The 288358-nt window shown below is 39.7% G+C and overlaps 1 protein-coding gene across 2 annotated transcripts; it reads right to left on the bottom strand.

Annotated features, from left to right (window-relative positions):
* Positions 1–137812: 137812 nt before the first annotated feature.
* CDH2 (cadherin 2) lies at positions 137813–255792 on the bottom strand. Of its 2 annotated transcripts, none has more exons than XM_005153530.2 (16): positions 255171–255792; positions 244088–244199; positions 176628–176854; positions 174682–174828; positions 173445–173600; positions 171757–171901; positions 170539–170711; positions 166070–166207; positions 165522–165707; positions 163376–163632; positions 161880–162022; positions 160457–160690; positions 159760–159993; positions 157965–158104; positions 145803–145967; positions 137813–138612 (listed from the first exon to the last, which is right to left on the bottom strand). In XM_005153530.2, the coding sequence occupies exons 1-16, from the start codon at positions 255243–255245 to the stop codon at positions 138406–138408; spliced, it is 2739 nt and encodes a 912-aa protein (XP_005153587.1). In that variant the 5' UTR covers positions 255246–255792; the 3' UTR covers positions 137813–138405. The 2 variants fall into 2 exon arrangements, with proteins under 2 accessions (XP_005153587.1, XP_033918593.1); XM_034062702.1 differs by lacking the exon at positions 255171–255792 and adding an exon at positions 253984–254041 and having other exon boundaries at positions 138052–138612.
* Positions 255793–288358: the final 32566 nt, after the last annotated feature.

Here is a 288358-nt window from a genome sequence, read left to right as displayed (position 1 = left end):
ATTTAGCAGCTGTTTAGATCCCTAACTTTGTTTCTCAATCAGGAATGTTGTAAATCTCAGCAGCCTGGTTTTGGTTATAATTTGTCCATGTACCATATTCTGTCAGAAGAAATAAGGGTCAGGTCCCACAAAGGTCAACCTGGCCTATGCCAGGCATCATGTTTCTTTGTTCATGATTTTTTGCAGACCGCCAAACATAGAAATAGCACAAAGGACACAAGCTTTGCTGAAAACAGAAATTAATGAGACATTGTGGACAGGTTTAGTTCTCATAACTGGTAGTGGCAGATGCCTAATAATGCCTGTGCCTTTTGTGTATATGTTGCATCGTGTGGTGGATGGCAACTGATGACAAATTCTGGAGTTTGGTTTTTTGTTATTGTTAAGGCATCAAAGTAGACAAAAGTAATTTCAAGAGCAGTATTGTGTTAATAATTTATTCAGAAAACAGCTAGCTTTCATTTGAAAACAAAAGTCAATAAGCTGATATTGATGCAATCTGTCAAACATTTAAGGACAGACTTGAACTGTGTGCATACAATAAAGAATTTGCAACCAATGTACCTGCATTGCACTGACTTAAGTGGGCTTCCAATTTTACCTAAAGCTCTATGAACTTTTTTGCAATAAGTCATTTATTTCTTTCACAGAAAGGTTTTTAAAAGCCCTATATGTACTTGCTGTGTCCTGCACCAGCAGAAAGCTTTAAATACAGGATACAATTTTGCATTTTGGAGGCAGTGTCTTCTTGAAAAGCTGTCATCCCCACAACACTGACAGGCCTTATGATACAGGAAGGAAAAGCAGTGTAATTGGTTTTGTTGGTGTCATTGCTTGACACCAGATAGAGCAGGGAAGATGCAGAGACCAACTGAGTCCTTTTTCATGCAGGGTTTGTTAATCTTTTTTTTTTTTTCTGGAGGAAAGGTGATTTGCACTGGTTGTGTTGTCAGCCATCAGTGTTGCTAAGGTGTGCAGTCAAGCTTCTAAGCAGTGTTTTGGTTTGTTTTCTCTTCTTGCCTGGATTCCACCTTTAACCTTATCAAAGCAGATAAATTTCTTCAGCCTATCAAGCTGAGCCATACCAGCATCTTAAGTTATTGGCTGTTGACATGGCTGAGCAAAGCTGAATCGATCTCTCAACTCTTAGGACATCCTGCACTGCATGCCTGCTCTATATTACTACCACCATCATATGCCTGATTTGAAGTCTGCCTTTCTAACTCGTTGCTGGCAAAGAAAATGCTTTGTAACACTAATGTTTTTTAAGATCTTTCTTTTGTCACACATGCTATCCCAGTAACCTTACACTGTATGCTGGAGATGGCTAAGCAGGACAGTGATGACATGTTTGTACTAAAAGCAAAATAACAAAAAATCCCCAATCTGAAACAACAACAAAAAAAGCATGATCCAAGCTGAGCCGTACCTGCCTACCTGAGAAAGCAGCAATAAAACAAGACTGGTTACATTAGAGAGCAAGGTGTGGCTGATACAAGGCTTTCAGCTGCTCTCCATAAAGAATGTGACCAGTGTCTGTTTTCCAAGCTATTAGGCACCCAAGTTACTGCACATTTGCTTGTATCCTATATGTTTTTCATTAGCAGACACACACAGTGACAGTAACCCATGAATCACAAGAATCACATGCTTAACACTGTGAGCACAGAAAAAGGATGGATTTTGAAAAATAAGGAACTTCAGAGCCAGGATCATCAAAAGAGCTCATCTTCAGGACAACAGAAAATTTTAACTACTTGTTTTGTTTAGTTCATTCCTCAATAATGTTTGTATCTCCTAACTTTTAAGTAGAGAAACAGAAAAAAAATCTTCTTAGAAGAAAGAATCCCTTTGTTTTCCAAAAGAAAACAATGTTTGTTTATATTTTTACATACCTACCCACTTGTGTGTATATTAGTTAATGGCTATTTGTAGAGTGGCCCCCAGAAAGGTGACACTCATTTATTGGAGAACTAATTTCAGTATAACTAGTAGATCAGTGAAAAATGAGCAAGCATGAATAGTTAGGGCCTACAAAGACAGGGCCATTGAAAATAAGGGAAAAAAGTTACACTGGAAAAATAAAGGGCGAAATCCTCGTCACAGTGATTAATCTTTCTGAGGGACAATGGGCTAGCAGAATCCTGGCACTGCCCCTGGGTAGGACTGCTCCTTGAACAAAATGGAGTTACACTATGCTTCAGCCTTAGGGTTGCTCCATTACTGATGGCACTAGTTTAGAGACTCTAAATACCTGTGGGATTAACAGAGCAGAGTTTCCTGGGACTCCTTGTGTAACGGACCATCTATGCTGGGGTGCAGGAAACGAAGAAATGCCACCCTGCTATGCAAGCAAGCAAGCCTATTCTGCCACCGATTTGTACATACACCTTGGAGAGCCTAAGTAGTCATTAAAGAAAAGAAAAGCAACAACTTTATAGCAAATTCCATATACATTAGAATTCTATTTGTGTAACCACAGGCAAAGACCTCTCCTACAGTTGTCACTCGCAAGGTCTTTGGGGTTTTTTTATGCAGTGTTAGAATGGAACACTGCAGAAACTGTTTGTCAGCTGAGATGTGTAAAATCCCCACACAGCAGTTAATTACCCAGAGAAATAGTCCATTAAAGTTATTAAGTTATACTGGAAGCAGGTATGGGAGCCTGGGTTGTGGGTTTTTTTGTACTAGAACAAACTAACTCTTATGACTTGGGAAACAAAGACTTGGGATCCTTGCAAGCAAAAAATCTGAATGTTCCCTGACTTAGTAGAAATAAGTGATATGAAATGTCAGGGAAAAAAAAAATAAAAATTGTGTTAGTAACAGGGAAACTCATCTGTTAAAATAAACCAGAAAACAAATAATGATTCACAGAATAAGAATTAAGATACATTGGAGGACTGCTTCTGAAATGGGAATTGTAGTAAGAATATTGTAGGCAATAGCTACTATAATGTCATCATCTATTATCAATAAAATAGGCTAGTGATATGGAGTAATTTGTTCATCTCTCAAATTATGACTTTATGGAGAATTCTGATTTCAGAGCTTGATTTCAAAAGCTTTCCAGACCTCTTTTTTTTAAAGCAAAGAGGATTTTAATTTATAAATTATTTTCTTTTACCTAAAAATCAGTGTTTAATCATCTTTCATTGTGCTTTTATTCAGTCAAAGAACATATTGTCTTTCATGGAGCATTCACAAAAAAAACATTCAACTAATACTCTATTAACTTGTATGTATGCAAACAGTTTGAAAAGTAAATTTATTTGTATCTACATTGTGATTATTACAATTGTGATTATTCCAGAATTCACTTGTTGAAAGCTTTATATTAAATAAAAAAATAGATATTACAAGCTGTTTTGTCCCTCCCTCACTTAATCTTACCAGGAAGCCAGTCAAAAGTGGTGTTGGTATGCAATTTTATTTCTGAGTGTAAAGATAGTGATTTCCTTAATAGTCACTTGTTTGGCATTTAGATTAGAGGCGATAATAACACATGCACTATCCCTTCTTTATTTGCTCAGTCGTAATGCTGAGCTACAAAATGCCTCAAAATCTAAATCACAGCCAATGCAGTCTCTGCTAGATTTTTTTCTATGATGCAGAAAAGAATCAAAACAAATGGAATGGACACACAAAAGAATTTTTGAAAGAGAAATCATAGAGTCATAAAATTTTCAATAAAAGTTTCAGTCCATAATTCACCTAGAATTTATAGAAAATGAATAATATGAGAAATTACTGCATGTGAATACCTCAGAAAACAAAATTGCTTTTATGAGTAAGCTGTTGTGTAGCTGTGTATTTTTCCCCTCAAAAAGGTAAAGGGCCCCTCAGGGCAGCTGAAAGATGTGTGTCATGCACAGAAACAGCATTAATAGTGAAAGGAATCTGGGGGAGAAGCAAAAAAACAAAAAACAAAACCAACCCACACTCCTTCGTCTTTCCACACTGAGAATCCTGGATCAATGTCCTCACGTAGCACATTCCATCCTTCTTGCTCCCACACAGCCACTGTACTACTCAGCTACTGAGAGATGGTGAAAAGCAACACCTCAGCATTAGTCCATTCATTGCAAAATTAATCTTTCATTGAGAAAAAGTGAGTCGATGTCTGAACAAAGTATTCTGTTCTACTGCAGTTCCTGCTGAGGTGTCTTCATAGCATCTTCTCAATAAGAGTTAAAAGGAAGAATTTCTAAAACACAAGCACAGCTTGTCACACATGAAGTTTTGAGTGCTGTCCCATGTATACATAATTGAAAAAAAAATTATGTAAGTTGAGGACTAGAAATAAAAAGTATGCCTGGCACCTTTCTCTTTAAAAGTGTTAATAAAAGCTGTTTCTTGTAGAATATTTTGGATATTTTACAAGGTTTTACTGTTTTTCTTCCTGCATGTATTTAGAAAGTTTTATTTTGTTTTCTAGTTTGCTGCAGTGGGTGAACAGATCAAAGGAGGACAGTATATAGCAGCCTTGTGTCCTGAAGTGAAATTATGGTTCAGTTATTAGCTCTGCTACTCAGAAGCATACATGAACCAATGCAGCATCTATCCACTTTGCCTTATCTATTGTGACAAGCCTCCAGGGGTCTGATCCACATGAAATTCTTTTCACATCTCATTCACTGAATGCCTGGGATTTGAAATACCTTTCTGCTCTTCTAAGTTTTAATAAACTACACTGCACAGACTCATTGCCAAAAAAAGTAAGTAAACTTCTCCGTAGAGATAGTGCTTTCTGAAATTTCCTGTGGTGCCACTGGAGATGTGCTGACATTCATTTCAGGAGTTCTGCACATGTGTACCAATGACAAGGATCATTTAGAGAATAATCAAACATTTCACACCAACTTTAATATATTTTCTTATATTACGGACAGTAATGAAGTTTATATCATATTAAGTAAGAAGCATAAAATATTGTATTTGATCTGATATGTATAACAATGAAATCTGATCTTTTCCTCTGCCATTGACTAAAAATGCCCATGTCCCCCTTTAAGAAATTTGATCATTTGTCATTTGAAAGTTTAATTTTGGTACAAGTTTAGTGACAAAAGCAGTGCAAGATCCCACTTTGTGCCCAAAACATTTATTTTCATATTGCTAAGAAAAAAACTAGAGGAGGAACAATATTTTTAGAAAGTAAGTATTTTCTTCAAAAAGAAAAAGCACTGATAACAAATCTATTCCTCTTCTCTTTTCCTTCCTCATCAAACAATTGACTAAGACTGTCACTGCTGAAACACACGAATCAATGTTTGCAACAGCCCAAAGAATGAAAGAAAATGGGGAATTACTGGTGTTTCCCTATATATCTGAAAAAATGAATGACTAGCATAGGCCAACATGATCCACTGTACATTTTACACAGGGTTACTAAAACAGTGGGTCAGCTGAAACAAGAGTTAGTACTAGGGACATCACTTACACCAGAATATGCATCCAAAACAAGACAGAAAGGGAAGCTAGTGGTGATCTATCAATAGTATGATGTCTTTTAAAGATTGCTTGTGTCATTTCTACATCAGAAATTGCCCACTGGAGTGAGGACAAGACACAAATCACATTTTGTTGAGCCTTATATTAGACATTTAAAAATTTAGATTTATTCTTCCTACACAACCAGGGACACTGATGATGCAAGAAGCAGTAAACAGGAAGACGACCATGCACCAACATTGCTTCTTCAGCAACTTTGCCATCTAAGATAACTGTAGTGCTGGTGACCTCAGCAGCAGATCAATTAAGGTTAAGGTTAGGGTTAGGGTTAGGCTTACGGTTCAGAGACCAACAAAGCTCTCAATTCAGGAGACACTGACAACTGTGATGAAAAAAACATTCCAAGAAGAGCAGAGCACTACACCAATATTGCCCCTTCCATACCTTTCCCACATGGACCACTCGAAGCATGTACACCTGAAGATCCATTCGCATTGCGGTTAGGGTTAAAATTAGTTTAGGATGCAGATATCCACAAAACCCTCAGTTCCAGGGACAGTGGTTCTACAAAAGTCATATCAGGGACAGCAAGGCACTGGACCAACATTGCTTATTCCATGTCTTTCAGATCTGGACCACTCAGAACAATGTGCACAAAAAGCCACAGATCCATTCAGATTAGGATTAGGGTTGGAGTTAGGGTTCAGAGATGCACAAAGCCCTCATTTCCAGGGACACTGGGACTGCAAAAGCAGAAAAAGCAAAAAGGAGAGCTTGGCATTGCACCAAAATTGCACCTTCCACACCCTTCCAATACATACCACTCTTGGCAATTTGCATATATATCTGCAGATTTGTTCAGATAAGCATTAGGGTCAGAGTTAGGGTTAAGACATCCACATAGTCCTCTATTTTAGGGACAGTGGGGCAGCAAAGGGCAGGCTAAGGAGAGCACTACACTGCAGCAACACTGCTTCTTCCACGCCTTTCCAATCTTGACAATTCTTAGTAAAGTGCATGTAAAGCAGCAGATCTATTCAGATTAGGTTTAAGCCCTAAATTTAGATAGGTTTAGATTTAGGATTAAGGTTCAGAGATGCACAAAGTCCTGTTAAATGGATAGAAGGGCTGAAAAGGGGATGCCAGGGAGAACATGGAACTGCACCAACAGTGACCTTTTCACACCTTTCTCATTTGGATCACTCACAGCAATGTGCACATAAATCCATGGATGCATTCGGGTTTCGGTTAGGGTTAGGATTAGGGTTAAGGTTCAGGGATGCACAAAGCCCTCAGCTCCAGGGACACTGGGCTGCAAAGGGCATGCCAGGAGAGCACGGCACTGCACCAATATTACTCCTTCAACACCTTTCCAATCTGGGCCTCTCATAGCAATGGGCATGCAAACCCCAGATCCATTCAGGTTAGGGTTAGGGCTAGGATTAAGCTTAACGTTAGGTTAAGGGTTTAGAAATCCACAAAGCTCTCAGTTCCAGGGACACTGATGATGCAAAATGCATGCTAAGGGCATCACGGTACTGTACCAACATTTTCCTTCCATACCTTTCTGATAGGTGAGCATGGCACTACACTAACATTATTTCTTCCACACTGTTCCAATCTGCACCACTCATGGCAATGTCATGTAAAGCCACAGATCCATTTGGATTAGGGTTAGGGTTAGAGTTAGGTATAGGTTTCAGAGATCCACAAAGCCTTCAGTTCCAGGAACACTGGGACTGCAAAGAGCATGCCAATGAGAGTACAGCACCACACTATTATTGTTGCTTCCTCACCTTTCCCTTGTGGACCACTCATAGAAATTTGCATGTTAATCAGCGCATCGATTCAGATTAGGCTAGAGTTAGAGTTAGTGTTAGGGTTCAGAGATCTGCAATGACTCAGCTTTAGGGACAATGGTGCTTTAAAAGTTATGATAAAGAGAGCACGGCATTTCACCAACATTGTGCTTTTCATACATTTGTCATCTGGACTTCTTATAGCAATGTGAAAGTAAATCCGCAGATGCATTCGGATTTGGTTTAAGGTTAAAGTTAAGCTTGAGGTTCAGAGATTCATAAAGCAGTGAGTTGTAGTGACACTTGTGCTGCAAGAGGTATGATGAGGAGAGCATGGCACTGCACCTACATTGCCCCTTTCATGCCTTTCCCATCTGGTCCACTCTTGCTAATGTGCACGTAAATCCACAGATCCATTCAGTTTAGGGTTAATGCTAGGTTTAGAGGCAGATTAGGGTTAGGGTTCAGAGATCCAGAAAGTCCTCAGTTTCATGGACAGAGGGGCTGCAAATGGCATGCCATGGAAAAAATGGCTTTGCACCAATGATGCCCCTTTCACACCTTTTCCATCTAGACCACTTATGGCAATGTGCACTTAGAGATGCATACAATTTGCATTTACATTAAGGTTAGAGGTAGGGATATGGTTCAGAGATCTACAAAGCCCTCAAGTCCAGGAACAATGCGGCTGCAAAGGGCATGCGAACAAGAGCATGGTACTGAAACAATGTTGTTGCTTCAACACCTTTCCTATCTTGACCACTCATGGGAATGTGCACTTAAAGCTGCAGATATTAGGGGTTTGGGTTTAGCTATCCATAAAGCCCTCAGCTCCAGCTGCACCAACATTGCTCCTTCCACACTTTTCCCATGTGTGCCACTCATGCTTTTGGTACCCTCACCCTCAGATCCAATCAGATTATGTTTGGTGTTAGAATTCAGAGATCCACAAAGCCCACAGCTTCAGGGACACTGGTGCTGCAAAGGCATATCTAGGAGAGCACAGCACTGCACCAGTGCTGCCCTTTCACACCTTTTTCTTCTGAACTACCAACAGTTCTGTGCGACCTAAGCCTCATCATCAGTATGCCATGCAGATAAGCTTTAGGGTTAGTGTTCAGAGAATCACAGTTCCCACAGCTCCAGGGTCACTGGTGCTGCATGCTAAGGGCATCACGGCACTGTACCAACATTTTCCTTCTATACCTTTCTGATAGGGGCCACCCACAGTTCTATGTTTTTTTGACTAGGTCTAAGGCACCCAAGTTAAAATCAGGAACTGAGTATTGGGCTTTAGAAACTGAGTAACAGAGGGATGGCTTGCAGTTTTTCTAAGGCAGCATGGGGCTTTTCTTGAGGCTTTTGTGAGGTTTTTTTAGATATTCTGCCCCTGGACTTCTCTTAATTCATAGAATCCTACAAGAGTTAGGGTTGGAAAAGACCTTAAGATCATCTAGTTCTAACCCCCCTGCCATGGGCAGGGACACCTCACACTAAACCATGCCACACAAGGCTTTGTCCAACCTGGCTTTAAACACCACCAGGGATGGAGCATTCACAACCTCCCTGGGCAACCCATTCCAGTGCCTCATCACCCTAACAGGAAAGAATTTCTTCCTTATATCCAATCTTAAACTTCCCCTGTTTAAGTTTTAACCCGTTACCCCTTGTCCTATCACTACAGTCACTAATGAATAGTCCATCCCCAACATCCCTATTCCATGCTTGCAGTTCAAGTCTTACCTTTTAAGTTTATGGATTTGGCCAGGATACATACTTGAGAAGGAATCCATCTACTGGGGAACACTGTTAGGCATAGGGACCACCTTTTATGTTGAGTGCCTGTTTGGTGACAAGGCTGTCATTCCCAGAATCTTACTTTCTAATCTATGAGCTACCATGTAAAGAGAAAGCTGTACTCGCTATCATCTGACAATGCTGAATGTTGCCATTGTCCTCCCTTACTGTGGTAGCACACCATTCTCCGTATGTGCTGTGTGCACTGATCCGATTCTTATAAGGAAACTTGAAAGCAGGTGAAACAGCACTTAAGATTTATTTAACAGGAGGAGACAGCATGATCCAAATTATTTTAATACTTTAACATGTACTGTCATTCCTCTTTCAAACAGCAAACACAAAAAGGCAGAAGGTCCTGAACCAAAACGTATGCTCCCTGCTGTATGAGAGCAAAGATGTGAATGTGTTTGTCTCCAACTTAACAATACCCCAGAGGGCAGTTTTGTGTTCAGCACCAAGAAATATCAGCATAACAGATGTTTTTCCCCTTAGCATTACAGAGTTCCTTCAAAGTATGCTCTGGCCCTGGTTTTCCAGTGTGGTCAACTGCTCTGAGTCAGTGTATGAAAAACCAGGTCCTAGAATTAATGTTGTTTTGCCCTGTTATTCCTTTTTCTTTTTTTTTTTTTTTTTCCAAATTTGAATATAGGCAAAGCATTGCCTGGACAGGGAAGTTTAATTAACTAAGCCCACAAATTAATCATTCAGATTAAATTGCTTGTATCTATCTAGCACTGTGATATTTATTTATAGAGTAATTATTATCAAATGTCTTGAGATAAAAGTCTTTAGACTAAGAACACTGTTATCATAAAAATACATATTTATATACTTTAAACTCCAAATCTTCAGCTATGCTGAGAAAATGTTTAAAGTCACAGTAAGACTCAAAACAAAGGAAATAAATAAAACATTAAGGTTGAATTTGCAGTCATGAGATTGTGAGCTCCTTGGAGCAAAGACTTTTCTACTTATGAAGTATCTAGTGAAGTGTCTAGCACACAGTGGGTATTACTCAACATAATTATTATCCTCTTAATGTAAAACTTTCACATCATGTTTTCTGTGTGCTTTTTTTCTTTTTCTTTTTTATTTCTTAGAGATTTCTTGAGGGCTGTACCAGAGCCTAGGAGCAATTCTGAGGCTCATATTTTTAAGTATTTTGGGAGGGTTTGGTACAAAGCCACTGGAAAATATGGATGGAAAATGCTAAACAAGTTTTTCTTTTGGTCTATATAAGCTAAGGAACAGACATCGTAGGCCTTTAATCATTTAATAATACTTTTTGGACTTTTCTTACTGCACTTCACATTTTCTGAACTACTTCCCCAGTATTCCTCAAGGATTCCCTCTATATTTTTTTCCTGACTCCTACAAAAATGCAAAGTATTCATCTGCATGAAGTAGTTCTCTGCAGGATTTCTCTAGCCTTCTCAAAAAAAAAGAGACAGTATGAGGTTGAGGCTTTTTAAACTTATTTGGGAATCTATCTCCTAAAGAATCAAGGACAAATTAGGCATTTAGCAATTTTGAGAATCTTGGTGCTTTCAGAGGTGTTGCTGCATGCTGGCTTCCAGGAAAGGCTAAAGAAAAACACATTTCAGTTTGAAGGGAAAGTCTCAAAGGTAAAACACAACTTGGAAAATTCCCAAGAGACTGTAGTCTATGGGAATTTCTGGAGGAATGGTTTTTCCTTGGTGTATAACTCTCAACATTCAGAGTTTCAGAACCTCATGAGTCGAGATGGCCTTTTGGTATTTCTTGGTCATCTTATTTAATGTAATCTTTTCTCTGTGCTCAGAAATCCAACTGGACTACACAAGTGTATGTATTAAACAGTTACATATTTAAGTACACCTAAATGGTCACTGATGTTAGATTAGAGAGAAGCAACACAAGTAGTCAAGACTGTAGTCTTTGCATTAGATTTCATGCAGGGTCTCAGGCTCCTCTGTGGAAACTGGTGACCATTCCCCCTCTGAACATGTGACTCAAATTTCATCATCAGCCAGCACAAGTGTGAGCTAAAAAACTGGTTGTGCATTCTTGATGAATATTAAAGAATCAAAGTTTTCAGACTTTTGCAGTCACAGTGGTGACACAGTCTGAGCAACCTTTAAAGACCATAGAAAAAGAAGAAGACAGGTTGCACATAATCCCTAACAGTAGTTCATGCCTTATTTGTTGAAAGAAGGAGACAAGTGATACTGTGGTCCTTGCAAAACCAAGACCTCTTTGACATAAGAGTCAATTGTAAAACAACTATCAAGACCCAGTTTTGCATAGACCATAGTTAAATTTCAGACTTCTGGAAACATGGATTTTGGTGAAACATCTTGGCTATGACAGTTAGAATTGCAGTTTTCATTTTTCTTAAATGAACATTTAGTGGTAAACACATTGAGAAAATGTAAGAGTGCACTGAAATGGTACTCCCAATGCCTTCATCAAAGCTAATCTCACGAGAGTCCAGAATGTCCCAGTTTCCAACCATTAGCAAAATTAGGTCAGTGATATTTCTGACCAGAACCATAACAAGGGCAAAACAGGGAAGGTGGCTGCTAGAGTGCCCAGTTGTCAGGGAGGATTGAGGGGAAGAGGAGCCACAAGAAGATATTGTGCAAACCTACCATATACTACTGTACTCAACAAGGCTCACTACAGCACCTTCTTAGCTTATCCTGTGGCAGCCATGATTATAGTATCTGACCCTTCAGGTTATGCAGAAAAAATCAGGGGACAGATTATACCACAATATAGGTAATCCTGCTGAAAAGGAAAACCAGAAAAAAAACCAACTACCTTTCTCCTCAGGGAGCTTGCATTCATACTCTGTTAAAGAATGTAGCTTTTCTTTTGAAAATGGGGATCCTGCAGAGAAAACCCTATGTCATATGCAAACATGCATTGGAACCAAAATATCAGTGACTTCTCAAGAGTGCAAAAAGATAGGATATGCTGCACTATTTGTTCAAGCAGTTTCTAGAGCAACCAAACATTATGAATGATTAGTAGGGCAAGCATGCAAATTGCCAAAGAGGATGTCTGTTTGACCTTTGGTCACTTCTACAATTCAGAAAAGCTGAGCATGACAATAAACAGTCAAACAGAACTGCTGCACACAGTGCCTGCCTTAGTCTGTTGAGAACCTTGGATAATTTTTCAGATCTTCCCTGGTTTAACAGCTTCTGTCAAACTGTAAATAGTGGAGATCATGTGGAGATTTCTTTTCCCAGTCATGGATGTCACTTGTTCACTGACTAGCTGGCAGGTTTTTGTGGCAAATCTGTTCACTCATTGGAAACTGTGCCTGTTGCCTAAGTGACCAGTAATCCACTTGAAGAATGAAAAAGAAGTTACCGAGGTACCAAGGGACTCTGTCTAAAAATGAGAAATATTTGACAGTGGAAAATATGTTTTTGTAGTGTTGTTTGGTTCATTTTCTGAGGGAGAGCTGAAATCACAGAAGGCAGACAGAGATCACAAAAACTCTTTTGCACATAGATTAACTTGTAATTCACTTATGCATGTGGGAATACAGCTCCTCAGACCAGCTTCCTTCAGCAATAATGTGGTTTATGCTTCCGCTCTTATGTTTTAATAAAAGTCATGAGATTAAAAATCCTCCCTAGTGACTGCTATCCCAGAGCTGAAATGTAAGAAAATGGATCATATATACTATGTAGAAACCACAGGGACTGCATTTTTAGAAAAAAATAAGAGATTAGTTGTAATGTGACATGGTTTCTCATGGGATATACTAATCCTGCTCAGAAGAATTAGCTTACTTGACTCAATTGCTCCTTTGGGACTTGCAAATAATGTACGTTTAAGTGATACATATTTACATGGTATCAAGAACAGTGTCATTTATGCTTTGAGGTGTTCCATAATGTAAATTCCAATTACAGAGAAAATTTTAATCATATTAACATAGCATTATACTAAAGCAGCAACTGTTTCATAGGAGAAGCAGTGAAGTTCATTTTGCTTGGTGTTTACATACACTCTGGTCCTGGACCATAAGCATAAGTCCTGGACATTACAGTTAGATAAACAAATCATGAGATTTGGAGGTTACAGCAAATACCTGTTCATCATGAGGCTTAAGCTTTGATTCTCTCTGTCCTGACTAATCAAGTTAGTCATATAAATTATGCAGGACTCTGTCTTCTCACTTTAATAGTGTCAGTGGTATCTTACTCTTGTCTCAGTGTCTCTGCTGTTCTTACTTGTTTGAGTAGTGCCTGGCAGGTGAGCAGTCCCATAATTTCCAATAACAAGAGAAACTACTCTGTGTGAGCAAGAGTGACAGAGTTGGCACTGAGAAATGAAAGAACATCATTACTACTCATTGTCTCGCTGCTGCTCTGACAGCTACAGATCTGAGCATAACTATGGGAGGCCATGTGAAAACATTGCAGGACACACACACGAGTGTATTTCATGAGACTAGGAAGAACAAAACAGAGGAGATAATCTCATTCTTTAGGGAAGATAAAACAGGCTGTTTAAAAAAAAGGTAGCATTATCTGCTTTAAGTAACAAGTAGTAACACCCAATTTAACGAGCCTTGCTTACTGTAGGAAGCTTAATTACTCTTCAGAATACATTCAATATAAAATTTCTCAAGCTGATTGCTTCAGCTGAATGCCAATGCATTATGTCCTAGCCACTTTAGTAGAAACAGCTATGTAGCAGCCAAATTTTCTTCTGCTCCGTAAGTGACATGTGATAAAGAATTATTTAATGAACTACTGCATTTTGCATCTGAGTAAATAACTTTCACGTAAACATGCATTACGGATGATCGATGTGACTTCCCCAGTGCGGAAAACAGTCAGCAGTTTTGACTGCATGAGGTGCTTGAGGGTGTTGTAATAAGATTGAGTTTTTGAATAGATTCTGCAGCAGTTTATATTGGTTTTGGTTTAAGCTTGGCTCTCCCCATCCCTCCAGCTGTCCTTTCACATCTCTTCCTCCCTTCATCCACCAGTGAGGCTCTGACCCTTCTCCCACCTCTCATGGCAGCATTGACCCCAGCACCACTGGCACAGGGACCTGCAGCCGCAAAGTAACTCACAGCACAAGAGAAATTGCCATGTGCAAGGATGGACAGGGAAGCAAAGGAAATACAGAGAAGTCTTTAGAAGAAAGAAGATTCTGGGAGAGATGGGTAGGGCTGATGGTCCTGCCAGCAAAATGGGTTAGATGCCACTCTGAAACACTGGAGGATGCTTCTGGAGATCTCCTGGGCAACTCAAAAGGGAGGATTGTGTGTGGTATCTTAAGCAGTTGACATGGTGGTGGGATGGAGGTATCACAGAGGAACAGTGTGCATCTGTTACTATGGATGACAAATGCACTAGGGATGACAAATGAAAGCACTGTGGAAAAGAGTACAATTCTGAACCCCTTCTGCCCGATTTTAGCACAATCCAACATAAGTTTTGCAAGGTTTGCAGTTGTTTCTAGGGTGAAGTTTTATCTGTCATTTCTTGTCAGCTGTATAGCAGACATACATATTAGATATATGTCACATATAACATTACATTATACATTATATATATTCCAATTCTTTTAGGAATGGAAATCCATCCTCAGATCTTATTTTGGAGTGATATGCAGGATTGATTTTCCCATGCAAAGCTGCATCCAACTTTCACAGTATTTACTTGTTGTTTAGCTGATAGTAAAACATAAGTAAATTCAATTTATTCATATCCGGTTTGGTCTTCTAAACATACTGACTTCTCACTACTCAACAAACCAAAGAACAGAGTTCATCTTAATTTTTATTCATTAAGACCAATCAGATGATGCAGGAAATGAGGTGTTTGTACTTGTGATCACTGGTCCTGTGCAAATAGCCAAATCAGTATGTTTACTAGTGGTATTCTTATGCATATTGCACCTACTTATGTCTAGCTTCAAGGTATTTAGGATTATCAGCCTTGCCATGAACTGAGATGCTTCATATTCTATTCCAATGATTTTCTGGGGGAAAAGGAAAGACAAAAAGAAAGAGTTTTTGGAAGGCAGTGGGTGACTTTCAAGACACTAGCTGTTGAACAAATACGTTTTCACTGCAGACAGACACATTACCAACCTTTGTAAAAAAGCCTTAATTGAGTTTTGAACTGTGGTCTGACCACATTAAAAGAGCCCTGAATTTTAAAGAGTAATTTACAGCATGAGCAGGAGTTTGCTACAATGAAAACAATTAGGTTTTTACAGAGGTCTTCATTGTAACTGCTTTCAGCAGAGACTGGTGGTTTTGGGGCATTAATTAGTAGTGAAAGCAAGAAAGATGTGCTACCCTTTTGAGCCAGCTCAGCTAAATCACTGAAATAGAGAAGTCTGAGAACTAGAGGAGTGTGAGACACTTGAAAAACCTTTGCCCACTCCTGGATAGAAAAGCCAAAAATAGTATCTTCAGTCATGCTACTGCACCACTAATGTTAGGAAACAAAGTTTGTGACTCAAGTTTTTGGTGAGGGTGTCTTGCTAATGGCTAAGGCCAGTGGCAAAATGCATTCTGAGGATTGGACTTTCAAAACTTTACATTCCCCACTTGTCTCCCTACAAGGAGTATCCTTCACTCTTTATATTATATCTGGTAATTATCAAAGCAATAGGCAACATGTATGTCAGACAAAATAAGAGGATGTTGATTTTGGAGACCTTACCCTAATCTCCCCCAGAAGAAGGAAAACATCCCAACAAATGGACTTTGCCCAGGGCTTCACTCCCAAGTCCCAGGTGATGCCCACACAGAAGGGCCCTGTCAAGTAAAGAAAACCCACTGTCAGAAGACAAGAATTGGCAGGCAGCTTTCTCCTCAGGTCTATCATCTGCCCAGCAAAGCTTGTAGTAATTGCAAAACACGTTTCTGAAAGGGTTTCTTCTATTTTGCTTGCCACAACTCTGATATGTTAAGTAAGGACGAAGAGCAGGACAAACATGATGTATACCCTAAAGATAAATCACTGTCTAATTTTTCTCCATCTACAAAGCACTGGCAACAATCCCAAATTCTCAGCAGATGATACATTCACAACACTTCCTCCCATATCCTAAACCCCAACAAGTCTGTCATTCTTACAGCAATTACAATGTTAGCTTAAGTTAAAAGAAGAAATCTAGGACTGTGAGGAATGAACAAATGACAAACTGAAGAAATCTGGAGCTGGATAACATGCCAAGCACCCGGAAATCAAAACAAAATTAATTTCTATGTCTTCATTACTTCTGACAACAGCCTCACTCCTGCTCAACGCGCTGGCTGAAAACCCACTGCTGCCACCCGGTGTTACTATGCCAGCATTGGCCTGCTTTTGCCCAGAGCACGCTCTGGACTTTGCATACAGCACTAGGAGTTTCAAGGTAGATGTTTATGACTTCCAGAAGGAGAGAAGAGAGGAAAAGATGATACATGTACATATTTAGTGTATATTATTCCGGTTAACTAAAGCATCATGTTACGGTAGTCTGAAAAGACTCACAGGACATGGGAAATAACTGAAGCTGTTCAGTTGTTGTCAATGAGTGGGTATCAGTAGATAGACTATGTTATTTAATTAGGAATCACACACAAGTATATTAAATACCCATGAAATGAATGGGGATCAAATGACTAGCAACAGCATACCTTTTCTAATTTAGATGATCCACTTTTTCTCAAGTTTTGTTCATGGATTTTCTTCAGCAGTGTTGCTTTGCTAAGCAAAACCTAATGTGTTTGTTACAGACCAGGGAATGAGCTGCAGGTTATAAGGCATATTGAGAAGAAAAACATACATTCATTGTGATTTTCTAGGTGATCAGTAATATTCAGGAGCCTGACTTGCCTTGCACTCCAAATTGATTGTTTTACCCAAGATAATTAAAACCTACATTCTCTGAGTGCAGCAGCTGCTTGTGAATGTTAGTGTTTTGGCCAGAAGCCTTTTCTCAAGACAATACACAATGCAATTTCTGTTAATATGCTGTCCTGTGGGGAGCATGTTGTGATTGAGAGACTTCTGCTCATCAGACCATCTTCATTATTATCAGTTTTGCACTGAGTTATTCTTCTGTGACAGGTTTGGTTTCATTTTGTTCAGAGGAAATTGAGCTAAACATTGTTTTCTATCACATCCCCTTGAGAAGGAGCAATGTAGGAATGCAAAAACACAGAGGAGAAATTCAACTCTTTAGGGCTTACCAGGCTTTTCTTGCATGAAATAATAGAACTGTTTGATTGCTAGAACATGAGGCAGGTTGCAACAGAAACCTCCGTCATCCTTAGGAATGGCAGGGGCTGCAGACTGTGAAAGAAACAACTGAAAAACTAGGAGCAAAATAACTTAGACTGTGTAAGATACCTTCAGTTCCAGGTCTGCCATCACATTTGACAGAACCACAGCCAGAACAGGAGACAGCTTGGGTGAGATTTCCCCAGATGGCTAAACCAAACTGCTGCCTTCCAGCTCTTCCACCAGTCAGTGAGTCTGCTTTCTTTGCACTGCCCCAGTGGCTGGTCCATCCTCTGGTGAGCCAGTTTCCATCCACTAGGATGGTAAACAGCCACTCACTGCTTTACTGTGTTACCTTTAGCAAGTTGCACTGCCTCACAAAAGAGCTAGATGAGCCTTGCAGCTGGCTGAAGGAAAGCAAGGGGAGTGGGAAGATCAAAGGCAAGGGGAAAGTACCATTGCTGCAATAAATCTAGACGTGCCATGTGCCACTATCAGGGCTTACCAGATGTATTGTTAGCTAGAATTTTGGAGGCTGTCCAAAGATGTCTTTATTAAGCACTGACGAAACTTTCCTTCTGCAAAGAAATTTACAGTAGGGTATGCTGTCAATACAAACTTACATTTGGCTCTGGAACCTGAGCAGAGATTGACAGCCACATAGAAGAAATGAGAACATCCTCACTGACACTAGTGTGATAGGAGGTGATTATCAGCTCTCACAGTAGGGAGTGTGTTTAATTTTTCAGGAGTTGTTTTGACCTTGCCAGTTAAGAAATTACTTAAGAAAGTTATCTACTTATGAAGGCATACATAAACATACCACCTTTCAGTTCCTGTATCACAAGAGGGCATTTCCAACTGCACATCCTTCTTCTCTCCTGTCAAAGAGAGAGGAAGGAAAACCTGCACTGATATATGAGTCCTCTTGTGGTACCATGATGTTGGAGAGACAATGATATGAGAACACAAAAACACAAGCCACCTCGAGGAGCTGAGCGAGGAACGAAAGCCTATGAAATGTCTGGAGATTACAGTAAGTGAATTTGACCTTGTTTAAGCTGTCCTTGAGGCACAGAATCATAGAATGGTTCATGCGAGACAGATACCTGGACTTGTTTGCTCCAGCAGGGCTAATACGAAGCCTGACTTCTTGGGGCAGTGTTAGGTATGATGAGGCAGAACAAGGGAGAAGCCCTAGGAAAAGACATATTGACAAGGAAAGGACACAGATAATTTATAAAGATAGTATCCAGGTCACCAGATCTCTGTCTAGTCAGTATCTGAACATGGATACCAAAGCAGACCCCAGGTTCAAGAGCTCTCCTACATGCAAGAGCTCTCCTACATGTCCTAGAAGTCTAATAGAATCGACAGTTTCAATAATGTTTGAAAAGGAAAGTGACTTTTCTTCCTTCTTCATCTTATATGGTAGCCAACCCTGACAGCAAAACCATTAATGCAAATAATTGGAATTTAAACAATGGTCTGCAACTGGTTAATTAAAGCTCCCATATACCAAGGCAGCTCTTATGAAGAAGTGGCTAAGGCTCAGTGTTTCACTTAAGCTTTAAATGAAAAGCAAGTCAAGTCTTCCCTTATTCTCTCCCTCCTCCCACAACTCTGAAAAGTTAATGTTCTTTAGTATTTCTATAGAAAAAGGAACTTCAAAGCAACATGAATACAGCATGCAGGCAAGTGAATGGACATATGCACAATAGAAAATGAGAGCACTGAGAACACAGAGATGGGTTTATAGGCAAAGAATGGTAAGAAAAGACATCTTTAAGTGTAACTGTAGATTGTAGAATATGGGTCACTTGTCATGTAAGAATAAACTGTTATGTTGGAATGCTATTCATAAATATCAAAATGTTCTACAAAGAAGTATTTATTGCTAGTTCCACATTTTGTTTTGAATAGGAGGTAAAAAAGACCAGACCTATATGCCATTCCTGAGGCCCCAGTGGCTAGTGTTAGCAGGATGTGAGTTTTGAAATCTGAACACTTGGATGACTGAAGGAAATTTCTTGGAAAACTCCCTTACTTCAACCAATTCTGCAACAGTAGATACTGGAGTTAACAAGCTATGGTTGTTTCCATGTTTCATGTTCCAGCCTTCATTTATTTAGCAAGCCCTTTAGTTATACTGTTTCCATAGAAGCCTTTGCTCTTCTAAAATAAAATGAGAAGATACTACTTCATGGCAAGTTTTGCCTATCAGAGAAGGAAAAATCAACAGCTTATTTAAGCTCCCGTTATTTAATTCAAATGTTATGACTGAACTTCTATTGCATTACAGTAGATCTCTGTGAAGATATAGGAAATTAATTATCAATGAAGGAGCAAATAAAGTGTTAGCAGGGCCTGAGCACAAGCAGTAACCTCCTTTTAAATACCCATTAGCTATTGCTTCATTGATAATAAATTATGACAGACTACGTAAGAACTACCTGAATATCAAATGATATTATGAGGGATGCACAGGTAAGAATTAGAAAATTAATTCATACTAGCAAGACACAAAGCCTTTGTAACAAAAGAACAATTCAGAAAACATTTGAAATCAGTTTTCACTGCATTATCTTAATGATCCATCAAAATGAAACAGGACAAAGTGTGCCATTCTGTGCTAAGCATGGGCATGTCAGAGGTGATCAGCAATAATTCAAGGATCCTTCTGTGCACCACTCAAAAAGACAGAATGTCAGATCCATGCAAAACCAGTATCAAGCTGAGGAGAGAAAACCCTTTGGACTAAACCCCATAACCTAATAGACCACCACATTTGCATTACAGGAGAAAAAACAACCATGACAGGATCCCTGACTGGCTGCTCTGTGAATATTAAACATCTCTAAGCTTTACTTTCTGAATATCCAGTTTTTAAGGAATTGTGTCACCAAAGTCCACGTAACATTTTGATTCACCGGTAGAGGCCACCACACGCTTCATAAAACTATCAGACCAGCCCTGTCAATCACTACTCATTTCAATGCTGGGTGATTGTTCCTGGCTGGGTACCGCTAGGGCCGGGCTGCTGCTCTGATACTCCAGCAGAAATGTCTGCTTCCTCAGAGGCTACTTTTTTCCTTGGGTATTTTTAATTTATGTTATCTTTTTCCCTTACAACCCAGGATTCAAACCCAGACCAGATCATACTCATTCTCAAGATCCTATCTTTGCTATCCCTTGCATCTATCAGACAGTTCCTAGGGTGTTTTCAGTATTTTCCTTGGCTTACAAAACCACTGTGGGTGCAATATGGCAAGGCTTGTCTACATGGTGAACTGGTGTTCAGTGGGAATGATGACATTGCTTTCACTTCAGACAGTGCTGCACGGCAAAAACCCAACATCAAAACTACAGTTCACCTGCTTCACTCATCTAGTACACAGGAAGCAGTTTTAAGGCCCAGTGTCAGAAAACTCAGTTTCCCATTTATGTTCATCATACAGCCTCCTAAGAGATACTCACAGTGTTTCTTGATACACAAGTAAAACAATTTTTTCCAAATGTACACACAGGCTGTAAGTCGTATTTGTACTATGGTCATCCATGCATACTAAAGATTATTTCCACACTTATTTCCAGTGATTTGCCTGCACCTGCAGAAAGACCTTTGCTTCAAGGTTTACACTGGTACTAAATAAATAAATATTAAAGAAAAGGAAATAGCATTTCCTGGACAAATATGATATTTTAAATTTTCACTCCAGTTGAATTCCATGTCTTGAACTGCAGTCAAGAAGCCAGGTAACAAACACATGGAAAAGAAGAATTTCTTCTGCTGTCTCTTAAATCCATCCGTACCGGGCTTTTGTCTAAATTCAGGGCATATTTGGGATTTCTTCCTGACAAATATAGCACTGCTGCCATACTCAGCTGTCTCTGCTGAGTGTAAAATGTAAAAATGCAGACATGTCCAAACGTCCAATAGACAGTGAGACAGGGCTCTTCATTAATCAAAAGGTGCTGTCAGGATTCCAATAGCTTTGAGAGACTTTTTGCAATCTGTTAAAATGCTCTTTCAAGAGGAAGGTATAAGTATCCTGTTATTTGAAGTACACAATATATATAAAAGTATGCAGCAGTGTTGCAAAGAGCAAAGTATGTCAATGATCCTGAAATGCCAGACAGGTCAAGAACTGAATGGGAAAAGGATTAACAATGAGTGATAAAGTTATCTGACAATTCATTAATGCTACTTCTGAATAGAATTATTCTGAAGGTGAAGCTAAAACCATTCTATAATGTACATCCCCATAGTGAAATGAGGATAATGCATCAGGTATTAGACTTTCTGAGCAGATGTACAAAACATGAGGATTGTCATTTCAATAGGCAAAGAGCAGCATTATGCAGTTTGGTTCAGAATGTCATTTCATTTATGCTTTGAGAAAAATACAAAACAGGAAGAATAAATAAGGATTTTAAAAGCCTACTTTGATTTCACTTTAACATTAATAACTCACTTGGTTTCCATGTACAATGAATCACACATACCTACAATAAAAGTGAATGGGCCTGGAGTCTGAAAGCAAATATGTATGTGAGGGTTTTTCACTGGCTCTGTTCAATAAATATTATCTGCTCTCAGAAAATAGAAAGGACTGAGAGACTTCTGCCTCTAAAAACAAATCCTTAAACAATCTGTGACAATTTCTGAGAGTTAGCTCTGCAAAACAGTGATTGTTGTGCTTAAAACACCTGTACCTTAATTTCAAGTACATTTACACTTCACTATTAGTGGAAATGCATGTGTGTATAGGTACAACTGACTGTATTCAAGAACCAAAACAACATAGCTAAGTCTAAGTCTATGAACACTGAATAAGAGATTGACCAAGTACATAAAATATAATCATATGCTTTTCTTAAAGCTAGGAAAAACTATTTTTGGAGCAGTTCTGCTATTTTTTTTTTAATCCCTATTCATAAGGGAAGATCATACCAAACCTCCTTTCTCTCACCAGAAGCCAGTTGATTCTAATTTCTACTCTGAATCCCATCTCTGGGAAACTGTGTCAAAATTCTCCGCTAGCTTAAATAACTTTTTGTTCTTCTCAGAGCATACTTCAGTGATGAAAGAATCACTGTGATATCCCTTCTCAGCCTTGTGTATATCTGACATGGTCCTCTTGCAGAACAGGATCTTGTAAAATACATTCTAAACCTTAGATCATGCTGGTAGCTTTTTTCTTAACATGTTCCAGTTTCCCTATTTCACATAGGAAACCACTGCTGTATACAGCTTTTTAGGTGAACTGTGCCATTGTCTTGCACATCACTTGTAATTCTCTGTTCCAGAAATACTGTGCCCAAAACATATGCTTTATGCAAGTTTTCTTCACAGGCCTATCTCCCCATATCCTTCTGATCTGCCATCTCTAACTGATACGAATTTGAGCTTAGGTGTTGCAAGCATGCATTCCTTACTGTCATTTATGATCTCATTTCTCTTTAGTTCTCCAGGTCTTTTGCTTTTGTGCATATGATTCTGGTCCCTCCACTCAGCGCTGCTTATGCCTGTGCCTCACTGCATTATGTTATCCACTCATGTACTCACTACCAGCACATTTATCTTTTCCTGTTTTGAGCTCCTAAAACATAACTTTGAGGTAGACCACAAATAACTTTGTGATAATTTCCCTTCCAGAGTGTCTACCAGTGTAAATGTAGAAGTTAAAAAGCTATCACACATTTGCTTGCCATGATGGCTGTTCCTGTACAGACAGTGTGTCACCATGTCAATATCAGAACGAGCGGATCTCGACAACTACTTAAATTAAAAAACAATTAAGAAACTTCTAAATAGCTGACAATGACGTCAGTTGAAAAGAGCATGTGTTCACTTCAACCCTTCCTCCTTCTCATTTAGGCTTAAACTTTCATTGTGCTTCACAAAAATCAAAAACAAGGTATCTGATACTTGATATCTATAATAAAACAATATAGCAGAAAAAAACCACACTTGCACTCTTCTAAAATCAAATTCCAGCATATGAGGATGCAGAAGTTCCAGGGATTTGAGAAGGAGAGAAACACAAATAAACACACTGGGTATTTCAGCAAAGCCAACTGTACACTTTAATAAATCAATAGCAAGGTCTACAACACCCCTGGTCCTTTATGATTTGAGTTTAAAGGCTATTTTAATTCAGCTCCATAAAACCAAGGGAGATAAGAGATTATGAAAGAGGTAAAAATGCAGTACTAAAAATGTTCATATGTGCTGCTTAACCGTAAAAAAATGCATCTGAGTGCTAGTGCTGATCTGTCCTGCTGTTGGATGCAGCTATGCATCGCATTACCTATGAAAACAGAGGAGCAGAGAGGGAAGTCAGGGAGGTCTAGCAAGCCAGCTGCAATGACAAATAGTTTTACATCCTGCCTGCTAGAGTTCTCTATTTCTCCATTCTGAGAAACTCAGTTGCTGGGTGTCTTGACTATTGGACGAATACTTGGATTACCTAAGCAGGACAGTCTTGTGCCTCAGAGACTGCAGAGAAGACCTCCAATTGCTACCAAGTGTGGTGTCCTGGGTTCAGCAGTAGCAGTCATTTTTCTCTTTCTTTGTAGCTGGTGCAGTGCTGTGGTTTTGACTTTCAGCCTGGGAACAATGCTGGTAACACCAATGGTTTTAGTTGTTGCTACGTAATGTTTACTCTGACCAAGGACTTTGTGAGTCTCATGCTCTGCCAGGGAGGAAGGCAAGCCAGGAGGAAGCAGAGACAGGACACCTGACCCAAACTAACTAATCCTAAAAGTGGTATTCCATACCACAGCATGTCATGCCCAGTAGATAAACTGGGAGCAGTTACCCAGAAGGGGTAGATCACTGCTACCCAGAAGGGCTAGATCACTGCTCCAACTGGGCTGGGTGTTGGTAGGCGGGTGGTAAGTGATTATATTCTCTTTCCTTGTTATTTCCCTTATCATTATTATTATTACTGGTGGCAGCAGTAGTAAGTTTGTGTTATACTTTAGTTACTGGACTGTTCTTATCTCAACCCATGGGCATTATATACTTTTGATTCTCCTCCCCATCCCTCCGGGATTGGAGGGAAGAAGAAAAGGGGAGAAGTGAGTGGCTGCATGGCTCTGAGTTACTGGCTGAGCTTAAACCAAAACAGGTGGAAAAACAGTTCACCACTGCACCACTCCCTGAATTGAGGCTGGTATTTTTTTCGTATCCAAGAGACTTGAAATGGTAAATTTTTACAAATAGAAATAAGGAACAATTCTGGAAATATGAATATGCTATGGTGATATACATTGTATAAATAGTCCCAGGGAAATAATTCAAGAATGCACAGAGAATAGCTAGTCACTGTTGGATAGGAGATGTAAAACGGCCCCTTGTAACAGCTTGGGATTGATTTGGGCTCATACATCAAAGGGCAAATAGAATGGAAGTTGCAATTTCATTACTGCGTCTGTCAAAAGAATGTATTAATTGATCCAAATTCTTTACTGTCTTTAATGGATTGAGCTGCCAGAGAGGATTAATGCCTCACAAATTTGGGTGAATTATAGGTTAGGATTCTCACAAGCTTGTCAGAAGAAAAATGGTCCCTTTACAATGAAACTGATGGCTAAGGTTAGCTCCTCCAAGTGCTAAAAAGAAATCATGCTAAGTGAACACAATTAAAATATGCATTAAACCAACCCAAAACAAGACAAAATGAAAAAAAAAACAAGCTTGTCTGCTATCAAATATTACATTAAATACTGTGCTTTCAAATTTAGTATTTCCTTTCTTTAGATCTGAATAACAACAACACTGCAGAATGATAATTGAAGAAGAGACTTCTGGACAGACTAGAAAAATACACACAGAAAAAAAAGCCATGTCATTACTCACATGTAGAGAATTCCTTTTATTTTCTTACAAAATAAGAAAATTCAGTGCATAGAAATAATATCCCCTCTATGGGCTAATCCAGTAGAAACTGAAAACATTCACATTCATAATTAAAAATGGCATTGATGGATCCTGCATACAGGCATAGGACTTGCTTTCTCTGTGTGTGGTTCAAGGTTTGAGCTTCTGACAACTTTGCAGCACTCATTAATGCTTGAGGACTCTGGCTGATACAGTGAGGAACGCATGGATGCAATGACTGAATCTTTCATAACAAATGGTATTTTCTCTACCACCCCTATATCCCAACTCTGCAACACTCTCCTTACAAACGTGTCGTTTGATAGCCTTTCTTCCTCTCCTGTCTTGTTTTTGGGGCAGTGCATGTTGGGTTTTTTTTGTATTTTGGACAGAGAGATAGCCATCAAGAATGGAGATTAAAATGAAAATAGTCTTTTGACGTGTAGTGTTATTTGTCATTATTCACACAAAGCAACACAGGTCTGGAAAACATTAACTGTCTGGAAACTGATTTCCCCTCTCTTAACAAAAAGTGCTTATGATGCATGATCTGGAAACACATAATTTTTTGGTGTAAAAAGGTCATACAGAACTCAAACATATTGATTCAGGAGTCCTGCAAAGAAGCTTCATAGCTAAGCTATGTCAGCCAGCTGCTTTTCTTTATGCAACCAGCTTCTTACTGGAACTACAGAAGTAATCATATGTCATATTTTCCTCTGTGAAACCCCTGTCCATGGGGAGTTGTAACAGGATGCTCAGTCAGGATTTCTGAACCACAGAGGAAAATATCAAGCACACTGTAATGAAAGAAAAAAAAAAGTGGAGAAGATATCTGAATCCAAGTCTTCATATTTGGCCAAAAGCAAACATTTCAGCTGCAAATTTTGCATGCTACAGTCACTATTTGCACACATTCATTTCAACTAATTGTTATTGCCATTGTAGATATTATTAAAGGTGGTGTTGATGGAAAATATCTGTCAATCTCTCAGGGTTCTCCTCATGGACTCTGGATTTGTAAAAGTGCAGTGGGATGACAGGGCTCTTGCCATCTCCCTGCAATCTCTCTTAGGGCACAAAGACTTGCATACCAGTAGGGTGGGAAGCACCAGCAGTGATTCCCAGGCAAGAAAACTGTGGTGGCTGCCTGCAGATCTGCAGTGATCTGAGACTGAATCTAATACTCTAACCTAAACAAGGGATGACAACAGTCCACCTGTGAGGCTACACATGCAGATTTTTCCTCTCATCAAAGTGGTGGTCCCTTTTTAAGAAGTTACAACTCTAATTTCTTTGTTTCGAACCAAGACCTTTTCATCTCAAATCCCATTTTTCACTGAATTAGAGTTTGACAATTTAGACACTATAAACAGACATTACCTTCTGTAATACAGTATGCTCTCCGAAATAAAGACCCATGACATCTAACAGAAGCTTTCCAGGTGAGAACTGTTGGGGTAAGAGCTAGACGAAGCCCCTAATAAATAGCACCAGACTTGTCAGAGAGAAATGAAAGATGGCATTTTGGAAGAGACAAGATCTCCCCATTCTCCCAAATCTCTCAGGGAAGTCAGCTGCATCAAATGCCATGTAAGCTAAAACAGTAACAGTACCAAGGGTAGCTGGTTGCCATAAGCAGATCATCTATTAGTGGCAAAAGACTCTCTTGCTTTACGCCTAAACCAGCATGAAACTTCTCTGGCACTCAGTGAAGCCTAACATTGTAAACCTGGCCTGCCACCAGTTCATTGGTGCTGACACAAAACAAGAAACAGTTGTTGGGACTGTGGAGGGCACTGGTTTCAAAGTGATGACTTCTTAGTCAGCAGCAGGGGCTATCAGTTAAGAACTGGGAAGATCAACAAGGAAAAAGGAAACCAAGAAAACCCACGGACAGTTTTAAGGCCCCTACAAGATCTGCAGAAGCCTAGCTGCTGTTCTAACATCATTTTTTCTGTGAAACTGAGAAGGCCTGAGGCTGATTTCAAAAGCAGAAAAACCTAATAGGGTAGCTAAAAGAAATGTGCCAGTGAAAAAAGGTCCTGAAGGAGGAGTAGCTGTCCAAGTTTTCAAAGTGACAGTGAGAGTTCATGAGCTCAGCAAGAGAACACATTCCCCGGCCACCGAATTATGGTATCTTTATTTGACAGCATTTCTAATTATCATCTCTTACTGGAGTTTGAAACTAAACCTCAAAGCTTAAGGCACTGAGTACATCTCAGTGCATATCAGCTTCTGTTCATTAAAAATCCTTCTTGAATTAGATCTGCAAGCATGAGATTTTTTATCGAAAGCTAAAGCCTAGATATCTTACCAGTGACTTTGTAGATTTGACTCCTGGAAAAGTGGTGGACCCATGTCAGACAGTCATTTTCAACTTTTGTGCTTCAAAAAGTACCAAAACCAAATTAGAGATAATGCTTTTCCAAGGTTTGTTAACCTTGCTTGCTCAACAGCTGCTCTCTGTTTAACAGCTGCTCTCTTTTCATTTTAAGGCTGAAAAGGACCTATAATAGCCTTGGCATTGGCAGAATTTGGGGAGCAATTCTCTAAAAGCTGCAGACCAGTTTTCCTCTTAGTGAAGGATGATTGGCAAATGTCTGCGGTCTGAGGACATTTACATCATGCAATGATGAATGCCACAGACATACAGTAAATAAGGCTGCTGTGAAATTTAATGGCTGCTTTAGATGCTTCATTTCTTATTAGAAAAGGTCAGCTATTGTCCTAGCTCACATGATTAATGTGAGCTCCTGTATCTTTATGGAGTGTTCCTACAATATGTGCTTTGCAAGTGACTGTTTCTTCGTCATTTCAGACTATACCCAAGGTTTACTACTCAACATGAATTTAGATTTGTTGTTGAATACAAGCATTTTTCCAGCAAGCTAGTGTAAGCTGTCCTACTGGGAAGAGACTTATGTTTGGGGCCTAAACAACATTTGTAGCCCATTTTAGTACAATTTATGCCAGCAGGATGGCTGAAATTCATTCTCGCAGTGCCACTTTTAATAAACAAATTACTAAATCTACGCAGCACTTTCTACCTGCATTCTGTGAATTTGAAACAGGATTTATTATTTTTTTTATCATTGTTATTTTCCTGCGGCCTGGACAGCTTGCTGACATCCATACAAACAGAAAACAGTAACAAGCTTTAGTTTCCTCATTCCAAAGTTTTTCATTTTATACCTACAAGCTTAGCTCTTTAGAGTAAATCTCATTGCTAGGACTTTAAGCAATGAAAGACAAACATTTCTTCTGACAGGAAGGGACAAGTGACTTTGACTAAGTCCTGGGACAGATTGGTAGGCAAGGTCACACTTGATAAAAGCACCCCAGTTTGATTTAGGAACCCTCAATCAGCTACCATACACATATAGTTCATATTCAATCTTAAATATTTAGGCTCAATGTCCTTTATTCAGAAGTCCATCACTGGACAACCAAATAGAGCTGTACATCAGCCAAAAATGGAAGAGAATAATGAAATGAAAAGCCATGAGATCTTTACACTGACCACATTTCCCAAACAAACCACATTCCTTGAATTATTCCACAGCTGGTTTACATTTCAGGTAAGATCTATCCTACCCACAGTCCTTCAGTCTCCAGTTTCTATCAGTACTTTACCCTTTGCTTCAAAGGCTTTTACAGAGGGAAGGCACTAAAATAAGAAGCCTTAACAGCTGAGCTAAATACTATGTATATGAGGTTTATGCAATACAGCCATACCCATAAGATATAATGTACCAATTTTATGATAAGCTACTCTCACTGACATGCTATCCTTTCAAAATCTTGAATTATTAATAGGTATGCCAAACTCATGAGGTCTTTTAAAAGGTAGGCATTTATATAACAATTTTCAGACTATTAGGAAATAAAAATAGAAATAAGGATGAGACATGTTTCATATATATTATGTTTGAGTCTCAACCTGAAAACCTGCAGTTTGATTCTGGTTCTGAGTTTTGAGTTTGTTTAGCCTCCATTTATTCCTGTAGCTGCCCATACACCCAGTCCAGCACAAGAATTAAACCAAAAGAAATGGCTTTCAGCAACTGAAGGCTTTTACCCAATATTCTGCAAGGTTTTACAACTGTCTTCCATTAAAATAAGATCAGCTTATGTAGGTATACTAAAATGCTGAATATAGATAGCAATTATTTACCACAATTTAAAGACATTAAGAACTTGTCAGAATCAAATCAATTCTTGGTTAAGTAAGGCACATTAATAATTGCCAGTTGATGAAACTAATATGGATTTTATTTTAAACTGAGAGAGAAAGAAAATACTCATCATCCTTGCTATTTTTATGGAGTTATACAGAGAATGAATTATTGATTATAGGCACAGGACGACTGAATAGACTGTAGATGTTTAGGTACTTGTCAAATTAAGAAGCATGATTACAATCAAATGCAGACTTGAGATAAAAATGGGTACAGTGGCTAACAATTCATTGTCAGTGAAGAACTGGCACAAATGATTTGAAGTCATTGTACTGAATCAGGTAAAATAAGAAAGATTTTGTTCAGGATCCTGCATAGATCAGTGCTCTGATGAGTAGATCAGATGCAATTGCATAGCAGTACGCCAGTGTACACTGATCAGGGACCAATCATGAATTTTTGTGCAAGTGCTTTGATTGTTTTTTAATTACATATGAGGGAATTACAGTATTAGAAATAATTTGCCATCAAATGTTTCCTTTGTCAAAGGCCATGTTCTCTGTATTTTAGGATTTATGTTGGTAGTCCTGATCTGCCTTTGTGAGATAACCTCTCCAGCTATTTTTTTTTCAACTCTGCTTGTAATGGTCATGCAGTGATGTGATTTAGGCAGTAGAATAATGATAAAATAAATAGTTACTTTTAGTTAATGTTACAATTTAGTGGTGCAGCTATGCTTGTGTGGCTCTGGTTGCCATATGCATAGCACTATCTAGCAAACATAACTCTTGATCAGTGGATATACGAAAAAAGATTCCACTGTTGACAGTTTATCTGGAACGTTTTCATGGGGCTACTAAAAATGACACACAAACTGTTCTTTGAAAGGTCATATGTATGCGTGTATTGATTTAATATTTAGAGATGCTTTCATCAGTCAAGAGGTACAGGATTCTGCAAGCATCTTTTGAAAGCTCCCCATGAGTTTCTTTTAGAACTGCAAGTACAGTGCTCACAAAGCTAAATTAAGATTGCGATTTAATTCTAATTACTTATTTGGCCTTTAAGAAATACTGAGCACTGGGAAGAAATACAAGCTCATTTTTGTTTGGAAAAATGAATCTCAGTAGTTAAACTGCAATTATAGTTCTGCTTTCGGTCACTGACCCCCTGGTAGAGTTAAGTGAGTAATATTTTACTGTAAAGCATTTACACCACAAATAATGTGTTATACTCCAATATATTTCAGACCACTGAACTGAGATTTTTTTTAAAGCCGACTATACAGATATACAGCTACATTTATCTGAAAATATAAGAAGATATTTTCATAAGAGTTTACCATATAATAGGGTAGATTTTAAGTTTTCATTTGCACAAATACCATCAAAATGACATAGTAGAAACTTGTCAGTTACAAATAAATAAATCCTAATCCTTGAGAGGGAAATGGGCATTGGATTATCCAGAACAATAGCTCACTTGTCAGCCCTTTGGATAAACTGATGATTAAGGAAAGCACTTTGTAATGCGTGATTTAACCCTGCTGATTTCATTATAATGATCTAAATGAGACACGTATGATGAAGTGAGTTGAGACTCATGAATCTCTGGACTGTAGAAGCAATCTGTAAAAGGAGCCTGGTGAGACACACACAACTTGAGACCTTGCTGTGGAGGAAAAAGCTAAGGTCTGGAGTCTAAAGAGGAGCTCATTGCCATAGTGTTAGTGTTACATTATTTAGCTCATGGTCTTCCATGGTTTGGTCTTCCAAGCCTGGAAGAGTGATGCTTGTCAGGAAGATACTGTTCTTCCAATCCTGACTACAGTGACAACATAATGTGTAAGGAAAGCAGGTGCTTAAGAACGAGATTCACGAAAGAACTCCTGCTCAATTCAAACTCCCTACACAAAATCCTCTCCCTAGAAGTCCAGGGAAGAAAAAAAAATGTGTTATTTCTCTCTTGTATGTTAATGTTGATCAGGTAGCTGTGGCAAGAGTGCACCAGGCTCTGATGACGAAGAAAATATGGAAGTTCTTTATTGTGAGGGTGGTGAGGCACTGGAAGAGGTTGCCCAGAGAAGTAGTGAATGCTCCATCCCTGGCAGTGTTCAAGGCCAGGCTGGACAGGGCCCTGGGTGACATAGTCTGATGGGAGGTGTTCATGCCCATGGCAGGGGGGTTGGAACTAGATGATCTTAAGGTCTTTTTCAACCCAAACTATTCTATGATTCTATTATTCTAATCAGGTTTGGGCATGGACTGATCTCTAGACTGCTTAACTGTATGTCACAGAATCATAGAACAGTTAGGGTTGGAAAGGATCTTAAGATCATCTAGTTCCAACCCCCCTGCCATGGGCAGGGACACCTCACAGTAAAACATGCCATTCTAGGCTTTGTCCAACCTGGCCTCGAACACTGCCAGGGATGGAGCATTCACAACCTCCCTGGGCAACCCATTCCAGTACCTCACCACCCTAACAGGAAAGAATTTCTTCCTTATATCCAATCTAAACCCCTGCTGTTTAAGTTTCAACCTGTTACCCCTTGTCCTATCACTATAATCCCTGATGAATAGTCCCTCACCAGCATCCCTATAGGCCTCCTTCAGATACTGGAAGGCTGCTATGAGGTCTCCACGCAGCCTTCTCTTCTCCAGCCTGAACAGCCACAACTTTCTCAGCCTGTCTTCATACAGGAGGTGCTCCAGTTCCCTGATCATCCTCGTGGCCCTCCTCTGGACTTGTTCTAACAGCACCATGTCCTTTTTATGTTGAGGACACCAGAACTGCACACAATACTCCAAGTGAGATCTCACAAGAGCAGAGTAGAGGGGCAGGATCACCTCCTTCGACCTGCGGGTCACGCTCCTCTTGATGCAGCCCAAGATACTGTTGGCTTTCTGGACTGCGAGCGCACACTGCAGCCAGCTCATGTTAAGTTTCTCACTGACCAATACCTCCAGGTCCTTCTCCACAGGGCTGCTCTGAATCTCTTCTCTGTCCAACCTGTAGCTGTGCCTGGGATTGCTCCAACCCAGGTGTAGGACCTTGCACTTGGCATGGTTAAACTTCATGAGGTTGGCATCAGCACACCTCACAACCGTGTTAAGGTCCATCTGGATGATATTCCTTCCCTCCAACGTATCAACAGAACCACACAGCTTGGTGTCATTGACAAGCTTGCTGAGGGTGCACTCAGTCCCACTGTCCATGTCAGCGACAAAGATGTTGAACAAGACCGGTCCCAACACCAATCCCTGAGGGACACCACTCATTACTGGTCTCCAGCTGGACATTGAGCCGTTGACTACAACTCTTCACATGCACCCATCCAGTCAGTTCTTTATCCGCAGAGCGGTCCATCTATCAAATTGATGTCTCTCCAATTTATAAACAAGGATGTCATGTGGGACAGTGTCGAACACTTTGCACAAGTCCAGGTAGATGACATCAACTGCTCCACCCCTGTCCATCAGTTCCGTAGCCCCGTCATAGAAGGCCACCAAATTGATCAGGCAGGATTTCCCCTTAGTGAAGCCATGCTGGCTGTCACCAAGCACCTTGTTGTTTTTCACGTGCCCTAGCATGCCTTCCAGGAGAATCTGCTCCAAGATTTTGCCAGGCACAGAGGTGAGACTGACTGGTCTGTAATTCCCCGGGTCATCCATTTTCCCTTCTTGAAAATGGGGGTTATATTTCCCTTTTTCCATTCGTCAGGAACTTCACCTGACTGCAATGATTTTTCAAATATGATGGACAGTGGCTTAGCAACTTCATTCACTACCTCCTTCAGGACCCGCGAATGGATTCCATCAGATGCCATGGACTTTTGTATGTTCATATTATTAAGATGGTCTCAGACCAGATCCACTCCTACACTGGGCTTCTTGTTTGTTCCCCATGATACTGGCGTTTGTATGAGGAAGTTAACTAGGTGGAGGGATGATGGTAGAGCGGTAGATGTGTTTTTTCTTGATTTCAGTAAGGCATTTGATACTGTCTCCCACAGCATCCTCATAGATAAGCTAAGGAAGTGTGGGCTTGACGATCAGGTAGTGAAGTGGATCAAGAACTGGTTGAAAGGAAGAAGGCAGAGAGTTGTGGTCAATGGGGCAGAATCTAGCTGGAGGTCTGTGACTAGTGAAGTCCCTCAGGAGCCGGTGCTGGGACCAGTGCTGTTTAATATTTTCATCAACGGCCTGGATGAGGGATCCCAGTGTACCCTCAGCAAGTTTGCTGATGACACTAAACTGGGAGGAGTGGCTGACACACCAGAAGGCTGTGTTGTCATTCAGCAAGACCTGGACAGGCTGGAGAGTTGGGTGGGGAGAAATTTGATGGAATTCAACAAGGGCAAGTGTAGAGTCTTGCATCTGGGGAAGAACAACCCCATGTAGCAGTACAGGTTGGGGGTTGACCTGCTGGAAAGGAGTGAAGGGGAAAGGGACCTGGGGTCCTGGTGAATAGGAGGGTGACCATGAGCCAGCAATGTGCCAAGAAGGCAAATGGCATCGTAGGGTGCATTAGAAAGGGTGTGGTTAGTAGGGCAAGAGAGGTTCTCCTCCCCCTCTACTCTGCCTTGGTGAGGCCGCATCTGGAATATTGCATCCAGTTCTGGGCCCCTCAGTTCAAGAAGGACAGGGAATTGCTTGAAAGAGTCCAGCGCAGAGCCACAAAGATGACGAAGGGAGTGGAACACCTCCCTTATGAGGAGAGGCTGAGGGAGCTGGGTCTCTTTAACTTGGAGGAGACTGAGGGGTGACCTCATCAGTATTTACAAATATGTAAAGGGTGGGTGTCAGGATGATGGAGCTAGGCTTTTTTCAGTGATATCCGGTGACAGGACAAGGGGCAATGGGTATAAACTGGAGCATAGGAGGTTCCACATTAACATCAGGAAGAACTTCTTTACTGTAAGAGTGACAGAGCACTGGAACAGGTTGCCCAGGGGGGTTGTGGAGTCTCCTACGCTGGAGATGTTCAAGGACCGTCTGGACAAGTTCCTATGTGATGTACTCTAGGTTACCCTGCTCTTGCAGGGGGGTTGGACTAGGTGATCTTTCAAGGTCCCTTCCAATCCTTGAGATTCTGTGATTCTGTGAAAGGTCTTTTCAGGTACATAGACAGTAAGGTAAAATCCAGGCCAAAAAACCCCCATAGCTTATTCCCTTTCTTTCTATGCCCTTCTAGTAATTTTAAAACCTGTCCACCTACCTTACTTTTTATGGCTGTTTTTCATACAACTTTTAATTAACAATAACTTTTCACATTAAAATTTAATTAATTTTTCCTCCATAGTGAATCATTGGTCAACAATTCATAGCAAGTCTTATTAAAATCCAATGTAATTACTCTACATGTCCTGAGAATATTACAAACGCTTGGTTCTTACAGTCACAATGATTAAAGAATTGAATTTTCTGAATATTATTGTTAGAGCTTACACTTTCCACCAAATCAAATGTATTGGTCCTTTGTGCTAGATTTGCAAAAACTACACTACACCCAGCCAAGCTACTCAGCTGAATCCTTTCTAGCAGATTGGAAGTGGAAAGGACTGTGGAGTTTGCATGGAAAATTTGTAAGTGCCATTCTTCTTTTTGTTCTTACTTCTTGGATTGCTGATTGCATTCTCCTCTGTCTGCCTCACTGGATTTTCTGCTAGGGATTTACAACAGTTCGCTATATAAAGAAGGAAAGAACAAAATAAGTAATGACCCATAGATGCCTGCCAATTCTGAAGAGGTTATTTACCTGGGGCTTTCAAGTATTTCATAATTATTTGACACTACTGATTGCTTTTGCCAAGTTCACATATTTCCATATGCCTGCTGCAGACTGCACAAATACATTCCAGGGTTCCAATTACACATCGGCTCAGCCCAACATGTAGCTCTTCCACTCAATTTATGATGCTAACAGGTGTTCCTTAGGATTCAGTGTGCACTGCACCACTCATCACATACCTGCCATCACTTCTTAAGTGTCAAAGACTAACTTGGCCTCCTTTGTCCATCCTCGCTCTCTATACTGACGCATAAATCACTCCTGTGTTAGCAGTGCCCAAGCTGCAAGATTCTTGCTGCAATGCTTCACTGAGGCAAATTTGCAATGAGTTTAGAAAATAAACAGGTAGAAAATTAATTATTTAAGATGCAGAAGACCTCTGATTTATGTTTCTAAGAGCTGGTCTACATTTACGGCAACAGCCCTGTTTAGCAGAACTGGATCAAATGCACAGAAGATCATCTCAGCATTTGGTTTCTCAGTAGCTTTTGAGATAGAAAGATCCCCACACTGCCAAGTGAAGATAAGTGCCTTCTCAAATCTGAAGGCAGATTGCATTTCTCTTGCTTTCTGTATAAATCACAGGTCTTGCAGACCCTTCACATCCTTTACATCACCACCCTGCAGGTACTAACATTAAGCCCTGCTCTCCATCCCACATGGGCCTGATTTTGATTGATTGTGACCTCCTCTGGACTAGAAAAGGTGACCCTTTGGATGTTAGTGTAGGTGATCAAGACAACTGAAACCTGGTTTCACAGAAATGGGGATATATAACCTATCTCCTTTCTCAAGATAGTAGCAAATCTCGCATCTATTCACAGTCTCTCTATATTGGAAACAACAACATTATATTGCAAAAAGTAATCTGATAGGGAAAACGCAAACACCTCAAGTGTGTCTTAAGCAAAAGGTGATTAAAAGATGTCTCCTTTACATGACTAGTCAAAATTCAACTTCAAGTATTTAGGTGAAAAGATCTGATTGTTCAAATGATTCAGAAAACTGTCCAACAATAACTATAGCCTTGAGATTCATAGCACTTTAATAGAGGAATCATGCTAAAATGACTGACAATTCCTTGTATAAGCACAGTTCCACATGAGATAGCTGTTTCTTTTAAAGAAAGAGATGATCATTTTCCAGGTTTTGCCTAGCTGCCATTATCAACAGGCACGTTTCCTAAGACAAAATTATAGAGCATGTATCAAAAGATGACAAAGAGACAAGGCAGGAAAAAAAACAAAACCTGAAAAGAAACTTCTAAGTCACAATGCCACAAAGCTTTCTTTCAGTCAAGATCGCACAGAGAAAAATGTACAAAACCAGCTACCAAAGGGAAATCATTACACAGGAATGGGTGCTTTTTGATGTTGTTTTCCTTCCCACCAGTTCTTTGGCTGCCGCTTATTAGACCATTCCTGACATAGCAACATAACCAGGAGATGTGTTTGGATAGAGTACAAAGAGGTAGAAATACAGCAGGCAAGGACAAGAACAGTTCATTACACCAGGACAATTTTGCACATTGGTGCTCTTCAGATTAAGGAAGTAAAGCCTGTGGGGAGTACAAAGGGCTGAAAAGGGGATTACATTAAATATCACATTAAAAATAAGCTACTACCAGAACTTTAAACTAACTAGGTTGTCTCTTCATTTTTATTACCTTCCAGTATTGCTTATTTCCTCTAAATCTGAAAATTGGCTCATGTGTTAGCAGGAATTTTTACTCACATAAAGGAAAACAAGACCTTTTCTAAATCACAGGTAAGATCTAGCATTCACATTCACTGATAAACAGAAGCAAAACTTGCACTTCCTTTGAGGGCAGACAGCAAAATGTGATGACAAAAGCTGGATGAAACTGATAATAACAACAGCAACAGTCTGTGTGGATAAGGCAAGAGTTTTAAACTGCTGTCTGTGCGAGCTCACAGCAATGTTCACTCTTAGTTTTGAAAGTTACAAACGAAAAATTACACCCTTCAGCTGGGAATGAATGTGAAAAAAGACTGTGAGACCACAGTAAACTTTCTGATGTAGGAAGTCTCCTCTTCCAAACCTGCAGTGTTAGGTGACATTTGCACTCTGTAAGCAAAGGACATTCCATCTAATTAAGGTCCTCCATTATGTGCTTTTTAGTACATGAATTCTTGCTTCCTTACAAATACTTCCATAGTTGATTTTAATGCCAATTAATAAACTACTAATAACAGGACTCCAAAATGGTGCCAGCACAGCCAGTTGTAAGCCACTCAATTTTATTGCTAAAACCTAAGTGTAAACGTGAAAACAAGATTGCAACAGGCCTGGCTTAGCGTTGTTTAATATCAAGTTTAGACTCTCTCCTTCAGAGCACACATAACTGGTTCCTCTTCCCACATTACACTTTCCTTATATATGCTTGATAGGTGTGTAAATGCATCCTGTAACCCTGATGAAACAGGTGCTCATACAATATCCTCAGAAGGGCCACTTCTCAGAGAGAAACAAATGATGGCAGTGGCAACTGCAGAGCAAACACGAGTTGGCTACGGCAGTATTGTCAAGGCAAGCATTAGTCCTTATGAAAACTCTATTAGGGTTTGTCATATTTGTGACTAGGCGGCTATGAAAACATGTAAGAAGCCTATGCAGATTTTCCATTTCCTGCCAGCTCAAAAAGGCAAAGCAGTGTGGCTCAGAGAAGAGGGTGCTACAACACAAACGATGTGATAAAGCTTAGCAAGCCTGTTCAACTTTATGGCATGCTGCATGAGGGAGAAGCTCTAGAGGTCTGTAGTCATCCCGTTCTCCAAGGCAGCTAGGTTGGAATGTCACTCATTGCTCCACTGAGGGAGTTCCTGTTTTAAGCGTCTGAAAGCTGGAGAGCTGGAGTCTTTTCAGCATACAAACTCCCAAAGCATGCGTTTCTCCATCTAAAAGCTCAGCAGCAGCCAGTGCTTATTCTAGATTCACACCATGGCCCAGACTCACCTCAGTCCTTGCTTCATCGGCTGTAAGCGCTGGTTGAATAAGGCTGGTCAAGCACCTGGTTATTCTAATTTCCCTTCTGCACCTTCCCCACTACTCTTACTGCTGCTCTGATTGCCTACCATGGCTGCAGAGGAAGATCAGCAAATAGAGACAAGCTAAATGAGTCTTCTTTAAGGCACATATGAGAATTTCACTGCAGTGTCATCATCCCTTTTTTCAGCCCTGAGGCAGCAGCAACCCAAGAAGAAGAGCACAAGGAGAATCAGGAGAGAAGGAAAACGTGGTCACTGCTAGAATGCAAACTCCCTTAATACCACAATCTTCCCACAAAGCTCTGCAATTGTCTGCCTTCACTCCCAGGTAATGTATATACAGATACCCACCTACCCACAAAAGCATAAGCCTTTTTACCAATACAGCTCAATAGAATACTCAACGGTAATTTTTGATGTTTTTTATTTTGTTGGTTTGGGTTTTTTTTCCTCTTAAGGGACAGAACTTTCTTAGGAGCTCATCTGAATAGGTTTTCCAACAAATTACAGACAACCATGAATCCTACCGTCTTCATTCTCCCCTAAGAAGTGCATAGTAACTTGTATGTAAAAGATGAAACAAAAAATCCCTTAGTAACTGAACAAAGAGACACCACTGTCCATGCTTCTCTGCAGAACAAAACAAATAGATGACAGATGGTAGACACATCTCTTAGGCAATATGGGAAGTTGCTCAGAGGCCATAGATATAAATTAAATTTAAGGCTCTGTGGAACAGAAAATAGAATTAGAGCTTGATGATTGTTATAGGGTGGTTGTTTGTTTGTTCGGGGCTTTTTTTCCAGGAAATGAGAATCATGTTCCTAGTATTGAATGCATTAAGTGGCTTCATTTGTCAGTCTACTTGCATTGACTGCACTCCTGAAACTCTGTTGGCATGGCATTACTTTGAATTTTCTGATTTCAGAATTTTCCTGATTTCACAACAGGTGTCAGATAATCTAAACAAAATAACAAGAGATTATTCTAAGATGTCCTGAAATACCACTGAGCTACTATGATTTGCCACTTTCTTTTAGTCACTGCAACATGATATTCTATCATCCAGAGCATCAAAGCCTCATTACATGCTGCAGTAATGTAAGCTCAGCTATTTAGATTTAATATATTTCCTCTTTTTTTATGTTGCTCTGCTTCCTCTTTTTGGTTATGGTGTCTACTTTAGGAATTTAGTTCAGCTGTTTCACTCTACAGATCTCTTCCTACTAGGCTGCATTCCCTGATATATCAGCAGTACCCAATACCAACTGTTAGATTTGTCACAGCTGTTTTATTTAGCTTACGCTGATACTCTGTGGTAAATTATTATTCTACAATGCATTGACTATTTATTTTTCAAATGTATCATAGACCTTGACCACCTTGCTTTTGTAAGAAACCCTATTATTAGTGGCATTGCTTTACATATTATTCCCACATATGTTACAGACTATGAAGCAGTCACAACAAATATGCCAGTGAAAGCTGTTCTCCTATCAGCCTTTCTTTTTCTGCTAAATAACATACTTTCTGGACAAGAAAAAGTCATTAAGGATGTTTTTACTCAAGCAAGAAAACAAGTGAGCAAAAGGTTGGATCAGAAAAAATAAACATCAGATAAAGTGAGGCAGAGGACTCCAGATAAAACACAGAATAATTATTGTCAATAACTTGTTATTTTATTTTATTGTTGCCAACCTAGTGTTTTTTCATTGTATAATATTGGAGATAAGAGGTTACTGTTGGGATTTGCAAGAAGGAAGACAGGAAGGATAACATCCAGCCAGCCATTCTGTAAATAATCTCAAAGGTGGGCTGCATTTGTAAAATCCTGACAGATGAACTGCGTTAGATTATACTGAGATTGTGAGAGCAGTATAAGAATGCCCTAAATCAATCCTATGTACCTGTCTATCCAACTGGAGGCTAAACAATGACAGATGTAGGGCAAGGACACATCAGTCTCCCTCAGCATTTCCCAGGCTGCAAGCAGCCCTACACCAACCACAGGGAGCGAATAAGGTATTTTCAGTCTGGAAAGCTGCTAGGAGAAGCTCTGCATGCAAATCCTCCATGTGCCTTTGGTAGAACAGTGAGATAGTCATGGCTGAAGAAAGACAGCAAGGTAGGTCTGTGTTAGCTCCCTGTCAGCAAAGGGAGGAGTGGGTTTTGGATGGGTCTGTCTCACAGATGGCTATAACTACCGACTAACAGGCCAGCAGACTTGTAGTTTTTGCTCAGCCTGTGATCCATTGTGTTATGTTAAGCCTAATCACATGGCATGTGCACGCAAGACAACACCCAGAGCACTTCAATTAAAGCAAGTCTTTTTGACCTTCAGGGAGCATGTGAATTTTAATACAGCTCTGCCATGAAAAAAAAAATAAACAGAACACTTTCTACTATCTCTTTTTTTTAAACAAACCAGGAAGTAAATATACCTCCCTTCCTTCACATCTGCAAAGCTGTGATGAAGTGATTCTGTGTATCTAGCAGGTTGCAAACACATTCTCCACCTGCAAGAAGGTAAATATCTCAGCAGTGCTTTTCCTTGTACAGACCCTGGGGCTTTTATGGCAGCTGAAGCTCTTGTCCGGCCATGCCTGCCTCCCCAGAAATGGTCACAAACCACCTCTTCCCTTGGGGGGGAGATTTCATATCACCTTCATGCAAAGATGTAGATATACACATGGAAAAATGAAACTGCAATATCTTGGAATAGTGACAGAGTAGATAAAAACTCCTAGATCAAACCTCAGACTTCCATGGAAACTACTAGTGTTCAACCTCATCTTGTGATGAATCTGTAAATACTAATTCAGAGTGGGTGAGGGCTATCTGACTCCCCTGGTCCCTTTCTGCAGAAATTGCTACAGTAGTGTCAGTCTGTGTATGAGAATCATAGAATCATGTAATATAATCATAAAATGGTTTGTTTTGGAAGGGAACTTGAAGGTAATCTAGTTCCAACACCCTGCCATGGGCAGGGACACCTATCACTAGATCAAGTCACTCAAAGCCCCATCCAGCCTGACCTTGAACACTTCCAGGAATGGGATCATCCACAGCTTCTTAGGGCAACCTGTACCAGTGTCTCACCACCCTCACAGTAAAGAATTTCTTCCTAATGTCTAATCTAAATCACTCTTTCACTTTAAAGCCATTCTGCCTTGTCCTATCCCTACATGCCATTGTAAAAAGTCCCTCTCCAGGTCTCTTCTAGGCCCCCTTTAGGTATGGATTTCCAACCCCAACTTCACATTGGGATCCATATTATGCACCCACAGAAGATAACCAGCAGGGTGAGATGTAGGCTTAAAAATATGAAGTGCTTTGCATATGATATAACATGCAGATAAGGCTGTCAATAAGACTGTGAGTAAAAAACTGGGTAAAAAAAGAATATATTCAGGGAAGTTACTAAGAGCATCAATACGGTGATCTGTAAGGATCTGTCTTGTGTTGGATGACCAAAAAGATAACATTTCCTAAATCTACAATTAGACCAACATGGGAAGAAAGAAAAGGGGAAAAAGGAATGAAAATTCTGACAAATTGGAAACAAACTGAAAAAAATTAGATCCATTTTATAAAGGAGTAGTTTCTAAGCTAGGCAGAAACAATCACCTGCATAAACACAGCTGGTAAACATCTAGACAGATAAGAGCTCTGCAGAGAACTTATGTGTCATATGAGTACCTAATATAAGGCTGTTGTCAAAAAAAAAAAACAAAATAAGGTAAGTGCCATATTGCACTGTATAAACAAGAACAAAAACTGCAAGAAAATGTAATTTTTCTTTTTTGTTGTAAAGATTCAGGTAAAATGCTGTGTGCATTTTTTGGTACAGTATTAGGAAAGGGGTGGGGGCAGGGGAAGTACAAGTGAATATTAATAGACTGAACTTGCAACACAAGACATTTGGCACAGGCATCAGGGAAAAACTTTCTAGTGGCAAGTACAGCAAGGCACAGGAATAGATTGCCTGGGAAGCCTCCTAACCCAAAATAGGTTAGCATCTATCAGCTAATGATGTAAGTATAGTTGATCCTGCTGTGGGTAGAAGGATGGATGGGATGATCTCCTGATTCCCTAATTTTTGACAAAACACAGTATTAAATATGCATTTAAGCAGAAACAAAAAATGCGACTGGCTTCTAATGATAGTGTTACATTGCATTGGTTAAACTGCAGTTGAACAAAAAAAGGAAAAGTTTTATATGTTTTCCCTCCGACAACTTTCTTAATTGTTATTATTTAAAGGAAAAATAGTGCATAATGAGATGTTAGCATTTAAATTACTCCAGCTGTGAACTAAAGATTATATCTTCCAGGAAATAAGCTATGCTCCCTCTTTGACTACTAACATTTGTATGGAGACAAATTATCTGTGTACATGGCTGTAGCCTCACAATGAAAGAAAGTTAATGTAATATGAAGAACAATGGAGGACAAAGTACTGAAGGAACGTAAATCATGACTGCCTTTGTTTTTTTTGTCAGAGAGAGAAGGGGTGTGTTTTTGTGTGTGTGCACATGTGCAAATGTGTGTAGTCTTTCAATGTATGTACCCATTCATGGATACATTCACATTATATCAGTTTTGTTTTGATTTTTGGGTTTTGTTTTTTAAATGATATTAGAGAACTCTGGCTTTACATCTTCACAGCATTCTTAAGTAGCTAAAGCCAGTTTGAGTGGGGTGGTCTCATTATCAGCCTCACATCCGCACAGGCAGAGGAAATTTTTATAGAAATGGCTGCAAATAGTTCTTTGCACTGATTTACAATCTAAGCAAAACACTCACTGAGCACACGCAGAGGTGGTCCTATTTTAAACCTTCCTTCATCTCCAGCCAAAGAAATCCTTAGCAATTGCTATATCCAGGCTAAGCTTTCATCTTCAGCTTGTTGTGCAGTATTATTGTACTAGAAAGACATAGGGAGAATATTTGGATAATGGATTATACTTTTCAACCTGAGGTAATTCAGAAGGTTGAAGGGATTTTGCTCTGTGTTACAGCCAGTAAATAGAGTATCACCTTTCAGCACAGCCAAGAACGGAAAAGTTCTGCTGAAAATGTAAACACGTTAGGAAGTTATGAATGTGAAGAAAGGAAATTATATTGTTTTGCTATAAAGGTTAAAAATAACCACTGAAATGGCTCTAAGCGAACCTCACATCTTCCTGTCACATGCAATTCTCAACTCTTCTTTATTTACCTTGCTATTAGGACTAAAAAAAGGAAACAGATGTTTATATTAAACAGTTTTTCTCTTTTAGAGAGATTCCAAAATGCTTTATGAGCTCATATACAGCAATCACATACAGCTATGGAGCAAAGCCACAGTTTCAGAAGAGCACAGACTGCGTGTGCCAATTTTTCGAAATGCTTAACTGAAAACTGAAGTTATAAAGCTGGTAATGGCACAGGTTACCATAGGGGTGCCTGGAAGAACTTTCTGTTACTGCAGCATGGCAGGTCATGTTCTCAACTCATGTCAGGCATCTTTGATTAAGAAAAATGTCCAGCTAAGAGATGCACTTGAATTTCTTCCAGCCTTTCTGGTGCCTGTGATTTCACAAAAAGCAAACCTAAGCTAGGGCGTAGGTCTTGCAAACCACCTCCTCAGGTAGATTCCTCCATATGCTTGCACAGAGCCAGAGATGGTTGGAAGGGATCTCTGGAAGTCATCTAACACTACAGCCTGCCGAAAGCAGGACCCTTGTCCAACCCAGCTGCATCTTCATCTCTCTCTCTCTGTCTCAGCCAGGCTCTTTAAGGTCACCAGAAACTTCATGAACCCTTAGACCTGAAGAAAACATGCAAAGTCTTCTGTACCACATGCTGCAGTCTGCATATAGATTTATCACAGAGTGATAAACCAGTGACTTATAAATTGCCAAAATGATGAGAATACACATTGTTATTAGGTATGTATGAATAGCTGCTCAGGTATGCAGGAAGGACTAGAAACTCTCACATTTGGACCTACAGGGCTGTTGAAGTGACCTCTTAATAGACTGGCAGGGTCTGTAAATATCATTCATTCATTTTATCAGCTTATTTGTTAGAGCTTGAATATTTTTCTGGTATGTTTGCCTACTCCCGATTTTCAAAGGTCAGTTTGGCTAGTATGAATCATATTCATGATTCACAGAATTACACTCCCCTGTAATGCTATCAATAAAACAAGCTGAAGCACACTATATCAGCTCCAGGACTAACATTCAGTCTTTACCAGCTATTCTGGGGGTTATATTTAATGCTGCAAAAAGAAGCCATTTCTATTGCTACCAGCCACAGCAAAGAGATTCAAATTCGGGGTAGCAAGCTCTCTTCAAGCTTAATCAGCTGCTGTTGTTCATCCATTAACTGTAGGTCTTGCTCATACTGTCCCTCCATGGTCACTGAGTTTTGATTGCTTTGGCTGGGTGTAACAGAGAGACTGTGGCTGTTATCAAATTGTCAGTTTATTTGTTGACTTTGGTGCAGAAATTCACTGGTTTGGCTTTATGCTCTGTAAACATCCCTGGCAGTCTATTGCTCTGTAAAACAAATGTGTTCCTTCTTATTCTTCCTTCTTGTTGCCAAATTTCATCGATACAGCAACGGTATCCTGATATATGGTGATAGAAAGCAGCACACAAGCAACATTTAATCTGCAGTATTAGATTACTTCATTTCAGTTTACAACTGGCTGTTACAACTGGTCCAAGTGATGGATCTATCAGTGTTTACTTTCAAATTAAAAGGTATAACTGCCTGGAATTTCACCACTAGATATGTAAACCCTGTAGTAAATATGCTGCCTTTGGATATGAAGTTTAATAAGCTTATTGCGATTGCTCTGCACCATTAGGGATTAACTTGAATACTGCTGTATTTCTAGATATAGAAACGTTTGCCTATTAATTGCCTAACATTATGTATTAAAGACATTTACTGCAGCCTGGTGTTAAGGTAAGTAAATATTTTTTTCCCCTCCTCAATGCAGTTACCAAAGTGCATGCTGTTTCATTAGTTTACTATAGCCAGCCTGCCTGTGCCTCAAATCTGCCTGCCTGCACCCCACATCCACCTGCGTATGCCTCATGGCGACCTGCCTGCATCCTATGGCCACCTGCCTGTGCCCTGTGCCTGCCTGCACCCCACAGCTGCCTGCCTGCACCCCACATTTGTCTGCCTGCCCACTGGGCATCCTGCAGCCCTGTGCAAGTGATAAGCCTCAAAGAGGTGGAGGATCTGGTAATGAGTCTCTTCCCTTTGCTGTGAAACTCAGCTCTCATCTTGATCATAGCTGTTCCTGCTCAGGATTAATTACCGTGTTTAAATATCTCTATTTTAACTTGTGATGTTGCACAGAATGTTGCACAACTTCAGTTTCCCGAGTGTCTCCTGCTTTTCCAAGCATGACACATGCCTGGCTGCCTACAGATACCTTCCTCAGGAGTATGAAGTGCCAGCAAAATGTTCCACGGAGAGGCTTTTTATTCCTAATGGCCTTCTCAGGCAGCCATGGAATTAGGAATCAGTGTGGTGATTTAATTGGACAGCTTGCTTTATTTTCTACACACTAAAGATTTTCCCTCCATCTGCTTTCATGGGAATGAAAACTACTGTCCTTAAATGGAGGGCTTGGACTGAAATTGGTGTATTTTACTAGCATGGGAGCTGAGTGGAAATGAAAAAAGCCACATTCTGAAGGAGTGGTATTTCTATATGATTCTCAATGAGTCAAAGCCAAATGCTGTGAACTGTCATTTTTCTTTTTCTTACCTTGGTACAGGCTAGGAATTTCTCCTCTTCAGCTAAACTGTACATAGTAGCATCTAAACCTGTGTGTGAAATACCCTTGCTTGCCTTTGAAGAAGCCCATCAACTCTTTCTGCAGTGTTTTCTTCTATATGTGTCACTTCCTCAAGATCCCTTTTCACATTTGCTGTGTTCCAATGCCTCGTGGTTTGCTGGCAATTTACAGTGCTACTATTTAGCAGTCACTTCAGCAGTAAGAAAGCCAGATCTCTTCCTGGCTATGTTTAATGACAGGTCAGCCTGCATTTCAGTACTCAAAATGCACTATAATAACAAAGCATGTCAGGACTAAGGGCAGAAATTGCCTTAATTACATGGAATACTTTATATGAAGAAAAGGTCTAATACTACATTGACAAGTTAAGACAGGATTAAATCAGAGATGCTATCTTCATGTAGAGCTAATCAGATCTATTAGAATCCTGCTTTATATAAATTAACTTTTTCTACAGCAAAACATCTGCTGTTAGACTAGTTCAAATTTATTCTTCAGTCACAAAAAAACCACCCAGAATTGATTGTGAACATTTCCAGTTTGAACCACATTACTTAGCAGGCATTGATTTTATTAGTCATGTGGTGCTGTTCCTATTACCCAGCTGAGTGCATATTCAAGCTCCTTGAACGACAATGCTTGCCTGGGCAAAATATAATATTTTGTTTCCAAGGACCTTTTTAAATGAATTGCTTAAGTTGTTTTTCTACAAATGTAGAGAACAAAATCCTTTTCACCTGAATGTTCACAGAAAGAGAAAACAAAAGGAGCAGAGGCAAACACTGTTACTTTCAACCCAGCTCTACATTACGGCAAGTAAACAGAAAATGCTTCTGCAGTTTTCAATCCAAGATTTCAAATATCTCCTCTTTCTGGGTTAGTGGGGAAAGAAGACATTGAAATAAGGATGAAAAGGAGGCCTCAACACACGGCAATGTGAGTCTCTGTTTATGGGGGATCAGAGTGAGCTCCAGTTACCAGTTTGTTAGCTTTACAAAACAGAACTGCTACAGGGACTGCTGAGTGAATACTATCACAGCACCATCGGTGGCAGAGCTTTATATTACTGGTTTGAATTAGTCAAATCCTGAAGTTTTAAGCCCCTGGTCCTTGTACTAGCACAGAGTTATTAATCTAAAATTCCCAGTAAAAGGCAGTTTTGTCATAGGTACTATTTTAAAGGGAGGAGATGGTCAGTTATATGACAGCCATCTCCTTATACTCAATCTCCAGGTTTATGGGCAGATTTTGCCATCCAAGACTGAATGAATGTAAGTGTGGCAGGGAGAACTCCTTCTCAGAGGAGGATGAACAGTATTTTTAAATTGCATTGCCTGAAGATGGCTTGCTATATCAGGATGGTTTTTCACATTAAAGACTAAATAAATTCAGCCCCTCCAAGACTCAAACTTTTTATTCATCCAAAGGCAAAAGATTGCTACCGGTATGCATTAGCATTGAAGTCATCAACACAGCAACCACACCACAAATATGTTTTCTCATTTAATTCTGAGTATCTCTGAGCCTTACTATTTAATAAATGAAACCTCTTCAGATGCAAATCTTTATGCACAAAACAGGCACCATTAATAAAATGTTGTTCTGTGTCATTTGGCAAATCAGGAAACTTCTGGCTGCATTAATCAATGGGGAGCAATCACTTTCTAAAGTCCATGTTTCTGACTAAATGCATGCATGCTGAAATTAATGTAAATGGATAATAAAAAATATTTTCACACTTTAGCGACAAGTAATGATAGAAATCATTATCCTAATGGCTTATGAACTTTTTATGTTAGAGGGTGATGTACAGTAAAGATATAATGATCAGCAGCAGACTTTCTATTCTGCACTTGACATAATAAATTAGTGGAAATTATTAATGCACAGCATTTCATTTCTCTGTATATTTTATGTTAACTAAAGAGAAAATACAAGTAATGTTCTGTCCTTATCAAGTCTTAACCTCAAGTTTTCATCTACACTAGCATAGCAGTCTCTCTAGCTACACTGGACTAAAACCAGCACAGCTTCTCTAATGTGGATGCAGTTAAATCTTTCATGCCAATAGACTTGTTCCCACAGGAGGCAGAGAGTAAATTGGTTTTATATTTTATCCATGTCTGCACCTGTGCCACCAACAGCAGAGACCTCTTTCATTTATTTATAATTGTAATGTGATTGGTATTTTCAGCATATATGAATAGCTTCTGTGTTCGGATCAAACTTCATTTATAAATTGACATCAGTATTTCTCTACCACTGACTCCACATGCACTCATTAACTTGACGCTGCATCTAACACTATCACTGATATTTAAGTTAAGCATCACTGTGCTGTTGGGAACAACTAATGGCGTCCACATGGACAGCTGCTGCAGCTCAGCGGAATCACAGCAGCGTATCAAACCCCTGTTACTCAGCTATGCTTGGAATTGCAAAGCCTAGACTTCCACATTTTGCTGGAATTACTCAAGGTGAGGGATCCTATATCACCATAACTTTCATACTCTCTACTTGAGGTGGTTCTGCTAGTAAAATGTTAACACATATATATCCTTGATATCCTTGCCACTGTCACTTAGGCTGTTCTGCTATATCACCATAAACTACTTACCTATTATACAGAATCCAGGTTTAGTTACAGATGCACACTAGAGATATATTCACAAATTAAGTTTGTAGGATCTTTATACTCATATTTCTGTGTCAACATTTTTGGAAAAGGAAGCCGTTATACCATCAGAGTTACAGCAAAGTAAAGAAATGCAGCTTTACATTTCACAAAACATTCAAAGACAACTGCCTTAAAGTAAGAAAGAGAAAGGGGTTGAATTTTACACCATTTTCCTGATGTGTTCTTGACTTGGAAGGTGAGAAGAACCCAGCCAGGTCTCCCTCACAGAAATAAAAAAGGGGAAAAAAAATAAAAGCAGCAACTTGCCTCATGAAAATCCATAAAAACACAGTTATGTTTGCAAAATTTAGAATAATTAAAGCACTTCAACCCAGATCAAGCCATTACCAAAAAGGAAGAAGCTTAACATTCAGAATCTCTCTTCTAAACAGCTTCTTTCACTGGTGTGTCCTTCCAGTCAGTTAACCAGCATGACAGGTCAAGGAAGCTTTTGGGTTCCTCGTGATGACTTGCTCCCAGCTGTCAGTGCATCTGGAGCCAGGAGGGGACAGAGCAGACATCACTTCTAGGGATGCTGACAGAAACAGACAGTTGCGTGTAGAGTTTTGTTCTTATCAGCAGGTAAACGCCTTTGAGGAATAAAGCCTAGATTACACAAAAGCATAAAAGCAGAACTCCTTTTTTTGTCTGTGGGAACTTCCACTAAAAAAGTTAGGGCCTGCTGCTCACAGAGGCCTTTGTGTAAATGAGAGTCTGTCTGCCCTTGCCCAACTGTGGCAGAAGAAAGGAGTCTCAAAGCTGAAGCCAGCACATGTCAGTTTTAAAGCCCCTTGCAAAGGCTGTGTGAATAACAAAAGTCATGTGCAAGGCATTTGTCCCTTTTGTGCATGTCCACACACACAAGGTATGCAGCCTGCAGAGCCCGTGCTTTGTCCTGGGCAGCCATGATCACATTCCCATTAAAAAGCAATGCAGCAGCAGCAACAATCACTTGACACAACAGTTAGACTAAGAAAAATGTGATTAATTACATGGCTCCTATGTGAGAGCTGACTCACATCCAGCTTACTTACAGGACAGTATGCTTCCTGTGCTTAGCTTTGTAAATGTAGCCTCAGAGACACTGCAGACTACTGTTATAAACAAGTAAACACAGACAAGTAACTTTCTTTTGTAAGTCTCTCTCTCTTCCTTCATTTCAGAGCTTTCTTCCCCATCAAGCTTTGATGTCTTGCTGACTACTCTTCAAAAGCCAGGAGGGAGTAAATTTAGATTCTCTCAGACTTAAAATGAGAACATGCACAGTATTTCAGACAAAAGACAAAAAAAAAACTTATCCATCTCACATAAAATCAGACTTTCTAGTTAAATACAAATTCTCTGCAATTATTATTATCTAGAATTTCAGCTGACTCAGCTATTGTCTATGAACAACTGTTCCCAAAGGATGCTCATTCTCCAGAACAGTCAGTGTAACAAAAAGCTGGAGTCTTGCAAAAGCTTGAACAGAAACATAGCAGCATGTAACAGAATCTAAGAGAGGAAATAAAGCAGTGACTTAGTACCAAAAGACTTCACAGACAGTAAGCTACCGAGCACCTCACTACTCACTGAAAGAAGGAAATCTAATGTACACTATGCAATTGGAAGACTAGGACAATAGGCAAGAGTTTCTCAGCTAACACTGAGGTACCTTTTCAGCGTACAACCCAAGAGGTAAAGGGGGATCAACCTATATGTATTAGAGACAGGAAGAACAGGACCCCCCTCTGCTCTTGAAGGCTTCTACTTGTGTCGGTGCTGTTTCATGACTGTGACACCAGGCTAAAACAAGCAGAAGGGAACTGTAAATACATCTATATTCATGGAAAATTAATCAGGAGTCTTCCAGTGAAGGGGAACTGTCTGGCTCATGCCAAAGGATGAGGTTCACCTGTAAGGAAAAGTTAGCTGTTCCTCTCTTCTCTACCACTGAGTGTCACCAGGGTCTTTTTCAAGGTTATTTGAAACATGTGTCTGGCTTCTCAGGTGCAATTTTTTTCCCCTTCTGTAGCTGCATAACAATATTGGACAGCTCAGTGACGTGACTAATATATTTCAGATGTTCCCTGAACTGGTTTTTCGTCAATGAAGTTGAATCACCTGGCTCATATTGGAGGGCAGTATATAATGATGCTGGTCTGCTTTACAGCTAGAGCAGACAGACAAGGATGATACAATGCCTTTAGGAATATTGAAACAATTGATATGTGCCCACATGTCATAGTGCAAAATAAAATTACAAGGATGTAAGCTCTGATCAGGGTGTACTGTAAGCACAGTTGAAAAGCTGGTTGTATGCCAGCTTTGTGAAAGCAGGAAAGATTGGCTAATACATTACTGAGCACACTGTTACCCAGCTAGCACAAACAAACCCTGCAAATGCTGCATTAAGTAAAAACAAAAAACACAACTAAACAATCCGTCAAAGTACTATCAAGAGAAGAGAAATATTGAGGCAATGTCAGTCTGGTTGCCACCAGGCATGGCTTGATGTTAGTGGAGAGTGACATTGTGAAATGCTCTTGAGAAATCTCCCTTTGGCGTGGGGAAGAGTTTTCACATTTACCCTAGAACCACTTACCGAGCTATTTGCACTCATTGCCACAAGAGTTGCCTGTCAAGAGCTCTAGAAGGAAAATGTTTCTTAGGGTGCCATTCACTGAGAAATACATAACATAAGCAATCCCACTTTTCTGGGTTGTTTTAACCATAATACAAATACTACCCAGCTTAAAAACACAGAGATGCTCTGGATGGAAAACAGAATGTTGATAAGAACAAAGGGGAGCCAAAACCAGTGAATGTCAGGAGAAACATGTGTCCGGCAGAGCAAGGATAGATTACAGCTTCAAGAAGCTTTCTTCTTTCCACGGTTCCAAAGAGCAGCAAATAGGAAGATAGATAAAAAAAGATTGGTGAGGGTGACAAGGGAAGAGGAGACTTAATTGCTTGCTTGCTGTTTTTTTAAAAAAAACAATTTTCAAATACAATTCTTGGAAACAAAGTGAAAGGCACATTTCCAGAAACATCGAGAAAAATTATCCACTGCTTGGTTTTCACAGATCCTAATGCCTAGTCATTTTTCACTAATGCTCATAATGTGGAACAACATTATTAATAATAAGTAGTCAAGGTAACTACTGGATGGCACTTGACAACATGAACTGATCAACCCTATTACACTGCTGAAGGGTTATCTGTGTCTTGATGTCCCAGATTTTTAGGTAGCTCTTATTTAAGAAATAGATGCTTTTAAGTATTGTCTGCTTAAAGTATCATAGCCCAGCTGATGCACTTAGATTTTAAACACCTTCTGAGATGTTTCTGCTCTCTTCCGAGATGGTTATGCTGTATAGTTATCTGATTGCACAAAGTTTCAGTCTCCAAGTGTTAAAAATTCCAATACATCTGGATGCAGCCAGGCTTTCATATCAAATTGCCTGTCTCCTGCAAAATTATTCTTCAGAAGTGGGAGGAGCATGGCTGGGCATGTTAGACAAAGCCTTGCATCCCTCACAGTTCTTTCTCTTTAAGCAACAAAATATTATACAAAACATGTTCTATTCATTAAGACAATGATTTTGGCCCTGCTGCCCTCCCTGCTTCATTTACATGATCTACTGAAAGTTGCCCAGCTAATGCTAATCACATACTGCCTTGTTGACAATCCAGCTAGTCTGATTTACGCTCAGATAATGCACTTGGATTGTAAAAACGCTGGATTTCAGGTGTCTTGCACAAAATACAGTACTACCTGAAAGTCATTCACTAACCAGAGTGCTTCATCAAAGCAAGGTATTAGTTTACTTCTTATTGTCCTAGCAAAAGATAACCAGGTGTTTGCTTTTTTGAGAAAATCCTCACTGCAAATCCTCACTGAACAATTCACATGTGCACTGCATACACAGTCTGGATTTTAAAAGGTAAAAGCAGTAGGGTATATTTGCAGCTCTGTAACAGTGAGAATTAAAAGTATAAATCCTGTGACTGTGTACATGAGGTTTGTAATTTAGTCCCTGTTAAGTGTGTGGAAAACTTGAACTAATCAGGTCACCACTGAAAGGTGCAATTTGCAGGGGGCCACTCAGGATAAAATGTGTTAGGACTTTTCAGGTTCATTCTCTCATCTATGCATTTTAGACTTTTTGCCTTGCTTTGACCCTCTCCAGCTATTTAAAGAATGTTAAGAGCTTTGTTCATTGCAATTTGCAGTCCATAGTTCCTATCCTTTCTTTCATCTTTGAAGAGAAATACAAGGAAAAAGAAAAAAGCAGCAGAAAAAAAAGCCTCTCTGTCCTCTGTACAGTCTGTGGCCAATGCTATGGCTTTTTACAGAAGTGCCTCACCTGGGATGTTTTACTTGTTCCCCTTCAAGTGATATTATTAAAGGTCTTTGGCTATACGTTTGTTCCATCCTTCTGTTCTAGTTTAGCAAGGGCAATGACATACCAACTGAAGTGTCTGGAGGCTTGTTAGCAAAAACCCTGTCACAGGGAGGGATCAAAGTGGTTTTGTGCTAAGTCCCTAGGGCACTGATCCTGGCAATACAGCTGGACTCAGATGCAGTCTCCAAATGGTCTAACATGACAAGCAGCTGGATCCTCGAGCCAACAGACAGAGCTGGTCTCTCAGGATGAATAATGTTGTCCAAAACCAGGGGTGAAATGAGCACCATTGCCAGAAAACCTTACTTAGTTTATTTTAGGATATAAAGGAAAAAATTGCTACTTCTTTCATCTTACTGAGAAGAAGAAACTGGTTCTTTTCTCTGCTGAAACACAGAACAAGGACCTGAGCAAACTCATCACTGCATGTCAAATTTTTGAACAGGGGAGTCGGGAACAATTCACTTCAGCGAGGCTAGCCCTCTGTGTTATAAGTGATAGGTTTAAGCTGAAAATAAGCCTGAGACTGACTGTCAGATGTATATGTAATCATTGCAGTCTAGCTGGAGGATGATCCACAAACACAAGTTGGCTGTACATCAGTAATCAAATAATTGACTGGCTGACAACTGAGACCAGTATTTGGCTTGATGCCCCTGACTAGATAGGAAATGGCATTTCCTGCGTCTTGATAAAGCAGATGTCACTTGGTCCCTCCAGCAAAATACATGGCACCAGCGGCATCTTTAGTAAAGGTTCCTTCCTACACATGCAGTAATGGTCAGTTAAAAAATATCTCCCTCCTCCTACAGTTTTATTAGTCAGTAGCTTCTAACAGGCTAAACATTTAGGAGAAAAAAAAAATCATACAACAGATGTATCTTCATAGCTGACTAAATCTGTTGTAGTGCTGCTTTTTCTAGCTGGTTTTCCTGCTCTCATAGGTTTTGCCTTTCCCTGAGGACACACTCCCTGCTGCACAGAAATGCATCACTTTCTCAGGAAAGCAGGCATACAGCAGGGGCTCACAAGTTCAAAGCGACTTGTGAGTTAACTATATCTTGGACACTCTGTAGTCCCAGGCAAGTGGTTTTCTGTCTCAGTTTCCATTAATTTAACTACAAGGTGGAATTCTTTTTGTGGCTTGCAGGCACAGAAATAGTAACTGTTACTGCAGTTAGTAAGTAGCATATGATTGACTTTTTCCAGTTTCACCCTGTATTTGGGAAAAACATGTGCCTTTCTTTGGCAGTTTACTACATAGACATGGATTTAACTTAATTCCTAAGCCATCTTGCATTTTGTTTATTTCATTGCCCAGCACTTCAGGAAGTCATGTGGAAGGTAGAGTTGGCTTCCCTGGAGGTAGCCAGATATGTGGAGGAAGCATCGTGCAATATGTTCAAGCACCAGACTCTTCTCCTCCTATGTTTTCATTTCAGCTGGTTTAATTCCCTGGGCCAACTCACCTGAAAATCATGCAAACACATGAAAGGAAGGGAAAAGCAAAGATGAAGAAGGGATAGGGCGTCAATTGCAACCCCAGACGGCAACTGCCTTTAGAAATGTGAGACTGGGCTCCCAACAGACTTTCATTCCTATTCTTTCCCAGAGGGCAAGGGAGGTACATTAGTTCTGGTCCTCTGGGAGAAAAAGCAGTACTGCCATCTTGCCAGAGCTCAGTGCTGCCAGACTGTTTTGCCAAGAAGCATTTGGGACTGCAGAGTAGATGCTCTTTTGATTAAATATGAAGAATCTGCATTACTAGATTACTTCAAAAATCCATTCGGCTGCACATTCTGTCCCTGACAGCAGCCAGCACAGGTTCTTCAGAGACTGGAGTGAAGTCCTCATTACAGACAATTTTACAGCTAATAAAATTCTAAATGCCTGTATGCAGACAAATCCCTGCAGTTTTCACATTAGGAATTTGCATAGCTAAAGCTGAAAGCTGACCAAAGGATTTAGTCTAGCAGAAAATGCCAGGTCCCTGTTACCCTTAGAGCTTATGCTACTAATAACAATGAAAACAAGGAGCATAAGTAGAGTTATCTGCACTGTAACCAAGGACTGTCCTTAAAGAACACAGCTTTTAGGACTATATTTAGAGGGAAGAAGCATACATCTTCCCATGGCTGCTTTTTCTTCCTTGTCCCAAAAGCAGATGTTTGAAAGCAACTCTCCAGGAGGAGTGCTGCATGCAGGATTCCAGATGCAAAATGTAACAACTGCGTAACCCATCAGGCTGGTTTCAGTGCTTGGTATGCTGCAAGGATACTCAAGCTGAATTTAAGGAGGCAAAAATTGACTCGTAAACAACTTTTAGATTTGATAACTGTCCAAACGTTTCCCACTTGGGTGAAGATAATTGTACTTGCATGCATTTCTGAAATCTATGACTGGGTGAAAATAGGTATCATTCAATCACTCATCTCTCAACAGTAGCTGCAAATACACTGGCTGATCTGCAAAGATGGCCTGGATTATTTTTATTTTTTTTTATTGCTTCCTCCACTATTTCATCATTATCTCCTTTTCCTGTTACTTTCCCAACTTTCCTGTAATTAATTTTAATTTGTACAATCCCTGTAGTACAAGCATGTCATACGTTTATACCGCAGCCTGTTACCACCCCAGATGATGAATACAAAAGGCTCAAAGTTAGCACACGCAAGCAACAGCAAACACTGCAAAGGACTGTTTTGGGAGTCAGAGGCAAGGTATAGGGAGATTTTCATTCTGGCTAGACAACTGTCTAGGCATAGTCTGCAATCAAGGGCTGTATATAGCTCACTTCTGCATGACCAGAATCAACATGAAGCACTCAATATTTAAGGAAGCCCTGGGTCCTTAGTAGGTGAGGTTGATCCAAGTCAGCTCTGCCACAGCCCAGCATTGAATTCAGCAACTCCGCACCCAGCTGTGCTGTTGTCCCATCCCTTGCACCAGTACTGGTACCCCCACAGCTGCATGAAGAACTTTTTTGAGGAACTAAAACTAACTACATAGAGCTAAAAAGAAAAAGCTTCAGGAGCATTCAGATCTTTCTTTCATTCAGGAGCTGGTTAAGATCTCATGCCATAACCTTACAAGCAGCAAAAAAAAACAAAGGATAGGAACATAAAATTGATGGCAGAGGGGCTGGAAGAGTCAGAGCAGCTCTGCTTTAGACTAGCTTATGCTTGTCCTGAGTTCAGCAGTAGCAGTCATTTTTTCTCCTTCTTAGTAGCTGGTTCAGCGCTGTGTTTTTGACTTTCGGCCTGGGAACAGGGTTGATAACACCGATGTTTTTAGATACTGCTCAAATGTTTAGGCTGACCAAGGACTTTGTGAGTCTCATGCTCTGACAGGGAGGAGGGGAAGCCGGGTGGAAGCAGAGACAGGATACCTCACCCAAACTAATGGAAGGGGTATTCCATACCACAGCACGTCATGCCCAGGATGTAACTGAGAGTTACCCAGAAGAGATAGTTCACTGCAGCTCTGGACTAGGTATCGGTCAGTGCTCGGCCTGGTGGGGTGGGACGAGTTATCGGTTGGTAGGTAGTGAGTGGTTGTATTCTCTTCCTTTGTTATGTCCTTTATCATTATTATTGTTGGTGGTAGCAGTAGTGGTTTTGCGTTACACCTTAAGTTACTGGACCCTTCTTATCTTAACCCGTGAAAGTTACATTCTTTCTATTCTCCTCCCCATCCCTCCGGGAGCAGGGGGAGGAAAAGAAGGGGTGGGGGGGTGGGTGAGAGAGAGATAGTTCGTGGCTGACTTGCCAACAAGGCTCAAACCATGACAATGCTGCACAGCATTACATTCTCACTTACTTCAGGCCTTCATTTACACTGCTTTTGTGGGGCAAAGAAACTTCAGCATATACCAGAGTCCCCACACCTTACCACATTATAGTCGTTGATGTCTCCAGATGTAATAAAATGTACACCCTTGAGAGAAGGGTCTGACTTGAACTTTAGAACCAGGCATCTGTTAACACTGAGAAGAGTGAAGGGGTTTGTGGCAGTTTGATGTATAAACTCATTTTAAAATTCTCTCCATTGCTTTTACTAACCCATCCATTAGAGAAATTTGCATCCCATAGTATTCACAAACCTGGAGGTCTGTATCACTTAATGATAGTTCACAAGGCAATTGTGGCTCTAGGGCTTAAGCCAGCTTAAAGTTGTCTTGCCACCAGGTAATTACTAGGGCAGCAGATCTGCCCACCTGAGCTTCTCATTCTGATCCTCATGTCTTGTTTTGTGTTGTGTGCAAGAAAGGAGGTGATGCAGGGGCAGGACCAAGTGGCTGAGTATGGCACAGCTTCGTCTGGCTGGGGCACTGGTTGTCTTGCACTGCCTGAAAGACAACATGAAACAATAGCTTAAGAAGCTAGACATACTGCTGTAGGCTTAAATTTGCTGTCTGAAAACCTTTTGCTTCTCTGAAAACATTATCTGAAGATTCACAGAATAGAAGTCTGTAACACTATGGCATTACACTGTCCTGTGTATATCAAAGCTACTTCAAAGAGAAGGAGAACAACTGCCATCTGACACAGTGCAATCAGACCTCTGGCTTCTACTCCATGCCTTTGGGTTTTAAGGTTTTTTCTTTTTTTTTAACCTTCTGTCCTCCTGCAAACCTAATCTATCTCTTATCCCACACAAGCATGTAAAGGTTAAGCTTGAGTGACACATAGTTCATAGAGAGGCAAGCATCCATTATTACTTCTAAGCACCAAAAGTCAACTTGCTTCTCTGCTGTCCTCATGTTAACATTTCACCTTTGCTTATCACTAAAGAGTTCTGCAAGACAGCACAAAACACATGGAGTGAGCAAGGAATATATGGTGAAACAGGTGTACTCACTGCTTGCTTCTTGGACTGTGTGTGAGGTACAAGCAAAATGTTGCATCCTTCCATGCTTTGGATTTGCACCTGATTTGCAGTGATGCAAGTGCCTATGTGGGAAACAAAATAATTGGGGGTGAAATACAGAGACATGTCCCTTACCTGTTCCTCTCTAACCTTCCAGCTGATGAATACCCATTGCACAGTGTTGTCTTACTGCCTGGAAACTGCCTAAATCCTGGACTAAACAATCATGGATCGAACTGCTGACTCTACTACATTCCTGTGCAGCTTAGTGCCACAGATTTCCATCCTGTTGTCACTTCTGTTTAATAATAAAAGCCCTTTCTGCTTTGCATTGGGCTACATGCTAAAAAAAAAAAAAAAAAAAAAAAAAAACAACAGTAAAAGAACATTGTGGGTGCAAAGTCACCTGTTCAAAGGCTAGGAAATGCCAGGGTTAAGATTTTCTGTATCCCCACATTCTATTTACAATACAGCCTTTAATTGTAAGGCCACATGCTATTTTTTCTGATGAAACCCTGTGCCTCATTCAGTGCAATAAATGTGTTGATGCACAGCTGTACAGCATATCATTTCGTTCCCTTCACTTACTATCTAGTTCCAGGCTCTGCTTAACTGTACACTAACCAAATCCCTTCCCTCTGTATAAAATAATTTATCTCATCATGGACTCTCATGTGATGCTCCTCAATATGCCACTTGAATGCTTCAGAAGCAGAAGTTAATTTATCTTTAAATTAGAGAGGAGTTTATATGCCCTCCATTTTAAAGATGGGAAGCTGACGAAGTGGGGCTGCCCCTACAAAGCAGAGAAACCCACCATCATGTGCCCTCACACCTCATTCCTCCAGTTGTCCATCCGGGCACTCAGGTTGGAGCTCATGCCTGTCTCAAGGTCTGCATGCTGGGATGGATGCATACCCTCCAAAACGGGGCTGTGAGAAGTGAGGCAGGCACCTCCATTGCATCTCTCTGATGTTGCTCCACAACACAGCACATGCAGCCACTGCTGCTGCACACTCCTGGTTTATGCATTAACCAGTGAGATGAAACTAAAAAGCCAGCAGATACTTCTTAAGAGTCCCCCAAATAGGTCCCAGATTCTTAGAGGGCTTTCACTTCAACACTCCCAAATATGACTACCCTTGATCTTATGTGCAATCATAACTGCTCAACATTTTGGTGGGGGATTGTAAAATCTCCAAGATCTCCACTCAGGGAACTAAGGACCACAGTCAAAGCCTGTGCTGCTGGATTTTTGTCTACTGCTGTATTTAGTCCAGCATTTTTTAAAATAGAGGGGTAACCACACATAAAATACAGGATCTTTGGAGTGGGACAGACACTTTTAAGTGACTTGGAGCTTACAGCATAGCCAGGAAGAGTCCACCAGTCCCTTAAAGGAAAGGGTTTGCCTGCTTGCACAGAAGGACCCTGCAGCCATGTCACAGCATGACCATGGAGGCACAGGTTATTGGATCTCCAGTCTGGACAACCACCAACAGCATCTCAGTTTGCAGCAAAGGGGTCTCAAATAATGGCTTGGTCATTCACTAACTAAATCCTCAGCAGAAAACACTCTCTCCTCTGGAGGAGGATTCAAGATGTTTGCTGGTGTCTGAGACATGGCAAGGCCAGAACTGTGGATCTCCTGCTAAGCAAGGATCCATTTCACATGAATCCTGATAGCAATGAGCACTCCTCTATGTCAGTCCAGGGCTCACCTATTTTTTATACCATCCCAGCCAACCAAACCTGACTCTGTCTCTTCAACATGCAGCCTCATTTTTCTATCCATAACAGAAACAAAAACCATCTGTTTAGTTACTCAGAGTGGGACATTCTTTATGCATTTCCCAGGCCTTTCATTAGTATGCTTGTCTCACCATGTCTATTTTGTTCACCCCAAGGACTTGGAAGAGCCTTCTTCCCTTTCAGATCTTTGAATATCTATTATTCATTTTTTGTTTTGTCTGCCTGCATCTCCTCCCTGAAAGTGCTGACCAGTCACTTCGTGACATTAGTTTTCCTGGACCTAGAGTTTTTCCAGCATTGGTCTTTTTTATTTTACCCTCAGATCTCTGAACAGTATCTCATCACCTTATTGAATCCTTTGTATCATCTGACTTTTTCATTTACAGTGAAATTGTCTTCAACAATATTGTAATTATTGCAGCATTTATAATCTAACCTGCTTTCACCTTCCAAGGTAGCAGTCCAGGTGCTGTATCTGCTGCCCGCAGGGATTCACTCCCTGGGTGGCTGTGTTTACTGGATCATTTTGCTTCAGCCATCATATAGTTTCCTTGCAGCAATAGGAGAGACTTCAGGGAGGACTCCTTGCACTGAATAACAGCCAGCTCTCATTTTCAAGCCTCAGAGATTTCAGGGACTCTTGTACAGCCATGAGGTATTGCTAATGCTTAAAGAGATCACCTCATAAATAGCACCAAATTAAAACAGCTTGTGCTTGTTACACCCATAGTTCTCTCCCCTCTCAATTAAAAAGCAAAAGGTAACTTTTTAAGATCTGCTTCTTTTCCTGATAGCCTGTCAGGTGATGTTTATACTGGAGTGAGGACTCATTGTAATAATCTTTCTTCGGCAGTATTTTTTGCACAGCTTGATTGGTTCCTATCCCAACATGTGTGATCTGACAACTCTATCCTTTCTACCATTCCTCTCCAATCTCTAACAAGTTTTGTCCTCTCAGTCGCTGCAAGCTAATCTCAAGATTTCCACTCATTTCCACCCTCTGCTCCCAGATTTCATTGACTGTTTGTGAGCAGTGCAAGGGTCACTGCCCACTCCCTCTCTACTGGGATGCTCCTCAGGTCACTCTGTCCAGCATGTAGTGAATTTATCATTTATCCTTACTTTCTCCCTTTTAACTTCCTGTACTCCTAACATGAAAGTGTGGGCACATTTTCACATTTCTAAATTTTGAAATTCTTTATTTTAAATTAAAAAATAAATAAAAAATCTTCCCATACTGATAAAGTGAGACACCCTCCCTGCACTGCATCACTCAAAGCCAAACCACATAAGATTCCCAAAATAAGCCAGAATGCCCACTGAGGGAATACCCATCCCTTTGCTCACAGTTTTTTCTCACCCCATAAACCAGTTGAGTCCCCAGCTGCTCCCAAGCCAGCTGCACCAGCAGCATGGCAGGACCCATGGCCATGTGGCTTATGGTGCAGTCAGCAGCTGGGCATGCAGCCCAGCACACGTGGGACAACAGGGCTTGCCTGCAGGAAGAGGGAGACAAGAACTACGATATGCTGATAAGAGCATAAGCAGATATGATAATGAAGAGGGGAAGCAGGGAGGAAGGGAGAGGAAGGATTTAAGGGCAAGAGGCAGTTTGGGAAGGAAATAAAATATGAAGCCCACTCCTAATTTCTAGACAATGCCATTGTCACCCTCCTTCATTTATCACCTATCACATCAACTAATAATTTCATCAGATCACTCAGAAGGGGGAGAGGATGGAAAGCTAGAAAAGCAACAGCCCAAATCCTGAGAAAAAGTCTCTGCTTATAACCTGCCACTTCTCTCACATCCCTGCTGCCTGACGCTAGTGCTTCAAGATAGTAATAACCTTCCCCGCATCTGTTTATGTGGAAACTGTCTAATCCAGTCACTTCATCACAAGGAACAGGCTGTGGCACCCTCATTTGCTCCAGCATGAACATTTTGAATTCCTCCTTCAAGTGGCAGCAGCAGGATCCCAAAGTTCATTTAGTCCTCGGTTTTCTACCCAGGGCTCAAAAGTCATATTTCACTGTATCAAATACTAAACATGGGATGACATTTAATTTTCAGCACAGGTTATATACCATTCCAGAGCAGCAATCTATAGATCTAACTGTCTGACATGTGCTATATACCTGTTCAGCATATAACCACACATTTAGAGAAATGCTGTTGACTTGCCATCCAACTATTTAAAATGAATTAAGAGCAGCCTCAGTTTTCATGCTTGCTCCCTAATCTCTTTGCAAATTTGCAACCTCAGTTTTTTTGAGACACTTTCGCCTTACCACACATATCACCTTTCTTGGAGTACAGGAGATGAAACATAACAAATTAAAACTGACTATTCAGGGAGAAGCTGTGTGAGTGATCATTCTCATACATACCTGACACTGACTGGCCTCCCTTTTAATAGGATGCAGCCCCCACAATATTGTTTGGAGCTCACCTCACTGCATCTGGTACATTTTAAACCTCCAAAGTCCAAAACAGAAGGCAAACCTCAACATAGCTTAAAAAACATAAGCTCACACCAGCTTTGCAGTCCATCTATAGCTTCTAGTCTGTTAGTGGATATACCCTGCTCTCCTTCCCCAAAGACCATTCCTAACTTTTCTGGCCTTGGACTCAGAAGTTCTGTTGATTTAAACTTGTGACAGCTCTTGCATGTTTTTTTTTCTACTTCTGGGCAACTGCAGTAGTGGTTTGAGCTCTTACAAAGAGCACCAGAGCATCTGTACTTGGGTCATATCAAAGGCCCAGCAAGTCCAGTACCTCATCGTTAACAGGAGGCAATAGCAGATGCTCATTATAAGCTGCTATCAGTTTACATTAATATGCCAGGCTGCACAAATCACAGCTGAAGCCTCTGACTCACCATCTATCTTGGGTTTAGTTGCCCTTGTTACAAAGCTCACTCCTGCTTTGGGGACTAGATGTGATGGAGAGAAGGTGATTAGCGTAGCTGAAGCTATATATAAGGAAAAGTGAACCAGACCCTATAGACTCTTTCACCAGTTTTGGTATGATCTCTTCCTTTCCAGTCAGAAATTGAACCAAGCCTTCAAATTGCTGTATCTATCTGCCTAGCTTCACTCTCCTGTCCCTGAACCCCAAAATGAAAGCATTTCCTCTCAAGATTTATGCATTGTAGATTCACCCTGAAAAAGAAAATGTACATTTTGAAAGCGAACAGTGGAATAAAAAAAAGGAGCTTTTTACATGATCATGTAGGTACTATATAATCAGTAATAAAAGCTAGAAAATCCTTAGATCAAGGTGATATTTAAATTGGAAGACCTCCCTTTACAATACAGTATTTCTCATTTGAGGAGCTATTAACTCCCATAGTAAATCCTCATGGATTGTCACCAGTGGGAAAGACTGTGAATATACAACTTCTTGTAGGAACAGGCATTTTTGTTTGGAGATGCAGTTGGACAGACACAGTTTAGATAAATGTTGCCTTGTATTAGATCACCTGGTAAATTTGTTTTGCTTAATGGGTTTGCATTACTTAAAGATTTTACAAAGTATACTATTGCCTTATGAAACATTGGGAAGTATGGAGGCAAGTAACAAGAATTACCTCTTTCAGAAGGAAGAATATGTAGGAAGAGACAATGTACAAAGTCTGACCTTTGTAATATTGGTATGGTGTAAGAATAGCTTGGTTACTAGCAGATGGCAGGACAGGTTAATATTTTTACTTTAAACTCATGAACTTTGTGAGCAAGTTGTGTGTCTTGAGCACTGGGCCAGAATCATCACTGCTTTACATTTACTTAGTTTGGACACTGGAAGACTATAGAGAAACAACACTAGCCAAAATCTGATTGCAGTACCAGATAGAGAAATGAGGTTTCAGTTAAAATCATGTTTTCACAGAAAGTACCCAGACTTTTGTGATATTTTTTTCTTTGTCAAAATACAGAATGCTTGGACAGCACCAACACTCTCTCAAGTTATCTCTGAAAACTAATTCTTCCCTGTCCCATCTCTCCTAGACAGAAAAGCCCCATATTTATCCTTGCATGGAACCTAGTTTCCTAGCCAAGCCCACCAGTAAATCAAAAATTTTTACTGCTTTTGCATGTGTGTAAGTAATTATGCAAAATAATGAAGATAGGGGCTGTGGGACTTCTGTGTACTGTTTTTTTCAAACACATTATCCTCTATGGTTATAGCATTTTTCTTCTCTATGCTCCTTATGCCTTCTTTTTGCTACACTGTAAACATAAAGAAACCAAAACTCAAAGACAAAATTCCTAACAACAACTGTTTGGAACTACTGTCAGCTTTTAAAAACCATTGTTTAATTGAAAAGCTATAAAGTAAAAGCAAGTACATGAATTGTTGAAATTGTCTCCATGAAACATTTATAGTGAAAAACTCCTTTCCAGAAAGACAGAATGGAAGAACATTTTTTATGCAAAAATAAAACAATTTATTTGTCTGCAAAGCTGACATCCTGGAAACATGCCTCTGGAGAACAAAGCAGAGCACAGAGCTGCAGAAAAATGCTAACCCTTCTTGCTGAAGCATTCCTGAATCCACATGAGTGACCTCAGGGAGGGGATGAGGAGGAAAGGTGGCACAGAGATATAATGAATTAAACTGCCCCCTCCCATGTGAAGAAGTGTAAATAAAAATCAAAGGGATCTTTATCCCACTGACAATATGGTATGCAAGGTCGCATGGTCTAATATTTTAAGAGGATTAGAACTAAATCTCTGCAAACTTTGAAATGACCCAACCAAGCCTGTGCGCTTTTCAATTTAAATGGGTGCACAGCATGACTTCTATGGTCAGCTGGAATTTGGCAGGATGAGAGGTACTGAAGTAGTCTCTGAAACAATCCAGTCCTGCAGTGATTGGTCTTGCAGGGTATCTGTTAATTTGAAGCTGTGTAGGAGGTGGAAAAAAAGCGGATCACCAAAAAAGCTAGACACTTAATTATGAACAAAATTTGTGCAAATAGGAAAAAAATCCCTGGTATTTTTATTGACCAAATTAGGAACACCATTTATATAGTTTTGCTTCATTTCTAGGAGATCTACAAAACACCAGGGTCCAACTGGAGCATCACAAAAGACTTAACGCAGCACTTCCATCGCTCTCAAAAGCCATAGTTCTCTGAAAACATGAAAATCATATAGAAGAAAGCCCTGCTTTGGACAGTGAGAACATGCTTTTACCAAAATACCTCTATTTGAACCTCAGATTTTGTCACCTGCAAGATGCATACAGAGTAAATCTATTCAGATGGGAAAATTCCTAATTGTCCAGCAGAATTTAGCCACCAGCTGGCAAGCAACCACTATCACACAAGCAAGAAGCAATCCCAACAACCACACATAAAAATAGCATAGCAGCATGCATTCGACCTGAACCATCAATTGTCATTATGGGCACAGCTGACAAAATAAATAAATTAATTAATAAATAAAATAACATGTATCTGCTCTGAAAGCAAAGCATATAACTCCAAGTGCTTATGTTTAGGAGTACTGCAAAATATTTCCACATTAAAAGCAGTGGTAATAAAGTAGCTGGGGAGACACATTCCCTCTAATGCTGATAGCTGCCCTTTGGAGCTCAGATTTGATCCTCCACATAGGGAAAGATGCAAACATTTGCTTTCCGGAGTAGTGTCCCAGACAAGTACTTTCTAAGTATTTGTGCCAACGCAGTACCTGCAATTACCTAGGAACTGAAATTGCTGCTGATCTGCCAGAAATTGTTGAAAGATTCATCAATTTTCAAATGAGTGCAGAATCCTTCTAGATATTAAATAAAAATAATTTTCTTTAAAAATGAGAAAAAATAAATTATTAATGGAAACAAAGCGGCTGATGAATTCTGGTTAGCTCTGTACCCTGTCATCCTTTCATGTGGAAGTGCTGATGCAGAGATGCAGCATTTCCTTTGCTTTGCTTTTTTTACAGCTCTGTCATGTCCACTTTCTTCCAGCCTTCCTGTTGATTCTACTAAATGAATTCATAAGCTAGCCAAGAGGCCCCTGGGTGAAATGGAAAACTACAGCAGAGACAGTGAATTTTTCAGGAGACAGTGCAAGGAGTTTTAAACAACCACAAGACCCTCTCAGAAGGCAATGTTGTGTGTGTTGACTGAGACTCTCTCAGTAACGCTTAAGACAAAAAAATGCTGCTTTAAAAGTTGGGGTTTTTTTCTTTTCAGTGGTATTCAGTACTAGTGTCTTCCCAGAGGCTTTCCTGCAAAACACATGGAGGCAGCATGACCAAGAAGCTGCAGGTTGGGCTCAGTGTTCTCCAGCAGCTGTTCATTGGATCGGACTCTCCCCTATACACCTGTATGTCCCTGAGAGTTCAAAACAGAAGTGTTGGGGGGTTAAGTTGAAAAAAAAAACAACTCAAACCCAACCAAACAAGAAAATATTCCCCTTAAAATAAAGACAAAGAAAAAAATAAACCACCAAAAAAGCAACATTTTTAGAGAGCGTGTCAAGTAAGCAACATTCTACATAATAACCCAGTTTTAAGAACCTATCTGAAGATCTTAATTAGCCCATTCTGCTGTTAATTTCACATATCCCTTCTTTGCCTTCAGTATCTTTATAGAACAATTTGCCAGCAACTGCATCTAAGTTTAAACCCGTATCCATCTAAGCAGGATATGATTATGATTATTTATGATTAGTCCTCCAAGCATTCCCACTTGATCAGCATAAGAACACTGAGAAATTACCCTCCTTCACTGCTGTCCCTAAGTAACCTCCTGCACCCCACTAAAATTATATTTTTTTAACAGACTTTTTATGGGTTATTTTTCCTTTTCTGATACACTCTTGTTAGTTTTACAGAACATTCTCAACAGAGTTATTACTTGATGGAAGATGATTATCCTTTTTATTCTTCGATATTCCTGGGACAAAATGCCAGTCTGCTACATGGGGCCAACGGTTTTATCTGTTTGTGTCCCAGGTAAGGTTCTTCCAGACTGTTTCTGTCAGTGTCAGAAGTAGTGGCAGCTGCCAGCACCCTTGAAATAGGAATGGGCAGGGATGCAGTGACACCGGCAAGTCTCATTGGTTTACTCTGTGTCATGGTTTAAGCCCAGCTGGTAACTCAGAACCACGCAGCCGCTCACTCATTCTCTGCCCCACCCTCCCTCCCAGAGGGATGGGGAGGAGAATAGAAAGAATGTAACTTTCACAGGTTGAGATAAGAGCAGTCCAGTAACTAAGGTATAACACAAACCACTAATGCTGCCACCAATAATAATAATGATAAGGGAAATAACAAGGAAAGAGAATACAACTGCTCACCACCCACCAACCGATATCCAGCCCAACAAAAGCAGTGATCTAACCCTTCCAGGTAACTGTCCCCAGTTTATATAGTGGGCATGACGTGCTGTGGTATGGAATACCCCTTTGGCTAGTTTGGGTCAGGTGTCCTGTCTCTGCTTCCTCCCAGCTTCCACTCCTCCCTGGCAGAGCATGAGTCTCACAAAGTCCTTGGTCAGAGTAAACATTACTTAGCAACAACTGAAAACACTGGTGTTATCAGCGTTGTTCCGAAGCTGAAAGTCAAAACCACAGCACTGCACAAGCTACTAAGAAGGAGAAAAACAACTGCTACTGCTGAACCCAGGACACCCAGGCATCTAATTCTGGACCCAGGAGTGCACCCTGTCTTCCATCCTGGACCTCCTTGCCACAGCTTGGACCCCTGTGTTATGGTCAGAAGGTTTGTTTTATTCAAGCAGGACTAACCATTAGGTACCCCACAGGCAGCACTGCTCACAGGATTTGCACATCTTATTATCCTCTGTCCCATTTTTGATCCTCCTTTCTGCCACAGCCCTCCTTGCCTACCACAGCCTCTTCCCAAATAAACAGACACTCTTTTTTTTCCACGGATGCCAGTTTTGCTACATCTATACCAAAGAAAGTGTTATTGATACTAGGCACTGTTGGCCTTGCAGGACTACAGCCGGGAAGGTGTCCAGCATTCCCCAGCTCAGTTATCTGAGAAGCCTGGCTGTTTCTCATGCAACTCCCTCTTCACCTCCTGTGAAATCCAGCCATCCATCCCTCATGGCACTATCTCTAGCTTCTGTCAGCTCCTCCCACAGTTATCTGTCACATCCAGCAATTTCTCATGTCATGTCCCACTCTTTTCCACTGAACATCCCACTTGTTTGGCCTAACAGCAGTCCAGGACACAGACAGAGATGCAGACATTTGCCTGCAGCCCTAAAAATCAGGTGAGGAGACCCAGCACCAGAGTCAGTTCTCTCTTTCAAAGTGAAATGTCCTTTTGTATACAGCAGATACTAAAAACTCATGGCCAGCATTTCCTTACCAATCGCTCTGAAGGCACACTGCAGCACAGGGCAGTATATTTGCAGTGTATTTTCAAGCCTATTTTCCTGTACTTAGTGCTTGAGGTTTTTTCCAAACATATTCTGATTCATTGCTCCTTTTTCTGGGCCATAACTGAGGCAACACACTGCACTCGCTGGAAGAGTTAGTTTCTGCCAACAAGCCAAACAGCAATGTACTTCTGTGTAATGGGGCACATGGAAATAGGAGGCCCTTCAGATCTTGAACATAACATATCCGTAGAGTGGTCTGTCTGAAGTTCTGCTGCTCAGTGAAATGAGTATAAAATGAAGTTTGGTCTTACAGGCAAACTGATCAGATACTGAAAATGCAGCCCCTGGTTTTCCCTACTTTCTTGCAATCTCTCCCCCTTGCATCAGCTCTGGTTGTTAGTCTGACCCCCACAGCAGGCTGTTGCAAGAGGGAAAATATGGCAGGCAGCTCTTCAATAGACATTTGACAGCAACTCACTAGTGCAAGCTTCATTTAGGCTGCAGGCTCAATTCATTTTGGCTCAAGTCATAGTCAGAGACACCTCTTCAAAGTAAACACAGTCTGGAAGTCTCAGACTTCTGTGCCCCCGTTAACAGCCGTGTGTGAGGCCAGCAGAGAAGCCAATGCTCTGCTTCATTTTTTCTCCCACAAAGAGGATGTGGAAGTCCTCTCTCACCAAATAGGACACTGGGGTAGTACTTCCATAAACTCCAGTTCTTCATGCATGGCCATTGCTGATAGATCACTTGTTTTTTTGGGAAGCATATATCACAGTACGTTTCCCAGATTATTTTTGTTTTTCCATGAGCAAGGAAAAAGGTTCCACCTTTATAAAAAAACAGGCTTCTTTCCAGATTTCTCTGGATAGTTACCTCAAAAATGAAAGCATCATGGAGGGGAACCAGTTATTTTTTAAAAGTCCTGAGACACATATGTAACTTAGAAATATGTCTTTGTTGGACAGCACAATAAAATAGCATCTGAAAGAATTCAATATATGGTCAACACCAAAGTGGCAGAATACTTTAAAATTACAAAATACTGACTTTGCTGCTGCTGCCTTTTTTCATTCATAAGCATCTGAAGCCTTCACCTCTGCTGTGGATGTCCAGACAGTGCTTTCATAGAGCAGAAAAGATTTTCTTTTGTAAATTTACTTGATATCAACATAATCCCACCTAATAAAATGCAAGAGGAGGAAAATAAAGGCTTCAAAATTAGATTCTCTGGGGTTAGAAGTGCATTATGGGTAGCAATTAGAAAACGCCTGCCTTAACCATCCACCAAGTGAGCAGATTTAGCACATCACAGAAATTGATGAATCTGCATGTGAAAAAATGATAGTAATTCTTTCCTCAAAACTACCTCCTTGTTTGTAGCACAGCAAATGCAATGTAACTTTTTGAGGAACGAGAGACGGTACTCACTGAAATGTGGAGGTGAATGCAGGTCTCATGACCCCTAGTGAAGGGAATGTAGTAGGACCCTCTGCAGCCTTTCAGCTTGACATCCCTGGCCAACAGGCTCCTAGCTGCACTCCTTCAATTTTTCTATGCTGTGTCACTAGCAAGATATCTATTTGTTGAAACACTTGATATGCGGTGGTTCTCCCCGTCCATCCTCCTTGTAGCATTTCTAGGTATGGTTTTTCTTTACTAAAAAAAAAGAAACCCAAACAAAACAAAGTTAAGGGAGAACTAACAAGGGAATGAAAACAGAAAGCTGAAAAATAAGACAAAGCTCAGGCCTTGTGTCATTGAAATTCCCATGCTGGTTTACGTCCAGCCAATATCAAAGTTCCTGAGGCCACATTCGCATGCCAGAGATAGTCCACCCAAAATAAACAGCCTATCTTCTCACTGAGAAGCTGCCACAGGGCTAGAAAACAATCAAACACAAGGGAATGAAATAAAACCATGAGAAGAGAACAGGGATCATAACACTAACAGAAACACTGAACTAAGACAAAGCAGAGGATTTCAGAGCATCATCACCTCCTTGGAAGAAAACTGAAGGAAGAAGGCTAGCAACTTCCAAGGGAGCAACTTCTGTTTGGATGCTCAGTACAGATTGGGACTGGAGGTAGGTCCCTGACACATAGTACTGCATTTCAAGCTTTCTTCTAATCAGGTTTTGGCCATCTTCATAGAAAGAGGAAGCTAAAGAATAGCAGAAAGGACTAATGCAGAGAAAATTAAGACACAAATTAAACACCTGTAAGACCATGATTTGCTGTACTGCAAAAAGCACACATTCTTCTGTTTCTTATTTTCCATGAAAGTGACAGCTCTCCAGGAAATAAGAGAATGTCATCATAATAGTACACAGATCTTGACTGATGGGTTACAGGGTCAAGAATTTGCCTTAAGAGTGATGAGTGGAGAACTGATCTGAATAGAAATATTTGTGCATATTTAAGAATTAAGATTCATTAAAAGAAATTCCTCCTTTGCTTTCTCATTCTATTATCTCCACATTACTGTAGTTCTGTCATAAGAGGACATGTTTCTATGTCTTTTTCCACAGTGACTCTCTTTTCCAATGTGTTTTTTTTTCTCATCAGTCACTCACAACTTTTTTTCTCTGCCCTCCAAATATCTTGCCCCTACTGATTGTCTTCACCCTTCCTGAACAGTGGCTCCCTCAACTCATGCTGTGTTCACACCTTTCCCTGTCTTCTGCAGCCAGCAGAGCTATGCCCTGCCGCTCCAATCACTCAAATACTTCACACGCACAGCAGTCGTCTTTCTGCAGAGTGACGCCCAACTGCATCATGCAGAACTGTGAAATCCAGAAATTAAACATGATATTCTGCAAAAGAGTGATTAGAAGAGGACTGCTCGTTCATTCAAAAGAGGGCTGATCACAGTAACGTACCATGCAAACAAGGACAGTTGATGGCAGAGCTATGGGAACCAAACATATTATCATGGGGACTGGAGGCTCTACTCATTAAAAGTCCTACTACTCAACTTAAAGAACAGTGGAGTAGCTTTCTTCATCTCTGATGGAGTCTGCTGCTTGTCTGCCAGCTGTCATATTGTCCATGTCTGAGGGAACTTTTCTACTTGGAGCTCATAAAATATACTACTGATGAGCTCTTGTTGCCTTTATAACAAGATAGATTATGCTATGCTGAAGATATTTTCAGACATGTTCTCAAGGAAAAAAATAAATCCAGTACTCCAGAGGGAAGATTCACCTTTAAAGTGAAGCTGCATAAATGGTGCATATCTTCTCCCCAAAGCTATATAGTGCAGTTCTGCAGCAAAATTCATTTTGTTATTATTCTTTTACCTGTTGATTTTGCCTCCATAATTATGAGAGGGTTGTATGTGTTTTACTTAAGAGAAGAAAAAGTGTTAGCTCTTTCCCCCTGTTTGTAGTACATAAATGCTTAATGCAGAACATGTACCTCCAGTGGTGCAGGAAAGGTTTGTGAGTCCTCATTCTACCAGGATCTCATCACCAAAATACACAAACCATGTGTCTTTACAAGCCATGAAAAACATCAGGCATTAACACTGTGTGGGATTTTACCAAAAACAGTGGAGAGATGCTTTTCTATTCAGTAGCTACAGTAGAGAAACTATACCTATTTTTAACACTTCCAAACTTGGATGATCATCAAATCATAAAACTGTTTGTGTTGGAAGGGACCTTAAAGATCACCTAGTTTCAACCCCTGCCATGGGCAGGGACACCTTCCACTAGACCAGGTTGCTCACAACCCATCCAGCCTGGTCTTGACCACTGCCAGGGATGGGGCAGTCACAACTTCTCTGGGCAACCTGTTCCGTGATACAGGGGAAAAAGCACATTTCAACATAAACAAGGACAAATATCATCAGTTTGAAAGCATACACTTCAACTACATCTCTCATAAATGTGCAGATCCAAAAGTTGGTCCTAGACTTGTAGAGTGTTCCATACAGATAGCAAGATGCACCTGCAAAGTTACTGAAGTCTACAATAACTGCCTATTGAAGGCCAAATCAGATCATGCACCTATACATTCTTCAAGTAGGCAAAACCTAAAAATTGCTGTATTAACTCACCCTTAGGCAAATCATGAAGACCATGATGACATACCAGGAGAAGACAATATGAGAACCAAAAACCAGAGCAAGGACCTGTTCTATCAAAGCACTCTCCAAACCAGGTTAAAGTTAGAAACAAAAGAAATAGCAAGAAAATTAATGCGTAACAATTATTTATGACCACGCTGAGAAGAAAAGCAGACTGTCAGTGATATTTGTACTATTAAATCACTGCCTAAAGCATATCCACTGTATTCTTACAATCAATAACCCAGGAATTGCCTTTCCCAGTCATGCACATTATTCTCTGGGTAGAGTCACACTTGCCTTGTGTCAAGTCACTTTCTTCAAGTCACACACTTCTTTCTTCAACAAGTGATTTAGAATATTATCCCCAAAACAGTCTGTTTGTTGAGGTGCTCTTGCAAGAAGCAGGCGTTTGAAATCATTGACTCTTCAAAAAAGCACTACTCCCAGGTGTCTGATCCTCTGGGTGGATGCTATCACAACTATGCAACTGTGTAAAACTGAGGTAGCATTCAAAGTCTCAATGCCTTTTAAAAGATTTTCCAGAGTCCCTGTGTTTTGCACAGAACATAACACTGCTGGCAAATGTGAAAAGCAGGGTACATCAGGGAAGCTGGCCACAAAACTCACAAATGTTTATCTCTGTGGTGAGATTTAGGTGGAAGATTGCTGCTGAAGTGGAGATGTCAATGCAGCAGATCTGGGAGTGTGCAGAGCAAGTTTTGTCATTGAAACTGCATTTAAGTTTTCAAATTCCAGGTCAGAGTACAGGCCCAGAGTGCCTTCCATAGAAATACAGCAGAAAACAGCTGCAAAAAGATGATTTATCTGGACAGTCAGGGCAAACTGTATCCCAAGGTTATGATGTTAAATTTGGATGCAGCACTGGAGAACTTTACACAAGAAAACAAATCTGACTACAATTTTTCAGGTACAGAATACAAGAGAGTTGAGGCAAGACTTTTTTCTCATCTTTGTAACAACAGCCTTTTTGTGGACTTGGGTTCTTGTCATTTAGCTATCTAGTCCCATATATAAGGTTTGTCTGACATTTCTTCACTCCTTCCAGTGCTTCAGAAAGGATCCACAGGCAGATCACATGTCAAAGATTACCTTGCATTTCCTAGCCCAGCCCACCTGCATGAACGGTGCAGACAAGCAGTCATCTGGGTCTTCACCTTCTAAAAAGAAGCTGTAGAGTTTTAATAGTTGACAGGCCATTTGCTGGGGCTCACTTCTTTGTATTACTTTGCTATTTTGCCTTTTGAACTTTTTTGTATACCTAAACGAAAAGTAAAGTGCTGTGGTCCTACTGGTATGTGCTGGAAATGGGCCATGTTCAGCAATCCAATCGAGCTGAAAAGGCTGAGAGTCCACAGTCCTGCCAGATAATAGTTGAAGCTCTTGCTTTGAGCTTTGCACACCTGATGAGCTGGGCTGAAACTATCTGAAAAGTGATCCATGACATAGGCCAATCTTAGGAGTGTTGACTGACAGACATGGTTTGGGCTTAGCAAATATTTAGACGTCCTTGAAGGGTTTTGAGGGTAATCCTCACAGGCTGAGATTGGGAATAAGACAATTTGTGGTCCTGAATTCTTCTTGTCACACCAGTTACTTGCTCTCACTACATGGCAGCCAGTGGAGGGTGGTTTTCTGAACTCCCAGGGAACCTTAGCTCCCTTTGGCCTACATAGTTTTACCACTTGTTCTTGAAAGTCTTGTAGGAGACTGCAGGACTCCATAGAGAACCAAAATGAATGCAACAGTGAGAAGTGGACAAGGGAGTGGAAATATCAGACAAGATCTAATGCTACTGTATTTTTGACCAAGAGTGAAAGAGCTTGTTGAAGGCCATCATGACAGCAATTTCTTCTTCTGGCCCCAGCTGCCACTTTTTTCTCTTTCTCTTCAAATTTCTTTCTTCTCAGTTTTTCTCCCCTTAAGACTATATCTGCCACTACTGCTGTGACTGCAGCTTGTATCTATATTCAAAATACCTCTAATCTGTTAACTTGCAATAGCTCAAAACAAAAAGCAAGCTAAGGCAATGGGGAAATATTTGGCCAGCTACGCAGTTGCTGGTAATTGGGGTAGTTGCTTTAAGGTAATCTTAGGTCTCCTTTCACTATTGTCCTGCATATCACTATAACTGCAGCAGCATCTCATAATAATTGGCATCTGCGGCTGAGTTTTGTTTTTCTATTAGTATTTCCAAAACCTTTACCATGGAGGCATAGAGTCTGTTGGAGAAAGTCCCATGCAATGGATAATGCTGATGATATTCCCTGTGAACCACTGATCTGTACATGCAAGACAGTCAAATGATTAAGAAAATTTCAGACATATACATATATAAAATACGTATACACATACATAAATGATCTATACATATATTTGGTTATAACCTAGTTTGATGTAAGGTGATAACCATCCTGATGCACTTTTTCCCTCCAGATAGTGCGTCAATCAAGAAGCAACCATTGTATTTTTTTTCCTCCAAATCAAGTTTTAGAAGACTATTCATAATGCATTTATTCACATAAGTGCCTCTTTCCTCACTCAGATTCCAGTCATCTGTGGTGCAATTAAATGCCTGAAATACAGGAGTTTTTCCTGGACAATGCTAAATTACTGTCTACTGGAAATTGAAGTTGTTTTGAAGACATGATAAAAGCAAGTCTGTTGATTTACATCAGCAGAAAGACATATGATGCCAAGTTTTATTTATGTATGTTTTTGTTTTTTCACCATTTTGTCAAGCACCCTGCAGCACAGTTCGGTGATAGCGGGTAGTGTTTGAATGAGTGGGTAAAGAATGTCAAACTGAGTACCAGAATGAAAGCATTAGCCTTGACTGTGGAAGGTCTGGTTGATTTAAAAGCTAATTCAATGCTACAAGCCTTCACTCAGCTGGTTTGCTAAAAGTATGCAAGCAGACTTTCTCTCTTCTTTTTTTCCTTCCCATCTTTTGAATATTTGTTGCAGGCCTCAGGCATCTGTTCACAGGCTTTCTTACCATGGAGAAAAAGCTTCTCACCTGCCTGAAAGATGGAGTTCAGACACCACACCATTCTAATTAGTTGTGAAAGAGGTGTTTTTTGCTTCCTTTTGGTTCTGGCTATGCCTTTTTTGTGTTGCCCATGCCTCCTAAACCTCCCTCAGCTACATCATCTCCAGACACTCACAGGCTGGTACAGCAAGCTGTGAAATGCTCAGCATTTGTCTGTGATCAGTTCTGGTCCTCTGTGAGCTGGCTTCTGTGCCATGGGGAAGATGTGGCAGGCATGAGGCAGGGAAGGAAACTCTGGTTGTTCAGGGACTGAGCCGATCACCTCCTCATTAGCTTTGTTTCCAGCTCACTGGCCTATGGAATGACAGTCTGGAGGTCACTTGTTGGTCTAGATCTCCAGCTGGGTTTGTTGTGACATCTAGTTGAGAACTGGAGCTGTCTCATCCTGTTATAATTGGATAGGTCTTTTGGCTTGTCTGGGCAATGGAGGAGTTCTGTTAACATTTTCATATATAGTATGTACGTATCTTGTCACAACTAAAATGGCTTATTCACAAAAGAAGAAAGGAAAAGAATAAATCTTTCAGATCCTGCAGGATAGAAATGACCCTCTTGAATCAATCTTCATCTGATGGTAGTATAATTATGGATTATTTACCAAGATCCAGTCTCCTACTCAGAGTACAAAAATTACCAAGGTGCCTGGCATTACTAAATTAGATAACTCACAGGGTGATTTGTCATTATTACAGATCATTAGTTCTTTTCATGTTTAAACTTGCCCTTTCCAAAGACAGGCTTTTTTTGGGTGTCTGGAAGACACAACATTCTTCAGTCATGACTCATCTGGTATGTTAATCATTGCACTGGATTGTCTCTGTCCTCTCCCAGAAAACAGCATTAAAAGCTTTATAAAGTGAGAGCAATGAAAGCAAGCCACAAGTGGACAGATAAGCCTTTGCCAACAGAGAAATTGTAAGGTCAGGAACTTTACAGCAGCTACAATGTGAAAGTTACTGTTCTTTCCCTTGTTTCTGCGACCAACATTGTCCCCATCCTCTATTCCCCAGGCCTTTAAAAAAGGAGATCTCTTAACGGGAGATATGTGAAACTCATGGAGGTCTGACACAACTGTCTGATCTAGACCACTTGGAAGTGACGGCATCCTAAAATCTTTTTCCTTGCAGGTGGGAAAGTGTTACTGTGCTGCCCTCTAATGTTCACAGACTTGCATTCACTCAGGGATAGGGAGGTTTAAGGTTCGTGCCGATGAGTAGTCAAAACGCTGTTTTTTTTGTCTGGTGTCATCGCATAAAACTGGAAAAACAAGGCTTTACGCTAAATTCAGTGCTCTTTTCCTATGCAAGCGCACTTGTTATCATGCAGTGAAAGCACGAATTACTGGGCACTTTGAGGCTGTAATCCAATTTGTGGATACTTCATTTAAAAGTTTGCTGTGAGTGAATTGTGTCACAGTGACGTGGGCCTCAGTCTGAAACTGGCACTGAGAGGTAAAATAAGGTAACTCAATACAACTGGGAAAAACAGGGGAACTTCCTTGACCAAAATCATTATAGACATGTTAGGTTCCTGTTCCTTTAAATTTTAGAGCATATAAAAACGATGCTCGCTGGTCCATTTTATCTTGCAGAACCATTTCACAGGATCACTTAATCTTTTTCCGGAGCTTCACTACCCTGAGTTTCTTATTGTTCTCTTTCTGCATCACCTAAAACCCTGTCAAAACTTAAACCCACTATCCTAATCCAAGATTGACCGTTTGAGCTTTGTGCTTTCATACATCCTGTTTTGCACTTAAATCGATGACAACAGATCCTTTCCTCTTCTTCCTTGCAAAGATATGCAGAAAAGGGGGAGGGAGGAGGGTGTGGATGGGCAGGAGCTCCAGCTTGAGACTCAGCAGCATTAAGCTTTCTCTACCTTCAAAACTTGACCTTGGAGTCTGAAAGCTACAGCAGCAGCAGCAATCACTTCGTGGGGGCAAGCTAAGGGCAGGAGGAGGAAAAGAATAGAAGGAAGGGATGCAAGCAAGGAGACACATCCACAGAAATCCAATGAGGGAGGGCCAGGATCTAAACTAGTTTATCAATCTGCATGAATATTAACTATGTCATTTAAGCCAACATTCTGCCCCATCTGCAGAGTTTCACTGTAAGAGGTTTCTCTAATAGGACATGATGTCTCCAAGTGCCTTTATTAATAATTAAAATGTTGTATCTTGAATTACCACCTTCTTCATGGAAGTTAACACTGCGTTGGCAGTGTCAGACAGGGGAGATCCTAGTGCACAAGGCTGGTGAAGGGGTTAGGTATGCAGTCTTTTCTGTTTCTCTTCATTATTTACGTTTCAGTGCTTCCTAAAAGCCGTGAGATCATGCCCTTCTTGAGGCTCCTGTTCCACACCTCTCTTCCCTATCTGCAAAATTATGATGCTTTCATTTGTCATGCAGCTTGAGGCCTGCCAAAGGAAAACATCATGTATGAGCTGGTCTGAAAAAGGACTTGTGTGCCCACAAGCTTGTTTGTCAGAATATACTAGCAGGGTTATTAAATGCTCCTACCAAGAAACCTTGACTTGTTTGTGTCCTTAGACTGTCATAGGCAAGCTCCCTTGAGGCACATAATAAAAGGTGGCTCTGGAAAAAGAAAATACGCATCAAGGAAAGAATATGCACATCTAGGAATTCCTTTCTGCTGAGGAGGGATGGGAGAAAAATTCAGCACTTCAGCTAGGAGTGCACTAATAAGAAATTCAGCCACAGTGGCACTGATAAGACTCAAATGGTAAGGGTGGAGGAGTGTCAGTGCCATGGACAGGCCGTAAAGTTAGAAGGGTAAAGTACTGACTCATTGCATGGCTTGTAGTGCATGAGAATGCATCTGTGATCAACAACTCTCCTTCAGGGATCTTAGCCATACGGAACAGGAGAAGAGTAGTAATTAAAGGATAAGATGCAATCAATTCACGTACAAAATATTTTAATTGCAAGCTTGTTTTTTGTTGGTTTTGGTGGTGTTTTTTTTTCCTTTGGTGTTGAATTTATATGTGGCAACAGTCTGTAAAGTCTCTACACATGCAGGTGCAGAGCTACTGGTGTGTCACAATAATAAGGTGCAGGGAATGAAGTAGAAATGGCACAAACAGGACTGAGCCCACAAAATACAAAATAGACCCTGGCACAAAGATGTTGAAGGAAATTATAATCCAGGTATAATGGTTAACCAGGTGTAATCCATACTCTATTGAGGTTATGTGTTCAGCTCTGGATGTGGTGAAGCTGGAGTGACCAGGACTCTCCTGGGGTGTGTTGTCAGAGTGCACCCAAACTCAAACTGACTTTTCTCTGGCTAGCTGTGATGACCCTGGACCACCCCCTACTCTGCTTTTGCTCCAAAACAAGCAGAGCAAGTGAATTTTTGAGCATCTGCAACTGGGTCCATACTTGGAGGTCACAGGGCTTACATCAGTGCAAGCAGGTCTCTCACCTAGTTGTGTTTGAAATTCATTGTGTCAGAAGTCTCTTTTTGTGTCTAGAATGGTGTAAAAGGGTTTCAGAATTGGGCTCACATCACTTGCAAAACAGTGTCTTCCAAATTTTTAATTACTCTACAGATTTACTTTTCATGGGGCAGGGGAGATCACTGATGGGAGTGGGCCTACAGGGATGCTGGGACCAGACTCTTCATTAGGGACTGTAGTGATAGGACAAGGGGTAATGGGTTCAAACTTAAACAGGGGAAGTTTAGATTGGATATAAGGAGGAAGTTCTTTACTGTAAGAGTGGTGAGGCACTGGAATGGGTTGCCCAAGAAAGTTGTGATTGCTCCATGCCTGGCGGTGTCTGAGGCCAGTATGGACATAGCCTTAGCTGACATGGTTTAGTGCGAGGTGTTCCTGCCTGTGGCAGGGGGGTTGGAACTAGATGATTTTAAGGTCCTTTCCAACCCTAACTATTCTATGATTCTGTGATCCTACATTGCCAACACAGCTATGAGTGAGCTACCAGATTTTTTCCAGACATGGCAAGCTGTTTGTTCTCATCTGCTGTAGCCTTAAAATTATGCTAATTCTAAATATAACTTGGATGCTAGATTTATTAGTCAACAAAATTGGAAGAAGAAAAAGAAATCCCTAAGAGGCAGATACAGATAGATTATTTAGAAAAAGGTTTGTCTAGTATTACAGAGCAGACAGTGCAAAAGGGCGTTCTCATGAATAGAGGTAAACCTTTTTATTTCCTATTTGGTAACTATTTTAGCACCCATTACCTTCTTCACTTTCCTTTTGTGCTCCTTTCGTCACTGTTTTCTAATTCTGTGTTCTCAGGATAGCTGGTGCACATGAGGCTCTTAATATTTTGGTTGGGTGTTGGATTGTTTGAGAACAAATTCTATAGCTAAACTGAAGGACAAGAGAATTAAGAGACATGTCTGAGGTCACACGACAGGTTAATGGCTAATCACAGTTTGAATCCTGGAACTTCTAGTTATTAGACTTTTGCTGCAATCGACCGCATTGTCTCCTGCAACTCTGGAGTGCTATAATATCACTTGAAAATTGATGTAAGGGCTGCATAGGTGAAAATTAAAAACGTGGCCAAGATAAAAAGATTGAGTTATCAGGAATCACTAACAAGCATCCAACGCTGATCTTTCCTTAAACAAACAGATTGGACTCTGCTAAGGTATTCTTGATGCCTCCAAAGCAATTAATCAGCTCTCAGAAGTAGCAAGTGTCAGTAATAATATCTTACCTGTACATCATTGAATACACAGTGAAAACTGTGCTTGTAATAAAATCTTTCTTCCTTTTGTTTCCTTTGTGGAATATGCTGACACTTACTGCTCTGCTGGGAATGTTATGTGGGAGAAATTCTGGAACAAGGCAGAGTACTGCTCTCCTTCACCTGTCTCCTTCCAATTAAACCTCTGTGGATTTATGTCTTAAAGAAATGGCAGTTATACATTCTTTTTTCAATTCATTTTTGCTGTTAAAAAACACTACTTCAAACATAATAAATATTGTCTGCAATTGCTTAATTGGGCATAAACATTTATTGCCTCCCTAGCTAACAAATGCAACCTTGCTGTTCACAAGGGTGAGGAAAATTCCACTCAAGGTCAAGTGACCTGATGTTTTCAGGCAGCCTCATTACCCATATCAGCACTGTAGAATATGAGGCAGAACATCTGGTGGTGCCATAAAAATGATATAAATATATGTATATTTGCTTTAGCTCTTCGTGCCAGTGTTCAGCCTGTGCTCTCATTTTGGGTCAATGTTCTGAAGAACTGATAGAGTCTTAGTGCTGGAGGTTTAGCTCAAAAGGTTTCTTGATCTCTGCAATTCCCTGTGTCTCAAATAAAATCATGGGGATAGAGAAATTGGCGTCTCTTGCTGCTTGCCAGCACTCTCAGATTTCAGGCAGAGATGTCTTGGACAATTTGATACACATTTTGTCTCATGTGTCTGACACCTGTGAGGTAGCTCTTTATTGGAGAGCTATCAGTATTCCTCTGTCATCATGTCTGTCAGTGAAGTTTGCTCACCACAATGAAAATGAGTTACAAAACTGGAAGAAGAGAGGATGCCTGGCAGCATGAAAATTTCTGTGCTCCTGTGTTGCTGCCCTCTGATGAGTTTCTCCCCATTGCATTGCACTGTGCCTTTCAGACCCTTTGAAGGGCATGGAAGGCAGCAGTACCTCACCAAGCCCTGCAGGAGAAACCCACCCAGCTTATTTGAGCTTCATGAATGGAATTTACACAACTCCTTGGGGATTTTTGCCTGACTCCAATCCTGATAAGAGTAGTTCTGGGTCTATTTTGTATCAGTGGGTTATGATCACACAGTGACAGCTGAAAGACATTGCTTTCTGGCTTTGCATTCATCCTTAAGTCTGACACATCTGAGGTGAGGATGGAGAGAAGTGCAAGATCTGGCTCTCCAGCTCTTTGTCATATGGAAACACTGCTGTTCAGATTATCTTTAGTACAGAACTTGGAGGAGCTTCCCCTCCCTTTGAGGCAGGGGAGCACTGCAGAAGAGTGGTACTGGGCTGAAAAGCTGCCTGAGATACATGCACAGTACAGTCCATCTACACAGTATGACTGCTTTGTAATACGTTAGCACTCCTGTTTATTTCAGTACAGTGCAAATGTCTCTAGCCAGCATCCAGGAGCAACTCCTGCAGGTGCTGTAATCATCAAAAGCTAGAACTTTTGTGATCAAAAGATCCCAGAAACCCAGTCACGCCCAGAAGCTCCAGGATTAAGGTAATGAAAGCAAAGTTTTCTACCAAGCAGTTGCTGTGGTGTATGCTGTGTTGATCTGGACCTGTGATATAGAAGATAGCCAGGAAAATAGAGAAGTTCCTGGTGGGGAAGTGTCGGATGCCTCCATGAAACCAGTCCTCTCCCATTCCCTGATCTGAACATTTTCAGCTGAAGTACAGAAGGGATAGCAAGGTCATCCATCCTTCCAAGAGAAATTATTTCAGCCTCAGTCATCATATTGCTGCAGCCAGGGATAATAAACACAAGCTCTACACCTTTCTGGTGACTGATTGGAAACTGCTGCAGACAACAGAGTATTGGAGCAACACAGGGATTAACAGTGGGCAATACTACACTTTCCTAGGTGGCCTTAGTGGCTTCCAAGCAGAGATGTGAAACCAAGATAACCTAAACTCACCACTTCACTCTGTATGCTGTATTGTCTTAGCACACTTCCTTGCCTATGTTTTAAAGTGCTTGCAATTCAGGGTAATTTAAAACCTCATCAGTACTCACTAAAGGGTTGGGGTTTAGAACAGTCAATTAAGTCCATGTAGATGAGTCATAAGAGTAAAACTCACAGTTTTCAGTGCAGGAAAAAAAAAAAGAGAAGAAAAAAGAAAAGATTCTATAGCCTAGCTATTCAAAAGCAATTATATTTTTAGTTACACAGAGAGACATTTGCAGATTTCTAATTGCTCCAAATCTATCTGCTAAAGAGTCATTACATTCTTTTTTAACCCCTCTCTGACACCAGGAACTAATGCTATAATTGAACTGTGTCACCAGTGATCTCAGTTCAAGATCATTAGTAGAGTTGCTCTTTTTCCTATTTGCTCTAACATTACTGCTTATTGCCTATGGGCATGGGGCCAGATTTGCTGCAAGCATATGTGGGTACAACACTACTGAGATCGGTGCTGTTGTGTCCAATTAGGCCTGTGATGAGGCTAGCCCCATGTGCTGTGAACCTTCATTAACCAATATATTCCATAACCAATATATTCCCATTACAGATTATGTTCTGTTCACCCAACTACATCTTCTTAAACATGTGGCAACCCGAGAATAAAACTCAGAATTCTCCCCATTTTTTTTATGCCATATCCCCATTTTGGGACAATTTCATATGCACACACAATATTCTGATTTCACATGCAGACCGTAAAGGAATAATGATTTTAAATAACTCGGGCTGCAGTACTGTCTCCAATACCTTGTTGATATCACTCTGTATATGTAAAATGTCCTTGGATCATCTCCTTTCTCTCCATAGATGTTATCTGAAGAATGAAAGAAACTGAATCAGAATATCATTGTAAACATGCTAATAAGGTTACATGCAGTTTACACATTAAATTAAAGTGCAGGTTTTGCTGTACTTATGAAAAAGAAACATTGAATGCTCGGGATATTGCTAAATGCAGGCCTAGAAGGTGGTATTTAACCATATACAGTATAATAGCTGTTGGCAACTGATCATATGAGTCCTATAGCATTCCTTTAATTAAGATTCTACCCACATTTCTGCATAAAATTCTGCCATAAAAACATGTTCTGTACTATAATCTGGAATACAGATCTTAGCACAGCAGCGATATTTTTGGTTTGTTTTGGGTTTCATTCCAAAAAATCATTCAGCCATTTTATAGCAGAGAAAGACAAAGAGTAAACTGGAAGTTTCCAAGCCCTCAATTATAATCCTACACAACTCATCTGAGCCCAAGATTAATGCTCATTCCCCTGGCATTAGACAGTTTAGAGCTCAGCATTTATTCAGCAGGTACTGGAAGAGTTTGCTCGTGCCAGGGTCTATCAAACCAGTTGATTCATAACATGCCTTACCACGCTGAGTACATATTGACCAGACAGACATTGGTATCTATGGCCCAAACCTGCCTGTGCTCCCCTTTGTCGAACCATACACCATTTAACTGTCTTAGCACAACCTGCAAAGCTCTTGTCAGTATAACTTACTGGCATGAGCACCACCATGCAACTCACCTTTGCAGGGCCAGGGCTGGTTCACATCTGATCAGTGCAGAGGACAGGAGAAGGTGATTTGTGACCATTTATATGTGATTACATAGGCAACACCTGAGGAGAAACTGCTTTCTGGGCCAAACTGTAGCCCACAACCTCTCAGAAAGGTTACATTGAGAGGAGAATCTCCATTTCCATTTTTACGTGCTCCATATTGAAATCAGGGTCTCTAGGGGAGAAAACTGAGCTTTTATCTGGGCCAAGATCCCAGTTAACTAGGTCACCACTGTGATTGTGTCACCTGCAGTCAGCTCAGCTCCCAGGGGAAAAATGAATCCCATGTGGTAGCAGCCACATGCCTCCAACACTGCTGACAAAGGAAACAGTCCGGCTCATTGGACTCAGGCTGAGAAGCACTTTCCTCTCTGTGGAGAGCATGCCAGTGAAGTTGAAGGCTCACGGAGGTATGGGATAGGGAATGGATCCTGAGTAAAACTAAACCAAAGAAAGGGAGAAGTTGGGGGGGGGGGGGTGTCATTAAGTTTAACCAGCTTGGATTTCCAATCTTATTCCCCTCTAGTGACATCAACATTTAGGGCCTCAGCCACAAGCAAAAGCCAGTGCCAGCACAGCAGGGGAGTGAAGCTGTGGAGAGCACAGATAACTTTCTGTAAAAGCACTGATGGCTGATGGCAATTTAAGATGTATGAAGAAGTACAGCTTGAAAGCTCAAGAACAGTGGTTTAGCGATGACCAGAATCACTCCCTAAACCACTGTGTCCATTTTGAGAACCCAGATTTTGACTCAGTCTATGACTGATAAGTCACAGCTTTTGTAATATTGAGGAAGTGACAGGTTTGGGAACTTCCCAAACCTTCAGACTAGCTCAATATTTATAAACATTCTCCTTTCTCTGAAGCTTAGTAAGAGCTTTTATATCATTATTACATAATTTTATCTGAATTTACACCAGTTTTGTTATATTACTCTCAAATCTATAATATGATTTATTTTCAGTTTTTACTTAGCATAATAAAACCTGAAAAAAATAACTAAAGCCAAAATAAAACAAATTCCCCAAGCACAAATGAAATTAAAAGGCTATAAAGACTACATATACTCAGCTCTTCTCACTTTAGGCAGACATTAGACTGAGCTCTTCTCAAGCACCCAGTACCACTTTAGCTTATCTCCCTCAGCTCAGAGCCCGAGTACGTAAACACTCCTGGCCTTTTCATGGCAAATGTAGGAAAAACTGTGTGAAACACTCTTACCAGCACTCTTCTACAGCATGTCAGAGAGCCACTTTTCCCCTGTTTCCCTCATTCACTCAAAAGTAGTTTCACTTCAGTGGTGCTGAATGCATCCAGACCACACAGGAGTCAAGACGTTAGTATAGATGCTGATTATTCTTATTAGCTGTTGAAAAATAATCATTATTATTACATTTCCAAAATTAGGTTCCACATTGATGTCTTCCTGTGGTGCCCTTCATATTAAACCATAAAGGTTTAATCTGCAGCTACAGTTTTTCTTGCTTCTGTGGGATTATTTTATCACCTTAATGTTCCTCTAATAGATGGTATTTTGGGGATGCAAAATGATGAGTATGCATTGTAAACCAATTAGGCTTTATTTAAAAAATGAAATTGTCATAAGCAATGGAAAAATGTTATGATTATTATGAAGAGAAAGACTTGAATTTCTTGATAGTTCTTGCCTTCAGAAACTGCTGTTTAGCCAATCTGCTAAACCATTGGAACAGTTTTATTTTTAAATTATGTGGCTCCTGTACTAACATGTTTCTTGCTCTGTAGAACTAATTACCATCTATCCCATACGTTATTGTACGTGTTTTCAGTTCAAATCAAAAGTTAGATTTATTCAGTGATTCTTTCTAAAGGAACAGGAGACAAAAAAATGCATGCCCTCAGACTAATTTTATCCTGTGGAAAATTTCGTTTTACCTACTGTCATATTTTAAAGAGTTAATTTCCATTTTGACTGTGTTTTATTAATAGGCCACTGGAAGCTTATAAACACTTCAAGGCTTTTAAGATTGTGTTTTTGAGAAAATGATTAATTATGCAGTGTTATGGATTATGATGCCCTCTTTTCCATGGTTTCCGGACTTCTTGCTTGTTGTCATGTAGCTCCAACAGTTTGATGAGCGCACGAATATTTTTTTCCTCATTTGTTCTAAAAGAAAGTGTAGTACTTTGTAAAGGACATATTGCAAATTGAAAATCTGCCACTCACACAGTCAGATTGTCCTGTGGTGCATATTATATACAACTGCTCTACACTTTATAAAGGCTAGCTTAGTACTTGTGCAAGACCCCAGACTATCAGCTGCAGAGACTGACAAGCTTAAAGCCAGCAGGCACAGTGACAGTCATCAAGACTGATTTCTCACACAATACAGACCACATACCTTCCTTACTAATTTTTCCAAAGGAGAGAGTTTTTTCTTCCTGTAGCATGAGAGCTATTTTATCTATGAGGCAGCAAAGGGACAGTGTCACCATCTACTGCTTTGCCCCTTTTTTGCTGAAACAATGAATAGTTTCTTTACAAAAGTAACTCTTAGATTCTTTAATGGATGGTGTGAACTGGAGATGAGAAAATCTTAAAATAGGGGTCTTTACCGGAGAGTATCAATTTCAGCTCTTAATTAATATAGACAGTGTGTCCAGCCCTCCTAACACAGACATACCTTTTCTACTGTCTTCCTGAGAATACCATAGCTGACTTTATTCCCAGGAATATTAGTGCTTTTCTCAGTACACAGACACTGCAGAGAATTTGCACTTTTGACTTAATTGCCAATTCCCACATCAGAAACCTGACCTAACAGACCTAATTTACTCTACTTGAAGGACAGTCCTGCATTGCAATTTGAAACAGTTTTTCAAATGCAGGCAGGAAACAACTGATATGCCAGGAACTGTGCACAGTATTGTCTGTCTGTGGGGCAGTTTGATGGCCAAGTGCATTCAGCAGCCCTGAGGATGCTTCAGCGATGAGGCATCAACAGAAAGGTGTGCTGATTATGAAGAATAATGTTTTGAAGTGACCTGTCCATCCCTGTAGAGAAGCATGGTGGGGAGGTAGGGAAATCTCTTGTTCCTCCAGGGATTTTTCTTGTTATTTTACTTTTTACAAGAGACCAGCAGTCTATGTTTTGTGCAGCAAACAGGCAGACATGGGTGCCTATTCCTCTTGTCCCTAATATAGTAGCAAGCCCACATGAGCTTGTACAGACAAAAAAAATAGAAGAGCCTAGAAAGCAAAAATTACCCAGCTCCTCTTTAGCCTGGGAGTGGGGGTGTCCTATATAATCAGGCAAGCACTTTGCACATAATGCTGTTCCCCTTTCTTCCAGGGACCCTGGGAGATGCAATTCTTATGTGCCATGAATAGTTAGCATCGAAACAAACATTTATTTACTGTTATGGCTAAAATGCAGTAGCTATCCCCTCCATCATTTTTCTGCTAGGATCTCACATACTAATTTCTAATCATGCTTTGACTTTGCTTTCCATTCTTCCTGGAGTAGCTTGCACATGATGAACTCTACTTTGCATGAAATTCAGGGAACAGCATCAACCCCATGTTACAGAGGGAGAGACAAAAAACGCTAACCAAAGAGTGTGGACATGTGTCATCTTCTATTTACACTTATGCTGACAGAAGGAGCTACTGCAGCTTATCCAGTGCCTAACTATAAGGACTCTAATAGCCACTTCTCCCAGCAGAAACTACCACTCCTCCAGACTATTTCAGCTGTTGATGGCAAAGCTTACCAACCCGTTTCAGCCTAGACAAGTGGGTCTTTCTTAAGAGGGCGGTTCGTATATCTCTGCTAACCCACCTGGATACCAGTACATTCCTAAAAGCAGCTTGGGCTGGATTGCCTCTGGCAAGGGTGGGTAGCTAGGAGGCAGAGTCTGGCAGGTCACCCTTTTACCTGCCACTGATGTAGTTGGAAAAAGGATGTGTGTTCCCACTGTGTATTGCCCAGGGTCACACTGTGGCATTAAAAGACTTGGAGCTGCTTCAGTTAAGAAGCAGAAGATAAGCACAGGAAAGGCAGGAAAAAAATCACAGCAGAAATTCTATGGTGAAGTAAAAAGAGAAGATATAAGAAAAGCCAAGGGGGATAACAGCTTTCACTGTTAGAATAAAGTCCCTTATTCAGTATTAGAAGAAAACACCTTTTCTTTGATTCTTCACTTTTTGCAAGAAAATCTTTACACAAACAACTCCCAGTTTTATGAGGCAGCAACCAAACAACCCTTTTCCAAAACTGTCAGACTGTGATAATTAAAGCTGCTATTGAAAAGACTGGATTTGGACCTCTGCTTGACAGGGAGAGAGCATTATGCAGTACCCTGCACTCCCTCTGCACCATACAGTCTTTCTGTTGCAATGAACTCACTAAAAATGATAGTTAAATCACAACAGACAAACATAATGAGCTTGTGCTGCAATGTTTAATAAGTTAATCAAGTATGTTAATGATACATATTTACAAGAAAGGAGTTTGACTCGAAATCAAGTCAGGAAAAAACAAAGGCTAGTAATAAGAACAGCTTTGCATTGACAAAGTCCAGATGAATATGAGATAATTTGGGCATCAAAAAGAGAACAGAGAAACTGGTAATAGACGAAGCTATGAAGAAGAGCTGAATTTCACAGCATATCCAATTACAAAAGTCATTACTGATGGGAATAGCAAAACAACTTCTCTATACAGGATATGAGCAGAATTCACTGGATTAAATTGTCTAAATCTGTACCACATTTCATATTTATTTTTAAAAGTGGCTTGATACTGTGGAATTTGAATCTGAATCCCAAAGTCTTAGAACATCTGGAATGTCATACATTTTTGGTTGGTTCACTAGAAATTGAGGCAGTTGTAAGGTTAGGGCTTCAAACTTTATTTCCCCTTTACAGCATAAAGCATGTTTGGAGTTGCTTAGGTTAAAGTTTCTTTTTTCTCGACAATTCTTACATCTTCAAAAATAAAACTACTGGAATAGAATCATCCTATTGTAAAAGCTCCAGGTTTAGACAGTGTGGTGGGTTGACCCTGGATGGATGCCAGGTGCTCACCAAAGCTGCTCTGTCATTCCCCTCTTCAGCTGGGCATTGGAGAAAAAATATGACAAAAGGCTTATGGGTTTGAGATAAGGACAGGGAGAAATCAGTCACCAATTACCATCATGGACAAAACAGAGTCAAAATGGGAGAAAATTAATTTAATTTCTTACCAATCAAATCAGAGTGAGGTAACTAGAAATCAACCAAATTCTTCAAACACCTTCCTCCCACCCTTCTTTTCTTCTCAAGCTCAGCTACACTCCTGAATTCTCCACCTTCTCCCCCTGAGCTGCCCAGGAGGATGCAAATGGGGTTTGTGGTCAGTTCATCACATGTTGTCTCCACTGCTCCTTCCTCCTCACACTCTTCCTCTGCTCCAGAATGTGGTCCCTCCCAGAGGCGACAGTCCTCTGTGAACTTCTCCAACATGAGTCCTTCCAACAAGCTGCAGTTCTTCACAAACTGCTCCAGTGTGGGTACAGTCCTTCAGGAACAGACTGCTCCAGCGTGGGTCCCCCATGGGGTCACAGGTACTGCAAGGAGTTTTCTCCGTAATGGTCTTCCCACAGAGTCACAGCCTCCTTCAGGCATCTCCCTTTTTTTGGTGCAGGGTTCTCCCTGGGCTGCAGATGTATATCTGCTCCATGGGCTGCAGGAGCACAGCTTCCTTCACCATGATCTGTGGCACAAGCTGCAGGGGAACCTCTGCTCTGGAATCTGCAGAACCTTCCGCCCTTCTTCTGTGCCATCCTAGGGTCTGCAGAGTTGTTGCTCTCACATATTTTCACTCTGCTTTCCCATTGCTGTTCCATGGCAGGCATTTTCCCCATCTTCTCAAATCTGTTATTCCAGAGGCTCTACTATAGTCAGTGCTGGGCTTGGCTTTGGCCAGCAGTGGGTCCATCTTGGAGCCAGCTGGCATTGGATCTGTTGGACACAGGGAAAGCTTCTAGTAGCTTCTTACAGAAGCCACCCCTGTAGCCCCCCCTGCTATCAAAATCTTGCTATGCAAACCCAATTTAGGTAAGAAATGGCACCCTCTCTTGATCTTAAAACTGGACCTCATATAGATGGCTGAAAATGAAAACCAAAGGGCATCCCAACTGGGACTTAGCTACATAACTTTTATTGAAAAGATTTTGTAATGAATAGAAAACCCATTTTCTTTCTATTTTCTTTCCTTTAGAGAGAAAAATTATTGGTGTTCTCTCTGGGTTTTGAGTTTAGATTTCTGAATTTCCAAAGGCAGGGGGGAAAGAACCACTAAGCCTCATTGCAATACTGTATAAGTGGGGGGGGGGGGTGCTGGGGGAGGTGGGGAAGTGTTTTTTTCAGTGACATCAGTGTGCTGGAAAGATGAAGGGTGAACTTGGAGCTCGGCACAGTGTCTCCTTTGTTACTGCCCTGCTGTGCTTCACTCCTACCCCTTCAACTGTTGTTGAGTCAAGGTGATACATTCACAAGGTGCGGTGTCACTCCGTTTGAGGACACTATCTGGGATCAGGAAGCTGTATGGTTGTGTCAGTCCACAGCATCTATTTGTCTACATCGAGTGACAGGCTGACGCAGGAATCTTGCTTCTAGTTCTGGTGCTAGGTTGAACTAAGCCTGAACAAAACATCTCTGAGAGCAGACATAGACCTATTATACTGTGTAATCTATTTATTTGGGTGCATTTTGTTCATCCCCCTGTGCCCAAATCATTCACAGTCCTTCAGCAGTGTGTAACGTCTATTAACATTTAATGTCTATTTGGCTGATTCTGGTTGTACCCACTTTGCTCAAAGGCATGCTTCCTAGGGTCAGCTGGAACTGGGCCTGAAATGTTTATTCAAAGAGTCTACAGTCTCTTTCTTTAAAATCTTCTGCCTTCTTAGATTTACTTAGATTTATTCTCAAGGGTAATAAGTCAAACACAGAATTCAGCAGTTCTCAACCATGATATATATTTTCTTATAAAATTACATGTATTTTAATTTAGTAATTGGATTTATTTTGTGGCATTTGTTGTCCATAAATATCCATCTTGTATAAGCCCAGAATGTGAGCTGTCCTCAAACAATGTGTTCTTGGTTACTTGGCCTTTGTGACTGCTTAACTGAATGGCAGAGTCTGTTTCTGCTCCCTCGCTGGAGAGCAGCAGTTTGGCAATCTGGATAGTAAAGGATAAGAGAGCTTTTTGGTTACCCAACATTATTTATGGTTGAGTCCTTACCACTCTGAGGGACTGCTCTGTTTTTTGACATTACAGCTTTTTAGCAAAGTGTGAGTGCTGCCTAATATTTTATTTCTGAAATTCAGCTTTACTTGTATTAGGGATTGCACTAACAGGTACTAGTCCTTCATCAGAAGGCCAAACATCTCACTGGAGGAGAAAAGGCAGTGTGACAATGCTTCAACAGTTAATAAAGCTTTTCTTTAGTAAACTTCATAACTCAGGTGTTAAAACCACTTGGAGTTCTAAATGATGACTCTTGTTAACTCATTGTGTGTCAGCGCCAGTGGCTTTCAAATGACAGTTTCAAAACAGCAGCTGGCAGGATAGATCATCTGATGTTTTTGAAAGGTTTTGGTTAGACTGCTTTGATGGCCAGGAATCAGACCCTGGCAGAGATGGAGACTGCAAGTGACTGTGTGCATAAAGGAACAGAAAGTTTCCTAGTGCTGCTTCTCTCTTCCTTTGTTTCTTTCCTGTTCTCATCTCAAGGGTTACTTTCATTTGGTCTTTCTGACAGCCGTACTTTTGCCTCCCAGATCCTCTCTCATCAGATGTTCCGCTTTTTAGAGTAAGACACATAGACTAGGTGTAGAGGAGACATCTCATGGACTTCAGTGAACACCTTTTTCCTTCAGGGTTAACCTCATTGCACACACTGAAGTTTTCCTGTACTATCTTTGGCTATATTTTTTTTTTATTATTTTTTTACTTTCTCTACACTGAAAAGCTTTTTTCTCGCAGCTCTTGCAGCAGGAAAAAAAGGATCTGTGCCATAGCTTTATTTTTAAATTTCTTCCAATTGTTGGAGAAATTATTTCTTTTCCACTACAGCCAGCTGGCTGCCTATGCCTAGCTAAGAAATAACTGAAAATAACAATAGAGCAGGTTAACACATTGAATATTTGCGCAAGGCATGGACTTCATGCAAGTCTTTTCTTCCTATGCTCCTTTTTAGTCCCTGTTCTTGTTCACTTAGCATTTTATAATGACAAACACATAAACATTGTAGAATCGTGCAGCTGGAGCATGCCTAAATGCAAATTACCTCACTCAGGAAATTGTGTAATGCACTCAGTACCTGAAAATAAAGATCCCGATAATAAAAAATGAGATATTCCTCTATATGTGAGTGGAATTACACTTATTTACAGCAGCTAAGGATTTGCCTATGCATATGCCTCAACAAGCAGGTGAAAACCAGCTTGTCCTGCTTGTAATTGACATCTTTCTTTGATCATTCCTCCCACCCCACCCCAAAATTAGATGTAAATTGCCCCCCTTCCCTCAAGATTGAAATACTGGTGCTTGGGGGATTTGAATTGAACATGATTTAGGTATAAAGTGGTTTTAAGAGCACAGACATGTCAATCCAGCACAAAGGTTAAATTTCTTCAGGGAGAGAAATCTCTGCAGTCCTGTCCTTTGCCGTGAACTGGTATATACTCCAGATAAAATGCCAGAGAGTTCAGAAGGTAAGGAACAGATTTAGAAAACTGTAATGAAGGGAAGACAGGCTCTTTGGCAAACAGTTGATGCAGAGTAGCTATTGGAGAAAGCAAGTCAAGTGAGATATGATGACAGAAATAGAGTCCTCATTGATTCGTTGTCTTCCTATTCTTTACAAAATTTAAAAGAGTTTATTATGTCCCCTGAACAACTAATAAAAGCAGACCTAAAATTAGCTAATTTTACAGCATTATTTTCAGAGAGCAAAAGACTTTTCCACCAAAGCCCCCCAAACAGCTTCTGGTTTGGATGTGGCAAATACTGTAGAGAGAATAGGCTGATCTAAAGTTCCCATGCATAGATTTTGCTTATTCTAATTATGTTTCAGTTTAATTACTGCTTTATAAGAAACTCCGGTTACTTCACATTCTGTACAAACCTTAAAAAGGAATTTGTAGTATTTCTTGCCCTTCTGTTTCCCTCATGGAAAATGTTGATCCATCTGCCTGAAGAGCCATTGAGGTTCTGAATCAAAGTGCAGAAGGAGCAGAGAATACCCCATGCTTTACATCTTGAGTGGCTGTTTACACTTCAACAGAAGCAGACTAAATCAAAATGACACTTTCTGATACTTTGTGTTATGCAAATTGCTCCACAAGGGGTAATACCAGCACAGAATGAGATCCAGAGACCCACAGAAAAAGACTTGAACAGTAATTAAATACAAGCTGAGTGAAAAGCTGCTGGTAATTCATAGGGCGAAGAGCTAAATGTCTTCATTTTGCAGCACGTGGAGGAACACTTGGGAACAAGGCAGTCGCTTGGAGCAAAACACAGCCTTCACATAAACCTTTAAAGACATTGCACAGGATTTTGCAATGAAAGAAGTATACAACGGTAGAAGATACCATCCTACCATCACACAAAAAATTCTCACACCTTTAATATAGTACGAGTAGGGATATCTCCAACTGATAGGCAAGAATTCTTGTGTACCAATTTGCCTGGAGCATTATCACCCTTGGCTCATTGTGACTGTTGTGCACAAACTAACACACAACAAGTTCCACTGCATGTTGGGAAACATGATATCTATCAGCATAACACTCCCCCATGTTTGTCCCCACGCTTATTTTATTTTTATTAGTTTTGTCAAAATTCATGTATTCATCCATAGTCTAAGAGGGAGTCTGCATGTAAAGAAAACAGAATTAAGTTCAGAAGCTACGTGATGCTACAGACAAGTATTGAAGTAACATCCCATGTATCCCAAAATGTAATAGAAGACTAATTAGTTAAATTCCTAAAATAATGCACTTCCAAACTTAAATTTCAGCACCATGTAAATAATACTCAGTCATGGAACCCCTCAATGTGACCTGAAAAATAGCTGCTTGAAGGTTCAGGTGGATTTGTGTCGTCATTATTCAACATCATTGCTATTTGCTCCCCGAATAGACCTGAGATAAAAGTGAGCTAGAGAAAAAAAGGAAAAGCATATGCAGTTGTGTTCTTGAATGTTTGCCTAGGTTTCTTGGTAATGTGACATCAGTGGTGTGAACATGTTGGTTTTAAATTCCTTCAGTGGTCATCAATTGAAAAATGCAGAAAGGTCAGAAAAGCACAAAGCTAATACTGGTTCCATTATTATTTTTTTCCTTATTAGGTCCCTAACAGAAAGAAACCAGTGTCTCAGTCTCAAGGAAGAGCAAGACAGGAACAGGGCGTCTTTCTGAACTTGTGCTCTCTGACAAATTCATCATTTTAGTTTATTTTAGAAGACTCCTTTAGTTATACTACAATAGACACAAAGACACTCCAGCTGGCTTTTTATGTGTTATCATAGAATCACAGAATCATAGAATCTCAGAATCATAGAACCTTTTAGGTTGGAAAAGACATTTAAGATCATCAAGTCCAGCCATTAACCTAGCACTGCCCTCATCCAAAACATTGGTAAAGATATTAAACCGAATTGGCCCAGTACTGAGCCCTAGGGAACACCACCTGTGGCTGGTGGCCAGCTGGATCTAACTCCAATCAAAGCAACTCTTTGGGCCCAGCCACCCAGCTTGTCTTTTACCCAGTGATTACTATACCCATCCAAGCCATGGGCAGCCAGTTTCTCCAGGAGAATGCTGTGGAACAGTGGGTCACCTTGTCATAGGAGATCAGGTTAGCCAAGCAAGACTGCCTTCCATAAATCCATGCCAACTGGGCCTCATCATCTGGTTGCTCTTTATGTGCTTCTTGATGGCACTCTAGGTGATCAGCTCCATAACCTTCCCCAGCACAGACTAATAGGCCTGTAGTTCCCCAGAACATCCATCCAGCCCTTCTTGTAGATGTGTATTGTACTGTATCATAGTGTATTGATAAGTACATCTATTTCAACCTCTGCTGAGGTCAGCAGAAGATGACATTATTGGAAAGATCTGAAGAATGGTATGAGAAGCATGGCATGTTTCAGGGTTCTGCTGCAGTCCTGAAGCCTTGAACATTTACGCACAAATTGGGTGTGATAAACAAGGGCAATCATACAGGTAAGATGAGGGAGCAATCACTGGGAGACGCAGCAAGGCCCACTGCAAAATCAAAGTTAATGTCCCTTCTTTTGTGGAGAATTTTGAGGTCTGTGAAGTCAGAAATTTGAATATGGGATTTTTCTCCTGGGTGCCATCAAATTCCTGTTCTCTTTCACTTGACTGAATGGGATCTGCATCAGGTACTTCCTATATTCCTGCCTAATCAGGTAAAAACACAGTGAAAGATGTGACTAGCCATCTGTAGGAAACAATTTCTGGGGAACAGATAGGAGCACACATTTGCCTTACTATAAACTAATTCAGTCAGGGATTCATCACCCATCCTGAGGCTCTACTCCAAAATTCACTGTGATGGATTATATATGCCATTACCAGAAACATCTAAGAATATGCCTCTGTGGACTACATTTATCATCACAAATATAAATATCCTTTGTTACAATGGATCTCACCTGATCTAGGCTAGAAGTAAGGGTGATAGCTGCAACAACTTCTTTGGGGGGAACAGAGAGCTTTCATAGGGGTACTGCAAAGAAAGTCAGGAATTAACATTTTATTGTTTTGGGATTTTACATTTATTTTTCATTTGGGAAAGAGACAGTGAAAATAGATGTCCGGTGGGACCAAATATGAAATGAGCCCAACTCAATCAGTCACAGAATAGCTGTTGTCGATGCTGGAAAGAACAGAAGGAAAAGAAGTATCACCCACTGTGGTGCAATATTTGAGGAGAAAAGAGAGGAAAAAGGCCAAATAGACAAAAAGAAGAGGCTTAATTTGAGGGGAAGGAAGTCTAACTGTGACTTAGCTGGGTAAGAGAAAAGGTTTTGATTGACTGGGCGATTGTGATGTGCAGAAGTTCTCAAGCAGCAGCTTTCCACATAGAGATTTTGTTTTCTCCTGTTCTTTCTGCTGGGGATACAGGTGAATCCTCTGTCAGGATGTGAAATAATGCTACAAAATAGCACACAATGTGACTAAGCAAAACTTTCAAGACATGGACCCAACAGTAAATAGCTACTCTTTTTACCTTGTATTCAAAGTAAGTGTCATCTTTGCCATCAGCAACAGCTTATGATGTGGCACCTGTGACCAATTTCCACAAAAGAAGACTATACAGTCATCTCTTTTTGTTTTAAGTCTTTGTAATAGGACTGGGAGATATAATGACTTGTAGAATCCCAGCAGTAACTTTATGAATGATGCATGAAACAAAATTTCTCTCTGCCTGATGCACAAATATCAGACAGGGTTGTGAGACCACTGCTGGGCTGTGGTGCTTGATGTAATATTCAGCTCAGACACAGCCAGGAAAGTCCATCAAGCACATTAGTTTAAATGTAAATGCAAAAGAACACAATGAGAAAAACCAAAGAGATAATTATATTAAGTTGTTTGGCATAGTAGGGGGGTTTCTCTCTTCCTCATTCACTCTCCCTTGCAACCATTCCCTTTCCCAAGGCAGCTGCCCTCACAGGTTGGGCAAGAGAAAAGAGTGTTTTCATCACTCCTTAAATACAATCTTTACAAGCACAGTGTCATGAAATATGCCTACTACATTTCCAAGAAGTTTTTTCACTTAAAAATAGTGATCTTTGACCTTTTTAGTAATGAAATCTCTTCCCATATTGCTCATACTACTAGAGGGATTTAAGAAACACTGGAAGTTATCAATATGATGTAAAAAGATACCCCTCTTTTCCCCAGTCCGTTTGGCTTTTTCAGATGAAAAACCAAGAAGCAGTGGCTATATAATGATCCAGTTCATATATGGATATATCTGAAAGGTGGGTGGTTATTTCTTAAATGACCACCAAACATGACACAATGCCTAGTGTAGTCAAACAGTCAAAAGTCAACTTTCAACTTCAAGATGTTCTGCATCAAGATTGTATTTACACTATTTTTTACATCACTTGGAATTCTAAATCTCAAGTCACAGAAACCTTATCTACAAAACATAGCACAGAAGGTGAAAACTACACTAGAAAATAATTTATTTTCTGCTGTATTTATCAGCAAAGGCATTAGCTACCAAAACCCATTACTAGTTAACAGGTTTGTGTAATAGCCTTTAACTGAATTGCTTCTGCAGATGGAGAGATGTTAATGAAAACCAATACACTTGGCAGTACCAGCAAAGATGACAAATCATCAGGCAGAATAAGTGATCTTCCTACTCTCAAAAAAAACCCCCAAACATGGAAATGTATTTTTGATGCTGATGTCCCATCAAAAATTCCACATCAATGTAATTTGAAAAAAAACAAAACCTTTTGTTCCTTGCTTCCTACATCTCCACAGTGACAATCTTCAAAATGTATGTGCTAAGACTGACCTTCTCCAGCATTTTGTTAAGATGTAGGGCTGCAAGAACTTTTATCTTTTATTAGATTTACAAAATAATTAGAGAAAATAAGTAAGCACAGGCTTTGGAGTTCTTTCATGAGGTATGGTAAGAAGCATTGCATCAAAAAGAAAGCTAAGGACAAGTTAGATATATTTGCTCAAAGCTTAATCTAATTTTGCTAATTGATTTGATTACTTGAGAATAAAGCACTGACAAAGATGTGACACACATTAGCGGGAAGCGAGTATACAGACCATATGGAACAGACACAAAAAGGAAACCATTTATGTCCATGAAAAGAAGGTCAATGGCAAATTGTAATGTCAAATAATGTAATATCTTCATTATTCTCCTTTTTTGTATCCAAACGAGTTACAAATTTTAATTCTGGACTTGTTATTTGAAGGGATTTGCAGGTCCTTCTTGAAGTTTCCTATTGAGAAGCTAGAGATGCTTTGTAAAAAATAATGGAACTTGAGATTTCTACTTTTTATTGATTAATAGCAAAATTTCTTATTACTGCACACTGATTAAGCAGTTTCGAAACGATGGCACTGGTTGCATGGAATATCACTTTTCAAGAAGAGTATGTGTAAAATCAAAGTATTTTGATGGGTCCATTTATGGGAACATTTTAGGTGTATATGTTAAATCATCCTGGAAAATTTGGGTCCATTTATTGAATATTATTGTGTGGAAAGTTTTCATGAGTTTGTTGAGAATGGTATTGTGTGAGAAACAGAAATGAAGAAAGTGGTATTTACATGCATTATCTCTCATGTCTTAATGCATAATCTCTTTCAGTCCTTGGAGATGCAACAAGTACACAGACTCTGCAACCAATTTTGCAGAAATTAAGGGAGTATTTCTCAAACTACTCTTGCAGGCACTCTTCCACCAGTCTTTTAAGGATACTTTTACATACTTGGGAAGTGAGACTGAGGAACTCACAGTGGCAACTCAGATATATGGTTTATACCAGTCAGCAGTGTTTATAGAGAGGAAAAAGTGGGAAAAGCCTGTGTTACCTCAGAAGATGAGGAGAACTTCAAGCCCCACCTTGAAGGGTTTGCCCTTCAAGGGAGCCTAAGTGGGGTGGGACAGTAGGGTGTAAGCTGTTCCCCTCAGATCTGTCAGAAAAAATTTAATGCCACTGTTGTTTAGGGAGTACACTCAAGCCTGATCACTGTCTGCAGTCCATTCCCTCCTATCATACCCTTAGCTTCCACAGTTGTTGTACCAAGTGCAAGAGGGTGTATCTGCACCTGTTCTCTTAGAATCTGTTTCTGGGCCTGTGGTCCATGAATCACTCACCCTGTTTTGAACCCATCGAAAATATCTGCCTCTACAACCTCTGTAGCAACAAATTCTGGAAGGTCATCAATGCTGTGTAAAAAGCACTTTAGTTGTCTTAAACCCATCTGCTATAAACATTCCATGAGTGCTCCTTAGTTCAAATATTGCAAGTTTGGTCATAACAGTTCTGCATTCATTTTATCCACAGCCTCTGTGATTCTGTAAACCTTCATTTATCCATACATTATCCCCATGTCCCATTTCTGCTGTACAGAACACAGTAAATATATATACCAGTGGTCAGGTAGAGCTGTGGCTGGGAAAAAAATTATATTGGCAGATAAAGCCAATACATTCGTATGTCAGTGCACAATTATATTTGAAGATTAGGCCTTCATTGAGGGCTTTGTACCTATTTGGGTTTTGGAAGTTTTTCAGGAGACAGCTGCTCATTCCTTTTTCTGTGGAATGCCTATCATATTTGGAACACTGAAGCAATACAATTTAAATTCAGAGGTGTAAGTGCAGACCAAAAGGCAATCTGAATGTCGACAGGAAACTGCGGGGTGGCTCCTATATCACAAAGGTCACAGGCTGCCATTACTTACGCAGAGAAGTAACAAAAAGCAAAGCTAGATACTATACAGTATTGAACTCCAGGGACCAAACTCAGTCCTGGAATATTCAACATATTCCCCTGGAATGAAGTGAGCTGCTGCCTTCAGCAACACAGCATTTAACACATTCAACACAAAATAGCAAACTAGACACCTGCTTCTAACTGGTGTTGTCAATGGCTGAGAAAGAATAAGAAAGGAGAAGGTGGTGTATAGGAGCACCTGCTGAGATAAAGACAAAAAAGGGGAGAACAATTAATCTGATATGCAAAATAACATATTCTGGTCATAGCCAGCTTAACTGACTATAGTGGCTGCATCAGGAATATGCTTTAACATGAGCATAAGCCTTGCAAGTTTCCTTTGCAAAATGTCATATATTTGCGTTGTCTGGGAGTAATTTGCATTTCTGTTTCCCAATCATTTTCAGATAGGTGAATGCTAATGAACCTCTCCAGGTAACAAAGTATTAAGAAGATTTAGAATGTGAAAAAAAAAAACCCAAAAAAACAACACTAAAAGCCCTTAACCACATTGAAGTGCAGAGCACCTAACAGTTTAAAGGAGAATGCAATTCCCATCATGTCTCAGGAAAACTTTACCCATGAGATACTTCAGTAGCTTGTACATAGTACGCTATGGTGCCTGGAGAATTGTTTCATCTTCTTGGGCAGGTTGTCTTGCCATTTATTCTGGAGACAAGAAGAATGGCCATACACCTACTGATTCTGCACTTCACCACACACAAGCTCTACAAAGCATGCTGCTGACAGACACAGAACATACTTCAGCAAGCAGGGAAAAATGGGTGGTTTGGTGCAGGTGCATAGGAGCTAGCAGAAAATGGGTAATATCTCATTAGGTCTATCTGCAGATTACTGATCCCTAAAAGGGAGCCATTGGCACTTCATTCCATTCTCATACATTTTCAGATCATCGGGGTAAAGGCATTACAAAGTGTTTGAGATTGCTTGAATTCTCCATATCAGTAGAGTGACCTGCCATCTGCTCCTCTGCCCTTGCTTATGGGCTGTAGCTCCATAATTAAGCATCTATTCACATGAGAGGAATGTTTGTGTGGTGGGCAGCTAGGGCTCTATTGTATAGATCTTTATAAACATTGCAGTGTGTTTTCCCAGGCATCTTCAAATCCATTTCCAAACACATCAGTTTGCCTGCATGGTTTTGGTTTGTTGTTTTTTTTTTCTCAAGGAAAACAAATCTCACATCTTAATAAGTCACTAACTTAATATTTTCCAAATGCAGAGATACACACACATAATATTTACATATATATATGTATACAAATGTATATATATGTAGATAATGTGCAATGACAGAGAGATGGGATAAATATCAACTTATGAATTAAATCCTGCTGTAACTCTGACTCCAGAGAGACTTGTGGGGCAATCAGATGTTATTTTTGCTGACAAAACTGCCTGGGGAAGTTACTCTGCGCTGCCCTGACCCAGCTGCTCCTCTGCAGCAGTTTGCTGTCTCCTTGACAAAGGCAATATGACTGTTTGTGGAACACTCTGTGTCTCAGACCCTTGATACTGTCCAGGGAAAAAGAAAACCTCCAGAAAAAAACGCTTTTGTCCTTGTTTTTGTTTGTTTGTTTGCTCTTTAATGCAGATCTCCCTAATCTGGTCCACAAAACAATCCCACAGGCAGTTGTGCTGGCATGTCTCAATGAGTCCAGGAGCAGGCATAGAAAGCTGAAGGGTAGTGGAGGAAAGGCAGCTCATTTTGCCACTAAGAAGCGCATACCGTGTAACTAATCCTAACAGTTCTCTACAGTAATGAACCAAAACTTTAAGTCGTCTGAGCTATTTACTGTATTTGATTCATGCATTTCACTGTCTAAATATTCTAGATGTGGGTGTATTTTTTGAAAAATGCTTCTCTTTCTTCTTCTTTTTCACTAACGCATACTGACAAGAGACTATTCATTTCTTCCAAAATAGAGTGTCAGACAGTGAAATGTGACTTTAAGCTAAAAGAATATTTTAAATTTTTTATGTAACATCTTTCTTGACAGTGGAATAAACAACCAGCATGTATTTCCAGCTGGTGCTCAATCCATTCTCATATCTGAGTCAGCCCTTGTACATTATTATATGAGTGCTATTGTTACTGTTTAAAGTATGCGTGTCACTAGGCATTTGTTCCTCAATGAAACAATTTTTTCCCCTGGGATGAATAACTGTGGGTATTTTATTTATGGAAAGCTCAGTATCAAGCACGCTTATACCAGTCCAGCAAAGAATGTAAGTGAGTGCTTAACTTCAGGGGTGTAATTTCAGGTGTACTCATCAGGGACACTATTTACCTGCTGAGAGCAAAACACATGTCTTGCTGGATTATAGCCAGCATGTTCAGAAACTCCCAAAATTGAGCTCATAGCTAATTGAAGTTACTACATGCACTTCAGTAGGAGTTAGGCACCTAAAAACCATTGGAGATCTGGTCTTCAGCTTTCCCTGAAATTCTACTAATCCCCTTTTTTCAGTCATGTTTTACAGCATGCATTTACAGCATGCTATTTATACTTCCAAACCCATCATTTTAACAATTTTAAATTGTTTTCCCTTCCCCTTATGATGTCTCTGTATTTTTCTATTACAGAAGCAAACAGGTGCCTCTGTCTGACCTTCTCTGTTCTCATCAGTATTGGATGTATTCCTGCTATGTAATAATTTATTTATTTCTCTCTAAAGAATTCACATTCATCATCGCCATGCACAGAGTATACATCTTCCTATTCCTCTGATATGTTTTTTTTGCCCTTCTCTGGACCCATTTTCTTTGTAAAGTTACCCTTTTTGAAGTGTTGCATCCAGAGCTGTAAACAGTACTCAAGGTAAAGGTACACTCTCAGTTTACATTATTATACATTCTTAGTAGCATTTTTTTTCTTTCTTAATATAGACTCCTATTTATTTAACATGAACCTCAGCTTCAACAGGTGGTTTTCATCAAGGAGACTATGAGACTACAATGATCTTTTTCTGCAGGGATACCAACTTAGAACTGATCAATCTATAGGCAGCTCGGTAATTTGTTGTCAATTTGCTTTCCTTTAAAGTATTTGACTACCAGCATTTTGTCTTGGGTTTAAACATCTCCTTCTCAGGCCCTTCCCAGTCCAAACCTTCAAACCTGGAGGAATACTTATCCACACACCAAACCAGGGCTCAGTTACCAGTTGATTTATTCTTCCTTCACCTGTTTCCTGGCACAGTTTAGGTCATTCTCCACACACACATCTGGCTCAGGTGACAGTCTATTGAAAATATAAGTAGGTAACCCCTCCACACTCTACATGATGCATATGGATAAGCAAGAAAACAAATCTCCATATCCCCAGAATGCAATTTCTTGCTGCTACAGCAGCAAGTTCCTCTACCCAAGGGTAAGGGGGTCTGTTGTCCAGCCATGTGGCACAGATCACATTCTTAAAAAAAGCTCTTTCTTTTTTTTGCTCTAACAGGGCTATTCTTTCTTGTTTGCAGGCTTTGCTCTGTTCTCTTTTGCGTCTTTACAGGATCACTGATAAATATGCTGAACCCTTCCAGTCCAGGTTTTCTTTCATTTATTTTGCAAGTCAACCCCTCCCTAGGCTGAAAACAAACTGCTTACTGTAGCCAATGCTGTTGACAACTTAGCAGCTTCTAATTAATTATATGACCCTTTTTTCTCATCCCACAGTTGCATAGCTGTCTTTATGGTCTCCCAAGGGGCATTGTTGGGAAATCTACAGCAGGTGGGAGAGCTCATGTGTCATCTCCTACAAATGGAGGCTGAGAGACTACTTACCCAAGCTCAAGCAAAGATAACAACCCTAAAATTAGATGGGCATTTGGTGGCAGCAGCTGTATGTAGCAGTGCACTGCAAGATGCAGAAGCAGATGGCACAGCAGAAAATACGGGTGTTGTGTCTGCTATCCGACTGGAGGCCTCTTTGCTTCCTTCCTCTAACATCTTTGCAAAGTTGACTGGGGATAAAATGGGATTCCCTTTCTGCTGCCCCCAGCTTCCTGCCACTTCTGTAGTCAGCTTTTCAGGAACTTCCCTCCATTAAGAGTTGGTCATTCCTACTACTTCTTTTCTGATTTTGATTTATTTCTATTAGAGCATTCTTCTTTTACCTGTACTCTTAAATCTTTTTTAACCATAACACTCACTTTATGTGTTAGCAATAAACACAAAAATATGGCTTCCAGGGGATGCTGACATTCATAAGAGAGGCAAGTATGTATATTAGCATTTATCTCAAAGCACACATCAGAAAAATTGTTAAACACTTACACCAAAGAATGTGCATGGATGTATGTTCTCCCACAACAATGCCAAATATACATAGGAAAAAGCTCTTTTATTTTTTTACAGAAGAAAACCATAAGTCCTATGGGAGACAAGTAAAGATAAGGGAAAGTTTCCAATTACTTCTTTCAAAATCCAGGATTTTTCTGCAGTTTAGTTGAATTTTAGGGCACTTCAACTCAAAGAAGTTTCCCCAGCATAAGTCCCTGAGCTCTTTCAGGTACAGAGAGTTCTAGACCTGGGGCACCCATTGACTTTCTGCAGAAGTAGTATTATACTGCACTTCTTGGAGTGGAAGGGGGAAATGGAAAACAGAAAATTTGGGTGATTCAAATTACAGATTTAAGAGTGGATTAAGTGGGAGTGTCTAATGTGTCTCAAGATGCAAAGGAGTGTAGTAAGCACTGAGGTAGCTGCTCCGTGGCCTCCAGGAATTGATCGTTGTTTCAAATCATAGAAACATAGAATCATAGAAGAGTTAGGGTTAGAAAGGACCTTAAAATCATCAAATTCTAACCCCCCTGCCACGGGCATGGACACCTCACACTAAACCATGTCACCCAAGACTTCGTTCAACCTGGCCTTGAACACTGTCAGGGATGGAGCATTCACAGCCTCCCTGGGCAACCCATTCCAGTGCCTCACCACCCTCACAGTAAAGAACTTCTTCCTTATATACAATATAAACTTCCTCAAAGTTTTAACTCGTTAACCCTTGTCCTATCACTACAGTCCCTAATGAAGAGTACCTCACCAGCATCCTTGTAGGCCCCTTCAGATATTGGAAGGCTGCTATGAGGTCTCCATGCAGCCTTCTCTTCTCCAGGCTGAACAGCCACAACTTTCTCAGCCTGTCTTCATACAGGAGGTACTCCAGGCCCCTGATCATCCTCGTGGCCCTCCTCTTGACTTCTTCCAACAGTTCCATGTCCTTTTTATATGGAGGACATCAGAACTGCACACAATACTCCAAGTGAGTTCTCACGAGAGCAGAGCAGAGGGGCAGGATCATCTCCTTTGACCTGCTGGTCATGCTTCTTTTGATGCAGCCCAGAAAATGGTTGGCTTTCCGGACTGCAAGCGCACACTGCAGCCGGATCATGTTAATTTTCTCATCGACCAACACCCCCAAGTCCTTCTCTGAGGGTGTGTTCTGCATCTCTTCTCCACCCAATCTGTATCTGTGAAATGCCCCAGGTTAGCTGATCCATTCCCAAAGGACATGCTGGCACAACCTGCAGGGAGAGCAGTGTTATCTAGGCATTTCAGCCAAATGCCTAGCACAACTCCAAAACCACAGTAAGATATACGTCACTTCCAAAGAGCTCATGTTCTTCCCTCAGCAGGACAACGAAAGACAAGTCCTCTCCTCAGGAAGCACACTAGCAGTGTTGACGCTAAATCTTCTCTTGGGCCTTCTGCATCTCCACCCTGCTGCTGTACACTACACCCTACTGCTGTGCTGGTCCTCACTGCTTGTCCTTTCATACAAATCTTCTCCTCCCCCTCCTGAAAAGCCTCTCCACAACATGGTTTTGTAAAGTCCCTCTGGCCTCTTGCTCTGCTTTGTCAGCGCTCGTTGACCTCTCCTAATCTGCTAGACCTGGTCTCCTTCCACAAGAGCTGCTTCAAACCTCCATTATCTACCCTCTTTTCTTTGAAGTCTTCCCCTCCATGAAGGGTAGAAATTATTGGGTCTACCCATAAGGGATCCATGCTAGTGTAAGGACACTCAGAAACAATCCGGCAGCAAAACTAGTGAGCAGTGAAGGGCAGCAGAAGAGCATTACTTAATATTCCCCATCTCCTTCACTGCCCAGTGAGACTGAGAATGGGAACAGTTGTTTTATCTATGTGTGTGTAAGTAAGTGTTCAAATTCTTTAAACTCCAGTTTACAAATGCAAATGTATATAGGAAAGAACAATGGGTGCATTCTTATCCTCCATGCCCTAACTTTCTCAAAGTGCTTTTAACTTATAATAGCTATGGATATAAGCCCTGTGCACTTGTAAACTGGATGACAAACTTGTGTTCACATATTCGTGACAAACACAAGCCACAAAATCCCCAGGCATTCACCAGCCTGCTGAAAATTGCTATGACCTTCAGTCTGACATGGGATAGAGTGGCTGGGGGCAGAAAGCAGTTGCTGATCTGTGATTGCTTTTGAGGCAGTGAATCATAGTCACGTTATCCCAGGACAACAGGGTTGCATATCTTCCAAATCAGTGAAAATTTCAATTTCAGTTTGTGGGTGGCTTCATATGATCTAGTTTGATGAGAGTTTCTACCTGTCTTTCATCTATTAGAAATAACTGAACTGCAGTCTTTAGACCCTTTGCAGTCTTCCTCTACAGTTACCACAATCTTTTCTCATTAAAAAGACCTAGAAATGAGATTTGCATTGCATTCCAGGATCTTCAGCATGCAAACATAATGTATGACCGCTGTCTGTAATCCAGCAAGGGCAATAGGGACTCTGGCATTGAGGTGCTATTTTCTTGTGAAAAGTAACTCTGGCAAAGTTTGGGGCACCAATTTAAAAGTGGTTTTGTTCTGTTTAATATTGGAGAGAAATGGATGACTGCTGTTTCACTGGAAGTGTTAGGGTTGACACTGTTTGCTAGTGCTTTGGCGTGTATAAAGCAAAAATTTACATCTTTTCTAACTTCTGCCTTAGTACACAATGAACAGAGAAGAAATATACTTAAATGTATAAGTGTAGGCATACCTTAAGGAATTGGATATCAAGATATAAATGCTTTCTGATCCTTAGGAAAAAATATTGCAATCAGAGGCTGAAGGAACTAGCAGTTTTTCCAAAGCTTAAAAGGGAAACCTACTTTCTGGCTATAAAATATGTGTTATTCATTTCGCCCAGGTTCACTTTATTTTAGTTTTAAAGAAGCTTTGACACTTCAAACTGGCACCCATGAATGTAGTGTAAATCTTTGTAATATTAACCAGGTGACAAGCTGGTTGCAGAAAATGAGAAATATGGCCTGTGGAGAATTTAACAGAAGCATGGATTTAGCCTACTTGCAAGCACTAAACAAGGTGTTCAGACATTTTTGCTTTGCCTGTCTACAGGCATTGTTCCATCCCAGCATCACAGTAGTTCTTGAGTAGCTGTTGACATATTTTCTATATAAATTTTTTCTTTCTTTTTTCTACAACTTTCCTAAGAAATTGAGTTAAAAAATAATAGTACTAAGTAAACTTTTCCTGAGGATAATCACTTAAATACAAAACTGAATTAGGTCTGGCCATGTTCTAACCAGCTTTGTGCTTGTGTTTCACATGCCTCTCAGCAAATAAATTTTGCTAACATAAGTGCTCAAGAGTAGTTTTGAAATTCACAGTAGAGGCAGTGTATTTTAGGACATTTGATGCTGTTTACACAGAAAGTGTCTGACCTTCCAAAATCCTTTCACACATCCTTAGCGCAGAGACCAGGCAATGATTCAGGAAATGTTTTGGCCACACCTTCTGATAATTAGGAGTGCAGATGCAGCCATATTACCAGAGTGGTAATATGTTCAATGCAAAGTTAATTTGGGGAATTAGTGTCAGGGAGGATGAGCAGAAAAAGCAGCCAGGTTGAAAAGCCAGATCATGTCACTCTCTCTACTAGTGGTGCACTTATATTATTGTTTCTGGATCATATATCACTGGTTTTTAAGGCTGCAGAAAGTGGAGCTACTCCAGCTGATTCTTTCTCATTGAAATACTGGAGAACCTGTCTGTCTTTTTGGACAAGTTATGGAAGATAATCAGCAATTTGGTGTTTAGATTTGGCATTGTAGATGTTTTCCAATAAACGCACTCGAGATGCACCAATGATTGTAGTCACAGGGTGGGAAAATATCACAGGCATGACGAATTCAGTTGCTGATCTGCCTTTGTCGTAATAAAACTGTACTTCTCTCAGGTAAAACATCTTGCTTTCCAACTGTAACATGGATCTCTGCTTCTCCACACAAACAGCAAGATGAAGCCACTCAGAAATTTTACATGAGTGACTGTGACTGGTTTTGAGTGAAGGTATCTGTGAAACAACACAAGCAGAAATGCACATCCACCTCTTTTTTTCAATAGAAACACTGTTCTGAGAAAAATTGAGAGCTTGAAAGCTGAATGTTGACTGAAACTCACTTTGAGCTGTGAGCAAATATATTGCCTCCCAATGTTTAATTCTTTCCACATTACAAGCTGCATGAGCAGAAAGGGATTACCTCAAAGATACCCAGCTCTGTCATCAATTTTTACTCCTAACATAGAGCTCTGAAACCCAAAAACTTTGGCAAACAGCAGAGGTTAAAAGGGTCTCTTCATACACCAGCTGCAAAGAGAATGTAAATGAGGGTAGGCAAAGGGTATCAGATTTCAAATAGTGAGAGTAATAGCAGTGAATAGGTGAAATTATCCACCTCAGCAGCTAAGACTAGAAGGACATCTAGGGAAATACTGAACAAGCCAGACGGAATATTTCAGTCCACATCAGCACAAGAGAAAAAAAGACTCCAGCGGAGAAAAGCTGAAAAGATGAACTCACACTGTGCAGAAGAATAGGATTAACATAATTTGTTCACCCTTGAACTTGCAGAGAATGAACAAAATGAATGTTCCAATCAAAATATTAGAAGATTGTTGCACCCTTATGAAAACTCTGCATTTGGTCACCATGTGTTGCCAACAGTTGGCAAAAGAAGGCAAGGCATCTGATTGCTTTGTAACAGCCTTTCAAATATTTTTCATATCATTGTTGGAACATCCTGCAGAAGGAAAAATTTCTAATGGAATTACAGATGGTTTTAAAAGTGAGGTGGGTAAGGCAGTGGTAGCACAAACTAGAGCAGCTATGATTTCCATAAAGTGCATGGAGGCACACCAGGCAAACAAAAACATGTGCAAGGCACAAGAACAAATGCAAAGGCTATATAAGATTACACTGTAAACTCAGTTTAAAAAGAGTTGTGTGATAGCAGATCAAGGAAACAAATGCACTCTTATATTCAAGAAAGTCAATGAGCTTAGGCAAAAGTCCCCAACAAACCTTAGATCTGTGAGCAATTAAAAAAAAGTCCTCCTAGATGACAGCTTTGAAGAAAAATAGTTTTCCAGGAAAGGCATCAGGCTGAGCCTCAGGAGGTTGGTGTCCCCATTGCTACACTGCTGCACGTGATCTCTGGGATTCTTGAAGGGAAAAAAAGGTTCAGCAAAGCTTTTCTTTGTAAGATGGAGGTAATATTTGCTTTCCCTGACATCCTTTGCCTTATCTGTTTATGAGGAAAGAATATCTTTGCATCTACTCTCAGCTAAACCTGCCAGGAGTTACTGTGGAAAACAGCATTCCAGGGACACTTTGCAGAAGAAAGTGTTCACGAAGAGAAGTGTTCTGAACCTGCAGTTTCAGAAGGCAAATATAAGGACAGGAATGATACTTACACAGAGGATGTCTTTCATGGAATTGCAGGGAGGCTGAATCCACTTCCGTCCTTTCATGTTGGTCTAGATACTTTTATGTTCTACAGATTGTCAGCAGGTAAATCTTCTAACCAAAATGGGGTGTCTTGAAGTCCATTGGCACACGTTAAGCAGCAGATACCTTTAATGGTCCCTTTGATGCTGCTCTGAGCAGAATGAAAAGCATCCTGAGGCCTGTTCCAGCCCAACTGATTCAGTGACTATTGTTCTAGGAAATGCTCAGACTACAGAATAAACAAAATTAGTGACATGATTTCTGTCCGGTGCATGGGCACAATTAGGATCTGACCTTATGATATGGACTGACACAAAGTAATAGCACACTGCTGCAGAAGGAGCAGGTCCAGCTCCACTTCTAAATATCTCCATTGCTCATGCACTGCTCACTTTGAAGTGACTCTCATATTTGTGTAAGTCACACAGCAAGACACACCAACCTAAATCAGATGGCAGAAAGGGACAAGATGGAACAGTTTCTTTTGAGATCAGATGAGCCACTGTAAAGGAATAGGGAAGGGGAAGCTGAGGAAGGGAAAAGGGAGAGAAGGCAGAGAAAGCAGTCGTCAGAAGAGAGGTTACCACAGTTCCCTCTTTTGTTAGTAGTTAACTTATACATCAGCTTGGCCGTACTGTGGAAACGTATCCTAAAACTAGGGCTAATTTATATCTGCAATTCACCTCAAAATTATCCCACACTATCCACATCTTACCAGCAAGCAGGGGCTTTTGGAGCTCAGCAGAACTCTGAACTCAGGAGTTAAATAGTGATCTTTTGAAATCCCTTCCAACCCTTGGGATTCTGGGATTCTGTGATTCTGTGACACTTGTACATTTTATGTTGTCATGGTGGCACTGTAACACAGTGAAGGAGAAGCTGGAAAATGAGAATGGTATAGAAAACATGGTCTGAGCGGCTTGATCCTTTACAACACAGACATAGAGTTACTAGGTAGGATGAAGGAGAACCAGAGCTTTACATTCAAGGAATGGACAGGTCTGTGCCCATAGGACAGAGCTGACTCACAGCTTGTCATCAGCAGAGGCAAAACTCAATGGCAGGACAGCACTGGAAGACAGGTGAGGCCATGTGGAACAGGCAGGTATTGGCACAGGTGAAGGAAATGCAGTCACCATCCTTCTTCTCTGCTACCTTCCATCTTGCCAGGCCTAACTAGCAAAGCCAGCCTGCCTGTCGTTCCCTATCACTTACCAGAGGTGCATTTACCTTCACACCCTGTAGTCCAGCAAGAGGGCAATGCTCAGCCACTTCTGAAGCTTGCTTTGCTGCCTCTTGTAGGCCATTGCCTGCTTTATTTTTGCCTGTTGCCAAATTAATTTCTACCAAGTAAGAAGAGTAAACTTGAAGAGGAGAGTACACTCCTACCCACACTACAAACTCTGCAAGGCTTTCTGGTATCCAGTATCTATTATAGTGTCATCTGAATACACACAAAGCTCCTAATTATACAGTTTCCTCTCTGATTTATTCTGAACAGGGCAACATGATGACCACAGTGCAGTGCTCCATAACCTTATAACAGGATATATCTTGCTTCAACAACCTGCCTGTTGCAGGCAAACAACTTTGTGTGTGTAAGTATGTGTCTTTGTGCCCAAGGCTATGCAGCAAAAAAAACCCCACAACCCAACCCCAAAATGCACTGTAAGTGCCATAAATGGAAAACAACAAGTGTTTGAAACAGGGTAATCTAGAGATGCTGAAATCATGATGAGTGGTACAAAAATACCAGTGATAATGGACACAGAGCTTGCTAGGCAGAAGAATATATTCTGTGTAGCAATGGCCTTATGAATGAATGGTATTTAGGGACAGTCAAAGTAGAGATACAAAGACTGTAAGCAATAAGAGGTGATTGTATTGCAAGGAAACATCCTCGTGGATGTAATAATTCCAGAGCTGTAAGTATACACTTTGTATTATTAAGAAAAAATTAATCCCAAAGAACTGAAGATAACTTATTCCAGTATAAAAGGGATGGCTTTAGATCACTGTGCTTGCTTTTAAATTTGAATCTCCAAACAACTTATAGGCACTTAAGACCATGTTTTCAAACTGAATCTCCTTTACAATAAAAGGATTCTAGTTAACACTATGCTAAAGTGGTTAGCTCATCCCTACTCTTGAACAGGAAAACACATGCAGCTTCTAGGGCTACCGACAAATGAAGGAGACCTGCTGTTCACACAGTCTGACCAAATGAAGCATAGCCTGAAAGAAAGTGCATGATTTAGGAGCCTTACGGAAAAAGAAGAGCTTTGAGAATACCTCATGCTTATATCTAGCAGCTGTGGGGCTATATAGCTTAGCACTGGAAAAGGACCACTTTTTGTGGCAGTGAAAGGTGACCTGGCTAGGGAAAAGCATATTCAAAACTGCCTGAATCACATTAAGACTGCACTTGGGTTGAGTGCACTGATGAGTCTGACCATGTCTGGAAGAAAAATTGCCTCCATATTGGTTGCTTTAGTGTTATATACTGCTCTAGTCTATTTACCAGTTGTCTTCAAGGTCTTCCCCGTAGTCTGAATATGTGGGAAAATGCTTGGTAGGAATACAAACCTTCCTTTGGTTCAGCAGACCTTATTGCTTCCTCAGCTATCACAGTCTAGCTGCATTATCTTCACTGTTTCCGAATGGCACCAGTTGGTGCTAATACAGAAGACCAACCATATGGACAGCACCACTATAGCCTTGCAGATCTATAGCAGATGAGCAGAGACCAGTTTTTGTCACAGGAGTGCAATCCGTGCCTCCAGCTGCCTACCCTGCCCTCAGCTGTCCACCCCTAAGGCCCCACAAAACATTCTTGTGCTTCAATGACACTGACTTCTCAGTACCAACATGTTCATCTGATCTACCAGAGAGGAAAGTTTGGGAAGATAGTGAAGAAAACTGGAGTTGCAACACATGGCCCTTTCTATTTTGAGGTGAAAGTGTTTGGTGGATGGGCTACTATAAAACAGCTGGGGCAGAAACACCTTCAGTGGCCACAAGAGTTTTCTCACTGAGTGACTGAGCTAGATCTGTATGGGGTATAAGGACAGGGTTGTTGCTTGAACAAGTGATTTCTGCAGAACAGATCTGCAGTTCATTCTTGCCCAGAAAAAGCACTAGTGTGACTTTGCAAAGTTTTTTCCCTCCTAAGGTCAAGTCAGAGAAGAGTTTAGCAAGCCCAGAGCTGTATTTCTTTTCTATGGATGAACGGCTACCCTAAATTGTTAGTGAGGTGCAATTTAAAAGAGTTGGTAATAGATTTGCCAAAGTCTTCTTTGTAGAATCGATATTAGCTTGTACTCATAATAGCATTTCAAACCATCATGTACTGAAGTCTTGACCATCTGGGCCAGGAAATAGCAATGGAATTAGCATTTCTCCTCTGCTAGCCCCCAGTATGTTACCCTGTGGCTATTACAGCCGTCTATTTTGCATTCTGGTTCCCCTGTGATATCGACAATAAACAGTAAACAGTGCACTTGGTAATAACTTCTCCAGAGGAATAAAAATACTAAGGAAAAAAGAATAATGTAGACGCTGTAGGAGTTTCCAAGATGGTTTGCAGCAGCTACTCAGGCATCAATGCCAAACACAATTATCTGAGTGGTAGAAAAAAGTCCCCTAACAGCTGCCACCAGCTGTAACAGGCCAAGCTAGAAGTAATGAAAGGAAGATTTTACTTTTTTATTTCCCTGAGCATTACAAGGAATGGGAGCAAAACTACGAAGAGCGTCTGCACCTTCTGAAGACTCTTTTGTTGCACATAATCCTTATGGCAATTTACATATGTCATCATCAGCTGGTACCCTCAATTACTGTATTGCAATATTAGGTTACTCTACAACTTCAAGAAGATGATTCATGAAATTCCTATGATTGTGTATAGAAAAGAAAAGAGTGGATTGAAGATGACAGTGTAATGGAAATGGCCAAACCTATGAAGCGAGAATGAAGGAGTTGCACTCATTCAGCCTGGAGAAGAGAAGGCTCTGTGGAGACCACATAGCAACCTTCAAGTACCTAAAGGAGGACTAAAGTAAAGCTGGAGAGGTACAAGGGGAGGATGGCTTCAAGCTGAGAGATTATATATTAGGAAGAAATTATTTATTGTGAGAATGGTGAGTCAGTGGCACAGGGTGGCCAGAGAAGCTGCCTCATCCCTGGCAGTGTTCAAGGCCAGGTTGGACAGGGCTTGGAGCAACCTGGTCTAGTGGAAGTTGTCCATACTCATGGCAGGGGATTTGAGCGAGATGATCTTTAAGGTCCTTTCCAATCACAGAATCCCAAGGGCTGGAAGGGACCTCAAAAGATCATCTAGTCCAACCCCCCTGCAAGAGCAGGGTAACCTAGAGTACATCACACAGGAACTTGTCCAGGCGGGCCCTGAATATCTCCAGAGTAGGAGACTCCACAACCTCCCTGGGCAACCTGTTCCAGTGCGCTGTCACTCTTACAGTAAAGAAGTTCTTCCTGATGTTAACGTGGAACCTCCTATGCTACAGTTTACACCCATTGCCCCTTGTCCTATCACTGGATATCACTGAAAAAAGCCTAGCTCCATCATCCTGACACCCACCCTTTCCCTCAGCCTCTCCTCCTAAGGGAGGTGTTCCACTCCCTTCATCATCTTTGTGGCTCTGCGCTGGACTCTTTCAAGCAATTCCCTGTCCTTCTTGAACTGGGGGGCCCAGAACTGGACGCAATATTCCAGATACGGCCTCACCAAGGCAGAGTAGAGGGGTAGGAGAACCTCTCTTGCCCTACTAACCACACCCTTTCTAATGCACCCTAGGATGCCATTTGCCTTCTTGGCCACAAGGGCACATTGCTGGCTCATGGTCATCCTCCTATCCACCAGGACCCCCAGGTCCCTTTCCCCTTCACTACTTTCCAGCAGGTCAACCCCCAACCTGTACTGGTTCATGGGGTTGTTCTTCCCCAGATGCAAGACTCTGTAATCCAAAACATTCTATGATTCTATGATTGTATGAAACGATCAGGGCTTGAGAAAGATTTGCAAAATTCAGACAGTATTTTCACCTATAGAACCACACGAGAGGTTTTAAAAAGGCATGTCTGGGAATGGGGATAAGAGACACCACCCTACAGAACTTGCTGGAGGATGATAGAGCCATTTGTTTGTTTGTTATGAATGAGAGAAAGGAAAAGGTTGACAAGCAGCTGGAGACAAAGTAGCACTTTCATTACTTTGCTATCCAGACTATAAGATCCTACCTTGTGCTTTCCCATCTTTTTTGCTTTATTTCTGCCTGAGTTTTTGTCCAAACTTCAGTCAGTCCTGCAGTCACTAATTTCAGTCTTCTTTTCCAGTATTTTTACAGTGGTCTTTTTTTGCCTTTTTGGGTGATCTTGAAAAATATGTGGCAGCTCCATCTTGTAACTCTCAGACAGTGAATCTGCCTGGTAATGTTTATGCTTTCTTCATCCAGAAATGAAAACAGCTGTTTATCCAATCTTTCTCATTAGATCAGTAGAGCGCTCACACACTGACACTGGGTAATGGTGAATCCACAGAGTTTTACAGGTTTTATATATAAAAAAAGAACTTCTACAAATTAGTCTCTGTATGAAAATGCTATGTAAAAAAAAAATTAAAGTGCTCTATGAATATGTAAAAAGGCATCATGGCAGCTTTGTTCTTCTGCATACATATGTTTGATATTTCTATCTACTTTAGGTCTTCTCTTCACATGCAAAAATGTTGCATTTTTAACTCGAAGGAAATTAATGTAAATGGGCCACCCTGAAATAAAAAATACAGAGAGGACCTGTTCTGTTATATTTCCTTCTGGGTAAATTTACCCTAAGATTAACTTCAGGAGGAGAATGGGGTTTGTCTAGGTGAATCTACCTTGAAGTGAAATTTTGGTATGTTGTTTTCATTACACTTTTTCTTCAAGGTAGATGATACTTTTTATATTAAGGTAAAAACCACTGCTTGTTTAACAATGAAGACCAGACCTAAGAGAAGCACTGAAAAAAAAAAAGAAACTAATAGCAGAACAGGAATCTCAGAGGAAAAAATTTCAAAATATCCCATAATTGCTTGGTTTTGTCACCTTCCTCATATTCTGTCATCACCACCTCATTTTTCTTTACAAAGCCTGTAATTGCTTAGGTTCCTGGCAATGCTTATTCAGGTTACAGTCTCTGAAGTCTAACTGAATTAAAAAGCTACAGCTTCTGTATTTCCCATAGCAGCATAAATAAGAACACTTGTTGGTAGCAATGCACTAAATATGAATCTTTGCCCAAGAAAATATGAATTATTCTTTGGGCAAGCCATGACTATTGACTGCTGGTGCTGCTGCACCTGGCATTAGTTCAGGCACTTTCAGTGCTGCTGCGGGGTTACCATTGCCTGCAAAACACACAACAAGGAGTCTCTCAGTAATAAAAAAGGAATTTGAGGATTATTCTTTGGTGAGGGGGTATCTCTCTGTGTATTTGGATGAAATATACAGCTTCAAACTCCAGGCCTGAACTCAGTTGATAAAAACTGCAACTTTGAATCATCTGTTTACTTGAATCATCAGTTTGCAAACTATAGATTGTCTTTTTCCAGATCTCACTGTATGTATTTTACATGAATAGTGTTACTTCATTTTTTTGCAATCTTTTACGTTCAGGAGAAGTGCTCTAAGCTTTGGGTAAGATTTGTTAGATAAGAGCTAAATGCTACATTTAATTTTAAGGAACAAGTCTTGAGAAACAGCTTTATCTAGAAAGGAATTTGAATTTTTTTTGTAGCTTATCATGTTTCTGTTGTATTCAGGCGAAATGTCACACACTGGCATCTATAGGTGAGCTATTGTCGGTGACCTTTACACTACCTTGAAAAAGCAATAGAAACTTCTTTTTTCTTTTTTTTTTCATTTGCTCAAAGAAATAAGAGGGGAAACGACTCCAAACTCTTTCAGCAGCAGCTAAATCTTCACTTATTTCTTAACAACTGTGCTTGTCAGAGCAGATGACAAGGATCCCAGGCAATAGAAATAACCTAAACATATCAAATAAATTTGGAGAAAACTTTAGCATAAAACTGCATTGTTCCTGGCATTAAAAGACCCATGTATTTGCCATCTCAAATGTTTTCTTCTTCTTCACAAGGCTGTCTCTCCACACAGGGAGACAAACTGTGAGCACTCCACTGTTCAAACCAAAAATTAAGACCAGTTTGCACAGCGCTGTAGATTAAACAAGAGAAAATATTAGGTAATTAAATGCTAATGATTCAAGCTGGGTGCTTATGTTTTGGATTACTTGCCTAATAATGTTAGCACTCAAATGGTCAGCTTTGAAGTTAACAAACAGCCCATTAAGATGCAACCAGGGAGTTGTGGTCTCTTTGGGTGCCATTGTTTCAGTCTGGCTGGCTACAGGCTCAACCAAACAGCAGTGATGGGATTTACATAGCAAACACTATTTTTGCAATTGGAAGGCCTAGAAGTTTCTTTTCTTTTAGTGAAAGCTCTATAATGGAGAGCACAGCATGTGGGAAAAGCTGAAATCTACTCTTTTCTTTCGAGTCCTGGTATTTCTCTTGTCCCTACTGAATGCTTACATACAAATCACTTGGTTCCCAAGCAGTGGCTCTGTACAGTGATCATCTTATCGCAGCTATTGAAGCTCTACCAGATTGTTGACTCCTTGGTGGTATTCCTGGGTACTTGAAAGGGTTAATATAAAAATGCACTCCTGACAGTGAAAGTCAGAGGAGCTTCAGTGATGAAAATTGCATCACATAATGTAAAATCCTCAAAGTAGTGGCTACTTGAAGGATAGACATAATTAAAAGATAATTGCCAATGGAACAGAATATTTTCCCGGATAATGGGCTCCTGCAGATGCAAGAATAGCATGCCAAAGCCAAAGCTTTTGTGGAAAATAAATGGCATGGTGCAGCTCAGGTTCTTTTTTCTTCAAAGCACACAACACTGGTCCTGTGACAATGGTCTGTTGTTCTAAATCATTGATGTAGACTTAATTATTTTATCTAATGGAGGTTGATGTGGGAGTTATTCACTGTGCCACTGTAGACCTATTGCATTTTGAGTGCCTCTGAAGAGAAAGGCACTGTGGATTGCAGTGCCTGGATTTCATCAAACGTACTGTTATCCCTACTGTGACTGCTATTCCCTGCACTTACCATGTGGTGTTAACCAAGGAGAGCTAGTTTTGTATTATCAGAAGTGGAGTACTGTGACAGTTTGATGTTTCTTGGTGGCAAGTGTAAATATTGACATTTTAGTAACTACCACAGTGGGAACTTGATGCAACTCATTAAAGGTAATGGGGCTTTTTTACTGAATTTAAAGTGAATAATTTCAGGCCCTGTTTGGTGCATTAGGAGGAGGAGAACTGTTAATAAATTGGCTTTGTTTTCTGATGTCTCCTACATGATGATAAAATGCCAGAACAGTCTTCTCATAAAACTGTCTTGCTTGCTGGTTTTGATCTTTTGTGGTCTGCTAAAGGATTTATTTAAAATGCCACAGAATTTGTACAGCTCTTAGATCTTAATTGAAGAAATAGGTGATATGGATGCTTAACAAAGACCTCTTTGTGCCAGAAATGTAAAATAGTGGAACAGTTCTTAGTTAGAAACATAAATTACTTGTGTTAAACCAGTTTATTTTATTCACTTGTTATCTTTATTCTTGTGGTGTCATTTCTGTAATTTATTTTAGGTTTTTTTTTTCCGTTAGCTAGAACTTATCTATTTACTTTGGTCTCTGTTCTATCCTGTGTTGACTTAGGGAGAATACCCTTTAAGGGATACTTCTGCATCTTACCACCCACACAAGACATGACCAGCAAAGTGATGGCTGTTTTAGTGCTGTGTGGGCTGCCTGTAGCTGTACAAAAGGGCACAGGCTTGGCCTTCTGTATTTCATGCAAAGGCTTGGTGTAATAACTTAGCAGGTTGTGTAAAAAAGAAAAAAATAAAAAAAAAAAAGCCAAACTCCACGAAAACAAAGTGAATCCAAAATGTAATACTGACATACATGAAGGGAGATCAATAGCATGATTAAAGTATTGTGATCACACTGAAATTTTTGCAGTTGTCTACAGCTGATGATTTTTGAACTAGCCCAGTTCTAATTGGGTATGTGACTCAGAAAGTCATGTGAAGCCTGCCTTTCCTTCTGACTTCTTTTTTTTTTTCACAGTGACATTAACAGCATATGATCAGTTCTATGACCTGATGCAAAGACAGTCAACAAAGCACCCTCTGCTAAACCTTTCCAGTTACCTCCTTCAGAAAAATCTTCTTCACAGATACCCCCATCCTAATGGTAATTAGCTAGGAGATCACTACAAATCATAGATGATTTTTAAGTTAAACACATCTCTTCATTATTCCTGAATGGTTTGATCTTTCTGTTACTGTAATAACAATGCCCATAAACTTTAGCTAGGGGTACAGATAAAAGTTTGCTATCTGTGAATTTGACTACTGGTCTTAGTGAAGATTGTGGCATCTAGATCTTGGATTTAGCTTGGATTACTCCTAGAGAGGCTGATGACCACTTTTTAAGGCAATGTGTTTACGTTTTGCCATATATGATTGCTTTTGTCTCTGCCTAAGAGTTAAGAACATGTGGGTGTTAATTCTGAGCAACTTAGCCTATTTGTTATATTTACTACAATTTCTTTGGCCTTGTGAGTGTCAGTGTATGGATGAAACAAGTAATACAGATTACTGCAGTTTTTCTGTACTTAATATTTATTGGCATGAGTTGCAGCATATTAGGGATTTAATAATAATCTGGGGATCTGCCTCTGAGTGACAAGAAAGGCCAGTTACAAACTGACTCATGTTATATACCTGCTAAACTCATGTGATGTATTTAATGTTGAAGCTGGAAACAACTGTACTGTCTTCTATAACCTTTTCTCCTGAGCATACTTCATTCCTAAGTTTGTATCCCAAAGATGCAACTTCTTTGCTTTGCAGCATCTTGCTGAGGGCTTTGTTAGGAGCTGCAAACCACCTGAATACATCTGTTTTTCTTAGGACTCTTCTCAGACAGACAATATTCAATGCACTCCTCTGCTGACACATTTATCCACTGAATGACTAGTGTGCTCAACACCGCCTCTTCTTTGAGTCTTTTCTCCTGTGCAGGAACACCAGACTGTAGGATTTACACAGCTGCTGGGAGGAAGTGATAAAACACTCCAAAGAGCAGCTTTCAGGTGGGAAGGTATAAGCAGTCTGTGAGAGTGTGACTCCATGGCATGCATAAGCTTCTGTTGCTAAATTTAGTGTTGAACACAATCTTAGATATACCTAGTTGATGATGATGCCACACTTTGTCTAGAGAATTTAAAATACCTTTCAGAAGAGAGACCCTATGGTCTTTTCTATGCCTGAAAGTCCTGCTTTGAGCATGTCCCAAGGTTAGTCCTGATTTCTGGCTTTATATGGTTAGGGGCTAATTAGCACATAATATCTGAAGGTGCTTTAGAGCTCCCTATCAGCTCCCTGCCACTATTTCCACATGCTGCTCTTACTCGGCCACTCGAGCTTGCCACTTTCCATCATAAGTGCCGGTGGTCCCTAGCTGCTTCCTTGTGGAATATTAGCAGTGCTAAGAGAGGATGGATCCTGCATTGCAAGGCTGCAGTCTACCATCTCCAAGCCAAGAAAAAAGTCAGTCAAATAGCATGGCTGTGCACTGGTCCTATTACCAAGCTGTTGGATATTCAGATCTTGAGAATGAGCAGCACTGCTTATGGTAGATACAGAGAAGTTGCTTCCAGGTGAACAGTTAACATTTGTCACATAAATATAAAAGAGCTATTTTCTAAGGCAACTGTTGACTGTCCACCATCACCAGCTATAGACAAAAGCTATATAAGCCATTTGCTTATATACACATGGAGGTGCAAACCAATTCATATACAGTCAGAACTTGCCAAAAATGTTGCCACCTAACCTGCAGTAGCCATGATTTTCAAATAAAAAAGGCAGCTTTTAAAATACTAATTTCTATGTTTTCTGTTTTACTCAAGGCAGAAAAATTATACTAAGATTCTGTTATTTTACTGATAACCTATAAAGCAGGTGGTCAAGGATCTCTCATCAGAAAACCAAGAATGCTTCAGTTTTAGACACTTGCAACCCAAAGAGATACAAATAAACCGTCCATCCACAAAATACACTTCAAAAATTAAACATTAAGTGCTTCAAAAAATACTCAATATCAGCTCAGCTGTATTTTCACTGGCAACAATGAAATGGCTGGCATTGGTGTCAATGGAAACAGTTTAGTAGGTCTAACAGTTTGTCAGTTGTTTGGAATTACCAGTTGCTGAAAGTTAGGCATTAAACTTAAAAAGGAAACCGTAAGAACAACTAATTTATCAGCTTAGTAACATGGAGGAAATATGGGAGAAGCCACAGGGAAGCTGTGTCCTTTGGAAGACCTGTAAGTACTGATGTTAGAGGCACCTGCAGCACAGGAGAGCCCCCCACTGTTGTGTGTGATAGCTGAGTGAGAAACCAGCAGTGCCCATGACATTAGGGCCCTTCTACAGTTGAACAAACATATCAAAGGGCTGCATCAGAGTCTACAAAGCAGAACTGCTTGAAGAAAATTCATTCTGCTGCTGTCACTCTGTTTTGATTGATATGAATAAGCCTTATCTTAAAAAATATAGCTAACATGAGTATGTCTATAATCACTTCAGATTGCATCTTAGAAAGGAAGACAATTTTGCCTCCTCCCTGCCCCTCCTCCTCTCTTGTTCCTTCCATCCTGGAAGAGTCTTTATACATATGCTAAATGTGGGAGGAAAAAAAAGTGCCTTCCAAATCTTCATGTCTGTGTATATCCCTCTTTTTTAAATGTACAAATTTAGAACTGAAGAACTATTACTCTAAAATCTCTTACCTTTTGACAGATCTTTTTTGTGTGTGGTGGCTATGATTGTCAGCAGCAGTTTGTTAAGTCTAAAGGAATATTGATATTGGAAGGTAGTAGGACCATTGTATTTTCTTTTCAAGAGTGGGTAATTCAGGAAGGGAATGACTACACTGGCCATGCACAGCTATGACTGTGCACCATGTTGGATGGGGTTTTGAGCAGCCTGGTCTAGTGGAAGGCACCCCTGACCATGGCAGGGGTGTTGGAAGTAGATGAGCTTTAAGATCATTTCCAACCCAAACCATTCTATGATTTTATGATCTTGCAGTCCTTATTCAGCAGTACAGAACTTGTGGGCTTTAAAATGAAGAGCTATGCATTCAAGGATGAAATCCCTTATCTCTATTGGTTTTCATACAGTTACTAAACTCTTGTCCCAGATATGGCAGCAGTACTGTGAGAAAACACAGTTTTAAAAAGAAATTCTTTTCCAAGGTACATTGAATGTGACTGTGGCTATACAAGGAGCGAATCCAGTCCTGTGTTTTCTAAATAAGTGTTAGACTGATTTTTAGGACAGATGGCAAATATTTTGGTTTCAAAACTGTTTCACATGAATTAAAAAAAATCTAGATAGCAGGAGGTGGTTACAGAGGCTTTAGGGAGAACAAAAGAAGAGACCAATAGCTGCAGGAAGATAGAAAACTGCAGATGATTCTGCTGAAGAAAAAAAATCCATTCAGAAGATAACTGGATTTAAAAATAAGAAGGAACAAAGTAAGCAAAGAAATAAACAGCACTGACTCTAGGTTACAGCCAATTCACATAGGCTGACCAACCATAATCAATAGCCCTGTTGGTGGTCTTTAAATAAAGGTCAGACAAAATTGTACTGAAATCCACATGGGGATTATTTAAGTGCTTATTTAAGAGAGTGGGTTGTCTGTGGGAGGCAGCACTAGTTTCACTGTGTTTCTAACAGTGCTTAATTAGTTTATTATTGCATTTAGAATTACTCCTTTCTTAGAGACTTTAAAGTCTTTTTGTACTGTTCAAAACCCTCCTCTATCCACATCTTTCCCCAGAGACCCCCAGAAGCATACATTTTTTAGTTCAAATTCTGTATCTTCATCTTTGCATCCTACCAAAGGTCTCAGGCCTCACCAGTAAGCTTCTGTGCATACAATCAATCAAAATATTACCCTCTGCTCCATTTGTCAATGCACGTCTTCTGCCCCCTACCATTGAAGCAGCATGCCATGCACTCATGCACTTGAGAACCTTGTCATTCCAAGATCGATGATGAAATCATGGCTGTTTACCCTTTGGCAAACTTAGTTATCAAGCACAAGGTGACAAAAATATTTATCTAGAATGGCCCGCTGACCTTCTGTTCCCACAGAAGCTGGATAATTGGAAAACATGTGCAGTAATACAGTCTGTATGGTTGCACAGGCAACAGAAGTCTGCACAGCTTCTGAATGTAAACTACATAGACTGAAAAAAACTTTTGGAGCAGGGACAGTATTTGCTGTATATTCTCCTTGTTTCTGTAACAGACTACAATGCTTTAAATCAGTTATACAAGCTTGTGGACAGTTTCTCAGTGGTTGAAAGTGCACAGTATCTCTTTGCTAAGATACCTCATCTTCTGACCCACCCAAGGCAGAGGTCAAAACCTCCCAAAAGACAGTCCTCTATGTGATTTCAGGTCATCCAAAATAATTATTCTTTTTTTCCCAGGCTTGCAAACTCAGGCCAGTCCAAGGCTCTGCAGCTGGACCATTTAAAGCCTCTCGATACAGTATGTGAGCCTAATGGCCCTGTGAAAGGTTGAAAATGTTGCACTCCTTAGAGCAAACAGCTTAAGGCCAGCTGGTTTTGAGACTTGAAAGGGACCTGTGAGTAGCCAACACATGCCCCTTTCAGAAACTTGTTGTTCTCATGTTTATTAGGTAGCCCTCAGCTCAGCACTCTCATCACCTCAGAGCACCTCAACACTCTCATCACCTGAGGGCTCCTCAACCCAGGCACTTGGGACCATCAGCCAGCTCTACACTGGGGCTGGAAGACACCATGAGCAGCTGTTGTCACTGCCAGCCTGACACAACAAAAGACTCAGGGAAGGAACACTGCATGAGAAACATAGATCTCACTATTGCTTGTCTGATTGCCACCCTGCTCTCCCATCCTTGTGTTCAGCATCAAGTTATATACAGGATTTGAGCTCATTGAACAAAGCATGTTGTTTGAAACAGCTTATCTTTTTTTCTTTTGGCAATAAAGTTGTCGGTCCCTGAGAGGCTTGCAAGTAGCAGGTTGAACTCTTCCTGAAAGTGCCAAAGCTAAGCTTGCCTTCAGGAGAAGATATTTTTTAGGAGTATTGCTGTGGAAAGTAAGCTTTGGTCTGTGGAGCATGAAAGCAGATTGACATCAGCACTCAATAATGGAGCTGAAAGAGTACTTTGGCCTATTGAAAGAGTTAGATGCCAGTGCATGTATTATACGGTCTAACTGGAACTTTTGAGACAGAAATTCTCTGAAACTGAACAATTCACTTCCCATTACCATTACTGTGAGTTTAAGCCTAATTTTACACAGGGCCTGAAATGGAGCACCATTGGGTCATTGGACTGATCACTGAGATATAAAGATATAAGGAGCACAGCAACATACAAGCCTACTTTAGGATTGAAACTACTCTGGAAAGTGTCCTTTAATGCAAAATTGATTTCATAATATGCGAGTGCTGTAGGGAACATTTTCCACACTTTTTCACAGAGACTGTGCAAGTTGGTCTCTATCTTTCACAAAATGGTATTTGATATGAACTATTATTAGCTGGAAAAGATAATCTGTTCAGTGAAACATGCCCATTTTCTGGTCCTAAATTGTTTTTGCTCCCTAAAAGCACCAATTCCGCAGTAATTCAGAACACAGGCTCTGCTAATGTTATGCTTGATGCATATATTTATCAATCTGATAATTATGCTTAAAATAAGGGAGGGAAACAGAAAAAGGCTGACTGGGGAAGAATTCTGATCAAGTGCTAAAGGCAGACACTGTTCAGGTCTGCGAGCACAGGGGTTTACAAGAAAACAGACAGATAAAATGCAATTTCACATTTTATTCAGTGCTGTTTATTCAGCTCTTTTTCCCTAAGAATCATTGTCAATATTCTCTAGTTATTTATGCTTCCATTTCTGATGGAGCTTGGGCTTGGTCAGCAAATCTTTTCTAGAATAAAATATTCTTTCTTTTTTATATCTGCTCACAGATGTTTTAGGATGAGCTATCGATTATCCTGTAAATGGACTAGAAAGCAGTTGCTTTTGAACCAGAGGCTTGTTTTCCTCATTACAGGTCTAAACCACTAGCTGCTTTTTAAACCTATTCAATCCCTTGGTTCTGTTTCATCAGCTTCCCTTCAGGCTTTGAGGGCTCAAATCCTAGAGGTTGCAAAATTCCTAGGGTATTTCCCTCTCCCTGCCGCACAGAGATGAGAAAACTAAGGGATGAGTGTGAGTGTTTGTGTCTATGTATGCTTTGAAAACTTTGTGGTGCAGTGATACTGCCACTCAGATATTACTTCTTTTGTGGTGGGTTGACCTTGGCTGGCCACCAGATACCCACCCAGCTGCTCTTTCACTCTATCTCCTCAACAGATGGGGGAGAAAATAAGACGGGGTCGAGATACAGACAGAGAGATCACTCACCAATTACTGTCATGGACAAAACAGACTCAACTTGGGGAAAATAATTTATTGTGCATTAAAAACCAGAGCAGGACAGTGAGAAATAAAGACAAAACTAAAGCACCTTCCCACACATGCCCTTCTTCTTCCCATGCTCAATCTCACTCCTTCACTCCTGGCTCTTTTATTGGAGGAGGTGGGGAGGGAGGAATGGGAAATGGGACAATATTTCATATCTGCTACTCTTTCCTCTGCACACTTCCCCTGCTCCAGCATGGGGTCCTACCTGTAGGGTCCACTTCTTCAAGGACCACCCCAGAATGGGTGCCCCACGGGCTGTAGCTCCTGCCAGAAAACATACTCCTGAAAGGCATCCTTTCCATGGGCTGCAGCTTCCTTCAGGGCATGTTTGCTTGCTCCATCATGGTCCTCCATGGGCTGCAGGGGGACAATCTGCTTCACCACAGTCTTCACCATGGACAGCAGGGGGATCTCTGCTCCGGTGCCTGGAGCACCTCCTGCTGCTGCTTCCTCTCTCACCTTGGTGTCTGCAGAGCTGTTTCTTCCACATTTGTTTCACTCTTTCTCACAGCTGCTGCACACCATTTTTTTACCTTGTTTGAATATATTATCACAGAGGTGCCAACAGCACTGCTGACGGGCTCAGCTTTGGCTTGCAGCAGGTCTGTTCTGGAGCCGTCTGGACATGCCTCTGTCTGACACAGGCGCAGCTCTCATCCCTTCTCACAGAGGCCACCCCTGCAGACACCTCAACCCTGCCACTAACAAGAACATGCAATATAAGCCAAATACATAGTTTTTGTATTTCAAACCTAAAAAAAATGGTTTCACTCTGAGTGTAGTGGCCATCAAGGACACCTTTGAAAATCTTAGAAATGTGATTTTTGCCATTGGTATCGAAATACTGTGAGCTGACTCTAAGAGAAAAGTAGCAGGCTGAAAACAAGAGCCAGTTCATGAAAGTCTTGTTTTCTTGTTAAACCAGGGAGAATTGGCCTCCTAAATAAATAATTTACAACTCTACCATTTTCCTAAAGACCCCTCCGTACTGGATGCATGAGATAAAGTTGGAAGTTCACAAGTATGAAAACAAAGAAATCATAGGATACAGAGAAGCGAGGGCTGAAACATCAGAAGAGTAAATAGGCAGCAGAAGTGAGTGGAGGTATCCTGTGTTATTTGTATATCTTGGCCTTACAAGAAGGTCTGGGTGGCCATAGAGCACAGATGAGGCAGCAGTAAATTTCAGAAGTTTCTGAACTAGAAATTTCATTGTAAGCATATTCTTGGTTTGAGTTTTAGAGTCAGACATTTTTGTTTCCCAAACACTGCAAACTTTTGCAATAGATACCCATATTTCTAAGTGAAAATGTGTAATTTAAAAAAAAAATCCTAATGCCTGAAGGGCCATTTGGAGGGTGAAGCTAATTTTTTAGCAGAAAAAAAAAAATGTTTAAACTAGGAAGAGATTTCATATCCAGAAATTGGTGCTGTTATAACCCACAACAGTTGTAACACAGTATCACATACCATCTAAGTCCTGGGTAACCATCATTCTCTTACATGGACGGTTATGGGCTCAACTTCTGCCTCACAGAAATGAGTGTGAGTATCAAGGTCTGTGAAGTTACACTTGTGTAAAAGCTGTGTGACTAGAGGTCATCATTCAGAAAGGTGATGGATGGAATCACAATAATCTTTAAAAGTATTCTTGAAGGGAGTTTGAGGCATAGCATCTCCTAGAGTCAGCGCTTCCTAAAATGACACCGTTAATGGTGCATGACAAAGGCATTTCATATCACCCACATTAAAGAAAAAGCATTTTGCATCTTCTTGCATCTTCTGTGGGCTAGACTAATAGTTTTCTGTCACAATATCCTACCACATACTACTAGTTGGTGAGAATAAAGCACATTCCGGCTCACACATTGAAACAAAGCTTCTCACCAGGGTGCAGCATGGAAAGCTGCTTCCTCTCCTGGTGAGTGTTATCTCAGAGGTAGCATCCTGCCTGGTTGTAGCTCATCAGTGTGTATGGCTTTACACCTCTTCCTTTTCCTTTTCATTGTTTATAGTGGGGCTGTAATGGACCCCTACTACTTCACACCTCCTTTCTCTTCCCGAAAGTGGCTGAACAGCTTCCAGTCTCTGGTAGGATCCCATCTCCCCACCAGGCTGACACTCATGCATCAAATTCTTTGAAGAGCACTTCATACACACAACAGTTGGAAGAATTTGAAGAATTTGACCAGTAACAAATGACTGGCTTGGTTAAGCTTTTAAGCTGGAGTTATGGTCTGCTAGTGTGCTGCCTGGGAGCTTTTGGGCTATTACCACTGCAAGACAAGGAAAAGAAAAGAAAAAGGAAGGAAAAGAAAAAAGGTTCATATCCATTTTCCTCTTGTTTCCTGAGGTATAGTCCAGGCTGAGCTGTCTGTCAGTGTAAGTAAAGACATCTCAGGGAATGTAACAGAGTGCAGTATGGTTTACTTTGCTCTTTCAGGGAAGGCCATCCTCAGCTAAAGAAGAAGAGCCATCAGATGAAAATTCTGTTTTGCCTGGAGTGTTTTGAAGGTCTGGGAAGCATTTTGTGTATTAGGGTGCCTACGAGAGTCTGGAGAGGCAGTCAGCCTTTGGAGTGCTGACTCCATGGGTATTCATCATGACCTTGATTAACATTATGGTCCTTCTATGCCCTGTGTCACTAAACCCACACATTCAGTACTGCTAATTGATGGATACCTGTAAATATAAAGCACGTGAAATAAATAAAAATCTCAGTCAGTGTAGAACTCAGCCTTGCCTGAGTTGTTTCAATAGTTATGCAAAACTGAATCAAGAGATCAGGGAATCTTCCCCAGTACACAACAGATTAAATAGTAGCGTATAATATGGGGGGGGAGGGGGGGAGGGGATAGGAGAGGTGTGTGTATTCACAACCGTATAACCAGAACACTGTCACAGCATTCTGTTCTAATCTTTTTTAAACTCGGCCTCAAAATAGATGAAGCTGGCTGTATTTTGAGGATACCAGGTTTTATAAAAACAAAAGGGAAAAAAAGCTTGTAGTGCAGAAGCTCTATCTCAGCAATACCGTTTCCTAATTATGGTGAAAAGTCCATGCAGCTGCTGTTCAGAGCTGAACTGGAACAGAATTGAGGTTGGGTGACACTGACATGCCTCTGACAAGATGGACCATTCAGAGGTGCTGTCATTAAAAAAAACAATGTGCCATTTTCTGACAAAACTGAACACAGTACTTTGCCTACCAAAAGACAGGAAGAAAAGTATTGTACCTCAAACTTTTCTCGTTCCTCTCAGAACTCTAGTAAACCCCCAATGACTTCTTCCAGCTACCAAATTATTCTTGCTTTTAAAACCTTCCTTTTCCCTCTAGCTTCTGATGATTAACTCTCCCTGTAAACTACTTTGTAGTAATCTGTATGGAGGACAGCATATAAAAATAAATTGCATCAAGTTTGATCCAGACATCATTTGACTCAAAATTACACTGAGGTTTTGGGCTGGTTTTTTTCCTCCTCCCCATTTCTAGGTCTGACTGGCAAGCCAAATCATTTCTATTTGCTATCATAAAGGCTAAATAAAAGGGCAAACAACTCATTGCTGCTTCAATAAAATTCATGTTGCTATTTCAAAATGTAGTTCTCCTTTGTCAGCCTCCACCACAAGATACACTCATTCATACACAATGCCACTGCATCACTGAGGTGTTTACATATTACAGAGTCTCCAGAAATTATGGATTCAGGTTATGCCTGTTTTGGTAAACCTGATCACTGCAGAAAAAGTGAGGCTGTTGGAAAATTAACTTTTATTTACAACACTGACAACTATGAAAAGATGCAGTTTTTTGCTATTGTACTGAGGTTATTACTTTCCTTGTAATAAATCTCAGGACACTCAATTAAAGTTAACTTGCAGCTTGCAACAAGCAGCCTGTAAAGTTTGCTGTAAAGAGCTGCCATATTGTCATTCAAAGTACTTTATACTAAACAGTGCAAGACAGTGACAAAGCATCTAATTATCTGATTATGCTGCAAGAATAGTTTCTTACATGTACTGAATTTTGCATACCATCAACGCACACAGACTGTTTCATCACTGACTCACATAAACAAAAACAGAAGAAAATAAGATAGAACAATGGGTTTCAGCTACTATTGTTCTCAAAGAGCTCGGATATTTCTGCTAGTACTTCAAAATACCAGACCTCTCCATCAAAGTGGGTATACTGGGGATGTCCAGCTCAGGAACAGAAATTTGTCCATTCTTTTCATAAGAACAAGGACTAATGCCTTTAAGCTGATGGAGGGGAGATTTATATTAGATATTAGGAAGAAATCCTTTACCGAGAGTGCTGAGGCACTGGAACATGCTGCCCAGAGAAGTTGTGGCTGCCCCATCCCTGGCAGTGCTCAAGGCCAGGATAGACAAGGCTTTGAGCAACCTGGTCTAGTGGAAAGTGTCCCTGCACTTGTCAGGGGAGGTTGGAAATAGATGGTCTTTGAGGTTTCTTCCAGCCCATACCATTCTGTGATTCTATGATTGGCCAGAGACTAGCTGTCTATGTAGCCAAAATCAGGGGACACCACAAAGAGCTGTGTACCAACTGTTTGTCAGAGGTGGTGCCTCTTGGAGTAGAAAGATTTTCTATGAGAGAATGAAGGAAGAAACGCACACTTTTAAACTTACTACTTCACATTTGCCTGGCACTATATGAGGACCCCTTTGAGAGTTGCTGAGGCCAATACACAAATTCCAGTGGTATAAATGGGGGTGGGGATCAGCAGCTACTTCATGACAAATGCTTGTGCATTTGCTCTTACCCTGGAGAGGTGCCATTATAACCACCCAGGGGCTGCAGTGGAAGCTCAGACCTGGACAGTTAAGGGAAATGGACACGTTTCAGTTTTATGCCCAGGTTTATCTCACAGCTGCTAATTTGTCCAAGGAATTCAACCAGTGACAAAAGCAGAAGAGCATCAGCAAGAAAGCTGCACTATTCTCCGATCAGGTTTTCTCTTCTGCTGATTAGGCTTACCATAGCTGGTAATGGTATTACATCTGGTACTGAATGTGCAAAACTCAACATGGGTAAGGTACTCCAATTTTACTACTGTCTGGGGCAGGACAGAGGGATAAAAATGGTTTGTGGATATCTTATAATAGTAAGAATTTCAGTGAAAGCAGTTTTTTACTATGCCATTGCTGCACTGTGAGTAGTAGCCTTAACATAGTCCCACTTCTTCACAGTCCCAACTGTCATACTATTAAACATAAATCGTGGCCCCAAGGGACCCACTTTTCCAGAAAGGATAAGCAATGTACCTTCCATAGCATATCAGTCTCCAGCTTGTCCTGAAGACTGTCAATTGTGCTAAATTATGTATAAAATCAATGCAAGGTGCTGTCTGCCAGAGATAGGTTGACACTGGCAATTTGATTTTCACTGAAAGGGGTCACAAGTCCCCAGTCTTCATGACACTAGAATAAGTGCCCATTCTGTCCCTACTTCTCTAGCTCCAAAATTACACCTGCTTTGTTGCACTTTAAAGAAAGGTCACAACAAGATGATGCTGTCATGAAATGCCTCTTTAATTGTCTGCAATGGTCAAATTTATATGCTATTGTCAATGCGGTACTATTACAGTCTGCCTTTTTTACTCAAATTTCATTATATTCTTTATTAAATGGGCATTCACAAATTTAATGTTTTGTTTTATTTTTTTTTCTCTGGGGGATCTCACACAGTATTATATCCAAGCTACAAAAAACAGCACTCTTAAGACTCAAAAGGATTTTCAAGTGCTAATCTCCTTTGCAGTATGATCATAGAATCATAGAGTAATAAAATCATAGAATCACAGAATGGTTTGGGTTGGAAAGGACCTTAAAGATCACCAGGTTCTAACACCCCTGCCATTGGCAGGGACGCCTTCCACTGGATCAGGTTCAGTGAAAGGTGCCCCTGACCTTGAACACTTCTAGGGATGCACAAATATGCATGAGATATTCATGCAAGCTGGGACACAAATAACCTTGTGATGATCTTCAGGGAAGCCTGTTGTTTTATTTGACACTGGTAATGAACCCTGTCTTTGTAAAATAACCATTGCTGTTCAGAGACTGCGGCCCACAGACCTGCATAAAATACATATACTGCATCTAGCTCACGACTCTGCACTTTACTATATGCTTTTTTCTACTGTATGTATGACTGGAGCAGTGTCAAAATCCAATTTCATGGAGTCATCCTTTCCCTTTCCTCTAGAATGGCAGCTGATCTGGTATTCCTGTGACAGCTACTAAAGCTCCACACGCATAGTGGTCTTTGAGACCATCAAACAACAAAACTGCCTTCAAAATTGTCTTCCAAATAGTTCTGAAATAGATTCCTGCAAATGCTCATCTAAACAGGGTCACCTGTCAGCACAGCCCAGAGTTCAGCAAACATAGTGCCTTAGTGAATACAGTGAGTTGTAACAAACATGTCATTTTTCAAAAAGAAGTCAACTGACAATTGGTAACAACTTGGAATTGTTATGTCAGTCTCTATTCTCTGAAACAAAAGTATTCATGAATGTATTACTGGTTATTCAAGGTTGTTTAGAATTCCATACTATCACATAAGAGAGTAGGTTTGTAGGTTTAGATTTATAAGGAAAAAATTCTTTATTATGAGGGTGGTGAAACAGGTTGCCCAGAGAAGCTGTGGCTGTCCCATCCCTGGCAGTGTTCAAGGCCAGGTTGGATGTGGCTTTGAGCAACCTGGTCTAGTGGAGGGTGTCCATGCCCATGGCAGGGAGCCTGGAACTGATGATCTTTAAGGTCCCTTGTAACCCAAACCATTCTGTGAGTTTATGATATATTGTTGCAGGAATACTAAAGATGCAAACGTTTTCCCTGGGCTGAATGCTGCTCTGGGGGCATCCAGATTGGGCGCATCTCCACTGGCTCAGGAGCTCTGTATCTGAACCTATTTTTGAAGGGCTATATTCTGCCACTCTTCGTTACGTTCTGTCATACATTGCTCCAGTAGACACGCTGACACCAGTGTGGCAAAATTTTTCATGAGAACTTGACCTGATGGACTGCTATTGTGCGAAAAGGGTTGCCTTCCAGTCTCTGAGGGCTTGTGCTCAAAGTGTTTCTTTGTAGTCCTTGTTCCTCCTGCCATTTGAGTCTTGAATTCAAAGAGCTGCAGGCTGAGTGGGAATGTTGAGAAAACTTAATTTTGTGAATAAATGCAAGGGATTTGTGATGTTTCCTTCAGGATAAAATCTAGAGCTTTTCAGAGATTTTCACAGCAAAACTCAAGAGGTTATTTTCAAAATAATGGCATTCACGCAACATATAAAATTCCAAAGCACAATTCCCTTTTCCTGGGTATGGACTGGGGTTTTTTACATCCCAAGCAGTAGTTTGGGCTTTAAAGTCCTTTCTTAGGGATAGCAAATATGTAATTAGTTGTACCACCAAGGAACAATAAGAAACACAAAAGCAGCTAACTCAAAGTTAGGGCTTGGACCTAGATGCTCTGCGGTAAAAGATTATTCAGGCTCTCGTCAGTGTAAATTCCTGCTACACAAAAAATGGGAAGATCAAAAAACTCAGCAATAGCCCGGAATTCTTCTTTTATGAGACATCACAACAGAGCGGGTCTTTGAAGCTGCCTCTCCCATTCCACAAGGAGTTTTTAGGGTCTGGTTTGACTTTTTTTGGTTATTTTTCTTGGGTGCCTTCAGTGTGCCCAAACGAGGAAAAATCAGTTCTCAGAAAGATAGGGCACTGAATACTGCTTCCTGACTGGGTCAGGCTAAAAGAGTCATTTTTGTTTATTTCTCTGTTTATCTTAAAATAACCTTGCTGAGCAAACTGCTGTTTATTAACTTCAAGTCAAAACATACTCGTAATGATTCCACATTTTTAGTGTAATTCCCTCTAATCATCCTAGCACAACAACTCTGCTTGCTTTTATATCTGCTTTATACAATGCCACCAGTAATGAATATTCTAGAATCGGCATATAATTTTGATTAGCTGGCCATTACTTTTGATTTATGGAGCACAGAGGCAGCTGGGTTTTTACAAGCTCGCCCTGCAGTACTGCAGATAACAAATGTAATAATCAAACTTCTGTAGCATGGAACACAGAACGGGTGGGCCCACAGATCTATCTATATATACCCATACCATATCAACAAATTTTATCTTCAGAAGCTGGATCATAGAAGTAATTTGCACAATGCTACTATTCATTATTCATACCCAGAGAGAAATACGTTTCTTTCAGAACTAGTATTTAGGCTCTTTGGGAGAGGGTGAACCATCTGAAGGTGGTTTCATGAAATTACATAAATGCATACAACCATGAGGTTTACAAATATGTTAGTGTTAAAAAAAGTCTCTCAATATAAATATAAGAAACTAATAAATATGAGCCATTGTGAATGCTGCAAAATCTGATATTTTTTTTTTCAGAGTATTCCCTTTGTTACTTAGAGACAAATGGTCCTAAATACTTTCTAAAAAATAGTCTCTCAAAACGTGGGTGAAATAAAAGATGGAAGCAATGAGAAAATAATGATGATCTTGTCCAGGCGACTATAAAGGTGATAAGGGAATGGTGGGGACGAGTGTGGTGAGGTGCATGTGGGTGCTCATGGACTCCAGGTTTTGCATTCCAGTGGTCACGTGAGTGGTTTTGTGTGCTCAGGGAAGAGGGGCATGAGATCTGTGACATCGTTTTGATCTTTTGAGTGCTAAGAGTTCATTACACACACATACATACATCCTCCACAGCCTGAGCTACATGGAGAGCAGTTCAGAGAGCACATATCCACCACCTCACCCTGACTGATCTTTCCAAAGAGCTCCCTGGGGGATGTAACTTCACATTGTCACTACATTAGTGTACGACCTTCTGTGACTGAAAATTCAAGAGAACATACGAATATGAATTCTGCTTATAAGTAGCTGCTGTATTACTGGCAACTGCTGCATTTTTACATGTTCTAGAAATCCACAGAAGTTGCAGGGGAAAAATACTGTTCAGGACACTAAGCTCTGAACAGCTGGGCAAGTCTTCCCAGCCATTGCTATGCTGAGAATACATACTCCAGTATACAGCAAAACAACCAAACCAAACCAAGACTAAGACCTTGATTCTCTGAGGCTGTAACTTGAAGAATATATAGAGCTTGATTTGAGATTTGGTAGTGTTCAACTATTTAGGTGAACTGAGGGGAAAAACTGGGGAAGCTCAAAGCGGTGGAATGTATCCCAGCAGGAAAGGCAGCAGCATGACACTGGAAGCTCTGGAGAATAGGCGTCTCCAAGCTCCCCATTACACCAAAAAAACAGTTTGGCCAGTTCAATAGCAGCAGCAACTTGGCTGCACTGTGCCTTGCATTCATTCATCAAAGGGTCCCTAACAAATGGGAGGCTCTTCCTCTATCCTTATGATGGAAGGCACCTTTAGTCCCTGTGGGAAGCACTTAAGCTTTTTCTTCCTTAGCCATTCTTCTTCTCTTCTATTTCCCAGCAGTGCCTTGTTGTTAAAGGGATTTTTTTTTTCATTTTTCCTGTTGTATTAAGGGTAAACTATCTTATGCCTTAGAGAAACTCCTCCTAGGATCCTTGCCTAACGTAAAGCTTATGTAAAGAAATGCAAAGGAAATGAAAAAGGATGGACATGACACAAATCTAGATCATCTCTGGCTGAAAAACTGTGTGTGAAATACACCACTGTGAACGAGGTATTAAGATATTTGTGTGACTGCATTTTATTTGAATTATATTGACTGAGGTGAAAGCAGGGATTTTGCTTCCACATTCCTGATCCAAAAAGGTCTATCTGCCAGAACCATGCTACTCATGCTAGAAGGATGGCTCCTCAGGAAGGCAGGAGCAGTTGTGTAAGGCAAGAACTGGGGTCAGCTTACCTGAGCTACCTTCAGTGACCAGAGGCAGGTTTCAGACATCTTTTTGGGGACGTGTCCCAACCCCTGAGAAGACATTTTCCCTTGTGTGCTAAGGTGAATGGGACCATGGCGGAGTAGATAAAAATGTTCTTCAGGGTAGGTAATTTGGTAGGGTTCCAAAAAATACTACAAACCAAGAAAGAGAGCTCCCAAGAAGCAGACTTCATGTGGCTTTTAGCATCAGAGCAACTTTGTTACTTTGGCACCAGGAAAAAACAATTACCTGTTTAAAATATTTTTGTTCACAAGTGGGAAATGTTTTCTGTCTGCAAACCAGTGCAGTACAGACCCAAACATCTTCCATTTAAAATTTACATGGATTTATAAACACTTCGTAAAGCAGAATCAAGCAAGACAAGAGTATCTTAGGAGTAAGGGGAAGAACTTGGTGCTCATTGGCTGCCCTATTAAACTGATTTATGTGTGGGTTTTGCATTCAGAAAGATCACAGTGATCTTTATAGCCAGCTTGTAACAGTATTACAGCACAGCCAAGAGCACGTCACCACCAGTAAAGTCAACAGGTGAGAATTCAAATGTCACTTGGGGTTCAACTACTTTTAGGGAATGTAAAATACATTTTAGACTGTAAGGGATGAGCAGTAACACCCTTTACCAACAGTGGACAATCCCAGAGGAAACACAGGAAGATAGATACATCCACATGTAAGGCCTTGTGTATCCATTTAAGATATTTATTCCCCAAAACACTCTTCTCCACCTTTTTTGCTCATGAAAGTCATACGGACATAGGCTATAAAGGACTACAATTGAAACAAAATACAAATGGCAGAAAGGCTGAGATGGGAAAGCTCCTATGGCCTTATTTCTTGCCAGTAACTTCCCTTAGGTACAGTGTCTACAAGGCAGAGATAATATATATCACTGCCAAATCCCATTTCCAAAACAGGCTGCCAAATTGCCCTAGACAATGGTAGGGTCTAAAGTTCAGCCATCTTCTTCTGCTCGATGAAGCCCTCTGATGGGGATTCAAGCATTTATCATGGATACAAAACCTAGTTGCACATTTCTAGAATCAGAACCAATCTGAAGCTTGATGAAAGAGGATCAGTTCAAACATCCATTTTTTTTCTTGTAAGAGCATTTCAGATGCATAAAAATGATTTACCCTTTGTTCTCTTCAGTAGACCTAAGGCTGACCTAACACTAGGTTTGAGAACCGTTGCTGCAATTTCAAAGCAGCTGTAGATATAGCTGGAAGATTGTCTGAGCAAGATAAAGCTCCTATAGCTGTGCAAAAGAGCTGAGTGCTGATAAAAGATGACCTCTGCTCCACTTTAGCCAAGCCTGGAAATCTTTTGCAAATCCTTCCCTCTCTGTATCTTCTAACATTCGATATCAATTAAATAAAATTCATCTAACATTTCCAGTTTGCTGGTTCCTAGTAACAATAATAGAATTACGCCTGAAATACATTTTGCATAAATTACAAGAGACTGAAAATCAATGTGCTAAAAGTGGCCTATTGCTTATTTAACATGCATTTACAGTTTAAATCCTGCCCTTTATACCCTTAACTGCACATAGCCAGATTTTCATTTTTATGCCCTGCTCTACACCTTCCCCCCCCCCCACCCCATATTGATAATTAAACACAGAATAGCTCAAGGATGGTCACTGATAATTTTGATGCACTACTGAAAAACTAAAGCTTTGTTACAGCATCAAACTACACTTGTGAATATTCATGAGATAAGTAATAGCCCTGTGCGCAGGGGCCAAAGCGCTACATGCCAATGTGAGAGGACTGCTACCCCTCAACTTTCATCAGGAACAAAGAGTAAGAAAGGAGATGTGCCCATGAAAAGTGCCATGAGGAGGAGGTATCTCACATGCAGAGTTTAACACTGCCCAACTCAGATTTCAGGAGTTACCTCTGGAAGTCACAGTCAAATCACATGTATTACAGCGTGAGAGCTGAGGAAGGACTGAAAAGGCACCATGCTCTGAAGGGCATCACCCAGGGACTGAAATGGCACCATGCTGAAGAGCATCACCAGAGAAGCTCCAGCTCCCTGCCCACCCAGCCTCACAGACCCCAGATCCTCTCCCGCTGCTCCAGTTCTCTCAACAGGTTGCAGAACTGTGATATTTCTGCAGAGTGTGAGCTTCACACTGCTCAGTTACATCCTTAATGACTGTAAATGTAGACATTAAACCTGAGCAGATTGTCACAAGTGAAGAAGGTGGGAGTGCTCTACCTTCTATGTTTGCGAATAAAACATTGTAACAGGTTACTAAATGTGTTTAGTAGTCTCCTAATGGGACTTTCTGATAAGGCTTCGTGACTGTGAGCCGCTCCTTGAAGGACACAATTTGATGTGCACAAAAGTTCAGGGGAGCTCATCTTTACTTCAGTGCAAGAAAGTTCAGGCCACAGATAACTGCCATGATCTGCAATTTATTTATGCAACCCACACCATAGTCACAAAACCATTAGATTGCCAGTCTAGAAAAGAGCCAAAAATGATGCAAGCTCTGTTATTTAGATAATGTGCATTGAACCAAAGAGCTAGCCATCCATATGGAACTGAGAATTCTGAATTCCGGGAACCGGCACAGATCACTCTGCTTTTATCTGGGAACTTGCCTTCCGAATTTGTGCCAAACCTTCTTTTACATACAGTTTATTTTCACTCTAGCAGTATTGAATACTAAAGAAAGGCACGCGAATTCTCACAGAACTCAAATGCACTTTGTGTATTTTATATTGACTATAGTCAGGGCTGCCCACGTAGGAGAACAAAATGCCAAAACAAGCACCAGATCCAAAATTAGCATTTTATTCAGAACGTTGGGGTCAGAGGTGTATCATTCATATTCTGGTACACAATACAGAGGCAAAGCTGTTCTCAGAAGTCTCTCCAGTTTGAAAGCTCCTTCCCCCTTCCCTTCCCACCCCCAAAACATACTGTATATTTACTCGTGCCACCAGCATCAGGCCAACTCCCCTCCCCCCCTTTTTTTTGGTACAAATTATGTAAAACTTTTGTGCTAAGAACTTTTCTCCCCCCAAACAAAAAAAATAAAAATAAAAATAAAAAAAATATTGAGTACTCTAACTACAGTTCAACAATTGAATCAATGTCACTTGTTTGCAACCTGTTTTGTAAATACTTTATCCATAACGAAAGATATAAACATGCAAAAACCTGAATCCATAGTCCAAATAATACATACACGTGTTCTGAAGTTTCTGCACTTCTCCACAGACTATGCCAATAAAACATTATGTACACATACCATTTTTTACAGTGAAGTGGGAAAAAATACTAGAAATTAAAATTAAAAACAAAAAAGTGTACATGGATTAAGACCAAAATGTGTCCAACATTCTAGCATAAGGAAAAAAAAATCAATTCTGCTACAAACTGGTGATATGAAAACTCCCTTTATTTGCAACCAGCTGCATAAGTTTTAGAATTTTAGTGGAAAAAAAAATAAAAATTCCCTAACATCTAAAACTAGAAGTAATGTACATTGTTCCACCTCATGGCCTTCTCTCCCACATAATAAAATTGTTCCATGAGGATTTCTTTTATTTTTCATCTTCTTATTTTAATAAAAGCAATGCGATGTAACAAAAGCATGTTGAAGCATATTGTGTTTCACGTTACTCCTCCCCACCCCAACATATTTTCTCTTTAATGCATCATTTCATAAATCAGTACCATTAAAGCCTTAAACATAAAACTAATTCCGATCTGAAAAAGGTACAAAAAGGCACATAAAATCCCAGTGCTTCTGTACTGTAAAATTCAAGTGTAACTGAGCTCAATATTTTTTTTCCAAACAGCATTGGATCACTGATATTCCACGGAGCCCAAATTGGTTTGCAGCCTAAGCCAAAGCCTTCAGCAAGCACTTGTGCTAGTAGACTACAAAGTTAAAGCCTAGCTTCTGTATGCTTTTGGGGAATATCAGTTGAAATGTTTGTACTTGTCCAAAACCAAAGTTCACTTTGAAGTTCAGTCATCACCTCCACCGTACATATCAGCAAGTTTCTTGAAACGTGGGCCCCAATCATTTAGGTAGTCATAGTCTTGCTCACCACCACTACTTGAGGAGTTAAGAGAGCTCAAGGATCCAGCAGTGGAGCCACTTCCTTCATAGTCAAACACTAAGAGGGAGTCATATGGTGGGGCTGTAGGGTCATTGTCGGCTGCTTTAAGTCCCTGCAAGAAGGAGAGGGAGAACACACACACACAAAAAAAAGATGAATTCTGTATCTGAGAAAGACAAAACATAACTGGAATATCCCAGTGTGGTTCTCTATCAATTGCCATTTAAGTAAACCAAGTTCTTACTTCTACAATCCAACTCAAAACAGGATTCCTGTTTTTGTAACTCCAGCAAGAACTTATGTGAATTCCTTTTAGAATGGCCAGGTTTCCAGCATTACAGCACTAGATGTTTTGAATGTAGTTGCAAATACAGCTCTAACAAAACATTAGGAGAACATCACAGCGCTAGGACTGATGCTAATAGAGATACAATTTCAGAGCTACACAGCTCACAGTCTGCAGCATGAAAAATATGGAACTGGTTAAACAGACAGATGGGGAACGAGAAATAGGCATGCTTGCAAAGATTCCCTTTAACAGCCGTCTCACATGGCCAATAACATATCCACTGACACTGATGGCCTGCAGTCCACCTGTGTGTGCCAGATACCATATTTAGTTAGTCCTGTAAAATCCATGTACATCTGTAGGCTGCTGGGAGAAAAAGATTCGATATGTTGGCTTAAGCCTTATGTGTTTTGTCATAGCTACCCATAAAATTCCTCCTGCTCTTCAGAAAACACAAAAACGCACAATTACATCAAAGCTAAAAACAAGATTATAACCATTTTTGTTTCCCCATTTCAAAGTATTCAAGTTATTAAGATATGAATATTAGGTCTTCAGTAATTTTAAATTTCTACTCTAAACCTGAATAACCCAAACTAAAACCAAACCAAATTGGATTAAGAGGAAGGTAGGGAAAGAACTACACTTCTTCCAGAGGAAAATCTCTCCCTGTTTTCTTACACATGTCCAAACCTAAACAGTAATGTAATTAATATTGGAACATGAGACTATTATGCTGTGTTTATCCCAGGAAGATTTACAAGCTGAACATAAAAGGTTGAAGCCTGAAGTTAAAAAGCCCTCTTGTGTTTTGGGTTTTCAACCTTGCTGTTTCCACAAGATTAGCAATGCATTTTCAAGATCTTCCACTTCAAATAGGACCTACTTTTGCAGCCACTGACAAGGGATAATATATCTTGTTGAGCTAAGACTTTAAATTGCTCACTACTAATCTGAACCAAACCTATTTGTGTTGGTCTTATTTTTAATTTGAAATATTTATTCATTTAAAGAATGGCTTAATTATACTCCTCATTATTTGAAGGACCGAGTGTGCCTCCTTCAAATTATTCAATATATTCTGGTTTTAGAAAAGTACAGGTTTTTTTGTATTTAGTCTGAATGCGACATAATGGAAATGGATGTTGATTTTTCTTCCAGAAATACATACATAGCTAAACCCATTAATTAAAGCATATGGCATCAATAAGGTAGAAGAGAATTCTATTTCTTTATTGCCTATCTACAGTCATTCAAAAGTGTGCAAAATGTACCAAAAGTAATTTTGCAAATCAGTGGTGGAAAGGCCCAGCGTGTTTATCAAACTAATGACCCCTAATCAGGAACACATTTTGGACTTAAAATGATCATCTCATGTAGTACAACAACATCAAGCAGGTTATTAATAGCCTGCATTAGGAGCGCAGTTTTGAATTATCTGATAAGAATAATTGTGGATGCTTGTTATCTTTGGCATTTTCCATCCTGATGGCCATAATAAGCACAAAATATTTAAAATTCTGAAACAGCAATAACAAGGCTGGAAGTATTCCCTTATCCAGCTTCAAAGCTGGAAATAGTTCTAAAGCTTTCTCAATTTCTGCTGCTGAAGCAGAAATGCAACTTTACTTCTTAGAGTGTAACTGGCCTTACGGTATTTACATCTTCCCTTAAGCCTGCTTGGGGTGACAGGCACCCATACTTTTCAAACACAGGTGACAGGGAAGGAGAATAAATACCACTTGAGCTTAAGGAGTGCTGAGGTATGAAACCAGGTATCAATGTGTAAAAGTCATTCAGAAAGGCAGCTTGGAGACAGAATGCTACTTCGTAGTTCTGCCTATTAACAACCAGCCAACCACAGGATACTAATTTATTAAAAATCAGTGAACAAAACATTTTCCTACATCACTGCAAAAATTCTGATAACTCAGCCATCCATGGCAAGGCAGTCTCTTTCCATCTTTTTTTCCAAAGGGGAAGATGTACTTTTATTTTCTTTTTCACTTTGCTGCTGGTATCATGACGGCATTTAAAAAGAAAACTGGTTTTGTGCTACTGACTTACAAGATAACATCTCACTAGCAAATTCACTGTTTCAAAGGCCGTACTTACTGTGTAATCCATTTTGTTCAGAGAACATAGCTACAGGCCATGTTATGGTGGTATTGATTCAACTGCATGGCCCAAGTTACACTGACATTTCCACCTGCCTTCTGGTTAAAAATTCCTTAGATTCATAGTATAATGATTGAACTTAGTCTCTAACTCTTCAAATGATAACCAAGCTTTCCCCTATATTTGTGTGGCATGCTGCATACTAAATGACAAAGAAATACTACAATTTTTTCACTTTCCCTCTGCTAAGCATAGTCTGTGAACCTACCCAGTGCACTGCTGCACTTTACTGCTGTATTCTATAGCAAGTCTGAACCTGGAGTTACTGGATGTCAGCTATGACAGAGAAATTAGCTTATGAAGCTCCCTCTGGTTTCAGTATCGCCACCTTTTTGTTTATTACACTGTCCCTTTCAGTAGGTGGTATCACAGCCTGCCTTGCATGACTGAAAAGGCAACTAATGGCTGCCAGGAACTGCTTCTACTGATTTTGCTTTCATGGTGTTGTCAACTGCTTCTGAAGAGAAGTCTTTCCCAGATGTGCTCAAGAACCTCAGGGCAGCAGAGCTGTTATAGTTATATGGTTACAGTTTCCTGATCTGAAACCCCACATTTTTACTAGATACAGAAGCTAACTCAACATCAGAATTGCTAGGGCACGTACTGGGGACCAGGTGGTCCTACTGGGAAAAAGTGAACCAAGTCACATTTCCTTGCATTTGCTGTACTCCTATAATGCACAACAACCAGTCATAAAAGAGCCGTGGCAATACAAAGGTCCGCTTGAGATCTAGACAGAATGAGTAGCAATCTCACCATTTTCCTTTTCTATATATATCATGGTACTTTCACTAACAAGGAGATAGGGGTAGAAAATGAGAAACTACAGTGCCTTGACTGAGGAACAATGGTAACCTGAAGTAATACTTTCCTTAGCATGTGTGCCATTGTCAATTTACCTCAAATCAAGGGAAAGCAAACCCCTCAACATCTTTAACATAAAACAGTACAAAATCTAATGCTTTTATTTTCGTTAATCCTCGTACTCAATCAGATTCAGCAGACTTTTGATGAGAAGAAAAGGAAGCACAGAGCCCTACAGGGAAATGCAAAAAAAAATTGTTTACATCTAGAACCATTTTTTCACTTGACAGGCGAAAACAGAAAACATCAAGGGAGTCTATTCTGCTTGAAGGTGCACTGTATCAACAGCCATTTACTAAGAATGAACTGAGGGTCCTCCATGTACTCATGGGATGAGATCTTTAGCTTGCAATTCAAATTCAGTTTACCTCAGGCTATGTGCTCTATTGATTAGAAATATATTCTTAGCCACACACTCTCCACCACAACATAATTGATTTAATATTTCTAGGGACAGCAAATATATTTCTATGTGGTTCTTGGAAACAGGATTAACAAAGCTACTTCAAACGGGCCTAATTTAAACTGCCCTACAAATTCTGACTATTCTAAGTCTTAATTATGCTCCACATTCTGCAGGTTATATTTTAAAAGGCTTAAAACGGAAAACAAGGTCTACAGAGGATTCTTTATAACACATGACTTATTTCACTGCCTTGTTCGTACACTTGGCTGGAAGAAAAGGAGGTTTTTCCCTTCCCTTCTTAAATTAGAGATTCATCTACTCATTGAAACAGACAAAACAAGAAAGTCCCCGAGGTCATTTAGCTTATGCCCGCAAAACATATTTTGATTATAAGGCACTTCTGGAACTTTCTTCTATCAGGAAGTTCATAGTTCTGTATATGTTATCTTAACTGTACAAGTGTTATAAAAATACTTCAAGTTTTTATCCTGCTCGTAACTTGTTTTTCAACTGAGAAGTCATTAGAACACTACTACAAAATACTCATACTTATCTATGTCTCATTGAGTTAAGCAGATTCAATACAACAGGTGACAGCTAGAAAATAATATACCAGAAGAAAGAGCCAAAAGAAAAGAAACAAAATGAACCACTAGGTTTTCTTCACTTTTTGTTTCTAAAGCTCTGCAATAAAAGAAATAAAAACCACCTCATGCTTTTTGGCAATGGTAGTTAAAGCCTCCAACATCTGAAATCAATGACCTATAGCTCTTTTTTGTCAAAAGTTGGAGCATTTCAGAGGCTAATTCGAACAATGCTGGCTGTGTATCTGAGGTGCTGGTGAGTATTCAGCAGACTATAACAGTTCCTGCAAATGGGCCAGCATCTGAAAGGATCATGCTGATCAGCATCTCTGGGAATACAGCCATGTCCTCTGAAAGACCAGACCTATCTTCTACATATTTTCAAATGAATGAGGTAATGCAGAATTTGCTACCAACATACTGACAACTCAAAGGCAGCCTCTCCACGTTCAGACAACAACTGGGCCAGTTCTGCAGGTGGTTTTGGTTAGGGCTGCCCAAGGGAAAACTTATGCCTAATAACATTGAAGCTGGATGCAGAGTGGTAAGAACTTTGACCTTTCTTATCTTGCTATGTTGTTTTCACAGCTCAGCGTATCTTTTCTATGAACTGCCCTAAGAAATGTCTGGTATGGGCTCTACTCAAGATATTTCTTCCATTTACTCCAAGTAAAACTGAGAGAAACTTACCAATTTGTTTGGGTATAATCTTGCCAGGACTGCAAGTGGCATTCTCTGAAGGAAGTCTGAAAACCTGTGCAGCCTGAATGTTTTAAGAGCCAGATGCCGATAATTTGGAAATTTAACTGTAAATGAGTACTACTGTGAGAGTGACTTTTTTTTTTTACCTTAACAGCCCCCTCCCCCCAGTAGACTTTTTAGAATCACACTTGCCACAGGAAGTTTTAAAATAAAACCCAAATTAAGATGATACCATTCTGGACAAATAAAATCTCCATTTTGCTCAGACTTTTGCCAAAACACAGTATGGACAACTTCTGGGTGGCTACTGTCTGATAGAGAGAGGGTTAGGTTGAATGTCCCATAGTAAAATGACACATTGCTATGAAATCCTAAAAAAGAAACACCTTGTGAAAAAGACGCTAAATACATAATGCTTGAAACACAGAAACTAGCTCTTCAATCAAAGGATATAATTAATCCTGAGCTAAGTTGCAGACGAGAAAATTGCCATGTTTTCTTTAATGTCATATATATTTCCAAGGTTTATTTTAGAGGCAGTGACATTATTGACATTATTTTGCTGTCTAAAAATAGTTGGTAGAAGCTTCCTCTTTTCTTGGCAAGGGGAAGGATAAAGGGAGATATTGATCTAATAAAATAGGCAACAGTGAGAAAACTACTCTATTCTTGTCTGTACTATAATATAAACATATTGGGTTAAATCGAGACAGCATGTACTGTTTCTACAGGTTCATGTGTACACATTGATGCTATAATCTTCAAGAGTGATAATGTACTGAAAAACAGTATTGCAAGAACAGCTCTAAGTAACCAAAAAATTGCAGAAGGCTAGACAAACTCTGGCCCCTTTGTGGCTTTCCAGCCAAATCACACTCATTCCTTGTCCTGGCTCTGTAAGAGAGCTTGGTAGCTACTTTGAGGACAAGAAAAAATAGGGTTATCAAGGATTATGGATTCTTCCCGACCACCTCACAGGTGGATGGTGTCTGGTCACAACTGTGTGAAAACAGGATGGGAAACCGATTGGAGAAAGACAAGGAAGCACAAGGAAGTTTTTGTGTGCACACTGCCTTGACCAGTAACATGGGCCTTTTACTGCCCCATGTCTCCATTGTTTTCCAGAAGTCAATTATAACTGTAATATTTAGAAGTACACGGCATGCAAAAATCCTCTTTACTGAAACATCTCCTTCTAAAACAGCTCTTCTCCAAAACTGGAGTCTTTTAAATACAGTGTCCTATGAGAATGCTTGTATGTTTCTTGCTAGTCATCAACCTGTAGTCTTGGTGTTTTTTAGAATTGTATCAGTGTATACCTTAAGAAGAGCAAATTCACTTTTCTGCAGCTGGCTAAAACAAAAGACTTCGGTATATTAGCCTGACTTTTCTTTAAAGCAGACAAAAAAAAACCCACATTTGCAAGCCAGCTCTGCAATACCTATCCGGTTTTAGTTGCCAAGGAAGATATAAGAAATTAGGGAATTCATCTACAGAATATAGCTTATTTTAAGTGGTAAATTTTGAGTTAGTATTTGTTTTCCTATAATCAGCAAGTACAGGAAACACATTCCATTTGAAGTACCACAAAACCACTGAGTTACAGTTGACCAGAGACAGAAATAACGAAGCCAGTATTTGTAGGAACATTTCTTTAAAAATTGTAATCTGGTATAGTCTCTTACTTACATTTACCTTTATTAGATTGAAGAATTGAAGATAATGCAAAGACTTCTAAAGCTCTATGACAAGACAAGTTTCAAAAGCACTTACATAACATTTAATTTAGCTGCCCTGCTCACTAATCATATTTGATGGGATTCTTTTGGTCTTACTGAAGGTACTGAATTTCCACTATTATCTAGATTCAAAGGGTAATGTATCAGGAAAATGAAAATTAGTTTTTTTTCATTACTAAGTTACTGTGAATTAATAAATGAACTTAGGCTAAACTATAATTTTGTTAGTCTATTTATTACTTGGAACCCGTAGAATAATTCTGCTTGGAGATACTGTGGTTGCAGCTGATAACATATTATGAATGTCATTAATACACATGTATATAAGGTAATTGATGTATCTTCCCTTTCTGTTTGAATGAGTTAAACTTGTCTGCCCAAGAACAAATTTACTTCTATCTAGCAAGACAACTTTAATTGTATAAGTAAGTTTTAAAAAGTTACTATGTTCAAACATAAATTGCTGCTCATGCAGAGTACAATACACAAAATATAAAAGGTTATCAGATCTTAGGAGGAAACTCTCTTCCTTTCCTTTACCTCATTAATGAAGTCCCCAATGTCCCCTGGATGCGGAGCAGCTGATCTGACTGGATACTGAGGTTCTGCATGGATTGGCCTTTCATCAAGACGTCTGATTCCAACAGGTTTGATGGCATCTGGTTCCACAGTGTCAGGCTGCTGGAGCTGGCTCAAGTCATAATCCTGCAAAATATGAAACAAAGACAGTATGTTAGCAGAATTTCAAATGAAATCTGTCAGGGTGAAACATGAGGTGGAAAAAAGGGAAAATGCAAAGTATCATATCACCACAGGTCCTATTTTCAGGATTGTAATGCTTACTAAGTCAGTAACATTATTTGCATACTAACAGGATGTTATTTGATTTATACTCCTGGAATCTACCATTCTTATTCTATTCCATCAGACTTGTAGATGGAAACTCATAAGTTTTCCATTGAGCAGCAAGGATTTGAGTAGTACTATTAAGAGACTAAACACTTTACCTAGTAATGATGATTTACTGCATAGAGCAAAGATGCCAAATCTAACTCTTATTTTTCTAAGCAAGCAAATTCCAGACTTTCTCACACCCCGAGAAAGAGGCAAGTGCACTGCTCTCCAGCTTTCTATAATACCTTCAAAGAATGAATTTAAGACTCCTTACTGATTTCATGTGGCTTCCATAATATGAAAGCCAAAGTGAGAAAATGTCGTAAGAAGTACAAAGCTCCTAAGATTTGGCCTTAATTCTAAGCACTTTTCTAAAGATTACTTGCGGATCTGTGCATTAAGTACTTGATTCCACAATTTCAAACTCTGGCAGACTGATGAAACTAGAACAGCGCTATGAATTCCAATAAGCAGAATGTATGTATATAAAAATTTTAATTAGGTGGATGTTTATGCATTTGAGACAGATATTCCTGCATACTATCTGCACAGTCTGATACATTTCAGCATTGTCATTCACCTCACTGTTGTCATGCCTAGAAGGTAGTCATACTCTAGGATGCCTTTGCACAAGGCACTGGTAAAAATGCAGAACAAAGAATGGGGCTTAAAGGCTTAAAATTAAATCCATTCACAGACTACCAGTAGACTGGAGTTCATGCCAACTCCACTATATGCCAGATAGGCTGCCCCACAAATAATCCAAGCAGTTGAGCAGCATCTTAAATAAGGTCCTTTATCAACAGTCTCTATTGTACAACAGTATTGTTCTGGTAAAAAATCTTATTTATAATCACAGCTTGCTGGAAGTTGCCTGGAGAGACAATAAGGTTTTCATTGGTTTTTTTTTTTTTTTTCTGGCTCCTAAAGGAAGGAATGCAAGCATTTACTTCTGCTGTCACCTCATGGGATGTAGGTCCTTTTGGGGGTCATACTCTCAAACCCGGACATTTCCATAGGAGGAAAGGCTTGCTGACAGCCGTGAAGGTAGTTTGGTGGGAGAATTGTAACTGGCTATCAAATCCAATACACCTCCTAATTTGTTACTTTGGTCCTCAGCTGACTGCACACAAATACATAATCAAAAAGGGTGGAACAGCTCCACTGAGATCTGAGAATGCAGCTTCATATGCTTTAATTAGATTACAAGTTCTTTGTGGGAGAGCTATAACTCCTACCCTTTGGTTCTTCATGTACCAAACAGAGTAAGTGATCTCCATGAAGCAGTATGAATTAGAGAAAAGTAAACAGAAGAGAACTTTTTATCCTTTCCCTTTTTGTTACGTAAAATAAATCTAAGTAGTTTAGAGACATACTATCAGAAAATCCTATCAGAGAAGAATGTACTTTCTAGAATTTGTAAATATGTAATCCAAAAGTGCTTTTCATACCCACACAAAAGATGAAACATGGAAAACACCAAGAGGGAGAAATGAAAAATACTCTTTTTTTAATACTAAACTTTTCCTTATTGAGGAGTTCAAACTGGTATGGTTAAATAACAGTATACGAAGATCTGCAGAGTGCCTCTGGTCATTTCAGTTTTATAAAGATAAAATATTTTTTCTATCCACTCGTGCATTCAATTCTTTTTCTGATTAGTGGATTCATACTGCATTTCTATATGAGAAGTCAGGCTATTATCTTCACATCCAAGGCCATTCTCTTGAGTGTATCTACAGTTAGAGACATTTCCAGGCTCTATAGCTAAAAAGAAAGCAAAGATTGCCATCTGCAAGGCAACAGCAGTGCAGAATGTGTTTTTATGTGGAATCCCACTTTGGTTTTCTTTTCTAGGGTAATTTATGACACTACCCTTCAATCAGAGGAAATTTATTCTGCAAGTCTATTAGTGTCTGGGCAGGAAGAGAAGATCCATTGTGCTTATTACCACAGACTCTCAAATCTCTCATATCATTAAAATCAATACTAACTGTACATCAGTCAGTTATGGCAAGTCATCCAACATCTCCCCAAACTGGCTTAGTGCCATACAAACACAGCATCATGCAATGACTCCAGCTGTTTCAACATTCTGTCTAAAGTCAACTCTACTCAATTATTGTGAAGCAAAAGAAGGAAAAATGTTTTAAAGAGCCAGGGCATAAGCTGTTTAGGGCTGCTAAAATTTCATCTCTTCGCTCAATGCAGCATTCACAGCTAGAAAAATGGGAAAACTTTTCATGTAGCTCCTGAACAGACTTCAAAGTTAGTCTCAAGCAGAGTTTAAGCTAGCTAACGGCAGAAGTGACAGCTAAATAGAAAATTGTGGCACATCAGAGAGAGAACAAAACATGCTGGATAAGTTGGAAGAACCAGCTTTGAGCAACATTCTGGGTCATTATTTTTACTCTTAATTTCAGGACAAGTCAACAGCATTTGCCTTTGCTCCAGTCTTTTTCAAGATAACCTGTTCATAATTACAATATGCTGAAGGACTAATGAGGAGCAAGACTAGGCTCTCCACTGGAAATGTGCTAGGTTGTAAACTAGGTTGTGAGCGTCTAGTTCATGTGGCTGACAATTTTTGTTGGAGGCATTTAATTACTTATTTCTGCTGTTGAGCCCTAACCTCAGCAATTTTAGAACAAATACCTCTTTCCCTTCATTCAGTCTAGATTTAAGCAAATCCAAATAGAGCATTTGGAGTTTTTCTCCTCAAATTTCTGGACAAGCTTAGATTGTTTATGGAAGGGAAACCCTATTACCAGTTTTTCTCTATTGGAATGTCACTAAAACATACTGGTTTTCCCCCCATTTTTGCATCTAGCAAAATTCAGGCCTTAAGAAACCAGAAATTTTCACTAGTCTGATTGTCCAAATCTACAGTCAAAAGAGAAGCAAACACCTGCCATTCTAAGACAGGGATCTAAGCAAAGCAAACTGAACAATCCTTTGGTCCTTTCTCCTTGTTTATAAAGTGATCTGATGTTACAATGAAACAAATAAAGCTACCTTTTAGATAACTGGTGGTTCAAGACATGGCAATCTTCATACTTTATCAGTATTACTCTGGATCTGACCACCAGAACTTTTGTCTCCTTGGTCAGCACCTCTGGCACTACTGTTTGATCTTGCTGAAAAAAAACCTCTGATGTGTATTGTAGCAGAAAAAAATCTGTGTTTATTTTGCTTTTGTTTCAAGAAAGAAAATAAAATCATGATGTACTAAAAGGGCATTTTATCAGAAGTTACATCTTATGAAATTCAACAATCTCAAAAAAACCCATAAAACCCCACCGTCTCCCCCCAAGCTGATTACACATACTGACCTTATTAGCTATTCACCTACTTCCAGACAGCTTTAAACAGACTTACACAATTACTAGCTCCCATCTCACATTCCTGAAATGTGAGATCCCAGTGAGAAAGTGCTAAATGTCAAAACCAGCTATCCAAGCCAAAACAAATTAGCCATCTTACAGAATGTGTAGGCAGAAGAGTCCGAAACCCCAAGAAGCAATTCCTTAAGAACATCTACATAGCAGTTTGAAGTACAGTCTAAATATCTCAACTTGAATAGAAGAAATGTCCAAAATAGAAGGCATTTCATATTCAAGAGTAATCACTGATTTACAGAGATTCAAGATAATGCAGCCTTCAAAATCTCTTCCCTTAAACAACTTCCTCTTGTGCAACGAAGCTGTTAATTTAACAGTATCTGAGTGATAATCCCCTCATACGGCAGTCATCAGGTATGGCAGTTGACAAGATTTTTTTAGAAAGTATGCTGCTTTCTGACAGACAGTTACCAAATTCTATAATTTCTGAAAAAAAAAACAACCCCAAAATAAAAATGAGGGAAGAGGCCAGAAAACATAATTTCTTCAAAGCTTCTAGTTTTATAAAGTCAACTGGGTTTTTGTTTTTGTTTTTTTTTCTGAATCAGCTGTTCTGCTAGTGTTTGTATTTTAGAAGATCTACTCAAGTACTTTGCTAAAACTTACAGAAAAAATTTTTACAGTGACTGGACCTGCTTTATATGAATGCACACTGGAGCATTATAAAGCAGAACTGCAAACAACAGAATGAAACCACAACTTACTAAAACTATGAACTGCTGTGCACAGACAGGACTGCTTTCCAGAGCAGAAAACTCTGAAAATACTGGAATATATTACATCTAAATTGAGCTTTCCACTAACTACTAAGAAGTTTTCTCTAAGATTACCATTGATAAATCCTAGCACGTGCAGCCTGACACATTTATTAACAATTTATGTATCTGGATTCTCACTTATCTCAGAGCTCTCAGTTTATTTCCTGGCCATTCACAAGACTGTTATACACTTTCAGGGATGACTTGTTTATTTACGTTGTACTGAACTAAACCTTCAGCTATGCATGAATACAGGCCTGAAGATATGACTAATATAACAAAAACGCTACACCTGTTTCTCATTTTCAAAGGATGCAGCCTTTGCAAAGAAATATGAAAGCTCAGATCTATTCCATGCAAGAAATAATCAATTCAATTGTCACCAGATCACTTAATTTGATGGTGAGAGCTGTATGCATAATTCACTGAACAAAATCAGCTGCAGTGGTGTAAGCGCATGAAAAGCAACGTTGGCAGAACTGTGCATTTCAGTCACCCCTTTTACAGTATGGTGCCTTAGCGTAAACCCTATTTTGTATCCGGCTTAAGACAATAAAGCAAACTATGATTTGGAAGTACCTACAGATAAAACACATGTTCTGCTTTGCCTTTTTGTTCCAAAGAGAATCTCTATCTACTCTGATAGAGGAATGGGATGGAGAAGCAAGGGAAGAAATATTTTTACACAGTTGAATGCTCCCACCTGCCAAGATCTTTTAAAAACCAAGAAAAAGGAAATGAAACCCAATCCTGCTATATCTTACCATCCTACTCCCAAACCTACCAAATATCACCCTGAAAAACTATGAGAAATTTGCACACAAAATATTGCCCAAGTTCTGCAAAACACTACAATTTGCCCTAAATCTTATATCTGCTGAAATAATGGACCCCCCCCCACCCCCCAAAAAAACAACCAAAACCAAAAAAGAAACAACCCCAAAACCAAAAACCAGAAACAAAGCAGAGAGGACTGACTAGACATAGGCTACAGGTGGGAAGCTAGTTAGAATGACTGCTAACAGTTGTTCTTTATTTGCCACTCACATTTTGATTACTTTCTGCCATACTGCTTTTCCCACTTGTTTTTATTATAGATCCATCTGGAAGAATCCAGATCTCCCATCCAAGAAGCTAACTTAACTTTTTCTAATAATAAAAAAGGTGAAAGTTAAACTCTAGCCGCAGACAAAACACCGTAACAGGTATAGATTCTAGACAGGATAAAAGACAAAAGAATTTTTTAACAGAATTACAGAAACATTACTTTTCATATGATGAGATAAAGATTCACTAAGGAATGACAGTAATTCCTCCACCAGAGCACTGCATGAGTCGCTCAAACGTTAATGTCTTAGTAAGAAAACACAACCCCCAAAATAACTACATTCTAATTATAATATTGTATATTCCTAGGGATATCTTAGCAACAGTTATTTCATTATCATTTAAATTTCTGAACATTCCAATCTTAATGCAATGCCAAATAAAGGTTAGAATGTGATCTAAATAACACTTAGATAGGGTGGTGAAAATAAAATATAATCAAATGAATTTGACTACAACCACTGTCTTATTTACAACAGTGGTTACAATAAGATCCAACACAGGTGACCACTGTTCTCTTAAGATGCAGGCATACATAAAGTTATGACTATACGCAACCTGCCTTGCCTCCACCCTGCCCCCCCCCAAAAAAAAACCCACAAAACCAAACCAAAATACGCACACAAAAAAACCCAAAACAAAACCCTAAAATGCTAAAGGATTACTGAGTTCATTTTTGTCAATGACACACAAATGCTACCCTTTCTATAAAGGAGGAATTTAGATCCTGCACACATAAAAATAACATACTATGTTTTTAATGCTATTATCACCTTTTAAATAAATGCTATTTTTCTATATAAACATACAATAAAACATGACAAAAACCAAGCTATTGACTAATGTCTGAATAGACTCATAAGAAAAGGTGTTGTAGAAAGGAACACGTAGAATCTTTATGGATGAAAATTACTGCAAATAATAGCAAAATCATTGTGTTGGAAATTCTTGTGCTGAAGAGATCTGACGACTAGATTAAAATACAGGTTCAAAACAGCTAATCTGCAATACTTTCAAAGCACACCACCCGCTTGCTCAGAGAACTTACTTCAACAGGACCACCTGCGTGAATAAGTATTACCAGAATTCAGAAAACACTATAGAAACGGGCTCAAAGGAGATGAGAGGATCATCTTGTGCAATGAGATGTATACAGAGGCAATAACATAGAAAAAGATATATCACAGTTACCAGGCTGACATATGCTGCACATATCCCAGTCAAGCACCCACTGCCTCGATGTAAATCACACAAACGGCCTGAGACATGCAATGAAAACGAATTACTAATGCTTATGGGTTGTGATCTGCTATGTGCGTGAACTATGCTGCAGACAAGTGCTAATTGCTTTAACACTCAGCTGACATGAGGTTTTGGAATTTAGAACTGACAACAGTATTACAAGTTGAGAGCACATCGTGTTGGGAGAGAATATTATTTGTACCTCACACCTTGCATTTGTGAAAAAACTATAAGCTCTAGATCATGATCAAGTAATAATCAAGAGAGTCACTACCAGCTTCATAATTTTAACCTAAAGTAGGCACTTCTATTTCAGGATATAGCAAACCGTAGTGTCCCCCACCCCAATTGCTGAGTTAAAGATTCAGATGCCAAATTGAAAAACAAACAGAAAACAGAAACAAACAGAAAACCCAAAAACCCAACCAACAACTGGAAAAAAAACAACCACCAAAGTAAACAAAAAAACCTCACAACACTTCCCCTCCCTCCTCAAACCAGCAACCAAGCTGGTCCACCACTGACTTCAGTGGAACAGTGCTGACTCAAAGCCTCTCATGTCCCAACAATATCTGGAATACCTCTGCTTCCTCTCCTTAGCCTGTTGTCCCCAGCTTCTGCTACTACACTGATCTTTCCCAATATCAGGAAAAAATGGTTCTGCCTGAAATAACAGGAGTGCTGCGCAGTTTTTCAGCCCACAAGAAACTAGGTGATAAAAGACCAGAACATTTTCAGTATTGACAACGCTGTTCAGCAGGGAGCAGGATGACTTCAGTTATGACCTATTGCTCAAGAGCTTTTCTGGTTTAGGGAATTAAAAGCATTTTTCTCAGCTGCTGGGGAGATCACACATCCCCATGTACATCATGCCAGGCTAGAGGAAGACTATGAATCATTCAAGAACCTCAACTTTCTTTACAAGCATTCAGTCTGTCAGAGTGAACAAAGCAGGCCAAGATAGCATCAACTGGGATTAATAGAAGACCTCCACGATGGAAAAAATTGCTCTTTTATGACAGACTTTACAGCATAATTCCTTCAAAATGTTAGCACAGAAGAGAAAAAAAAAAAAACCCAAGCAAACAACAAACAAAATCAAGCAGGAATTCCACCTTTTTGTTGACGGTTGCTATGACTAGGAAGAACTATCTGGAATTTGGAACTCATAAAATGTGCTGTGAGAGACATTACCCTGTGTCGTGGTTTAAACCAATCCGCACAGCTTGTGCAATCACTCCCCCCCCTTGCTCCCCCAACTCCCAGAGAGCTGGAAAGGAGAATCCAAAGAATGTAGCTCCCACGGGTTGAGATAAGAATAATTTAATAACTAAGGTATAACACAAATCACTACTACTAATAATAATAATGGTAAAGCAAGTAACAAGTGAAGAGAATACAACACCTCACCAGCCACTGACCCATAACTCACCCCACCCTGCCTAACCGAGCACCGAGTGATACCTCCTCCATCCCCCCGGAGTCCTCTTGCCCTTCTGGGTATCTCCCGGTTACATCCTGAGTATGACGTGCTATGGTATGGAATACCTCTTTGGCTAGCCTGGGTCAGGTGTCCTGTCTCTGCTTCCTCCTAGCTTCCCCTCCTCCCTGGCAGAGCATGAGCTCAGAAAAGGCCTTGGACAAGCCAAACATTTGAGCAGTAACTCAAAACATACTTGCTATCAGCAACCGTTCCCAGCCCAAAAGTCAAAAGACAGCACTGCACCAGCTACCAAGGAGAAAAAATAACTGCTACTGCTGAACCCAGGACACCCTGATAACACATACAAAGAGTTTGAAAGGAACGCACCAAGGGTACTTTAGGAGTTTCTGAGCCTGCAATGACAGCTAAGAAACCAAACTGCATCACTTTCAAATGAACCCTCTTAAATAAACTACCCCAAGAACAAACCCACTAATCTAAAAGTAGTTTGGTTTAGGATGTAGAGTCCCAAGTTCACTTATCTTCAAGCCTTAGCAGCCGTACCTTCAGATCACCGAGACATCTTGGATAAACAAGAAAAATGAGGCAACAGAGGGGAAATCTTCATGTATTCATCCAGAAAAATAGGTGACTTCAAAAAGGCCTAAGTAATTTGCTTGCTATAAATAGAAGTAAGTATTTTAAAAAGGTACAGATGATAAAAATAACTGAGGATTTTAAAATACTGTTTTCACTGAGATTCACATGAAGCTTTGAGCATTCCCTTCTATTCTGCTGCATGAGATGTACCCTGTGTTGGATGGTCCTTTGTTTCTGAGTCACCTTGTGCCCTGCCTTCTACTGCAGCTGCTTTTGGAAAGAATGCACCATAAAAGTAAATACTGATGTAATACATTTTCCTCTGTCATCTGGTGATGACTTGTGGATGCAAGGTTGACATGAAATATTTTTTCTTGATTTTAATAGAATAGTGGCAGTTTTACCGTATGAGGCCCCATTCTGAAAATAGACTTTTGCTGGCAGTCTCATGTATTTTTAGGACAGTAACTTTGACACTTTAATGCTTACTTTAACTTTGACAAAAATGCAAAGATCCTTATGGCCACAATGTTTTTACCCATAGCTTTGCTTGTATAGTATTTTGCTAAGCCACGGTTTGCAAAAATGAGATTACTACTCGGTAGGGAGCTTGTTGGGACATTTCAGAAGCTTAGCATTCCAAGTTCTTAAATCTCACATAAAATGCATGCAAAACTGAATAACACTCAAGCAAATATAATCCTCACTCTTTCCCCTAGGCACATGAGGTGAAGGGGGCAAGAAGGAAACTGAAAACAAATGAACCTGGAACTATTATCATCTAGTCAAGCACAAACAGAAAATAGATTTTGCAAAACATCAAACTAAAATTAAGTATAATAATCCCCCTGAAAAGCAAGACAGAACTTATTTCCATCATCCATTGTAGACAGAAAATTAAGTGCCTATGTGACAAGTTTATGTTCTCTATTCAGCCATTCTGTACGGGAATAAATTCCTAACTCCAGAGCTGTGGGAGGGCCTCTTTCCTTTTTGTCTATATAGTGGTCTAAAAGTCTTGCAATAGAAATATACTTATAAAAGCTTGCTATATGCTTCACATGAGCTTTTACTTTATTTTCCTGTACTGCTTGTTATGTTTGGAGTACATAAAGCCCTTTTAGACTCTCAGACACGATGGTCTACTGCTGGATCAGGAAAGGGACCAGTGTACCCCAACTACATGGCTGGCATATAAGAAAATTGATTTTTAACAGTGGCTTTAAAATTTGTCTTAAGAAAGCAAGCAGGGATTTTGTGGTTAAAAATCATTCAGTTTCTATTCACCTAGACAGCTCTCTGTGTCAAGGTGCTTCCTTTACTCACAGTGAGAGGAAATGATCCTAATTTCACATTTCTTACCACTTTACTGCTACTCCACCCACTGCCAGTTTTTCCTTTCATTAAGTGTACTATGCTCATTCACTGCAGTGAAATGCTGCATTTGCGGATGGTTTACATCCTGCTAATCTCTACAGCATTCACACAATGTTGCCTCCTACCACACTACCCTGACTATACCTCTCACAAAGACAGCCTCTGTCTATATCTCAGTATAAGAGGAGGAGCACAGTACATGATGGACAAGAGAGACTTCAGTACCATTTCTAAACTATTCAGTATTTTACTCTCCTGGTGCACTGTACAACCGTGCTTCAAGTTTTCAATCTGCAGCACAACCTGCCCCAAAACTACTCTAGCATTTCCTGTGACTTCCCAATGAACAGTATATACTCTGAGACTTCTGAGGGTTACATGGACATCAACTGAAAATCAAAGCCACATGAGAATTGCTAAACAAATCCCACAGAGAAGTGTGGATGAACAGAAGCTGGGGACAGTCTTTCAATACCTAAAGGGGACCTACAAGACATATGGAAAGGGACTTTTTACAATGGCAGGTAGTGACAGGACAAGGAGAATTGTGGATGCCACATCCCTGGCAGTGTTCAAGGCCAGGCTGGACAGGACTTTGAGCAACCTGGTCTAGCAGAAGGTGTCCCTGCACGTAGCAGGGGGGCTGGAACTGTATGAGCTTTAAGATTCCTTCCAAGCCAAACCAGTCTATGATACGTTAACTGGAAAATTTGATCTCACCAGACTGAAAATTCTTCATGTTCTTAAAGCTTGTAACTCTTCTGTGCAGTAACAGATGCACAGACAGGATGTAATTCTCATACTCAAACTGTGTATAAACAACTGGAATATACAGAGAGACTCAAAGGGTTGTCTTCAATTTATTTAATAAGATAAGCAGTTTTCCAAAACTGCATAAACTGAAGTTTCCTTTACAAACTGCTTAAAAAGAAAAGCCAGGAAGTAGGAACAGTACTTGGGGAAATGCAGGAAGCATGGAAATTACTAAGGGGAACACAAATTTCAGACAAACAAACAAACGAGCAGAAGGAAGCTATAAATGCCTGTACCACTGAAGGGAGACACTTTTTAGATAACTCAAGTGCCAGATGACAGTGACTGGGGATGTATGGAAGAATTACACTTAGTTTTGCAAGGCTTTTTACTGGAACATTTCTGAGCCTGTATTATATGCACTGTCCCCTTTGCAATTATACTTACTTCTACCACTAATAATGCGCATAAATCTACTGTTTGTCATATTCATAAAGCACTTTAAAAAACCTCCTTTGAAGCAAGGAAATCGCATTGCTTGGAAATTCAGTAACTTGGAGAACTATATGGAAAAAAGAAGCTATTCTTAGCATATACACATCACTCTGAGTCCTCTGACATATCAGCAGTGGTTCAGTCAGAGGTGACATGAGAGTAAATGCATATGGCACCTGACTGGAAAGGTATTTGACTAAACACAGATGTGCCCTGACAGCTACTTGAAACATAAATACTTTCCAAGCTGAAGTCCCAGCAGTGGCAATCTGTCAATAGCCAACATTACCGTATATCTAGAAAGGTATTCACTGCTCACCAAAAAAGGGTGATATTCAGAATAGACTGTATTAGGCACTCTGCACTGGTGATTCTGTACAAGAGAATCCCATACAAGGAGCAAAGAAGATTTACAGACTGCTATGAGAGTGGATGTTAATTTTCATTTAAATACAACAGCCTTAGTTGAAGCATGGTCAGAATGTTGTGACTTTGAGCGGACAAGATACTGATTTTGCATCTATTCCAAAAGGCAAGAAACTGGTATTTCAGGAACTGAAAAAAAAAAGAAAACCACCAAAAAACCCAAACCCAAAATAAAGTGGAGAGTGAAATGCAAATCTATGTGTAAAATCCACTGATCATTCCTCACCTGATCTTCTTCACCACCACCTTCTTCATCGTATTTCAGAATGTTGTCCCTCACATCATCTTCTGGATCAATCAAGAGCTGCTTTGCCTGACGCTCTTTATCCCGGCGTTTCATCCATACCACGAACATTAAAACTAAAACTACATTGCAAAAAGGAAAACATAAACCCCACATTTTCATTCTGAACTACAGACACAGAAAATGGTATAAATTCGGCATTTGGTTTTTTTGTGTGGTTGTGAGGGTTTTTTTTAATAAACAGTTTCACAGAAGGCATCTTAAGCAAGAAATATTTAAATCCAGGCTACTATAGGCAATTGGATTTAGAAATCAAACACATATTCAAGGTTGTAAATCACATATCCATTCCATATCTGCAGAATAAACTTGTCATGAAAAGAAATATGAAAAACCAAGCTTCATAAAACACTGAATTCAGAAGGGAATCTCACCAGTAGTGGCAAGAATGCTAGCAGATTATATTATTTATATTTATTTCTGCTATGTCCCAAGAATATATAGCAATTATATAGTTTAAGTAATTCTGATGTTTGAACATCACCAAGGTTAGGCTATTTTGGCATAAAGCTCAGCAGAGTACAGACTGTACTGTTGCCTAAGTTTAGATTTACGTTTAGAAGCAAGAGGAATTAAGGCTGAGGAAAATGCAGTGGCATTTAGAGCTATATATTTTTAATCTTTAACCTCAAGAATTTCAAGTTATACCATTTGCTTACAAAGTAAAGCTGTTAAAGAAAACTGTAGGAGAAACAAAACAGAATAAATGTAAAATAATTCCTAATACAATAAACATGTTTCCAGTTACAAACGTCTTAATGGAAAGAAATTACAATGCATCTGTAATGTCAATATATGAAGAATGTCTTGAAGGATTTGATAGTTTCAATAAAGCTTTGTTAATTCAATACCTAACATTTTAAGAGAATCTTATATCAAGAAAATAATTGTACTGTGCCTGTGTAGAGCCATGGGCTTAGCCAGGCTCAAATACTTTTTTATGTTTTCAAATTACTCCTTTCCATCATTTCGTATGTTCTGGACTGTTGCACAGTACACTTTGAACAGGTTAATCCTTTCCTTGTATGCCACCACAATTGGAAATCAGTTAACCACAACGTGTAGGAGGGCTAGCATCTAATTTACTACACTGGACAGACACTTAGTCATGATGTTTAGTCATTTCCCTTATTGAATGGACTTGACACAAAAATAAAATATTAGCACAACTTTATGTAGTACTTAAACATACACTTCAGTCTTCCTGCATGGCTGCCTGCTTGTCAGGCCTTATATGAAGGGCTCTGATTTATTACTTTCCAAAAATCAAACAGCCTACTTACATTAACCTAAGGCACAACAGTAGTAACACCAGGCACTTATTAAAGGCATTATTACCCACTGTGGGTGGCATCAAATCACACAGTACCAAGAGCACAGAAGAGATTAGATGTCTCAAGACTAATCACATCTTCAGTCTGGTCACTCACTGACGTAATAGAAAAAGTGCTCATGGGCACAGAAAAATCTCTTTCACAAACCCACTGTGGGGCCTGATTGCCAGGCAAGTGCTAGTTATGATCTCACAGACTCCTCATACTTTACCATGAGGAGAGTTTTCACACTTGCCCAAGACACTGAACAAAGCAGCAACAATCTTTGGACTTGAGTCGTTAATCACTCCCCTGGTTTTATCAAGGCATATGGGACTACAATATAAGATAATACTTGCAAAGCAAGACTAAAAGAGTTAGAATTAAGAAATCTATATACTCACTGAGCAAGATGATAATACAAAGCAGAATTGCAATGATGGCACCAGTGCCCAGCCCTGCACCAACAATCCGGTCAACATCAGTGCAGTCTCCATTTATATCACATTGGCAAACTTTCACTTTCAGCACAGAAGTGCTCGAAGCATGTGGATTTCCAGAATCTGTAATTACTATGGGCACATCATAGATACCAGCCTCCAGGAACCTGATCCTTAAAGAGAGCTGGGCGTGATCACCTATGTGTGAAAATAAGGCACTTATTAAAAAGTAATGTATTGCTCATGTTGGTTTAAAACAGTAGTGGCAAAAATGGCTCAACTTGAGCTCTGAATTAATTTATTGTTCAATCCATTACATGACACCCCGGATAACAGACTTCATTATTACTGTGAACATTTTTTCTTTCTTAAGGATTCTTGTTATTTGGGGAACTTACACAAAGGTGCTTTCCTATTTGTATTAACTGAATTCATGCACATTGCAAAATAATACCGAAGTAAAATACAGAAAAGCATATTCAAGGATATACAAACATATTAAAGCATATCCAACCTGTTCAAGGCCAGGCTGGATGGGGCCTGGTGGAAGGTGTCCCTTAGAGCAACCTGGCCTGGTGGAAGGTGTCCCTTCCAACCCAAACCATTCTATGATATTCAGTGATTTCTTTAAAATTATTAAGACTTCAATAATGTTAATTACCACTAATTCGAACAATGGTCCAATTCCTCTTAATGCTAGCAGGCGTGTCAGGCAGCTCAAAGGCAAATGGGCCTGCATTTGGATCTATGTCAGGGTCTACAGCAGTGATGTTAATAGCGTTAGGCTGTACAGTTTCACAAGTTGTGGCTTCTTTTGGATTCACTTGGGGGGCATTATCATTGATGTCCAGCAGGTATATCTGAAGTGTGCCAGTTCCACTCATCGGCGGAATTCCTTAAAGAAAAGAAAATTATATCAAGCCTGTTTCTAATTGCGCGAGTGCGAAGTTACTTAAGCAAAGCTGTACCAACACCTTCCAACTGCCATGCACATCAGTTCAATTCAGTTTTGGAATTCTGCCTTTACCAAGCCAATCTAATACTGTCACTGCTCCTGCTAACACACAATTTTTATGCAGACCCACAGATCAGGGCCTCAAATCTTTTACTGACCAGACAGCCAGGTCATCTCCAGAGATGGTCCATATCAAATGCTTCAAAGAAAAAGGTGGGATAAAAACTGGGATAATTTATCCTCTGAAGAATTTATTTTGTAACTTTGAGAACTTACAACCACCATTTACCACAAACGTGCTATTTAAATTCTTTCTAATACTGACTTCCAGCATGCAACTTCTAGACATTCTTGCTATCTACACTGAATAGGTGATGCTTCTGTAAACCTTGCTGAAGTTGCACAGTTATGTGAAACATGTGGCACTGAATTTCTTAGTATAATTAGCAATGGCTCTTATTCCATTCCCCACCACTCCCACAATATTCAGTTCCATCTATTTTATTTCCTCCAGAACAGAACCAAAAAGATAGAAACAGTTAATCTAGCTTTGTTATACAGAACCTGTTTGCGAAATTCTACCATTTGTCTTCTCCCAAAGATAAACAGCCCCAGTGTTTCAATATTCCTCTCTAATGCCAGAATGCCTAACTGCACCTGTCCATCTTTCTGGTATCGGCTATGAACAGTACAGCACTCCAGCTGAAATCACAGGACTCATTTTTGAGCAGAGACTGTTAATTGCCCTTAATGAACTGACAATGAAAGGCCACTTTTTCTTCTGCACTGCTGTAGCCTGAACGTGGAAAAATACAACAGCTCTCCCCAACACATTACTCCCCATAAAGGCCACTTATGCCTGTGAATCTCTTGCACAGGGTTTTTTCTTCAGTTTTCAATAAACTCAACTACTATAATTAAGCCAGTGCCCTTCTCCAAGCTCACAAAATTACTTTTTAGCCCACTTCCCAAGCAGCTGGGAAATACACAAAGTCTGATACTAATACAGACTTCCAACTGGATGTGTTCTAAGTTATCTTACTTCCTGCCCTGGTAAAACTGAATGCAATTCAACCATGCAGAAGAAAGCTTTTTGAAAAAAAAAAAAAAATACCATGTTGATACATACCATTATCAGAAGCAAGGAACGTTGCATTATACATATTATTTTGCACATATATTGACTCTCTGTCCAGAACAGCTGTAGTAGTTATTTGTCCATTAATAGGGTCAATTTTCAGCCAGTTTGCAGGATCTGAAAGTTTCGAGTACCTGTGTATTTGACCACAAGTTGTGTTACTTTTCTGTGAACATAAATACTGGCAAAGACAACATTAGTATTTTAATTTGTATTCTGAACAATTTGGGGTTTCTTTATTTGAAGACAGTACTTCACTATTTTCCATTTACTAAGCCTTGTCACTAAAATTCTTGAAAATAAGTATTAGAAATAGTCCTACATTTAGATTCTTGAAATGCCCTGCCATGTAAATTACATGATTACCATAAACTATGTAACACTCAGACTCAAAATATTCATTAAGACTCCCTCTTGCTTGTTCTATACCTACAAAACTGTTCATACTTTTATCTTACCAGAGTGCTGAGAGCAGGAGAGAGGTAACAGTTAAAGAGTGCTGGAGTAGCACTAACTTGCATTATTCTAGTGCTTCCAATGTTAATTTTTAGAGGCCCTGTTTTACTGCATACTTCTTATCTTAATTTGAAAGAGGAGTGTTTTTCAAAACCATCCTGCCATCTGAGAAATGTTCTTTGACATTAATCATGTGCAAGCTACCTTAGATATATGCATTTTTAATGACCTAAGTCTTCCTACGTTCATGTCTATGACGGTTACATCCAGAAACTAGTAAAGTATCAGCTAACCAAAATTAAATGAAAATAAAGTTGTAACAACCTTGATTTTGGAAGGAAAGACTGAAAGGAAGTTCTAGAGTTTCTTCTACATGAGCTAAAAAAGCTGCTGGATAAGCTCAGAACCTGAGTTCTGGCACAAGGCTAGTCACTGTGCCATAGCTTTGCAGTCAATGACCATGTTTTAAACAAGGTATGAGAATGTATGCTTTAAAATTTCCATGGTTTAGTCATAGGTTTAGTCACTGGGCAAATTATGATCAAATTATGATCATAGCTATCAGTTCAAGAGTACACAGATAGACAACAGCGGCACTTGGCATTCCTGGAGAATAAATGCTAAAAATCCTTTAGATTTGGTCAACAATATGATGTGTTTTTGCTGGCGTGTCAAAATTATTGGTTAAACTGCAGATTATCTTAGTTCACGTAAGTATGTGTCCGCTCTGACTTGTCGGGATACCACATATACATTAACACAGATACATAACTTTATTCTACCTTGATGAAGAGGGACTTTGCATTAGGATATAACACAGTTTACAGATCTATGAATATGGGTTGGGTAACCTTCTCTACAGCAACAGATCCTTTCAGAGAAAGCTGCACAAAACCTACAGGATGTATTTGTATAGCTATGTGCTGTGGTAAATGCAGTCATTTCATATGTAGTCTCTTTGCTCCTCATCCATTCTGTAACACAGATATTACATTCCAATTGCTAAATAACTGTAAAGTGTTCATATAGACCTTAGAGAGGTTTGCTGCATGTAACGATCTGGGTCCTGAGCAGTGAAAGTTGTCAACATGCTACCAGCAAGTAGTCCTTCTTCTTGACGTACAAGCTTAGGGTTTGGAACAAAATACGGGCTCTCATTCACATCAATGACTGTAATGGACACAGTTGCTGTTGACTGAGGAGGATGTTGAATCCCCTTAGCCAAAGGCACTTGATTTTCCGCAGCTACAGTAAGTACAAACATCCTGTTGGTCTCGAAGTCAATAGGCTGCGAAAAGCAAAGAGCAGAAAGCATTAACATTCGGTAAAATCAGCAGTGGACACATGGTAACATTTTTACTTTAAAGCACACCTTTAAGCGTTACTTGTACTGCTTTTGTCAAAAATAAGCACAGAGCCTAACGAAAACACTAAATACAACACCTCAACAGGAGACTGGGTTAGCATTTTGCTTAGCAGCAGCGACACTTTTGAAGTCAGAACAGCTAGAAACCTTCTTGTTCTTGAACGTAACTTACTCTGGTACTGCCATTACAGGTAACTGAGGAAACAAGTAGTTTCATCAGAAATTGATTAAAAAACTTCCAGCTCTGTGCCAGGCACTCACATAAGTGGATGATGTGCCTCCTGAGAAGCTCTCCTGGGGAAAAAATCTGCCCCTGTCGGTTATGAGGATGAACAACCTTCAAACAAGATCATGATCATACCTAGCCCCATAGACCAGAGATTCCGATGCCCTTAATGTTTCACTAGAAAGACTCTTTGTAATCCCAGCTAATTCTACTTCTGCATGCCTACAGCTCGCATCTTCACCGTCTACACTACCTTCAGGCTGGGGACTTTCTCACTGAGCCAGAAGTCAAATTTAAGAGGAGGAGTAAAATCAGTTTGATACTAGACTTCCGCTGTTGTACTATATAGGGACAAGGCATTCAAGATCTGATTTGCCTTAGTACTATGCACTGTACTACTTGCACTAACTCTAGAGTTGAAGGAACCCTGTACCTCTGCAGGGGCAGTTAGCACATGACAGTATAAATTCAGTGACAGTAGACAAGCCAATCTTCAGGTTGACAGATCAACTCATTGCGCTGCCAATAAAAACTGTAGGCAGGCTTCCAACCCTTCTCATGTCAGGTGCCTAAAGGAGTGCTACACAGCACAAACATTCATGTAATTCTTGCTGGAAGGCTGTAATATAACAATTGGTACCTCTAGGGAAGTGCAGTTATAAAACAAGAGAGTTCTTTTAAAACAAACAAACAACAACAAAAAACCCAAAACAAAAAAACCTATTGTGAATTACCACTACAGCTGTCTAAAAACTTGTATCTTTTTGTCACCAAATACTGACAAGATTAAAAAAAAAAAAGAAAAAATGGGTTCAGAAAAAGAATTAAGGGGAAAACAAGTGAATGTTTTAATTTTCAACTGGAAATGTTAGCATCTTACAGTTGACCTGAAGTGGATCAGGAAAACCAGAACAGGCCAACTCAGAGATGAGACACTTATCAGAGGGCCAAGAGGAAAGATGCCTAATGCCTGGCAAGTTTAATTATAGAACCACACTGTTATTATCACTTGATATAAGTCACTCCTCAACACAGAGCTGTGCTGGCTAGAGAATGAAGATAGACAGGTTATTCCATAAAAGGTATTTAAATGAGACTTTAAAAATAGCCAGTCTTTAAAAGTATCTTGTAGAAGTTGCCTCCCACCTATCACTTTTTCCTCTTTGATTGTGCCTTGACTGCCTCTATCTGTTCCTTAATGGGAACGTGTTGACATAAAACCCACATACAACAAGCATGATTACTAGTGGGGGCCAGAAGGTAGGAAGCTGTTCTTTTACTCTAGCAACAGTACTAAGCAAATGTCTTTTCACAGACTAATTCCTATCTTTTAGCAAATACAGCTCAAAATCTGTCACTTTCAACAACCTAGCCCAATTTTTAAAATTGATTAGTTGGAGTACTACTAATAGTGTAAGCAAAGAAAAAACAAAAAGACAGCCAACTTCCACAAGGCAGACACTGTCCATCCATTCTAATTTCCAGATTCATATTGGCCTCAGGAGCCCACATTTTCCCCCACTCCCCAGTGTTCTCCCACTTATTCCATCTCTGCCTAATTCCCTGAAGCACAAGCATCTCTCACCTTCACAACAGTCACCAGCCCATCATTGCTATTGGGATCAGTCAGGATGGTAAATCGACCTGTCGGGTCTCCGCCGGTCATCCGGTACATCGCATTCCACGCAGGCGTGTGAGGCTGATCTTTATCTGTTACTGTCAGGTTTGCCACGATCACATCCACCCTGTTTTCTGGTACTTCCCCATAGAACTGCAAAAAACACAAGAAAACACTTTACCTTGGCTGCAGAAGCTGGCAAGAGCCACGCCATACTGAATATTCATCAACGTTAGGAAGTGCATCTCTCTTCACTGGAGGTCTGACAATTTATCTAATGAAGTTTACCTGAGGCCACCCAGAAAACGGATGGTTTGATTCCCTTGTCAGCTCTTGCCTTTTGGCCTAAACAGAATACTTTATCTAAGGGATATAATATTCTGCATGTATTTCAATTCTGCCTGCCAGTACATATTTAATAAGTAATAAATATTTACCGTCTGTGAATATAATGAGAAAAGTGGGGAATGGTTATAAATATGCACATCCTTCAGTTTCTCCTACCCTCCACTTACAGTCATGGCGGTGAACTCTGGAGGATTGTCATTGACATCTGTCACAGTGATGACAGCAGTTGCTGTGTTTGAAAGACCATATGTTGGGTTTCCTTCCATGTCCGTAGCTTGAATTATTAATGTATATTGTTGCACTTTCTAAAACACAAAATGACATCAACATAAGATTTAGACAAAACTAACATTACCATAGGACAGCAGGTGTTCCCAAAACTGCACTGCACTAAGCAATGGAACCTATCACACTGTTTATTCTAGTTAGCATCAGCCAAAATGACAGGAGTAAAGTTTGTGCCACACAAATACAGCACCAGGTTGCATCTAGCTATATGGAACTACTGCTTGATTTTCTTCAAATGTCACTGAGACAAGGACAGACTGCCTGTTTCCTCCTCCCAGAAACCAAAACCACGTTATACAGTTAATGCTGTTATCACAGATTTAACATCACTTTTCAAATGGGAAAAAAAAATCCCCCAACACCGCATGCAGTTTATACTAAAACAGGGCAAGTCCTCAAAAGCATTTAAGCAAACTGAGCCAAGATAGGTTTAGCTGGCCAAACGGCCACAACTGCCAAGGTTTTGTTTCACCCAAGCCCAAGAACAAACCCGCTGTTTGAAACGTCTTGTGATCACTATGGAAACTGAAGATGTCAAGGCTAACAGAGATGAGTAAGGACACTGGGAGAAAGGGGAGGAGGGATCAACTGCACAGGCTATTTCCATAAAAGTTAAGCACCCTGGCTGAAGATGGCCACCACTGCAACCTCAGCCTCCTCCCCCTCCAACCGCTGTGTATGCCATTATCCTGTCACAGCTGGAGCAGGGCCAGGGCTCCCTCAAGCACAAAAAATGCCCAACAGAGACTGTTTAAAACAAAAGTTCTGGTGAAACAACAAAAAGAAAAAGAACACTAGAAAGAGAGTTGTTGCATAGAGTTACTGAGATGGTGAAATGCAAATATCGCGCGTGATCTTCCATTTACCGGTTCAGCTTCCTAGCTCAGAGAGCTAGGTGTTACCCTTCAGTTCTTTCCAAAAGAAAACACACAAGCATAAGGAGCTGCTATTACTTTGAAATATCACTTTCATGAATGGTTTACTAACACTGGCAAAATAAAAATACTTAAAGAAAAGGATTTTTTTTTCCACTTGGCATCTTATTTTCTCCCACTGCTTGAAGACTGGTGTATGACAGATTACTTCTCATAGAAACAGTTTACAAAAAGGGACTATGGATAGCAATAGAAAAAAATAACCAAGGATGATTCCACTGATTGTATCTAACTTTCTGACAGATTCTGGCCAGACACTACAACAGACATAAGAAATGCAATACTTATGCACACTTCCAAGCAGCAAATATGAGCCATTGAATTAAAAAACGTTTTTAAAATACAAACGAATCTTTATCTTGCATTGAAGGCAATTTATGCTCATGTCCTCTTTCACAAAGGAACCCTTACAACACACCTCAAATGTGTATTACTATATATACATCCCACAGTTCTTCAAAAAAAGCAAGACTTAAATTATTTATACAGAAATGCCATATATGATTCAATAGTGCAGAAATATGTATACAAATTCTGGTTTGGAAAATATACTTGCAAAGTGACCTTCAAAATGCTTCAATAAACATCCTACAGGTTTTCTTCATGACACTAACAGAAGCAGTCACAAGGGAACCAAGGAAACACTTTTACCACTTTCATCCAGGAAAAAGTATACTTTACTTATTGTGAAGCAATAAACTCTAGAGCAGTATTGAAGCAAATCTTGCAGCGAGATCATTCTACGTTATTAAAACAGCAGGTGCTTCTGATTCATCTGTGTCTTAACACACTGATCCCAAGAAGCAAATTTCATTAAGGAAAGTCCCATTATTATTACTGGAAAACTCAACTTTCATACAGTCTTCTTATTTAATGCCAACAAAAAAGTGCACGAGAAACCTACCCCTAAAAAGTGCCCCAAAAGACAGCTTATGTGTGCTTTTGTTTGTTCTTCCCCTATCCCAGCGCTCACATACAGAAGATCAACCGCTGGGAATGAAATACCAGACATCGACAAGCACACAAATTTGCAAGCATGGGGAAAACGGGGGAGGTGGCTCTCTGCTTTTTACTGTGAGAAGCAGCCAGGAATAAGCTGTGGAGCACGTGTCAGCAGCCTGCACAGATACAGCAACACATCTGAAAATGAACTGGCAGCTTCAAGAAAGAACACAGACCTCATCAGGTCACATCTTTCCACTTCAACACAGCCCAAATAAAAGTACTTCACCGAATTAACCTCACGTGAGGCAGGAATATCAGTGTGTAAATTTAAGTACCCTGCCTGACTTCTTTGGCACCTCCAGCAGTAAAGCAGATGTTTTAATGCTGAAGTGAATTCCACAGCAATAGCAAAAGCAGTAACAACAGCTGGATCTCATAAAACAGCATCTTTTGGGATAGCAAGTGAAAGATTTCTTCTTCTTTTAGCTGAGTCCTCTTACCTAAGCAACTCTCCTCCTGTGCCATGTTAGCACAGATAATGCATTGTGCATGATAATCAAAAATACTAGGAATGCTATCAGAAGAACCACTCTTTTTTTGAATGCCTACAACACTAATGCTACCCTAAATAATGTGTCACATAATTTAAGAATTTTAAATTGTGTCTAGTATTTTATAAACATTGGTCAACAAGGTACTACCCAGCTCACTGTCAGAAGTGGGCTCAATTCAGATCTGGCTTCTTAGAATCCTGGTCGTTTTAATTTAATTGACTTACACTAAATGACTCAGGAAATGAAGGAAGCAAAGCAATGGCTTGGGAAGGAAACCATTTTATCTCATATTAGTCTAATTTAATATTTGAATGATTTGACATTAATCATTAATATTCAACATGTGCAAGAAATGTTTATAAATACTCATTTGGATATCAGTAGAGCGATCCATCAGGAAAACTGACAGCAAACGACAGTGCTTCTCCAGCTGCTAGTGCGAGAGCCTAAGCTACACAGATGGTTTCTTCCAAGTTGAATCACTTCAGTACAGCTAGTCACCAAGCAATAAAACTCAGAGTTATCGCTATGTCCTTCTGAAAGTTCACCTGTCAAAGATGACCAAGGGATTGTAAAACCAGGGCAAAGCTGCCCATTATTCTTTTAATTTAATAGGGCACAATACTGTAAAGTTCAGGGTTCTCCTTTCCTCAAATTCATCCTCTTCAAAAACTAACTTAAACAGAACGAATGTCAATAAAACTTTAAAAATGAATTGCAAAATCTGTCTGCTCAGCTTCTCAAATCTTCTGATTGCCCCTTTCAAACTGAAATTCATCAGAATATTAATAGTCAACCCAGAGCGTCAGACAGCATTTATGTGTTCTATTTTAAACAAGTATAAGCAAACAGCTAAAAGCTGAACAGCAAATCAAGTTTAAAGAAACCTTCAAATTTAATGAGCTAAAATGAGGTTAGTAAAACAGAAGTTGAAAAAAGATGTACTGAAAAAGATTTGTTTGGATTTTAAAGCTTGTTTATAAAACAACGCTTATCTCTTGTGAAGTTTTCAAGTGGCTCAAAAGCAGAGTTAGTCCACAATAGATCTGGAGTTGGGAGGGAAATATTTTTATTCCCACCTCACGAATGCGGAACCAGAGCAGAGGATTTGGCACCCTCCTTCTCTGATGGTGGGCATAGTGAAGAACTGTCTAGACAGAACAGGACTTGCCCAGCACGTACCAAGGAATTACTGACAGATTTTTTTTTGACTTTTTTTTCTTTTTAAAGTTTTTGGATGTGTATCCAGGCCTTGGACAGATCTCCATCTATGCAGTTCCCAGTACTGACTGGTTTATTTCCTAGAACCATGCTTTTCAGATTTTAAGATCAGAAATATTTTTCCTGATTGATTTTAATAAGCAGAATTCAGATCACAGAATTACTGCAAATTTAGCAACACAGCAGGCGGAAGATTTCAACATTTACCACCCCTCTGTGAAGAACAAGCAAAAAGACAACGGGAGGGCAAACTCTCCTAGAGCTTCCAAAACACATGAAACATATAGCCAGTTACATTTTCCACCTACTCTTTGTCCACAGAGCTCAGCAAGAGGAAAGGGCTAGTGCTGAAGAACACCTCCTGTCTCAGCACCCAGGCCAAGCATCCAATGTCCTTATTTGCATTGCTCTGCTTTAGTGCGTACCTGCTCCTTAAAACCAAACAGGCTTATGAGACAAAATCCTGTCCGCAACCCCATGGAACCAAGGGTGACTATGCATACAGAACATGTGGGTCCAATTTTTATCCCTGTCCTGATTTCCTCTTCTCTTGGATTTTATGCTGTTGGCCTAGGACAATGACCAGTGCCAACAGGGGAAAGGAGGAGAGAAAATTCAGACTGGGAAGGAGAGAAATATATGTAAGTTACTATCAAAAATAAGTATAAACCAGCCTACAGGATTAAGACCTACCTCTCTGTCAAGCCCAGCTGCTACGGTGATAATATCACCAGTCTCATTGTTGATTGTAAACATATTTGGAGAGGGGCTGCTTGGGGCCTGTGACAAGATTCTGTATCTCAGCATCCCATTCTGTGCATTGGGATCATCAGCATCAATGGCAGTAACAGTCATCACGTAGGTTCCTAGCAGCAGGATAAATAATTGATGTTATATATGTAACATAAACAGCTTATTCAGATTACACAAGATCATTTACAAGCAATGGTCAAAGCATGTATTTCTTTTGGTAAACTCTGCACATTCCTTCTCTTACTTAAAACAATCCGATTAAACCCAAGACTCACCAACAGAGTAATTAAAATACATAAGAAGAGATAAAAATACTTTGTGTTTATAGTAATATCAGATTTGCTTATGACTGAAGAAGCTCCATAAACAATGAAATCCTACAATTCTGCCACAAATAACATTTCTGTAACAACAGAGCTTCTCATGTTTTCATCTAAACATTATTAATTGTGCCAAAGGAAATATACTTAATGTTCAGAATTGGTGCACATACTGATAGTGACTGAAAATCAATGTAAATAATACTCTTTCAAAGGTCTTTGAGACACATCTCAAATGCCAAGTCAACACTGCAAACTGAGAAAATACACGTCTTGTGCTAAACTTTCTAAAAATTTCCTTTTGCACTACTGACGAATCAAGAAAGCGGTGTCAGCCATAGTGCAAACTTTAGTCCCAGGTAATTAGGATTTTAATGAGATGTGAACAACATTTAGGGTTTTCTCAGGAATTCAGATGTAACTGTTTCATTTCGAAACCTAGTACTTCCAAAGCCTCTGAGATTCAAAACTAGAACTGGATCTGCTGATATTTCAGCAGTCTCCTATACCCTGACCTGTCAACTAACTGAATGTCAAAGGCTATCATGAACATAACTGTAAGAACTGTGGCATTATAAATAGGCTTTTTTGAAAACAGGAACTTAAAGCTCATATTACTTCTGTTTATGTACGTAATCCTTTCTTCTTTTGAAAATTAATCCCAGCATGCTAAAAAAGTGAATTAAAAATAAGGTGAAACAATAAGATCGTATGCGAGGTTTTGTTCATCACATTAAAGACATCTTTCAAAGTATCACAAGATCTGAAGGCACCCCCTTCATCACCTTCAACACGATACTGCATACACCTCCCCCCACCTTGAAAGTCCATGTATTACCTGGCTTTGAGCCTTCAGGGACTGTCCCATTCCAAACCTGGTGTAAGAATTCAGGTCTATTGTCATTCATATCAATTACATTAATAACAATGTCAATAGGATTTTCCACCTGGTTTCCATTTACATCCACTGCATGTGCTCTCAGCTGCAAAAATAATTAAAGTATTAGAATTTGCACAACATACAGGCACAAACAGACAAAATAACGGTGACAGGAAGTTTCAGAACAGGCATTTTTAGCTCCAAGTATTTTGCTTTCTGTCATTGCCCCCTCATATTGACCTTTAAGTTTTCAGGTCGCTAATGGAACTGCTGTTCAGACTTCTAAGTTGCAGACTGACTTCTTTGATTTGCTGAAAATTATTCAGAATCCTACAATTTTGATTAACAGCAATGCCTAGTGTCATATATAGTTTTTAATAATGGTTGTTAGGAAACAGACTCTAAAAATGCACAGATTTAGATTAAGCAGCCAGCAACCTATTTATTAACAATCCATAGGAAATGAACACTGGCATCACTTTCAAAACTTTGTTACAGATACTATGTATACTGACCATATACGAATGCATAGAAACTGCATATAGAATATATTTGTGTTACCTTGAGCACCAAGGTAGGGTTTGTGATAAATCCCTGTCAAATAAACACATGAAATTCCCAGCTAAAATTAAGCTAAAGTTTACAGACTGAGTTTCAAAGATACTGACACACTTAAATTTAATGCCAGTTAAAAAATAGGGCTGTGTATATATATGTATATACACACACACACACACTCAAACCTAGTAGAAAGAAACAAGAAGGCATTATTAACTCACCACTCTGGAAATTACTCATATAAATGTAAATTCCTAAGTCAGTAAAAGTTGAATTGCCAATGCCAAATTCTCAGTAAAGGTCCTATCAAATGCTGGAGCTGCTGTTCTCTTGCAAAAATCATTTACTCTGCCTCCCCCACAGATGACTCCTGCTGCATCCTCCATTTGGGAGTAGCACTCCAAGGGCTTCCCGCAGTGCAAGGCAAGGGGTGTTTTAATGTACGACATGCTGGGAATGCTCTCTAGGAGCTGAACAACTTCTGTAATGATTTCAGTGTGGTCTCTCAAAAGCCAAGACAACTTTAGGTCTCCCCCTTCCTTCAAACTTCCTTTTCCACTAATACTGGGATCTGTGGTCTACTTTGTCAGTTTCTTTAAAGCAAAAAACATCATTTTCATAAGCTGACATATTTTACAATTCCATTAAAATGCTTAATTTGCCCCTGAAAATGAAAATTGGTAGGTTATTCTTTCCATCCTTTTCTCAAATCACAGCTGCTGCAATTCTAATAGCAGTCATGTCCTAATTTAAGTTGCTGAATTAAAAGTAAACTTTTGAAAAATATACAATACAGTGGAGACTGTGATCAACGGCCCGGATTTGAAACATAAGCTACGGTATCCGTATTTCAATCTTTTAAAATTACTTTATCTAAACACATGTAATCACCGTTTATGTATGTTAATGTATTTAAGCTGCTTAAACACAGTAAGAGCTAGCTTTAGTAAGTACAACAAATACAAATCTGCTACAAACTCTTCAAATCACATCTCGCAGAAAACTAAATGCTGGCTGCTCAAGTCATGTTTGAAGCAGATGTTAATCTTCAATTTGATAATCTGATTTATGGTAAATTAAACTCTTACATGAAAAGAAGCAATCTGCTCCCGGTCTAAAGGCTTTGTCACAGACAGCTGTCCTGAGATGGGGTTGATGATGAAGATGCCTGTTGGAGGTTGGTCAGCTCCTGGGCCAGTCACACTGTACCGTAGCGAGAGGCTTTTATCACGATCAGACCTAATCTATGTGTCAAAAAAAGATAACATTTACATTAGCTACAAACAAGCAATGGATGGGACTGCTGCTGAGATCAACAGCTTTTTTTTTTTCCATCTATAAGCTAAACATCTATTCTGGGAATTGTACAAAATTAGTATAAAGCTTTAAGTTTTCAATTACATTCTTTGTCAGAAAGATGGTCAATGAATTTTTGGGAACATAAAAATATCCCTGCTTATTTCTCATAGGAGGATGAGTTGTATCAAACCAAAGCAATTCAGTATACTTACCTTAAACAGATTTGTTTAGATCCTAGAAAAAACATTCTATCATAAAACTACAAGAAAATTACATAAAACTATAAGAAATAAAAAGTCTGGTTTGGCTTTTTCCTTTCTCCTGTATTTTCCTAGACCAAAGCTACAGACTCACTTCTGCTACTAGCAATAGCCCTTCGGAAACTCACTGTTTTTGTTTTAAGACTGAACTTTGGCCTCATCTTCCAATGAAACATTAAAGAACAGTGCATCTGTGAGGAGCAGGTGAACCACCAGCACGCACATCAACAGAACAGAGCAAAACCACATCCCATCTACTTGAGCTCTACCAAGTTCAAACAATTTGACTATGACCAACCAGTACCATGGCTGGAAGTCCTCTCCTGTGCTGGGCTTCAGGCAACTGCCCCACCTGTGCTTGCAGGGCCCTGTGGAACAGCTGGTGTCCTCACTCCATCAGATCCCATTTCCTTCTGCCTCCTTGTGCACCCCTCCTCCTGCTCACCCCCACATCCTTCCCCAGGTGGAAAACCCGAGTGCAGGAGACTGGAGAACTCCTCAACCAGCAGAGATCCTCCTTAACTACTTAAGTAAGTCATCACAGCAATTACCACCCAAACCAAGGTCATCTTCCACAAGTACAGGAGCACAGGGACAACTTAAAAAAACAAGCAAAGGCAGCCCAGCCTGCTATGTGGAAGTACCAACAGAAACCAACACAAAAGACTGATAAATGTTTGGGCAATGAACAAGACATCATTTATGCAAAATCTCCTTAAGAGTTCTCTGAGGGACACTGAAACCACATTTCTATTAACTTCCTTACCCTAACTAATTCCTGAGGAAAAGGTCCTCTGGAATTTTCTGGTAGGTTGATTGGAGGAATAACCCAGTCTCTCTTCTGCCTCTTCAGAGGGCTGCTGTGTTTATATTGTTGCCATGGAAATATGATGTCTTCAATTTTCTTTTGGTCCTTTCCCAGGTACAAAATGAAATTAAGTACATGTTAGAAGGAGAATTACCAGTAGATATCATAAAATAGCTCAGATGCAATTATATAATTGACCAAAAGGCTGTCTTTCCTCTGTGTTCCTAGAATTGTTTTATTTGCATTCACAGTACAGATGAAAATAACCAGTAGTATTTAGAGTTCCTTTTTTCCTTATGCAAGTTTGAGGAGAAATGGAATTACAAGTCATTTGTAGAATGGCTTTACTGTGCAAACTACCCTGCATTTTCTGAAAAGTAGTCAATATTTTGCAGAATTTAATAGTATGCCTTTATGTATTTCTCATTAGCTAGAACTTCAGTTCAGGTAATGTGCTACTGTACATTAAATTTAGATCTGGGTGTGCTAAAATATAATTTGGAGTTCCAAGGAGTTTAATACATACTGGTAAGGAATGTCTCAAATATTTATGACCCTATTAAAACCCTTAGAATTAATGCTGTAATTATTTTAAACCTATGTCAGCCATGATGGATGCAGTAGATGACCCACTTTACACATTGGGCATTAATCTCTGCTGGGTGTCAACATTCCTTTCCTATTCCCTCCTATATCTGCAGTCATTTCATCCTTTGGATGCCAGCATATATACAGCCCTGCAAGCTTGCTTAAGGGTGAAGACATGGTGACAAAAACATTTCCCAATCTTTCAAAGGTAAAATTTTTTTCTTTTTTAAATCTAATCAAATATGCCACAGAATAAAAACAGATGCTCAAAGTCCAGGTTCCGCTACTCTACATTCTGCTGATGGTAAGGATGCCTGAACTGGACCTTTGGAAAGAACAGGGCATGCCCTGGCATAACTAAGCATCTGTTCTTTTAATAGACTTTCACAGACAAAATGTCAGTATTTCCTGTGTTAAAAATGCGCCTCGGCAAATTTAAAATAATCAACAAGTAAGCAAACAAAAATCCTGAGGATTACACAGCTTTGGTCTCCAGTGTGTTATCAGGAAAAAATGTCTTGCATAACCACACTATTTTGACATTATGCTTAAATCTTTAATGTGCACCTATTACAGGTATGTTAATCTATGGAGAAATTTTATTTTTTATTTGCAAACCAAGAACTTCATAAGAGAAGGTAAGAAACAGCGGGTAGCAAGTAATATAACAGCAAAAGGCAGCAGACCCAATACTGCCTTCCTAAGTAAATGCACTTATCTGTATATGGTCTGAATTTTGCTACAGTACATAGGTTATCCTGTAACAGCTTCCAGCAGAGGGAGACTATCTTCCTTACCAAGTAGTGCTGGAATCATGAATAACTTACAATCTCTAATTCGATTATGAAGGGACGAGACAAAGCAAATATTCTCTGCCAGAAATGCTTCCTACCATTGCTGTGAATCTACAGCTCCCATCTAATAAACATGACTGATTCTCAAACAGATTTATTTTGTGATTATATTTAACCACTTGAATAAATACTACTTCCAAGCAAATCAGAATAAAGAACTGACTGCGTCCAACATAAATTTGGGTATATATCTAAATCAAAATACAAATAAAAACAACAAAAAGAAAGGGACACAAATATAAAAGCTCAAACATAATTCAGTAGAGTTAAACAGGCATGTCTTTGCATACCTTAGTAAAGCTATAAAATAACAGACTATGAAAGAGTTATTACTAAGCTCCAGTTTTAGGTGTCCCTTAATAAACCGCCTCATGGAGAGGTGCATGACAGAAAGAATCAGATCCCTATTTTCAGGTCTGTTTGTGGAGATACATTTATAGATACTGCATTTAGTTGGTTTACCTTTTCAGAAGCTCCTGTGAAGGTCGGTTCAGGGGTTAGCTTCACTCTCATTTGCCATTCTTCCTGGGTTTCCTTGTCTTGAGCAGACACAACAAACTCTGTGGGCTCTGCTGAAAGCTGAAAGCTTCGCTCTGCGTAGACCACACCATCTTCACCTACTCTGAAATCTTCTGGCTCACTGCTTCCAAAGTGTATTTTTTTGTTTCCATCACAGCTTCGAAACCTCACTGTAAGCCAGACATAAAATGAAGAGCAAAAAAATGAAAAAGCAGCCCCCTTGAACTCAGTGTGACATAAAATGCATTAACAACAAAGATTCAAAAGCAGAGAGGCTTAACTTGTTGCTACTATAATCACACACAATTATGAGTTAAGACGTGTACTTTAGGGGTCAGTCCACGTAACACTGACATCTGTGGAGTGCTAGGCAGAGATTTTAACCCTAGTTAGCCTTCCTCCTTTCCAAAGACTCACACACAAACAGAGCAAGAAAACCACTTCCCTCCACATCCTACGCTACATTTCAGTCGGTTTGCAGTGGAATGGCTGCAGGGATTTGCACCTTAAGCCTCACGAAGATCCAGTCAAGTCAATTCATTAAAAACAAACAATAAATCTAATTACAATGTAACCATTAATCATAAACACAACTGTGCTTCCAGCAGATTCCCTGCCAATCCAGGTAAGGCAGAAACCCAAAAGTCTGTTAAGAGATTAACTTCTATGCCCAGCTCAGCCAGCTGTATCATCTCAGGTATGCCATTTACAAGCTCGGGGCCAGAGTTTCCTCATCCCTCATTTACAAGATGGAGGCAGCAGTAATTACCTCACAGAGAATATCTAAGTTAAAAACTTTATTTTATTATATTAAAAAAAATAAAGCTATTTCATGTACCACACATGTCCTTTCACCTACTTATGAGCTACCCACTTTTAATTCCTCCACTCAATTCCTTTTATCCTGCCTGTACAAGTGATTCTACAGATCATGATGTGAACTTAACAAAACAGAATTGACAACAGGTTGCAGCTTTCTTCACCCAATTGCTTTCACTACTGCTTACCTTCTGGGTTACGGCAAATAACAGTAGGTAAAAAATGAAAGTGTGCTTTTATAACCAATGATGGTTCTTTAGTGTTTCCAAAGCATTATGAAGTATTTTGATTGTATGTGCAACAGAAGTGCAAAATATCATTATGAAGGTTGTGCTGAAATTCACATAGTGAAGATAAAGATGAAATGAGGCTTTGTGCTTCACTTCAGTTACTGGACTTTATATTGTGCTAAACCATGCACAAACTATTTAGCTTCAAAACTTAAAGGTCCTTCTCAAGAAAAATCACTATTAAATGCCATGTATCATATGCTTTCCTCTGTAATGCACTGTTTCCAGGAAGGTACTAAGAAGAAGAATCATACCTTTTTTATTTGAACTTCAAGGACTGAACTGATTCTTGGGTGACACATAAAATTTGTTTCAATACTGAACCCTTTCAGTTATCCGGAATCCTCCATTTTCCCTCTCCTGACAGAATGACTGTACTTTAAAAGCATCCATCATGTACAAAAACGAGACAAGTAGAGCATTTCTCCAAATAAACAACAGAACATCAACCTTCTTCATACTGATCTTGGGGGCTGGGCAGGGATACTGCTTTTTCCAGATGGCTTGCAGAGTTTAAAGGTCTCCCTCCATGAAATGCCATGGCCACACTGGGGAGAAGAGCAACCCATGCCAGCAAAGCATTGAACCCAGGAGAATAAATCTGCCTAGGTAAAAGGCTCAAACACCACCACCAGGGCCCTTTCCTGTGGTCCTTGTAGATGTTGCCTCAGGTTTTCCTCATTAGCAGTGAGTGCTTCACTGAAATGCTAATGAATACTCAACCCTCTGCATAAGTTTTCATACATATTACTCTCTAGGCAATCCCTACTGCTCCTCAAGTTCATCTTACCTCTCCATAAAGTATAATTCACTTCCTTCCTATGGGTCTACAGACTACCAGTCTGCAAGACTGGAGGAATGTGAACAGAACCTTTGGCTTACTGTTCATGTGGGAGAAGAAAATAGAGAGGCAGAAGGTCAAGCTCCCAGATGCTGACTGTTCCACTCTTTTCAACACTAAGCCTCGAAAAGTGAGTCAGCTAACCATGACTGTATGTTGAAACACAACATCCAGCTGAGAAAACGCATGATTCTAAGCCGGGGATATAAAACTACTAGTTAAGAACAGCTACCAGTACCCACAATCATTAACACAGTCCTAATGCTCTAATTCTGTTTAGCCAAACTTCCGAGCAGGATATTTGGTATTGTTTAGCACAAAAATAAAGAGGTGTCAAGAAGAGTTTACTCAAAAGTCACTACATCTACTAATTTAAGAACTTAATCACTGGACTACCAAACAGCACTGCTTGTACTCGGGTTCAGAGGCACAGACCACCCATACCCCAGGCATGGAGAAAGTAGAGCCTTGTCCAAGCATCATCTCTGTTCACGAACAAAACTCTCAGTTAGAAAGAGCTCCCATTAAGAAACTAAGGAAAAAAAACAGCCAGCAATAATAACCCATAGCTCTGTACCTCTGCTGACCTCTCAGCTACAGCTACTCTCAAAAAGCTCTTCAAAGGGTGCCTTGACCAAAAGGCCTTCACCTCTGGTCACCTTCACCTCTGGCTCTTCTCAGACTTACTTCTGAAAAGTAGGGAGTGGGAAAGAGGATGAATATTAATCTAAACTTTGATCATTACTGTTTTTTAAAAAAGATGAAATTTAGAATACAGTCATTATGGTCCAAAAGACTAACATATCACAACAGTATTTTACAAAAAAGTATTTTGAGCACAGTACCATAATATATTCATTTTTGGTATATTCAAAATTCATAAAGAAGATTATTTCCTTCCCCATCTACTTACATTTAAAACCCAGTAGGAAAAAAAACCCAAACCCCACAATAACAAGAAAAAACACCCTGCTAGCCACTTCATTGATATTCTTCCTCCAGGCAACTGTATATTATGAAATTCAATGAAAATCCCTTTCCTTTGACAGTATCCTGGTAAAAATGTAGAAAATTGTCAATACTTGGTGAGAATTATTCTCCCTTTGCAAGGAGCACACATTAACAAATTACACTCAACTATAACCATCTATAATTAAATTCCCTTGACAGAGAACAGGTTGTGCAATAGCTACTCTCTCCCCCCCCAACTGCATAGTTATCAGTCTTGTAAATTGGATTTAGATCACTTCCCTTCATTTTTCAGTGTTCAACTGGTATGAACAAAGAGTGATTTCTGACTGTAAGGTTTTAGGTAAAGATTTTGGTGAAAATGCTACAGGACTTCCCCTCCCGGAGAATAATGACTGTTGGTGGCAACCATGCTCTTTCTAACAACCACAGGAAAGGGAGGTCTGCTTTCCAAAAGTCACTTTGTTGACAAATCAATCATATTGATTCTTTTCATTTAAAAAAAGGTTAACTAGATACACTATGCAGCATCTTAGTCACTTTACAGGGTAGAAAGAGTAATCAAATATCTGATTTTACTGCTTTTTAAGAACACTCTCCACATAAATGATCCGTGTATCGCATAATCTGTAAAAACAACTCATGGATTTTTAAATATTTGTTTTTTGAGCATCTGAATAGTATCTGATTTTTAAAAGTATATTATTTGAAAGCACTAGGAAGTATTTAATCATAATCTGAAATATAACTGGTTTTAAAGAGAATCTGTAGTCATATCAAAACTGTAATATGCAGCATGGGAGTAAATACAATTAGTTCACGTGCTCAAAATAAGGCAGTGTACAAGGATTTACAAAAACAGGGTCTTTAAATCAAAGAAAAATCGTATTTAGTATTAGTATAAGATTATTATTAAACATTAGGCACTACGGCAAAGGACCATTTGTATCCTAATTTGTAAGTCTTTTCTTGTCCTAAAAACAAGTATAATCTATTAAAAAAAGAATAAAATAGGACCTCTGTGACAACATTCTAAAACAAAAATCCACAGCTCTCTGTTATTAAAGCAAGCTTCCAAGCTAACACTCTTGCATGGAAGTAATTATAGTGTATGCATACATGTTTAGTGTACAAAACATTAAGAACTAAACATGCAAATTCATTTAAAGTGCACTGGAGGGCTACACCACTCATGCTCAGGTTCAACAAGATGAATGATTCATGGTATCTATAAAATACAAGTCTAACCATGTACCTTCCTAGTAATCTTGTTACCTAGAACCATTTCTCAGACAGTAAAGACCCTTTTTCAGCTACTCATGTTGGGTTTTACCCTTTGACAACCTGCTTCTACTCTTTTAGTCTTCGGCAAATAACACTGGAATTACTTGACTCAAGGACTGAGCACAGAATCATACAGTCATGGAATGGGTTGGAAAGGACGTCATCTCGTGCCAACATCCCTGCCATGGGCAGGGACACATTCCATTAGACCAGGCTGTTCAAAGCCCCAACCAACCTGGCCTTGAACACTTCCAAGGATATGGCATCCACAGTGATATAATGATATATTATCATTTTTAATGAACATATTCAGGTATAATATAGAATATTAATACAGGATTTTCATTACTTGCTTTGATCCTGAGATAGTTGCATTGAGTTTGCCATCTGGATATCTACATTCTGTAAATATTCATTTCTAGATAACATCTACATGCATACAAAAAGAAAAGTGTATTTCCTTCTTTATAGTTGCTGGAATGGTGTTACACTTTTTGAATGCTATTCTCAATGCCTAAGCATCAACCTCAAGATGAAGACTCACTTAGAGTACATTATGGAAATTGCAGCAAATTCCAACAATGTATGCACGCCAGCAATACAGTTAAGAAGGTGTATCATAAAACGGAAAACCCAGGTATATTTAATCTACTCAGGATCACTCTGCAGCAGATAAAATAAATAGAATAAGAAAGTAGCTTACACACAGCTACCCGCCAGGTACCACTTTTACCTTTGACAGAATGAGAAATTATATGGAAACATTCTACTTGAACTGTCTAGCTATCTGCATACTTAATATCTCAACACTAGCTTCTCCAAGAACACTCTGTATTTAACAAGTCTCCCTACTTTTCAGAGAGAGAAACTGGAGAAAACCACACTAAAATACACTTTTAAAAATAACTACTTTATAAATTAGTTATTTATTCAGACTGGATACTTCTCTATCTGTAAGGTGATCTCTCAGGCCTACTAACAGAGTGCACATGCTCATATTTCAGTTCATGGTTTGCTGGAGTGGGCTGCGTAATGCCCGTGAGACATCCTTTACTACAGTTGCAGATGACCTTCAAGAGAAGTGGGGTTTTGACATTATGGTGGACTGTAACAATCACAAAACTAGTCTACATTCTAACTTGCCTCTTCCACCACCAGCAGCACTTGTAAAATGGGTCTGATTTTAGAGCTTCCTGAGACCTGCTTCAAACATTATTTAATTTTTGATTTTTTGATACATGGGGGGTCTGGAGCCAGGAAAATGTCTTGCTCTCACCCGCAAGCTGAGAAAATTAGCTATAGAAATTTGCCAATGGAAAATAAATACGCAATATTATCAGGTTATTTTAGAAAAAAGTTAGTTTCCTATCTGTATTATAATTCAGTTTGTCACAGTACCCTTCAGAGATACTTTAATACACCAGTGTTGTTTCTAATAGGTTTTAGTCTTTTTTGTAATCCCCTTTCCTCCTTTTCTATCTATGCACTGTAGTTTATCCTGTACTCCAAACCACCCAGAAAAAACTCAAAGCACTCCTCATTTTGAGCCTTTCTGGAGCAACCAACCTGCAACACTTCAAAAGAAAGCCTGGCTGTCAAAAGGCAGCTGCTTACCACTTTCCAAGGCAAGCCTGCTAATTCAGTAATTGCTTTTGAAAAACTGCCTTTGTGCTGAGCTCTGCATCCTGCCACCCCAGCCCACGCACAGTAGAAGGCTACTTCAGCAGGTCACACAAAACCAACTGGAGTTTTGCCACTTACTAAGGGCCAAATATCATGCCATTTTCACTTGACTTCACAAGCTTTACAGCCTGGTGCCAAGAGAAAGCCAGGCTATGAAGCCAACAAGATGGGAAAAAAAGTGTCACATCAAAATGTTTCAACTGACATAAAACTGGGGATACATTCAAGCTATTTATCAACTTCAGGTGCTTCATGATCTGACTCCTAACAGCTTAACTTTCATTATTTCCATACTGTATGGAAATTATTAAGTATTGTTTAATCATTTGTCTATTCAGTTAGAAGAACAATCATTAAAAGGAAAAGTGATCTCCAAGACTTACTGTTTAATTCATCCTGTACACTTATTTCATTAACTGAAAGCAGTGCCAGAGTGATCAGCAGGCATTAGGTAAAACCTCGTACTAATATAAGACTTCACTCTGTGGAATTATGATGCTGCTAAGCCAACAGTCTCCTGCAGAAAAGCTACAAAGTTGTGTGAGAAGTTATATGACACACTGGTAGAAATAATTTGTGTTAGTTACTGCAACTAATGCTCATTAAGTGCAGTGCTTCCTGCCCCAGTCCCCAGCCTGCTAGTTCTAGATAGACAAATATGCACGTTTCCTAAGATAACATACTTTTAAGGCAATCTGGCAGCCTACACAACAGAAGAACAGTGGACATGTGCCTCCTTCTGCTTACTTTTGCAGCATATATTCTTAATTTGTACAACTGCATTTTGATTTTTTTCCCCAAAGTATTTTGTTGCAGGGTGTAACTGAGAAACATTAACACCCAGCGCATACTCTGTCCTACATCAGAGGACCATCTCCTCATAAACCCTACTAGCTCAGACACTAAAATGTACTTCTAAAGTATTTTCTTTCACAGGTAACTATCACCAGACTGTCCAATTCCCGCATTCACAGTGAAAGACTCACACAGCTCTTTAATAAAATGCCAATCTAGTTCCCAGTTCCCATAATCCTCTTTGTTTACAGAACAAAGTCGTAACAGGCATGCCAGAATGAAAATGGGGATAATGTTCTTTCTATTCGACAGAAATGCCTCTGCAGCTTTTCAGAAGGGGAATACCAGCCATCAGCAAAACACAGGACTGGTATCTCAAATAGACTCCAAATTATATCTGATTCACTGACCCTTTTCAGTCCTTGCCTCTACCACTCACTGACACAAAGATCTTCTGCGCTTTGACACCCCTTTTGTCTTTATTTTAGAAAAAAATAAAATGCAGAAAAAGAGAATAAGCATCTTCAGGCAGGGGAAGTACTTCTATTTCGACAACTGCTTTTGTTTTAAAATACAAAAGGTTTCTTTCCGGATTCCTCCACTCTGTATTGTTTAAGGCTGTTTCACTATAGATGAGCCTATGGGCCCCTGCAGAGTTCTGCACCAGCTTTTTTTGTGAATCATGCTAGCAGAAAGAAAACTCAGTAATAAATGTCATTTCTGTACTCTGGAGTATGCAATGCGCCTTTAATACTTTCCCAAGTATACCATTCTACACAGTAATAAAAAGAAGGATTAATCACTAATCTCTTATACCCATAATGCATCAACTGACTACACCTGCTAAAATCCAATTTGGTAATTAAAAATATATCTACTGAACAGTCAAACCCGGAGACTAAAGGGAAAGTACTTTCTCTGCAGACAGGTAGCAGAAAACACATTTTCGAAATTCAGGCACTTTACACAAACCTATTTTTACCTCTATTCATTTTTATGTGACCTTAAGCAGTGTAAGAAACAAATACCTACAATTATAGCACAGCAATTAAAGGGCAGTTTTATTGCTACAGTAATGACTTAAATACCTAGTAAAAACTGGATAAGCAGCTTTGCCTTTTAGTCTATCTTTAGAAAACAAAAAAAAGGAAAAAAGTTAGCTTTTTCTATTTTTCTTCCTTTTTTTTTCCTCCCTTGTTAGCAATAAGGAGACTGAGAATAGATGCTTTTATATTGTCTCTTGGCTAACTATTCTTGGCTCAAAGTCCTTCTAGGCTTCAGGTTTCACATTTTTTTCTAGCTCTTCTTTCTTTCTTCTCTATACCTCCTCCTCCCTCTCTATCCAGGTGTTCTGTTTTCTTGATTTTTAAAACAAATTACTTTATTCCCCAATACTCCCATTTTTTTCTACCCTCTCTTTCAACTGTGCTTCTGATAGAAATGCAAAGGCGCAAAAACCTTACTAATTTCAGGCTCACAACCCTGTCTGCAGCTCAGACTATGAGTACATCTAGGCAGAAAGAGCCTGTCACTGGAGGGCTGTCTTAATTAAAAAATAAACTAATTAACTAAATAAAAATGCAGGCTTCTGGAGTTTCTGTAAAGAGCCAGGACTTGCTGAATATCAAACTGGTGCATACTTTCAAATGAGCTGATGGTCTATTTCACCAATACAACCAGTCAGCAGGTTTCCACAGCAGCTTAAGCCCCACCACAAAGAGGGGTTTAGAAACAACAACAGAACATAGGGAGAAGCATACATGTATCACTTATATGCTGTATGGCATTTCTTACAATGAAAATAAATACAATAAAATTATATTAAATATTTTTCTTACTAAATTATAGAATTGCTCAGGCAGATGCGAATGTTGTATTTATATTCCATTGCCACGAAGAGCAATTCCCAGCTCCAACAAAATGGCAGCGATCCTGCCAAGACTCCTGCTTCCCATTTCAAAAAACAGCATCTTAAAGTGGGACCATTTACTGTTCTGTGTTCTGCTGCGTAAACCAGGACAATACCCATCTCTTGGGAATACATTTTGCAGTCCCGCCAACGTGGCTATAGATACAGCAACGGGACAGTGAATAGTTTTCCCTGAAGTTGCCCTTCAGCTTCACAAACCAGTGCACATTTGAGTGTGATGACCTTCTATGATTACCAGCGTTGCTTTTTCTATCTCCTTCCTTCCTCAGTTTGGTTTGTCCAACAAAAGTGGCTTTTGCCACTCTCCCACCAGCCATTGTGGGCACACTATGGACTAGTTTTCCAAAGCTGCAATTATTTTTAATTATTTCCACTCAAGGAACTGTGGCAGCTCTCCATGACACTTCTTTCCTAAAAGATAAATTCTGTTATCTCCAGGGAGAACCTGGGGAACTTTCCAGGCAGCAGAGCTGGACATGGACACAGCTGCACCAGCATTCCTCCAGCAAAAGGTAGGCACAGCCTATCTCAAAGCAGAACCACCCTATAATATAAGGCTGTTCATTGCCTTAGCACATGGATAATGGTGGAAAAATATCCTATTTGCTTGAACGGTGTGCTTTTTTATCAAAAAAGGGTAAGAATTCTACCAGTTGACGAACAGGGTGGAAGAGCAGCAGAGGCAGCCTAGCAGCATGTACACTGATGTGTTAGTATAATCCCTGGTATTTATGATTTTTATTGCTATCACTGGAACATGAACAGTCAGTAGGCCTCAGGCAGAAAAGTAGCTGGCATGGCAGCTTAATGTTATGTCAGACCTTAGGTTATTATTATTAAACACAAATATCTCACCATAAAAATCAAAAAAGCACTTGGGGACTGGCACAGGCTAGTACAGTGTATTTCACAGCCAGATCACACAAAGTAGGGGTCTCAATTAGTTAGGGCAATATGTCTAGTCATTATAAGAGAGTACACCTGTGTGTGAAAAAGTAACTTCTAAATGCATATTTTCTACCTGCATGTATCACTTTCATAATTTAAAATTTAAAAGTTGAAGTGCTAAATAATTTATTAATTATTTAAGAGGGAGAATGTCCTGGGTTCAGCAGTAGCAGTCATTTTTCTCCTTCTTAGTAGCTGGTGCAGTGCTGTGGTTTTGACTTTCAGCCTGGGAACAGAGCTGATAAGACCGATGTTTTTAGTTGTTGCTCAAATGTTTAGTCTGACCAAGGACTTTGTGAGCCTCATGCTCTGACAGGGAGGAGGGGAAGCTGGGAGGAAACAGAGACAGGACACCTGACCCAAAGTAACAAAGAGGTATTCCATACCACAGCACATCATGCTCAGGATGTAACTGGGAGCTACCCAGAAGAGCTAGTTCACTGCTGGGTCGGGCTAGGTATTGGTCGGCGTGTGGTATTGTATTCTCTTCCCTTGTTATTTCCTTTATTGTTATTATTGGTGGCAGCAGAAGTGGTTTATGTTATACCTTAGTTATTAAACTGTTCTTATCTCAACCCGTGGGAGTTACATTCTTTCAATTCTCCTTCCCATCCCTCCGGGAGCAGGGGGGAAGAAACAGACAGGGGGAGCAGACAGTGTGGTTCTGATTTACAGCTTGGGCTTAAACTACAACAGGGAAGTACCAACAGAACTGGCAGGAAAATGCCTAATCTCACACATCTGAAGTACCTCTATCACCTGGGCTGTTCATTTAGTAGCTTGTTATAGCATCTCTTCAAACACACCTCACATTGACCCTAGATGAAATAACTGTGTGTAGATACCTTAAAAACAAAGGGCTACTAATATAAGCCATCCTGTTTAAATGAATTAGAAATATGTAGGGAATCATTTGATACTGTTGACCACGAAAGTTCATCATAGTGAAACCTTGTATTAAGTCTTATATATAGCAAAGAATGATCAGTATGTATTTTAAATATTTTTCCGCTTGAGCTATGTAAGTACAGTGATCAGAAAAAAAAAAATCCAGTGTTTTTTTGTGACCAGCACTTAGTAAATACTAACAGATTACAATATTTAATTACTTTTATCTTCTTGTTTGATTATCTAAACCATATTCCTGACGGGATGAAAACCATCCATCGTTGCATTGCTACCAAATCTCAACAGCACAAAAGGTATCAAAAGAGGAAAGGTCTGACCTATTGAGTCAGGACTTCAGACTTGAGTCTTGTCAAATTGCTAGTTTATTTTGTGTAAGGTCTACCTGGTAAGCTAGAGAAACACTATCTGCAAGCAGAAACAGTATCCTTGTTTCATGTCTGACTGCACTATATGCTGCAAACTCTTTAAAATTACCAACATGAGGTCACTTGTGTACAGCTAACACAGGTTAAGTCAAAATTCAAGCAACACTACTTTCCAGCAAGAACATTTACCATATCTTGTCTAGGGATTACAAAATTAAGAGGCTCAAATAATCCACTTAAATTGACAGTAACAAAATTGACAGGAATAAAAAAAGGTGTTATGTTAGGAAAAAACACTGATAGCAACTGTTTTCTTTACAAAACGCAGAGAAGCGTGACAGCAGCACAACATGGTACCTGGATTTATATAGCAAAGAAATAAAACCACCACAACCCTTGGATATAATATGCAGAAAAATGAGAAGGATACCTAACAGACTTCATTCAAGAGCCAACTTTCAGTATAGCCCCTGCAAAATTAAGACATACTTTAGGATCTTATGCCAAGATAATGTTGTGCAAATTTATGCAATTTATTCCAGGTGGGAATAGACAGACACAGACCTGACTAAACACACTCTCATTTAACAACTGCAACTCAGTCCAGCCACAGAAGAGCAGAAAAGGAAAAGAACAGGTCTTCTGACGTATTTCAAAATACACTTCCTATGATAAATGCAGCACTTTTCTTTTTTTTTTTTTGGTGTCTAGACTTTCCTGTGGGCCTTGTGAGTGCAAAACATAAGGCACTTGACATTCAAATTGTGTTAGATTGGAATAATGCCTGAAAATGGCAGGGGTTTGACTGATTGAACTAGAACTGAAGATTCTACTTTCAGCAAAGCCTAAGGATGGGAGCAGGATATTACCTTTCTGAACCCTTTTGTTGGGTTGAACAGTTACATGAGCTTTGAGACAAAAGATTACAGTTATAAATATCACAATGAAAAACCCATATGTGACAATGACTCCTAAAGGGAATCATTAGGACTCATTTCTGGATGTGGCAATTAACCTATTACTGTCTGAGTTAAACCTATTTTGCTGAGAAGCAGTGAGGTATTGTACTCTATGCAGTCTTGATTTCTCCATTATTAGTCATGACACTCTAAGTTTCTTAATAAAGATTACACAGCATCCCCCTCCAAAGGTCCAGACTGCAAACTGTCTGGGAATTATCCCTACAGCAATCAGTATAATGGAACTGATCCCTGAGTGAGAGGGAACATGGAAATAGTAGTAACTTCTAACATTTGCATGAATCAAACATGGTCCAGCCACCACAGATAATGGGAACATTCGGTGGTAACTTGCAGAATCAATGCATCACAAAAAATGAAACAAAATTTGTCTTTAGAAACCTAAGAAGTCTCTTACTCCAACAGGAAGGCATTCCTCCTTTGCTTACCAGAATACTAAATACTTGTTTCCATAAGGAATTTGAGTGGAAAAGCCCCATTGTAATAAACATTACAACATTTCAATGGCTATTTCAGCTGTCATTTGTATTCCCCTCAATTTTCCTCAGATGTTTGAATTCCTTAAAAAGTCACCTGCGGCATTCACTCATGAGAACAAACACCTATCTTCACTTCCTCCCCCCCAAAACAATGCCAGTTTGCAAAGGGAATAAATAAAGCCATACTACACTATATACTTCAGAAAATACTATCTAGTGTGTCCTACAGTAGTGACTGCTGATGCAGAGATGTTTTTTCTGTAGGATAAGCATTATCATGAACATACTGTACAAAGATCATAGAAATGCTGTCCTGTGATAGCTAATATAATGAGGTTCATGATCTATTTAAATTATTATGAAAGTTACTCATGGCAAAATTTTTTCCTTTCCTGGTGCATGATGTGCAGTTCCTCTTCAATAAATCTCAAACACTTACTATAACCAAGACATGTTTTCATACGCACATTGAAAATGCTTTTGGTCCATAAATGCAATAGTTTCACCTATTGAGAGAAGACGAAGTTATTCAGTGAGACAACATACTGAATTTCTGTTGAAACAAAACTGTAAAGCGTGAAATAGCAACCTGTCATCAGATGTTGGGAGTCTGATGTTCAGCAGCAGCAGCTAAAACCACTCTCTCCTCCTACCTATGTCTGAGGGAATTGACAGCCATCTGCACGCAGGTTTGGCCAGCCTACATCCTGCATTGCAACCTCTGCAAAACTCTTTAGGATCTGTTTCACTAGGGTTTAGGGCTGTGTTCCAGGAAGTAAAAACCCAAAGTAAAAAACCACACTCCCAAAAATCACAAGCATGAAAACAAACCAAGCCAAACCACCCCAACACAAAAAAACCCTCAACACAAAATTCCTCCTCACATATGCACACTCTGAAAATCAAAACAAAATAAAATCAAGGCTCAAGGGTGTCTGCAAGCATTCTTCACTAGAATCTATCTTCTATTAAAATGTGCACACTGCAGTTGAAGAATGGACCCCTACCCACATCACCCTATCTCACTTCATATTAAAGGTGAGGAGAGCTCATTTGCCCTCAGGACAAGGCTCCAAATGAATACATCCTGACAGCCTGCAAACACAGGCTGGGGAGATGTCTAAAAGGCACTATCCAGCACATGCGGCATCATGTGTCTTTCAAGCTTTGGACAGGTTGCTCACGGAGACAGTACTGCAGACCTTCCTGCCCACTGGAGAGAGTCCACATGGTTGGTGCATAACATTTTGATGAGGTAATTAGACAGGTTATCAAGCAATATGATCAATTTTATCAGCCTTTTCAGCCGAGCTCCCTGAGTCCGGAACAACTCTTAATAAGTTGGGCAATGGTTGCGGTAAATGAGTGATGCATTATTTTGATCTGTCTCTCAGGGCTCAGACTGAGGTATCTAAAGCTCACCTTCCCATGAGAAAGGGTTTTCTGCAAACTAAATGTGGCCTCTCCCAACAACAAGAGGAAGCAGCAAGTGAAATGGAACAGATCGGACCTTAAACTAAACATCTGAGCTACATTTTAAAATACTGGCACCGAGGCATTATAACTTTGCTTTGATATGCTGCCAAGGCAAAGCAAAAAGCCACTGAAAATTGAACTCCATTTAGAAGTCACCACCCCTTTTTCAATAATCCTTGCAATACTGTGTACATAACTTAAGGATGTCACAAAAGACAACACACTATGATGTCATACAATAATAATATTCATGCGAAGGTCTTAACGATTCAATACTTAGTAGCATTGTAAATCAGAAAAATTACATTAACTGATGCCACAAGTGAGTTACATGCAGTAACTTGGGTATGAAGAAAGGCATTAGGGTAAAATTAACACGACTTTTGGCTCAGAAGCACGTAACATAGATGCTGTTCTTCATTAGAAGCTAACATTTTGATAAAGTTCACTACAGTGCTTTTTTCTGTACAAATGCAGAGATGTCACTTTTAATGTGCAACTGCTGGCATTTTGCCCATTATAGACATAACACAGATTTTTAGAAAACTGGTAACACCAACCCACATGGTTTTTCCTTAACTCCTTTGTTGCTGGATGTCTCCAACTCCACAATCCAACTTTTTTTTTGAGGACCATGGAAACAGAATACCTTGAGACATCTGATATTTTAGTCACGCAACAGTGATTTATCTGTAGTACTCAAAAAGCCCTCAGGATAAAAATCAGTAACTGCATTCAATCTATTTACAAATCACATTCAACTGTTCATGTTCAGCTGCATAGCTTTCTTTTTATTTTAGCTTACTTTCAGACCAGCTACATTTCTTTTGCCATGTATTGCAGCGTTTACTTGTTTTAGTATTAATTAATTTCCTGTTCCTTAACACACCTGTCTCCACCATGTCTTTTCTTAACTTGCTTTCTACATAACACACAATGCAATTCTCTGCCTTCACATTTTTCAACTAGATGTCTCCAAGAGGCTTTTGCCATAAAATGTGTCCATGTTGTTTGCGGCAATACTACTGATACATATCTCCTTGTCTCTTAGGTGCCAGCGAGATCTCTTCTATCATTCTCCCAAACAGGAAAGATACAGAGAGAATGAAACAGTCTTAGCTCCAAAGGCTGTAAACAAAATTGTCTTCCCAAAACCTTGATGCAAGGTGGCAAAGACAAACTGCAATGCCTTAGAAAACAGATCTCCTTCTCTTGGGACAGCTTACCTCACAGTGTATTTCAGGATCTACCAATATGGGACACTTAACTTCTTCCCACTGTTCTGTCAAATGCATTCTCCCCATCACAACCCAAGATGCTCTAATTTAGTAATGGAGGAAGAATGGCCGTAACTCATGCTGTCTTTTACAGGAGATTCAGAAACCATTCTTACAGCCACTCTAACAAAGAGGCAAGACTCGCAAAGCATTGCCCTGAAAACCTGTCACCATTTAAACTTTGTACAAAAATATCTGCCTTCCTATTTAAATAAATAAATAAATAAATAACTGAGTATGATTCATGTAAATGTTTCCTCTCTTTCCAAACTGGACCACTCTCTCTTTGTATTCTCATCAGGTCAAAAGCATAACTGAGCCTGTGTGATGCTCATTGACCTGAAGGCAAAACTGAACGCTTCAGAACAAAAAAGCTGTATGATTTCTCCAGATGAAAATCGAAAGTATCCATCTTTCCCTAAATATCTTTTCAGTCAGGTAACAGATTTTATTTTCAAACTACTACTAATATTTCAAACTTTCCTTGGTTGTGGTCATCAGCTGCAGGAGAGTGAGACATGGCGTGTTTTAATTAACGTAATAAAGAAGGCATTGTTCTTTACTTTTTTCATCCAAGCCTGAAAAATACAAGACCTAGTCAACACTTTGAATTAGACTGGCTCTTCAAAGTAAACACCCTTTTGATACTATTTAATGCCACACTGTAAAATACTGCTGCTTTCCAAAATGACGTTTATTAAGTTTATAAAAGGTATATTTACGTTTCCTGACTTAATACTATATTTACTGGACCAATAGACAAGTCTGCATTTCTCATCTGCTTATAAACACTGTGCACACATAGTAATGATCTGACTATTTCCTTTCCCTACTATGGATGATAAATTCACAGAAAAACAAAACCCAACCTTCTTGGGGCTTTCAGATGCATCTGCCATAGAACACAGGATGACAGAATAGTCTGGGCTGGAATGGACCTTGAAGATCATTTACTTCCAACCCTTCTGGCATGGGCAGTGATACCTTCCACTAAACCAAGATCTAAGGTAAATAAAAAATGTCCAGGAGGACAGGAATGAGGCATAATGCCTATCCCTGCCTGTATTAATACCGCTTTACTGGATCATCCTGAAGAATGTCCCTCCTTCGTCAAACCGCTTTCCTGCAGAAGCAGAAGGGAGGTTGAAAGATGATAGGTGAGGAGAATCCACTGCTACTGCTGCCAGGGCTGAGCTGGGCAGTGCCACACAGCACAGGGCAAGCACCTCACCACAAAGCAGTTTCTACTCCTCTTAATTGCTCCAGATCTCTGCCTTTCCAGACAAGAGATGCCACCTCAGCCTCTCCTCAGACAAGGAATTTATGCTCAGACTCACACACACATGGCTCGAGAACACAACATCAAACGACAGAGAACTGCTATAGCGCTGAGTTTTACAGCGATACTGCTGCAGGGGCAGCTCTGCCATACAGGCAGGACAAGGGGTCACACAGGTCAGCAAAGTATCAAGGGCAGCAAATTGTTTAGTGACTATTTTGTTTATTGTGTGAGTGGCTTGACTAGGAGGGGTGGTAATTCTTTCCAGCTTGCCTTGGGCAGTGAAAGCTATAAAAGCATTTGTACTTGACTGGTGTCTAGGGAAATCAGGCTGAGTCCTAGGTCTGTTCCTTTATCAGGTTTGCCAAGTCATATGCTATGTGTGGCACGCTTTTATATTTCTTTTTTCTTTCTCTCTCCCCCCACGATTATTTCACATGTCCAGAAAGAGTATCAGACATGCCAGTCCAAGAGTAAACAAAAAGCAGGCAAACAAGTGCCTCCAACACTCAGTATTTAGCAAGCTGCTTTTGCAAAGGTTTATAATTTGAGCAAGAATTTGCCCTCATCTTTATGGGAAAACACAATGCCATGCAGATTCCTCATGAGGAAAATCTCTCCCAGGCTAAAGATTTGCATGGTAAGTTGAAGGAAGCAATAAATGGCTGCAAAACAGTTTTATTTACAGCTTGGCAGAAGCTCAGTGACAGTGCCCACTAGCAGCCATACTAATGATAAAAACAGAAATATGGATTTTTAAAGCTTATTTATGGGCCATTATGTAGTTTATGCTGCACCGCTGTCACACGTTGAATGAGAAATTACAACACAGCTAGTGACAACAGGGAATTTCAGTAATAACCTTGAACAATCTTTTTTATCTTTCCCCCAGCTCTGATCTAGGAGAAAGTGCAATTTTTGTCAAAACTCCTAAAACTTAAGTAAACCGTAAAATATTACATTCTCTGAAGAACAAGAAGGTGACTTTGGCTAATACTGATCCATTTACAGAAAGGAACAATCCACCTTGCAAAATGAAAATTTTCATTTAACATGAAACACTGAAATTATTAAAAATTATAAATTGTGATTATTAAATGCAACTCAGAGTGCTCTTTTATGTTATTTTGTTAGCACACAATAAATTAAAACTATAGTTTCAAGGTCTTAATAATTATGTAACTCAATGCCCACATCAGCCAATTTTCTAAAACCACTACATACACATGGAACAAATGACTCATGGTGCAACTGAACAACTAAAGGAGGGCTTCCACAACATTAGGGTGAATTTAAGCAAGACCTGAAAAGCCTGAATCAAGCAGCCACAGCCTGTTAATGTTGTAAGTTAAACTGTCAAATCAGATCAACCTTAAGTTCTTACGAGCCTATAGGAAACTTACTTAAAAAAATTAAATAAGAATCATCACCACCACTTCTAGGCATTACTGCATTATTTACTGCATTGCACTCTTGATATTGTTGGATGGTGTCTACTGGAAATTTGAAACCATATGGTTTTTAAAAAAGAAAAAAAATTACAAATATTGAAGTAATCTTGATCTTGTTTATACGTGCTTTAAATGAAGCAAGAGAAGTAAAAATTAAAAGATTGCTATAGAAAAGAGATATGCATGAGGTTTTGCTTGTGATTTCATTTGAAAGTTAAACAAAAATCCTTCCTGGAAAGGCATCTCAAATTGATACTTAAATAAATAAAACATCAACAACCAAACAGCAGCTTTCCCAAGTAAAGTCACTGTGTCTGCAAAGAAAGTGCTAAAGGGAAACAAGTAGATACCTAAACCTCTCGATAGTACACACTGGTATTGATTTGAGAGTTTGGTATGCAGGAGAACTGCAAGACTGGATCCTAGGGAAATGAAAGGAAGCAATGACGCATTCTGATGCCTGGAATCTTTCCAATGAACAGAGGATTTGCTCCTGTGGCTTTTCCTAAAATTTCTCATGGCTAACAGTAAAGGAGGGGGGATCAAGGCTGACAAAGCATGAAGCATGTCCCAGTTTCCCCCCTCCTTGGTAGTATATCCCCCTGCCCTTCTATTACAGTGCTCTGCAGGGACCCTGGTAAAAAAACAGAGGAAATGTTTCTGTATTCCCTTAGCACTGTCTATTCAGAACTGGTCTCAACAACTGCACATAGGCAAAGGGGAAATGCTTCTACCACGTTAGTTATGGCCTTGGTCAATATACATCAGGGGTTGCTCTCATTCATTCTACTGCAGGCTACAGCTCCACTAACAATGCCTTATTCCCAGTCCTTTCTCTTGTCTACAGGCAAGTCCGTACTTATTCTTTCAACTATACTAACACAATGCTTGCAGAAATCAATTTTATCTTTAAGATACTGAATTCTGACATACAAATGGATTAATAGATGACAAGAAACACTAAACGCATGTAAGCATATCCAGGATCTGAGATGGATTTGCAGGCATATATAACACAATCAGAATTGACAAAAGATCCTTAATAAAGATTTCCCAACATTTCTAAGTGTTATCTATCTAGATGTTTATCTATATATTTTTACAGTACATTGAAGTAGCTAGTAGAATAAAACTGTAGTCACTTAGATGAATTTGCTGTGAGAGGAATTTATTTACTTTTTGGGTGTCAGCATGTGGGTCTCAGCCACTTTTGAAAGTGACAGTAGGAAAACCATTTTCATTACTCCTCCAGATGCCTAAGCTAACTACTTTGACAAGGCCCACTGCAGGGATGGAGTGGTGTTCTTGACTGTCACAGGTACAAAACACAAATAATTACATTGACTACTCTTCACTTTCGCCTAAAGAAACCAGAGTCTTTGACCCAGCTTCCCCTAGACAACCCTAACAAAACAGAACAACTGTAATTCCCAAAGCCCCTGACCTCATGGGAGACAACATATGCTGCCCTCAAAACCATATTTCATCATCAGTTTTCTTCTGGGCAAGTGGCAGAGAAGTTTGCTACACAGAAGGGGACATAGAGGCCACAGTTCTGGGGCAGATAAGCACTGGAAAAAGACTATGATGCTGCTGCTCAGAGAACATATACGATGAATAATTCCCCCCACCTTCCCCTATACTCTCCCCCCAGATTCTGAAGATCTGTAAATCTGCGAACAGACAACTACACAGATATCCTAAACCAGGAAGTATTCTGACTATTTGAACCTATATTTGAAACCTGCAATAATTCAAAAAGGCAGCACACATGGGCAACAAAGAGCACGCAGAACACAAAATTCAGTACATCTCTATTCAGTGGCAGGAAGGCATCTATTATCAGATGCAGAATGGGCCTGAAATGCAAAGAAAGCCAGCATTGTTGCATGTGTTACTAGGAACATCCTAACTGCTTGCTACAAGTATTCAAAGAAATCTGAGCTGGGACAACTCCAAAACAGTACCTTTAAAACTGATAAACCAAAGCTTAATTCTTGTAATAAAACTGAAACCAAAGCAAGCACATAGAGTACATAAGGTACTACCCAGAAAACTCTCAGATAAAAAAACAAACAGCTAGAGGCTGGCCTTCACAGCCCATCTCGGCAAGCTCACTATAGAGAAGCAGTGAAAGATGCAGTCAGCCTTTTAGACATGGTTGTCTTGGAGACACCAGAACACACTCTATTGATGACAAAGGAAACAAAAAGCTGGATGCACTTTCTAAGGCTTTTAGTATGCTCTCTTTCATGTGGAGTTTACGGAGGAGGGCCTCCCTGGGTTGGGTATGCAGAGAATGCTGGCAGCAGGACCAGTGCATTGAGGTAGAAAGCTGCACTTGCTTTGCACAGCATTTCATAAAGCCCCAGAACACTCTTTATCCTCAGGAACGCGTGACATAGCACCTCCTGCAAACGAAACTCATGTTTACTCACTCTAAAGGTTTAACTCTGCACAAGTGTTAAACCCTTTCTTCTGAGGATCCTGAAGAGAAATAGAGGGCAGTTTGTGCAAGGAGCTGTTCTGGGCACTCCCTATATTTATCAAAGGGATCTTCTGCTAGACTCATTTCAAACTATAGTCACAAATCTGGCAACACAGTTTGAGGTTAACAGAGCCATAGCATTTCCAGTGACTAGAAGAGGAACAGCTAGTGGCATTTAGGCTGCAACTATGCAAACAAATAATTCTATCTCAGTGCAACTGAGATACTCACTGCAAATAATTTAAATGGAAGCTCATTTTTTTAAAGAGCTCCGACCAGCAAATCCTTCCTATTCTAATTACCAAGTAACTCTTGTAACTCAGTAATGTGTAACTTCCATACCAAATTCTGTCAGATCCTAGCTTTACAAGGAGATAGGCCAAGCATGTAATTTTGGTCCCACTTTAACCTGTTTGGAGAAGAAGGCTATTACCATGAAGCAACACTCAGTGTGAACAGACCTCTTGTACGCTACACTGTAATATGTACATTGTGTACAAGGGCCTGTTCAATTTGCAGTACTTTTCATTGATAATGTAATTCAGACCTACATCAGAGGATGCCATGACAACTACTGTAGTTACTGGATTTAGAGACACACTGTCAGATTCACCTATCAGTCCTTGACTTAAATGCTAACACTTAAGTGTTGATGGATAGTGTGACAATGCAAGCCTGAATACATACACAAGGGTTCTGGCTCCCTGTCTCCACATCTAAACCTCTTGCAGGACAGGTTACTTGCGAAGAGAGTGCAAGGTTTGTAGTTATTTCTCACAGGAAAGAAAAGATGGAAGGTCTCACTCTGCCACAGGTTTCCTGCTTGCATGAATGTTTATAAATATCCTGATTTCAGGGGCTGCTGACTTTTATATGCCCACTTTCAAATTCTGTGAGTACACCAAAACCTGTGTATGATGTATCAACATTAGTTCTGACTGACAGTAGGAGGGGGAAAGAGGAGATGAACAGGGAAAAAATGGTAATTTTACACATCGGAACCTCTTCTTTCCTGCTGCTCCTCTCTTTTGTCTGTACAGTGGACTGAAAAGGAAGAAAGTACTGAGGTTACACAAGGACAGATGTTAACTCCTTGCCTTCCCAGTCTGTTCTGACAGGTCATCAAATGGACAGGTAACAGGTACCTGACAGATACTGGAATGATCAGCACCACTACCGTCACACCCTAAAAGGCCTCTCAACATCTTTACACAAAACTACGTATCTGTAGTAGGTGATTGCTACCCTCTCAAAAGTATGACTGACGAAAACCTGGGTAAAATGATGCAAGAGACACTCAGCCTGATGTGATCAGCTGCTGCTGGTCTATTTCCAAATCAGAGCTGCCAACACAATAATGCAGCATTAACATCACCATCTCTCTTAATTTTAGCCCATATGTCTTGCCATTAAATGCAAAACAGTATCCTGTATTAACTGAATTGCTGACAGCAGCTGTGTTTTTTGGGACCACTAAAAATCAAACTATTTATAGATACCACAATATGGATTTTGGAATCTTATTTCAGGCATCACATAGCTTAGACATACCCATACCTGGCCAAACAGCATCAAGACAGAACACCTCTCAGTTGGACAGCCTATGGTTTCAGCAAGGTTAAATAATAAAAAAAATTTAAAAAATCCAGAAATCCTGTCACCTCACCTGTGTAAAGTGTACCTCAAATGCTACCCAGAACACTGTCTGACTGTACCCTTTCTGGGGCTTGGTCTGTAATTGCTTTTCTGCTAAGGCTTCAAACATCCTCTGGCAGTATCTTCTTGCAGAGGCATGTCACAAACAGGAGACACTGACGTCCATCTTGGCTATACCCCTTTACACTCATGACAGGAAACTTACTTAGGGGCTTGTCAGTATCAACTAGTTATTTTTTATGCCTAATGTCATGAGTCTATACTTGAAACAAACAAGAACTACCCAGCATCCTAGCTTTTTCTCATGCACAAGCCAAGAATCTAAAGAATTTGAATTGATCACTTATGGCTGCAGCATCCTAATGACCAGTGCTTAGACATTCTTTCTGAAGTACAGTCTTTGACTTGTCAATCATCTGCTTAATGCAAATCTGCCACTAATGCCTTAAAAATATATCAGTATTGCAAGAATAATTCTGAAAACTCTGTTAGTTCCCTAGACTAGCCAATCTGGCAGGAAAAAAAAAAAAAAAAAGTTTCTTTGATGCATCATTTAGAGTTTCTTTGATGATGAATAAATCAATACACTCTGTGTACAAGATGACCTAGTCCCTGTTGTAGCAACCTTGTGTACCTGAAGCATCTGTGACAGTACAATTCAGCAGGATTTATGAGGAAAAATATTCTACTCTCAGTAATATTAAATCCCCAACTATCCAACAAGAAACGCCAGTGGTACAGTACAAGATCCTGCCTCTCAAAGAGGGGCCCTCTTTTACAGATGCAGGTGAATCCTGCACTCATAATATGATGATTCCTGCTGTGAAGTTCATAGGAACTAAACAGTCAAATAGTGCTATCACCATTTTGGACGTTGATGCCAGGTTTAGAAACACACAAGTATGTTTTGATGATGACACATGAGGCAGAACACACTGTACAACATTCTTTGTCCATCCATTTCAATTTTTGAAATAAACAAAAGGTATATTACAAAATATTAATATAGTAAACAATAGCATCTATTTCATAATGTTGCACTAGAGACACATTCTAACAGGAACGCAAAGCAAGGATGGATGAACGAGATAGGCACTTGTGTATGTTTTTGCATCAAAATCCCTTTTCAGGTTTGATGCCCTGCCACAGCCTACCTCCTTATTTTAGAGGATGTTCCCAAATTCTGCTCAGACTCAAGATGTTTTCACATATCAAATCCATGGACATTTGGTAAAACAATTACACAATCACCATAATGTACATCCGTGCTATGGAAACTCTGTCAGCCCTTTAATCTTTCCCTAGATCCAATTAAAAAACCTCAAATCCACACACAAAAGTCTCCTCCTGACTCCGGGGGGGGGGGGGGGTAGGATGGGGTGGGTTAGGGGGTTGGTTGGGGGGGTGGGGTGTGTGGAATAAAATCTAATCCTACTTTTAAGGGAAACTACAATTATGATCTTCTACCACATCTATTTATAGCTAGGTGCAGTTGAAAAGATAACAAACTTTCACTGATAGCTGAATTATTCCATTGTGCCCATGCTATACTGGATGTCTATTAAAACTATTTCACCTTAGCAATGCTGGGAAACAGCAAATTAGAGGTTAGTATCTTTGAGAGTGTTCCCCTCTGCCCCAGCTCAAAAGCTGTACTATCTCTGCAGGTCAGTTTACCAGACCTTTTGTAAAGGTCTGTGCTCCATATATCTGATGTGCGCAGACAAATTTCAAAGTTACCACTGACCCACCTACTACATCCTGGTACAACAAAATCTAAAATCAACAAAAAGGGGCATAACTGTGAAAAACAAACTTGGAATATTCTATTCCTTCCTTTTCTCATATGAGAGAATGACACTGGTCACCTGTCAACATCTGTATGGGTTTTGTATCAGCAGCAATCAGCCAGTGATTTCACAACACTGCTGCCCAAAATACATATTTGCAAACTAACATGTAACTTTTATTACTAAGTGGAACAATTCTTCTCATTCCTTGCAGCAGAAACCATTTACTTCATTTACTCTGTTTTGTGGGAATTCTGCTCCTTATTTAGACTTCAGCACTAATGGCCCCATGGTTTATGGATATAATTCTAAACACAGGTCTGTTTCCAGTTTTCCAAAGCCAAACCTTCATCTTAACAGATAACATCAGAATTACAGAAACAAAGGCAGGGGGGTTGGAACTAGATGACTTTAAGGACCTTTCCAACCCTAACTATTGTATGATTCTATGATCATGGAGGAATGATGTTTGTGATGTAAATATACACAGTATTATAACACACAATCAAAAAGCAGATTTTGGAGCCCTAGTTAATATAAATCACCACAAGGTCATTTGTACGATTTGTACGAGTGACTGGAAAGCAAGGCCTGAACCAGTAGAATCATTTTTGCATTAATATAAATACTCTTGGTCAACTGGACTATTTATATGGTTCGAACTGGATATATGTATAAATCCTGGTGGAGAGGCAGTCCTGGACTGTTAACATATCTCTGTATTCATACAGTAGCTGAAATACTGAAGTTTTATACTCCTGCTGCTAAGATCACTTTTATAGCTGCAGCTGGTATTTACATTCATGGTGTTCCTATGGTGGAAACTGGTAGGATAAAAAATCGGGTAGGAGATGCTAGCAAAAAGGTATGCATGACTGATTGCTTTATTTAGTTATCTGCTTCCATCGTAGTAAAAAAATCACTTCAAACCCATAAGAGCAGGCTCTTAATACTGTCTTTTAACATTACTTTCTCAAGCTCATTTCCCCCCTTTCTTAAATCTGTGTATTACAACCCTTTCCCATTTTCTCCAGCTAAATCCCCTTTCTATTGTGCAGACACGCAAAAAAAACAACACAAAACAAGCCTGTATGCCTGCTGTGGGATTGTGTCATGGAAGCAGAGGGAAGTTCGCTAGAATTATATACTGTCAGCTCTGCTCTACTCCCACTGATGCTCACAGATTCTTACCGTACAGGAGGGAACCCAGATGCAAAGCTCTGGTAATACAGCAAGTCTGTATGGGAGGGAGGAGGAGGAGAAAAGCAAAATGGGAATCCTAGTGTATAATAAATATTAAGGATGCTGACTGTGCGCATAACAGCTTGCTAAGCACAAGCAACAGGAATGCTGGTTCCTATAATCAACGATCTTCCAATTTGCTTCTAAATTGTAGGTGTGTGTAACTCAACAGAGTTGGGGGTAAATCATTGCTTAAACTCAGCAATGTCAAATAAACTATACATTCACAATTAAATGTTTTTCCCCTCTAATGCAATATTCATAACATCGAGTCTGACAAGTTTCTTTTCAGACAAAGACACAGCTAAGTACACTTCACAGAAGAGATCTGGTTGCCTATGAAGTTGTTAAAAAGACTGAGAACCACTTCAGTTCTCACAGGAGAGTCATTCAAGTTTCTGATGGACAGGAAACTTGTTTTCAAATAATTTCAACTTTCAAGAGTTCAAAATATATATGTTATTGCTATATTTATTCTAAAGTGGTAGAATAACTCCATTAGAAATTCTCTGGTAGAGTCAAAGTTTGCTAAAAGCTGCTGAAAAACTTTTTTCAAAGACTGTATCTGTAACTGTAATCAGAAAGTTTATTTTGAGAACAAGACAAATAGTAAATTGCAACTTTTTATATTGGCTTTTTCCAATGAAAACCCTTTTCTTTGGCCTTTATCCAAAGATAAGTGCACACATGCACACATTCAAAAGGACCATCAACAAGCGTATTTTCAGAATTACAGTTTGCCCCAACAAGACTGATATTGTTAGTAGCTGGCAATACAGAAAAATACAAAATGTACTCAGAATGTAAAACAACAGGTTTTCCTGTATCTTAGGATATTTGCATTGTCTGTATACACACTCATGCTCTACACACATATACTAATAAAGATATATGGATGCGTACCAATGCCTTGGAACACTGAGTGCAATCTATCTCAGACTTAAGTGAACTGTTTATTTAAATCCTTTATATAGGGGTGCTGTTGATGTATTTCATGTAAAGACTTATGTCTTCAACAGACTTCCAGAAAGTATCTGCCATATCTTCTACCCCATTTTCTACCCAATTTATCAAAATACAAACATTTTAAAAATGGCAATGAATGCCTGAAGATGGTGGAATTAATTTCAACCAACTGTAGTGAGTCCAAACCTCTCATCATCTGAACGTTTTCAAGTACTCAACTGAAAGACAAATTGCTTTCCTAAAGGGTTAAGACAGGCTGGGCAAACCGCTGTCTAAAAATAACTCCCTCTCCACTGGAGAGGCCAGAAGCCCAGATAACATACACTAGATGCTTAACAATGAAGAGTAAGTTTTATATGAAGAAGTATCTTTCATTCGGCCAACTTGCATAGTTTAAAAAAAAATGACACAGGATTTAGGGCACACAAACCCTTTTTTGTTTTAAAATCCCACAACGTTATTCTCAGCTGGGCAAGTATTCTTACTTTGGAGCTAAGGGAGGATGAACATACAAAATCAAGAGATTTTTTGTCCAGGGTTACTGTGCAAACCACCAGCAAACTCAGATCAAAGATCACGTGGTTCTGGATGTACATTTGGGGGGCTCTTTCCTGAGCTAACACTGCTTCTCTGCTACTTCTGAAATGCTTGCACTGAACAAAGAGACGCTTGTGAAAATGCTTTAAGTGAGTTTTTGCAAGGCACAATTCCAAATATGAAGCTACTTTGGTGTCACCCACCAAACACACACATTGGCTGCCGATAATAAATGAAACAGGTTCAAGTCACAAGAAAACCCCATGCTCCACCAATACGTGTGTATGGTTTTAAAATGGTCTAATCCAGCTATGTAAGTGTGTGACAAACTAAAGCACAACCATCTGAAAGGAGGAACAATTCTTTTTTGTTTTGTTTTGTTTATGTATTTTTTGAATGAAAAGTTTAACCTCACACTGAAACAGATTTGTCCTTAGTAAGATTAACTGGACTGAAACAATCGCCTGCTTTTAGGCAGTGTTTCTGAAAAGAGTGAGTCAGTACAAACCAGAAATGGTTTATACATACATATATCCAGAGGAAAGAAAATACTGAAAATTTTGTTTATATTTTGGAGGTTGAGACTGCCTACAAGCAAAATAGTCTAGATGAGAAGTAGTGACCGGTCTTTCAGAAGTGCCCTTCCAGTAAGCCATAGCTAGATATCTGTGTACTCGTCCCTCAGGGACTCCTACACAAGTCCTGACCTTGAATGGCTACCAGCTGGCCTGGCAAAGGCTCCTGCCATGGGATCTGAAATAGCCTTGACGATATACCCAGTGTGGGTTGCAATTAGCGCTGCCACTTGACAAGGAGTAATGTCTTCTCTAGTTTGCATGGCAGCTGACAGGCACAAACAAAAAGCTTCCCACAAACTGTTGAACAGTACCCAAAGTAGCAGGAACAATCTGGAGGGAAGCTTTAATAGGCCACTGAAGGAAACTGTGATGAGCTAAGTATGAAACAACAACAGAAATAGTGGAAGATTGCAAAACAAGGGCATAAGGCCTAATACGAGAAGATGTGCCAGCTGGAAGCAAGAAGGAGCTAACACTAGAAAGGAGAGATCACAACGCAGTTCTTAGAGCAATGAATCAGATAAATGTATCAGGCTCCCTTTGTCTCTAGGCTGCATTTAGCTTCACTGCTCATCTAGGGATGCTGCCCCACCACTCACTATGCTCCTTGCCTTGTTCTCAACAAACAGAAGCATGCTACACGCCACCAGCTCTCGTCCTCCTCTCAATGAAGGGGGCTCACAAATCTACACTCAAACTCACAAAGGCTCAGGCAGAAACAGACTGCTGATTCCTTTACCTTTTTCTCTCCATAATCTGTAAGATACACCTCTAAAACACAAGTCTGAAGTTTACAAACTGGACATCATGCCACTAAGCACTGCGGACAGGCTGGGAAGCAAGACCTTCTCAAAGAGCACTTTGCAGAGGCTCTGTTCTACGCCTGGTACAACCTCACAGGGTTACAGGGGAAGCTATTAAGACTAAAGGGCATCGAACAAAGCTCAGTTAGAATACAGTGCAAAGTTTCAAGTTCATACAATAGAGAGGGAAATGAAGGATGAAACAGAAGAGATGCCATGAACTTTTTTCCAACATTCTGAACTTTTGGATATATTTCTTCCCCTTGTTTTGATAAAATCTCCCATAACCATTGGAGCTACAGAAAACACACTATTTATCTCAAAATGCCCAAGCAGCCAACCAAAACATGAATTTGGACAACTATGACAATGCCCTTCCCAATCTGGTTTAAAAAAGTATCAGCTGCTGAATACTGCCTAAGTATCTGACACTCCTACTCTTTGAGAAGCCAGTCTTAGAGAAAGACATCTCCTTCTTTAGAGAAGGTGGTTTTCATTATTTTTGAAAATTTCTGAGATTTGAGGTAAGAAATGCACACAGACAGAAGAAGCAAAATTAGCAGCTGGAAGCTGAGCCCTTCACACAAGCTGGCAGAAGAGATCACCTACTTATTCTTAAAAAAATATCTAACTGCAAAAAATCCACTGAAGAATGTCTGTCCAAGTTATGTATGAGATGTGCTCCTGCTATTTGTGCTTTGAGCTTAGGAAATAAATCATGTGTGTTTTAGTACTTCCTCATTTATTCTATCGATATATTTAACAAATTTGACTCAGCTTCTTCAAAAGTCGTTCTTCCACTAACAGAAGCAAGAGAAACATTATGCCAGGACAAAGGTATAAGTACCACATGGGTCCTTTCACAGATATAAACAGATAACTACAGACTTAAATAAGCTCATGTTTTATGTACTTTGGTAGATTAGAGATCAGCCTCAGATGATGCAGAAAGTGGGACATGAGGGACATACGCTGTTACAGCAAGGCTCCTAGGTCTGCTCCGCTTCACAAATTATTTATATAGAGTTCTCATTTAATAAGCATTTCACTAAATAGCCTACACAGTAAACTGACTGACAAGAAAAAAAAAAACAGTGCAGAATTCTGTCCTGCATCACATCAATAACATCTATAAGGCTATTCTCAGCTGGCAGCATTGCAAAAGTGCTTTCTAGCTGTAGAAAAATTCTCACAATCTGGACATATAAACCACTTAACACCAGTCATGCAAAAACTGCTATTAAAATAAACATCCACTATTCCTTCTGCGTTCAGCAACTACCTTTAGTGGCAACAGTTATGCCATTACAGCTGCGTGGGCAAACATGGTATCTTCCATCCTGTCACTGACAGATCTATGATCACTGTGATGATGACGATGATTTATAGTGACCACACTTAATAAGATTGCATAGTGAAGAACGCACTGCTTCCCTATGGACTTGCTGAAGTAACTGATGAGGCTAGAATGGGATTTACAGGACAAAGAGTTTGAGATAAGAACAAAAGAATTTTCAAATTCACCTAGTTCAAAGAAATCACTTTGCTTTTCTAAGACATCTCAGAACAAGTTAAGGCTTTATAAATTCTACAACAGCACAGATGCAAGCTGTTTCAGAGTCACCCTTAGCGCTTCCGGTAGCAAATATGCCTGTAGATAAGTATGTACTGTAGGGTTTGGTTTCCCTCTCGAAAGTTTGTGAAGCTGTTTCTTACCCTTTGTAGGTTGTTACTTCAAAGGTAGTTTAAAGGGTTAGAGAATGAGCAGCAATTAAAAATAAACCCAAAAGTAATTCTGAGGAGCACAGCAGATCATACTTTTGCTTTAACAACAGCCTTCACAGGTTTCCTGCATTTCAGTGATGTTCCAGTTGCTAAACCCTTTTTATTCATTCTGTAATACAATAGGTGTCAGGTACCCAGACTGAACATTACATTATAGGCTTAAACTCTGTCCCATTTTCTTCCCCAAGAAGCCTGAAACTTTACATTTCATTGACTTTCACTTACAAGTCCATCTATGTCCTCCCCTTGCCTTTCCCCCACTATACTGGCTTCTGTGGTGCTAAACAACCTGCTGTTTTGTTTATTAATACTTCAGTGGCTTTTTGCTGAACAGAGAAAGCCGAAAAATCAGGAAGCAAGACCACAAATTTCTGTTTCTCTGAGTATATCCAGCCTAGTTACTTATCAACATTGTTATACCAGAAACAGAAAACTGTTATGAGAGAAACAGCATAAAAGTTGAAGAAAGATTTACTGTTTGGCCCTAAAAAGTATTCACTGAACAACCAGACAGATGACAATACAGAAACAACTATGTCCATCTTCTATACAAGCCTGCCCCATTATCTTGTGGTATTTCTCTACAACTAAGTTTTCTGCAGTAAGTACCAGCATTCAGAAACAAATCAAATGCTAAGTACACCTGTTTCTTCTAATCTCCCAGAAAGGACCCCTCTATCCTCTTCCCTCTGCTCAATTAGAGGTTAGGCTAATATGTTACTTCTGAAATCAACTCAAGTGACACAGACACAAAAAACTTCAACAACTGTAAGTGCAGAAGCTACCACTGGACACAATCCAAACAAAGATGTAAAAATTTGGCTATTGCTATTCATTACTAAGGCGGACAAGACACACTCCTATGTTTACCCTATGGAAAACAATCCTTTCAGCTCTGGATTTGAAGTAAGCAACAAGTAAAACTGCAAAATATTGTTCTGTTTGGGTGGTTTTTGTTCTTTTTGTTTGTTAGTTTGGGGTTTGTTTAGTTTTGGTTGGTTTTTTTTTCCTTAGAAATCCTTTTTAATGGGTTAAAGCATCTTCTAAATCATAGTTTTTATATGGTTAATTTTGCAAGCAATGGGGAAAAAAAACCAGCGTTTTATATAACGATTTAGTTTCAATTCAAATTATTGTCTCTTCTGCAACAGAGATACAGGTATATTCATTTCCTCAATGCTTTTACATTTCTTCTTCAAAAATAAAATTTTCAGGACAATGTATGCTAGACAACATGTAATAGGTATAATATTTTTAGCCTATATATGATAAAGAGATTATAAATACTAGGAGAAAACCAGGGTTATCTCAGGACCATGAGATGTCAGGAAAAATTTTGGATCTCCCTTTGAACTTGTAGGAATTATAGGTTAATTTCCATTTTAAAAGGGGAACTGCTTAAAGCTTTCTGAAGTAGATTAAAATCTTTACTAGATAAACTACCTGTTTATCACATCATTTTAGCGTCAGCCACGCCAGTCATCTTGGAATAAATCACAACAAATCTGTGGGCAGGTTAAAAAGTGATTTTTTTTTCTGACTTCAGTCCTTGCACAGGCACACTCCAGTGTGAGTTCCCCGGTTCAATGGGGGCTTGTGCTCAGCCATCCTTTCCCAGACCATGCCCTCATCGAAATACAATGTCTGCATCCTCTGGTCTTGCAGAACTCCCCTTACCTTCCTTTGTGTTAAGGCCCTGGAGACAGTAATTTACGTCTAATTAACGGAACTGAGTCATAACGAGCTTCTTTCTTTTACACGACTTGAATGTTAAATGTCCAAAATAACCAATGAAACCCGGCTTTTAGTCCTGCTCTGTGTGTTAAGTTTCTGCAGCACAAAGCTGTTATTCAGATGATATACAGTCGAGGGTCGGAGGTTATTCACACTGACACATTCTTAAGATGGCACGCACAGAGCCCCCAGTTTTAATATTTTAGCTAAGCAGGCAAGCTGAAGGAGGCTCATCCTTCAGGACCTGTCGACTTTCTCCTCCAGCTTTGAGATGGCATCCTTTTAGCACTGGCTGAATTCGACAGCTCTCTGGAGGTGGGATTAATTTCCACACCAGAGAGACAAAAGGTGGGATGAAAGCTGGGAGGCAGGCACACAAAGGGCTGTGCATCTGCCCTAAGAAAAACACAATAAAGCAGTTCTGCTGCTGGTCAGAGACGAACAACTGTGATGTCACAAGGCAAATCAAGGCTATCAAAGAAAGCAGCTAAAGCAGGACAAAAGCACGCACAAAATCATAACAAGAAAAGGAAATCAGACGTTCACGCTAGGGAAGAGCAAACTGCTGCTGATTTGGTGAATCAATCCACAATAATACAAAACAAAGAAACAAACAAACATAAATGCTTGAAGATACTGACCAATCATTCCAAAAGACAGCAAGTTCATGTCTTGAACAATGCTATTTTCATCACTGCACTTTAAGTTATATAAACAACAATGATAATTCATGTATTATACAAATAATAATGTATTACTAAAAACAGGACAAAAACCAGTCTAAGCAGGACCAGACAGACCATCAAACCCCCAACCTTGGGACAACTTCCTTCTTCGTGGTACACATGAAGCACCAAAACTTTGAAGTCAAATGGGCCCTTCTACTTGCACAGCCCCCATGCATCCACTCAACTACAAATAGATGCGTGAAAGAGATCCCTACACTACTTTGCAGGCTTAGGCCTCCCGCTCTGATTTGCGAGACAACTAAAAATACAGACTCTTTTGTGAGTTACAAAATGCATTAAAGAGTGAGAATTATCTTTTTAATAATTTAATGTAATTCTATGTGACACTTATAATAATTTAAAAAATATTTTTTCCAAACTATTTTTAAGAGCAGAACATTCTTTAATCTTAAACTATCATGCCTCATGTCAAGTGTCATGTACATAGTTACACATCCACCTACTCATTCTTATCTGTAGTTCACCTGAAATGCAGTTATGACAGCAAAATAAAACCTCAGACTAAAGTAACTAATATTGAAATTGTTGTTCCTGAGAGATTTAGATTATACATTAAGAAGACATTTTTTACTGTGAAGGTGGTAAGACACTGGAAAAGGTTTCCCACAGAAGTTGTGGCTGCCCCATTCCTAGAAGTGGGCAAGGCCAGGTTGGATGAAGCTTCAAGCAATCTGGTCTAGTGGAAGGTGTCCCTGCCAATGGCAGGGATGTTGCAGCTGGATGATCTTTAAGATCCCTTACAACCCAAACCATTCTATGGTTCTATGAAATCAAGTTAGTATGGATACATTCAGAGTTCAGACTGCGTCAACATGGCCACCTTACCTGCAGCAACCTGTACTTCTGTGCTTGTTGCTGCCTCTTTTGTACACACCCTTTTCAAAAATGTCACAGAGTGATGGCAGCTTAAACAGGCATAGCATTTATTTTTCAGCTGTTCTGAGTTTCATCCTCTCTCCCTCTACATCATTTTTTTATGCTAGTAAGACGAAATTATAGTTTTTATGCTACAAAATTAATGTAAAATGATTTGCTGCATAAACTTTTACTGGTTTGGATTTTTTAGTTTTTGTGGGGTTGTTTTGTTTGCTTTTTTACAACAAATTAACTGTAGTAAGAACTACACAGTGCTTTTTCCCTCGCCATGTTGATCAAAATAACTTATGCACATTAAGCTAATAACCTAGTTGGTATAAATATTCAAATTGCTTAACAGAAAGAAAAAGTTATTTTTAAATTGGTTAAAAGCACCATTTGTTGAAACTAAATTACTATGAGCACTTTTAATTTTACAGTCATATGAAAAGGAAAACAATGTACATTTAAAAAATCATGCCTGTCAAACATTCATTTTATTAATGTACCATTCTAGTCTTCCATGTCAATGGCTTATTAAACATAGTTTTCAAAGAAATCTACCATATAAAGAAAACAATTTAAGCACATCACACTATATTAAAACTAAACCTCATTTGAAGAAATATTGGCAATGAAATAAGTCCATAATTGGAATTGCTTTCAGAAGCAACACAAGGTCTCATTCAATTAAAGAACTGGATAGTCAAACAAGAATATACTTAGTAAAATTGCTTCAGCTTCTTAAATCCAAGCACAGAAAACAAGATATATGGTTTTCCGTATTATCTTTCTTTTACATTAAAATGTAGAAGAAAAGATAACATATCAAGAACCATGTCAAGGTTCCCCTTCCTCTTTCTTCAATCAATCCAGTTCTGTTCCTTTAAAACCAAGACAAAGGGATTTGCAAAGGCTGATTATCATCATTTGAATGTAAAATGTACTTTTACTGGAGGAATACCAGGGCAGATAAGAAAACAAGCAGGAGGGCAACTGCTAATCGAAACACACATCAAACATGAAAAACTATTGCTGGAGTAGTTTCTCCTCGACTAATCCAGAAGAGCACACAACTAAAAAAGCACAGAAATGGCAATTTGCTGGTGAGACCACTTTGGTTGCTAAGAGTATGAAGTTCTGGCTGATGTGTACCACCTTGTTTCAGAAGTTCCCACAGCTCAATTGCCCAGAAGTGGTGTTTTTGAAATAGTAAACACAGTGTTTCAACACACAAAGCACAACACAAGGTGCATCATGAATTACATGAATCTTTCTGTAAAAGAACAAGTAAAAAGGCTGACAAAAGCTATGCATAATTTTCTACTTATGTACTGGTAAAGGATTTTATTAATTTCAAATTAATTCAAATTAATTTCAAATCTGGTATCATTAACATTAATTTTATCCATGTTATGTTTCTTTTCCATTTTAACAATTTTTAAACATGGTTTATGCAAGTAAGCTGAATTATGAAGAAAACCTGGGCTGACAATATATGAATGGATGACATTGCAGTAAACTCAGATTGTTTCAACATGTGCTGCCCTAGACCTGAAAGCATCTTACCTTCTCCCCTACTATGAAAACTGTGAAAGTCTGCTTCCTCGTGTAGAAAAAAGTTACATGTGTATAATTAGAATTTACTCCTAAAATTTAGAAGTGGTGGTCAATGAAACTTTAATGCTAGACAAAGATGTCAGATACGATTAATTTCTGCAATTTAAGTCTCAAATCTATGCAATTTATGTGGCAATGCAGTCATCCATTTAACAGCCTGCCAAAGCAAAACTTGCAAATTTATGGGAAATTTGATTTTGAGATGAGGATATAAAGATGGCTGGAACACTGCTAATAAACTCGTGTGTCTGTGGGTACGTTTTGTTTTGTTAATGTATGTTTCTCAATAGGAAGCCCCTCACCCCCACCCCCTTCCTTCTTCTGGCTCTCCCAGATATAAGGCTCTTAATTCTCAGTTATTGGTTCCACCTTGTTAGAAACTCCATTATTTACTGGGATATAAATGCCTTTTTGTTCCTATTCTTAGAGAATGACCAACAGAACAATAACAGTGAGAAAAACTCAGGCTGGAGAGAACTACTTATAAGCCCTATCTCTGTGGAGGGGTTTTAATTGGTCAGGTACTTCTTCTGTGTTCATGCACCAAGGCAGCTTCACCAATGCCAAGTTCACACAAAGCAATGGATACAGTATTTTTACAGCAGTGCAAAACATGTGCATCACTATTACTGCAACATTACAGGAGGATAGGATTTGTAATGAAACATCAGTGTTGTTTCCCACCCCCTTCATTTTTTGCTTTTTTAAGGCTTCTGTTTAGGAAGTAGAGTAGATTTAGAGTAGATTTAATTAAGTATTTGACAAAGGCTATCCATTTGGTTTGTTTGGGAGGGATGGTGTGTATGTGATATTAGGAGTTTATCTTTGCATAATACGGGTTCAGCAGAAAATGTGCAAATGCTCTGAAAAGCAAAACTGTGGCTGAATACATTTTTTCCATTTCTGAGAACAAGGAAATATGCACTTTTCATATACACAGCAAGATACCTTGCAGTTGTTTACATAGTCATCATAAATAAAGAGCCAATATCCAAGAGCTGGATACCAGATCCAACTTTAAAACATTACCTTTTCGCTTCAAGGATAGTTAAACAGTAATAAATTTTTATCAAAAGAAGTTCACCATCATGGCTGCATTAAAAAAAAACCTTAAATAAATATGGACTTTCTTGCCAATATCAACCCCAAATATTGATTTAAAGGTGCTCATCTCAGGTTTTTATTAAGGACATAATTATGACCACCGAGGCATCCAATCTTCTCTACTTTGGAAGGGACTCCAACTTAAAATTGGAAAAAGTCTGAAATACAATACTAAAGGCATTTAAAAAAATGCATTACTTCAGTACCTTGGGACCTGGTGAATGGAAGGGCTGCCTTTTTGTTCTTTTTTCATTTCTGAATAATTATATGAACAGAGAGAAGCAAAACCTCCTTTCAGAAAGGCAACATATTGTTCCCTTCAGAGTAAAATCCACATTCCAGTACAAATTCCTTTACGAGCATAGGACTCCACTGAATAACATTTTCACAGTACTGCAGACCACAGTATAAATCCTGGGTCACAATTAAAGAGTCCCATAGGTCCGCCACAACAGCTAAAATTCCTTATGTGACATAGCACAGTACAGCATTGCCACGTGATGAAGAGACAGCTAGGGCTGAAACACTTGTGTTTGTGACTAAAACAGAGAAATATACTGCCCAACACATGGGTCTCTCTGGTGCTCATTTCAGAAGCAAAAACACACAGACAAAAAAAATGTATTATTTCATTTTGGCCAGAATTATGCATGACTTCCACTAGCATGAGAACAACAAGAACAGAACACAATAAACTGTCTCTAAAATCGCACTATTATTTTATAGGAAAAGAACTAGGACTCCAAGAAGGCCCTTCTCCAGCTTGCATTATTATTTGTTTGGGGTTTTTTTTTAAAGCATCTCAGAGTGCTGATGTCATTAGATGAGTTTGTCTTGCTGTTAGGTGGACAAGTTACATATATTAGAATTTGGTCTTTGGAACCAAGAAGTCTAAACTTCTGCTGAGGGTTTCCATCTTTGTAGTTTCTCAGTTCCTAGTTCCAATGCTGTTGGAGCAGAGTGAAAGTGATGTTCTCATGGTTGTCATAAAAAAAAAAAAGTAAAGAAAAACTGCCATCTTGAAAGTATCAAACTTAATCTACAAACTTCCACAGAAACTGCACTGAGCTATGTGGTCTGCCACTTCCCAGCTATTTTTTTCCCCACAGTTCTTTTCCTATTATATAAATTATTTCCTAAGTATTAAGTCCTTTAAGTATGAACACTTACACAGAAGCTGAAGTTTATGCATAAAACAATTTAAATCTAACCAGTCATCACCTTTCTATAAGGGATCATTCTGCTCTACATGTGGTAGTCAATAAAATGTTAATGACTTCCAAAAGGAAATAATCAAGCCAAAGCATGCTAAATGAGTTACATATAAAAAATATTTCCTGTGTAAAGAAAATAGGTGTGCTTACAAACAAGTTTTTGCTATCTTGAATACTCAGTTAAACACTATTCGTAAGGATTATTTCAGTAATAAATGAACCAATATCCAGCATCTAACGCCCAGGCAAGTTTGTTCAAAGCACAGGGAAATAGCCTTCAGACAGAACTGTGGTTATCTGTCAATTTACAGTAAAAACCACTAACAATTCTTTCATGATGAACACAACATTTAACACTGTACTGTCAAGAGGGTTGTACAAGTAATATACCGAAGCTTGTTAGAGGACAGACTACCTGTCAGTGATTATATGTTGTTATATACCTCTTCCAAGTCAGAATTAAGGGAACACAGGAACTGGAAACAGGCACTAATTTCAGGAAGGAAGTTAAAAATTCATAAAGAACACCCAGAATGATAACTTTTTTCCTTCTTTTTTACCCTCCCTAATCCAAAAGGCAAGACAGGGGAAGGGGTGAGGGGGAAGGACAAAATGGGAAGAGCTGTCATCTCTTTCCTCAGGACATCCAAAAACACCCAGGAATCCATGGAAGAAAACAGTAGTTGGATTTTTTTTTCCTTTTGTGAAGGCCTAAAATGATTTCCACTGGATGTGTACCTCTCTGTCTAACAAACTTATGCCTCCTGACAGTGGAGCTTCTTTTCTTAATGCATCTCTAGCAGACCTTCCAAGATATGCAAACACAGACAGAAAACATAGTAATTAAATACCTATCTTCATAGCAAGTGAGATCTAGAACTGACACGAGGCAGCTGGCTGTAGAAACCAGGAAGTCATGGCTGCTCAATGCATTTCAAATCCTATTATACTACTTGCTTAAATCTGCCATAAGGTGTTTAAAAAAAAAGAAACCTGCTATGCCAGGGAGAAAAAAAAAATAAAATATCTGAGACTGAGAGATTTTACCTATTAGATAACCAATTCTGGAGGGCAATGATCCCTTTATTTGCTTCAGTTTGGAGATCAGTCTTTCCATACTTGTGCTTACTTGCACCCAGTGAGGGCAATGAAACTTAAAACACGTTATTTCTCAAAAGGCTGCTGTTAAATTTGGAAAAACATATATTATTTGTGAAAAAGAAAAGATCGTTCTTGCTTGCAGTGATCTCCTGCAGACAACTGCCAGATGGGACAATTCCCCAGACTGATCTGCTTTCAGATTCTGCTTCAGATATCCAGCTTTCCTAAATAATTTTAATTGCCTGACATAAAATGTCTGGCAGTAAGTCATACATATTTCTTCTGTAAGCTGCCATAAAAATTCTACTAGTTCTCACTAGGATAAGAGTTGTCATCATTTACACATTTGTAACAACCCTCTACTTTCTGTCAACTGCTCATTGATTTAAAAAACACCATTCACACATACTAAGTGATTAAGGGTTACCAGGTCAAGAAAATATAGCTAGAAAAGGACAACAAACCTACGGCCTCTCTCATAACCAGAGTATGGCTAAGTTGCTATGTTCTTTTAATCATTCTCCCCTCCAATAAAAACCCCTTGCATTCATTGCATCTAGTTGATGCTGATGCTCCCTTTTAAGTCAACACAGTAACACCAGAGACTGCCTTCCTCTCTTGATGACCTAGGAGAAAAAGAACGTGGCATACACTACCTCTCCAAGTCCAGGAAGCAGGAAAATTAGTGATGAAGTCCAATGGACTCTGTCAGCTTCTCTAACTAGTCCTCCAAATACTTTGTTTGTAAAGTCTAAGATTAAGAAGAATAAATACATATCGAAGAAAGTTAAGCAACAAACCCAAGAAGGAGCCTGCCATGAGAAATTAATATTGGAAGCAACAAATAAGGAGTTATCATAATTATCTGCAAAGCACTTGAAGGACACATATAGGGAGGAGGAGGAATTCCGTAAGGGTACCATGAGAGCACCAGTTTGCATAAGTAAGGACAATGGAAGCAGATTATCAGGAAAAGTCTTGAAGAAGAAACAATCACTTACTACACAGTTACGTCTAAAAAAGTAACACTTCCCCCGGCTCTCTTAACTTCCAAAACATTGCACCATCTCTGCAGAAAAACAGCCTTGCACATGGGAATAGCTCTTAGTGCTTTGCAAGCTATGTGACAGTGGGCAGTCTGTGTCATTCACCTGCAGAATTTATTTTCTTCACTGCAATTTTGGTGTTTTCCCACATGAGCTTTGCTGGTACAGCAAGAACTGAAAACCATGTATTTGGAAAGTACTATTGCTGGCCAAAAGAATAAGAGATTTTTTTAAAATTTTTATTTTTTAATAAAAACCACAAACAAGAACAGCAAAATAAGAAAGTCCTTAGAGAAACCTTCTCAAATATAAAGAAAAACACAAAATTTTGAATAAAAAATTCCACCAAACCCATGAAACAACAAAACCCCCACCTACTTACCTACAAGAACCTGCAGGTAATTACACTGCCATACCCATGGATGAATACCTTAACACAGACAAAGGGGTGAGAGAAATATAAAGCACATCCCTCTTTCCTTTCTCATGTGTCGTTGACTGAGATTTACTAAACCTTATCCCATATCTTTCAGTTACGTCAACATCTGGAAAGCATCCTTAAAACCATTTTATGAACCACTTTCTAGAGATAGCACTGAACAGGTCAGAGACAAAACAACAAGACTGCTGAACCTCCATATTCATGCATGTGTCAAAACAATGTAAAACAGAGCAGATGACAGAGTTTTAAATTCCAGAAGTTCATGCATTTTCTACATAGGAATTTCCTCAAATAGGCTTTCTAACAGGCATCAGGGTGAAAAAAAAAAGTTATGGGAAAAGAAAGACAATGATATTGGCCTTATCTCACTACTCATGAATGCCTGTATGACTCCACAAGATCAAGGATAAGATACCTGCTAAAGTTCAAGGTTAGCAACACCTGCACTACATGGCAGCAAATTTACATCTAGTCTTTGAAAGGCTCTGTGGTTCTCAAGATTTACTAAAATAGAGAGGGAGATGCAAAAATAAAGCTATCAGAAATATCTGGCAATAAGAAAAGCTACCTATCCAGGAAAAAAAACAACCAACCAACCTTAAACAACTAACAAATGCATCACTGGACACACACTTCATACAGGTGAAGAACATGCTTATTTATACACAAAAAGAAAGACAGAGAATGGCATTTTAGCATCCTTTCTAAAAATACGCTTTCCTGAACCAAGTAATGCATTTGACTATAAACTGTGAGCCAAATGCAAAATGCTGATACACCTATGAAAGTGTTAACTAAAATTATTTTCGGTGGGTGGTGAGTTGGTACAAGGACAAAGCAGTTTCTTTTATTTGTAAATATACAGCCTATTTCTTAACAAGAATGGCTGCACCAGTTCTTGGTGCTCTGGTTTCTGCAGCAGCTCTGGTTCTTGCCAGAACCAGAGCTGCAAAAATAGACTTAGCTGAATCCACACAATTTTTAATATTGAAGACGATAAAGAAAAATGCACTTTCAACTTAGGTTCCAGCCTGAAAATGCAACACTAGCAATTAGAGGGAACATAATTAAACTTCTACACTAAGCAAATTTGATGTAGATCTCACTGACAAACAATACACTAGGAAGTACAAAGCCATTTTTACAGGCACACTTTCCAGAGCACACACATTTTAGCATGAGAACAGAATACAGCATCCTCTGTCGACTTTTTGCTGATTTGTTTTCTACATCCTGTACATACCAGGGCTTTCAATTCAACTTCTAGAATGAGCCCCAATCTATGAAATGTTAGTATGCACCTGAGAGCCTCCAATTTTAGTTAAAAGGCCATGGCAATACCTTTTATAAGGTTTCCCTCCACCCTAGGTGGTTGTATTTAAAAGCACCCCCCACCCATAAGGTATGGCATATAGCTTCCTAATTGGTAATAGCTTATTCTATTTGAATATTCTAAAGAATTTTCTTTGCTTACAGTTAATTATTTTTCAGAATGAGAAAAGCATAATTACTTTCATCTAAATGTGACAGCTCTCTTCTAATACTGGTAAATATAAATAAGGGACCCAAATCGTGTCAGATCTATATGATTCTTTTTCTTAAAAGAAAGATAAAAAAAAAGGTGAAAATTATTTCTAAGGTCGATTTTATTCAAACAACATAATACAATCATTTTTGCCTACCGCTTTTATGATGCGGTGCTGCCCTAAATCTCCACCCCACAGCCCTACCATCAGCCTGCCCAGACTCTTTGTTCCCTCTAATTTTTCCCCATAACTTAAGCACAGTACTTCACAGCATTTACATTTCTTTTCTTGGAGTCTAATTTAAAAATCTTTATTCAGTATAGTGTCCCTGGGCTCTGCACACCAGAGAGCAATTAGATTTTACCTTGTTTGAGGGATGGCACTCAGACTACTTAATACAACAGCTGTCCCCTTTAATAAGTACATTGTTAAGCAAAACCCACAGCATTTTACTTTTCTTTCTATTACTCAAGTAATGTTTGTTTGCAGTCTCCAAACCAAATCCAAAACTAACAGAAAGAAACGCACCCAAGTTACCTGATCCCCAAATCCTGAATAGGCTGTCAAGCAAGATGCTTACACCTTGTCTTTTTAGAGAGTGCCAGGATTACATTTCATCCTTTTACCACCCTTCCTCCTCCCACAAAGGTACCTTTGGCAGAGGCTGTCAAGTAGAAGCATCTTAAGTGGGCCATCTGCATGCAGTGAACTTCATCCACAAACCCCATCTACTGCTAACTCAGTATTTGTATATTTTGTGCATGAATTTCTACTACATAATTTATGCAGTCAGTTCAAAAGTACACTGAAGTCATTAGATGAAGCTGAACATTTAGTCTACTCAGAATTATCTTATGGAACCCTGAGCAGCATCAGAAATGAGATTATCTGATTCTCCACAGAAAAGAGAAGAAAGCATAGAGGCCTTCGATCAAATAGACTCTCACTTTCCTGAACTAACATTATGTATTTGAAGTCTGCTCTTTAAAAAGAAATTAAAAAAAAGTAATTGTAATACCACATAGCACAGCATTTTGGCCACTTCCTTTCTAGATAAACCATTGCCTGAAAATGATCACCATCTCAAAACTTCATGGTAAGCTAGAAGCTTTAACCTATGCCTAGTGCCGACATGGATTTTGGGCAAAGCATGATTTAGTGTCAAAATGACCATCACAGAATCCAAATAAACTTCAATTTAAAAAGTCTCTTGAACAGTTTTGTAAACACAAGCCATTAAATAAACTACAACCTTCTATCTTTTCTCAAGTTAATATACCTGCGAAAAATAATGTATCTGAAACAAGAAGACTGCTTATTTTTGATCATTTTTTGTTTTATGAATATAAAGAAATCAGTTTTAAGAAAAATATCTGTTACTGTATTACAAGTCATGTTTCTTTGTAAATATCTAGTTCTTGAGTGCATACAAAAATGTGCCACAACTATGTATGCAGATTAATTTATGTTCCTAAACTGCACTCAACTTACAATTTGTTTCTTTAGCCCACCTGCACAAAGAATAAATATTTGCAAATTACTCATTCTGAAGCAACACTTTCTTGAAAAGAATAAGCAAAAACTTGCTTCATTTGGGTTAGCCACCCTGCAAACCAGAAAGGAGTGAATACAAATGGTTAACATCTTCTGTAGCTCACTCTTTCCTATCTAAAAAAAGAAAATCCTCCCATATTGGGTCTTACAAGAGTAGTTTTTCTTTAGTATCATTCTCTTAGCTACTGTCAAGATTCATCTTGAAAGAACTCCTTGTTTACGATATAGGTATTATTTCTCCATGAATTGAACCAGATTGTCCAGATTATTTTTTTTTTCAACTGAAACTATTTAAAAATCCACTGGTGCCACTTAGGTTGGCAAACAAACCAATAATCCACACCTGGCAGTGAAGGGCCAAGGGGTTGGGAAATGAGAAATATAGGGGGTTTGCAAGCTGTCTAATTAAAACAATAATAAATAAATAAACCTAGATGTTCAGTGAGCATGACAAATGGTGAAGAGATAAACAGACTCATTTTCTAACACTTTCATCTTGGCTTTTGACCAAGAGGTCCCTTCCCAGCAAACAAAAAGCCCTGCAAGCTACAGACAGGCCAAAACATCTGTGTCAACTTCTTCTGGACATTTATTCATTTTTAACATGTGCCCTCATTAACTTTTTGTTCTAGTTGCAATCTATGTAAATGGAATTTCTTATTTATTTGGCCAGTGCTGAAGGACAGGGAAGAAGTACTCAGCTAAATGGGGGGGGGGGGGGGGGGGGGCAGCTGCTGCTGCAATAGGGAAAAGCCAAAATCTAATTGCCTGGGGCTAGGGCTCTGCAAGTGCACGCTGACAGGCTGGTGCTCAGGTCTTCACCATGTATGTGGCTGCTGCCTGACTCTTTCCAGCAGTGAGAGACCTCAGCAGCAAAGCTAAACTCAGGTTTACTAAAAAATCAGGTTTGCTCTGAGCAAGAAGGTGGTTGGACTTCTGCACTTCCTTTGTACTATAGTAAACTAGGACATTTATCCAAAACCTTTTCAAAACTTGTAGTATCCTGGGCACGTCAGATCTCTGTAGTAAAATCAACCAGTCACACTTTCTTCCCTCCCTAACCTTAAATGTAAGCTGACTTCAAAGTTTAATTAGCTGTATTGTTACAAAGCAAGTTAAAAAGGGAGAGTGAATTTCCCTTCCTATTTTTAACCTGACAGCACTTCTCCCCACCCTGTAATCTTGCTTGGAGAATGAGCAGAGAACTTTAAGTACTGTATCTTGTGGAATGGCTTCCTACAAAACAAAACCACAAACATTTAAGTGACTTGACAGATTATTGGGATTTTGAGAAACTGAGTTAACTTTGGTCTTGCAACACATCCCAAGAGAGCAGGAGACAACTGCAGCTCAGCTTTTCATTATTCCAGCAGAACCATTTATGCCTCCTTGCTGTGTAACCCCTGCACTTCTGGTCTTTCATTAACTCTCAAGAATGCATGCCACCTCTTGTTAAGAATGATTCCAATAGTCAACATATAATTTACATACAACTCTTGAGAAATGACAAAACCAAACCCTACTCCACAGTGAACTTACAAGATTATCAGTTCTTAGCACAGAAACCTCATATGGCCTGATGCCCCAGTTCTCGACATCACACACTTCACAGGACTGTCTACAAGAGTTGAGAAGGCTGTACAAGAAAGTAAAGGTAGATCTGCAGCATGATCTAGTTAGAACCAGTAGAACTAGAACTACATACCTTACACTTACAAATGTTTCTGACACACAGCAGCAATGGATGGTAGTTTTCAGTTTCCCATCTTCTGGATGTGTCAAAACTTGAATATGTGCACAAGGAGATTGTCAGCTGATAAGTGACAACAGTAACCTGTTCCCCTAGGAGAGCACCACTCCTAGAATGCTGAGCAAAGGCACATTTGGCTCAAGGTAAGCACTGAAAAAGATGAGGCCTTTCTGGTTTGACAGGTTGGGGATATGGAGGAGGACAAAAGCAGGTATGCTAGAAAAGCAGTGCTGGGGTCTGCACTTCGGGAAGCAGGATGAATACATGCCATGGGGCAGGGCTGGGTCCTGCTTTCAGGGAGGGAGTGATACAGTAGGAGCATAGATTTGGGAGTTCTTCAAGTAACTCCACAGCCTTTTGTCACATGGTGTAGACTTAAGCCAAAAAGGTCGATTTAGCCTACCTGTAACTACTCTGAAGACAAATGAAGAGTGGAGAAAGACTACCCAATCAAAGAAGTCTGGGGCTATTTGTGTAACACGGTCTTAATTTTTACATACAGAAAACCCTACAGAATGTCTTCCAAGGTTTGCCACGAAGCAAAACCAGCATTTTGAAGATAATTTAGCTAACTAGTGAAAAGATGGAATGAACTTTATGTGGCATTTCAACAGCCCTGTCCTGTCAGACGATTACAGACATCACAAAATATGTGTACTGAGCAGTGGTTAGACCACAGACAGCGATAATGATAGCCTGTGCTACACAGGGCTTTTCATTGTCAGTGGGCTTTGTGAACGAAAAAAGCATCATTACAAAGGTCCTTCCTAACAAAATTTTGCCTGGAAAAATATGAAAGAGCTTTAAACCCCTGACATCTTCCTCCCAACTTTCCTTCTTGACCACACCCCTCTTTAGAGTTCAGCTGGCAAGTAAGGACGCCAACTTGAGTCTTTTTGCTCCCAGGGAATTGAAAAAATGACAGCAGACCATCTTGATTTAATGCCATGGCACATTAATTCTCTCATATATTAATTTAATTATCACACCTGCAAATCACATTTCTCAGTGGTTCACAGGTCTAACACAGGGAAATGGAGGGTTTGAGCCTTCTTTTAGGACAGGGAGCATCAAGGCAGGCTCTACAGAATTAGCAGTGTATAGCTGGCATAAATTGCAACTTGATAAAGCCCATCCTCTCCTAGTCAATATATTTCAGCAGTAACCTGGATCTGTAAAAAACAATAAAACAAAGAAACTGAAAAGAATTTGAGTTGCCAAAACCTGCTAAAAAACTCAATCCGCTAACAGAACTGTCACAATTTCTATTTTCTGGTTTTCCAGCATCAAAAATAACTTCCACAGTGCTGCACCTCCGTGCAGCACTCTCCTCCTCCAAGATATTTTCTTTGGACATTTTAAAAGCTGGGTTTTTACTATGCAAAGCGGCTGGATTCTATGTCAGCCTGAACCACCCAAGGACTATAGGTTCTTTGCATTACTGATCGGTAACTTTAAATCACTAAAGCTACATGATTTTATATGACCGACCAGACAAACAAGTGGGAAGCACAAGACTTCTGCTCACATTGCTATGATTTTTCTTTTTTTCTTCCACCTTAAGGTTATGTTATTTTTTAAACAGCATTTTTTATGTCATCTTTTTGTGTTTGATTGTCGTACCTTACAGATTATGCCAGTGGGCAGACAATGACTTCTCCACCTAGCATGACAGGATATGACCCCAGTTCTTCCTCTTTTAGCTGTAAAGGATGCCCACAGAAACATGCTCTGCTATTCACTGTGCTATTAAAGGTATTCAGCTTCTAAATATGCACTGATTGTTTCCCCTGAGGGGAATACTTTTTTTTTTGCTTCACTTTTGACTGAAAATTTCACTTTTATGTTTCAACTCTACCTAATGCAGAAAACAACACTGACTACCAACTAATACTAGATCTAGCAGAAAGGACAGCTAACATTCATATGCTGAAGCTTAAGGAAACCTTGTAACATGCAGGTAACTTCTTAAATCACACCCACTACAGGCTTCTGGAGGCACACAGTCCTTTTTATTTCATATCTCTGCTCTGTGGTCAGAGACAAAGTCACTGGACCAAAATAAACCAAAGCCACTTTCTGCTGGGACCTTCCTGGGAGCTGCCTGGAGATGACCAGAGGTGCCTTCAGCATCTGACCTCTGTGTAGCTACAGCAGCACAGTGGCTTGGCATATGACACGCATGCCTGCATACCCAAATCCCATCAGATCTGACACACAAGTGACAGCTAGAGATAAGCGCCATCACTCACAGCCACACCTCTTATGTCATTTGCTTTAAATAGCCTTGGTACCTGTAGCATTCAAAGAGAAGTTTGATACATGTGCACTTTCTGGTCTCACTCTGAAGTCACTCACTCAACACTTTATTTTCCATGACTTAAAAAAAAGTCAGAACTGTCTTAGAGAACAGACACTAACGGGCAGCGACAAAAAAAAATCCTTCTCCAAAGCGTAACACTGGATTAATAGAGACTGAAAAGCAAGAAGGGAAGAAAAAAAAAAAAAGAATATGGGGGTGGGGGGAGTTAAACCATCATCCGTAACTTTCTCCATGCTAAAAATACTGAGAGCAAAAGGTCAGTGGTTACTGAAATCTCTCTCTTATGAGAAGTTCAACTCCAGACCTCAATTGAAGTGAGAGGAATTCCTCCATTTTTTTTTACTTCTTTTTCTTTACATAGGACTATTTCAGCCAAACATTTAAAAAGACTATGTTAGGGTTTCTTACATTATCTCTTATGCTGAAGTGGGTGAGAGTTGGTCTTTGGGAAGACTTACTTTTCTCTTATTTTTCTGTAAACAGACTATTCTAATAACGAGGGCCTCTGGAAGCTTATTCTATAGCTAAACCCTTCTTCAACAGAAGTATTACCTTCAAGACTTGCTTTTTATTCTTTCTTTAAATTACTTTTAAGAAATGCATCTCAAGCCAACCAGGACTTTGAAGATTGCTATTGAGTTTTTACTCCCAGTACAAGGGTGAAGCACAGGTCTAATCCCCTTAGAGATAAGCATTGCTTGGTAAAACTGGTGCCATACTGTGCCTCAGTAAATGCAGCTGCCCACTGCCCTCTCTCCCACAGCATCACCATGCCTGGGGGCTGCCCATGCCTCCACCCCTAGCATCACGCATGTTGCTGGGCAGCAAGACCTCACTAGTATGTGTGGCTCTATTCAGAGCTATTTGATCCCAGAGCTTTCCTTCCCAGATGGACAATACAAAGGCATCTATGCCAGCCCAAATTCATACTAAGCTCAGATCACTGCTGAAACAAATTTTGCTATGACCTGCGGTACTACAGTGCTGGCAAGACAGAAAACCAATATGGTACAGTAGCAAAGATAGGACACAAGCTACCTTGATCAATAATATACACAAAGCCAAGCAGTCTGATAAACTGACTGTGACAAAGTGCAACATTTAAAGAGACAGTGTTTTGTTTCTGTCAAGGCAACCAAATGACTAACTAGCTTCACACTTTGAGCTGCATACTTCTTATCCACCTGGTAGTCTCCTGTATGCACAGTATCCAAAGGCTGCACCATGGGAGATGACAACTGGACTAAGCATCAAAAACTGGTATTCTAACTGAGCTGTTGAACAGCATGAAACCAAAGACAAAGCCTGTACAGATTAAATAAAACCAAGATTTGTTGGTTTTCGTTTTTAAAAATCAAAGCCTTTAGTACACAGCACATTTACTTCATTACTTAAAAGTCCATTTAACATTTTTAATATGAAGTTTTAAGTCTTAACTGCTCTAAACAGTAAGTACTGCTCTGCATTTTTTAAATCATGATTTGCATCCCACGCTAGAAATCCTGTTCCTCTGAGTTCTCCAAAATTGTACTTACCACCTAAATCAATGTCAGACACCTTTAAAAGTGTTCCCAAAGACAAGACACCACTGCTTTTGAAATTTAGCTAGTGAGGAATTTAAATATAAAGACAGACAACACTAATACTTGTTCTGGATTTGTGTGACAGGGGAAGGGAATGAGTATTTGCACTAGTTTATCATTTTGCTGTTTTACAGTTATGAGCAGCATGCCTCTTGATGGGCAAATGAACTCTGGGAAGAAAAGGTAAGTGGTAGTGCCAGCACTGCATACATGCTCTGCAAAGGCCTTGGATCATTTACAGACTCAGTGCGATGCAAAACTTATCCAGGCCTGGCCTTCCAGTGCTCTTCACTCCTGCAAGGCTTTACCTGGCTCAGTAGTAAGCAGACTGTGGGCAAAGAAAACAGGCAATTCTCGGCTTTCCTTTTTGGACAGATGGGGACAGCAGACAGGAAACACTCCTGAGGGAGCAGGGTGGCTGAACAAAGGAAGAGACATTTTTGGTGGGTGCCATCTCCCAGCCAATCTTTCCTACAACAAATACTCCACCTCAAAATCGCCTCCAACCCCTTGGCTTTTCTAGTAGCGCACAGAAGGATGTGGGCTCTTACTCCACACAGCAACAGTGACTGGAAAGAATTCCCAAAAAGTAGTGTGATGTTCTGTCTAGGGCTCCTTGCAGCTCTTATGCTAGGATGAGCTGACAAGATGTTCTGCTCTTCAGCACTGTACAGCAAGATCCATCTCCAATGTTAACCATGGATTTCCACAAAGTAAAAATCACTTTAAGCTCTGAATGCAGTAACTGTGCTGACTGTAAATCACAGAATCATAGAAGAGTTAAGGTTAGAAAGGACCTTAAGATCATCTAGTTCCAACCCCCCTGAATTATAGGGCAGGGGCACCTCACATTAAAGCATGCCACGCAAGGCTTCGTCCGACCTGGCCTTGAACACTTCCAGGGATGGAGGAGTCACAACCTCCCCAGGCAACCCATTCCAGTGCCTCACCATTCTAACAGTGAAGGATTTCTTCCTTATATCCAATCTGAACCTCCCCTGTTTAAGTTTTAACCCGTTACCCCCTGTCCTGTCACTACTGTCCCTAATGAAGAGTCCATCCCCAGCACCCTTATAGGTCCCCTTCAGATAACGGAAGGCTGATAAGAGGTCTCCACCAGCCTTCTCTTCTGCAGGCTGAACAGTCACAACTTTCTCAGCCTGTCTTCATACAGGAGGTGCTCCAGTCCCCTGATCATCCTCATGGCCCTCCTCTGGACTTGTTCTAACAGTACCATGTCCTTTTTATGTTGAGGACACCAGAACTGCACACAATACTCCAAGTGGGGTCGCACAAGAGCAGAGTAGAGGGGCAGGATCACCTCCTTCGACCTGCTGGTCACGCTCCTTTTGATGCAGCCCAGGATACATTACTAATTTCTGCTGCTTCAGGAATGCAAATGAGGAAAAAAAAACCAAAACAAAACTTCTAACAAGAGCTGTGCCTAAATAACTTAACTGCCATTGAGGCACTGCATTTATAGTTTGAGGAAAAACAGATGTACTTTATTTTCATATCTATCGTTGTTTGACAGAAGTATGGAAAAATTACAAAACTAATCTCTAACTATCAGTCTTTAACTTGTAATGGTAAGTATGAAGGAAAGTACAGATTTCCATATTTCATCTCAACATGAATTCCTCAACTTGTGTCTTAGAATACAAGAAAAAGCTATGGTGAAGTCGACCAAATCATCGAGGCTTGTTTCTCAAGCATAAGGAAAACACAGACTTTCTTCCTTCCTCCCCCAGAATACCTGAAGTAAGACTAAGATGCACATTATCTATCATGAGCTATTTATTGATCTCCACTTAATAGGTGGATAGATGCAAGTATATAAAAAGTTTCTTTTAAAACATAATATTCACGTTCAGTGTCTTGTAGAGCATTCCAGAAAACCTAAACATTATAAAATTTCTAGTACTACTTGAAATTGCTCTGTTTTCCAGTCTACTTCTGAAGTTCTGGACCTTGACAAGTATTCACCCATGCAAGACAGGCAGTCACTGAATTCAGATGAGGAAATAATTCTGTACTACATCTGTCTAAATACTGCAGATTTATTTTCACAATGTTCTCATAAAAGAACAAAGTATATCAAATGTAAAGGAAAATTAATGAAAAAGAAATTACATTAATTTTTGACTCAACAATGAAAGCCCTCTTGCCTCCCCACACACACTTTAAAGTCTGCTTAGGAAATTAAAATTATTGGCAAAGCCACACTGTATTGCATTGAAAAGCCCCCTCTGGCCACAGCTGTCAGCTTTTACTTTTTAGAATCAGGATCTGCCCATGGGCATGGAGATAGCTTGTAGCTAATAAGCTCATTACAAGTCAAGGGCAAAAAAGAAAAACTTGTCCATGTAAACCAGTATGAAACACTAATGTAACTTTGGATGTTTAGATTATGAATTTGCACATCAGTATTCTAATTAAAATGTACTGCCAAGCATCTAACAAGTGAAAGCCGATATTAGGAAAATATTTTTAAATCATAAGAAAAAGCAAGCAACAGAACTCCTGACCACTGGTTCAGATTAAAATAAAATCAGGTATCAAAAAATCTTTTAACAAATACACCTGCACCATCAGATACATTCTGCTCTTCGTGACACAAAAGCACACTAATAGTCTCCAGAGGCATCCTGATGCCCATCCATCCCTGAACAGGAAACCAGTGTCTGTCATTCCCTGTAATGTTCACATAGCATACATAAAAATAACTTGCAAATCTTTTCCAGACCTAAGTTCTATAGAAGATTCTATAGAATCTCCCTTTTCCATTTAGGACAGATATTCCAAAAAAGCAAAAACCCTAAATACTAGGAACTTACTAGGTTTGTGGTTCAGCCTAGACTAGCCAGAGTTGCCTCAAATTTCAAGTATTCTCAGAAACTCTGGAACTAATTTTCCTCTTTTTTATACCACATTTATACTCGCATAAATCCATCAGTTTTGATGAATTACTTTTATGCTGACCACTAATTTAAGAGAAGTAGATTGTGCTATATAAAGATCTCTGGAGCAGATAGATTTAAAGTTGTGGGTTTTTTTTCTTAATGCAAACTTTAAAAATGCTGTTAAAAACAAATCACAGTCTTCAGCTATAAAAAGAAACATTCTATTGTTTTCAACCCAAACTTAATCAAGCTAATTATTATATAGCACAGGAAATGTTTAATTTTTTAATCCTCCATAGCCACAGTATGAACACCTGGAATGAGACTTCAGCATAACATGAAGGGCATGAAGCCCTACCACCACAGGAACTTAGTATAGGATACAGCTGCAGACCATTCTCTGAAGACTGATTCACAAGTCTCTGTGACCAGTGAGCCCTGGGGTTCTTCCAACTTCCCCCTACAAAATGCTACCACTCCCAGCCTATCTTGTCTCTCCGCTGAGGACAGTGCCTAGTGAGACACAACAGAAGGACATCCTTGTCTTGCTGCTCTAGTTCTGCTGCTGCCTTGGCGTCAGCACATCTTTATTGATAATTCACAGGAGGCTTTGACCCTCAAGAGGCAGAGCCCAAGAAGGCAGCCTGCGTCATCAGTCTTGCTGCAGGATGGCAGCCTCAAGCAGAGAGCCAGCATGGATACATGGAGGCAGCAGCATCCTGTTACAGCAGGAGGCTCCAGCAGAGCTGTCCCTCAAAGCTCTTCCTTCACATGGAACAGTTTCAGGAGCAAGCATGCCGCTAAAGCCTCTGGAACAGCATGGGTGGACTGTCATATTTTACATGACTGAGGGTGACTAAAGAAAGAGTTCAAGAAGGGGTGCATGCAGAAGTGGCTTACAACTATAGCAGTCAGCTTTGCTTGCCTCGTTTTGCCTTGCAGATTTGCAGTAAGACATATGCCACTTCTTGTTTGAAGAGACTGTTGCGTATTGAGAAGCTTACTGCTGGATGATCACAGCAGAGAGAAAAGGACTGGATGGACTGGAGAAAAGATTAAAATGCTGCACAATGTGCTTATATTTCACAGAAGGGCTTGAGTTAATGGTCAAATATCCATGATTTATATATTCATTTAAAAAATGTAATCACAGCAAAAAGGTCATCTCATTTGCATACTAGATGTTCAAATCAACCACTGGCTCTGCTGCTCTGAAGAAATAACAGCAACGCAATACTGTTGTCCAGTGAAAGATGAAGGATGAAGACCTCAGGAGAGGATGACCAATATGTACACAGCTAGGATGCACTTCTGGTATAACAACTAAAAGCTTTTAGGCAGAAAATGCTGCTAAAGGAGGTAGACTTGCAGCCTCCCATCTCTCTCTTCTCTCAGAAGCCACTGCAGCAGAGCTGCAGGACAATTCAATTCACACAGCTTATCCAAGGGAATGTCATTCTTCTTGCTTTGGGGTAAGCCTGTCATTTGATCAGCCCTCTGCATTGATTTATACTGAGGCTACACAACCACTATATCCAGTGCAAAAGAAACATTTGGACCTCCAGGTAGGGCTAAGAAGAGCTGTGAGACTTCCCTCTCCAACGGTAATTTAGCCTTAGATATCTCTAACTGTAATACAGAACTTCAGCCTTAGACATGAAAATGCAAATCTACCCAAGCTCCTCCATCATCAGTGAAGAAGCACTGGGTTGTCTCCTCCTCTGAAGTGTGACTTACATAAGTAGTGCCAACAGTCCTGCATCAAAACAACTCTTTCCCCCCTGCCCTCCTTCCACTACCCTTTGGTCCTGCTACCTTTTACAATAACAAAAACATAGACCAAGCTTTAATGTCACCACCTACCCCACAGCAATGCAAGTGCCTTTGCACCAAACCTCCCTATCCATTTAGGTCTGGGAGAGTGAGGCACAGGTAGGATTTGTATCAGCAAATCTTATTATATGGACTCATCTTTTTTATGTTGGTCTCTTACTAACTAGATACGCTTCCCTCTCTGGGAACTGCTGCTCTGTAATTCTTATATGCTCTAAATTGGTGGAACTATACTCTTACAACTAGGGAGCTTGGGGCAATCAATCTCCTGAATTGGCTTCCTAATATTTCTGGCTGTTGTCAATAACCCCACGTGACAGCATCTTTCAAGTCTTTCAATCACAGACAAGTTAACTATACTGGATGCTGGAGAGGGACTCTTCACTAGGGACTGTAGTGATAGGACAAGGGGTAATGGGTTCAAACTTAAACAGGAGAAGTTTAGACTGGATATAAGGAAGAAGTTTTTTACTTTACAGTGGTGAGGCACTGGAATGGGTTGCCCAAGGAAGTTGTGCATGTTTCACCCTTGGCGGTGTTCAAGGGCAGGTTGGACAGAGCCTTGGGTGGCATGGTTTAGTGTGAGGTGTCCCTGCCCATGGCTGGGGGGTTGGAACCAGATGATCTTAAGGTCCTTTCCACCCCTAACTATTCTATGATTCCATGAACTATCTCTTTTTATGTTTGTTTGGTTGGTTTTTTAAGCCATTATATTGTCTGGAACTTTCAACATCCATTGGACACCTGATGATTCAAGTCATGGAACCACTAAAAATTCTGCAGCCTGAAGCAAAAACATTTTACTAGCTAAATTTTATTTTTTGTACTCACTATATTAAGGAAAAATAATTTAAGAATGTTCTGTAGGTGCATCAGTTCAAAAGATGAGAAATACCACATTCATCTGCATGTGTATGAGCTCAGAAAGGCAGTAAAGACACTCTTGTATAAATGAGTATTAACCCCCCAACCATTTTATCATAACTAAGCAGGTACATTCTGAAACAACCCAAAGCCATTTGCCTATTCCTTACAGAGTAAGAGACCCAACCATATTCTTGGCATCACCAGCTCCTTTTGAAGACTTGCCTAATATTACCTTTTTGTTAATAAAACATTTTCCCTGTTGTTGCTGATAAAATCAGCAAAGTTAAAGTATTTGATACAAAATGAGTAACGGTATCAATACAGTTTGCATTTATCACACAAAGGTGACCTTTTCCCCCTCTCACTTTATGGCACAATACACTCAATTCAATTTATCCTGTGGCAGATCAGTGCTCAGCTAGCAAAAATTTTAAATCAAAGACAGCAAGATTCTTACTAAAACAGTAATACAAACAGAGACGGGAGAAGTCTAGCACCAAATAAAAACAGAGACCTCCTAGCAAGCAAACTGTGTTTTGACCTTCAATGACATTCTTACACAGCCTGGAAAATTCTCTGCATCATAAATACATGTGGCTGACAGCATTATCAAAACAGCTGGGTAACAGCTTATCAAACCATTTATCTATCCCTACACCTTCTATAAAGCTATGTTTTACAAAAAACATTGCAATTAAAAAAAACATGTCTAGGGAACTACATAAACCCTTACCAGACTGCTCATCTGCTAGGCTCACCTTCACAGTATTTTAATTGTTTAAGTGCCAGAGGAGTAAACATAAACCATCTCCAACAACAACAACCAGGAAACAAATCGACAATCAAGTATCCCAAAACCCTTTTAGATTTCTAACTAAAGCAGTTATCGATTTATTTTGTGGTATTTTCAAAAAGAAGTCATCATGAAAAACACATCACATCCAGTTCACAGGTAACTGAGGAGTTTGTGTTACAGGGTCTTCAGTTTGTGCAGGCAACTAAGAAAGGTTATTCAATCCCTGCATAATAGAAAAAAAAATCTTCAAACATGATTTTCAGTTTGATTTATTCCAGAAAAACTGGAACCTTCCTATCCCCTGCAGTGATCCTTACTAGGGAAGTGGAGCACTGAGTTCATTACAGCATATTGATCTATCAAACAAAGGGACCCACATCCATCGACTGGCCCCAGCCCAGCCCTGCTCACTGCACAGCTGTGCATCACTCAATGAGCCAACACAACACATTTTCCTCCCCCAAGAGGACCGAGGCAGAGTTCTATGGTATGACAACAGAGATCACACAATCACTTTCCAGTAGTCTTCAAAACCAGCTTTTGTCAACATCTTATTCGTATACCTGACAAAAAGTTTAAGTACCACGTGAAGGCTGGTAAGTCGCCTACATGAACAAACATTCAGAACTTATTCAGTCTATTATTGATGTCCTGCATGAAAAAAGCATTTAAAAAATAAGAATCTTTATGTACTTTTGGTTTTGAAAGGAACACACAACTCAATACTAGTATGACTCAGTTACTTTTCATTTGAAATCAGCTGGAATACAAAACCTACAGACTCAGAGATGGTGGTCAGCTGAAGCCAGGCTTCATATAGCCGTGCCATGTCCTGCCCAGCAAACTGGGCCCAGACACAGGAAACTTTGCTGGGATCACAAAACTGATTTCTCTCTTGCAAAATTGGGTCCTAAAGCCAGGTTCACCTGTGGCTTTTGCAAGCTTTACTTCCTTTAAACAACAAACCCACTGAAGGCTAAAAAAAATCTTTTATTTTAGTGATTACTCTGGGTTTTTGAAATTATTTTTTTTCAGCATCTGTACATTACATAGCCTTTGCTTCAAAAATCAGGAGGAGGAAATGACTTAACACATCATTTGCAGCTATGAAAATTGATAAGATCACCTTCTCTAAGGGCAAAATTATGTATTTTTATAATACTGACACATATCATTCTTAAATATTTAATTTGCACACAAGCATCAGAACAGAATTTTAATTGAGACTTGAGACATTCACAAGTGCTGACAGTGACATGCAGCATAAGAATTAAGAGGGGTTTTCTTTATTGTTTATTTGGGGTTTCTTAAAATTCAAATGCAATACAGACTTCATTTTGGTTCTGGGACACACACACTGAATCAGTTCCAGGTAGGCAAAAAACACCTCGGATGACTGGAATGCTAGACATCCTTGCTCCTCCAAGCTGTTAAAACTCCTGTCCTAATGCATCTCAGCTCTGCAAAAATGAACTCCAAGAGGTTAAAATCTCCACTTCATTGCTTCTCTCTTCTAGACTGTCTAGAAAGCACTATGGTATTGACCTACTCCGGCTACCTTCATACAAATGCTCCTTATCTGTGTATCCTGCCCCAGTTTCACTAATTTCAGCAGTATTCCTGCTCTTACATAACAAGCACCTTTTCAACATAAATTCCTTCAGAAGAAACCAATCCAACCATGGGTCTTTGTGCATAACATATTGAGCGGTTATCTGTCAGTGGTTACTGGATGAAGATGACGGGATCTGGATCTGAACCTGTGACCTCTAAGGGACCTGCACGCCCCCATTAGCCATCCACTGAGAATCAAATTAATCAATTTTTTATAAAAGCACAAACATGCACTACAGCACTGTAAAGGGAAACTGCTGTTATCTGAACATAAAAGCACATGCTGAACTGGAAAGCCAGAGGCTTTCACTGACGTATTATTTATGTGGTGTAAAAAGCATACTAGCTGATTTATAAAACACTCTTAACACAAGGTTTTTTAGCTTTTGTGTTTGTTTGGGTTTTTTCCCTTTAAGAACTCAGACCATAGCCAGCACTGAAAGCTAAATCTATGCAAACATTAATGGATTTAATGAATGCACAGGGATAAGATTTTGATTTAGGCAAGTGCATTCCAAAGAACTCTTAATATAAAAGATGACTGATGAACAACACACAACTAATGGAAGAAGTATGGGGGTATGATAAAACCATAGTTGACTCACTGATATAGTCATATTTCCACCTATCAACAAATGCTACATTTAGAGGGTAGTTAGAAAGTTATCAGTGTGCCAATGACTGAGAGAAGTTTCATAGATTAGAGAATGAGTTTAAAAAGACCCTGAAAACCAAATTTCAAATGCATGATCTTTATATTTCCCACAACAGTTCTTATGCACAAGCTTTGTTGTATGGTTCTCCTTCCCAGAAAAATTTACAAACTACTTAAGCCAGGTATTGAGTTGAATTCAACTTTATGAACCTTGCACTCTATGTAGCAGAAAACTCTACAACACAAACATCAATAACATTTTATGCTTTCAGTTTCTGGCAAAAGGCTGAAAAGTTAAATGGCTATACCATACAGCAACAATTCTAATAATGAACATAAACATGATCCAAATCCAGGACAATCAACAGAAAAATTTCCACTGACTCAGCTACCCATCAAATCCTATATGTACAGCTAGTTAACAAAAATGAATACAGGAAACACCTTGTATACTCAGTATTATGTTACTGATGTTTAAAAGCCACTTGCTTGTAGAAGAAAAGGGGCATTTTTTTCTTTTCCTCTTTTTATGTGCTTGAACCAAAACCCTGATGTAATGTAACCAGTGAGCCACCATTAATAAAAGCTCCATGCTGAAAAACAACCAAAAGCTTACCCTCCACCCACACATAATTTCGATACAGGTATGCTAACTGCAGAAACCATATTCTATTTACATAGATGTTTGCTTGTATTTGATTGCCAGTTTACTTGTATTTGAATATCAATTTGCAAGCTAATTAGAGAACGTTGCTGAGCCCATTACAGAAAAATAGTGCTCCACCATTAACTGCTGTGCCATCTCACTAATTCCTTTAAAGACTGGCTTCAAACACCATCTTCATCTCCATTCAAAACAATTAGTATACATTTATTTCACATTTTAAACTGCAGAGAATCAAATTTTTAAACACTTTAACAGCTTGCACTGCTTTTTGATAGCTTTTATGTTACAAATTATGCTTTTAGGGATTCATAACTTTCCTATTTAAAAGAATGTTAAACTGGAACTCACAGAGGGTCTTAAATAATTCCTCTTCTCCACAACCTGAGAGGCATGTGCCATGAACTTTCAAAACCAACCAAAACCTACTTCTTAAAAAGCAACACAGTGCACAAGAGCAAGCTTGTTTCTGCAGGTGAGCACACAAGAACACAGCATGTGCTGAATACAGCAGATAGTAAAAGGGAACAGGAAAACATCAAAATGGGCCACTTTTTGAAGCTCTACAGGAAGCTCACAGGAGAGTAAGATGCACCTGAGCCCTGCTGTGCTACTCCTCTGCTTGCAGCATCAGTGCCCACTGGCAGGCCAGGTCTGCAGTGGGGCTAGGGATGGCAGCCACAGCCAGTGGTGGGTGCCCTGGTTCTCCAGGATTGTTTGCAGCCAGGCTTGCAGGTTAATGGGATTGCTCACTGTCATTTGCAACCCAGAAGGAACCACCAGCACAATCCACTGCTACGCTTGTATGAGGCTGGGATGCAGCAAGCGGCAAGGGACAGGCAGGAAGCTGGTCTTCAGCTGGAATAAATTAAAACAGCAGGAAAAAAGCTCCCGGTTGCACTGCAGGGAGAAAAGGGAGGGAAAAAAAGCCAAGCATACACAACACAAAACCACAACCCCAAACAAAACCAAAAACCTAACAGGGAATCCAACACAGTGGAGTTTCATTCAGCTATGACCTCCTTTTCTCTTATCATCTCCAACAGATCCCTTTTTCTCATTAATTCATCTCCTTTTCCCTAGCAGGTCCCAGTAAATCACCAAAGCAAGCTGACCCAGGGGAGAACTACCCTACCACAAATAGTTTTCAGACATCAACTTGCTGATCTAACTCACTCATCTGGCAGCCACATCACTGTGATGTAATTATAACTCCAGGGAAGAAAGCTACATTTTTGGTATATCCTCTCCCAGCTTTCACATGCACTTAAACTGCACATCTATAATGAAGGTGAGAAACAATGAAAACAACATTACTGGTACCAATTCACTTACAGAAAGAAGAAGCAGTGGATTTTGAGACCACTCTATAGATGCACTGATGGATTGAGCACTCAAATCCAATGCTGCCTCCAGAACAGTGGACAAGCCACTATGTGCAGCTCTAAATACTTCTCCAGTGAAGTTGATTTTCCTGCTATAAGATCCATTTATCTTCAAAAAGCTCTTATGCGTGTTCTGATCTTGGCTGAATACTCAAATAATTAAGTTACTTGGCATTAGTGTAAACTGAAAAAAAAAAAGGGGGAGATGTGGGCATCATGTTGTCATTCTGATGCCAAAAAGGCCTTGCAGTTTCTCCTAGAAAAGCTTCTCAGCACTATCTGCTCACTTAATTCACTCTGGTGAGCTCCACTGAGTCCTTGGCGTTTCCTTCAGGACAGATATCAGATGCCTATGACTAGCTCAAACTGGATGTCATGAGGAAATCTGGAAGAACTCCAAGATATCTTCCTTCCTACCTTAAGTTGCTTCTGCCCTCAAGCCCTCAAACAATGCCAAGTTTCTCCGTTCTTTCTAGAGTTATTGAAAACTTGTGCTTTCCTTTTCTTCCTTGAACTACACCAGGCAGAGTCTCTACTAATTCATCCACTTATTCCAGCATCCTTCATAACCTGGATTCTTCTGATTCTCCCCTTTCCCCGCCTCAGCCCCATTCTCTACTACATGTTTCATCCCATTCATCCCCTAACATTACTCTCCTTACCCTCTGGAAGACAATTCATTCAGCTGGTGTATATGAAGAAGAGTAGAAAACTATATGTGTTGCATTAAATTGGAAAGATTTAAAGGGTACCAAAGGCCAGTTACTCCTTCTGCAGCCTAGAAGAGAATAGCAGCTCTAGTAATTTCCCTTCCATCCAAAACTGCTCCCTTGTACCTTCTTTCTTCTGCCCTTCCTATCTTCTCAGTTCAGCAGGACTGACTATGATGCCTAAGACATGCCCTAAAAATTTGGAAGTGAATGCTTCCAAAAGTTATAATTTCCAAATTAAAAAATGCCCCCATGTTGAGTGTCACAAGTTCAACCCAAAGCAATCAATCTGCCTTACTGCATTCAACCAAAATCAGAGTTCAAAATGCACTTGAATCTGTTGATTGACATCTAAGTTTTCAACACAGCAGTATCTGATTTAATGTAGTCATTGTTTTAAACTACCACTGGAATGTATTCCTATGTAGTACTGCAATGTTTTGTAATAAAGGGCATTTCCTATATCAGTTCAATAGGATGCTGTAGTGAATTTGTCTTCCAGATTGATAGAAAAATGACACATCAACAAAAGATGTAGTCTTAAATGAGAATTCAAATGTGTAATTATACAAACCATGTGTCTCATATTAGGCTAACCCAGATGGCCTCACCTGAGTTTTTGATCCATGGATTTCATAAACTAATCCACTCACATAAAGAAATGTTTTGTTTTTAATGCAGCTGCTCCAACCAACAGCAACTTTTCTTCTATGACTAGATAAGCCTCTCCTACCTAAGGGCACCTTCGCTGGTTAGGCTTTCTGCACAGCTTTGCAACCACCATTCCTCCCAGCCTCCCCTACAGCACACATCAGCCTTGTAGAAGGCTCCAACTATTAGCGATTTCAGGAGAAATAATGGCCCCTTGGGAATCAGGGCCAGATGGCAGAGTTTAAAACTGAGCTGATGCTACACTAAATGGTCTTACTAACAGTATAAAGCTAGACCCCGCTTCAGAGGTGGAAACAAACATCTTTGCCATCCCCTGCTGAGCCATGCCCAGGGCTTATAGGAGCGGCTGACAACTCAGTTCTCATAATTCATACTTCTGCACACAGAAAGGACACTACATATAAAATCATCATACGAAATCAGCTGAATATAGGAAAATGGAATAAGTACTAATTAATACAGTGCCTTCCAAGTAAATGCACCATAAACAGAAATTACTACCAGAGCTGGACTAATTAACTAAGATAGTAATTTACACATCCCAGAACACTGCAACTGTTCAGGATTTCTATAATTGCTCTGCAAGTTTATTTTTTTCTTTATCAAGATGTAGTTATAAGAATCTACACTGGAAACACAGGCAATGCTCCTTTTGCAGGGAATAGGGGTGAGTCAGGTTCCTTCTCATGAAAAAGTGGACAGAATAGTAGATTTAGGAATTATTTTGTTTTTATTACAAAATGTATTTCCACCTCTAGTACAAATATTCCATAAAAGGAAAACATTTTTAGTACATTTTTATAGGTTTCTTTTAGAACGTCTTCTTATCTGGAACTCAAGAGAAATTCTTTGATGCTACATATACAAATTGATCCAAATACAGCCATTCCATAACAGCTTTAGGGTCCACTGAGGGACAATGGAGTTAGCATTTCCGAAATGTTTGTCCTTTGCACACATCCGAAACATCACTGAATTTCACTACTTATATTTATTCTCTTTTTTATAATACATATGTAATCTGTTTATATATATATATAATGTTCTACATACAAGCTTGCAATGAGAAAATACCAACATTAATCAGCAGCTTAATACTAAAGAGTAAAAGCAGGTATCATATATGAATTAAATGTAGAACTTTACAGAATTTAAAGGGAGAAAAAAGGGGTCTCTGTTCAAGCAGATATTTCACCACTGTTCAGCAAGGTGAACATGTTACGTATACTCTAGGATATATTCTATGTTTAACTAAGGAGTGGGGAAAAGGAAACCACATCTCAACAAAAGCAATCACTTGCTTCCACAAAAGAAAGCTCTGATTTTCAGGGGACAAGTATCCGAGAATACATTAAGAGCTTAGGTATGTGAACAGACTACAGGCATCATAAAACAGCCACTGTGCTAGCGTAGTTAAAGCAAACAGAAGCAGCTCTTCCAGTCCAGGAGAGTAAGCTCAGTACTGACACAGGAGAATTTAGGATGCTGTGGGGTATGGGAAGAGGACAAAAGTAAAGCTGAAAAGAAGAGGAAAAGGACTAAAAAGGCAAGAGACTGAGAACTGGAATGTAAATGTAACAAAACAAGGCACAACAGCACCAAGTAGGAGCATTAAAATTTACTCTGCTTCACATGGTAGAGGGCAAAAATAAACCCATTAAATGTTAAGCAGGACTGGGAATATTCTTGTATTTTTCCCCAACATAAGCTTCTGCAGAAGAAAAAAAAAGTAATTCTCACTCCCACAAAGGTTTAAAAGAATAACCAGAATGGTTGTGGTTTGGGTTTTTTTTTGGGGGGAGGGGGGGGTGTAAGGGTACAGGAAGAGAATTTCAGTAAACAATATATTTGGGAAGAACTGAAATATTTTTTTCCCAGCTTGCCAGGAGCTCATAGAGACCCGATCCATCTGAGTTTCTTTGGCTGTCTTCCTGGAAGGAACTTGTCAACTTGCCTTTTTGCTTAAGGCAAGGAGACTTCAAACAAAGTGGTTACCATTTTTATTTTTTTCATGGGGAGAGTCCTTTTCTTTTTGGGGAGGGGGGGTAAGGAAGACTGATTTTCCTCTTGGAAAACATGATTCTGCTAAAAATACTTTCTCTGGCTCTACTCTTAAAATGCATCAGAATATCAAAGCTACCATAGTAAGAACAGTTGCATACGAGCTGCTTATAGAAAGGAACAAGACCTAAGCCTTAAAAGATATGCTGCTATCTTCAGTTTTAAAAGAATTTTATTCTTAGCTGATGATGGGCATTTCTATGTAGGCTGATAAAACACCACTAGCACTTCACAAAGAAGAAGGGAAGTTGCTTCACCCAGGGCAGTCAGCACCCATGTAACTTCTACTACATCACAAAGAAACATTAGTCACTCTTAAATACCAGGCAATGCCTGAGCACCGCATTCACAACAATGCGTTTCTGGGTTGTTTCAGACCAACTGGTATTTTCAATAGTAAACTACAAAATAAGTCAGTGGGAATGTCAAAATCAAGTTCTGTCACTCAGTATGAAAGTATCAAAACAAGTATTTCCTAAGCATTTCACTGCTAGAAGAGAGAACGCAGCAGGGACACCTCAGCTGTTTTTAAGCATACAAGATCTTTTAGCAAAAATCTAAAGGAGTAGGAGTGAGAGTTTACACCAGATAAATTAGCTAACCACGTTCATTTTATGGTTTCATGAGCACTTGGTACCAGGCTCGAAGAGGAGGGAAGGCATAAGCATGCCTCTTTTGGCAACAGCATAAGCTCAACCTGACTTAAATGGCTCATGAAACTGTGCTGTTACTCATCCATAATCACCACTTATCTCAGTAATCAACACCAAAACATTTTTTTTTCCTTTATCATTGTGCAACTCAAAGTGCTTAGAAATATTTTATGGCTATACAACACTCAAAGGATACATCTGAATAGTGTCTAGACAATGAATTTGCTTAGCGGAAAACTAAAATCATGCATTTTGTAACAGGACGGACATTGTTAAAACAAAGTCTTTGAAAGATAAGAAACTACTAAAATAAATTACCAGAGTAAGAATCTCTAAGATATGATACCACAACCATTCAAGTAATCTTCCTAGGTGAATGATTTTAGCAGAAATGCATTATTTGTATCTTAAAAATTGTAGGATGCAGAACAAAGATTAGATAAGCCAGCATATCAAACTGCCACAAGTACTTTTTCTTGGATAAACTACAGAACTCAATAAAACCTGCACAAGCAAAGGCATTTAACATACTGAACAGAAGCCCTTCTTTAACTTTACTTCTTCTCTGACTACTACATAACGTAATACAACATTAATAAATGTGGAGGGTTTACCCTTTTCCAATTTATTCTGAATACACTGTTCCACTGCTTTTTCACATATTGTGACATCTGAACACATGGATAACAACTGAAGATGGAGCCTCTCATGACCTCATGTACACAAGGAGAAACTAATAAATGCTGACATACTATCCTAGCAATATAAATGAACAAAGCCATTATCAGTTAAAAATATATACTTTTTTTTTTTAGATAGGAAGAAGTCTAACTCTCCCTCAAAAAATAACTTGATCTCCTTGTACAACAAAGTGACCCACTTAGTGGATGAGGGAAAGGCTGTGGATGTTGTCTGTCTAGACCTTTGTGAAGCCTTTGACACCACTTCCCACAGCACTCTCCTGGAGAAACTGGCTGCTCATGGCTTGGACAGGCATACTCTTTGCTTAGTAAAAAACTGGCTAGATGGCAGGCACAAAGAGTGGTGTTGAACAGAATTCAATCCTGCTGGCAACCAGCTGCAAGTAGTGTTGCCCACTACTTGTCAGGATTGGGGTCAGTCCTGTTTAGTATTTGTATCAATGATCTGGGATGAGGGGATCAAACACTTGAGAAGGTTGTAGTCAACACCAAGTTGTACAGGCGTACTGATCTGCTTGAAGGCAGGAAGGCTCTACAGAAGGATATGGACAGGATGGATAGATAGGCTGAAGCCAACTGTATGAGGTTCAACAAGGCTCAGTGCTGGGTCCTGTATGTGGGTCACAGCAACCCCATAAAACACTACAGGCTTGGGGAGGAGTGGCTGGAAAAGGTGGACTTGGAAAGGGACTTTGGGGTGTTGGGTCAACAGCTGTCAGAAGATTAGACGTAAGTATGGCAACAACATCCTGAGCTGAATCAGAACTAGTGTGGTCAGCTGGGCCAGGGGAGTGACAGTCCTCCTGTACTCAGCATTGGTGAGGCCACACTTCAAACGCTATGTTCTGCTCTGGGCCCCTCACCACAAAAAATATATTGAGGTACTGGAGCAGGTCCAGAGAAGGGCAACAAAGATGGTCAGGGGTCTAGAACATAAGTCTGATGAGGACCAGCTGAGGGAACTAGGATTGCTTAGCCTGAAGAAAAGGATGCTCAGGGGAGACATTGCACTCTGCAACTATCTGAAAGGAGGCTGTAGCAAGGTGGTGTCAATCTCTTATTGCCAAGTAACAAGTGACAGGAGAAGAAAGAGCACCAAGTTGCACCAGGGAAGGTTTAGACTGGATATTATGAAAAATTTCTTCACCAAAAGGGTTGTCAAGCTCTCGAACAGGCTGCCCAGGGCAGTGGTTAAGTATCTGAAAGATGCGTAGATGTGGCACCTAAAGATACGGTTTAGTGGTGGACTTGAGAGTGCTAGGTTAATAGTTGGACTTGATGTTATTAAAGGCCTTTTCCAACCTAAATGATTCTATGATTCTACACAGTAAGAGAGGTGAGACAACTAAGATCAGAATCAGGCCTATGGTTATTCCTAAGAAACCAGTATCATGCAACTACACTTAACTTGCAGAGTCATCTGAATCCAGTTAAATAACCAGAAAAAAGGCTTTTGACAACAATAGTATTTCAAAACGACAGTGTAATTAAATTTAAGTCAAAGCTATGCAATGATGGACTGTATGTTTATATGTAACCAGCAAATTATATGCTTTTAAGCATGTCAGAATTTTCAAAAGAATTAACCACTGCAGTAATTCAGCTGAGGAAACGGTGGTAGGAAAAACTCCCCCAGGTCATTTTTCAACCAGCTGATATGATGTGTATGCCTCATACAGTTTTTCCAATTCCTACTTCCCTAAAATGCTACGCGCTTTAATACCATTCAAGGACAAAACAACAGTCATGCTTCACTCACTTCTGAAAAGCAAGGGAAGAGACTGTGTGAATGCAATGACTAATGAGAAAGGAAGTTAGCCTGTCATCCTACATTCCTAGTTCAGACTTAGTTAAGGCTGGTCAGCCATTATCATCAGATTTGCATGAACAATGCCAACAAAGAATTAGTGGGCAATCCACTATGGTCCCCAGGTGGTGGACAAAAAAAGGAGAGAAATTGCAGAAAGGGTCTTGATTCCATTAAGAGTGAACAGAACTTTGCCAGGACGGGACAGATCTCAAAACTTGTGTGATCTCCATTGTAAGATAAACTGATGGTATGTTAATTAACCAGTAACAAATATTTGGTGGTTTCAAGGCAACATCTTTGGAAAGATCTTGCCCTCTGTGCTCTACATCCCCATTTCCACCACTTCCTCTAGGTTTCCACATCACCTACCACAGGAGTTCTCAGTGCTGATGGCTATTGCAGGAATCTATAAGAGAGTCATCTATTAACTCCCATCTGGTGAGAAAGCAAGAAAATTCTCTTTCCTCTTTATTATTTTCTCAATTGGCAGAACATTTACTTTAATACATGAATTTCTAAGCTGTACTTTAATAAAAGGGAAGTCTGTGGTGGTAGAATATACTTCCTTGAACAGAAAAAGCTTTAATAACTCAAGTTTAAATACGCTAAAGCTAATCAATTCATCCTGCATTCAGGTTTCCATTATACTTCTAAAAAAGCACAAAATAGGTCTGTAAAATATAATTAAGGAGAAACTGCTACATACAGCATGTAAAATCAAGACTACAGCTTTTACTTCATTTGTTTTGCAGACTCATTAGATTTTTTTCATTTAAATGTCTCGATCTGTGTAACCATATTTATACGTGAAAGAAACAACAAATTAAATTAAATTAGTACTTATTTAAGATGTATTTGAAACCATCTAAAACTAACGTTGTTAGTTCCACAATTTCCAAATTAGATTAAAAAATATACTATGGTAACAGCTCAGAAAACAGCCAAATTAGTTCAAGTTTTTTTTTAAATGTTCTATTTCGACAAACTTGTATACTGAAACTGAACCAGTTGGAAAACCCAGGAAAGATTCAGAGCATGTGCTGTGAAAAAGAAATAGAGACACAAAAAAAGAGCAACAGACTGAATTCCCAACCTGGACAACCTGCAGGCAGATGATCTGACTGCAGTGCATCCCTGATGACGGCAAGGGTTCACACTTGCCAAGCACACCGTGAGCCTGGGAGCAGCTCATCCTCATCCTGGGCACCATGCCACTCAGATGCAGGTAGGTGCCAGGGTGAGAGAGCAGTGCGCTGCTGGCATGGCTCCTTGCAGATGCCAGAGTTGAAGTCACCAACCGAGGGCTTACAGGCATCCACTCTCTAATGCTGCTCTTACTTTCCACAGGTGTTTCTCCTCAGGTTGCCAGGAAAAAGCAGTAAGGGAGCTATCTCTGCATTAATATGAGTGCTAGTACTAGGTGTAAGCGCAATGCTTCTATGGGAGACGTAAAGCAGAACAGAGATTTTCTTTACATCCTCATCATTCATACATGGGCTCTAAGTTTAGATTTATGACATACGTATTGTCAGTGGGAAGAACAAGCAGTGTGAATGCTGGGCTGAGAGTTAGTGGACAATCATGGGAAAGTTTGTAACACTCAGTATTTTCAGATTACAGTCAACAGAGGTGCATGTGCTACCACTAATGCCAATGGATTTTCCAAGTCCTATGACAGCAATCAAAAAAATAATAATCACAGAGCAGCTGATGTTCTTTCCTGCAAGAGTTTGTGCCCTATTTAAAGCTGAAACTGGGCTCCAGAGTGATTTAGGGTTACAACTAGAGAAAACTAAAGAAAAATTAAAAAAAAAGAAAAACAAAAAACCAATATCAAAGCATGTTTTTCTAATCATACCATTCAGAAGAGGCTGTCCTCCATGTACACTTCTTGACACCACTGCACTGTGAACATCTTCCGGAAATCCAGTCTTGCATGACATATCTTCACAGGTTGCTTTTATCGGTGCCTGAAATGCAAGACGAAATTTATGTAATACTCACAACCCTCATTCACCAGAGAAACATTCCAGTTGGCACATACTCCATTTTGCCACTTCCTTGTACAAGGAGCATCTTTGTTTCTGAATGACTGCAATGAGGACCACTGGGGCAAAGGGTTAATCTTTCTGATAACTGGAATGGAAGGAACAAATCCCACTTGTCTGGTAAGATCTAAATAATACACAATCTTGATTCTTCTGACAACTGAACATTTCCACAAAACCAGCATTTGAGACTGAAGGGGAATCATAAAGGGAACAAAAACATTCTTTTCTCTGGAAATAAATGTTGCACAAAAACCCACCACAAACTTTTTCATAGTCAGATTACTTGAGAGGAACAACTTCAACCACTGATTTAAAACACTATTTAGAGTTTTTCTATGTGAGGCTGCACCAGCAGAAGTAAATTCTACACTTGCAGTAACTTAACAACTTGTATTTGCACTAGCAGTCAAATGGATACCATATAAAGACAAATGTTTCCAATGCAATCTCCTTCTATTTCAAAGGGGCATTAAGTTAAAAGGAGACCAGCTCATTATTAAATTTGCACAACAAGGGAAGAACAGAGCCTCTGAAACTTTGCTCTCTCACTTGTTAAGAAAGTTTCCCCTCAAATCACTTTTTCAAAGAGTTTCATAAATGCCTTTCTATTGAGAAATACAATACAGCATTTGGAAACTTCTTTGCTTTGTAATGTACCATGTTCAGAAGATAATTCTGACAGAGAAGCTCTTTTCCAGGACAGTTTGTCACCTACTTGTAAAAAAAAAAAAATCAATTTTTCTGTGGCAAAGAACTAAGATTTCTTTGCAGTGAATTGCTTTTGTCTCATTTTAGCACCACACAAGACAACAGCCCACCTTACATGTGGCTAAGTGACCATACATGGCAAAACACCTTTCATGCTGCACAGGGTGGAGAGGCCAGCTCCTACGCCAGCCTGGGCTGAGATATTTCTGAGAAATTGTGAGAGCCCTCACAGCATCTCAAACACACCTACATTACAAGTAAAGGCCTATCCATGCGCATACCCAGATGTAGTATATGGTCTTTGACAGCACGAGCAACTATGCTGCTATGTCATACCTAAATCTGATCAAGATTTAAATTAGATTTTCCTTTTTACTTTCCCAGATGGGCTTCCATCAAGTAGACCCACTCAAAGCCATGTAAGCACGTCTGCGTACACTTGACAAACACTACCAGAAAAAGAAAAAAGAAAAAGTGATGGAAAAAGAGGAGATGAGGATGCACGTTTATCATAGTAACCTCAGGGAAAGAGAGCGTTAGAACAGAGGTGGGACAGAAGCATGTCAAACCAGAAGGGCTCCCTCAGGGAAGAGGGATCAGGCAGCAGAAGTGTAATCTCTCCACTGACACACATGGCCAAGCTCAGCATGCCAACCCCTATTAGAATAACTTTATCACTAATACAAGGAGGCATTTATAGCATGCTGGATTGCACCAACATGGTCCTAACTAAGCAGCTAAACATGGACACTACCAAAAAAAAATTACTACCTAACTCTTAAGTTAATTCACTATCAAGGCAGGCAGCAGACAAGAGAACTTGTAACTATCAAATGTCAGGTGAACTTAAACTGTGTTATGGATTTAACTGCGACTTAAATACTACACCAGTATCTCACTTTTGTGCAATTACTTATGTACTTTAAAATATTTATATGGGGGTTCCTAAAGAGAAAGCAAACATAAAGGAACAGTTTAAGCTACCATGGAACTAAGGTACTTGGAACTTGGATCCATAGCTAAGCCCCAACAGTCCACTTGTTGAGTTTTTAAGATAAAAAGATGGCAAATCAAACGTAATTACAATTCCAACTACCAGTTTCCTCAGCTTTAGAACTCAAATCATAGGTTTGGTAAAGTTTCCATAATTAGAAAGAAAAACAGTAAGACTCATTTAAACTACTGTACAAAAGGTGACCTCAAAGCAAACATGATGGAGGGAAAAGAAAAAAATAATAAAAAAAAAGCTTTTCATGGTATCCTTGAAACAAAAGGTCCTGGGTGGGCAGCTGAGCAGATAGCTGGATTTTTAACAAGTCTGCACTGATGCGCCTGGGAATCTTTCAGCCTTTCTAGCAATCTATATGTACTAAACAGCTCTTATAAACTGAAACAATGCCCACTGAAACAAAGGCTTGGGGACATGAATAGAGAGCCTTCTTTATTCTTTCACTTGCAGCCATCAATTTTATCCGGAAACAAAAGACTGTACTCTGCTCTCCAAAAACAGCCCTTTGTAAAGATTGTTTGAGAATAAAAACACAAGGAAAAGAAGAATTCAAATTTTCAGCAATTCTTAATCGCCCTATGTTAAGCATTTTGAATTGAGTAGAAGCTGTAGCTTCAGACACACTGGGTCATATCAAGTTCAGCCTAGGAGTACTGCAAAACTTAAACCATTATAACTAAAAGCAGAAGAGGATGCTGAAACATTTTTATCCCCTTATCTGGGGAAAAATAGGAAAGCCAGAGAAGATTATGGGGAACATTACTGTAATTTACAGGATTTTGTGTGATTGGTACAAGACTATTTCAAACCAATAAAAGATAATATTAGTCGTACATTCATCTACACAAGGCTACTACTTAAAAATACCTTATCTTTTAAAGTGGAAAGCAATTACTTCATCTTGTACCCATATAAAACATACTTAATGGAGTTGCAAAGTGTTGAACAAGCTCAGCACTTGGAACATTCTCCTCTCAAGTACTAAATGACTTTGCTAAAGCAAAATAGGGTTAATACCGAAAAACTGTTCTGCTTTCCTCATCATTTATGGCTTATTCAGTCATTTTTAACTGTAAAATGAGTTACCAGCATTACTACCTCCAGAGCTAAAGAGCTAACACCAAGTCAAACTTGGTGTCAGACCATGTATATAAACTCAGTACTGTAGATCTCAGCTTAAATGCAATAGGCAAACTGCAATTACAAAGCAACATGATGTAAATCACAAGCCTCTGTCAAAGTTATTATTCAATCAATTAGAAGAATTGGCCATTTTGATACAGTTCTGGCAGTTACGCCTGCAGTTTTCATACCTGCTCCTCAGTTACTTTTATTTCTTATCTAGATACCTATCTAGAAACCTGTGGTTTAGTTGTATTCAAAGTTGTATTCCAGCTTAATTTGAAAAAACAACCAATGACTTGTTGAAAATCTCAACTCCACAATTCTAAAGGATTCATGGTTACTTCACATCTTTTTCTAAACACCACCAGTAAGCATCTTCCAACAACATGGGCCTCACACATGTGAAAAGATCATAAATTAAAACAAGAATAAAACCAGACAAGATTGCTTCACTAGTGTTGACAGTTCTAGACTAATACCTCTTCCCAACTCCCATACTCTCTAAAAAGTCGCCATATTTAGAATGTGGTTCTGTAAAGAAACATCTGTTTAAAAATGCAAGCTCACCATATGACTGTAGAGGCAATTTTTTATCACAACACACATTCTAAATTTGCAGAATTGGGCTCCCGAAGACAGCTTTCAAATAGGGCTGATCTTTTTCTCTCTGCATATACTGTACACCACTGGAGTTCACTAGGAGCTAATAATCTGAAATATCAAAGTCTCTGCTCTTCCACTGTCTGTATCTGCAGGTACTTCAACATTAGATTTGTTAATGCTGATTGTATAAAATGCAAGGAAAGTTGCTTCTGAAAGACTGCTTCCTTTTACACTCATTGTAGCTTATTCCTATAGAAAAATAAACCTAGGTAGTAAAATGAAAAATAGAGGGGTACGCATGGGAGAAAATGTCGTACTATACAGTTATAATTGGACATAGTACAGCTGCTGGTTGCCAAGTCCAACCAATTCACAGGGCATTATTGTGCAAAGCTCAAAACAACATCTGACATAATTATATGTATGACAGAGCAGGATGGGTATTTCAGATCTCCCTCCTTAATAACCAACATTAATTTGCAACTATGACAGTAATATTCAACTTAAGAACAGATCATAAAAACATTAGTGACTGTGTTTAAAGACTGGGTGTTTCTTCATTAATTTAAAGGGCAGCATGTTACCCAATACTCATTTACAATTTGGATATCCCAGGGAACATTCTATCTATTTTTAGTTTTGCACACATACATCATCCAACATAGTGGGATATGCTGTATAAGGTGGGTTTTCTTTTATCATGGGTATCTACTTACTACCGTAAGGCTTACAAAAAAATACTCTGCAGGGTAAGAGTCATCTCCAAAATGCTTTAGCTGCTAAACTTGAAAACATTTAGCAATACTTTCTTAATCTGACTTGCTGCAAAGAGCTGCAACAGTTTATACTCTCATGGTACTCAGTACTCCAGCAAATACAGTCAAGTACAATTTGTTTTCAACCATAGGTTGCAACTGAAGAAAAAGAAAAATGCCTTTCATTCAAATAATTCTGGAAGCCAAAAGCTTCCAAACTGGGTACCAGGCTACATCCTCCCAGAGGTCATTCAGTTACACTAGGAAGGGCTTTTGCTGTGCCATCTTCACTTCTAATTAGTGCTCTGCTTCATGAACCAGGACACTTAAGATCAGAAAATCCAGCTTCTTAAGTCAACACTTAAAGCTCTCACTCTCCCCAAATAACAGGATCTGCAATTTTCTGGTACCACCCAGTTTAAAATGAGTTGCCTTGAACCACCACTGGCTCATCACCACAGCTTTTTAGATGGGAGTTTCTCAAATCATATTCATACCCTTTTCTCTTAACCCCAACTGAGAGACAATATTAATTTGCCTTATCAAACACGTTGACACTTATTTGGCATACTTCAGGTAGCACAAAGCCATAGCCCGGGTTGGACTATTCTCTTCCCCAGTCAGAAGAACAGGGATTGTTGCATCTCCCAAGAAACGTGGTTCTCCAGAAGCCACAGCTCTCATCAGAGAAGGACTTCTTAAGATTTTAACTGCAGTAACAAAACCAAATAGAATTTCTGCAAGTCACATTTTCTAATATTAAAAAAAAAACACAACAAAAAAAAAAAACACAAAACCAACAGAAACAAATCATCCTTATGTTTGACAATACGTTCTCATTTCTTTAAGAGAGGAAATGAACTCTCTGATTTGGTAACAGAATCATAGAGTAGTTTAGGTTGGAAGAGACCTTGAAGATCATCCACTTTGAACCCCTGTGCCATGGGACACCTTCCACTAGACTTGGTTGCTTCAAGCTCCATCCAACCTGGCCTTGCACACTTCCAGGGATGGGGCACCCACACCTATAGCCTTCAACTTCACCCACACATTGAACACCTCTGCCCAGAAAACTGTTGTGTACAGGAGGATGCTGCATTTTCCAAAGCCTCACAAGGCCTATCTGGAAGAACTCTTGGGGGATCACAAAATTTTAACTATGTCTTCAGCTGCTGGGTGATAATTATATGCTAATTATGAGGAATGGAGAAGTCCCTACAGGACTCTGTTGGTAAAAATATATATTTTAAATATGTCAAGGAGTGCCTAGAGAATAAATGCGCCTTTTGGAAACACTGTATTTAATTAAATACACAAATACTGACTAAAGCCAAATAGTTTTAAGTGACATGTTGAAAAGATTTAGCAGTGATACACCTTCCATCTTGTAAGCTGCTGATCCCACATCTGTTTTCATAAGCCATTTAAAAATAGATATCCTATTTTTCTCTCTTTATTCAGACAGCGCTCCCATGGTCTTTCAGTGAGAACTGCAGTATCAAATCAAATGATGAATCACACAGAGAGATATATCTCTCAAGGTAAACGGCAGCACAGTCCAACACCCAGGTGAAAAAGGCCCACCTCAGATCACTTGTAAACTACAAACATGCTTTAGCAAAACACAAATTCTCCCTAAACTCATCCTGGAGTAAAATACAACATCTTTTCTCCTAGCAAGACTCACACCTACGTATGCCTGGAAAACCAGCAAGCCTCAGTTTGATGATAAGTGAGGAGAAGAGCTGTTCTAATTACTACTGCTACTGCAAAAGACATTACATACTCCTGCTTTCATCACCCTCCAACTCCTGGTATGTCTCACTGCATCTTATGCACAACTAGTGCCACTGCGTTAGTGGAAGCAGACAATCTATTCAGTAAGGACACTACAGGCTCCTACTGTGCTTTATAACAAAAAGCAATTTAAACTAAAAATGCCATGGAACATTACAGGTTGCATAGCCTTTGGGGAACAGACTCATGTTTTGTACGTGTACATTGTTTGAAATAAATTAAATTCTCATCCTAATGGGAGCGCTGGTGAACTACTGAAACTACTGCAAGTTTTCTAAACTTCTTTTTCTTTTTTGGTTAACCTAAAAAACATTTTCAGAAACAGTGAGAGAAAGACACAGAGTTTAACTGGTAAATGATCCTCTTACTCAGGCAATAAAAGATATTCAACAATTCCTGTTCCTTCCCACATGACAAAAAGTCCCTCACACAAGACTGTGTTGAGTAAAAACAACTTTACTCACATCTTCCTCAAGCTATTTTTAAATATATACACGCACTTTCATCACAGTTAAATTGTCTTATGCATTACAGTGTTCGGTTATTTAAAAAAAAAAACTAATAAATAAAAATTATTGACATACAAGTGTCACCGAAACTAAATCGAGACGGAACATGGCAGGGCAATGATGTTTCTGGGAGCTTCTCCAATTTTTGGGAGCAGAAAGAAAACTAATAGATGGGAGGTTTTTGAATTATGCACTCTTGACTAGATGTAGTTAAAAAATACGATCATTTGGAGCAATATTTTAAAAACTGGTATCATAAAACCTATACATTAATCTTTTTAGAACATTAAGCTGCATACCTAGGAAGCAGTACTACAAAGAGAGAGCACAGCAGAAGGCTTTCTAGAAAACACAGTGTTTATTAAAAATATGTAAATTGGCAATACATGAGAACATATACCTCATTATATAAGCAGTATATACATTTCTGGGTTTGTTACAGTATCTGCTCAGATAATCAGAACTTGTTTAATACACAACATTATCTCCTGTTTTGTCAACCAATGACTTAATTTTCAAAAATTAATTCTTGACTTTATCTGCCCTAAAATAGGTGTAAAAAGCAGTTAAAAAAAAGTATTTTCATAACAAATATTTGAATTAAATACCCACTTTAATAACTAAAGAGATACTTTTATGTTCTTTTTCTATAGTTTTGCAATTATCTGAATCTCGAGGATATATCAGTGGTATCAGTATCACTTAGACCAGCCAGACAAGGATTAGAGAGATCTCTGCTGCAATATCCCACCACATTCAACTTTTCAGATATATTCTTTGAAGACAAAGCAAAACTAGAATATAAAGATCTACACCCAAGAAGGCTGAGGCACTCACATAACTGTCCTGTTCTGGGGCTTATACAATGTGTTATAAAATGCATTAAATTCACTGAAAGGAGTTGATGTTGGAGTCCAATATGTTAAAAAAGAGACACTCTGAATCTCATTTTTTGTGCTTACATAATCACGTATTTACTGTATGACTTAAAAGAGACTAATTTTTTTTTTTTTTAGTAATAGTCTGACACAGGTGTATGAGACAGAAGTCGCACCCACAACAGGAGATCTCTCTGCGACTTCTGCACAAAATCACGTTTATATGCTTTACCCCAATTCTGCCAGTGACTACCTCTGGGGGTGATTACTAAGGGGGGCCGCTGGCAGGAAATGCCAGTGCTGGATTCTGAGCAGAGGCAGCTTAACAGGAATGTCATTTAGGGTAGTAGCTTTATCACCTGGATAGATGTGCTAAGACCTGGAATAAGACCAAAACTGCCTGCAGAGGGTAATAACTTACATCCTCTGTCATCATAATTCAAATTCAAACCAGTCATCTAGGCACAAAAGGCTCCAAAACTGCTTTACTGTTTACTTGTTTCTGATATAAAAATGGACAACATCAACAGAGTGTTCCAATCACCTTACACATTTAAAAAAAAAATTAGTCCCTTTTTGAGCACTTCATTTCTATTCCTCTTTTCAGTTCGTTTCTAACTAACAGCAGTTTCATTCTTGTAGCTTTGGCATTCCTTCTTTAACCCTGTTGTTATCCCAGTTCCAAAAACTGTAACTGTTATTTTGGCCAGAGAAGCAAGGCTGGCTCCTTTCATCCTCTCTTCTGTCAGGTTTTTTCCACATACTTCTAAACTCACACCGATTTGTTAACCAGCAAAATAAAGTGCAGTTTTTATTCACTTAAGTCCCATGCAGGTTAACATATTGGCAAAAATCTAAAGCCCTATTTCCTGTACCTAAACAGCTCCTACAGATCTGCCTGAAAACCTGCTTCCAGTTATGATCTTCCAAGTAATTCCATTACAGCTTTCCTACATCACTGGTGAATAGGTGATCAACAACTCCAGAAAATAAAGGTAAGTAGCTCCTTTATGATATTGCAGAGAAGGAAAACTAAGTAGAAAGGTTCAACATTTCAAAAGAACCCAATACAGAAAACCTCCTACAAACCAAAAGCAGTAGGTATGATGACAGAGAAAAAGAAAAGTTAGCACTGCACCAAGCTTGTGAAGGTTCTTTACAGTACGCATGAAAGAAGAGGAGGGGGGAAAGGCTTTTAAAATGAAAGTGTTGTACAGATGCAGGTCCATAAATCTGATTTCATACCCAAGTTCCAATTTTGTTACACACTATTAAAAATCAACCCTAACCTGATTTAATGGATACCCAAACAAGGGGGAAATTGGATTCCCCAACCGTAACGTGCCAGTGACACAGAGTGATACATAAAAGCAATATGGCTAGTTCCTGTCCTTAATTCACAGCTTGTGCTTCAATTTTAAACCTGCCCTGGGTACGGGGTGGGGGGGGGGGGGGGGGGGGGGGAAGGAGGGAGGAAGAAAAACAGTTTACTGAAGAACTTGTGCTTTAAAGATTTATTGAGATCAGAAGACTAAACAGAACTGGAAGGATGTACAATAAACAACATAAGGACTTGGGGGGGGGGCGAGGGAGAGAAAGAAAAGCTTCACGTATAGATCTGCTGATACACTAGCATTTGGAAAACAGGAGGAAGGGGGGGGGGGGGGGGAGGAGGAACCAAAGTGAAAATTAACCAGTACAGAAAGCAAGGAAAAAAAACAAACAAAAAGAAAGAACAAAAAACCCCCAAACCCACCCCAAATGCACCCCCAAGACAACAACAGCCTGTAAGCGGCACACCGCAAGTTTCTGAACAGGAGGGTGGCCGCTTTCACATGAATTCGCTCATGCCCAACCGGACACTGTGTCACGCCAGCCAGCCCCGTGTCCTCCCCTAAGACTCAAGGAAAAATCCGCGGCTGCCGTGGAGCAGCGCTTCAGCACCTCGCTCGCCTGGTGCAAGTCATCATGCCCTAAGAGTGGCTCAGACACTGCGGGGAAGGAGGGCTCGATCGACCGGGGACCCCGTGAGCGGACGGGGTGTGACAGAAGCGGCGGAAGAGGCGACGGGAGGACGAGGGGGATTCCTCCTGCCCCCGCCGCGGCGAAGCGGGTGGCTGCACCATGGACAGTGGCTGCCGCCAGCCACCTCCGCCTGCCCTGTGCCAGGCGCTCCTGCGGGAGGGCGCCGGGGCCTCCCTAGCGCCCCGTCCCCGCCGCCGGCCTCACCACAACCCGCTCCCCCGGCCCGCCAGAAATGCCCCAACCGTAAATACCATTAAGAGGCGATGATCTGCGCCATCTGTCCCTCAGACTTACCGCCTTCTCCACCGCCGGCGCGGCGCTGGATACGAGCTCAGCGAGCACAAAGCGGGAGGGGAACCCACCGCCACCTTGCCCACCTACCCCTGGCCTCCGCTGGGGGTTCCCTCGGCTCCGAGCTTGCTCCAGACACCCCGCGCCGCTAGACAGGAGCCCAGCCCAGCCACTGCCCGGCAGGCACTGCCCTTGCTGCCCCAACCGGGATCCATTTTGTCGTCTCCCCGTCCTCCCCCCGCAGGGTCCCGTCAGTCCCATCTCTCCTCAGTGGCCCCTCGCAGCGGCGCTGGCCGGCAGACCCCTACTTTCTGCAGGGAAAGAAACACCCCCCTTTTTCCCCGCCAGACCGGGGCACCTCGGAAACCGGTGCCCAGTGGTGCCCCGCGTCCCGAGGCTGCACGCCCGGGACCCCCTCCGCTCGGAGCAGGCGGGGAGCCCGCCGGGGGGAGGCAGCAGCAGGACTTTGGTAATAATAAATAAAACACTTCGGAGCCCGAGCCCGTCCCAGTGGAAATTCCCGTTAACGAGAGGGGGTGGGGAAGCCCGGCGCCCAGGCGGAGGCTGATTAAATTCTTCCTGGGAAAGGATTAGCGGGCACGGGAGCAGGCGCGGCGCAGTACGCAGGGCCCCAGCCGCCTCAGGAGGGGTACAGCGGCTGCTGCTCCTGCTCGGCAGCTCTGGGACCCCTCTCCACGCCAGGAGGAGGGATGTCCATCCCGTGCCCCTACTCCGTTACTTTGTCCCCCGCACTCACAGCGGGGCCGAGATTCCATCTTCCTGCCGCCCGAGCGGATACCGGACAGCACCCCCCGTATCCTCTCATCCTCCGACACCTGCTCTCCCAGGAACGAGGGGGAAACCCGCGTTTCCTCAGCAGCAGCGACGCCGCCGCCACCCCTCCTGCCCTAGGGCACCTCCGTCTCCTTCAGCCAGCCCCGAGCGAGGCTCCCGCGCCGGGACTGCCCCCGAGCAGGTGGCTCCGAGCGAGCGGTCACAAGCCACACCGGCTGCAGGGGTCAGGAAGGCTATCGTCTTCCCGGATCCCCTCCCCGAGATCCCCACCTCGGCGGCGGAGCCCCCTTCTATACTCCCCTCTCCCCCAGGCTCTCCCCCCTTCCCCGAGCACCGGTGCCCGCAGGGGAACAAAGAGACGCAGCCCAGCCCCGCTCCCCGCCGGCGGTGCTTACCTGCTGTAGGGCCGCCAGCAGCATCAGCGCCAGCGGCGGCAGGATCCGCGGCGGCGTTCCCGCTACCCGGCACATGGAGACGAGGAGGGGCGGCGGCAGGGCGGCCCCCAGCAGTTCCGGAGCGCGGCTAGAGCCCGCGGAGCGGGGCGAGGAGAGCAGCGGGGAGGGTCGGGCAGCGGCAGCTGCCGGGAGCTGCGGACGGCTTGTGCCCCGCCTGCCGGAGCCGGCTGCCGCTCTAGCTCATGGGCAGCGATGCAGCGGGGGAAGAGAGAGACGGAGAGAGCGAGGGGCGGAGGATGGGTGAAACTCGGCCCTGGGTCAGGCTGCTTTTCTCTCTGCCGAGCCCCCTCCGCGGTGCAGAGAGTGGGCAGGGAAGAGGAGGAGGAGGATGGGTGAACAAAAGGCTGGGAGATAAGAAAGAAGTAGTCGCTGATTCTGCTGCGAGGCCGGTGCGGCGGCTCTCCTCAGCTGTCTGCCTTCCCCACGCGTGAATCAGTGCCCGCCTCGCTCCTCCCGCCGGTGCCCCCCAGCGAGCTCGGGCAGGCTGCTCCTCTCAGTACCTCAGCCCGGGCACGCCAGCACCGCCGCTTCGCCGGCCCCAACCCTGCTGCATGCTCGCCCCGCACTTTCTCTCTCCCTCTTTCTTCTCCTCCCTCCACCCCTCCCCCTGCAGGCAAAACCCTCCGCTGAAGCACAATGATAACAATACCCCAGCAGCCTCTGCCTGCCGTGCGCCTAGTGTACGCGCTCGCACGGTGCCTGCCTGCTGCTGGCAGCTCCCCCTCCGCCTCCCGTCGCTCCCTGCCGGCCGCACGGCCAATGGGAAGGGAACGGCACGGCGAGCGCTGGGGATCGGTGCTGCCCGAGAATAGTAGTGTCCCTGCTAGTTTCCCCGAGAGCTGGCTCTGGAGGATAAATTCCAAATTCCAACCCACCAACTTGGTGTGAAGCAATTGTTGGGGGGGCAAGGAGAGAACGTGCTGGGGACGGAAGGAATGAAGGACAGAGAGACTGCCCCTTCCCCACCGCGCTCAGTAAGGGCCGGCCGGTGCAACAAGAAGCGGCGGGGTGGGGGCGGCGGTGCCTAGATCGGGGGCTGCGGGATGCCCCTGCACGGCACCCCGGTGCTGGTGGCTCGGCAAAGTTTCGCGCAGCTGTTACTGCTTAGCGGGTTAACTCCCACAGCCCTTCAGTTTTTATTCCCCCCTCCGTTGTTTTCCAAGCTACCTGCTGAATTTTATCCGCAAATGTTTTCAGCAGCTTGGCTAGGGCTGCGGTCCGTGGGTCCAAAAAATCTCAGCGCGCCTAACGGAACTGGGGAGTGTTGCTGAGCGGAACAGTTACAGAAGCAAGAATCAGTGCTGGGTCATTTGCAGAGCTGGCAAATATTTTCTCTCGCCCACAAGTCATTCGGTCAAGTTGTTTTTGTGTCCACACCTCAGAGCTCCCATCCTGGGACATAGTAAAGCAAAAATTTGTAGTCATTGGCCCCTAGACAATATAATGAAATGTTGATTCAAAACAGTGCATTATTATTTTAAAGCACTTATTTTACATTTGAACGTGCAAGAAAAATACCTTCCCCCCCCCGTTTAAGAAAATAATGCAAAACGCCATGCTCGTGTTTTGAAAAGAAACAGCGGATTTGCTTTTATATTTTATCGGGGAAAGGCGGGGTAAGTACATGTTCGCACGATGCTGATTTCATTTGCTTCGAAATTGAAAATACTGGTCGCTTGTGACCTGCGATGCAGCTGTTTGTTCAGGTCGGAGGAGAGCAAGTAGCGGCGGCGGAGATGTGCGACCACCAGGACCAGGATCGCGCATCCCGCCGCCTCCGTGGGGCAGGGCAGGATAGCACAGGACAGAACAGGCCGCGAGCAGTGTGGGCACCTCCTGCAAGCGTTAACAGCCAGATGAGACCCAGCCGAGGACAGGCAGCCCCAGCTAGAAAAACAGCCCCCCCACGCATCTCCCCCCCCTTCCCACGCCCGCTTTAAAGTTGAAGCCTATGAAATTGTATTGAAGCCAGTTGTGAAGAACAATAAATGAGGGAAACAAGGTCTGTTAATGAGTTTCTGGATTAAAATTTAGCCTAGGAGGAAAAAAAATAGACTGAGGGAAAGTAAGTAAGAAGGGCGCAGCTGATGTTTATATCCTGTTACAAGGAAGAGTTTGCACCTGACAGAGCATGTGTGCAGTCTCTTTAGCAATTCTAATGCCTTTGCGTGGATTTGCTTATGAAATGGTGACTTTCCCTGAGTAAAAGATTCCTGTTTGCATTTTCAGGTAGTCAGACATAATATTAAAATTTACTAATGATTATACTGCAGCATTTATTCACTCTTACAAAGTGTTCTGCAAAATGCGAAGCACACAATATAAACAACTCCATAAGCCAACTGTCCAATGAGAGTAATTACCTATCATCTAAATGGGCCTGGCTCCTCATATCCCTCAACTCATCCATCCCTAAAGGCCTGAAAAAAATAAAAGGCTCTGCAGTATATCTGGAAGGTTACCAGATCTGAGCTCTGGCTGATGCTTCTTACAGTTCTGCTGCTGCCTTTAAATTTACTTAGCAGAAATAGTAACACTGGCAGAAAAATTGCTCTTGCCAACACGATTTTACTGAGTCTTTTAGCTTTGAACAAGGTTCTGTCAAGCAGTTGGCTTCCCTTGTTTACATGGTTGTAGCTAAAAGTTTCCTCCAGCTTACAGAGTTTCCTAGTTCTAGGTACTGTGATAAAGAGGAGCTAAGAGAGCAGGGGTGGGCTATACCTTTTGAGATATAATTTGCACTGCATCTTGTGGGTGAGAGGCATATGTGTGGGAAAGCAGAGGAGAAACTTGTACATTGCTTCCAGACACAGATGATTCCTCAGGGTTTATGCTATTCATCTGTAGCTTAAGCCCAAGAAAACAGCATGCATTTTTTTTATTTCTCCCCAGAAATATTCTAGCATTAAGTAGGTATAGGTGGAGATTCAGTGGTAGAACTGCCATTAGATTGAGACTGCCAACCCTTTTCATGTGTGTCATGCAAAAGACAGTGAACAGTGTCAGTTCCTGATCAAGATTTGAACAAGTGATTTAGAACTCAAAGAGTTTATCTCATAACTCGGCTACAGATTACATTTATGAGTGTGTTTTAAGTAGTATAAAAATAATGGACATAAGTTCTTGTTCAACCTAGGGGATCTCAAGGGCTTCAAGAAAAACCTTGTTAAAATTCCATGATTAAGTTGAGGAGAGGATTAGGGTAATTCCCATGTTAGTCATGGAGTTGAACCTCTCTTTCAACTTGTCCAAATTAATTTTCATTTCTCGGGTTCATGAAAATTCTGTAAAAAATGAATGTTTTCAATTTGGAACATACTAGATTACTCATGCCTACAAATATTGTGGAGAAAAAAAAGACCTTTTCCCTCGTGGGTCTATCCTTATATTTAATTTGCCTGGTACTGCTATGACTACTCTCCTTGATTCAAATTATGCAAACTAAGCACCTTACTGACAGTTTAGACCTTGATCTGACAAACATTTATACACATGATCTCAGCAAATGGAATCACACTGCACACAGGCATACTATTGTTGGTATGTCTATGTATTTACAAGATGGAAGGATAAATGTACCGAACAATAGTACTAAAGGCATACTAGTTTACCCTGTTTCCTTGTATTCTTCATTACATATGAAGAAATATATTTATTTGCTAACACAACAAAACAAAACCAACCAAGAAACACCTAATTAAAGGTTCTGAGGATATTCAGTGCTTATTACTGAGGTTTATCACAATAGTGGAAAAAGCAGTGGTTGTTTCTTACTATGACATGAAGGCTGCACACCCTGTCTGCTAACCCAGATTCCTTGGGCTATTCCTTCAACATATAGAAGAGGAATTAGCACAAACAAAAATAAAAATCTAACTTTTTAACACAGTTGGTTTTAACTTGGGCTCTGAGGACCCACTTAGACCCCAGACTTACCTTGTGTAGTTTGTGAGAGGCAATAGGGAAAAAGCAGATTTGTATATTCTATATAGCAATTTCATGTATGTAGAATTCCTGGGGTGAAGGAAATTTCTCTGAATTGCAAGATTTTTAGTCACTGGCAACACATGAAAATGATTGTTTTAGCAAACAGATACTCATGATGGCCAGGAAGAATGCAGTTTATGTAGCTGGGAAAGAAAAACTGAGTGGCACAGGTACCCAAACAGCTTAAATATGTTAAGAATTGAGATAATTAAAATGTTGTTAGTGCTGCTAACACATTCAGTAAAATGAGTGTAACCCTTTGAATCATCTGGTCTGAGCATTTTTTCTAAATGTGGTTTTTCATATTGGACACCTAAGTGAACTAAAAACCCCGTAAGTTCTAATTGTCCTTTTATTTAGGGAAATTATCTTGGGGGAGGGAGGGGAGGAGGGGGAGAAAGAAAGGCAGTCTTAGCAGTAAGTAATATTTACTTGACAGTATCTTGTAATTTGCTACAGAACTTAACCAAGTTATCCTCATGGGCTTTTCTGGCACTATCATTACCTAATGTGCATAGCTCTGCATATTTCTTCAGCCTGTTTCTCACATCAAAAAAATGCAAGGCGTGGAAAGGTAACTACAGCTGCAGCAGTTAGTGGGCTGTTCTGCTCAAATTTGAAAATCAGATGGGTTAGGATGGAAGAATGTTGTACAGAGCAGTTCTGGTTTTGCTTTAACAGTCCCTCTGCAACATCAATCTTTTTCTATTGCTGTGTATGTGTATATACATATATATGATTTGTTGGAAAAGGGTTTTTTCCTTTTCCTGAGAGCTAAATCCTATCTGTCATCACAGTTATATTTCTGTTAATTGCTAGCAACTTTTGCGAAGGATTTCTCTATGGAGATGAAGCTGAGCATATGTAATCCAGATGTGGTACAATATATTTGTATATTGTATAATTTGCCTTACATCTATACCCTTGGTGTGATGATTTGGGTATCAACATAATCAAGCTTAGTGCTTGTAGTTCATTCTCCCAGGGATCTCAGCATCATTGCCCAGTGCCAGCAAGCTGTTTGGCCTGCAGAGTTCCTATTGAAAATCGAGATAGAGATGACCTTCTGATCAGCTTAGCATCTCTACTCAGCCAGATATCTTCAACAAACAAACAAAAAAACCAACAAGGCCTTAATCATATGATGCGATAAAGGGTTGAAAGGATGACAACTTGTAACAAGGGCCTATGAGGATTTCTAATCACCACAGAAGAAAGTTTTACAGTTTCATAGAACTGCTTCCTATCGAATAGGCCAGTAGCAAGAGATAGACTTGCCTCATAAAAATCTAACTTCAGTAAATTTTAACTATTATTTTAAATTTGCTGATAATTCTCTTATTTGAAGAGATATTTTTAATAGTATTTTTATATATTTATATTATAAAGAGTAATTTTACTGGACTGGTTTTCCAGCAAAATCAAGTAATCATTTTATTTTTTGGGGATCAAAGTTTCACTTTTTTTTTGACTCATGCAGTCAGCAGAGTCCCATACTCCCTCCTTATCCATAGCCAGAATTCACTGGCAGGAGTAAAACTTTTGGCTTCTCTGTAAATATATGTGTGTAACACCAATAAAAAAACACTGTAAATTTCAGGAGATCAGCCTTACTACTCCTGACTTCTAGGTAGCAAAAATTCAGAAACCAGAACTCTAATTTTTTATTAAAAAATAAAAATAGTAAAATAAATATACATAAATAGAATAATAAATATAAATAGTAAACCAGCATAGAGCTGTCATGTGGATTGTCACTTTCATTATTAAACAAATTTTAACGCCTGTAGTTAAATTTGCCTAATATTTTCTATCCCCAAACCTTGGTTTTATTTAGTGTAGTATTTTCTTTTTTTAGTGAACAAGATTGAATTCTCTGGGCTGGTTGGCTGTTTCAAGCCAAGTGCTTTTTGAAAATTTGAGAAAAATCCTTTGTCCTTTTTGAAGAAGGAGATCAAGGAAAATATGTCACTTTATTTTTATTACAAAATTCTTACTGCCATCTCACTGGGGGATTTTACTCCAGGCTCTGGAGCACAGACTTTAACTGTGGGAGGGGCATGCTTCTTATGTTGAGGTTTTGCCTTTTCCAATAGCTGTTAAAGTTGTCCAAAACCTGGCATTGTTACAAATCTGAAAATTATGATGTTATAGCTCAGAAGAGTTTCACAGTTATATCCCCTGTCTAATATACCTCTTATTCCCCCAACAACTGCTGTGTTGCAACAATTCTGCAAACAAGCCATCTTTGTAGAACAAGCCCATGTCCCCTATTTGGAGACTGGAGGAGCTGCCCTGGAGTTTCTAATACTTTCTGTTGTATTAAGCACCAGAGAGGTGGTAGAGACTGTTTTCTTGAGTTCATTGCTCTCCTCAAAAGGCCCCAACAGCATGGAAGAGGAGCTGGGTCTGACTGATTTATCAAAGGGTAAGCTGAAGGAAAGGGTTGAGGCAATACCTGCCTCTCTTGGGTGCAATATTGGGGGAAAAAAATAGTAGTGCCATAAGATTTCCTCACAAAACAACAGAAATATACGGCTTCCTCCAGTGAAGAAACTGTTGCCAATATAAAATGTAGTTATACTTCAGAGATACCCTCCTTTGTTATGGATTATAATACTGATGATTATGTTTTGCATAGGAAACATGAAGGTAGAATGTAATATGGCCCAATATGACAACATAATTGATATGCTGTTGATACCCTTTTCTGCTTCAAGGAGAGAAAACTCAATTACGAAAACTGAGTTTTAGATCAGTCAATGTTCCCCAAAATTGCAGATTAAAACAAACATATTACATGGTTATTTCCAGGGATTCAAGAAGTTTAAAGCTTTTAAAAAGTTAGGAAATTGTATTTAAACATCTGAAAAATTGTTTTTATTGACAGATTAATAATAGCAGTGTTCTTATTAAAAGCATTTACAATACGTCTGCAGAAAGTCAGTCCACATGAAAATTTGACACAGAGTCTAGCCATGCAGAAATATTTTACGTACTTTCAGAAAAATCTTATAATTAAAAAACTCTTCCCGGTTTTTGATTCATTTTTACGTAAATAAGACTTCAAAATGGCATTCTTCTCCAAAGTGACATTTTGGAGATCTTCTTTCTTTTTTTTTCAGTAATGCAAGCCCAAAATATCTCTCTGAATGCTATCTGAATTTGCACAATTAGATCGTTAACCTGAACTTTAGGAATCTAAACATTTATTCATAAAGGAAGAATATTGGTTATGTTAGGCCCTGGCAGCCTGGAGACTTGAGGTTTTATCCTTGCAGTGCTTAGGTACATCCTGCAGAAAGTCTGGTCTCTGAGTAGAGCTGTGTTCAAACCTAAGGTCTTCAAATAAACAAACAAAATGGCTTTTTTTCCCTGTGGCACTGTGGTCTGCTACTGTTAAGAGCTGCCCACCTTGTCTCTTCCGAAGAGGTCTCCATCCCCAGAACTGAGGGGAGCACATAGTTATACCCTCCTTCACCAGTTTGCAGTCCGCAGTGTTAATTCAAGCTCATCACCAGGGTGAGCTAAACAGCTGAGCAGTGCCCCCAGGTAGCTACCAGACTGTGGATTAAAAAATCATGGTGGCTGAGGTCAAGGAGCAGGACAGTTCTTTGGATCAAGGTGTTAACAGCCATCATGGCAACATGAGCAAGTGCTCCTTTGTCAAAGCCCTAAATCTACGTCATTTGTCCTTATAAACCCCACTCTGCTATTTTTGATCTTAGGGTCTATGTGAGTTGCTGAGTGCTTGTCACATTTGAAAGTTTGCCCATTCCTTGCCCACCACCCCCACCCCCCAATCTTAACAGAAATATTTTGGAGTTGAAATTAAGGATTTTTTTTTTCCTGAAATCACAGACCCAGATTTGTTTCTGTGTTAAGGAGCACAATTCAGTACATGTGCAGATTCTGAAAATAACTAACTAAAAAAATCTAGGACTTCAGTTCTTTGGCTTTAAAATAAAATCTCTCGCTTTTTCTCCACTGCGAATGGATCACATCCACTGGTTTTTATATTTTGCAAAGTCAGAAGGGACCATTTTAATAATTTATTTTGACCTCATCAAAACAGAGGCTTAAGAATATTACCTAGTAATTTTCCTAACAAGGCCAAGAACTTGTCTGGAACAAGGGGATATTTTTGAGGCAGGCATGGAAGGTTGATTTAGAGTGACAGTCTTGTTACAGTAACATTTTCCCAATAAATAAGGTTCTTCTGTGGAAAGTCTTACTTCACAAGTCAGGGACAGGCACTTTTTCCACCTAGGCCTTTCTCTGAACCACTTTGGAAAGGGTGCAATATCAGCTGCTTCTATAACCTCATCTGTTCAAACACAGTTCCGAGCTGCAGGCAGCAGGAGGGAGCACAGCATGGGCTAAACACCCAAGTACTCACTTTGATTTGCAGAAGGACTTTGCATCCAGGTCTGAGCTTTGTACTGTTGGTACCTTTTGGTTTGATGGTGCTGTGGTATCTACATTGCACCGCAGTTATTGCTCAACAGGAATAGGTTTTGGAGAAAAACAAATAAATACTGAAAACGCTACAGGATTTGCAGTCAGGCTTTCTTTGTGCATGCTTGTGATTTACCTTAAAGTTGTTAGATTGGAAATATTAAATAGCTTAGATTAAATGAACAAAAGTCTGTAGGCTGACCTTTCATGTACTATTGCTTATAAAACACTGCTGAAGTAGTTGCTGCTTGAACTAAACTTTTTTCTCTTTTTCTAAATAATCCAATTTTTATTTAAAAATGACGTGATGGAGATTGCAATGTCACCTGAACTAAGTTGTTCCAGTGGACAGTTACCCTTCTCCTTAAAAATATCTGTGTAATAAGCAGGCATTTATCTAACTTGTCTAATTTCCAAGTATTCACTCTTGTTACTTCTTTCAGCAATAAGCTGAACGGTTACTTTTTCATATGTCTGTTGGCTGTATTGGAACTACAAACCAGTTACCTTTGATAAATCAAAGCTTTTCCTCATTAAGCTAACTAAGTCAAAGTCCTTGAGTATTTCATTAAAACACATAGTTCCCAATCATTTAATAAATGTTCTGATTCTTCACTGACCGTCTAATTTTTAACATGCTGCTTGAAATATTGGTATTAGAACCACACACTGTATTTCACCAGCAGCTGTAGTCATTTGAAAAACAATACGTGTACCAGCTTCCTACTCAAAGTTCTGGTGATCACATAAACCCTTTCCTCACACTATTGCTTTGGTTATCAGACAACTCCTCAGTCAGAACCACAGTTTCCCAAAATAGCATTCCTCACTCTGAAACACACCCATCAGTATTTGTTCCCAGGCATCTGCCTTTTCCAGGAAGAACCCTCATTTTCCTTTGTGCTGAAGCTTTTGTAAATACATTCTTTGCAGCTCCACTTCTGGCAGTTTTCCACTTCCATCCCACGCTCATCACTTTACATCTCTCTGTATTCTCTCCTCACACAGATTTGGAGTCATCATGACCAGATTGCCTCTACAAATAAATGCCCTTGGGAAGCCAGGAGTGCCCCACTCCACTGCTAAATACTGGTGAGTTTCTGTATCCATTAAAGCAGCCATGTCCCCTTTGATTCTGCCTGAACGTGTCCCAAGCTTCTGAAGAGAAGCATGTGTAATCCCACCTGGAGATGAGTCAGTAAGCTGTAAACACATACTAGCTTCTCAGAACTAATGAAGAATTCCTTTCTAATCTGGGTCTCATGTCAATGGCTAATAAGTGACAACAGAGTACCTGAAGGAGTACCTGAGGACCAAAAGAGGAAGAGGGCTGATGGTATTAGACATGCCACAGTTGTGAGGAGTTGGATCATGGTTGCGTCAAGCCAAAGAATTATGTAGTGTTTAGTTGTCCGTAAAAAACACAAATTATATGATCAATAGCTGTAATTTAACATTGCCTGCACTAAATGACAGGCCTTGGGTTGGCTTGGAGTTTTGTCCATACATATTACTCTGCCTTACTATTTCTTCCTGGTGCTGTTACCTCCCTGGAGTCAGGGTGCTATGTAAAACTCCATTAACATCAGCCTGAGCTGGATGACTCTGGTGAGCAATATTTAAGTTTCGGAAAGGGTTCATTTTTTTCAGTGTCTTCTGCACATTTTGCATACACATACATATCATGACTAAGCCCCCTCAAATCACACAGTATGGCTCTTCTTGAGGAGTGGAGTGAAATGAAAATCTGGCAGTTATTGCTGCTGAAGACAGTATTTTCATGGAATTATAGAATCATTTAGGTTGCAAAAAGGACTTAAAAGATCAATGAATCCAACTGTAAACCTAACACTGCCAAGTCTACCACTAAACCATGTCCCTAAGTGTCACATCTACAAGTCTTTTAAATACCTCAAGGACTGGTGACTCAACCACTTCCTCTGCAGCCTGTTGCACTGCTTGACAGTGAAGAACTTTTTTTTCTAATATCCAGTCTAAACCTCCCTTGGCAATACAGGAGACCATTTCCTCTTGTCCTATTGCTTGTTCCCTGGCAGAAGAGACTAATGCCCACCTCTCCACAACCTCCTTTCAGGTAGTTGCAGAGTGTGATTAAGGTCTCCTCTGAGCCTCCTTTTCTCCAGGCTAAACAAACCCAGTTTCCTCAGTCAGTCCTCGTCACACTTGCGCTCTAGACCATTCACCAGCTTTGTTGCCCTTCTCTGGACCCGCTCCAGCACCTCAATGTCTTTCTTGTAGTAAGGGGCCCAAAACTGAATGCAATATTCCATGTGTGGCCTCAGCAGTGCCGAGTTCAGTGAGACAATCACTTGCCTGGTCCTGCTGGCTACACTAGTCCTGATACAGGCCAGGATGCTGTTGGCCTTCTTGCTCACTTGGGCACACTGCTGGTTCTTATTCAGCTGGCTACTGATCAACACCCCAGGCTCTTCTTTGCCAGGCATCTTTCCAGCTACTCTTCCCCAAGCCTGTAGTGTTTCATGGGGTTGCTGTGACCCAAGTGCAGGACCTGGCACTGAGCCATGTCGAACCTCCTACAGTTGGCTTCAGCCCATCTATCCACCCTGTCCAGATCCTTCTGTAGAGCCTTCCTACCCTCAAGGAGATCAGCACTTCTGCCCAACTTGGTTTTGTCTGCAGACTTCTTGAGGGTGTACTTGATCCCCTCATCCAGATCATTGATAAAGATATTAAAGAGAACTGGCCCCAACCCTGATCCCTGGGCAGCACTACTTGCGGCTGGTTGCCATCTGGGTTGAGCTCCGTTCACCACCACTCTTTGTGCCTGGCCATCTAGCCAGTTTTTTACCAAGGGAAGAGTATGCATGTTCAAGCCATGAGCAGCCAGTTTCTCCAGGAGAATGCTGTGGGAAATGGTGTCAAAGGCTTTATAAAGGTCTAGACAGACAACATTCACAGCCTTTCCCTCATCCACTTAGTGGATCACCATGTAACAGAAGGAGATCAGGTTAGTCAAGCAAGATCTGCTTTTCATAAATCCTGACTGGGTCTGATCACCTGGTTGTCTTGTATGTGCCATGTGATGGCACTTGAAATGATCTGCTCCATACCTTTTCCTGATACTACGGTCAGACTGACAGGCTGGTAGATCCCTGGATCCTCCTTCCTTCCCTTCTTGTAGGTGAGTGTGACATTTGCTAATGTTTAGTCATTTGAGACCTGCCTGTTTAGCCGGGACTGCTGATAAATGATGGAAAGTTGTTCAGTGAGCACTTCAGGCTCAGTACCCTTGGATGAATCACAGTCCCATAGAACTGTGTGTGTCCAAGTGGTCTAGCAAATCACTGACCATTTTCCTGTGGTTTATGGGGGCCTCATTCTGATCCCCATCCATGTCTTCCGGCTCAGGGGGCTGAGTACCTGGAGTGGAACTGATCTTACCATTAAAAACTGAGGCAAGGGAGGCATTAAGTACCTCACCCTTTTCTTTGTCGCTATGTTTCCCCTGCATCCAGTAAGGAATGGAGATTATCCTTAGTCCTTCTTTTGCTGCCAATGTATTTATAGAAACATTTCTTATTGTCTTTTAAAGTGGTAGCTAGATTTAAGTTCTAGTTGGGCTTTGGCTCTTCTAATTTCCTCTCTGCATAACCTCACAACATCCTTGTAGTCTTCCTGAGTTGTCTGCCCCTTTTTCCAAATATCATAAGATCACCTTTTTTTTTCCTGAATTCCAGCCAAAGTTCTCTGTTCAGCCAGGCTGCTCTTCAGCTCGTCTTTCAGCACATGGGGATGACCCACTCCTGAATATTTAAGATTTCCTTCTTGAAGAATGTCCAGCCTTCCTGGACTACTTTGCCATTCGGGACTGCCTCCCAGGGAACTCTGTCAACCAGGCTGCTAAACAGGCCTATGTCTGCCCTCTGGAAGTCCAAGGTAGCAGTTCTTATGCCCGTCTTCATGTGTCCAAAAACTGAAAACTCCATAATTTCATGGTTGCTATGCTCAAGACATCCTCCAACCATCACATCACCCACAAGCCCTTCTCTGTTCACAAACAACAGGTCCATCAGGGTACTTTCCACAGTTGGCTCCCTCACCAGCTGTGTCAGAAAGTTATTTTCCACACACTTGAGGAACCTCCCAGACTTTTTCTTCTCTGCTGTATTTTATTTCCAACAGACATCTGGTAAGTTGAGGTATCGTGACAAAAATGTCTAACAATTGTGAGACTTCTCCCATTGCTTATAGAATATTTCATCTGCTTCTTCATGCTTGTTGGGTGATCTGTAACAGACTCCCAATATGATATCTGCCTTGTCAGCTTTCCACATGATTCTTGCCCATAAGCACTTAAACCTTTATTCACCATCATTAAGATCTAGACAACCAAAACACTCCCTAACATACAGGACTACCCCACTGCCTCTCCGTCTTGTATGAATGAATACAAGACTGCAAAAGGCATAATATCCATTCACAGTATCTCCCCCAAAATGTTTTCACATTCCTGATGAAGCAAGTGGCATATAATTTAGGAGGTGCTAATCTAAAAATAGTATCTAAATTTGTTTTCTTCCACGAATCACATGTCCGATAAAGCCAAAGAATCCTGTATAAGCTAATTTGAATATGTCTCCTTCCTAACCAGTAAGTATTCCTTAACATGACGCTTATTATTGAATAGCTGTTTCCTTCAATTAATTCCTGTGAGAACCTTTTAAAAGTTGCATGCTTCTAAGACCCGGTCTCCTGGTCATCATTTTTCCTGAGGACGACAAGCAAATGGGATTTATATGTGCTCACGTATCACTTCAGTATGAAGATGGGATGTGGCTACAGCTCACACTCAGTCTTGGGGAATTTAAAGTGTGAGTTCTCCACTTTTCCTCTAAAATGCTGACAAACCAGAACTTCAGAGGTAAAAAAACCCCAGCCAAACATGATGTTTTGCAGAGGAAGGTTGCTTACTGTAGTGACAGCTCCAACATGAAAAATAGTGAAAGAATGTTGGCTCACGTTTTCACTCATGCATTATTTTTTCTTGCTACTGAGATTTTATAACATAAATGGCCAAAATCACATTACAGAGACAATTCAAACATCAGTAGAGATTTTAAGGCATTCCAAACTGCTTGCCCTTAAACAGTTACTGCAGAATGCTATTAATTTTGTAGTGTATTTTATAAATATTTGTAGGTGTAATAAAAACCTGAAAGCTAAGGTGCACAGACTTCAAGCAAGAAACTCTCTTATGCCTGCTCAGTTAACTCGTATTCCCCTCTACCATGAAAAGACCATGATAAATAGCACCCTTGTGCATCTTTTCAGTTTGCCTATTGGCTGTTTTGAGTAAGATCCTTCTATAACTCAGGAAAGTCTTTCCTCTGGGTAGCATGCAAAAAAGAATAGGTTAGATAAATGCAGAATGCTATTAGCACCCATCTAATTGGTTTTGTTTTTTTCTACTTACCTACCAAAGTCTAACATTGCTGGTCAAGCATCCAGCTACTGTCACAGAAGCCTTAAGTAGGAGAAGATAATTTCAAATCTGTCTCAGCCTGTAAAGAGAAGCCAAAAGAAATCACAAGGTAAAATAGTATCTGGAAATGGCTCCCCAAAAACTGTGGGGGAGGTGAGAAAGGGGGAAAAGATTATTTTATGTTGATAACACTGTTATTATAAAGAGGGGGCACCAAGTGCCTGGGATATTTCTGTCATGCTGCAGCTTGTGTAAAGGGGGTAGCTCTGCTCCCTGAACAGCAGACAGATCTCCACAGTAAGAGAAAGAATAAAGATTTATTTGGGGGGGTATTGTATTTGCTCTACGAGAGCTGTAAAGAGAACTGGGAGCAGACAGTTTCTTATGCTAGGACCAAAGGACCAAACTGGATCAAAAGGCTCTGGAAGGGGTCAAAATTAAGAAAATGAAAGGAAAAATGATGACAGTGGACATCTCGCCAAAAGGCTTAGCAGCATGTCCCCAAGCTCTGCTGCCCCATCACTGTAGGGAGTTCTCTTTCAGGCAGTGGCTATAGGACCTTCCCACAGGAATTACTTACTCCTTTACTTCTGGTGGAATAAATCAGTCCTTTCCACAAGTCCTGGGGTGAAATTTAGCATTCAACTATAAATGGTCCAAAAACCATTTTTTGTTTTCAGATTAAGCAAAATGAAGCCAAACGATTCTTTCTTCCGCTTAAGGTACCCAGAGAAAGCACCATATGCTGGGGAACCAAAAATAAACCAGATATTCCCTACTGAGGTGTGAAATCTTGACACCATTAATATCCAGATTATCCAGAGAGCAGATTTTCCTTTGGGCACTGCTGGAAATGAGCCCCAGTTCTTGGCAACATTTATGTTTCCACATTAATATTAGTGAGCCTTCCTTAATAATTGATAGGCCTTGAAGCAATGTGAAAAAATATCTTGTCATGTAGATGAAGATTTTGGCTTGAAACCTTGCTGAAGGTTAGTCATGTACATCCCTCTATGAGTCCTAGTGGAATCCAGAATGCAACAATGCAATGCAGTTCATAGATCTCTCTGAACAACCAAAGTTTCTGATATGACACAACAGCACTGTTCCTTCCACTTCTTCTGCTCTTTCCTATGATTGCTTTTCTGTGATCTGCTCAAATAGCTTAGGACAAACAAGCATTAGGTAAATGAACTTTCTGATGACAGTGAGATGTGGAAACATCCATGCAGATACATAGGAAAGCAGCCTTTGTCATCTTGAAATTCTGCTGTTGCTGTTGGAGGTGTCACTGCTCTGGTCTTTGTCACTGCAACTGCTTTGTCTCAGTAGTGGAAGCCAACTTGGAAAAACTGCACCATGTTCTGTAGAATTATCTGCTCAACCTGTTACTCCTCTTCCATGAGCCAGGTGACCATAGATGACTGAGAGTACACAATACTGCACAGTAATATCCATCTGGTATAAAATTCCAGTTGCATAGGCACAGCCTATATGTACTGATCTGATTTACGTTCACAGCATTAATCAAGATCCTTCAAGCATCCCGACAGCAGTTCAAAAACAGAAATGGCAGAGGTAGTGGATGACAAAAAAGCAATGAGAGAGTTTTAGTCTGAATCACAGCCTGCAATTCCTCTCTTCAGGGGCTATCCTGCACTGTGTAAAAAAATCCCACATCAACCCAGGTGTGGAAGATAGAAGTACTTGGGTGTGATATTCCTAAAGTGCCATGCTTAAACGGGTTCATCTTGTGCACCACCAATTACAGATGCAGCCTCAGGAAGGTGTTAGTGAAGCATTTCTTCAGCTGATCTCACTTTCTAGTCTTTATTCAAACTTGTACCAAAAATATTTTAAAAGTACAGAGGAATTCTGTTTGTTGACTGCCATGGCTGTCCCCTAGCCCACTCATGTCTAAAAACCAGTCAAAGACCAGAAGTACAGAATCAAGATTGAGTTAACCTCAATGCAACTTTATGAGATCATTTAAGGAGTCAGAATCGGCATGGTTTTACACCAATAAGGCATTATTACAAGGCAAAATCACATTGAATAGAATTATGTCAGTGTTAAGTACAAAATAATGTACATTATCCTAGCAATATGAAGTCATGATGGAGTACAGTGCCAATACATGTTAAGAACTCTGCACAATCTTAGCAAAAATTTAAATATTGCTGGTGTCAACTGAAGGACAGCATTAATTTTGTTCCTGTCATGCTGGGTCTGAAGAAAACTCCTAACGCAAAATATTGAGTATTATTTCAATGAAAGATTTTGTTTGTTTAAAACTAAAAGGAAATGAAATAATAATCATCCTGTTACCATGAGGCACTCCACCCAGGTAATGATTCACCTGCATCCAAATTAAACTAGACTAAACAAAACAAAAGATTAAAGAAAACTCTTTTTTGAAATACAATAAACCAAACCCATTTACTCTGTTGGTATTATATAGGGTACTTGATGAATCAATCAGAAATACAATTCTGGCAAGCTCGTACATTCATCTGTTTACACAACCATCATAGTTTTTTAGATCTCTAACCATCTAACAATCAGTTCTTATATTCTTTATTTGTGGAGAAGTGTACAGAAAAGACATGGAGATATCTCTTTAGCTCTTACAGAGCAAATAAATCTTAAAATGAGTTCCCAAACAAGCAAGACCATTTTATTTGTGTCCTGCTATATTCTAGTGTTAAGCAGTATCTTTTCAAATGTCTTGCCAAGAGTTCAAACACGGAACTGTCAAATCTACTCCTTTAATCACCTTAAAACTGGGATAAAGGAGTCTGCACCTGCTTTATATTCTTGCCCTTATAGCCAAAGTTTTTCAACTGGTAATTTTCTATTATAAAAGCTTTCATTTTCCATAAGTGTTAAATGAAGCATAGTATAGACTGGTTTTGGTTTGGTTTTTTTTAATAAACAAACAAACAAAAACCCACAGAAATTTTAGACTCCCTAAAAATTAGTCAATGGGATAACAATTTTCTTTGACTTGCTGAAGAAGCCTACTGTTAGGATGAACTGGCTGATAAAATCCACAAGTCACTGGAAAAAAAAGCGCAGTGAATGTTTTGAGCACATGTTAAATGGTCACATTTGAAGCCTGCTACTCTTTGGTGAAGCCCAAGCAATATTTGCTGCTAGCAGTGAGTCAGTTGACTTCAATTGTCTTTAAATTTCATCCCAATCTGAGAGAATCTGACATTCTTCTGGCTTGTACTGCAGGGAATGAACAGTGTGCCCTTTCCTATATTGAACTTTACCTACCCAGTCTGCTGCTTCAGTTGCCTTGGTCCTTTCTGTCCAAGATGTGTCCTAATTCTTTAAATTCAGCTTCAGATTAATTTCCATTGAACTCCACTGATGCTTTCTCTTAGATTCTGAGCGAACGTTGCATGAGGATCTGGCTACTATTTTTTTAAGCAAATGGAGCCAAGGTGATTAGGCTTGGACAGCTGGCTGGTGTTGAAGTTCTTGTTTTAAAGATTTCTCTGGTTACTTTTTTTTTTTAATCAGTGTACAAGTGACATATTGCTATAGGCAATCAATTTTTTTACAGAGGAAGATACAGAAAGTCTCATATTTATTATTCAGCACTCCAGCCACTTACATGTTTATGAATTGTGTCCTGTACTCCTATAAAAAAAAGCACAATGTGAGACAATTTTCAAAGACTAACAATGCTGACAGTGTGTGTCCTTTTAACTGAAGACTTTTTCTTCAGATCTCTTCAGTAAGAGGATAACTTTTTTGAAATAACAAAGTTAATTGTAGCTAGCACGGACGTGATAAATAAAAGATTTGACTCTCTACGGGAGGCTATTTTTTCAACTGTTAAAAGGGTAGAGATCTGACAGAGTAATGGGATTAATTTTAAAAACATGCTCAGCCTTGGACATTGTGTCCAAAGGCAATGACATGATTACTACTGCATTTAAAGGAAATAAAAAATAATAATTTTAGAGAAAACACTGGAAATACTAAGACAATATACATTTGATTGGCTTTGAGGACTTAATAGACAATTCAGCTACCTTTCAAATTGATGGCTGACATGCCAAAGGGTACATTTTAAATTAGTTGTCTGGATTTCACAATCTCAGCTAGTACAAACTTTATTGGAAATCACACTGATAATAACTTTGGTAACAAGCCTAAGTTTTCTTGAGCCAATTGTTTTGGGTACCAGCAACTTTGCCTGTCAAGCAATATGGGGCAAGGAACACTCAGACAGCTTTACTATGCTGATTAAAAAGGAAAAGTTACTCATGTTTTGAAGGATTTTCTTTGAATGTGAGATCCTAAAAAGGATCTTTTCAAACAATGTAAAAGAATATTTTGTCTCATGAACACACTGCAAAGAAGCATTTGCATGTTCATACACTGAAGCAGAGTAGAGATAGTATAAGAAGCTATTTTGAATTTCCTGACCTTCATAGAACTGAAGTTTCAACTTTAATCAGTGCTAACATTTCTCTTTCCTCCCTCTCTTTTTCACAATACAATTAGATTTTATTTGAATATTGTAGTGTGGGTTGTAAAGTCCCAGAGAATTGAAATGGCAAGTCTCCAGGATCTGACTGTGCTAAGGGAAGAGATAAATTATGTTTCTTGAAGGAGTGAACGATTGCTTCATGTGTAAAACCTCTCTGCTATTAGGAATGAAAAACAAACACTTGGATTTTGCACTGTGACCTCCCTACAATGTCTGTGAAGAGAATCATATAAATGTCAATTAAAGCAGGCCTTCACATAGGATGGGCTTTGAAACAATTTCCAGAGAGAGTGAGGGCTTTGCCAGCTCAAAAAAAAAAAAAAAAAAAAAAACGCAAAATAATCTTTTGGAAAGACGTTTCGGGGACAGGTGTATTATTATGCATTATGGCAACTGAACTCTTCCAACTTTTGTTGTTTTAAGCAAAGGAAATGTTAGGAACATTTTAGATTAATATTAATATAACTTCTAGCTCTGAAACATAGGGCATTTATAACATTTTAAAAATGAATAAAGTATGCTTTGAGAAGCATTCATATTATACCAAAAATACAGTTTTAAGCAGATATCTTCTTACTCTACAGGATTTGTCTGTCTCTATGTAAAAACAGAGTTCTAACATTAATAAAATGAAACCTAAGTAATATAAGCACCTCCACTTAGAACATCAACTGCAGTACTAACAGTCCTTGTCATTGTTAAATTTTAAATCTTCATTGCCAAATACACATGAGACAAAATTAATCATTTTGTGTAACTGCAGAAACCTTTCTCCCCCAGATTCCTTTCTTTTCCCCTCCAAGACTTTTTCATGCTATTTTAGTGGTAGCATAACACATTAACTCCTTTATGCTGCAGTTTGCTGATAGGAAGTTTTATTGCACATGTTAATATAGGAAAGCTACAGGAAAGTTGCTTGATCTTCTTCCAAGTTTTAAATACCAATTTGAAGCAGCAATAGCCTCATTCACTAATTGCTGTTTATTTCCTACATGCTGCTGTATTTTTCCTTTTCTTATTTTCTCTCTCTGCCACAGCTGAGTCTCTTTAATTGCAGCACAATTTTTCATTCTGCTCAGGTCAGTTTTATTTCCCTCCTTCCCCCAACTTTAATAATATTTGCACAGAAAAATACTGAACCCTGTGTTATTTTGGGCTTTTGATAAAAGTGGGCAATATATTCTAGCTTTGTGTTAAAACGAAGCTTAAGTAGCATTATAAGTAAGATGTAGACCAGAACTGCAAAAGCCGCTTGGCTAAAATGTTTTTTTTTTTTTTTTGTCCCATTCAAGCCCACTCAGTCGTAAGAAGATAGGATGTCATTGCTAAAAAAAAAATAATCAATTATCCTTTCTATTAACAGGTTAAAAAAAAGAAATAGGGGAGCAAAAGATCTTTTGTTTTCTGTTTACAAAGATGGTATCTTCTTGTTCTAGATACTTTAACTATGAAACAGTCATAGAGACCTACTCCCACGTATTCTTCTCACACCTTTCTCCTCTGCAAGTTGCTCCTCTGCTTAAGCAGTTACCTTGTCTCAGTACTGGAAGTACTTCTCATCACTTGCTTTCTTCTCTGCATAGCTTTTTCTCCTCCTTCCTCTATTTCTTACACTGTATTCATAATGCAATGAAATGTCAATGTATTTAAACCAAAATAACTCAGTAATAGATAAACCAGGTACTGAAATTGTGGGCTGTTTTTTTCCTCCTCCTGCTCTTCTTTATATCCAAGAGATATTAATGATGATAATAAGAGGCTTTTCAAAACTTCCACAGAAGGTGGAATGTAAGTGCAACTTAATAATGAGCTTCTTAGTAAAACCTCTTTTGATATGCCTGCATTACTGACACTGCGTACCAGGCTCCTGCTGAGTTTAGGGCCTTTTTGTTCTGAGCATTATGTAAACACAGAAGAAAAATAATTCCTGAGCTACTGAGGATAGTTTTAGTCTTGGTAGAGGGAGTGAAAGCAGGAAGTTATTCTTCATCTTCAAGAAGGATGGTGGAGAGAGATTGTGTACACTCTGTCCTTGAGAGTATCTCTAGCTTGGTAAGATCTGAGTTATGAGACAGATGCTACAGAAGATGTTATAGTTGAATGAACCTGTTAAGACAACTGATAAAAGGAGGCTCTGTAAACTGAGTAGATAGTGTGGAGGTGCTGTGCATTCTTAAATTTAAAAAAAAATCGCAAAATTCAGGAAAGTTAGAAGAAAAACAAGATTTAAGATGGGGCTATTCAGCAATCCACTATTACATAGTATTTGAAACTTAATAAACATTGACTTACACTGTTAGAGTTCTGGTAAGTACTTACATTGCAGTTATTTTTGGAACACTTTGCTGAGGTTTGAATAAAAACAGACAACTTGGAACTGCCAAAGAAAGTTTTATTTAAAAAATAACTTGCACAAAAATCCATATAAAAAGCTTTCAGTAGCTAACTGAATAAATGCAATAGAACACATTTAAAGAAGCTTGAAAACCTTTGCTACAATTTTGTATTACTTTGTTTACATTTATGTTAAATAAGCCACTTTAATCTGGACTCTTTAAGTTACACATGAGCCTGTTAGATCTTCAGTTCCCCTTCCATCTTCACTGCACATACCTGCTACTTACTGCAGGTATAAAAGAGTTTTAAATTCCTGCTTCCCTCTGTTTATAAGGCTGGAATAGAGGACAGGTTTACATCATAGGGAAGAAAGACCTTTTATAATGACAAAACAATTAAGTTCAGTCTCACAACCTGACTGAAATTTACCTTTTCTAATTGAGAAGCCAACAGTAAATATTAGCACCCTCCAAGCACCACAGTCTTTCTTTGAATCATTCTTCCTCTTTTGTCACCTCACTTGTCAGGGATTTTTGTTGGCATGTATGCAGCAAATATAAGAAATGTTTAAGCTGGAGCTATGGCATGGAAAGCAAGGTCTGAAGGAGATGGATGTAAAACCTAGAAATCTGTGTTAATTTGTTTCTTTTTAAAGCTATATAGGCAAGTAAGTCACAGGATTGGTCTTAAAAAAACAAAGTGCCTTTGTACAAGCACACATTCTCAAATCCCTTCCAGATAGGTAGTTTTCTGTTATTCAGTATGGCTTTACAAAAAATTAGGATTAAACAACAAACATTGGATCAAAAATAGGCATTCTTTCCTTCTAAGGCTGAGGCAGGATGAACAGCAAATTATTCTCCTTTCTACTTCCAGAACTTTTTCGCAGGTCAGTAGTGTGATCAGAAGAACTCTCCAAGTTTCACAACTCTGATGTTTTTCAATTCAGAAATTATTTTCTAAACTCGGCAGTAATAGATTTCCTTTAAAAATATTAAATCTAGGCATTTTCCTTGACATGTTGATTCTTTAATGTTTGAACTGAATAATAATTCAGTCCTAGATTATTTATTTGCTTACAGCATTTTTTATCATCAATGCTTTGATGGCTCTTTTGCTGTTCTGGCTGATGCAGATGTATTATAGACTTCTCTGTACAGTCTGTCCAGTCCCATGCTGTTCAAGCATTGCCAAAACTATCTTCACATTTTTCCACTAATAAAACCACAGCATCGAGAAATTGTCACATTTATAGTGATACTAGATAAAGTAATTCCTTAAGACCTAATATACTGAAAGGGTGAATAAAACAACAGCCCTCAAGGTGGCTGAGGCTGTGAAACTCAGCTTTAAAGACTACTGTTTTCTTTTCATTGCTGTTGCTCTCACACTTTGCCATCACTTCATCTTGTACTGAAGAAAACATAAATTGTTCAACAACAAAGTAATATTAAGGAGAATTTCTAACTCCTAAAAGAGATTAAAGCATAGTAAATCTCAAGAACATTTGTTAGGAAGTCTGTTTTATTCACATCTTTTGCATCCTTCCACCCACAGAGGCAACTGTAAAAACTGAATTTTGTATTAGTCTAAGAAATGAAAACCAGATAACCCAAAACTGTTAGCATCTGGAGATCAGGTAGGTGTGCATAATAACATTTTCTATCTTTTTTTATGGTGCATTTGTATGATGGCATCCACTGAAATGTACTAATATTACAAAAAGGAAAGAAAATTTAGGTCTGTAAATTGTTCTCAGTGCAAATATAAGATGTAAAATCTCTAGGGAAGATTGCTGAAGGGGTAAAAGAGTTCTGTTTCTTCCATTAAACAGCCCCAGTTGTGTGTGTCAACCAAAGAGGGGAGTGTGGCTTTTCTACCAAATAATGTGCTTTTGTGGACTACTCAGTGATACTGCATGCTGCCTACAGCTCTGAATCAGCACTGATGCTGCTATCATATCACATCATTATCTCTTCACCGTGATGGTCTTTGCGTCTGCATTCTGATGTGTTCACCTGTGTTATTTGTATTATTTCAAAACACAATGGTAAGCAGCTCTCAGAAAAATTTTTATGCAATTCCCACAAAGCATAAAAAGAATGGGTTTGAACTTTATGGACTGGGTACAAACTACCCCAGGTTTCTCTTAAGAAAGAAAATCCAAGCTGGTTGTTATGGTTGCATGTCAAACTTTGCTTTAGATCCTGCTAAGATATTTAGCAAGTGGCAGGCTTATTTTCCTTCATTCCTCACAAAAGATGAAGCCTTAAAGTGCTGTAGCTCTGTATTCTCAGCTGTGTTAGCATTATGGAACCAGTTATATCTGGCTAGGGCAAAATCTTTCCTTCCAAAGAGTCTGTGATCAGCACACTAGATAAAAATGGCTCAAATTAAGGTATTTATTTATTCACTCAACATAGAAAAGCCAGGAAAAGATAAAAAGTTAGGTGTATAGCCATAATTCCTCTTAACTACATCTCAATCTTTACTTTCAAGACTTGGTAAGTCAACTTTCACCCAGTTTTGGTCTGGGAAAAATAAACTAAGCTTCTGCAATGTGCTTTATTGAGCTAGTGGCAGCTTCACAGTGGTACAGCTTCAGCCTTAGGTCAAGAGGATTAAACTGAGCAACAGTTATAGCTGTTCATCATACTGTTTCATCCAGGTAGTGGATGTGCACTTGGCTGCCTCTAAATCTTAGAAAAAGTAGGAAGTAGGTTAAGCTTCTCAGCTAGCAACAACACAGGAGCACATCTGAGGCCACTCCTAGGGCCCCTGAGTCTGAGTTTTAAATCAGTGAGAATTGTCATTGGAGTTCCACTGCATAGAATCAGTCCTGCACAGCCTTTTTCACATTTAAATACCATGAAATCTAATTATATTATGCAAGGGGGGGGGGAGGGGGAAAGGGGAAGAAAAAGATTGAAATCTCCTTGTACGTATTTGGTGTGCAGAGGAAAACTGCAGTGTTTTGAATGAAAGTAGGGTATTATATGGTGGACTGAGTGCAGTCCTAGGTGTTACTAAATTTCAAAAATGATATGGACTAAAAGAAAAGTTACCACAATGTAGAATTTGGAAAGCCCAGCTTCCCAGTGAAGAATGCAAAATCATGAGATGTTCTCCATAAGGAAAAGACACAGGGGAAGGAGATAGTTATGAATTTCAAATACGTATAGAGTTGTTTGTTGTTCTCTGTGTCCATGGAGAGTAATGTAGCACAGGAAAAAAGAATGTGCAATGAGTAGATGAGGAATGAAGTGCTTGCAGGCTTCCCATGTCTCCATATAGCAAGGAGTGGGAGAGGGAAGGATGATCAAATTAAGGGCTGCCTAGGTAAACTGAATGTATGGGATAGTACGGGATATCTCAGAGGGTTGTAAGAGATCTGGCCACTGTGAGGCTGCTGTTTGTCATCTTTGAACTGGTGTCCTACCGGTGTTCCCACTTGCAGGTGTACTGAGATCTTCACTACCTCACAACTTGACAATCAAAGCTGGGGCACAATCCTTGCTATTAAGTTGTCTAACACCTAATGTGTTAAAACACTTAAGAATTTCATCACATAGATTCCTTTAATTATTGTAATTTGGCATGATGCTATTTATGAATACTAACATGATACTACTTATGAATGTTAACATGCTGCCACTTATGAATATTTGCATTACAGTAACATTTGCAAGAAATGTGTTACAAGATCAGTGCCTTTTTTTTTTTTTTTTTAATCCTGGAACAGATTTCCTGATCTCTTTTTATTCACAGCTAAGGGTCAACAGTAGCCAAATTTCCCTGTTCTCTCATCTTTCTTTCTGAGCTTCCCAAACATGAGTCAGCCTGTTCTAGAGTCGTACCTGAAGCAGTAGGCTGAAAGGGGGTATATCAGCACTGCTAATTTGCCTCTCTGACTGCTGAGCCAAAGCACACTCACAACTTCCTAACTTGGAGTTCAGCCAAAATAAATCTGTGACTACACTTATCCCAGCAGATACACACTTCAACATTTAATTCTTTTTTACAAACATAATTCTAAAAACCCTTTCCTCTTTCAGCGTAGGATGCCTCTGTCTTTATACATGGCTTAGTATCAGTGTTGCCGAAGGCAGTGGTGAATAGCAGCCATTTTGAAAGAGAACAATTCTTTGTGTTTCACTGGGAAAAAACAAAAAGTGCTCAGGCTTCTAAAGTTTGGGCTCTGTGTCTTTATTGTTTAGTTCAAAGGCTGTGTGTCAGCAGTATGGTCCAGAAGGGGAAGGGGGGAGGGAGTTGTGAGGAAGCCCAGCATGGACATCTCAGCCACATGGGCTCCTGTACTAACAGAAAGAGAAAGAAAAAGGTACTTTCATGTGTCCTGGAGGGTCATTCCTTTTGACAAACATTCCGCTAAAGAGAGGATCCAGACAAATGCCTGCGTTGTACCTGGAGTTACTGTGTGATTTCACTGGGCATCTGAAATCAGAGATGGGGTTGATTGTGTTCCTCCACTGTCCATAGCAAGTGCTTAATTTTTAGAATTATAACATTTTTAAAATTTTATATATTTGTACTTCTCAGATCTGTTCTGATTATATTGTACATGAGGATTTGGGGCAGAAAAATACAGTGGAGTTGGTCAAACATATTTTGAGCAGGATTTTCAGGCAGAACCACTTCTTGTGGAAGACTGTTTTGACAAGAATATGACAGTTTCAGAAATTGCAAATCAAGGCTCTTTGTCTAGAAAACAGAATAAATAATTTTATGAGTTAAAATATCTTTTTCAACTGCAAGTTTAAGTTAACCAAATGTTTTAAATGAGTTCATTGGTTGAAATGGATTACATTGTCAAATGAATTGTTTGACTTGAGGTGGTCTATACTGAATGTTCTTGAGATCTCATTTTTTTCATGATTTGGGGTAGGAAGAGATTACAAAATCTTGACTTTTCTTCATGATTAAACATTTTCCCATATGGTTTTCATTTCTAACAGTATATGAATATGTTTTAGTATAGATTTCAGATACACAATGTCAACATTAACTCAGTTTTATTGTTGATTTTTATAGCAAATTTATTAACTGACACAAATACATTAAGGCTTAAAAGAGGACCAGATTGTAAGCCAACCACTGATATAGACAATTTGAGGCTTAAATTCTATCTATCTTGGCTCCTGTTCTTCTCTTCACCTTCCAGTGCTTCATTAAATGAAATGATTAACATTGATCACGTGCAGTTGTAGCAGAAAGTGGCAAGATTTGTAGTGGTCATTATTTCATGTGGTAGCTTTCTTCATAGTCTCATAGGCACTCCTAAAATGTTTTGTCTCCTGCACAGAGAAGCTTTATCTTGATCATAAAATTGCCTTAGTGTCTGAAGAATAGCACTACCCATTAGTCATCATTTGAGGACTTTAGGTGATTTTTTTAGTTACCTTGGATCCACCCCAAGTGTTGTGTGGAAAATAAAGATTCTGGCCCAGTACAAGGAGTGGAAAATAAGTTGAATGTGCTCATGGTAGGTAGGTTACATTAATGAGGACACATGCTTTAGATTTTTGTTTGTTTATTTGGTTTTTATCATCTTTCCTAACAGTTGATAATTTTCTGTCCAGACAACTTCCTGCAATAAACTTGTTATTGGACAAGAGGATGGATGATGTCACTTTCTTCTGGGATGTGATGGAGGGAGGAATTGCCACCAGATTCACACTATCAAACAGTGTTAATAGAAAAGGCACTTCACAAGTAAAGTTGTGAAGGAACCTAGTACAAGCAAATGATCTAAAATCAAGTCAGGTTGACCAACTGCTAACACATACTTTCAGCCAAAGTGGACTCAACCATGGCAAAGCATGCTCCACAAAGCATATTCTATTTATCTGCAAGACCTTTGCTTTGCTTTGACTCACCTCTATTTGGCTATACCTCATTAATGAGATGAGATGATAAGATTGCCATCCTAGTGATTAATGCTGAAGATGAAGTAGAGCTAAGTGATAAATTAAAGCATCAGCTTTACCTCTGCATTTCTCAATTTCTCTGTAATCCTGGTATTTTAAATGTGCCATTCTTTATAGTAGTTTTTGTTAGAGATCATATTTGTTTGCATTTTAAAAATATCTGCTAACTAGCTATGTCCATTTTGTGCTATAACACGGTGTATAACATCATTATTCTTGGATACCAAAAACTAGGTTACTGTATTACCCATTATAAATTGAAAAAGATTCACAGTTTGACACCATTCAGCCATGTCAAAGGGGAGAGCTAATGAAAGATAGGTGAGCAAATAAAAGACAGAGGAAAGGGTTAAGAAATAATACAAAAAATCTTAATGCTTTTCAACCCAGATGGAGCACTGTGGGGCTTGAAGTCATTTGCTGCCAGTAAAATTTGCTACCATCCTTTTCCCCATTTCTCCTATACATGGAAGGACATTTCAGAGGGATATCAGCACAACTGTTTAAGGGATATACAGTGTTGTTGACACCTTCTGATTAGGACTTTGCTTGAGAGCATATCCAAATATATATGTGTAACAATTAACGGGTGTGTACTATATGTACATACATACAGATATATATACGTGCATGTGTATACATATAAATTGATGTGTAAAATGTGTCTTAGTTGTGTCTTTAGTATGCAATATTGTTCAGTTTGCCGTAGTAAAAATGGCCAGTTTGATCTCTCTGTGTCATCTATATATATATGTAGCTTACTGGGGATTAAAAACACATTTTGTTTCGATCTGAAAAGTGAGTGAGATATGGTTTGTTCTGATTCATTCCATATCAGTACAAATACAACCTGTATTTTAGCTGGAGAATTTTTATTGTGAGAGGATGGAAAATGATGAATGAAACAGAAAGTATATAGTTTATTTTTTTTTTCTAAGGCAGAGTCTGAACAGGGAACATAGACTGTTGGATAAAAGAGCAGTTAAAAAAAAGTCTCTTCTGATTTGTAAACTGGGCAGATTTAATCTGGAAATCACCAAGGGAAAATAAATAGAGTACGTGATAGATGTCATTTTTATAGTGTTATTATTTTTTTGACCAGAGTTACACTTTAGCAGTCCTGCTGACATGATAGATGTTCAGGGGAGCCTTGTGCCTCACAGAATTTTAACTGCAAACCTTTATACTTAATACATATCTCCTAAGGCAATAAGACACACTGTAATCAACACTAGCATCATTTAAACCTGCATCAGCCAGAAGGTACAGGTCTGTGTCAGTTATGATTGCTGCCCATTAATGCAGTCCTTCATTATACCACCTATTATTTTACCACTTGTTACTCTATCACCTATCTCCAGGTGGTACAAATGTAGCTTGCATTATACAGTAAATGGAAAATGAAATCATATGTTCATAGAAATGTTATTATCCACACTGTGTTGTTTCAAAATCATGCGAACTTGAGGGATTAGCCCCATACAGGAAAAGAGAATATCAATGGTACCTAAAGATTTGCAGAATAAGCATTTGCTGCAGTAAGGCCACTAGAATAAATTGAGAGCCTCAGAGGTGATAATTTTTAGATGAAGAGTACAGCATGAAAAATGACAGTAGGAAAGTAAAGAACTAAAAAAGAGGAAAAGAGAAAGTGCAAAATGAATCCTGGCACTAAATCCATCAAAAAGTGGTAAAGGAAGAAAAGCAGATATCCAGGGAAGTGAATAAGCCTTTAGTTATCCATAAGTGGTCCCATTACCAATTTAGAATTCATTACAAGCATTAGCATGGCAGCCATCAGCATCGTTTCTGGAACCTCCCTAAATGCTTTCTTTCATCCTTGTGAAAACCTCCAAAGCATAGCAATACAGCGTGCCTGGCGCAGCGCCAGCTGAGAGTTTCTCAGCTGCATAGCAAAAGCAGAGTTATACTGCCCAAAGGCTGAGTCCACCAGGCCAGTGTCCTCTGCTGTCACTGGAATGGGCAGAGATTGGATGAATGGGAGTCATGGGGAGGAAAGCTCCTTCCTGTGACAGATGAGTGGATGAGCTGTTTCTTCCGGGGGGACCTTCACCCCAGACCTCCTACTGGCACCTCAGCAGCAGGACTGGTGGAAGATCTCCAGGGCTTTGGCACAGCCACCTACTTTGCTGAAAATCGATTGTTATCCCAACTGCACTATGGCTGGATTCCCTCTACTGCCAGCTGGAGAGCAAGGAAGACTGACCAAATCTCTTGATACATTGGGCATCTCTGGTTTCATAATGTCTGATAATGTGTGAATTGCTGTTCTCTCTGATGATAGCTAAGGAAGCAACAATGAAGATATACTGAGTTGAGAATGTTTGTTGTCAAATGGTGTTTACTAAAAAATACATTTTGGAGTGCAGCTTAACCTTTGCAGAAAGTGGTGCTAATTCGATGTAAAATTTTAATTGATAAAGTTTGCAACATTTTAATATTTAATAAATATTTTATTTGGTTTAGCCTCAAATATTTAATTTTAAAAATTAATTAAAAATACCAATGTAAATGTGTTAATAATAACAGCCAAACCAATGTAAACCACATCTTTTCAAGTTGGGCAAAATGTTTCATTTTACAAGGAGTAACACTTTTTTTCTAATATCAGCAGTAAATATCAGAGAAATTTTAAAAAATAGATCCTAAAATGAGAACTGTGCTGCTAGCTTCTCTGAGGAATGTTGCTCATTTTTGTGTCCTTGGAAGACATTCGTGCAGTACTCTAACAACTGAGACAACATTGTTTTGTCATTTTGTTTTACTGAGGCAGTGTGTCCATGTTGCAGACAACTGAGTATCTCTTTTTTAATCAAATATTGAATTTGCCTGAGACACTCAGAGATTCAAACACACTTACAAAGGCAGCTGTACCAATACAGCATCTGTCATGTGACCCTCAGAGTGTCTTCAGGGAAACAGTATTTTAACAGCATAATGTTTTCTGAGAAGCATATTGTTTCCCTTGTAAAAAGGAACAGATGAGTTTGAAGTTAGATGGGATAAGCTGGTATTAGTCTGACAGTCTATCAGGAAGAATTCTGTGCCACATTTTGCAAACGACATTAATCTTTGAGACAATTTTGGTCTAAGAACGTATGGCATCCTAGCACTAAAGCCAAGTTCCAGGCCTTGTAGAATGGTGCTTTCTGTCTGAGTATAATTCTTGGAAGTTACCTAAGGGCTAATAGTGATATGAAAGGACAACACAGTAAATTAGCTATTAAAGGTATAAATTAGCTATTAAAGGTATAAATAGCTACTTACGTGCAGATATATAATCAGCACTCTGCCCTCTTCTCCCTTTTCTCTGTCATAAGTATTTGTCACCGCAAAAGTAATTTGTTTAAAGTTTAAAAGTTTAAATCAGGATCCAAACTTCCATAATTGCTTCAGTTTTGTACTTGATGTGACTTTGGAGATTTCTTGAAAAAGAACAGAAAATTGTATCCTCTCTGACATCCCTGTTGATCCTGATAGAAAAGAATCAACTTTTGTCTGAATTCTGAAGCTAAAGTTTTGCATTTCAAGAAGTATAGCAATCTTGTTACAGTCGAACATTTACATTGCATCATGGAAAGGGTGGTCTTATTTCCCTTCTGAGCTCATGCTTTCACATTGCTGGGTCAGATTTACATAACTAGATTCCTTGATACTGTGATCACTGAAATGTCCTGTCTTAATTATGTTTCCTTCCCTTTCACCTGTATCTCCAGATAAATGTGAAAAAATGTTTACTGCATGGCATTCACTGCCCTGGAAGACATGAGCAAAGTTTTCTGGATGTTTAATGCAAAGTAGTCTAACTTATCATCTTAATCTTTTATAATAACACTTGATGCTTAAAATGCAATTTAAAATATAGACTTCTTTCCGCTCACCACTTCTGTATCCATCAGGCATCATTCTGTGACCCAGTGCTGGGTTGAATGAGAAATAATGCAGACTTGGCCTTTCTTTGAATTTCCATGAAGGCATTTCAGTTTTGGAAGTGTGGAAAAAATCAGCAGCTCACATGGATGAGCCTTACCTCCTGGCCAGGGGGAATTGGCGCAGACAAGAACATTGGTCTTGCCATTCTTTTTTGCTTCTCATTTCATCTTGTTGGAGCAGAACAGCGTTTTTCCAGAACAGTAACACTTCAGTCCAGAGAAGCATTTTTGCTAACTATCATTTATTATTCTGAGTGAGTGTTGATAATGTTTGCTGCATGCAACCTAGTTCACCGAAGAGAGAAGATTCCTCAGAAATACAGAGTGCAGTGTGGTTCCTGAAGAATAATGGAAGAGGAAAAGGGGAGAAAGGCCATGAAACAGGTGTTTGGCCATAGTGAGATTGTGGAACTATGTAGCCTACATTGTATTCCTCATGTGTAGATATATTCATTGCCTGAGTCCATGCCTCAGCAGAAAAGTTCCATTAGGGTAATTTAAATGAATAAGATGGTCTTCAAGAGAGTCATGCATGGTGTCTGAAATATTGTAGCCAGCACAGTGAAAATAATGGGTGGTCTGGGGTAGTGAAGCTGATATTACATACTGAAAATAGGTGGTAGGCAAATACTGAAGTCAAATAAAAGAGAAGGAAGCAGACTTGGCATCAGTGTAGCAAAGAGATGGAAGGCAAATACATTAAACCGAGGATATTTAGACCATTAGTCAGCAAGTATGATTTCAGCAGTAACATCCTCCTAAATAAATAGAAGCAAAATTCACTTTAATGAGATCAGAATGATAGAATCATGGAATGGTTTGGATTGGAAGGGACCTTAAAGTACATCCAGTTCCATCCCCCCTGCCAAGGACAAGGACACCTTCCACTAGACCTGGTTGCTCAAAGCCCCATCCAACCTGGCCCTAAACACTGCCAGGGATGGGGCAGCCACAGCTTCTCTGGGCAACCTGTGTCTCACTACCCTCACAGTAAAGAACTTCTTCGTAATTAATTTACCCTCTGTCAGTTTAAAGCCATTCCCCTTTGTCCTGTCACTACCTGCCCTTGTAAAAAGTCCCTCTCCAGATTTTTTGTAGGCCCCCTCTCAGGCACTGGAAGCCACTCTAAGGGCTTCTGGGAGCCTTCTCTTCTCTGGGCTGAACAAGCCCAGCTCTCTCAACCTGTCTTCACAGGAGAGGTGATCCAGCCCTATGATCATCTTTGTGGCCCTCCTCTGAATTCTCTCCAGAACATAAGTCCGGAAAAGAAAAACCTACTTCAGACTATTTTTATTATAGTGACCATTACTATTATTGTTATTATTTACCCCAACAGACAGAAGTGACTAAGTACTGTGTTTGTGGGGAACAAAGTAGAAATATTTGGATTTGATAGGCAGGAGGAAGAGCAGCAAAATGTACAAAAGGTGCCTATGTATGTTTTTAGATACACAAATAGTCTTTTTCTAGGATGGCGTTAGTATGTTACTATATACCAAATGAGTCAAAGAAGTGCCGCATGCTTTTGAGCTCACCATCATATCATATTTTTAGCTTGTCTCATCAGTCCCACATGTGTTTTACGTCTGTTGTAGGAACTGAAAGCCTTATTTCAAGCCTAGCCTTATGGGTTTCTTTTAGTTACCAGATTGCCCCAGTCCAGTGTAGAGGGCTTAGTTTTCTTCATTATTTATATGCAATAGAAGAATTTTAGTGTTCCTGCTTGGAAAAAGCTTATCTAAAATATACAAATATCCTATGCAACTAATTCAACTGGCAGACAGTATATGGTATACAAACCATATGGAGATGATAACTACCACCAGTCCTCGACTTAGGTCTCTCCAGTGCAGGAGAACAAGGGGCAATAATTCTGGAAAAAAATGAGAGAGCTCATGGTAATTGTAAGCCTCTAAGGAGAGGCTTATTTGAGAAAGGGAACATAGGAAAGAAGAAAAAGAAATGTTTCCTTGAGGGATGATTCTTTCAGCTAACAACCTGATAGGTCAGCAGGCCTTGCTTCAAATGATGTGGGAAAGAATAAAAAGTGGGAGGGCCCCTCACTATGTCCCAGCTGCTGATAAAGTGAGAATGTCCTATGCCCTCAGGCAGGGATGCTGAGTAGAGTTAGCCAAAACCCAACAGTTTTGCTTAGTGAAAAATCTCAAGGTGGTTGAGGTTTATGCAAGATGTCAGCACACACAAGACTGAGACTTTCTGACAGTTATCATGGAAAAAAATACAATAAATCTATTAGCCAGTGAAATAAGCATTTCATTGGGGAATGACCTGTGCAACAGAGTGAGGATGTGTGTCTGAGTCTGTACCTAGTGGTGTGTGTGTGGGATGGTGTGTGTGAGGGTATCAACCAGTGTATCTTATCCACCCATTGTGCAGCCCCCAGCTCTCAGATAGAGAGTTCTTGTGATGGGCGAACTGGATCCCTGCTTGGCTCTGCTTCTCCTCCAGCTAAT

This window comes from Melopsittacus undulatus, chromosome 1, assembly GCF_012275295.1.
Source record: "Melopsittacus undulatus isolate bMelUnd1 chromosome 1, bMelUnd1.mat.Z, whole genome shotgun sequence".
In the NCBI taxonomy this organism is placed as follows: Eukaryota; Metazoa; Chordata; class Aves; order Psittaciformes; family Psittaculidae; genus Melopsittacus; species Melopsittacus undulatus.
Note: the sequence above shows the minus strand (reverse complement) of the source record. Positions and strands in the feature narration are given on the sequence as shown.

What these genes read in the sequence shown, in the direction of transcription:
- CDH2 (XM_005153530.2), bottom strand. Translation starts at nt 255,245, where the DNA reads ATGTGCCGGGTAGCGGGAACGCCGCCGCGGATCCTGCCGCCGCTGGCG. An exon ending in TCACAGGAGCTTCTGAAAAG is followed by an intron (nt 174,829 to 176,627) that starts GTAAACCAACTA and finishes TACCTGGGAAAG; the next exon opens with GACCAAAAGAAAATTGAAGA. An exon ending in CAGCTGGGCTTGACAGAGAG is followed by an intron (nt 166,208 to 170,538) that starts GTAGGTCTTAAT and finishes TTTGTGTTTTAG; the next exon opens with AAAGTGCAACAATATACATT.